The 288358-nt window shown below is 41.7% G+C and overlaps 5 protein-coding genes, 1 non-coding gene and 1 pseudogene across 7 annotated transcripts; 1 reads left to right on the plus strand and 6 right to left on the minus strand.

The window, feature by feature from the left end:
- Window positions 1–28245: 28245 nt before the first annotated feature.
- On the plus strand, window positions 28246–185706 carry GTF2F2 (general transcription factor IIF subunit 2). Of its 2 annotated transcripts, XR_004965697.1 has the most exons (12): window positions 28246–28521; window positions 35045–35118; window positions 47511–47529; window positions 48666–48810; window positions 100904–100985; window positions 140906–141005; window positions 152868–153011; window positions 164876–165120; window positions 172167–172321; window positions 175044–175133; window positions 175312–175435; window positions 185418–185706. XR_004965697.1 is itself a non-coding variant. In XM_036296841.1 (8 exons), exons 1-8 carry the CDS (start codon window positions 28456–28458, stop codon window positions 164993–164995), a joined length of 750 nt encoding a protein of 249 aa, XP_036152734.1. In that variant the 5' UTR covers window positions 28246–28455; the 3' UTR covers window positions 164996–165451. The 2 variants fall into 2 exon arrangements, 1 of the variants encoding a protein (XP_036152734.1); XM_036296841.1 differs by lacking the exons at window positions 172167–172321; window positions 175044–175133; window positions 175312–175435; window positions 185418–185706 and having other exon boundaries at window positions 164876–165451.
- On the minus strand, window positions 62978–63433 carry LOC118649654 (transcription elongation factor SPT4-A-like). The gene has a single exon (XM_036296971.1). It carries the CDS (start codon window positions 63428–63430, stop codon window positions 62978–62980), a length of 453 nt encoding a protein of 150 aa, XP_036152864.1. The 5' UTR covers window positions 63431–63433.
- On the minus strand, window positions 87160–97270 carry KCTD4 (potassium channel tetramerization domain containing 4). The gene is made up of 2 exons (XM_036296840.1): window positions 97083–97270; window positions 87160–88705 (listed from the first exon to the last, which is right to left on the minus strand). Exon 2 carries the CDS (start codon window positions 88523–88525, stop codon window positions 87746–87748), a length of 780 nt encoding a protein of 259 aa, XP_036152733.1. The 5' UTR covers window positions 88526–88705; window positions 97083–97270; the 3' UTR covers window positions 87160–87745.
- Window positions 185707–208345: 22639 nt separating the features above from the next.
- LOC118651932 lies at window positions 208346–209398 on the minus strand (annotated as a pseudogene).
- Window positions 209399–241478: 32080 nt separating this feature from the next.
- On the minus strand, window positions 241479–245732 carry TPT1 (tumor protein, translationally-controlled 1). Its single transcript, XM_036297919.1, has 6 exons — window positions 245569–245732; window positions 245239–245312; window positions 244513–244703; window positions 243838–243943; window positions 242866–242982; window positions 241479–241845 (listed from the first exon to the last, which is right to left on the minus strand). The coding sequence occupies exons 1-6, from the start codon at window positions 245594–245596 to the stop codon at window positions 241843–241845; spliced, it is 519 nt and encodes a 172-aa protein (XP_036153812.1). The 5' UTR covers window positions 245597–245732; the 3' UTR covers window positions 241479–241842.
- Window positions 241915–242041, minus strand: LOC118652317. Its single transcript, XR_004966568.1, has one exon. It is a non-coding gene; the product is annotated as a small nucleolar RNA SNORA31 (small nucleolar RNA).
- Window positions 245733–277786: 32054 nt separating the features above from the next.
- On the minus strand, window positions 277787–280885 carry LOC118651966 (phosphofurin acidic cluster sorting protein 2-like). Its single transcript, XM_036301718.1, is given in 4 exon segments — window positions 277787–279042; window positions 279045–279292; window positions 279875–280288; window positions 280290–280885. Coding segments are annotated over 4 exon segments (2487 nt in total). The 5' UTR covers window positions 280859–280885.
- Between the last annotated feature and the right edge of the window lie 7473 nt (window positions 280886–288358).

The raw sequence follows: 288358 nt of genomic DNA on the forward strand, positions 1-288358 counted from the left end.
CCACTATTCTATTTGTACTTTTAAAAAAATACATGTAGCATCCTTTTAGTGGGAATTTAGGGGAAGAACCAATAGGGAATAAATGTGTAGTTAAACTACAGTGTTTGACTAGAAGTCCTTCAATAATCTCACTGCTCTTAGTCTTCCCCTACGGGTCACTTTCTAGTGTGAGAAATCTCTCTCAGTTGCAAATCTTACCATGGTATTCATCTACTTAAGTCCATTTGTTTTTGTTACATAAGAGTAACAGGACCCTGGCTGGGTAGCTCAGTTGGCTTATGGTCTTCCCCATAAGCCACGGTTGTGGATTCGATGTCTGTTCAGGTCAAAGAACCAGTGTTTAAAGAGATTTGTGCAAAACAGGAGAGGAGTGGAACCAAATAGAGGTAAATGAGTGAAACATGATGTCAGTAACAAGCTTGTTCTTTCTGCTTGACATAAAATATCTGGACAGAATGAGGTTTCTTTTTAGGGAGGAGTGAGAGATGATAACGGTGTTGTGATGTCCACTGTGATGTGTTACCCACAGACAACCTTCAACACATCAGCCCCTTCAAGCACTACCTGAGCTGCACAGGCAAAGGTTATGCTCCTCACTGGGCAGCCCACACCCAGTGACTGATGAAGCGTGTCTCTGTCAGCTCGGGCTGCTGTAACAGAGGACCTTAGACTGGGAGACTTAAACCACAGACATTTATCTTCTTACCGTTCTGAAAGCTGGAAGTCCGAGTTCAGAGTGCCAGCAGGGTTGGATTTGGGGGCTCTCTTCCTGCCTTGCAGATGGCCACCTTCTCACTGTATCCTCACATGGTGGGAGAGGGAGCTCTGCCTTTTCTCCTTATTATGAGGACACACTAATTTTATCATGGGGTCTCATCCTCGTGACCATATCTAAACCGAATCACTGTTCAAAGGCCTTACCTCCAAATACCAGCACATTAGGGGTTAGGGCTTCAACATATGAATTTGGGGAGGCACAAAACATTCAGCCCATCATAGATGCCTGGCCATTTTAGCCCTATTTAGGACAACCCTGAAGGGCCGTTCTAGCTTCAGAGCTCACTGGAGGGCTGGCTGAGGCTGTTGTTGGGTCTGTATCCATTCACAACTCAACTTCTCCCTCTACTCAGCCTACTTCCTTCCACAGGGGCTGATCCTAAGGGCTCCTTAATAAACATGCTGGTGCTAAACTCCTAAAGTTAGCAAGGTTCCCTGGAACACTATCTTACATCTGCTTTGCAATTTACAAGTAGATTTTGACCACAGGTTCTCATTACCTTCTTTAATCCTCATGAACAACACTGTGACAGATCACTATTTTTCTGTTTTAAGGATAAGAAAACTGAGGGTCAGAGAGGGTACTAGCCAAGGGCAAGGAACAAGGCTGGGATTTAAATGTGGTCTCGGACTTGAACCTTTAGCAGGGTAACTCTGGGAAAAAACAGGCAAAAAAACAAACAAACAAAGCGGGCTGGTGCCACCGGCCTGGTCAGAGAACTTGGTGCCCAGAGTCTGACCACTCAGGCCTCTATTTTCTAAAAAAATGGCACTGTGGTTTCTGAGAATATACTTATTTAGATGCCAACATGTTCACAAGTTACACTTAAAAGCCAGGGCACTCAAAACATTAAAGAGACCAGCAAGCCGAAACCAGTTTGGCTCAGTGGATGGAGCGTCAGCCTGCGGACAGAAGGGTCCCGGGTTCGATTCCGGTCAAGGGCACGTACCTTGGATGCAGGCACATCCCCAGTGGGAGGTGTGCCAGAGGCAGCTGATCGATGTTTCTAACTCTCTATCTCTCTCCCTTCCTCCCTGTAAAAAATCAATAAAATATATATTTAAAAAAAAAAAAGAGAGAGAGACCAGCAAAAGTTTAAAATGGTAGCTGTCCTAACAAGTTTTCAGGTGTTCTCTCTGGGAAAGTAGCAGGCGAACTGGCTGTAATTCTCTCCAAGCAATATGGCACCTAGGACACAGAGATACAAATAGTTTCCTTAGCAACCACCCCAAATCGAGTTGCTAGAAGATGAAATCTTAGTCTCTATTCATGCAGCAGATCACATTGGGTCAGGTCCTGTTTATTTCTCTAGCAGAAACCACACATCTCTAGGATTTTAATTGCATCCTTAAGGTCAGTGAGAAAAGAAGTAAACAGGAGAAATGAGAGCAGTTACTAATAAGCATGCAGTGAACAGAAAACATTCAGCAAGCTTCTTTGAAGCCTGTACTTTTATAAAATATGCTTCAGAAGCCAAGCTTACACACACACACACACACACACACACACACACACACACACACACACACGGTCTTTAGGGCTTCAAACACTGCCTTCTCTTCATTACAATTCTAAACTCACAAACCTAGCTCATTATGTGAATGTTTGCTTTGGGAGGATTTTTCAGTTACATTGGTAATTGACCATTATTTGTTTGCCTCATCCAGCATTACTTTAAACAATCTGGCCTCCCAAAAGACCACAATATTGAGCAATCCTGGAGTCCAACTGAAACTAAAAGATATAAATCAATGTTACCCCTTTTCATTAAAACAGCCTTGTGGGGTGGCAGGTGGTGACTGGTCATATAACCAATTGCTGAGTCCTTGACAGATGGGGCTTTAAATTACATTTTCTGTTGCCTTTCTGAACTCTATTTCACTTATTTATTTAACAAATGTGTATTGATGTGTTCTTGAGATGAATATGTGTCAGACACTCATTAAGATTTAAAAGCACTGATACACAGCAGCATAATCAGTTTAGCAAAAATTACTCCAACAAATAATCTGAGCCGTATTGTTCGATCACTTTCATGTAAATTGACAGGACTAGCGATGTTACAGCAGAGTAGCACCCTGTTTCTCATGTGCATAAGAAGAGTAACATTTAGAAGGGTCAAAAAAGGAGCAATTTTATAAAATTGACAAAGTATCTCATTTCACAAATCAATTTTCAATTTTTAAAAAGAATCACTTTGGAAATCTGACCTCTCTGGGAAAGGAAATGACATTTTAAAATAATAGCTTTAGCTTTTTCTTTACAAGCTGCTAAATGAAGGAGCTACACCAAAGGCAGGCAGCCCGAGGCACCTGGGAACTGAATAGGAACGTAGGTTAGTTTTGTACTCCCCTCTTTCATCTTATTCTCCTTTTTTTCTGTCCTTTTATTCTCCTCCCCATTTTCATTTTTCCTGCCCAAGGGCCTATTAATGGAATTTTAAAGATGAAAAGGTTTCTAGTCCATGGCTGGTGGTGAATAGAAGCAAGTTTTGGCTTTCTCATTGTACATGAACCTTTGCACTCTTTCTGGCATGCCCCACGGGTCATAGTTAGAGATAAACTTCAGAAGACACAACACTGGATGCTTGACATGCTGTCAGAATCTCACTGTTTCCAAAATACTGTGAAATTTCACAGTGATTTTGGGGGCAATTGTGAAAGTCAAGTCAGAAAACTAATTTATCGAGGCAATTTGTAGCAAGCTGTCAGTGGCAGCAGTAGGTGTTTTAATGTAGGTGCACACACTTCTACCCCAATTTTAGGTAAGTAGAGTTCTAATCTTGAGGGAGTTTTCCCTCCGCTTTCTCTGGCACCTGTCTTCCTATGCACTTGCATGATGGTAGGAGAAAAGCCAGATAAAATTTTTTCTACCTATCAAGGAATTTGCTTTTAAAAATATAAAGCCTTTCAGGTGAGAGGGAATTGAAAGGTTCTGATGTGCCTTCTTCACTACAATGAATAGTCAAGGAATATCTGATGAATTAATGAGTGTGTGAATTAGCCATCCCCACTCCCACCCCCATTCTCAGTGTTTCCTGTGCATATAAATCACCTGGGAGGTTGTTAAAATACAGATTCTGATTCAGTAGGTCTAGGGTAAGGCTCTAATTCTGCATTTCTTTACTAGCTACTAAAAGCTCTCAAGTGATCAGATGTTGTTAGTGCTAGAGGCTAATTCCAGCAGGTCATAAATGCAAGAAGTTCATCAAAAGGTTGATGGAACTTGGGGCTTCAGCAGGACTAGAGATCTATATATGTATTATTGTCTGCTGCCAGACAGCTGAGGGCAATTCCCTCAACCTGATAATCTTTTACTGTTTACCAAACCTTACCTTTGATATGTATATCTGCTTTGCTTTAGGGAAAAATATGTTAATAAAAAGCTAGGGGTCTGGACAGTTGGAGAGCTTAGTCACTAGAACTGAGTTTCCGTCTGGATTTCCCCCATGCCTTCCAAATTCATATTTCATGTCTAGTCTCTCTCATTTATTTATGCACAGCCCGTCTCCAGATTCCTGAACCCTAGTAGAGGCTGAGAAAGACCCCAGAAGTTAGTCTGGGGACCACACCTTGAATAGCAAGGTTCTAAACCACAAATTTCAAAATTCTCATTAGTATTTCCATCTTAAAACATACACAAACTGAATTTTCCTATGATAGTGGCTATTTCATTTCATTCATTAGACTAGCAATTTTAAATTAGACTATGGTATAATTGGTCCTGTTGTATTACAGATGAGTATTTGGGAACTGTATTCTAAATAAACTAATTTATCAAGCTGCAAAGAGGCATGAGTAAGAGGTTGTTGTTTTTCTTATTATATTAAGTTTATTTTTCAATTACAGTCGAAAAACAATGTTATATTAGTTTCAGGCATACAACATAGTGATTAGACATTTATATAAATTATGAAGTAATCACCCAATAAGTCTAGTACCCATCTGACACCATACGTAATAATTACAATACTAGAGGCCCGGTGCACGGAATTCGTGCACTGGTGGGGGCATGGCCTGCAGGGATCGGCCCACTGTGGGAATGCCACTCATCCTGGCAGCCAAGTGGCTGTGGACCTGCCCTCTGAGTGGCTGCTCTCTGGTCCGTCATCTTCCATGGAGCCGGAGCACTCGCCTCTCCAGAAGACCCAGTCGGGGCTGGGCCCAGGGACAATAGCACTGAGAAGCAGCAGAGTAGGCTGCAGTCTCGCAGCGGCCATGAACCCACCTCCAAACCTCCAGTGTCAGCTCTGTGAGCCTGGCGGTGGTGCTGCACAGCCTTCAGGCATCCGGAGGAGGTGACAGGGAGTGAGAAGGAGGAGCCTGGGGCAAGGAGGTGACAATTACAGCCAGGTTCCTGCCCATTGGCCTGGGATTCACAGCAGGAGCAGCCACTCATCCTGGTCAGCCAAGTGGTGCTCCCACTGTGGTATTGCACTGACCACCATGGGGCTGCTCCTGCATTGATTGTCTGTCCACTGGTGTTCAGTGCACATCATAGCGACTGGTCGACAGGTCATTCTGGTCATTCTGCTGTTCAGTCGCTGGGCTTTTATTATATAGCACCAGAGGCCCAGTGCATGAATTCATGCACCAGTGGGGTCCCTCAGCCTGGCCTGCAGGATCGGGCCGAAACCGGCTCTCTGACATCCCCTGAGGTACCCCAGATTGCGAGAGGGTGCAGACCAGGTTAAGGGACCCCACCAGTGCACAATTAGGGCCAGGGAGGGACGTAGGAGGTTGGCCAGCCAGGGAGGGACCACAGGAAGGCTCCAGGGCATGTCTGGCCTGTCTTGCTCAGTCCCAATTGGCCAGACCCCAGCAACAAGCTAACCTACCAGCCAGAGTGTCTGCCCCCTGGTGGTCAGCGCACATTATAGTGAGCAGTTGAACGACTTTAGCATATCATTAGCATATTACGCTTTGATTGGTTGAACGGCTGACCGGCCAACTGGTCACTTCACATATTAGGCTTTTATTATGTAGGATTATTGTTTATATTCCTCATGCTGTACTTTACATCCTCATGACTACTTTTATAACTGGCAATTTGTACTTCTTTATCCCTTTTACCTTTTCCACCCAATCCCCCTCCCATCTGGGGACCATTGATTGCTTCTCTGTATCTATAAGTTTGTTTCTGTTTTGTTTGCTCTTTTATTTTGTTTTTTAGATTCCACCCATAAGTGAAATCATATGGTATTTGATTTCTCTGACTTACTTCACTCAGCATAATATCCTCTAGGTCCATCCATATTGTTACAAATCGCAAAATTTAATTTTTTTAAAAAATAATTGTTTTTCTTTTTTATTGATCTTAGAGAGAGGAAGAGAGAGAGAAAAGAGAGAAACATCCATGCAAGAGAGAAATATCAATCAGCTGCCTCCTGCATGTACCCAAACCAGAGATCAAACCTGCAACTTGGGCATGTGCACTGACTGGGAATCAAACCCACCACCCTTTGGTGTATAAGATGATGCTCCAACCAACTGAGCCACACCAGCCAGCACAAGATTTCATTATTTTTTATGGCAGAATAATAATCTGTTGTATGTGTATACCACATCTTCTTTATCCATCAATGAATACTTAGGTCACTTCCTTATTTTGGCTATTGTAAATAATGCTGCAAGGAACACAGGGGTGCATATAGCTCAAAAATTAGTGTTTTGATTTCTTTGGATAAATACCTAGAAATGAAATTGCTGAGTCATATGGTAGTTCTATTTTGAATAGCAAAGTTCTAAACCACAAATTTCAAAATTTTGAAAGATGTTTTGAGGAACATCTATACTGTTTTCCATAGTGGCTATACCACTTTACAATCCTACCAACAGTGCTTGAGGGTTCCCTTTTCTCCACATCCTTACTAGCAATTGTTGTTTGTTGATTTGTTGAAGATAGAGATTCCGATAGGTGTGCGATGATATCACCTTGTGGTTTTGCATTTCCCTGATGAGTAGTGATGTTGAGTAACTTTTCATCTGTCTTCTAGTCATCTATATGTCCCAAAAGAAGAGTTTTAAATCTGTTTTCATTTATGAAATCATCATTGTTTTCCTATACAACAAAACTTTGGCTGATTCAGGTCTCTCTGGATAGATAGCCCTAGACAAAAGCATGCTTATTTTCCTATTTGCCTCTTGAATTGTAAGAAGAGATTTTTGAAGGAGCATGGGGGTTGGGGTGGGTTCTACCAACCTGAGTATAACTGCACATTGAAAGGAGAAGCCTATATTAGTTATCTATTGCCTGTCTCTGCTCCAATGGCTGGGGTCTTGACTGGAGGATTCAAAGACCAGAGGGCTGGAAGAATCTGAAGGCTTCACTGACGCAGGGACTCATATACCTGTCTCCTTGGTGCCAGCAAGTTGGTTTCTCTTTACAGAGTCCTCTTTATAGATGAAAATCTCTACAAAGGGACATCTCCACAGGACTGCTGAGTGTCAGTATGGTGATTGGCTTCCCCCAGAATGAGTGAGCTGACAAAAACAAAAACAGACCTTTTCCCTTTAGCCTGAACCTGCTGACAAGGCAGACCCTCCAACATGATTCTTCAACTTTCTGTTCTTTGTCTCATGATTGATTTGACTGTTTGTCCTCCTGAAACCAGCTCACCACAGAGAAAAACCTTTCTGTTTAGATCACTGATTGAGTCTTCTGTTTGCAAAGATGCAAGCCATAAATCATCCTATCTGTAATTTCCCTTTTCCCTACAAAAGTCTAAGACACTCTGATCTTCAGATCTAGGGTGTTCCCCCTATTACAATAGCCTTAATAAAATAACCTTCCTAGGAGAGAGAGAGAGAGAGAGAGAGAGAGAGAGAGAGAGAGAGAGAGAGAGAGAGAGAGAAAGAGAGAGAGAGAAAGATGAGAGAATGAGAACAGGAAGAAGGCTATCCTTTCATCACATTCTATGGTCTGAAGTGAGTCTCTAGGTCTGGCCTCCTATATCAAGGGGAATTAGTACTGGGCTTCACATTTTGAAGAAAGGAATATCAAAGAATTAAGATATATTTTAAAACCACCCAAAATCATAATCTATGGCAGCAGCTGAAATTGCTTAAGAAGATAGATGGTAACAATAACAGCTTGCTCTAGCATTCTTAAACATAAGTATTATAGTTTTCATTTTTCTTGCCTAGTGGAATTTGAATAACACATAAAAGGTTATATAAATTCAAATAGTACTATAGCAAGAGCAACATATTTGCTCTAGTCTGCCTCTTCACACAAGAAGATATTGATTAAATCTGTCTGCATATGGAGAGGAATTATTATCCTAGCATTTGTTTCCTACCACCTGTCAAACCCACTACCACAACCAATACAGAAAATCAGGACTTTAAGGTACACTTCGTAAATCATCAATAACCCACGCTTTATGCTGAAGAGAGAGAGAGAGAGAGAGAGAGAGAGAGAGAGAGAGAGAGAGAGGTGTTTTAGTCATTGAGGGAAGAGATTCTGGGAAGAGCTTAACAGTTAAAGAAGATAATGAATAAGCTGAGTATAAAGATTTGCAGTAATTATCTTATTTAAAAGATGTTAGGAGATGAGGAAAAAATCTTTTGAAAACAAATTTGCATTAGAGTTAAATAAATATGTTCAATTATAACTATTATAAGTCTAACAATCAATTTTTCATCTGGGCTTTAATGGCCATTGGATTCATGATTTACAAAGAGGAAGTTTGACTCCAAGGAAAGTAATTAACATTCCTTTAACAATAAAAGATTCATTGCTCAAGGTCTCTGAAAGCTAGAAGGAATTGTAAAAGAATCAATGTAATTAAATCAATTTTAATCAATAAACATGATTTATCACATAAACAAAATGAAGGATAGCCCTGGCATTTTTTATTCAGTGATTAGAGCATTGGCTCACAGACCAAAGGGTTGTGGGTTTGTTTTCTGATCAAGGACACATACCTGAATTGTGGGTTTGATCCTTGTCCTCAGTCAGGGCTGTGGTCAGAATGCATCCAGGTATGGGCATGGAAGGCAACCAATTGATGTGCCTCTCTCACATTCATATTTCTCCTTTCTCTTTTTTTCACTCTCTTCGCTCTCCATCCCTTCCTTCCACTTATTAAAAATCAATGGAAAAAATATCCTCCAATGAAGATTAACAACAACAAAAAGGATAAAAATCACAATCATATCAATAGACACAGAAAAAGCATTTGACAAATCCATCACCCCTTTTTGATAACAACTCTCAGAAACGTGGAAATAAAGGGATCATACCTCAACATAATAAAGGCCATATATGACAAACCTACAGCCAACATCATAATCCATGGGCAAAAACTAAAACCATTTCCCCTAAGAACAGGAACAAGATAGAGATCTATCACTGCTTTCACCACTCTTATTCAACATAGTACTGGGAGTCCTAGCCACAGCAATCAGACAAGAATAAATAAAAGACATCCAAATAAATAAAAGGCATCCAAATTGGAAAGGAGGAAGTAAAACTCTCATTATTCATAGATGACATGATATTGTACATAGAAAACCCTAAAGACTCCACCAAGAAGGTACCAGACTTAATAAATGAATTTGGCAAGGTAGCAAGATACTAAATCAACCTCCACAAGTTGATAGTGTTTTATACACCAATAATGAACTCTCAGAAAGAGAAACTAAAAAAAAACAATCCCATTTACCATTGCAACAAAAAATTAAGATACCTAGGAATAAACTTAACCAAGATGGTAAAAGATCTGTACTTGGAAAACTATAGGACATTGCAAAAAGAAATAGAGGAAGATACAAACAAATGGAAATGTATATCATGTTCATGGATTGGAAGAATTAACATCATTAAAATGTCTATGCTACCCAAAGCAATCAATAGATTCAATGCGATCTCTATTAAAATACCAACGCCATACTTCACAGAACTAGAACAAATACTCCAAAAATTTATATGAAACCATTAAAGACCCCAAATAGCTGCAACACTCTTGAGAAAGAAGAACAAAGTTGGAGGGATCACAATATCGGATATCAAACTATACTGCAAAGCCATTATAATCAAAACAGCCTGGTACTGTCACAGGAACAGGCATATAGACCAATGGAATAGAACAGAGACCCCAGAAATTGACCCATACCATTACAGTCAATATTTGACAAAGGAGGCAAAAACATAAAATGAAGTAAAGACAGGCTCTCTAACAAATGGGGCTGGGAAAACTGGACAGACACATGCAACAAGATGAAACTAGACCACCAACTTACACCATACACAAAAATAAACTCAAAATTGATTAAAGACTTTAATGTAAGGCATGAAACCATAAACATCTTAGAAGAAAACATAAGCAGTAAAATCTAACATAGCAGAATTTTTTCTGATACATCTCCTAGGGCAAAGGATACTAAGGAGAAAATAAACAAGTGGGACTAAATCAAAATAAAAAGCTTCTGCATAGCAAAAGAAACCACCATCAAAATGAAAAGGGAATCCACTGTATATGTGAACATATTTGCCAATAATATATCTGATAAGGGGTTAATATCCAAAATATATAAGGAACTCATACAACTTAACAAAAGGAAGACAAATAATCCAATTAAAATATGGGCAAAGGACCTGAATAGACACTTCTCTAAAGAGGACATATAGATGGTCAACAGGCATATTCACCTCGCACCTACTAGAATGTCTACCATCAATAAATCAACAAACAGCATGTGCTGTGGAGGATGTGAAAAAAGGGGAAACCTACTACATTGCTGATGGGAGTACAAATTGGTGCAGCCACTGTGGAAAATAGAATGGAGTTACCTCAAAAAATTAAAAATGGAACTGCTGTTTGACACAGCACTCCATTTCTGGGGATAGATCCTAAGAATCCCTAAGCACTAATCAAAAAGAATGTATGCACCCCTATGTTCATATCACCGTTATATAGAATAGCTAAAATCTAGAAATAGTCCAGTGTCCATCAGTAGTGAGTAGATTAAAAAGCTGTGGTACATTTACATAATGGAGTACCATGCAGCTGTAAAAAAGAAGCATCTCTGCCCTAACCGGTTTGGCTCAGTGGATAGAGCGTCAGTCTGCAGACTCACGGGTCCCAGGTTCAATTCTGGTCAAGGGCATGTACCTTGGTTGCGAGCACATCCCCAGTAGGGGGTGTGCAGGATGCAGCTCATCAATGTTTCTTTCTCATCAATATTTCTAACTTTCTGTCCTTCTCCCTTTCTCTCTGTAAAAAAAATCAATAAAATATATTTTAAAAAAAGAAGGATCTCTTACCCTTTGAGACAGCATGGATGGAACTGGAGATTATCATGCTAAGTGAAATAAGTCAGTTAGAGAAAGACACATATCACATGATCTCACTTATATGTGAAATCTAGTGAACAGAATATACTGATGAACAAAATAGGTCCAGAGGCAAGGATCCATGGAACAGAATGACAGATCTCAGAGGGGAGCCGGTGGAGGGTACGGAAAGAGATTAACTAAAGAACATATAGGCATATACTAGTATGCATAACCCATGGACACAGACAATAGTGTGGGGAAGGTCTTGGGGGAAAGGGGGCAGGGGGAAAAACAAGGGGAAATGGAGGACATCTGTAATGCTGTCAACAATAAAAATACATAAATAAAATCAGTTTTAATATATTATTTACATAATGCTTTTTGGATTCTAGAAATAGGCAAATTCTGATTATCTTATTAATGACAGGAACAAAAGAATATAAAATAAGTAACTGCTATTGGTTTCCTCTTCTGCCATAGTTGAATCTGAGTCTTGAAGCCAGATAAATAAATTGCAATGGAGAAATATCACTAACTACTGTCTCTTCTCAGGAGTCATTCCATTTTGATCATTCTGTCCTCCAAGTATAGTTTTAGTTTATTGGTCCTGAGGCATTACAGAAATGTATCCACATGGGGCAGCTAGTTACAGAGCAGACTTGTGACCCAGCCTAGTTTATCCCCACTTGGTGGCAACCCAGTGAGGTGTCAATGTCCAGGATCTGAACTTGTGTGCAAACTGACTAGGGTTACTGGACACTTGATTCTCTTAATCTAGCAATCACAGTAGAGAGACAGTAGCTTTCTTTCTAGATGCCTGACAGGCAAATGCTGTAGAAATCTATTATACCTAGGAATAAAAACAATTAGGCTCAACTAATTGTCAATTTGGGGGCTCCAATTTTTTAAAAAATATATATTTTATTGATTTTTTACAGAGAGGAAGGGAGAGAGATAGAGAGTTAGAAACATCGATGAGAGAGAAACATCGATCAGCTGCCTCCTGCACATCTCCTACCAGGGATGTGCCCGCAACCCAGGTACATGCCCTTGACCGGAATCGAACCTGGGACCTTTCAGTCCTCAGGCCGACACTCTATCCACTGAGCCAAACCGGTTTTGGCGGGGGCTCCAATTTTAATGAGGTATAGAAACTCTTCTTGATGGGTGATCAAAGGATGTAGTAGAAAAAATAAAGCAAAAAAAACACTATGGCTTGCCCTGGCAGGTGTGGCTCAGTTGGTTGGAGCATCATCTGGTGCCTGGAAAGGTCTCGGGTTCAATCCCTGGGCAGGGCACATGCAGGAGGGAGCAGATGAATGTTTCACTCTCCCTCTCTTTCTCTCTCTTCTTCTCTCTCTAAAAATAAAGAAGAACATATCCTTGGGTGAGGATTAAAAAAATAAAAAAGACTATGGGTTTGGGTTTGAGATATAAGGAGCATGTGAACATGGGAATCAGAATATTGCAGCTAGGTTGAGACCTGATCTTCCTGGGGTACTTTTCCTATGTTCAAGATGTAGCTTTGAATTCAAGTACTCATTGACCCAGCTTTTACATGATGAAAACCTCACACTGCCCCCACTCCAGATTGTGCCAGAATCAAATTTTTATCTTCTAGCTCATGGGAATGATGTTGGGGAAGTTTATCCAAAGAAGGAATGATAAAATTTGAATATAACAGTTTTTCAACCTCTAATGAATTACTGGGTCTATGCAATAATTATCAATTAATCCGAAAATCACAAAAAGAAAGAAAACCAGATGTAATATACCTCATGCTGGAAGTTCTTAAGAGCACATATGAAGTAAATAGTCTTCTTCACCTCCACCCAAATCAAACATGAGTCTGATCATGCCTTGAGATCTAATTACCAATTTGTGGAGAATGACAGAGAGGGAGAACATCATAAATGACACCTTGGGATGAAATTAGCAAAATCCAGAATGTAGAAAACTGTACAGGACAACTAATCTAGTTTTTTTAACCATGAGGGAGAAGGAGAACAAAGTGATATCTCAATCACAATGTATGAAATGTATTTAGATCCCAATCTATCTACTTATATAAAAACCCTGGGTATGACATCACGACCCAAGGTGCGACCAACCAGAAGGATGTCAGTCCTGCAGGGGTTGTCTTGGAAACAGCTGTACCCTTCCCTGAGCTGTTTCTGGTAAGGGCGAGGTTTGAGGCAGGAACCCGCCCTCGGAGTGTGGAGGCTTATCTTTATAAAGTGTGCCTCTCCAGCAAGGCCAAGGGTGAACCTGAGTGGGGGCAGCTGAAAGGCTTAGAAAAGACAGACAAGAGAATGAAAGCTGGGTCTTGGTGGGACACTGCTTCTCTGAGAGACTGCGACCATGCCCACAGCCGTGTCTTTATTTTATAGCAGATGCCACGAGGCAAAGTAAGGGCGTGACCAAGATGTTTACAACATTATCCTGGGTTTCAATCCTACTCAACTACATGCACCTGAACTCTATCAAGCCTACATTACTCAGGCATATGGGGCCATGTGTTTGGACCATAGGTTCACGCTTACAACTATAGCTGTTGGCTATAATTGTGCTAGGAGGGCCCTGCCCTCCAAGCTGGGACTTGCACATGGCAATGAGAGGATTGTGCTCTCTCATAAGTCCAAGGCTTGAACCTGTCCAAAACACTGTAGCAGCTCCCCACAATAAAGTTTTAATACATTATATTAGAGGTTGTGGTGGTACTGTTTTACCCACAGCTTCTACAGGAATTGCTGCAAATTTACTTCTCAGTGAGAGAACCTTTCATTCCCAATATAAATGACCAATTCCATTAAATGAAACTTCAATTCCTAGACTTGATATAAACAGTGAAGTTGCTAAACTATTAAAAAGGCCCAACTTCTCATTATTGATGAATGCATCATGGCATCCAGTCATGCTATAAACGCCATAGACAGATTACTAAGAGAAATTATGAATTTGAATATTGTATTTGGTGGGAAAGTTCTTCTTGGAGGGGATTTTCGACAATGTCTGAGAATTGTACTGCATGCTATGGGATCGGCCATAGTACAAATGAGTTTAAAATACTGTAATGTTTGGGGATGTTTCAGAAAGTTGTCTCTTACAACAAATATGAGATCAGAGGACTCTGCTTATAGTGAATAGTTAGTAAAACTTGGAGATGGCAAACTTGATAGCAGTTTTCATTTAGGAATAGATATTATTGTAATCCCCTGTGAAATGATTTGTAATGGATCTATTATTGAAGCTACCTTTGGAAATAGTATATCTATGGATAATATTAAAAATATATCTAAACATGCAATTCTTTGTCCAAAAAAAATGGGCATGCTCAAAAATTAAATGAAGACATTTTGGATATACTCGATGGAGATTTTCACACATATTTGAGTGATGATTCCATTGATTCAACAGATGATGCTGAAAAGGAAAATTTTTCCATCGAATTTCTTAATAGTATTACTCCTTCAGGAATGCTGTGTCATAAATTAAACTTGAAAGTGGTGCAATCATAACGCTATTGAGAAATCTTAATAGTAAATGGGGTCTTTGTAATGGTACCAGATTTATTATCAAAAGATTACCACCAAACATTATCAAAGCTGAAGTAATAACAGGATCTGCAGAAGGAGAGGTTGTTCGGATTTCAAGAATTGATTTGTCGCCATCTGACACTGGCCTCCCATTTAAATTAATTTGACGACAGTTTCCCATGATGCCAGCATTTGTGATGATTATTAATAAATCACAAGGTCAAACTCTAGACAGAGTAGGAATATTCCTACCTGAACCCATTTTCACACATGGTCAGTTATATGTTGCTTTCTCTCGAGTTTGAAGAGTATGTGACGTTACAGTTAAAGTTCTAAGTACTTCATCACAAGGGAAATTAGTCAAGCACTCTGAAAGTGTTTTAACTCTTAATGTGGTATACAAGGAGATATTAGAATAAGTTGAATCACTTTATCAGTCATTGTTTGCACCACTGTTGTTTTTATATCATGTTTTTGTTGCTTTCGTATCATGTTTTTGTAGTTTTTATATCATGCCTCTGTTGCTGTTATATCCTTTTGTTACTGTTTATTTATTAATAAATTTATATATTATTTTCATATACATTTTACTAATTTCCTTTCATCTCTCACACTTCTATTATAGAGAAAGGGCAAATAGCAATATTTCTGCTAATTAATTCCCTTTTAATGTGCATGAATTTCATGCACTGGGCTACTAGTATCAAAATATTTCTGCTAAATAATTCCCTTTTAATGTGCATGAATTTCTTGCATGGGCTATTAGTATCCTATCTAATAAAAGAGAAACATGGTAATTAGCCGTACGTCCGCTACCCTTCCCATTGGCTAATCAGGGCGATATGCAAATTAACTGCCAGCCAAGATGGCGGCTGGCAGCCAGGCAGATTAAAGCGAACATGAGGCTTGCTTGCTTCAGTGACGGAGGACTCCAACGTTCCCCGCCTGCCGCTGCCGGCCTCTGAGCTTGCAGTTTAAAATATTGTTACAAATATAGAAGCTAAACAAAACCCCAGAAACCTGCTTTCAGCCAGGGGGGATCTCAGAGCTGGAGCTGAAACAGTGTTTCGATTATAGAACCCAAACAAACCAGATACCTGCTTTCAGCAGCAGAGGCCTAAGAGCTGGAGCCAAGCCTCAGAGCGAAAGCTGGCCCAGAATAAAAAGAAAAAAGAAAAAAAGGAGTAGTTGGGAGCTTCAGTCACCCGCCAGCCTGAAAACAGCCCTCAGCCCCTCACCCAGACTGGCCAGGCACCCCAGTGGGGACCCCCACCCATAAGGGTGCATGACCAGCTGCAAACAGCCATCATCCCCTCATCCAGGCTGGCCAGGCACCCCAGTGGGGACCCCCACCCTGATCCAGGACACCCTTCAGGGCAAACCAGCCGGCACCCACCCGTGCACCAGGCCTCTATCCTATATAGTAAAAGGGTAATATGCCTCCCAGCACTGGGATCAGTGGAGCCGCGAGGCCTCCTGGCACCGGGATCAGCGTGACAGAGGGCAGTGCCCAAACCCCCTGATCACCCTGCGGCTCCGTGTGTGACAGGCTGCGGTGCCCCAACCCCCTCCCCCCCACAGGCCCTGCTCTTTGTGTGACTGGGTAGAGCCATAACCTCCCCCACTCACATGCCCTGCTCTGTGTGTGACGGGGTAGAGCCATAACCTCCCCATCGGCCCTGCCCTGAGTGTGACAGAGGGTGGCATTGCAACCTCCCGATCCGCCCTGCTCTGTGCATGACAGGGGGCGGCGCCCCAACTCCCCAATCAGCCCTGCTCTGAGCCTGACCAGGGGCTGCACCTAGGGATTGGGCCTGTCCTCTGCCACCCAGGAGCAGGCCTAAGCCAGCAGGTCGTTATCTCCTGAGGGGTCCCAGACTGCGAGAGGGCACAGGCCAGGCTAAGGGACCTCCCCCCCCCGCCCCTCCGAGTGCACAAATTTTTGTGCACCGGGCCTCTAGTATATATATAAAAGGCTAAGTGCCCATCCATACATCAGACTGGCAGCTATGATGTTCACTGACCACCAGGAGGCAGATGCTCAATGCAGGAGCTGCCGTGACGCACATTAGCCACTTAAAAATGAATGGCACTACAGATGTGACACCGACATGCCAACACTTGACTTCCCCCAAGTGGAACACAGGCCCCGCCACCACTCCAGAGCAACACCCCACCAAATCACAGCCAATGCTGCCAAGACCCCGTAGCACAAAATATGGCCCATAGCCCAGCCCAGCCTGGAAATGGTGGCTGTGGGCACAGGGTAATGATGTCACGTAGCAAACCCCGGCTTCCTGTCCCTAGCAACTAGCCTCCTTGGAGTTTCTTCAGCCCTAGAATTCAACTTGCTTTATGGCCAGGTGCAAACATTTTACACTGTAACCAAATGTTTGTGAAGCGTTTTCACTTGACTCGTCTCATTTGATCTTTTTTTTTTTTAATATATTTTATTTATTTATTTTTTACAGAGAGGAAGGGAGAGAGATAGAGAGTTAGAAACATCAATGAGAGAGAAACATCAATCAGCTGCCTCCTGCACATCTCCTACTGGGGATGTGCCCGCAACCAAGGTACATGCCCTTGACCGGAATCGAACCCGGGACCTTTCAGCCCACAGGCCAACGCTTTATCCAGTGAGCCAAACCGGTTTCAGCTCATTTGATCTTTACAGAAGATCCTGGAGTAGGTAGAAAGGAGGCTCAGTAGAATCCTATTTTCTTTTCATTAGCCAGAAAACGGAGATTTAGAAAGTTTAGAAACTTGACCCGACTGAAAAGAAGTAAGAAATGGTGGACCTTGAAAATGACTTCAGGTTTTCTCACTGCACAGAATATAGTCAAACACTGCTACAGTTAAGTATTTTACCCTTAGTTCTCCCTGTGTGATCTACAATAATAACCTGCTTTGTGTTGATATTTATTGCTGTGTTGCTGACAATTACCTGAAAGAGAAGTTGGGGTGCTTCACTGGGCTGGAAAAAATTTAGCTAAATCAGAAAGCAGGTTTAATTAAGCAAGTTTATTCTATATATATAGAAGGCTAAGTTGACTTGTGCATGGGCGATACATATCAAGCTCTCGCTGGCGCCAATCACACACGTGTGTTTCAATCTGTCACTGTTGATCTTGAAATGATTAACACTTTTATTATACAGAAAGGGTGAATAGTGATATTAAAATATTTCTTCTAATTAATTTCCCCTCAATGTACACAAATCTGTGCACTGGGACACTAGTCCAGACTATAATTTTTTTTTAATTTAGGTGTTTTTAAAAATTGTGGTATGTACATAATAATATAAACTTTACCATTTTTAACTCTACAATTCAGTGGCATCAAGTACGTTCACATTGCTGTGCAATTGTCACCACCAGGCATCTCCAGAACTCCTTCACTTGCAAAACTGAAACTCTGTGCTAAACAACAACCCCCCATTCCCTTCACCCCCTAGCCCCTAGCAACCACCACTCTCTTTTTTCTACCCTGCTTTTATGAATTTGGCTACTCTAAAAATTTCATGTAAATGGAATCACACAATTTGTCCTTTTGTGCCTGACTTATTTCAGTTAGCTTAATGTCCTAAGGTTCATCCATATTGTAGCATGTGTCAGAATTTCATTCCTTTTTAAGGCTGAATAATATTTTATTTTATATATATATACCACATTTTGCCTATCTTCATCCATCAATGGACACTTGAGTTGCTTCCACCTTTTGGATATTATGAATAATGCTGCAATGAAAAATAATATTTTCAAGCTCTGGCCAAAGTGATGTGTAATCCTTTCCCCTTTCTCTTCTCTTGCTGGCTGGAAAATGAGACCTTGTGGTCTGCCATGCAGATAAGAATAACACCCCAGAGATGGTGAAATAATAAGATGGAAGGACTCTAGGCCCACAACAAGTTCTTGGAACAGAGCCATCATTAACTCATGAGAGAGAAGTAAAAATTGCATTTACAAAGCTATAGCATGAGCTTTACTTATAGAAAGGAGTTTTAAACTCATCTCTTATTCTACTCATTGATGCGAGAGGCACGTCCTTGCTTTAGCTAATATTTTTTTAAATATTACAGAGAGGAAGGGAGAGGGATAGAGAGTTAGAAACATCGATGAGAGAGAAACATGGATCAGCTGCCTACTGCACACCCCCTACTGGGGATGTGCCCGCAACCAGGGTACATGCCCTTGACCGGAATTGAACCTGAGACCCTTCAGTCTGCAGGCCGACCCTCTATTCACTGAGCCAAACCAGTTAGGGCAGCTTTAGCTAATATTTTCACTTAACCCTCATGCAAAAATTAACCTGCCCCTAGGGTTTGTGTATTTGGGTAAGAAGTCTGATCTATTAATATGGAAACTCCTAGCTCTTGCTCTTAGCTAGTGGTTCTCAACCTTCCTAATGCCGCGACCCTTTAATACAGTTCCTCATGTTGTGGTGACCCCCAATTTCATTGTTACAAATTGAACATAATTAAAGCATAGTAATTAATCACAAAAACAATATGTAATTATATATGTGTTTTCCGATGGTCTTAGGCGACCCCTGTGAAAGGGTCGTTCGACCCCAAAGGGGTCGTGATCCACAGGTTGAGAACCGTGGTTAGCAGTAATGTGGACATAATTCCTCATTGATATTCAGCATGTATAACTTCTCTGGCTTTGAAATATGAACACTAGTGAAGAGCCATCTGTTTAATATGGTATTTTAGGACTTACTGATATTTGTGATTTTTATCTGGGCACTTAGATCAAGATTTCAATGCTGCTTCCTAACTATAATTGTATTTAATATATTAACTATGATATAAATATTTCAGTAAATCATATATGAAAACAAATTGGATTTTATTACAGCAATGACAAATTACATTTCCTTGTTTTATTTAACACATTATTTCCAGGGTAATCCCTAATGGGTAATTAAACGGACTAACTGAGAGTTGTTAGGGTTTTGGCTGGTGACGGAGGCTGTGAAAGAATTCACAACTAAGAGAAAGATGCAGAGAGAAAATTTATTTTACTTCTAAGGGAGGAAAGGGCTGGTTAATTGCTCATCAATACAGGGTAGGGAATAAAGAGTGGCTTGCATTTTTAAAGAGCAATCAGTTGTTGCTAGGTGATAAGGAAGGGAGGGGGATTATTTGAAATTGAGCATGTACCCCTGGGGTTGTCTTGAAAAGTTACAGTTTGTTTGCTTTCTAGGAGACAGGCATATGTCCTAAGGAGATGTCTTATTAGTATTTCCCCTGGCCTGCAAAACATGCTTAGAACAAAAGTTATAAAGAGTTCAAAAGAGGCTTGTCTGAAAGGGGAGTGGTAAGGGAACTTTCTACTAAGTAGAGACTCCTTGGTGTGAATTATCCTAAGTTGTGAAAACAGTAGGAAGGAGGGGAATGCAAGAATGTAGACGTGAGAGTAGTATATCTTGTCCTGCAGTTTGAACAGAGGAGTCAACAGTCTTGGGGTTTACTTACCAGGCGCTTTTCGTAAATTGTGGAAGGCCACAGCAAAGAAAAAGAGGTCTTTTTCTGTCCTTACAAGAGTGAAGGCTTTTTGCAGGACACAGTTAACCATATATTACATCAGACACCAGGCACTTACCAAAAGTAATTCAACTGAATTATGTGACCCATCAGGCAAAGTACATGCTGCTTATCTGATCTCCCAGAAGGAGCAATGCTGTATGTATGTTATGTTTTATTTTATTTTATATTTTAAATTGTTACAAGAGTTTAATTGAACCAAAACTAATAACATATGCTGGGAAGCAAGATCGCAAATGCCCCTATTTTATTTTCTTGTTCTGAATTATCACTTGGTAGATAGTATTTTGCAATACAGCAAGGAATCACAAACCTTATCAATTCTGCCTCGAAAATCTATATGTTCCCAATTCATCCACTTCTCTTCATCTCTATTACCATGTTCCTAATCCAAACCACTATCCTCTCCCAGTTGGAGTAATGCAATAATGTCTGAGCTAGCCTCTTGATTTCCATTCTGGACCCTTCTAATCAATTTTTTTCCTACGGCAGCTAGAGGGATCTTTTTAAAAATGTAAGTCTGCCCTAGCTGGTTTGCCTAAATGGATAGAGCGTTGGACTGTGGACTGAAGGGTCCCAGGTTCGATTCTGATCAAGGGCACATGCCCGGGTTGTGGATTCGATCTCCATTGTGGAGCATGCAGGCGGCCACCGAGCAATGGTTCTCATTATTGATGTTTTTATCTCTCTCTCCCTCTTCCTTCCTCTCTGAAATTAATAAAATAAAATTTTTAATTGTAAATCTGATTATTTCATACTCAAGCTTAAAACTCTTCTCTGAGTTTACATTTGCTCTGAACAAGGCTTCCAAAGCCCTTCATGGTCTGGCCTCCCATACCTTCTCCAACTGGCGGCACTGTCACCACTTTCCCACTTACTCACTGATCTCTGCCCACTGACATCCTGTCAGGTCCACAGACACCAACCCACAGGTTCTTCTCTCTTTGGGTTTGTAGATGCTACTCCCTTTTTCCAGAACACTAAGGATTCCATAAGTTATATTAAGCACAACGCTAATAAAAACTCATCATGCCTAACTATTTTACTACATTACCTATGCTCTTGATGCTATTTACATCTAATGTATCTACATGGTGAAATTACCATACAATGGCTATGTATACATCGCTTCCAATTCTGTGTTTGGTGATGTCATGTTGAAATGGATAGCTTTAAATGGGCTATGGTAGAAGTACATACACCACAGAAAATGGCAAACGCTACAAGGCAGAGCTTTTTTCGGGGGGAGGGGTATGGTGTTAGGAAAGCCAATTGTTAAATATTTACTAGCACTTTACTGACTATAATAAATCTTTTGTGCTTCCTTTTAATTATTTGACTTAATATAATTAATACAGTTACCACATAGTTAAATATATAACTAGTGTTAAATCCTTTTGATTTGTTTCTCATTTATTCATGTAAGAACTCTATAAGGTAGGTATAATAATCCCATTTTATAAGCAAGGAAATAGGTGCAGAGATGTTAAAATTATTAGGCCAGTATGCAGCAGAGCTAGGACTTAAATTTTTGTTGGACTCTGAAGCTCATTCTTTCTATAGTAGACAATATGGAAACAATTTTAGGGAGAATTTTTTGTTAGTATATGGCTGAGGAAACAAGGAATCTCCCATGGAAGGCAGGTATTCTATGAAAGAAAGAACTATTGAGGTGAATGGAAAGGAAGGGAGAATTGAGAAATGGGTGTTATAGCTCTGGTGTGATGTCAAAGCAAATTCATCTGTCTATGACATCACCAAAGTAGGTGAAATCTAATTAATTACCACATTGACATATACACTTGTAATTTGTGGATGAAAATCTTTATATTAGGAACCAATACTTAATAAGTCTGGATTACTAACAAGGTCTTTTTGAAAATTATTTTTATTTTTATTGATTTCAGAGAGGAAGGAAGAGGGAAGGGAGATAGAAACATCAATGCTGAGAGAGAACCACTGATTGGCTGCCTCCTGCAGGCCCTCTACTGGGGACCGAGCCCACAACCCAGGCATGTTCTCCTGATCAGACTCGAACCAGGGACCCCTCAGTCCCCAGGCCAACACTTTATCCACTGAGCCAAAACAGCCAGGACATAACAAGGCCTTTTTGGTGGTATTTTTTGCCTATGTGAACTGTCCTGAAGGTAATAGTTCCACTCGCTAGAATGTTTCTGAATGAATGTGAACAAAGAGAATATCTGGCCCGGAGAGGCACTGGGTCCATTTGTGATAGTCAAGGACAAAATTTGAGACTGGATTCAGCTACCTGTTAATATCATTCTAATTCTTTCAACTTACTTGTAAGGTCTCCTCTAATGACTTTGCTGCTTATAACCCTAATGGTTACATGATAGAATTGTGGTGTTCTGAATTTACTAGACAGGGGGGAATTCTAGCTGTAAGACAAATGACAGAGAGAACATTTTCTGCTAAAATTTCTCTCATGCCTCAGACCTTGGAGTCTGACCTGGTTTTAATAAACTCTATCAATGTGGGATTAGAACAATGATTCTCAGATTTTGATGTGCCTAAAAAATACCAGGAAGCTTGCTTAAATGTCAGTTTCCTGACCCACTTCCAGAAATTCTGGTTTTGTTCATGTGGATTGGGCAATAGGTGTCTGAATTTTTAGCACATCCCTCAGAGGATCCTAATGAGCTTGAATAGGGACCACAGCCTGAAAACATCCATCCTGAATGAAGCATATTTGGTGGTGGTGGGGATTTGTTTCTGTGTAGCTGGTCTAGAAGACCCACAAAGAGAACACAGATCTGCCTATTAAGCAGGTAGGGCTGTCTTGAAGTCTGAACCAGAATCCAAACCATAAGTACAGGTGGGGTCATAGGTTGGTCTGAGCCAGTGATTTTCAACCTTTTTCATCTCATAGCACACATTAACTAATTACTAACATTCTGTGACACACAAAAAAATATACATTTTTGTTGCTCTGACAAAAAAAAATAGGCATAATTTTGATTGCTTAAAAAACAATAATCGTAGTAATTAGCCACCCTTTTAAAAAATAATTTCAGGAACCTATACTTCTATATAAGGATTTCTGGTACCAAGAATTAACCAATCAGATGCAACTTTATTAAGCAGTGTGATCAATAAGATGCAACTCTATTGCATGACCTATATATTTATGGTTCAAGACAGGGCATTCACACCAGGTGCTATTATTGTATTGCCTGTTGTCATTTTTTAAATTTGACAGTCTAAGGGAAAAGAGCTCAGTGCCCCTGACTAAATAGTCAGGTATTGCATGTTTTAAATAAACACTACTATACTTTTTGGAAATTTTTCAGCCAGCAGTGAACTTGAGCCATCCCTCCTTGACTTGCATTTGTGCCTTAAAAGACTTAGTAAGAACTTGACTAGTCATTCATCTGGGAGAGTAAAGACAATATATGATGGTTAATTTTATGTGTCAATCTGACTGGGCTTCAGGTTGCCCGAATATTTGGTTCAGCATTATTCTTGGTGTGTCTGTGAGGGTATTTCTGGAGGGATTAACAGTTGAATCAGACTGTGTAATGAAGATTGCCCTTCCCAGTGTGCCTCATCCAATTCATTGAAGCCTGACACAGAAAAAAGGTTCAGTAAGGGAGAACTCACTCTCTCCACCTAACTATCTTTAATCTGGGACATTGATCTCCTCCTGCCTTTGGATGAGGACTCGAACTGGAATTCACACCTTTGGTTCTCCAGCTTCTCAAACCTTCAGAGTTTCCAGCTTGCCAACTGCAGATATTAGGATTTCTCAGCTTCCCTAATTGTGTGAGGCAATTTCTTTTTTTAAACTATTATTATTATTAATCTTTACCCAAGAATATGTTTTTATTGATTTTTAGAAAGAAGGGGGAGAGAGAGGAGAGAGAGAGAGAAGAGAAACATCAGTGTGAGAAACATCCATCAGTTGACTCCCATATGTGCCCCAACCAGATCGAACCCCTGAAATCTAGGTATGTGCCCTGACCAGAATTAAACCCGAAACCTTTTGGTGTATAGGATGACACTCCAACCAACTGAACAACCTGGGCAGGGCATGAGCCAATTTCTTAAAATCAATCTCCCTCTCTAGCCCTCAACTCCTCCTCCCCTCCCCATCTCTGCTCAATACAAATTTTGGTACTGAAAGTGGTTCAAGAGAAACAGAATGTTAAGGATGAATTTTCTGAATTGGTTCTGGGGTTCCTGTAATTTCTCTCTAATCTGATTAAAGATGCTAATGATTATGTTTCTAGTAGTAAAGATAGCACTGACAGTCCATGGTGTGATTGGACAATAGAAATCCATAAAATATCTTCATTGGATACACCTAATCAACCACTTAAAAGAGTCAAGGATCTGAGTGACTGTGTATATAATACTTTTGAAAATTTTTGAAAAATTAACTAATATAATGAGATTGCTGGTTGCTTATAATGTTGCAGACAAAGTGATGAAAGAAAAGAATGAGCTCTGGGATTTTAAAAAATACCTTTATTGTTGAAAGTATTACATGAACTCCCCCCTTTCCCCCCATTGACCTCTTCCAGTCCACTCCTGTCCCCTCCCCTCCCGAGGCCATCACCACCCCATTGTCTGTGTCCAAAGGTGATGCATATATACATACAAGTTTATTAGTTGATCTCTTCCCACCCACCCTCCCCTGCCTTCCCTTTGAGGTTCAACATTCTGTTCACGCTTCTATGTCTCTGGGTCTATTTTTGTTCATCAGTTTATTTGGTTCATTAGATTCCACATATGAGTGAGATCATGTGACACTTATCTTTTTCTGACTGGGTTATTTGGCTCAGCTTAATATTCTCCATCCATGCTGTTGCTAATAGTAAGAGTTCTTTCTTTTTTATTGCTGCATAGTATTTCATTGTGTAAATGTATCACAATTTTTTTATCCACTCATCTGCTGATGGGCATTTAGGCTGTTTCCAAATCTTAGCTATTATAAATTGCACTGCTATGAAGATACGGGTGCATATATTCTTGCTGATGAATGTTTTGGATGAGCTCAGGGATTTGAATTCCCAGCTCAAGCACCACATAAATAACCTGAAAGCTTCAATGTGTACCCTGAAGGAAGCCCTGTTTACTGTAGCCCTGGGGCTAAGATTACTACAAATCAAACATAAACTCTTCTCCCATAATTTGCTGAATTACAACACAAGTTGAACTCCCAGCCTCATAGGCTTTTAAAGTGAGAGTTTTCTGGGCACACTGAGCTCCTAAATTCAGATGAATCTTCTTTGTCAGTGGAAGTGGCCTCCCCCAGTAGAACCAGTCTCCTCTTCAGTGGTAGCAACCCTTCCATCACCTACCCCACTCTGAGGGAATTAACTCTACTTGTCTGAGGAAAGTAATGGCTTCCCTTAGGGCTGTTCCTCCCAAGACGATGCTAATTCTCCTCAGGACCCACTCACCACTCTCTTTGTTTCTAGACCTATAAGTAGGCTCAAATTCCAGTAGGCCCACAGTGGTGAGGTAGAAAGTGTGACCTATAAGGAGGTGTGCTATACTCCAAAAGAACTACTTAAGTTTCATAATTCACTAGAGGCCCGGTGCACGAATTCATGCACCAGTGGGGTTCCTCGGCCTGGCCTGGGGGATCGGGCTGAAACAGGCTCTCTGACATCCTTTGAGGGGTCCCGGATTGTGAGAGGGCACAGGCCAGGCCAAGGGACCCACCGGTGCACGATCGGGGCTGGGGAGGGATGCAGGGGGTTGGTCAGCTGAGGAGGTACCACAGGAGGCTCCAGGGCATGTCTGGCCCATCTTGCTCAGTCCCAATCAGCTGGACCCCAGTAGCAAGCTAACCTACCAGTCGGAGTGTCTGCCCCTGGTGATCAGTGCACATCATAGTGAGTGGTTGAGCAGCCTTAGCATATCATTAGCATATTATGCTTTGATTGGTTGAACGGACAACCAGATGACTGGACACTTAACATATTAGGCTTTTATTATATAGGATATGAACAAAAATCCAGGGAACATGTGTAAGAATGGATTTTAAGGATGTGGGATCATGGTGGAAAAAAAACATAAAATTGTATCAGGCCAAGCCCTAGCTGGTTTGGTTCAGTGGATAGAGCATCGGCCTGTGGACTGAAGGGTCTCGGGTTCAATTCTGGTCAAGGGCACATGTCTGGGTTGCGGGCTCACTCCCCAGTAGGGGGTGTGCAGGAGGCAGCCAATCAATGATTCCCTCTCATCATTGATGTTTCTATCTCTCTCTCTCCCTTCCTCTCTGAAATCAATAAAAATATATTTTTAAAAATTGTATCAGGCCAAAATTATCAATGTCTGTCATATTATAGGCCCATAGGAGGGGCTGGGTCTGGCTGGAGTATCTGTTACACTGTAAAATCTCCAGAGTAAATTTGTGAATCTGGTTCAAATAGCCCCTGTCCTCCTTTTCTCTCACAGCTCGTAAGTATCCCTCCTTAAGCAGGAAGGGGGTTTGAAAAGCACAGATAGGGAGAGTGTGTTCTTTATTCAACAGTGGGTGAGGGCTAGATACTCAATAAATTGTGGGATTTTTTTTTCTTCTTTTCTATATAATCATTTTCCAATATTCACCTCTTCTTTTCTTTGGCCATCTCTTCTTTAGCTATTTTGTTTTCCCCCAATCCCTGTAAACACACACACACACACACACACACACACACACACACGACAAATAGATCAAGGCCAAGGTTCTAATCCTTTACTCTAAAGTTCATTACCAGGGTGCTCCAGACTAGTTTAATTTTCTTCTTGCCTGGTCTCATATTTAAATTTATTCCTTGTATATGATCAAAGCTTAAAGCAGCTCTCATCACGCACTTGTCCTTTATACATCCAGTATTAAGGCCCTTTCCCAAGCTGTGGCACAAGAATGCAACCTTTGTTTTCAACACATGCATCGTCTTCTATCTTTCCTATTAGTTTATCCAGCTGATCTCAGAGGCCTACTGGCTTTTACTGGCCCTATGCTCGCAGACATAGAATTTCTTCAATTATGTGCATGGATCGGATGCATGATTCAATACATTACTTGCCATTTCATTCTTACAATATCTTACTGTTTATTTTTCTTCAGCAAATATTCATTCAGCCGAAGCCTATTGAAATTTGTCCATAGCACTGTGCTAGATGTTGTGGATATAAAACAAATAAAGCACTATTTCAGCCTAGGAGCTGCTCATAGTCTAGAAAGAAAAGGCAGCATGTAAACATGTATATTATACTGTGATGTCAAGCAAAATGAATTTCCTCTGGAGGAGTTGATAGAAGGCCTCAGAGGATGTGACACTTCTAATAGTCTTGAAACCTACTAGTAAGTGGGAGTTGGCCCATCAGAGGATGGATGGGGAGAGAGTGAGGGTAAGGGCAGAATAGAGCATCAGAGTGAAGAGGATCCTGTGTGCAGAGGCACTGAAAAAAATTGAGGAAGATACTGATATTTTTGGGGAGATCTGATGGGCTCAGTGTAGTTGAATGTGCGTTGGATTGAATAGTGGTGATCAAATTGAGAGGACCTGTGTAGAAAGGATTGAATTTTATTCCAGAGGCAGGAAGAGAGAGAGAGGAAACTGTTCAAGCAGAGGAGTTTAACAATCAGGTTTGTCTCTTACAAGTCTAATGTCACTAATCTAATTACATGGACTCCAGGTTTTGGAGTCTGAGTGTCCTTTGTTTACTTAATCAGAGTTGCTCAGGGTAGCCTCTCAGTTGAGTTACCGCTTTTTCCTCAGGTCTAGAAACAGCATGTTTTCAGTATACCCAAGGGCTACTTAGTCTGATCCCAGTGCCCACTTGTGCTAATTCCCATAATTTATTTATTACTACAACACTGTCCTCCAAATGCTGTCTCTCCTTGGCCAGGTTGGACATATATTGACAGCCTTTGTCTCTTTGAGCTCTATTTTTCTGTCATGACCCTTTCCTCTTGCAGTTCTGTTGGCCTAGTAGTCTTTAAATGAATTGCCTGCCTAAGTTCTTTGGCCCATCCCCTCTGTTTAAGCTCTAGGACGCAGCCAGCACCAGTAGCCACGCCCACTCAAAAAAAGTTTGCCGACAGGAAGTTTGTCTGCACCAGCGAGCCGTACTGACGGCGGAAGTGCGCAAGCGCAGTTCCGGGCTCCCAGCGGCGGGGTCCTCTTTCCCGGGGTTCCCACCTTCCTGGCAGCTGGGTGCCGAGGCGTGGGCTTCTCTCCGCGGCTCGCGTCGTACTCCGGACACTCGCCCCCAGCACCCAGCCCCCAGCCCCCGAGCCCCCAGCACCCGAGCCCTGCTGTGGCTCGCACGCCTCTTCCGGCAACACACCCATGGCGGAGCGTGGGGAACTCGACCTGACCGGCGCCAAGCAGAACACCGGAGTGTGGCTGGTCAAGGTAAGGCTCGCGCGGCTCTGGCTTGCGCTCCTCCCGGTGTGAGTAGTGCAAGTTACTTCGTGCGCCTTTTAAAGTTCCTTATGGTCCTCTTCACACATCTTGGGAGGCAGGACTCGTTGCTACGCTCGCTTTCAGACCAGGACATTAGTTTAGGGCACTGCAGTGTCTTCAGCCCGAGTCCGAACGGGCCTGGGATGGCTTTCCGTCCCCCACCACCCGGGTTTTCTGGGGCTCTGTCTTGGTGTCCCGATTAGAGCGGTGCAGTTTACCCCAGGCCGAACAAATTCTACACCTTTTGGTGAAACTGATTTTGGGCTTAAACCTGTAAAGGAAGTGGAGAGTGTCTGCTTCCTGTAGAGTTTCCCTGCCAGAAAGTAGCACTGCTCTCCGCGTCCCCGCACAGGGGCTCGCGGCCGATGGCCCTGCTGGAGGTCGCGGAGAGCCAGGCAGCGCCGAGCCCACGCAGGGAGAGCCATTGGATTGGAGTGTTCTTCCAGAGCACGGCTGGGGCTCCTGAAGCAGACCGTCAAGAGAAGTGTTTTGTAAAGAGAGCAATCTTGATTAGCTCTTAGCGAGCACAGTATTTGTGCTGTACTTTTTCACACCGGTGAGTTGTTTCTTTGAGAACTTCATAAGATATATGTATGTTCAAAATGTGATTATGAGTCTTTGAGCCTCTAGGAAAATGGTTTGTTAAATTTTATAAAACTTTTATCATATGGCTGGGTTATCAGGTAGATCTGAGAGGCTCTTCCTGTCCACCTTCCTAAAGCAGCTCATTTGCCAGCCAGTCAAACCTGGTATTCTTCAGAGCACTTTTCACTTCTGAAGTGATTCTGTGTTCACGTGTTCAGTGTTGGTTACCTCCCTCTCCCTGCACTTGCGCACCCACGCACATTCCATGAGCATAGGATCCTTGCCTGTCAAGCCCAGAATTATGTTTGGCCCATGATGATTGCTCAACAGATATGTGATGAATGGATGAATGATGCCTTACTTTTCAACCCTAGCCTTAGTCTCTGGCACTCATTTGACTTACCACAGCTGCCTCAGTATGACTTGAAAATATGGAATAAACTAGAGGCCTGGTGTACGACATTCGTGCACTGGGGGGTGTGGGGGTTCCTTAGCCCGACCTGCACCCTCTCCAATCTGGGAGCCCTCAGGTGAGCCCTCTCCATTCCGGGAGTTTCTGTCTGTCTTTGCAATCATATGAGCGAATTGTCTGCAACCCCAACTCAATTTGGTTTGTTGCTCACAGAATAATAGAGGCATTTTTTTTCCCCTTTGCTCCATTGGTGGAGATTTCCTGGAAGTTTTAGGATATCTTCCCCTTAATTTTTGCTAGACACTCTGATTTTACTTATGTCTCTCACCTTTGCTTTCCCTCCATCCCCCACCGCAACAGTAACTTGCTCCAGGCTCACTTTGCTCTAGTGCAGTGGTTCTCAACCTTGGCTGCACATTAGAATCACCTGGGAATCTTTTTAAAATCCTGATTTCTGGGTCTCATCCTCCAGAAATTCTGTTTCTTTGTTATGGGGTGAAGACACAACATTAGTAACAAAGAAACAATTTCCAGAGGATGAGGCCCAGAAATCAGGATTTTAAAAAGATTCCCGGTGAGGTTGAGACAGCCTTGGTGAGGTTGGGACGGCCCCTGTGAGGCTGGGACGGCCCCTGTGAGGCTGAGATGGCCCCTGGGAAGCCAAGAAAAATACCACATGAACTCACTCATTTATGGATAATAAGGATCATTATAGACTGATGAACAAAAGTGGATACAGAGGCAGAGCAGCATTGAGCAGACTGTCAAACTACAGTGGGAAGCCTGGGGAGGATTGGAGAGGGGTAGGAGATCAACCGAAGGACTTGTATGCATGCATATAAGAATAACCAATGGACACAAGACACTGGGGGGTGGGGGTTGCTGGGGAAATGTCAAGGGGGGGGAAAGGAGACATGTGTAATACTCTTTGTAATACAGTGGGGTCTTGACTTACGAGTGTCCCGACTAACAAGATACAAGCCTTCTCGGCCGATTTTTTGCTTTGAGTTGCGAGCTAAAATTCGGGTTACGAGCCAGCTTCAGATACCTGACCGCTAGTTGGCGCAGCGAACGTCACAGTGAACGCCACAGCATCAGCCGAGCATCACGTGTCTCACTCGTTCACAATTGATTTGACATACGAGTAATTTGAGTTACGAGCTCCGTCACGGAATGAATTAAACTCGTAAGTCAAGGCCCCACTGTACTTTAAGAAATTAAAAGAAAAAAAATTAAATAAATAAAAAGATTCCCAGGTGATTCTAATGTGCAGCCAGGGTTGAGAACCACTGGTCTAGGATAGTCGTTGGCAAACTCATTAGTCAACAGAGCCAAATATCAACAGTACAACGATTGAAATTTCTTTTGAGAACCAAATTTTTTAAACTTAAACTATATAGGTCGGTACATTGTAATTAACTTCATTGGGGTACTCCTAAGGCTTAGGAAGAGCCACACTCAAGGATCTAAAGAGCCGCATGTGGCTTGCAAGCTGCAGTTTGCTGACCACTGCTCTATACCTTTCAATCTCTAGTGCAGGACACTGTTAAAGGCTGTTTCTGACTAATTGGATTAGACAAAGACTCAAAGCCTCCAGAGACCACCTCTGTCTACAGACTAATTGGATTTTGAATCACCCCCAGGCAGTTATCCTTGGGTGTGGTGAGAGTTTTTTTAAACAGGGTGGGGCAGTTGCTTCTACCTGGAGGCTAATTGTTACTTTTAATCTCTTAAGTGGCCTCAGGGCAAGGTGTTTTCCAATAGAATGTGTCAACTGTCTTCCCCCCAGGCAAGGCAAATGACTGTGGGAAAGATGTCCTCCGCTGTGTGAGGGAATGACTCAGCCCAGGAAACTTGGGGTGTCTGCCTTCTGAGCTCTGTCCCCTAAGTCCCCAATCCTGGGTTCTGCTCTCACAGCTCCAGTCCGCTTCATCCTCCTTCTGCCAGAGCACTAGGTAAATGGCTCCACAGGGAATTTTTGTGCATTGGCCCTTTAAGAGGGTTCCTGAACTTTCAGTTCCACTCCCTGGCAGACAGCACCCCACTGCTTTTCACAGCCAGATGTTATGTGGGTACCTTCCTCAGTTTGGTGCTCTCTGCTGGGGAGCCCAACTTCGGGATTAGATCCCAGAGTTCTCAGTGGCAACCCCCTCCCCACCCACAGCTGAGATATCTTTCTGGGATTTCAGTAGCTGTCTGTGGGTGCCTGGCCAGCCCTTTCACGCCTCCGCCCCTCCTACGAGTCTCTATGAGGTCTCCACCTTCAGTCCTTGGGTATTAGGGTTCTTTCCTGTGAGTTTTCCATTGATTATTCAGGAAGCCTTTATGTATTTCAGTTGTAATTCCAGCTTGTTCCTCGGAACATGTACGTTCAGCATCCTCCTACTCTGCTGCCATTTTTAAAAATTAAATCTTTATTGTTCAGATTATTACAGTTGTTCCTCTTTTTCCCGCCCATAGCTCCCCTCCACCCGGTTCCCACCCCACCCTCCGTCCTCAACCCCCCCCCCCACTGTCCTCAACCATAGGTGTACGATTTTTGTTCAGTCTCTTACCGCATCCCCGACACCCCTTTCCCCCCCAAGAACAGTCAGTCCACTCCCTTTCTATGCCCCTGATTCTATTATAATCACCAGTTCATTCTGTTCATCAGATTATTCACTTGATTTTCAGATTCACTTGTTGATAGATGTGTATTTGTTGTTCATAATTTGTACCTTTACCTTTTTCTTATTCTTCCTCTTCTTAAAGGATACCTTTCAGCATTTCATATAATACTGGTTTGGTGGTGATGAACTCCTTTAGCTTTTCCTTATCTGTGAAGCTCTTTTTCTGACCTTCAATTCTGAATGATAGCTTTGCTGGGTAAAGTAATCTTGGTTGTAGGCTCTTGGCATTCATCACTTTGAATATTTCTTGCCACTCTCTTCTGGCCTGCAAAGTTTCTGCTGAGAAATCAGCTGACAGTCGTATGGGTACGCCCTTGTAGGTAACTGACTGTCTTTCTCTTGCTGCTTTTAAGATTCTCTCTTTGTCTTTTGCTCTTGGCATTTTAATTATGATGTATCTTGGTGTGGTCCTCTATGGATTCCTTTTGTTTTGGGTTCTCTGCGCTTCCTGGACTTGTAAGTCTATTTCTTTCACCAGGTAGGGGAAATTTTCTGTCATTATTTCTTCAAATAGGTTTTCAATATCTTGCTCTCTCTCATCTTCTGGCACCCCTATAATTCTGATGTTGGTATGCTTGAAGCTGTCCCAGAGCTCCTTACACTATCTTCGTATTTTCGGATTCTTTTTTCATTTTGCTTTTCTGGTTGGGTGTTTTTTGCTTCTTCGTATTTCAAATCTTTGACTTGATTCTTGCGATCCTCTAGTCTCCTGTTGGAACTCTGCATAATATCCTTTTTTTCAGTCAGTGTATGCTTAATTTCTACTTGGTCCTTTTTCATAACCTCGAGGGTCTCACTAGATTTCTTGAGGGTCTCACTACATTTATCGGCTGTCTCACCAGTCTCTTTGAGGGTCTTACTAAATTTATCGGCTGTTTCTAGAAAGTTCTTGAAAAACCTTAAAAGTGTGGTTTTGAACTCTATATCCAGTAGTTTGCTTTCCTCCATTTCATTCTTTTGTGTCTTGTTTCTTTGTCTCCGCATTTTTTATGCTTCCCTGTGTTGATAGAGTGGCTTCCTGTGCTAGGTGTCCTATAGGGCTCAGTGGCTCAGCCTCCCCAATTACCTGAGGTGGACACTCTTGGTGCACCCCTTTGTGGGCTTTGTGCACAGTCTTGTTGTAGTTAAGCCTTGATTGTTGTAGGTATCACTGGGAGGAATTGACCTCCAGGCCAATTGTCTGTGAGAATCAGCTGTGTCTGCAGTGGGAGAACTTCTGTGCTGAAGACACCCTTCTGGGGCAAGACTTGCTTCAGTGGGGCTTTGGTGCGCACTGAGTCTGCCCCCTGAGTGTGGCCTTTATGGATCTGAGGAGTTGTAATCTGGATGGTCCCACTCTGACCACTAGGTACACGGGCTCTTGGATCTCTAAGGAGGTGCTAATTTAGTCTCTGCCTGAGCTACCCAGCAGAAGCTATGGAGAGATCTGCAGATTCCTGATCTTTGTTTGGGGTTTGGAGGTGCCCAGATGAGGCCCAGCTGTGAAGCAATGCAAGCTGCTGTGGGGCCTTGGGCCTTCTTTTTGGATGTTCTGGGTCTCTCTGACCCAGCTGCAGTTAGTTAGGTAAATTTAGATTGCAAAGGGCCAGGGCATTCATATGCAAAAGCCTCTGCGCACAGCTTGGGTGAGGCGGGGTCTCGGGATCAACAGGGCGGAGCAAGCAGCTATGGCTTATCCTCAGCCCTGCCCTAAGAGGCCACGTGTCTCAGTGTCCCCGTAATCGCTGCAAGCACCTCCGAGAGAAAGCCGCCCTCGAGTTCTGCCTACTGCCAGACCGTCCAGTTTCTCCCCGTATGAGTCTGGGTCCCCAGAGACTCACCCGAAACTGGAGTCGGGGCCGTCGGGAGCTTGTGTCTCCCTCCCGATTGAAAAAGACACCGGTGTCCTTAGTTGCCAGCCCTTTCCGCGTGTGTCTCCGTACCTCTGCCCTTTACTTCCGCATCTCCTCTGAGTTTCAGTGTGCTTTTCTCTTTCCTTCTAGTTGTAGAATTTCCACTCAGCCAGCCTTCCTGTGGTTCCGGATGATGTCCGTTTTGTCTTTTAGTTGTATTTTTGAAGTGGTTGTGCGAGGTATCAATTTCAGGTGTTCACCTATGCCGCCATCTTATGCTTCTTTGAGAAGTCTTTTCTGGTAGCCTTTCTCATCTCTGAACTTTGACTTAGTTGGGACATAATTTAATACTTCATTTTTGTTATGTTCTTTGATCTCTGTTAGTTTTGTGTCACCAACTTGATTGACTTCAAGCTCTTTGAGAATTAAAGTAATTTCTTACATATCTTAATATCTTTATAGTGCAAAACATATAACGAGAGCTTGATACTAATGATTATTTATCACAGGCAGAAAGTAAAATAGAAGCAGTATATCATTTTATGTTTTAAAAGATTTCTTATTAGCATGGAAGGACCTGGAGAGTATTGTGCTAAGTGAAATAAGTCAGAAAAGGACAAGTATCACATGATCACACTCATATGTGGAATCTAAGTAACAAAATAAACTGATGAACAGAATAGTTCCAGAGAACATGGAAGCATGGAATAGAGTTTGGACTTTCAGAGGGAAGGTGGGTGAGGGTGGCTGGGTAGGAGTTAATCAACCAAAGACCTTGAATACATATATGCATAACTCATGGACACATAATAGGAGCTAAAGGCCTTGGTGTGGGGCTGGGGGCAGGCTGGAGGAGGTCAATGGGGGAGAAATGGGGACATATGTAATATGTTCAACAATAAATAGTTATTTTTAAAAAAAAAGATTTGTTAGTGTCCAAAATGTAGTCTTATTAGTATTTTACTTTGTTTTAGGTTCCTAAATATTTGTCACAGCAGTGGGCTAAAGCCCCTGGAAGAGGTGAAGTCGGGAAACTGCGGATTGCTAAGTAAGTTATATATTTTTGACATTTTAAAAAGCTGTTTAAAAAATTTTCATAAGTGCTTTTATTTTTTATTTTTATTTTCTTTTTTAAAAAAAATATATTTTATTGATTTTTTACAGAGAGGAAGGGAGAGGGATAGAGAGTTAGAAACATTGATGAGAGAGAAACATCGATCAGCTGCCTCCTGCACACTCCCCACTGGGGATGTGCCTGCAACCAAGGTACATGCCCTTGACCTGAATCGAACCTGGGACCCTTGAGTCCACAGGGCGATGCTCTATACACTGAGCCAAACTGGTTAGGGCTTCATAATTGCTTTTAAATGGAATTACAGTCCTAGCCGGTTTGGCTAAGTGGATAGAGCTTTGACCTCTGGTTTGAAGGGTCCCTGGTTCGATTCCGGTCAAGGGCACCTGACCAGGTTGCGAGCTCTATCCCCAGTAGGGGGCTTGCAGGAGGCAGCCGATCAATGATTCTATATCATCATTGATGTTTCTATCTCTCTCTTCTCCCTCCCTTTCTGAAATCACTAAAAATATATTTTTAAAAATTGTCATTCTTAGGAATTCGGTTTGAAATTTATTTTTAAAAACATGGAATTTCACTCCTTTTCAGAATTTTACCTGGAAAATGAGATGTAATGAGCATGTCAAAGTTAGTCAAGAGATGGTTAGATGCCCTGTAGAGAGCCATGTGTGCACATGGGTAAATGCCCAAACACACTCGCACTGCCCCCCTACTGACAGGTGTAAATATAAAGTCAAATTTATTGCTAAAATTTATAGGCAGTAAAGCAGCAGAATATGTAGTTCCCTCATTTCTCCATCCTTTCCACATCCTGTGAGATGGTGTACTTGGATTGGCATAACTGGATGTGTCAAATTAAGTTCTTCAGTAGAAGGATTTTGCCATTGTGCCACGAAGTTTAAAGTGGTGTCACTTTAGAGTTTCTTCATTACAGGTAGGGAATACCTGGTAAACAATGTAACAGTGTAGCTTCCTGGTGGAGAAAATGGCCTTATTAGAAAGGGAATCCTACCAAGCTCAGCCAGTGGCAGCCAGAGGCCTTGTGTTCTATTCTTTCTTTCCATTCATTCTTAGTCTAACTCTAGCCAGATTTCCATGCCTGCTTTGAAACAGCTTCTGTTTTTATCACCATTGTCCTTTTCTTTATCAAGATTTTGCTTCAAAGCAAACCACCCCAAAATGTAGTGGCTTAGAACAAAAACATTTTATTTGCTTATCATTCTTTGGGGCAGTCCTGGTTATGGCTGGCTTGGCTAATTTTCCTGGCTAGAATGGCCTCACTTGTGTCTTGTCTTTGGCTTGCTGTCAGCTGGGGCAGTGGCCATGTGTATTTCATCTCCAGCATGCCTGTTCACATGGTGGTGAAAGCAAAAGAGAAGACACCCCAGTCCCCAAGCACTTTGCAAGTCTGTTCTTACATCTTGTTTGCCGAAGCCCTAGTCACCAAGGCTATTCCCACAGAGATGCCCAATTTCAAGGGTGGAGCAATAGATTCCACCTCGTAGTGTGAGTTACTGCAAGAATTTGTGGTCCATTTTTGTAGTCTTCCACATCTGTATTCCTAAATCTAACAGCCAGCTAGCAGCCCTCTTAATTGACCTTTAACAGAATTTAACATAGATGACCACTTCTATCCCCAAACCCTTTCTTCACTTCACTTCCTGGACACCACTCCCTTGATTCTCCTAGTCACTGAGCCAAACCAGCTAGGGCCAGGGTGCTATTTCTTTATTTTTTTTAATTAAATCTTTATTGTTCAGATTATTACATTTGTTCCTCTTTTTTCCCCCCATAAATCCCCTCCTCCCAGTTCCCGCCCCACCCTCCGCCCTCACTCCCCACCCACTGTCCTCTTCCATAGGTGCACGATTTTTGTCCAGTCTCTTCCCGCATCTCCCACACCCCTTTCCCCCCCCAAGAATAGTCAGTCCATTCCCATCCTATGTCCCTGATTCTATTATGATCACCAGATTATTTGTTCACTTGATTCTTAGATTCACTTGTTGATAGATGCATGTTTGTTGTTCATAATTTGTATCTTTACCTTTTTCTTCTTCTTCCTCTTCTTAAAGGATACCTTTCAGCATTTCATATAATACTAGTTTGGTGGTGATGAACTCCTTTAGCTTTTCCTTATCTGTGAAGCTCTTTATCTGACCTTCAGTTCTGAATGATAGCTTTGCTGGATAAAATAATCTTGGTTGTAGGTTCTTGGTATTCATCACTTTGAATATTTCTTGCCATTCCCTTCTGGCCTGCAAAGTTTCTGTTGAGAAATCAGCTGACAGTCGTATGGGTATTCCCTTGTAGGTAACTGGGTTTCTTTCTCTTGCTGCTTTTAAGATTCTCTCTTTGTCTTTTGCTCTTGGCATTTTAATTATGATGTGTCTTGGTGTGGTCCTCTTTGGATTCCTTTTGTTTGGGGTTCTCTGCGCTTCCTGGACTTGTAAGTCTATTTCTTTCACCAGGTGGGGGAAGTTTTCTGTCATTATTTCTTCAAATAGGTTTTCAATATCTTGCTCTCTCTCATCTTCTGGCACCCCTATAATTCTGATGTTGGTACGCTTGAAGCTGTCCCAGAGGATCCTTACACTATCTTCGTATTTTCGGATTCTTTTTTCATTTTGCTTTTCCAGTTGGGTGTTTTTTGCTTCTTCGCATTTCGAATCTTTGACTTGATTCTTGCGATCCTCTGGTCTGCTGTTGGGTGTCTGTACAATATTCTTTATTTCAGTCAGTGTACGCTTAATTTCTAGTTGGTTCTTTATCACAACATCGAGGGTCTCATTAGATTTCTTGAGGATCTCACTACATTTATCGGCGGTCTCACCAGTCTTTTCAAGGGCCTTACTAAGTTTATCGGCAGCTTCTAGACAGTTCTTGAGAGACCTTAAAAGTGTGGTTTTGAGCTCTATATCTTCCATTTCTGACATTTGCGTCCTGTTTCTTTGTCTCCGCATTTTTTTATCTTTTCTTGGTGCACCCCCCAGTGGTCTTTGCGCGAAGTCTTGTTGTAGTTAAGCCCTGATTGTTGTCGGCAATACCAGGGGTGATTTGACTTCCAGGCTAACTGGCTATGAGAGTCAGCTGTGTCTGCAGTGGGAGAGCTTCTGTGCTGGATCTCTAGGGCGGTGCTAATCTAGCCTTTGTCTGAGGCTATCCGGCAAATGGTTCTGCGCAGGGCTTGGGCGGGGCGGGTCCCCGGGGATCTACAGGGCGGGCCGGATCGAGCAGTTATGGCTGCTCTCAGTTCCGTCCCTAGGGGCTCTGCCTCACAGAGTCCCAGCAACCGCTGCAAACCTCGGAGAGAAAGCTGCCTTCGAGTTCCGACCGAAGCCAGACAGTCCCGCTTCTCCCGTTTGAGTCTGGGTCCCTAGAGACTCGCCCAGATCTGGAGCTCAGGGTCTGAAACTCCCTCCCGACTGAAAACAACAGTCGCGTCCTCTGCCGCCAGCCCGCTCCGCGCGCGCACTCCGCACCTGAGTATTTCACTTCAGCACTGCGCCTCCTCTGAGTCTGGGTATGATATTCTCTTTCCTCCTAGTTGTAGAATTTCTACTCAGCCAGGCTTCCTGTGGTTCTGGATGATGTCCGTTCCGTCTTTTAGGTGTACCCTTGAATTGGTTGTTCGAGGCAGCAATCTCCGGCGTTAACCTATGCCGCCATCTTGGTTTCTCCCAGGGTTCTATTTTATTCTTTAGTTCCAAAAGTGAGATAGTTAGAAAATCAAAATGTGAACATTTTTTTTCTGATTAAAAATATTTATTTATTACTTTTTCGGGGGAGGACGGGGACATAAATTTGTTGTTCCACTTATTTATGCATTCAGTAGTTGTTTATCATATGTATCCTGACCGGACATCGAACCCACAACCTTGGCATATCAAGCCGACACTAACCAACTGAGCTACCTGGCCAGGACAGAATGTGAACATTTTTATTTTTAAGGCATAAGTTTTTCCTGCTGTTTCTCCAAAAGTATATAACTGGACATCTTTTTTGCCTAAAATACCCACTGTTTGTATGCAAGGACTATACCTTTTTGGGGGTGGGAGGGTGTCACTTTAAAGTTTCTTCATTAATCCATTCAGCTGTGGAGTTTGGATTTGGTGGACACCCTCTGGATTTTGTTCTTTGGAGGAGCAATGCTGTATTTTTGGATGATGTCATGTTTTAAACATAGTTTTTATACTAAGTATTTTGTTCTTTATCTTACTTACTTTTGTTTAAAAATATGCTTTAAGCCCTGGCCAGTGTTGCTCAGTTGGTTGAGCATCTTCCCAAGAGATCTCTGGTTCAGTTGCTAATCAGGGCACATGCCCGGGTTGTGGGCTTGATCCCCCAGTAGGAGGCGTCCAGGAGGCCGCCATCGATGTTTCTCTCCCATTTTGTTTTAACAAGATATGGATTGGAAGCAGGCATGCTTTTATGTCCAAAGTTCTTAAGGTTAGGTAGAGACAGGCAATTTCTTTTTTTCTGAAAAAATAACTACCCAGTCAGCTCAGTGGTTAGAGTGTCAGCCTGCAAACCGAAGAGCGTCGGTTCAATTCCTAGTCAAGGGCATGTACCTAGGTTGCAGGCCCAATCACAGCCCGGGTTGGGGTATGTGCAGGAGACAACTGATGGATGTGACTCTCACACATTGATGTTTTTCTCTTCTTCCCCCGCCCCCCTCCAGTTGCTCTAAGAATCAATGGAAAAAATATCCTCAGTTGAGGATTAACAACAAAAACAAAAAAACCCCCACTACATATTTAATAGCGGAACCAGGCTTGAATTCAGACCTTTGAGTGGTTAGAAAACTCGAGCAGGTTCTAGTTCCAGCTCTTTCACTTACTTTGTATAGGTCATGTAATCTGTGTTTAGATCCTTATCCCTAAAATTGCCTGTTTTGTAGGTCTTTTATGTGAATTCAGTGAGATAATATGGAAATTATTTGTTTATTTTACTTACAAAGTGGACATATTCCTGGAAAGTTATAGATAAATCACATTTTTGTGAGGTGTTCTACTCTTGTTAAAATAAAAATGAATGTATACTTTTAAACAAAATCTGTGGTAGTCTTTTTTCTGGAATCCTTGGAAATACAGATAATTACCTACTTTTTGTTACAGACTTCAGACTATCTTATAATTGGTTTTACTGGAAATGGGAGCCATACAACAAAATCTCAGAATTGTATGTCACTGAAAAAAGGCAGGCTAAAGGAAAAACGTATTTAAATAATGAACACGTAGTATTGTAAAATGACCACAATAGAGCTCAAGCCTGGGTCCTAGTCCTAAGTGGCTGTCGATCATTACCTTTGGCCTTGGGCCTTATACATCTAAGACTTAGGTTTCTTGTTTGTAAATTTGGATAATAATGCCTTCCCAACCAATTCAGAGAGTGTTTATGAGACAAATGAAATAGCTTATAGTTTCTTTAAATGCTTTGTAAAATCAACTGATCTTTCTTTGTTTTTGTTTTTTTACTTTTATTTATTTACTAATGGCCCGGTGCACGAATTCATGCACATTGGAAGTAAATTAATTAGAAGAAAGATTTCAATATCGCTATTTGCCCTTTCTCTATAATAGAAATGTCAACCAAATTCACAATCGACAATGACAGATCAAAACATGTGTGCAATTGGTGGCAGCGAGAGCTTTATATGTATTGCACATGTACGAGTCATCTTAGCCTTTTGTAGATACAGAATAAACTTGCTTAATTAGACCTGCTTTCTGATTTAGCTAAACTTCTTCCAGCCCAGTGAAGCACCCCAACTTCTCTTTCAGGTAATTGTCAGCAACACAGCAGTAAATATCAACACAAAGCAGTGTAGATCATGCAAGGAGAACAAAGGGTAAAATATTTAACTGCAGCAGTGTTTGACTATATTTTGCGCAGTGAGAAAACCTGAAGTCATTTTCAAGGTCCGCCATTTCTTACTTCTTTTCAGTCGGGTCAGGTTTCTAAGCTTTCTAAATCTCTGTTTTTTGGCTAATGAAAAGAAAATAGGATTCCACCGAGTCTCCTATTTACCTACTCTAGGATTTCTGTGAGGATGAGGCATGGGAAAACGCTTCACAGACATTTGGTTACAGTGTGAAATGTTAGCACCGGGCTATAAAGCAAGTTGTGTTCCTGGGCTGAAGAAACTGCAAGGAGGCTAGTCACTAGGGAGAGAAAGCTGGGTGCTGCTATGTGATGTCATTACCCGGACACACACTTAGCATATTAGCCTTTTGTATGTATAGATTTTTTACCATGAATATTGCATTTCTGAAACCTCTGTATAAAGAAAATACCTTGGAGTTTCCTCAAAAAGTTAAAAATGGAACTCCCATTTGACCCAGTGATCCCACTTCTAGGAATATATCCCAAGAAAACAGAAACACCAGTCAGAAAGGATATATGCACCCCTATGTTCATAGCAGCACAATTCACCATAGCTAAGATCTGGAAACAGCCTAAGTGCCTATCAGCAGGTGAATGGATTAGAAAACTGTGGTACATGTACACAATGGAATACTATGCTGCTGTGAAAAAGAAGGAATTCTTACCATTTGCAACAGCATGGATGGAACTGGAGAGCATTATGCTAAGTGAAATAAGCCAGTCAGTGAAAGAAAAATGCCACATGATCTCACTCATTATGGATAATAAAGACCGTTATAAACTGATGAGCAAAAATAGATACAGAGGCAGAGCAGCATCGAACAGACTGTCGGACTACAGTTGGAAGGCTGGGGAGGGTTGGGGGGGCGGGAAGAGGGGTAGGAGATCAACCGAAGGACTTGTATGCATGCATATGAACATAACCAATGGACATAAGACACTGGGGGGTAGGGAAGGCCGGGGGAATGCCAAGGGGAGAAAAAAAAAGGAAAAAAGAAAATACCTGATTGAGGAATGTAAAATTTTTTTTGGTGTGGGGCTGTTATGAGAAATAGAGAAAAATGAACCAAGGTCCTGGGAAAGCTAGGCAAACCCTAAGTACTATTTTGATTACTAAAGTAATAGTAATATTAAAGATAGCATGGTAAAAAAGCAATAATGGGTGTGCTGTAGTTTTTCTTTATCAACCATTGCTTGATAGAAAATTCCAAGCTTGTCCTAGCTGGTTTGGCACAGTGGTTAGAGTGTGTCAGCCATGGACTGAAGGGTTGTGAGTTTGATTCTGGTCGAGGTCACATACCTCAGTTGCAGTCTCCATCTCTGATGGCAGTCTATGCACGTGTGGGAGGCAACCAGTGGATATGTCTCTCTCACATTGATGTTTCTCTCTCTTGTCTCTCCCCACTCCCTTCAACTCTCTTTAAAAAAAATCAATGGGAGAAAATATCCTTGGGTGAGAATTAACAATAGCAACAAAAAAGAAATGAAAAGAATATTCCAAGCTCTTTTTCTCTCTTAGTTTAAAGCAGATGGTTTACATAGTTGCATCTAATATATTAATAAGTGTGTGCCCTTAATATTAACAAGTGTGTGTGTGTGTGTGTGTGTGTGTGTTCGTGTTCATTCGTGTTCTTTCATGTGGTATTAGTTTGATTGTATCAGCTGGCAGTGTTGACCCCTCTAGGGGCTACCCAAAGCCCCATACAGATAGAATATTTTGTGTGTGTTTTTCTCTCTCTTCCTTAGGGTACATGACCAGTACCTCTGTTCCTTGTTTTTCTCATTCCAGTCTTTCAGTTCTCTTAAAAATAAAATCTTCAATAGAGGTGACTTGAAATGCTGTATTCAAATCAGTTTCCTCAACGGTAGTTGAAGAAAAAGTAAACACCAGAATATCTAAATATAAAGACCAGGGTCCATAATGTTCAAAGTGACCAAACGGACGACCGAACGCCAGGCTGCGCATGCAGCAGGCTCGGGTGGGCGGGGACTGGCGAACGGGCTGAACTGCTGACCTCTCGATCCACCCCCACCCCCACCCCCCATCCCCAGCTCCCACGGGTGCCATGGTGACCCAGCACTGACTGCTGAGGGGGCTGTGGGCCCCGGCTGGCCAGGGAGCAGTGGAACTCGGTCTCGCGTGATTGGGGGTGTGGCCGGCCTTCAAACCAGACCCTGACGGGAGGGAGGAGGGAGCCCCATGCCTCACAGAATCGGCCATTGGATAGCTTGCTGTCAGCGGCCTGCCAGCCAGGAATCCCATTCACCTGCACCCCAGACCTCAGTGATCAGGTAGGCAGAGACAGTTAGGGGCGATCAGGCTGGCAGGGGAGAGAAGTTAGGAGTGAGATCAGGCCGGCAGGGGAGAGCAGTTAGGGATGAGATCAGGCCCGCAGGGGAGGGCAGTTAAGGGTAATCAGGCAGGCAAGCAGAGAGGTTAGGGGCGATCAGGCAGGCAGGCAGGCAGGTGAGCGGTTAGGAGGCAGCAGTCCCAGATTGCGAGAGGGATGTCCGACTGCCAGTTTAGGCCCGATCCCAAACCGGCAGTCGGACATCCCCCAAGGCATCCCTGATTGGAGGCTGGGCTGAGGGACCCCCCCCCCCCCCCCGTGAACAAATTGCGTGCACTGGGCCACTAGGTTCTTATAAGAGAATCTTGTGGCTGAAGAGGGGTTCCTGCCTGTTGGCCCAGGGTTTGCATCAGGCACAGCCGCTCATCCTGGTCAGCTGAGTGGCGCTCCCCCTATGGTAGCACACTGACCACCAGGGGACAGTTCCTGCTTTGAGAGTCTGCCCCCTTGTGGTCAGTGCATGTCATAGTGACTGGTTGACTGGTCATTCTGGTCGTTCCACCGTTTGGTCCTGGGCTTGTATTATATAGGATTTTGGTATAAAATAAGGATCCCAGTTTTATTCATTGGGCTACAGTTTGTTATCATTATCATTTATTCTGATGTTCAAATTGTCCAGAATTTAGCCAGTGGAAACTTTTTCTGGTTGGCTCCTGTGCATCCCTCCTTGCTTTCTACCATTACCCAGTTCAAGCTTTCATTACTTTTTACCTGGGTTTTTGCATTAGCCTCAAGTTAATTCAGTAAACGTTATGCAAGTACTGTACCTTCTGCATCTTTGCCTTGGCTTTGCCTACAGTGCCTCTCTCTTAAAGGTAGCTAAATTAAGTGCTTCTAGAAGCCAAGTTCTGGAGTGATAGGGAAGGGACTGTAGTGAATTCAGTGCCTGCCTATCTGTGTATTTACTGAGAGCTGAATTAGGGGTACATTGTTGCCAAACCTTTCAAATCTTAAGAGAAACTAGAAATTCATATTCGTATGTGAAATCTTAAAATTTCTAGAATGCACCTGTCTTCTAGATACTTCAACAAAAAGAAGATTAACATTGCATTTTAATATATTAAAGACTGAGAAGTCTTCCAGTAAAGTCTGTCTTAAGATTCTGGATACCTTAGTCTGGCCTAAGAGTCTCTTTACCATTTGACTGCAGCCTATGCATTGATGTTCGGAAGAATGTGTTAGATTACTTCTCATTTCTAGTGTTCAGATGGATTATTCTCTTAGCCTGGAATGCTCCTATGCTGTTGACCTCATTCCTCACTCAGTTCCTCTGATCCTGGCACATTGTGGCTCTCTTAATTAAATGTTAATAGCTTTTATATCTTCTTCTGGCTGAAGACAGAGACATTATACTTAATACTAGAGGTCCAGTGCACAAAATTCGTGCACTGGGGTGGGGAGGTCACTCAGCCTAGCCTGCACCCTCTCACAGTCCAGGGGGAAATCCCTCTCCCAGTCCAGGACCCCTTGCTCCTTACTGCCCTCCTGCTCGCTGCTCCTTACCACTCGGCTCGCTGCTCCTTAGCGCTCCCACGGAGGCAGGAGAGGCTTCTGCCACCGCCACTGTGCTCACCAGCCGTGAGCCCTATCTTTCTGTGTAGTTGTCTGTGGGCTAACTGCTCTCTTCCTTCTCATTTAAGGTGAGCAGCATGTGAGGGCAGAGCATGCTGTTGTGGAACAGAGGGCTGCCCAGAGCTGAGGGGAGTGGCCGGGCCCATGGGATGAGAGGTGGACACAGAGGACGCTATCTCACCCAATTGTGGGATGGGCTGGCTGGCCTTCATCGGCCTGACCCCACCCAGGGAGGGACCAAGCAGGGTGTCCGCCTCTCCATTCTCCATCTTTCCATCTGTGACACCTGTCACCCTTGCCAGGCCTCCCCCAAAGTGAGTTCAGCTCAATCCCTGAATGTAAAAGGACACGGCGGCGGGGAGGGGAGAGGTTTCACTCCAGTGCCCCCTGATTCCTAGCGACAGGACCTGGTTTCAGGATGGTGGCCACAGCTGCAGAACATAGATCTGTTTCAAGAAAAGTTGGGAATGCAGACTTTTGTATGAGCCCCTATTCCAAAAGGTGGCAGTTTATTCACATTTTGGCAAAGACACCTTCAAGAGTAACATAAGTGGGTAAAGTCAGGGCCAAGCCGGGCCATTTCCTCATCCAGTCTCTCTCAGACATGTGGACAGAACCAAGTCTCAGCTCTTTGCTGGACACTTTTGGGTTTTTTTAAGCCTAACAGACAGCAGTCTGTCTCCTTTGTGATTTTTTTTCACCGTTGGATAAAAGGATACGTACATTGGGGCAATCCTCTCTAGATACAGTATTCCAATTGCATCCATGTGAGGACGACAGTGGCCCTCACAGGGAGGGAGCCAACAGATGGGGAGCAGGGAATTCTGAAAACCAAAGCGATGACAGAGATGCTAAGCCTTTCCTTCATGCATCTGACACCCCTCCTCAGGCGGCCTGTAGGCTGGGCGTCTGCTGGAACTTTACCACTTGATGTCCTGCCCCGTGTGCCCTGCCCTAGCCCTGGAGTGTAGGGGACATCCGGGCGCGCCCCTCCCCCAGCTGGGAGAGTCCCCATTGTGCTCTCACCTCCTTGGGAAACTTTGCTTTTCCAGCTCTGTTCCCGCAGGAGAGCCATAGGGGCGCCAGATCCCTTTCCTTCCTTCAAAAGTGCCCTGAAAAGCGCGAAGGCAGCTATGCTGGGAAGGGGTCGCTCAAGTTCAGCAAGAGTTTGCGTTTTGCCGAAGGCGCGTTGAACAGTTTTCTCTTACCCTGTTTGTGGGAGTGTAATCTGATTTAAAACCAATGGACTAAACAAACAGAAGCACTTTCTGCAGGGAGCTCTGGGCCCCAGGTTTGAAGGCCGGCCGCTCTTGGATGGCGGGAGACCCAGAGTTCAGCCGGCCCGGCCGGGCCCAGACCTCCCTTCGGCCGCCTCGCCCCAGCCAGAGGGAATTCTGAGCCCTGGTGGCGACAGGAAGCTCTGGGCCCTGAGTTTGAAGGCCGGCCACGCCCCCATTAGAGTTCCACAGCGTCCCAGCCAGGGCCCAGAGCTCCCTTCAGCCGCCAGCCCCAGCCAGGACCCAGGGCCCAGTCATTTGGTTGTCCCTCACTGCCCCCCCTGCCGGCCTGGTCGCCCCACGCAGCCTCCTGTTCAGTCGTTTAGGACATGACGACCCCGGGTTTTTATATATTAGGATTTTGCATATAGTAGGAATTTAATACATATTTTTTAAAATTAGGCTCTTATGTAAAGCCTACATTGATTTCAGATTTGTAAAAAAGGCATTTAAAAACATGTCATTCACATAAATAGTCTGGAAGGATATTTATTGTACCAAGATGTTAACAGTGGAATTATGGCTATTTTAAAACTTCCCTTTGACTTGTCTGTATGTTTATGTATGGGCATATATTGTTTGGTGTTTTCTTTTTTAATGTTTTTATTGATTTTTAATAGAAAGAGAGGAAGAGAGAGAGAGAAACATCAATGAGAGAGAAACATCTATTGGCTGCCTCATGCATGCCCCCTGCTGGGGATCAAGCCTGCAACCTGGGCTTGTGCCCTGACCCAGAATCGAATATCTGATCTCTTCATGCATGGCTTGATGCTCAGCCACTGAGCCACAAAGGCCAGGCCATATATTGCTTTTTATAGTGTAGAAAATTGCTTGTAATTTTTAAATATTGTTAAATTTAATTTTGATCTTTAAGATTTTATTAGGTAAATGAAACATCTTCAGCTAGACAGAATAAATAGTAATAACATATATCTGTATTAAACATATATTCACATGCTGCTGAATGCTAAAAAATTCTCAGAAATAAAGATAAGAATTGTAATCAGATCATTATTTGGATAACATATTACTAGGGCAGGTTGTATTAGTGTTAAGTGACACAAAGTTCTAATAAAATACTCATATGGGGTTAATGAGACTTGTTTTTCTTATAGAATTACGGATAGGATAGTTGAGGAGAGCCATGGGTAAATATTAAGCTCTGTAAATATAACAGTTTATGGAAATATGCAGTAGTGTTATTTCTTTAAATTTTCAGCATAAATTTGGAAGAAAAAAACATGAAATTTAAATAATTAAAATTTTTTCCTTTTTTCTTTTTAAGGAATCAAGGAAGGACTGAGGTAAGATTATTTCTGTTTAAACTTTATTTAAAACATGAGATTATTTTACTGTGCATTAGTAATAGCAAAGAGAGGGTGGTGTTTGTATTCTGGAAAACTCCACATCAAACTAGTAGCTAATGGTCAGGAACACATAGTAGTATAAACACCACTCGTGTGTGAATGAGTGGGCTCCTTTCTAGTTGTTCCTTCTTAGCATTTTTCTACTTTGACCTAAAATATCCCCTCTCAGTATTTACAAAAGTTAGTATTACTTCAGTAATATTTTAACATTATTTCAGTGTGGCAGAGGCATTTGATTTGGATCTTTGAGGGCTTTAGATTTTGACCCATTAAGTCTAGGATATAATTTTCATTACCTAGCACACAGCAGAGAGATATTTAATAAATACTCCATAATCTTCCTCCATGGTTGGGAGATCAGTATTTTATGTTTATAAATCTCTCCGATGTAATATTTGATATTCTTTTGGTGAGATCTAGTATGTAGTAAAAATCATTTTGAAAGAATGTGTACTATGTTTTTTTTTTTCTAACCCTCAACATTAAATTATCCTTGTCAATAGTCAGTCGTACTTATTAAAGTATTCAAAAATAAAACAGCACCATGTAATCACAGTAGTTATTAAGACCTACAGAAGAAATGTATCCTCTGTTTATTGGAATGTTTAAGCTTTCTAAGTAGCTCACTTTTCCCCCTCCAGGTACAATTGCTTTCTTAATTTACTTTAAATATTCACTCATTCAGCAAATACTGTTTTCCTTCTCTGTGCCAGGCACTGTCTAGGAGATGTATATATTTTAAGGATATAAATATAACAAGGCATGGTCTCTTGACCTCAAAGAACTTAGGGGTAAACATTATATTCCTATTTTGGAAATAGAATTTCGTCAGCTGTAGACCAGAGAAAACATTTGAAAGCTATTTGTATTTATAATGGTACATTAGCCCCATTATTCTGACAAGTGGGAAGTCTCTTTTTATGACTGAAGTATTAAAATTTTAGATGAAGTTTAAAAAATGCTTAAATGACTAGAAGAAATTCACATTTAAAAAATTATTTGACTTACCAGAATTTCTGTACTTTTGAATATGAAAGTCTGTTGTAATAAGCTTTACTTAATGTGTCTATTAGGTGTCATTTACTTTGAATGAGGATCTTGCAAATATTCATGATATTGGTGGAAAACCAGCTTCAGTCAGCGCTCCTAGAGAACATCCATTTGTCTTGCAAAGTGTTGGAGGACAAACATTAACAGTATTTACTGAGAGCTCTTCAGGTAAGTGAGAATAGAATTATTTAATGTGATTCCTGTACATGTTGAATAGATTTTCTGTCTCAACATGCACTCTAAGGTCATTACCAAGGCTGTTCCACCTATTGTTCTACTTCTGTTATTCATATCATGCTACTTCTCTTTACCGTGATTGATGAATTTTGGGTGTTATTTGAACCGTTTAATTTCCACTTGGGGCATAAAGAAATAGAACAAAGCAGATGGAAAAGTGTGGTGCACCAAGCTGTCTTCTAGGATGTTGAAAAAACAGTATTCTGAGTTTTGCCAGGATAAAGTCATCCTTGCCTGTTTTGGTAAATTGATATTCAGCAGCTATAACTTTTTAAAAAAGATATATTTTATTGACTTTTTTACAGAGAGGAAGGGAGAGGGATAGAGTTAGAAACATTGATGAGAGAGAAACATCGATCAACTGCCTCCTGCACACCCCCTACTGGGGATGTGCCCGCAACCAAGGTACATGCCCTTGACTGGAATCGAACCTGGGACCCTTTAGTCCGCAGGCCGACGCTCTATCTACTGAGCCAAACCGGTTAGGGCTCAAAAAGTTTTTTGGTGATATAAAAGATCCATGATTTTGTCATATCTTCATTAAACATTACAAAGAAAGCTATACAAATTATAGTATATTAAGAACATCATTGTTTTAAAAAAGGAATATGCTCAGATAAAATTTTTGTAGTGTCTTGGTTTACTAATAACTGCATAAATTGAATTTTAAAAATTAGTCTTTTTCTTTTTTTCCTTTGGACATAGAACCTAAAAAAATGGTAAATTAAAACTTTTCAGTAATGTGATTTAACATAAAAGAATTGGTTTATTGCATTATTCTGATGCTATTGTAATTTGTAATGTAATATTACGGGAGGTAGAAAATATTAAATATATGCATTTTCTGCCCTGGCTGGTGTGGCTTAGTTGGTTGAGCATCTTCCCATACACCAAAAGGTCACTGGTTCAATTAGGGCACATACCCAGGTTGTGGGTTCAGGTTTGGTCCTGGGTTGGGGTACGTGCAAGAGGCAGCTCATTGATGTTTCTCACATTGATGTCTCTCTCTTTCTGTCTCCCTCAGTTCCTCTTTTCCTCCTCTTTCTCTCCCTCCCTCTCTTCCTCTCCCTTTTCTCTCTCTAAAATCAATAAAGACATGTTTTTTAAAAACACAGACATTTTCTCATGGAGAAGATTTGACCATTCAGCAGATGTTTATTGTATGCAGCATTGTGCAGGGCATAGCATAGGCACATCCAGGGAATCTGAAATTTGTCTTGTGATTGATGGGATTTAGTAAGACCTATTGAACCTGCAAGATTTTCTCTACCTTTGTGATTATCCTGGAATGGAAGAGACATGGAACCAAGATGGCAAGAAGGAGGCAGAACCTTGGAGAAAGTTTGAGATAGTGGAGCTTGAACTTCCCCTGTAGAATAAGGTGCTCTATTTCAGAATTTTTACATCTTATTATATTGCTAATTTTTCCAAAGCATGATTTGTTGCTGGTACACAAAAGATAGTAATTTAGAAAGCTAAGTTTTGTTATCCTCAGAATTAATCTTCCGTTGTTAATCTTATAAACCCTTTACTTTGTGTTATACTCTTTTTGAACATTTTTTGTTCACATTTCTGGTTACAGTATACTTCAAAGTGAATGTGGTATAAGGCAGCGGTCGCCAACCTTTCGGACCTCATGGACCACCAGTGGTCCGAGGACCACCTGTTGGCGACCGCTGGTATAAGGATTATCTTGGAAAGGGATCAAGATTGTCATCCTTCTTCTGGAGTTTGGACAATATGTTCTGCTTTGTAGAACTGTGCTAACCCAAATACAGGTCTAAGTTGCTATTAGATGGTTTACACTGTCAGGGAATTTTTTGCTTCTTAATCTCATTAATCATTTCTGTTTTGTGTCACTGTTATTTGACATTCTTTGTACTTTTCTGTACTTTAATTTCCGTATTCGTGAAATGAGAATAACAATGATTTACATTTATGTATAAACATAAGTATATTTAAAACTTAAGACAATACAGTATTTAATAAATGCTCAATAACTATTACTAATGTTAATAATAGGTATTATTTTTAAACACTTTAGGTTTCAAGGTTATTTTAAGGCAGGAGCATACTCTATTTGGGTGTATATCACTTGATAAAATCCAGCCAATAGAGATTTTTAAATTCGGTATTTTTGATTGGATGACCAAGAAAAAATCTCTAGAGTTGTTACTTATTACTAAGTTTATTTTCTTTTCTGAGGAGTCTTTTTTTTTTTTTATATATATATTTTATTGATTTTTTACAGAGAGGAAGGGAGAGAGATAGATAGTTAGAAACATCGATGAGAGAGAAACATCGATCAGCTGCCTCCTGCACATCTCCTACTGGGGATGTGCCGGCAACCCAGGTACATGCCCTTGACCGGAATCGAACCTGGGACCCTTGAGTCCGCAAGCCGACGCTCTGTCCACTGAGCCAAACCGGTTTCGGCTCTGAGGAGTCTTACATTTGTTTGCTATTTCTGTTCATTAAGTCATCAGTTCTACAACTGAGTTCCATGGCTCTGTAATTGCTATGACATATTTAAAATGCTAGAGATATATATATATATATATATATATATAAATCTGCATGTTTCTCTTCAGGACAGGACCATAGCTCTCATTGGAGTTTCAGGACAGGACCATAGCTCTCATTGGAGTTTCAGAGAGGTCTGTGACCCAAAAAAAACTTCAGAGCTACCACTCTAGTGTTACTTTTGTTGGTCATGAACCGGTCAAAGTATAAGTAACAGCCATTTTACATTAAGTGTTTATTTTACATTGAAATATACATGTGGGAGAGAGAGGAAACCAAGATGGCGGCATAGGTTAACGCCGGAGATTGCTGCCTCGAACAACCACTTCAGAGATATAACTAAGGACAGAACGGACATCATCCAGAACCACAGGAAGGCTGGCTGAGTGGAAATTCTACAACTAGGAGGAAAGAGAATATCATACCCAGACTCAGAGGAGGCGCAGTGCTGAAGTGAAATACTCAGGTGCGGAGTGCGCGCGCGGAGCGGGCTGGCGGCGGAGGGCGCGATTGTTGTTTTCAGTCGGGAGGGAGTTTCAGACTCTGAGCTCCAGATCTGGGCGAGTCTCTAGGGACCCAGACTCAAACGGGAGAAGCGGGACTGTCTGGCTTCGGTCGGAACTCGAAGGCAGCTTTCTCTCCGAGGTTTGCAGCGGTTGCTGGGACTCTGTGAGGCAGAGTCCTTAGGGACGGAACTGAGAGCAGCCATAACTGCTCGATCCGGCCCGCCCTGTAGATCCCCGGGGACCCGCCCCGCCCAAGCCCTGCGCAGAGCCATTTGCTGGATAGCCTCAGACAAAGGCTAGATTAGCACCGCCCTAGAGATCCAGCACAGAAGCTCTCCCACTGCAGACACAGCTGACTCTCATAGCCAGTTAGCCTGGAGGTCAAATCACCCCTGGTATTACCGACAACAATCAAGGCTTAACTACAAGACTGCGCACAAAGACCACTAGGGGGTGCACCACGAAAAGATAAAAAAATGCGGAGACAAAGAAACAGGACGCAAATGTCAGAAATGGAAGATATAGAGCTCAAAACCACACTTTTAAGGTCTCTCAAGAACTGTCTAGAAGCTGCCGATAAACTTAGTAAGGCCCTCGAAAAGACTGGTGAGACCGCCGATAAATGTAGTGAGATCCTCAAGAAATCTAATGAGACCCTCGATGTTGTGATAAAGAACCAACTAGAAATTAAGCGTACACTGACTGAAATAAAGAATATTATACAGACACCCAACAGCAGACCAGAGGAGTGCAAGAATCAAGTCAAAGATTCGAAACGCGAAGAAGCAAAAAACACCCAACTGGAAAAGCAAAATGAAAAAAGAATCCGAAAATACGAAGATAGTGTAAGGATCCTCTGGGACAGCTTCAAGCGTACCAACATCAGAATTATAGGGGTGCCAGAAGATGAGAGAGAGCAAGATATTGAAAACCTATTTGAAGAAATAATGACAGAAAACTTCCCCCACCTGGTGAAAGAAATAGACTTACAGGTCCAGGAAGCGCAGAGAACCCCAAACAAAAGGAATCTAAAGAGGACCACACCAAGACACATCATAATTAAAATGCCAAGAGCAAAAGACAAAGAGAGAATCTTAAAAGCAGCAAGAGAAAGAAACCCAGTTACCTACAAGGGAATACCCATACGACTGTCAGCTGATTTCTCAACAGAAACTTTGCAGGCCAGAAGGGAGTGGCAAGAAATATTCAAAGTGATGAATACCAAGAACCTACAACCAAGATTACTTTATCCAGCAAAGCTATCATTCAGAACTGAAGGTCAGATAAAGAGCTTCACAGATAAGGAAAAGCTAAAGGAGTTCATCACCACCAAACCAGTATTATATGAAATGCTGAAAGGTATCCTTTAAGAAGAGGAAGAAGAAGAAAAAGGTAAAGATACAAATTATGAACAACAAACATGCATCTATCAACAAGTGAATCTAAGAATCAAGTGAATAAATAATCTGGTGATCATAATAGAATCAGGGACATAGAAAGGGAATGGACTGACTATTCTTGGGGGGGAAAGGGGTGTGGGAGATGCGGAAAGAGACTGGACAAAAATCGTGCACCTATGGAAGAGGACAGTGGGTGGGGAGTGAGGGCGGAGGGTGGGGCAGGAACTGGGAGGAGGGGAGTTATGGGGGGAAAAAAAGAGGAACAAATGTAATAATCTGAACAACAAAGATTTAATTAAAAAAAAAAAGAAATATACATGTGGTAGGCATTATCTTGAATATTTTTATGTTTTCCCTCAAGCATAAACTGTATTTGCTTATAAAAATTACTTTTTAGGTTCATTTCTTTTTAATAGTGCAGCAGGTCTATAAAACAGAATTTTCTAAGAATAATTAAAATCTATTTAAGTTCATTGTGTTGTTTTTATTTTAATAAGAGAAATTTTATTTAGGACATCACAGAGGTAGAAGAAGTGAGTGGTAGAAAAAATGGGCTCAGGAAACAAGTTACAGAGGTGAAAGAAGTGGCCCTTAGAGCTTAGGAGAGAGAGGGGCAAAGGTAACAGGCCTGGGGGAAAGGGAGGGAGAGGGGAAAGGCGCAGTTGTGCTCCTAGGAGGGAGAGTTCCTATTGTGTTGAGTTTAATTTTAATAACTTCATTCCTTCTGCTATCATAGTGGGCTGGGTTTTGAGAGTTCCCTTTTGAGCCAGGTTTGCTAATGATTGAATTCTACGTATTTGAGTTTCGTTGGGGGATGGGATTAGAAGGGGATGATGGTATGTTTTATAGTGCTTTCTTCTTAATGAAAACAATCTATTTTATGAGGATTTTATGTATACAACTAATTTGTATCTAATTTGAGTATGCCTATCTAAGAGAACATTTTTTGGTTTTGTTTTTAATCCTCACCCGAGGATATGTGTTTTCATTGATTTTGGAGAGCAAGAGGAAGGGAGAGAGGGGGAGAGAAACATCAATGTGAGAGAGAGACATCAATTGGTTGTCTCTCATACATGCCCTGAGCAGGAATTGTACTACAATCTAGGTATGTGCTTTGACCGGTAATTGAACCCACAACCTTTTGATGTATGTATGGGATGACACTCCAACCAACTGAGCCACCCAGCCAGGGTGACATGTTTTATTTTTAAGGGCTGTTTTGGGTTAGCCCTCTTCTACCTCCACATTTCTCTGTGAAATTCTAAATAATTTATTTCTCTATTAAATATTTTCATTATTATCTAGTACCCCTATCTTTCTAACCTTAGCTAGGTGGAAATGATTTATGTGTTTGGCCTTTATTTTTTCCCCCTCGGGTCTTCAGTTTAGTATTTTTATCTACCGTTTATTGGTAACTAGATAACTTCTTTTTTGGGGGGAGGGGTCTCTTTCACCTTTTTGTTCAAACTTAGGTTTTCTACTTATAATTGCCAGTTCTGGACTAAGAGTTGTTGTTCCTTCTTTTCAACAAATATTTTTTAACTAGAGGCCCGATGCATGAAATTCATGCAAGGGGCTCAGCCCTTGCAGCCCCTGCTTTGACCAGAAGGATGTCTGGTCTAATTAGCCTATTACGCTTTTTTTATAGATGCTAGGCCCAGTACTAAAATAATACTAGACTCTGTTCAGTTAGGCAACTGATACGTGAAAAAATAATTGCTATAGCTCTGGCTGGTTGGGCTCAGTGGATAGAGTGTCGGCCTGAGGACTGAAAGGTCTCGGGTTCAGTTCCCGTCAAGGGCACGTGCCTCGGTTGCGGGCTCCTCCCCAGCCCAGGCCCTAGTCAGGGCGTATGCAGGAGGTAACCAATTGATGTGTTTCTCTCATCGATATTTCTCTCTGTCTTTCCCACTCTCTTCCACTATCTCTAAAAATCAATGGAAAAATATCTTCGGGTGAGGATTAAAATAAATAAGAATAGTGTTTTAAAGAAACTAATTGCTAAAGAAAGTACTCTAGTGGAGTTATGTACAAAGAGGAAAAAAAAATATGCTCTTTGCCTGAAAGAACAGGGAACGGCTTCGAAAGTGGAGGTAAAATTTGAGCTGGACCTTCAAGTATATGAATAAGTGTGCATGAATAGGAGGAAAGAAAGTGAAGATAAAATTCATTTTTCTCACCTTCAAGTATCCTATTCTTCACTTTGCTTTCTCACCTGTCATACTCTGTCATATCTATCTAAAATCTAGTAAATAGTTCCAGTTAGATCTAAGGGGGAAACCTCAGTTTTGAACTTCATAATTTAGTTTAGAGATGAATAGGTTTGAACTGATACATGGGGAGTGCCGGTCTTGAGATAGAAGTAATTTTGACAGCTTTTGGTGATGAGTTGATTGTGGGGAGTTGGAAGAGTGAGAAGTCTTGAATGGTTTCCAAGCTTTTTTGGCTTGAATGTTTGGATGAATAAGAGACCATTGTTAAGGTAGAAAATATTGGAAAAAATGGGCAGAGTTAGAACTGATAGAAACATAGTGACCTTTTGCTGTTAGTTTTCATTATATTGGACCACTCTCTAGCTGTTAATTAATTTAGAAAATTGATTTTTTGCAGGCCCTCTTTTATTTAGACTTGAAATACTCTAGTAACCAAAGTTTCAGTCTTCGTGATACTTTCATCTTAGTAAGAGGAAACAGCAACCAACAAATACAATAAGTAAGTTCTGTCACCGACAGTAAGGTGTAAGTTTTCTGGGGGGGGGCGAGGGAAAGTGGGATCAGGAGTATTAGGGTGGAGCTTGCAGTTTTTAATAGTGTGATTAGCTTGGGCCATCTTTAGAAGATGGGGTTTAAACAATGTCTTGAACGCCTTTAAAAGAGCCATGTGGAATTAGTTAGCCAACTGGAAGTTTTTAAACAGAGGTAACACATTTACCCTAGGGTGGAAGCAAGCCTGGCATGCTCTAGGCGTAGCAAGGAGGTCAGTGTGGGTGGGATAGATGGGCAAGGGGGAAGAATAAGTAGTAGGCTATTAGACTGGAGACAGGAAGGGGATTGGCGATGGCAGATCATGAAGGAATTTGTAAATCATTGTAAGGATTTTGGATTTTACTCTGAGTGAAATGGAGAGCCACTGGAGGGTTTTGGCCTGATTTACATTATAAAGGGTCACTCTGGCTGGCCTATGACAAGAGACATTGGAGGCAAGGGTAGAAGTTGGAGACTACTGCAGTAATCCAGGGGAGAGAAGACAGAAACCTGGACCAGGGTGGTAGCAATGATAAAAGCCTAGTCTCTCATCTGATGTCCAGTACCATCTTCAGCTGATTTAACAAACAATCTGCTTGAATTTCTTTATCATCTAAACCCAGAAGATAGGAAATCAGATTCATTTCTTTATTCTTTTATTCTCCATCTGTCCATATTTCTGTCTATAATACATTCTCTAGGCCATAATAATTATTAATCTCCTCTTACGCTCACATGTAATCAGTTGCCTCATTTGGTGATTTCTGTAGTAGGAATCACACATATACATTTCTTTATTCTATTTAACCCAAAGCAGTCCTTTGAAAACTTCACCATCCTCTCCACACTCTTCTAGTTCATTCTGCTGGAATCCCTTATTTTTTACAGTGTCCTGATACCTGTCTGCTTTTCCTCTTGATTTTCTTCATCCAGAGATTTGTTGACCTTTTACAGTAACCATCATCCCCTTTACTGCTCTAATCTGTTGATTCTTCCTTCATTTGGACTAGTATGGCACTAAGGTTTGCATACTTATTTTGTCCCTTAATTAAACCTTGTGGGCAGGGCACCATGCCTCATGCTTCTCTCCAGTGTCTAGTACAGGACTGGCATATAATGGATGGGCTTGTTAAAGCAAATGTGTTGAAATATTTTATTTTCTCCTAAGAATTACTAGTACTGTAAAGGTATTTTTTAAGAGTGGTTTTAAGTAGGGTGACTTCTTAGTGACAAAAAGATGGGTTTTCATCGTTCAAAGTTAATATCCTTTTCTTAAGACATTTGAGGTTCAAAAGTGAATATTAAATTCCTTTGTTCCCCACTTTACTTCTTGCTCATTACATATTTATATATATTTTTGGTATAGATAATCTTTTTACTTTCTCTTTCTCTTTGCTAATTAGATGAGTTCAGCACTGTGTGCTGTAACACTTGGTTAGCCACTGTGCACATTATAATAAGATATATTCCCCAGATAACATAGTTGCTGAGATAATTGGAAGTATGTGAGAATTTATTTGGTGGTGGCCTGCCTTGTTTACTTGCAAGCTTGAATTTGGCAGCATATACCAATATATATATGTCTTAAAATGTATTTGTTTGTATTTGAAGAAAAATGTATATATGGAAATGTCCTTTGAAGATGCTGAATGACCAGTCATTTTGAAAACTAAACTGATACTGTAGAATCTATAATCTGCCTTGTATGCTATTGTCCTGTAAGTGTGGTAAATGAAGCATAAATAAAGGTAATGTTTTCATTTTAACTTGAAAAAATTTTTAAACATATTTTGTTGATTTTTTACAGAGAGGAAGAGAGAGGGATAGAGAGTTAGAAACATTGATGAGAGAAAAATATCGATCAGCTGTCTCCTGCACACCTCCCACTGGGAATGTGCCTGCAACTAAGGTACATGCCCTTGACCAGAATCGAACCTGGGACCTTTCAGTCCGCAGGCCGATGCTCTATCCACTGAGCCAAACCGGTTAGGGCTAACTTGAATTTTTGAGTGCTTATGGGAAATATTAGTTTGGTGCATATCCCCCATTTATTGAGAATGGAATATTATGTATATAATTTTCAGAGGTTGGAATTAAGCTTTATGTGTATGTATGCGTGCTTGTTGGCATTCAAACTATAGCCATTTTCTTCGTTGAATTTTATTATTGCTTTTAAACTTGAATTACAGTCACCTAAATTACCACCATATGCATATTACTAATTGCCTTGCAATAGGACACTGAGATTTTATTTAGCCTTATATCTATCATAATTGTAATTATTTTATATCACTTTAGTATAGTGCTTCTCAAACTTTTTGGTCTCAGGGCCCCTTTATACATTACATGTTAATATAAATAATATTTCAATTAAAAAATCCAGAAACTTGTTTTCCAAAAAAAATTAGTGGGAAGAGTGGCATTTTGCAAATCTCATGAATGTCTAACTCAGCGATTTTCAACTAGTGTGCCACAAGAATTTTTAAAACATGCAATACCTGACTAACCAGGGGTATTGACTTCTTTTCCCTTAGATTGTCAAATAAAAAAAATGACAACAGCCAACACAACAATAGCTGTCTGTTGTGAATAAGTCAAAATTATACCTATTTTCAAAAAATATATTTTTATTGTTGATAGTATTATGGATATCTCCCATTCCCCCCTTTCCTCCCTCCTAGCCCTAATCCCCCACCAGTATATTGCCCATGTCTGTGGGCTATGCATCCTATCTAATAATCCTATCTAATAAAAGAGTAATATACAAATGAACTGTCACTTCACGATAAAGATGGCGGAGCCCACAGCCAATAAAGAGGGAATATGCAAATTGATGTGACAAGGTGAGAGGCAGAAAGGCGGCTCCAGGCCAGAGCGAAGGTGGTGCCGGCAACCAGGGAAAGGGAGGCCTATTCTTGCACAAATCTTCGAGCCTCTAGTAAAGTATATAAGTTCTTTAGTTTATCTCTTCTCATCCCCCCCAACCCCACATTGAGGTATGTCAGTTTGTTCAATATCTCCATGCTTTGGGTCTTATTTGTTGGCTGATTCATTTTGTTCATTAGATTCCGCAAATAAGTGAGATCATGTGATATTTGTCTTTCTCAGTTTGGCTTATTTCACTGAGCATAATATTTTCCAGTCCATCCATGCTGTCCCAAAGGGTAGGCGATCTCTCTTTTTTACAGCTGCATAGTATTCCATAGTGTAAATGTCCCACAACTGTTTTATCCATTCATCTACTGATGGGTAATGGGCTGTTTCCAAATCTTAGCTATTATAAATCATGCTGCTATGAACATAGAGGTACATATATTCTTTCTAATTATTTTTTTTTTGGGGGGGGGGGGGTTAGGATATAGTCCCAGAAATGGGATCACTGGTTCCAACAGAAGTTCCATTTTTAATTTTTTGAGGAAACTCCATACTGTTTTCCACAGTGGCTGCACCAGTCTGCATTCCCACCAGCAGTGAACTAGTGTTCCCTTCTCTCCACATTCTTGCCAGCACTTGTTGTTTGTTGATTTTTTGATAATAGCCATTCTGACCATTGTGAAGTGATATCTCATTGTGGTTTTAATTTGCATTTCTCTGATGATTAGTGACTTTGAGCATTTTTTCATATGTCTCTTGGCCATTTGTATGTCCTCTTTGGAGTAATGTCTATTCATGTCTTCTGCCCATTTTTTAATTGGATTGTTCATCTTCCTTTTGTTGAGTTTTGTGAGTACTTTATATATTTTGGATAATAACCCCTTATCAGATATATCAGTGGCAAATATGTTCTCCCACACAGTGGGTTTCCTTTTCATTTTGATGATGGTTTCTTTTGCTGTGCAGAAGCTTTTTATTTTGATGTGGTCCCATTTGTTTATTTTCTCCTTATGTTCCTTTGCCCCAGGAGATATATCTGTAAACATATTGCTACATGAAATATCTGAGATTTTACTGCTTATGTTCTCCTCTAAGATTTTTATGGTTTCATGCCTTACATTTAAATCTTTTATCCATCTTGAGTTTATTCTTGCATATGGTGTAAGTTGGTGGTCTAGTTTCATCTTTTTGCATGTGTCTGTTTAGTTTTTCAGCACCATTTGTTGAAGAGACTCTTTACTCCCATTGTATATTCTTGCCTCCTTTGTCAAATATTGACCTACCTATTTTTTTGTTGTTGTTGTCAGATTGGCAAAAAATATATTTTTTGGTGTGCTGCAGAATTTTAGTAATTAGTTTATATGTGCCATGAGATGAAAAAGGTTGAAAATCACTGGGCTAGCCTAAAAGACAAGCTGGAGTCTCAGACCTTCTGAATTCAGTGTTTAGCAATGTTATTTTGGTTGAAGGATCTGAAGTAAGTCTGACCTGTAGGATATATATAGTTAGAAAAGGGAGGAGCAGTTAATAGTATTTTTAGATAATTGTGGATATTCGTATTTTTTTAAAAATATATTTTATTGATTTTTTACAGAGAGGAAGGGAGAGAGATAGAGAGTTAGAAACATTGATGAGAGAGAAACATCAATAAGCCGCCTCCTGCACATCCCCCACTGGGGAAGTGCCCGCAACCCAGGTACATGCCCTTGACCGGAATCGAACCTGAGACCTTTCAGTCCGCAGGCCGACGCGCTATTCACTGAGCCAAACCGGTTTTGGTGATATTTGTATTTTGATACTACAACAAAATTCTACAAGTGGAAGTTTCTTAAAGGTGAGTTGCCATATAGAGTCTGAAACCCTATCAACAAACTTCTTGTACTTTTACATTGAAACCCACTGGTTTTATCTTATACACTTTGAGCGGCTCTTCCACTTAAGCATGATTTTATAACATTATATGCCCATCATTTGATGAATATTGAATCACTGAGTTATGTAGTTCTTCCACAGGTTAGCACATTTCATTATACAGTATCAAAATTTTGCATTCATCAACACCATTGATTTAATTAGAAAGTCTAAATATTGGAGAGCTGTCAAGCTAATGGTGGTAGGTACAAGTTTTTCAAAACTTCTAATTTTGACTTCAAACGTTGAATTTTATTAATGTTGAGAAATAATGAATATTGTCACTTGTTTTCTTTGAAAAGATGAGCTTATTCCATTTATTTTTGAGAAAATATCTTTCACATACCCGAGTCTGAATAACCATAGTTTGTCTCTCAATCATTCTTTTTTTAAAATATTCACTCGAGGATATGTTTTTATTGATTTTAGAGAAAGAGGAAGGCAGAGAGAAATATTGATTAGTTTTTTCCCGTATAAGACCCGATTGAGCCTGCAACATAGGCATCCAGGAATCGAACCTGCAGCCTTTTGGTATATGGTATGACGCTCCAACCAACTGAGCCACCTAGCCAGGATCAACCATTCTTTTAAATGAAAGTGATCTTTCTGTCAAAAGAAGCTATTTCAGCTCCCAACTCAATCACACAGAGGCTTTTCTTTGACACAGGCATCCTGTGTTGATATCCAGCGGAAGTGCTGTATGTGTACTTTGCATTTGGTGTCACAGAATATTAAAGGATATGTATCAAGAGTCAAAAATTGAATAAAACATTTTTGACTGTTTATCAAGGACATTCTTAAGTGAAACCGGCCTTTTTGCCCACTGTTGCTTTTGCACCATCAGTGCAAATAACAGTGAAAAGTGCAATTGAGTACTTATTTATTTTTTATTTTTTTTAATACATTTTATTGATTTTTTTTACAGAGAGGAAGGGAGAGAGATAGAGAGTTAGAAACATCGATGAGAGAGAAACATCGATCAACTGCCTCCTGCACATCTACTGGGGATGTGCCCGCAACCCAGGTACATACCCTTGACCAGAATCGAACCTGGGACCCTTCAGTCCGCAGGGCGACGCTCTATCCACTGAGCCAAACCGGTTAGGGCTACTTATTTATTTTTTAAAATCCTCATCTGAGGATATTTTTCCATAAATTTTTAGAAAGATGGAAAGACAGAGAGAAATGTTGATGTGAGAGAAATACATCGATTGGTTGCTTCCTGCAGGATCCCCACCAGGACCTGGCCTGGCGAGGAGCCTGCAACCGAGCGAGATATGTGCCCTTGACCAGAATTGAACCAGTACCCTTCGGTCTGCAGGCCGATGCTCTATCCCCTGAGCCAAACAGGCTAGGGCGCAATTGAGTATTTTAATGAAAATAGACTTTGTGGACACCCAGATGATCTTGAGGACCCCTCCATAGACCATGCTCTGAGGAATGCTGATTTAGTGTGCTATAATGAGAAAAGTTGCAGGTTCCATTTTGAGGTATCTTGTGATGTACTGAGGTTTTTTTATTGGCTGTATCTGAATGGAGACATCTCCTTCCTCTACTGCTTCTTAGGGCAGCACCATTCATAGCAATGGATTGTATGCCTGTTTTAGTGCTTGTTGTTAGTTATATTAAGAGTTTAGTACATATTTTTAATTGGATCTGAATTGGATTTAATATAGTTAATTGGAATAAACTATATCCCTTAAGTGTTTATTACACTTATACGTTGGTATATAATCTGCCTTCATATGTACTGTATATTATTTACTAATTCTCCCCACAATCTGAAGAGGAGATCACTTTTCAATTAAATCTCCATTATGTAGATGAGAGAATAAAAGCTCTAAGAGATTGTGTGACTAGCCCCACTGTATTTCCTTATATTTTGAAATAAAATTTTAAAGCAAGCTTTTTTTTTTATGGGCTATGGGTTCATGTTTATTGGAATTTGATATAGAGTCCTGACTATGGGCAAGATGGCAGCCAGAAGTGTGGGTAGGAAAAAAACATCCTATTCCACACTCAATTCACTCTATTAATCCATCAACCTACACCACTTCCATCCCCACTATTAGTCCAGAGAAGGTAAAATGGCCCAGGAACATGCTGTGCTGCTTTCTCATCAGTCTGTTAAGCCTCAGAATTAGAGAGTGAGGAGTATTTGAAGTTCTGTCCAATTAGTTTCAGAACAATAAGCAGAGGCAGGAAGCCATGGCAAAGACACTGGCAGCCTTGCATCTTGCTGGGTCTTTATAGCTGTGTCTCTGGATTTGTAGGCCACTTCTCGACTTTTCAACTCCCTCACGATTCCTTGGGTCAGCCGACCAGTGACTAACACTGCATGTACACCAGGCTTAAGGTTACTGACTCCCTGCCACTTGGAGACCCAGCTGTCCTCTGGACTCATCATTCCAATGATTCCATCAAAGGAAGAGCTGGTGCAGTCATATACCATCTCTCGGTTAACCTTCATCTGAAGGTATGCATCACAATTGTCACAACCATCATATTCAAATTGGTCTGTAGTCTTGACCAGCGAATGCAACAAACAAGCTCGCAGATGCCTCAGGTCCTTGAGCACCGTCTCCAGAGCCATCCTCTCGACAGGAACAGAACAGCAAAATGCTCACAAGCTCTTTAATATTGGTAACAGAATTGCTGCTATGTCTGCCTGAGCAAATGCCTGCTTACTGAGCTCTGATGAATTCTTTGCCAACTGCAGGTTCTCTCTCACCTCCCTGCACTTCCATGGCAGCCAACTCTAAATCCCATCCAGGCTTCCCAACTCTCCCAGTGAATTATCAGGTGTACCGGTTAATAATGCAGATTTTTTTCAATAGATGGAGTTACACATATGTTTACATATATGCAATTTGATATGTATGCTATTTTGTATTGACAGCAAGCTTCAAAACTTCATATGTCAAATTTGCTGAAGGTGTTAACATCATAGATATTTTTTACACATAAGGATGTCAAATTTCATGCCAAAAAAGCATTTGCAGGAAGTTTTAACTCATTACTTATTTTGAAGAAAAAGTTATCGTATACTTCGGGAAGCTTATGGTGAACATGCTCCATCTCCAGATACTTGTGAACGCTGGTTTAAATGCTTTAAAAGTGATGATTTCGATGTGAAAGACAACGTCCAGGCCAACCGAAAAAGTTTGAAGACCAACAATTACAAGCATTATTGGATGAAGATGGGTGTCAAACTCAAGAACAACTTGGAGAAAGATTAAACATTGCTCAGCAAACAATTTCCGATCATTTGCAAGCAATGGGAAAGATTTTAAAGGGAGGAAAATGGGTGCCACATCAACTGAACGAAAGACAAATGGAAAACCGAAAAGTCATCAATAAAATGTTGCTTAAACGGCAGGAAAGAAAGTCTTTTTTGTGTCGAATTGTAACTGGCAATGAAAAGTGGATTTGTTTTGAGAATCCCAAATGCACAAAATCATGGATTGATCCAGGTCAACCATCAACATCGACTGCAAGGTCAAATCGCTTCAGAAAGAAGACAATGCTCTGCGTTTGGTGGGATCAGGAAGGTGTGGTGTATTATGAGCTTCTAAAACCAGGTGGAACTGTTAATACTGATCACTACCGACAACAAATAATCAATTTGAACCATGCTTTGATTGTGAAATGACCAGAATGTGTCAAAAGACACGGCACAGTAATTTTGCTTCATGATGATGCACCATCACACACTTCAAAACCAGTTAAAGACGCCCTAACCAGTTTGGCTCAGTGGATAGAGCATCGGCCTGTGGACTCAAGGGTCCCGGGTTCGATTCCTGTCAAGGGCATGTACCTTGGTTGCGGGCACATCCCCAGTGGGGAGTGTGCAGGAGGCACCTGATCGATGTTTCTCTCTCATCGATGTTTCTGACTCTCTATCCCTCTCCCTTCCTCTCTGTAAAAAATCAATAAAATATATATTTAAAACAATAAAAAAAATAATTAAAAAAACAAACCAGTTAAAGACGTTAAAAGATCTTGCCTGGAAAGTGTTAACCCACCTGCCGTATTCACCAGACCTTGCTCCTTCAGATTACCACTTGTTCCGATCGATGGCACATGCACTTTCTGAGCAGCACTTCAAAACATTCGAAGAAGTAGAAAATTGGGTCTCTGAATGGATTGCCTCAAAACAAGAAAAGTTCTATTGGGACGGTATCCACAAATTACCTGAAAGATGGGGGAAATGTGTAGCTCGCTATGGACATTACTTTGAATAAAGCACTTTTGATGTTTCTCTCGAAATTATCGTGTTTTCTTTGATTACAGGATCTGCATTATTAGTCGGTACACTTGGTACATGTAAAGGTCCCTGTGGAAGGAATAAGGAAGCTCTATTTTTTGCTTTCTCTGAGTAACAGCCATGCTACTGAACATTTGGAATTATCCCAGTTTCTGACAATCTTATGCTTGTGAGGAATAACAATCGAAACAAAAATGTCTGACTTTAGTGTTTTGTATATTTCCTGAACTACCAAGGTTTATGGCTGACTATAGAGATTCATCTTTCAGTGTTACTGTGAACTGCCTAAGCCATGCCTACTCTCTAAAAAATTAAGCCTAATAGAAAATGTTTCTAAGAAACATTCAGTGGCTGGAAAGAGTGAAAGGCATGTTTTATATGCTTTCATATTTGGGTATGCATGCATAAATATGTGGTTGGTGTGTATAGCTTTAGCAATCTGGGGATAAGGGTGAGGAGGAGAAGATTTAAAAATTGGAATGTAAGGATATTTATAATGAAATATTTCAATCCTATGGAAGTGGAGAGAATAGTGTAACCTTTGGCCAATAGCCATATTTTATAATTGTGGACATTTGCCATATTTTTTAAAGGAAATAAAACACGTTACACAGTTGACATCCATTTACTTTTTCTGCTTCCACCCCCACCTCCCTTTTCAGAGGTAATCATTCCCCTGGAGTTAGTGTTTATTATTGTGACCCATTGTGATGAGTCTGCAATTGCCTACAACAAAAACTTTACAATTTAACTGTAAGAAACCAACAGCATTTTTGGAGATGATTTAAGAAGAATGTCATCCAAATTTCTATCAATTAAGGAAGTTCAGTGCTTAGATTGAATAGAGATTGTTTTTAGTATAAGGTATGTTTTGACAAGCCTTTTTGTTTGTTTGTTTCTTCAGATGCCTGAATTTTTTTTTAATTTCCTGAATTTTAACATAAATTATGTGATCAAAAGTAATTATTGAGAAACTTTACAATTCAGTCCCATGTTTTCTGGTGAGAAAAACTGATTGATCGGTGAAGAGTATGAGGTTGAAAGAAGATGTTTGAATTCTGTTTTAGCCTTGGCACCAGGCGTTTTTTATTTTGGTAATGTAGTCCTGTATCTGCAATGTGAAAATCACACCGGTAGCATATGAATCAAATAATATTTATAGTCCTATTCCTCCAAAGAATTGATATGTAATTTATGAAAAGAATATTGGCACATTTGTTTTTCACTTTAGTCATTGCTATGAGTTTATTAATATAACCTAAACTTCCAATTTCAGTGCTCATGATTTCCACTTAAATATTATTGCTGAAAATTTAGTGAAGTTTCTATTAACTTTTAGACCTCTATTTTCTGTATACCTTTGTGTATGATTTTTATGGAGAATGTCAGAAAGAAGCGTTAAGACCTAACCGGTTTGGCTCAGTGAATAGTGTCGACCTGTGGATGCCGGTTTGATTCCGGTCAAGAGCACATGCCTGGGTTGTGGGCTCGATCCCCAGTAGGGGGCGTGATTCTCTGTCATCATTGATGTTTCTATCTCCCTTCTATAAACGTAGTAAAAATATATTTTTAAAAATATATTTTAAAAAAAACAATCATTAAGTAATTTTTAACTTCATTGTAGTATTTGCCTTTTCCTAAAATCTGTGATGCTCAGCTTTTATTATCAAACCTGTCTGTTTCCTGTTTTATAAAGCAGTTGAGAACAATTTAGGATGTTTTTTATCATAGCTGGAAGAAATGACAGGCTATACAAACACGTTTCTTTTTTTTTTCCTTTTGATTTTCTATAGCTTCCAGGGTATAAAGCTGGTTATTTGTTTTGATTCATGTATACTAAGATCTTCGGTAGAACCTGGCCTTTTTTACAAACCAAACTCAGCTTGGTAAAATCAATTTTACAGTGTAAACTACTTACTTGGGATATTAAAATGAAGTCATTGAAAAAATTTTAATTTTTTTTTGTTTAATATATTTTATTGATTTTTTACAGAGAGGAAGGGAGAGAGAGAGTTAGAAACATCGATGAGAGAGAAACATCGATCAGCTGCCTCCTGCACATCTCCCACTGGGGATGTGCCCGCAAGCCGGGGATGTGCCCGCAAGCCAGGTACATGCCCTTGACCGGAATCGAACCTGGGACCCTTCAGTCCGCAGGCCGACGCTCTATCCACTGAGCCAAACCGGTTTTGGCAAAAAAATTTAATTTTTAAAAACTCATTTTCTTTGGCTTTTCCAAATAATTTTATGGATTTGTGGGAGTGTTTTGGTTTTTTTTTTTTTTTTTTTTTTTTTTTTTATAAAGAAAGAAAAAACCTCACTCAAGGTTTTGGTTGCACACAGGCATTGTCTCTTCTATTGTGCTTTGGGCATAAGTGTATTGTTCTTATATCAAAATTTGAAAGAAAGAAAATGCCATGTAACTGTTTTTTTCTTTTTCTGCCACATAGCCTCTTACTACAGAAATACAAAACATTTTACTTCGTTGGCTTTATATTTTTGTTGCTTGAAATCTTATTCTGTTGATATGGTGATAGCACCAGTACAATAATTCCCTCTGGAAAAAGGAAGTCAAGACTTTAAAATTGGTTCATTACTTTAAAAAAGCAACACATATTCTTTATTTTTAAAAACATACAAAGTATGGAAGGTTTTTATGTGAAAAAGTAGCAGCCCCTTTTCCCACAACCTCACTAGTCCCACTTTTGGGGCACCCAGTGCTGACAAAAGGTTCTGCGATGAAAAGCTACATCACAACAGAATAGGAAAAGTAACCAAGATGCATTTGAAGCCTACGTTTCAACTATATTCTTGTGCCTTGTATCATTATTTGGTTTGGAAGAATTAAAGAAACTTTTTATGCAGACATATAAATTTACAACGTTTACTAGGACATCTTACCATTAAGCAGTTAACAAATAGGTAATCTGTTGAACATTTATTTTGTTAACTATGGTGAGCACTGTATATGAATGATTTCATTTATTTCATGCAAGGAGCCTGTGAGCTAGGCACCATTGTGATTTAATTTATTGGTAAGAGGAATGGGTTTACATAGGATGTAATTTGACCAAATCATGCAGTTTGTGAGCATGTGCCCTAAATCATTATACTAGATTTCAGAGTGTGGATGCACAATTTCGTGAGTAACGCGCAGCAATGAAAACAGGAAGAGAACTAGAATGGAAAAATTTGCCTTTTTGTGTTTGAATATTTCAAACATACCCTGAAGTAGAATACTGGTAATATAGCAATCCCTGTATACCCCCTCCCAGCTTTAGGGATTTATGGTAGATCTCACCCGCCCCCTGGCATTATGGTAGATATTTTAATGTGCTATCAGTGATGAGAGCAAGTTACTTTTATTAAAAGATATAATTTTACTTTATTCATATATATTTGTACCCCTCATTGCCCTGCTGAATTTTATCCCCAAAGGCTCTACAGGGCTGTATATTACTGTGATACATAGTTTCACTTACTATACACTTTAGTTCCTTCATAAATTCCCTATTGGTTTGTTCTGCAGAAAATGAAAAAATCTGTCTGATCATTGTCTGCAGATTATGACTATGCTTTTAACCTGCTGCTTTCTAGATGTAGATGTCTAGTGTAGTGATTCTCACCTAAGGGCAACCTTGGCAACATCTGGAGACATTTTTTATTGTCACAACTTAGAGTGTATTACTGGCATCTAATGATCAGGACATCCTGCTATACACAGAACAGCCCCTCACAACAAAGAATTGTTCAGCCCAAAGAGTCAATAGTGCCAAGGAAGAGAAATCCTGTCCCAATATAAGAGAAACTACATATATATATATATATATTTTTAAATTAAATCTTTATTCAGATTATTACAGTTGTTTCTTTTTCCCCCCATCGCTCCCCTACACCTGGTTCCCACCCCACCCTCAGCCCTCACCCCCTCCCACTGTCCTCATCCATAGGTGCACGATTTTTGTTCAGTCTCTTCCCGCATCCCCCCCCACCGCTTTCCCCCCCACAAGAATAGTCATTCCACTCCCTTTCTATGCCCCTGATTCTATTATAATCACCAGTTTATTCTGTTCATCAGATTATTCACTTGAATTTTTTTTTTAAATGTATTTTATTGATTTTTTACAGAGAGGACGGGAGAGGGATAGAGAGTCAGAAACATCGATGAGAGAGAAACATCGACCAGCTGCCTCCTGCACACCTCCTACTGAGGATGTGCCCGCAACCAAGGTACATGCCCTTGACCGGAATCAAACCTGGGACCTTTCCGCAGGCCGATGCTCCATCCACTGAGCCAAACCTGTTAGGGCTATTCACTTGATTTTTAGATTCACTTGTTGATAGATGTGTATTTGTTGTTCATAATTTGTATCTTTACCTTTTTCTTCTTCTTCCTCTTCTTAAAGGATACCTTTCAGCATTTCATATAATACGGTTTGGGGGTGATGAACTCCTTTAGCTTTTCCTTATCTGTGAAGCTCTTTATCTGACCTTCAATTCTGAATGATAGCTTTGCTGGATAAAGTAATCTTGGTTGTAGGTTCTTGGCATTCATCACTTTGAATATTTCTTGCCACTCCCTTCTGGCCTGCAAAGTTTATGTTGAGAAATCAGCTGACAGTCGTATGGGTACTCCCTTGTAGGTAACTGACTGCTTTTCTCTTGCTGCTTTTAAGATTCTCTCTTTGTCTTTTGCTCTTGGCATTTTAATTATGATGTATATTGGTGTGGTCCTCTTTGGATTCCTTTTGTTTGGGGTTCTCTGCGCTTCCTGGACTTGTAAGTCTATTTCTTTCACCAGGTGGGGGAAGTTTTCTGTCATTATTTCTTCAAATAGGTTTTCAATATCTTGCTCTCTCTTCTTCTGGCACCCCTATAATTCTGATGTTGGTACACTTGAAGCTGTCCCAGAGGCTCCTTACACTATCTTCGTATTTTTTGATTCTTTTTTCATTTTGCTTTTCCGGTTGGGTGTTTTTTGCTTCTTCGTATTTCAAATCTTTGACTTGATTCTTGGGATCCCCTAGTCTGCTGTTGGGTCTGTATAATATTCTTTATTTCAGTCAGTGTATGCTTAATTTCTAGTTGGTCCTTTTTCATATCCTCGAGGGTCTCACTAAATTTATTGGCGGTTTCTAGAAAATTCTTGAAAAACCTTATAACCGTGGTTTAGAACTCTATATCCAGTTGTTTGCTTTCCTCCATTTCTGTCATTTGTGACCTGTTTTTTGTCTCTGCATTTTGGCTGCTTCCCTGTGTTGGTAGAGTGGCTTTGTGTGCTAGGTGTCTTATAGGACCCAGTGGCTCAGCCTCCCCAATTACCTGAGGTAGACACTCTTGGTGCACCCCCTTGTGGTCTTTGTGCACAGTCTTGTTGTAGTTAAGCCTTGATTGTTGTACGTAATACTGGGAGGGATTGACCTCCAGGCCAATTGGCTGTGAGAATCAGCTCTGTCTGCAGTGGGAGAACTTCTGTGCTGGAGACACCCCTCCAGGGCAAGACCTGCTTCAGTGGGGCTTTGGTGTTCACTGAGTCTGCCCCCTGAGTGTGTCCTTTATGGATCCGAGGAGCTGCTATCTGGATGGTCCCACTCTGACCACCGGGCATACTGGCTCCTGGATCTCTAAGGAGGTGCTAATCTAGCCTCTCCCTGAGGCTACCCTGCAGAAGCCAGCTGTAAAGCAATTCAAGTTGCCCTGGGGCCTAGGGCTAGCTGCAGTTTGTTAGGTAATTATCAGATTGCAAAGGGCCAGGCCTTTCATATGCAAAAGCCTCTGTGCAGGGCTTGGGCGGGGCGGGGTCCCAGGGGATCAGTATGGCGGAGCGAGTAGTTATGGCTGCTCCCAGTCCTGCCCTCAGAGGCCCTGCTTCTCAGTGTCCCAGTAATCGCTGCAAGCACCCCCAAGAGAAAGCTGTCCTCGAGTTCCCACCGATGCCAGACAGTCCCGTTTCTCCCGTATGAGTCTGGGTCCCCAGAGACTCGCCTGGAACTGGAGCTCAGAGCTTGACACTCCCTCCCGACTGAAAAAGACAACCGTGTCCTCAGCCACCAGCCTTCTCCGCATGCGCCTCTGTACCTCTGTAATTTACTTCCGCACCTCACCTCCTCTGAATCTCGGTATGCTTTTCTCTTTCCTTCTAGTTTAGAATTTCCACTCAGCCAGCATTCCTGTGGTTCTGGATGATGTCCGTTCCATGTTTTAGTTGTATTTTTGAAGTGGTTTTGCGAGGCAGCAATCTCCGGTGTTTACCTATGCCGCCATCTTGGTTTTTGGACCAAGAGAAACTATATTATTTTTAGTGGATAAGCAATTTAGTATAGCTATTGATGATATTATTAAAGTTATAAAATACAGTAGTCTCCCTCTCTCATCCCTATCTGTAGGGGTAACACTCCAGGACCCCCCAGTGGATGTGTAAAACCGCGGGTAGTACACTATGTTTTTCCCTATACATACATACCTATGATAAAGTTTAATTTATAAATTAGGTACAGTGTGAGATTAATAACAACAATTATAGCAGTGTACTGTAATACAAGTTATGTCAGTGGCTTTGGGGACATTATTATTTTTTAAATATGTTTTTATTGATTTCAGCAAGGAAGGGAGAGGGAGAAAAAGAAACATCAATGATGCAAGAGAATCACTGCCTCCTGCACGCCCCCTCCTGGGGACCAAGCCCGCAACCTGGGCATGTGCCCTTGACTGGAATTGAACCTGGGACCCTTCAGTTTGCAGGCTGATGCTGTATCCACTGAGCCAAACTGGCTAGGGCTGGGAACATTATTAGGTAAAATAAGAGTTATGTGCACACAAGCACTGTGATAGGGAGACAGTTGATCTGATAACCTAGACAGCTACTAAGTAACTAGTGGGCAGGGAGTGTATACAGTGTGGATGCATTGGACAGAGGGATGGCTTGAGATTCATCATGCTATTCCGAACATGTGATATAAAAGTTATGAGTTGTGCATTTCTGGAGTTTTTAATTTAATATTTCTGGATAGCAGTTGACTGCACATGACTGAAATCACAGAAAGCAAAAATGAATATGAAGGGGCCATCAAGAGTGACCAGAACTTGTTCACCTCCCCAGTGGTCATTTTTGTTGTTTTCCTCCTATTCTTTTATCTTGTCCCTCCTCCTGTCTTTTTACTTCTCTTTTGTTATATCAGAAGAAATCTATGTACTTATAGGAGACTGTTCTTGAGGTCTCATCTTCTGTTTTTTAAAAGTATCTCCTCTTAAGTACCCTATTTTTTCACTAGCCATTATTTGTCAGATTGCTCCTTTAAAACAAGATTGGCTCCCCCGCTTTCCTCCATCCCGCGCCCCCCCTCCCCCCGCCCCTCCTGGGCCTGGGTGCTGAGCCCACTGGGTCCCCTGCACACCTGATCTGCCTTCCTTCCCCAGAGCTGAATCCTATAAGCTCAGCGCCTCATAAAAGCACAGTTTTCTTATTCTGTACAAGTCCTGACTGAAGAAAATTTATGGAGCAATAAATATGGTGTTCTAAACATTTCACTACTTTTGAAAATTTTTTTACATTTAGAAAGATATGCCTTCTCTGTTTCTTTCTCACCCCTTTAATTCAAGCTTGATTTAATTCTTTAATTTTAAGCTTAAAGATTAATATATAGTAAAGGAAAATGGCAGTGTAAAAACCGAACTGTGGCTGCCCTAGCCATTGTGGCTTGTTTGGTTGGGCATTGTCCCATGCACTGAAAGGCTGCCAGTTTGATTCCTGGTCAGGGCTCATGCCTGGGTTTTGGGCTCGATCCCTGATAGCAGGTGTGCAAGAGGCAGCCGACCAAAGACTTGCTCTTACATTGATGTTTCTCTCCCTTCCTCTCTCTCTCTAAAAATCAATGTAAAAATAATTGAACTGTGCCTGATTTCTCACATATATATTAGTAGAGAAGAATTTTTTAATAGAGCTTTTCATGAAAAAAATAAGTTTACCAAAAAAATAAACTATTTCCTTTCCCATCCCATGCTCCCCCCACCCCCACCTTTCTTTTTAACTTTCATTGTGGAAAATTTTAAAGCATATATAAAAGTAGAGAAATAGTATAGTGAACTTTCATGTACCAGTCATCCAACTTCAGGTTATCAACATGTGGTCAATATGGTCATTACTGTTTCAGCTATGCCCCAGGCACTGTCCTTTTGTACCTCACTGGATTATCTTAAAGAAAATAATTCACATCATTCCATCCTTAAATTCTTCAGTACATGTCTCCATCAGGATTCTTTTATAAAAAATACATAACCGCCTAGCCTGTGTGGCTCAATGCAAAATGACATAGCAAACATTTTTTTAAGTTCTGAAATAAAAACCTCATTCTTCCATGACCTTACCAACTGTTAGAAATAGGCAGCTGTGGCCTGGCCAGAGGCAAAGCACTGACAGAGCCTGCCAGCAGCTCTGAAAGGCTGCTGTGTGTGAAAAGAAATGCAGCTGATGCCTTTTTTTTCTTTTTTCTTTTTTGAGGCCTGTATATGCATCAGTCTAGTTTCTTGCTTATATGGTATCGTTAGCGATTCCAAAAGAAGAAGGGGGAAAACTCTACAGACACATACTGTTTTTATATAAATACTAGAGGCCCGGTGCACAAAAAAGTTTGTGCACTCGGGGGGGAAGGGGGGTCCCTAGGCCCGGCCTGTGCCCTCTCGCAGTCTGGGACCCCTCGGGAGATAACGACCTGCTGGCTTAGGCCTGCTCCCAGGTGGCAGAGGACAGGCCCAATCCCTAGGTGAAGCCCCTGGTCGGGCTCAGAGCAGGGCTGATTGGGGAGTTGGAGCACCGCCCTCTGTCATGCACAGAGCAGGGCAGAACGGGAGGTTGTGATGCCACCCTCAGTCACGCTCAGGGTAGGGCCGATTGGGGGGTTGGGGCACCGCCCCCTGTCACACTCAAGGCAGGGTCAATGGGGAGGTTGCGGTGCCACCCCCTGTCACGCACAGAGCAGGGCCCATCAGGGGGGTTGGGGCTCTGTACCCTGTCACGCACAGAGCAGGGCCGATCAGGGGCTTGAGGAGCTCCCCCCGTCACTCACAGAGTAGGGCCGATAGGGGAGTGGGGCACCGCCCCCTGTCACACACAGAGCAGGGTGGATCAGGGGGTTGGGGCGCAGCCCTCTATCACCCACAGAGCATGGCCGATCAGGGGGTTGGGGCGCCGCCACTCTCACACTCAGGGCAGGGCCGATGAGGAGGTTATGGCTCTACCCCGTCACACAGAGAGCAGGGCCGATCAGGGGGTTGGGGCGCTGCCCCCTGTCACACACAGAGCAGGGCCGATCAGGGGGTTGGGGCGCCATACCCTGTCACACACAGAGCCGCAGGGCGATCATGGGGTTGGGGAGCTCCCCCTATCAGGCACAGAGCAGCGCTGATCAGGGGGTGGGGCGCCTTCCCCTGTCAGGAACAGAGCAGGGTGGATAGGGAGGTTGTGGCCCTGCCCCCTGTCACACACAGAGTGGCAGGGCGATCAGGGGGTTTGGGCACTGCCCCCTGTCACACTGATCCCGGTGCCAGGAGGCCTTGCGGCTCCGCTGATCCCAGTGCTGGGAGGCATATTAGCCTTTTACTATATAGGATAGAGGCCTGGTGCATGGGTGGGTGCCAGCTGGTTTGCCCTAAAGGGTGTCCTGGATCAGTGTGGGGGTCCCCACTGGGGTGCCTGGCCAGCCTGGGTGAGGGGATGATGGCTGTTTGCAGCTGGTCACACACCCTTCAGGGAGGGGGTCCCCACTGGGGTGCCTGGCCAGTCTGGGTGAGGGGCTGAGGGCTGTTTTCAGGCTGGCTGGTGACTGAAGCTCCCAACCGCTCCTTTTTTTCTTTTTTTATTCTGGGCCAGCTTTAGCTTTGAGGCTTGGCTCCAGCTCTTAGGCCTCCGCTGCTAAAAGCAGGTTTCTGGCCTTTGTTTACAATGTTGCGATCCTGCTGGCTGAAGCCCGGTGGACTAAAGCAGGTTTCTGGGGTTTTGTTTAGCTCCTATATTTGTTACATAGTTGCTTAGAGTTGCAGCTCAGAGGCCTGCAGCGGCAGGCGGGGAACTTTGGAGTCCTCCGTCACTGAAGCAAGCAAGCCTCATGTTAGTTTCTAGCTGCCAGCCGCTATCTTGGCTGGCAGTTAATTTGCATATTGCCCTGATTAGCCAATGGGAAGGGTAGCGGTCATACGCTAATTACCATGTTTCTCTTTTATTAGATAGGATATTTTTGGTTCCCTCTAAAAGAGCCTTTCTTGAAAATATATTTTATGGTTGGAAGTTGTAGCCTTCTCTTCTAACCTTCTCTGCTCGGAAGAATAAAAGCAAACCACACAGGACTGTTGACTGCATCGGTTTCTTTTATTATGCAGGACTTTTTTCTCTCTTTGTAACTTATGTGTCATCGCCAAGCAGTTTCTTGAGAGAAACACCTATACTGGTTAGCAATGGAAAATGTCTGAGGACTTAGAGCAGTTCTCAATCCCTTTTTTTCACAACCCCTAGGTAAAGAGCGATGTTTCTTTCATTCCCAAATTAGGGACAGACTCCCATGGATTAGGGACTGTGATATAGATGCCTTAGATGCTCTCAGTGCCCACCCATAGTCCTTCAGCCCCTTTCGTTTCTGTGCACACTGACCAGCTTCTAAATCTTAGCATCTGTGTCTCAGCCTGGGAGCTTTCTCTGCTGGCAGCTCTTCTGCCCATCTGGAGGGCAGGTCAGAACTGCCAGGATATTAGCACACCCTCTGGGAGCAGCCCTCAACCAGTATCTGACAGGAGTTGATCTGTGTATAAATACCCAGCTCTCTTAACCTCATGTGGGATAGATAACTCCAGGCACACGTCTTAACCTATCTTCCCAAGTTCAGCAGCAGGGTTAAGCAACAGTTTTCCACAGTGGTACACAGCTGGAACCAGTGTTCTAAACTCATCTCTTTATTGACTTCTTTCCTCTTCGTGTCTCTCCCCCAATTCTCTTTCAGTCTTCTGGGGCCACTTTGCAAATAAACTACCTGAACTTTCAAACCTTGTCTCGGAGTCAGCTTCTGTCTTTTTTTTTTTCCTTGAGAGACCTGATATGTTCTTTGATCCTCAGCCTTCTCTCTGAATGTCTGTGCATCCAAATGATTTAAAACCCTAATGTAATACCTAGGGATACTGAAGGTACAGTATACTTTAATAGACCCAAATACCCTAAGACTGAGGTTCAGCTAGATTTTAAATAGGAAGCTAACATGTAGCTTTGGAGCATACCATTTTTTTTGTGGCTGTGTCACTGCAAACATTGCTTTCTCTCCTCTAATTGCTGCCTGTTTCTGCTGCTTCCCAGTCAGCTCCTTTTACCATTCTAACTGAGCACTATCATCTTCCTCAGCTATCTCTCCTCCCACCCTATATGACTGAGCACACTGCTAATGCTTTCTCTGGGCTTCATTACAGCCTCCCTCAGTCCCACTGGGTAAACATCCCTACCCTTCTCTTCATTTGGACTTCTTTAATTCTGCCATGAATAGTTGTTGCAGTCTCAAGAAGGTTTTCTCAGATATTACCTCTCGTCCCTATTTCTGACTTATAACCACTAGTCTTTTATATATGCAGGTTCTCTATATTCTCCAGCCTTTTTGAAATACTGAAAAGCCATTAGAATATAATTTACTGAGGAAGACACTTACAAGGGAAAAATATACTGCATTAACTCGGTTTTTTATTAGTTTAATTTTAAGACTATAAAATTCATGAAAAATAATTCAAATAAATTAACTGCATCACTGATTCAACTGACATTCACTTTCCACAAAAGCCATTACTTGCTTCTAACTCTTGTCAGAAAAAAATATTAAAAGGCATTAAGTGAGAGAAAGAAAAATTAATTTGATCCTATGTAATAATTTTATCTGACTGTGTGTCTCACAAAGATGACCATAGTCTCTTCATGTTAAAAAAGAAGAAAAATAAATGTTTTAAACTGGAACCATGACTCGTTAGTTTATTTTTAACATGTTAGTCTTTAAGAAGTTTAATGTATCTAATATTGCAGCATTTCTAAACAATACTGGTTGTGTCCATTGTAACACTTTTGCTTGAAAGTTAAGAAAATAATTATTAGGAAGGAACCAAAATTACTCAGGATATGTAAGAGATTAGTACAGAAAATTTAATAATGAATCCATGAATTAAAAATCAAAGCACAGCTACCAATGTTCTATATTTTGTTTGTTTTTTATTGTTGATAGTGCAGCTCTATATTTTGATTGGAGTAGTGGTTACATGGATATGTTCACTTTATGAAAATTCATCAAAGCTATAAATTTATAATTTGTGTATTTTTCTTCAATGTAGATTATATTTCAATAAAAATATTAACAAAGAAAGCAAAGCACAAGAGGAGCACACATTTTATTAAAAATCCATCAACCAGATCACTTAGCTGATTCAAAAAATTAGATCACAGGTATTAAGTCATATTGTGTTAGTTTGCTAGGGCTGCCATAACAAAATACCACAGACTGAGTGGCTTAAAAAACAACAAATATATTTTCTCGCAGTTCTGGAAACCATAAGTCCAATATTAAGGTGCTGTCAGGTTTACTTTCTTCTGCGGCCTGTCTCCTGGGCATGCCGATGGCTCTTTACATGATTGTTCCTCTGTGCACATGTACACCTGGTGTGTCTCTGGTTGACCAAGTTTCTTCTTATAAGGACACCAGGCACATTGGATGAGGGCCTCCCTAACTGTAGAGTTACAGTTTACTATTTCTGCATTAGGGTTTCTCCTGAAGCTGACTCTGTGGGTTATGATATGACATTTGATTGGGAACCTAAGAATGAAATCTGCAGTACAAGATTATGTCTATCCCATAGTTTATGCATTATTGGAAAGTAGTACATGAATTTTTTTTTAAGTATGTTAGCTTTAGCATTAGTGTAAAAATGCAAGCAGTGGCTTTTCTTAGTCCTTCTGTTGGTTGACATATTGGGGGGGGGGGGCGGGTAACTAATTATTTGAGTAGTTTACCACAGTTATTAATTCAGAAACTTGATGATAATATTAGCCAGTTAGGGAACAATAGCTGCCCTGCTGGTTAAAGCCTCAGACTCTTCTTTCTCTCTGTCTGCAGGTACCATTTTATGTAACTCTTCATTCATCCCTTACTGTTTCTTAAAAATTGACCATGTCTGTCTTCCATCAGTTCAATTTTTCAGACTACATTTATCTTTCCTAGTTTACTTCACTCCCTCCAAGAGAACTCAAAACAGCATACCAGATGCTTTAGATCCTAAGCAGTTTTTAATTGCTCAAAGCTACAAGGAAACAGAGGAGGACTGTGCCCTTCTCCATCCACCTTCACACTCCTCCTCCATCCCCAAAGCGAGGGAGGGGAATATGGTACAAAGGTTGATTGTATCTCAGAACTCTGTAAAGTTGTTCCTTTGCTTAATTAGTATATAAATACCCTCCCAATTCCACATTTGCTTAAATATATTATTTTCCTTAGTTGTTCCCATGAGAATTTTTAGTTCATTTCTAAAAATTAGTTTGGTGGTAATTCTCAGGTAGCTATTTGGATTTAATCCAGTAGTGAATCTGTATCTGAATGAGGAAAATTTGCATAGCTCACACAGGTTTCTTTCTTGGTTAGATTTATTCCCTGACCTACGAGTCACCTGCTTTTTCTTTCTGTGGTCATAGCCCCCACATGTTACAGAAATGGATTTTCCTAGTTTTTTCTTCTTTCAAACTCACTAGACTGACTGGAATCCCTTTGGTGTATTCCAGTATTTTAAGCCAAGTCTTGACCTAGTCTAATGAGTGGAACTGCCAATCCTTCTTTAACTTTGTCTTACCTTTGTCAAGGCTCATGTTCTCTGCGAGTCTCTCACTGAGTTGCCGGTTTCTAGTCTGAAGGAGGTATCACACAGTGGTCAAAAGCTTGGCACTTTGGAGGTTGCTTACTAGCTGTATGACTGTGGCAAGTTGCTTAACTCTATGGATCTGCTCACTCATCTGTAAAACAGGGATTCTTCCCAGCTCTGTCTCTTAGGATTAACAGACATCCCAAAACAGCAGTGATTAAACATATTTTTCTTTGTAAAGGAAATTCCGATATTAGAAATCCAGCTCTGGGATGGTGATTCCATGTTTATCAGCACTGTCTGCTGTCATTAGTTTGAGGCTTCCATCCTGAAAGTGATGCAGAATGACTTCTGTAATTATAGCCATCCCATCCACATCCCGGGCAGCGAAATGGAAGCAATAGGACAAAGCAAAAGGTTCGCCGGCTTTGTAACCCATTAAGGACCATATCCAAAAGTCACACCCTATGAGTTTTTGCATATATTCCCGTGGTCAGAACTTGATAACTTGGCTGCACCTAGCAGCCACAGAACACTGGGAAATACAGGCTTTTATCTGTATACAATTGCCAAACTAAATCAGGATTCAGTTACTAACAAAGAAGAGAAGAATGGGTATTGGATTAATTAGCAGTCTCTGCATCTCACTTTAAAGGAGATAATGCATGCAAAGTACTGAGTACTGTGCCTGATACCTAGTAACACCTCGGCGAATGCCAGGCATTTTTATAATCTCTGCTAAAAGGTCAGATTATCAGCACATCCCACTTTTTCTTATTACTTTCCACTCATTCATATTCTTTACCAAGGAAGTGACTTTTATAATTCCTGAAACTTACAAAAACAACCATAGATGATTTCTTTGAAGGGAAAAGGTACACAAATAGTAGTTGTTCCCTTGTTGGAAAACCACTCATTTCTGTAGAAGAGGTTTCAGTTTTTTTACTTATTTAGCAATTCTTAACATTGGTGGAGTTGATATGTCTCTTTGATTTTTAAATTCTAAACTACTTTTCTTTTCCATTGTCTTAAACCAAAAAGACCATTGTTTTGGTACATATTAAGATAAAGAAACTTAAAAGTAATTCTACTTAAAATATTTTATTACATCCTTTAGTTATATTTAGTCTTAGTGTGATACTGAATGAAGACTGGGAATACTTTTACTTAATGCATAGTGTTGGCTTCACCAAATACCTCAGTGTTAACTGTTAAATTTTTATATCTAGCTTTGTTATTTTTCTATATACCCATCGTTTAGTAAATTTTACAATATATAATTTTGTTCTTTTATTAGCAAGAGATACCCGTATCTTGCCTCTTAAGTACAGCTAACCTTATCCTATCTAATAAAAGAGAAACCTGGTAATTAGCGTACGACCGCTAACCCTCCCATTGGCTAATCAGGGTGATATGCAAATTAACTGCCAGCCAAGATGGCAGCCGGCAGCCAGGCAGCTTAAAAGTGAACATGAGGCTTGCTTGCTTCAGTGACGGAGGACTCCAACATTCCCGCCTGCCGCTGCAGGCCTCTGAGCTGCAACTCTAAGCAACTATGTAACAAATATAGAAGCTAAACAAAACCCCAGAAACCTGCTTTAGTCTGTAGGGCTTCAGCCAGCAGGATCGAAACATTGTTTCAAATACAGAAGGTAAACAAAGGCCAGAAACCTGCTTTCAGCAGCGGAGGCCTAAGAGCTGGAGCCAAGCCTCAAAGCTAAAGCTGGCCCAGAATAAAAAAAAAAAAAGAAAAGGAGCGGTTGGGAGCTTCAGTCACTCGCCAGCCTGAAAATGGCCCTCAGCCCCTCATCCAGACTGTCTAGGCACCCCAGTGGGGACCCCCACCCTGAAGGGTGTGTGACCAGCTGCAAACAGCCATCATCCCCTCACCCAGGCTGGCCAGGCACCCCAGTGGGGACCCCCACCCTGATCCGGGACACCCTTCAGGGCAAACCAGCCAGCCCCACCCATGCACCAGGCCTCTATATAGTAAAAGGGTAATATGCCTCCCAGCACCGGGATCAGCGGAGCCGAGAGGCCTCCTGGCACCGGGATCAGTGTGACAGGGGGCAGCGCCCAAAGCCCCTGATCGCCCTGCGGCTCTATGTGTGACAGGGGGCGGGGCCACAACCTCCCTATCCACCCTGCTCTGTTCCTGACAGGGGAAGGCGCCCCAACCCCCTGATCGGCCTTGCTCTGTGCCTGATAGGGGGAGCTCCCCAACCCCATGATCGCCCTGCGGCTCTGTGTGTGACAGGGTATGGCGCCCCAACCACCTGATCGGCCCTGCTCTGTGTGTGACAGGGGGCAGCGCCCCAACTCCCTGATCGGCCCAGCTCTGTGTGTGACGGGGTAGAGCCATAACCTCCCCATCGTCCCTGCCCTGAGTGTGACAGGGCGGTGCCCCAACCCCCTGATCGGCCCTACTCTGTGAGTGACGGGGGGAGCTCCTCAACCCCCTGATGGGCCCTGCTCTGTGCATGACAGCGGGGAGCTCCCCAACCCCCTGATGGGCCCTGATCTGTGTGTGACAGGGTACGGATCCCCAACCCCCTTGATGGGCCCTGCTCTGCGCGTGACATGGTACGGCCCCAACCCCCTTGATGGGCCCTGCTCTGCGCGTGACAGGGGGCAGCACCCCAACCCCCTTATTGGCCCTGCTCTGTGCGTGACAGGGGGGTGGCACTGCAACCTCCCCATCGACCCTGCCTTGAGTGTGACAGGGGGCGGTGCCCCAACCCCCCAATCGGCCCTACCCTGAGCGTGACTGAGGGTGGCATTGCAACCTCCTGATCCGCCCTGCTCTGTGCATGACAGGGGTCTGCGCCCCAACTCCCCAATCGGCCCTGCTCTGAGCCCGACCAGGGGCTGCACCTAGGGATTGGGCCTGCCCTCTGCCAGCCAGGAGCAGGCCTAAGCCAGCAGGTCGTTATCTTCCGAGGGGTCCCAGACTGCGAGAGGGCACAGGCCGGGCCTAGGGACCTCCCTTCCCCCCCTAGTGCACAAATTTTTGTTCACTGGGCCTCTAGTTTTATTTATAAAAGGCTTAATGTACATTTTTGCATTGTTGGGAAATTTAAGTAAATGTAGGTAACTTACAATAGTTTGTAATATTCATATCAGTGATTTCTATCACTTGATAGAAATTCTTGGACTATTGTGTATTTTTATCAAGAGAATTAGGAATAGGGTCACCTTTATAAATTATTTTAAGCAAATTTAAAATTTTATCTTAGATATTTCTCTCTACTTGGTATACTTTTTCTTTTCTTTTTTTTCATATATTTTTATTGATTGCAGAGAGGAAGGGAGAGGGAGAGAGATAGAAACATCAATGATGAGAGAAAATCATTGATCAGCTGCCTCCTGCACACCCCCTACTGGAGATCAAGCCCACAACCCAGGCAAGTGTCCTTGACCAAAATTGAACCCAGGACTCTTCAGTCTGCTGACTGATGCTTTATCACTGAGCCAAACTGGCTAGGACCAGTATACCTTTCTTTATCACTACTCCCTGGGTGTTTGTTCACAGAAACAAATTAATTTTAATATTAGTTTATGCAAAATATGATTAGGAAGTTGACTACAGAAGTAGCTATTATATATTTCAAAGTTAAATACAAGTAATTTCTAAGTTGTATTCTGTTTCGGGTAATCCTTGTTACATTTCTGCTTATCAAGGATAATTATGATTCAGATACTCTTAATTTTTTAAAATTCTTTATTGTTTAAAGTATTACATATGAATCCTTTTCCCCCCATTGACCTCTTCCCGCTTCCCTGCCCACCCCCCACCTCACCCCTAGCACATGCCCTCACCCCCTTACTGACTGTGTCCATGGGTTATGCTTATATGCATGCATGCAAGTCCTTTGGTTGATCTCTCACACCCCCCTCCCTGCTTTACCCCTGAGATTGGATGATTTGCTTCTATGTCTCTGGATCTATTTTAGTTCATCAGTTTATGTTGTTCAGATACTCTAATTTTAACCTTGACTGACATCGTTGCAATTTAAGACACTTAATCACAATTTAGTAGCTAGGGGTATCTTTAAGGTTGTGTTATCACATATATTACTGCTTACTGATTTTAAATTGCTGATGAAGCAGCTGCAATGATAATTTTGTTCTTATGGTTTTTGTACATGAAGCTAGAGAAGATGAAGTCCCAAGAAACTTCATATGTAATTTTAAACTAATACAAATGAAAACTGTATTTGCCTGTAGCAATTTAAAGTATATTCTAGATCTTATAGTATTCATCACAGTATTGAGCCTGTATTTGTTAAAAGTTATCCATTCTGTTTATGTCTAAGTTGAAAGTCTAATTAATGTGAATGTGTATTTTTGTGCCTATTACTCATGGTTATTTTATGAAGATACCTTTACACAGGTTAAGTCTTATAAAAACTCTATGAAGTAATCATTATTATCTCCATTTCACTATGAGGATGTTAAAATCGTGGGTCAGTGGTGGGCGTTGACCTATGAACCAGGAGTTCAGGGTTTGATTCCCCGTCCAATTGTGGGCTTGATCCCCAGTGTGGAGCATGCAGTAGGCAGCTGATCAATGATTCTCTCTCATCATTGATATTTCTATCTCTCTCTCTCCATTACTCTCTGTAAGCAATAAGGAAAAAAAAAAAATATATATATATATATATATATTTAAAAAAATTTTAAATCTTCATTACAGTCCTGTAAGCAAGTTAGTAGAAGTTACTTGTATTTAAACCCTGACTCCAGAACCCATATGTGTTTCACTGTGATGTATGTTTTTCTTCATAATGTATCAGTTCTGTTGACTATATAAGTTATAAAAAGTTGACTTCATTTTCACTTAACGTGATATGTGAAAATCTAGATTAACCAATAGACAGATTTGGGATATTCTTTGCTCTTGGGAAATGATTCACGTCATGTTCTTTAAATAACACGACATTAAAAATATTATTTGCTTTCCTAAAATTCAACTTTTCACTCAAATTTTAAGAGTACTGCATTGTGCCCTGGCTGCTGGCTCAATGATTAGAGCATTGGCCCTTGCACTGAAGGGTCTCAGGTTCTATTCAAAGTCCAGGGTGCCTACCTGGATTGCAGGTTGATCCCTGGCCTTGGCCCGGGCAAGTGTGGGAGGCAACCAGTTGTTGTGTCTTCTCTCGCATCAATGTTTCTCTCTCTCTCTCTCTCTCTCTCTCTTTTTCTCTCCCTCTCTCCCTCCCTCCCTCCCTCCCTCACCTCTTCCCCCTTTTCTATCCCCCTAACTCACTCCCATCCACTCTCTCTGAAAAATCAGTGGAAAAAAATGTCCTCCTGTGAGGATTAGCAATAAAAAGAATATCTGCATTGTGAGGTGATTTTATGAAGTGAGGCAAACCTGTATTTTATTGTTCTGTATTCAGCACGCATACTTCATGAATGCCTATTTTATGCCAGTTTGTAGGTGTTTGAGATATAAGTGGCCTACAAAAGCAGACATGATTCCTGCTGACTCTGGAACTAATGTATGTGAGTTTCAAGTCTTGATTCCACCTTGACCTCCTGATAACTGTAGGATCTCAGCAGGTTCTTAGCCTTCTAAGCCTCTGTTTCATCTGTAAGAAGGAAAGAGTAATAGTACCTTTCTTAGGGTCAATTGAGGATTAATTGAGATAATGTATGTTCATAGCCTGGTATCTGATCTGGCATGTGATAAAACAGTGTTAACTTTTATTGTCATCTTAAATATAGCATTTGAAATATAAGTAATTTTCTTTTAAAGAAGTAACTGAACCAGCTTAATTAGTATCATCTTCAATCTGGGATAGTAGTCATCTTTCTTGAATTATTTGAAAAGTCTCATAAGTGTTTCATTTGTTCTACATGCTTCCATATACATTTTAGAAATATAGTACATCATAGCCATGTTTTATTTTTCATATTTTAAGGACAGTGCTATAACACTGTGAGACAATTCCAAATGCAAGAGTATATATGATTGGCTCATGGCAGGTAAAGTAACCTACTTTTTATTAACTGTTTTCTGAAAAAAGATTAAAAGTCACATTGTGATTTATTTTTTGGAGAAAAGATTTTTGAGGAAGAAATTCTTCAGTGACTGCAAACAAAAATATTATGACAGCTTCACTCTGACTTGCAATTGGCATTTTGTATGATTTCTTGAGGGTTTTGTGTGTGTGTGTGTGTGTGTGTGTGTGTGTGTGTTTAATCCTCACTGAGGATATTTTTTCATTGATTTTAGATAGAGTGGAAGAGGGAGGGAAAGACAGAGAGAAACACATCAATTGGTTGCCTCCTACACGCGCCCTTGACCGGAATCAAACCCGGGACCTTTTGGTCGGCAGGCCAATACTCTGTCCACTGAGCCATACCAGCTAGGGCTCTTGAGTTTTTTAAATGGAAAGTATTTCCAGATATTCTTAGAAAACAGTAAAACTTAAAAGTAGATATTTTCTATACACTTACAGCACAATATGATTATGTAAGTCCAACTGCAAGTAATTTTGAATTTTAAAAGATACATTTATGGAAAGTTATACAAAAGTGATCAATCTAGTCAAATTTAAGATTATCACATTGCTTTAGGAAATCATGATTTATTAAAAGCTCGAGGAGGAATTAAATACATCCAAATATAGTCCTGGCTGGGTGGTTCCATTGGCTAGAGCATCATCATCCTTTACACCAAAAGGTTGTGGGTTCGATCCACAGTCGGGGAGCGTACAAGAGGCAACCAATCGATGTTTCTCTCTCTCCCTTCCTATCTCTCTAACAGTCAACAAACACATATCCTTGGGTGAGGATTAAAAAATTTTTTAAGTGTATCAGATATAATTTTTTTAGAGACAGACATAAAAATGAATGAAAATTTCTTTAAGTAGTGGTTTCCATCAATAATAATTTGTTATAACAGTTAAATTCTCTTTTGTGAATTGATGCAAAACCTTACTTATAATACTTCAAAGGAGATTTGTTCAGTTATCTCCTGTAAAAAGATATGTCAGGGCTATTTTTATTATCAGTAATGAAATTCTGTTAGAGAAAATCTTGCTTTGACATTAAATCACTACAATGTTTTTTTATTACCAAAGTTCAAATGCCAAGGAAAAGTCAACTCATAAGCTGAGTAGGTATATAAACAATTCAATTTCTAAACTGCTAAAGTAGATTTCACTATTTTTCCTATTTTCATAGTTCCTTTAAATTCTCATTTAAAAGTACATTAAATTTTCAAGTACACAAGAGAAAAGTTGATGTTTTCATTGAAGCATTTTCTTTCTTGTTATACATAAAAGAAGATTGTATGGTTGATGTGAAGTGTGTTGTGGTTTTTTTTAATGTACATTTTTTTAAAGGACTTCTTTGTATAATAGATTTTAAAAGATTTCTCCTAGTATGTACAACCACCTTTTGTGTTATCTTAGATGTTGTAACTGGAAGTCATATTAGCTTTATTGCTAATTCTAATTTATATGTGTAAGCCAACTTTTGGCACATATGCTAATTTATGTAATCTCAGTAAAGATTTTCAGAAATATCTTGTTAAAATTAAAAATTAAGATTTAGTTGAAAGTTTTAGTGGTTAAATTTGAAAGGTGCAAATTTAAGATGTAATTTTTTCTTAGAATACAAAGTAAATAAGTGGTATAGAAATGAATAGCTGTTATTTGGGAGGGAAAAAATGCACTCACATTTAAAAGTGAGTTTCTACATTATTTCATTGAGGTAGCTGTATATAAAACTTAATTTAAAAAACACCTTTTTAGTTAGCATGAAGTAAAAAAATTAAACACAACTCAGTGAATAAGAAAAATGTGTAGTGATGTTCATTTAATATTGTTGAGCTTGAAAAATGAATAGATAGGGTGATTCTGAAAATGAATTCCTGCCTGTATTATTCTAATACCATACTCTGTTGAAATGAAGTTATTCATGCTGTGTTGGAGCTCAGCCTGCAAAGAAGTAAATTTGCTGATTTTTGTCACTTGCAAGACCATCCAGTTATTAGCCTGCCAGTTCATTATACCTGTGCATAATATTGTTTGAAATCATCAAGTGGTACTATTTGTTTTAAAGTGACACATATAACTTTTTATTATAATGATTAATGCAACCAAAGAAGCTAGTAGTGCTTATATTTTTTATTTTCAGCAAGCAGTTTTCTAGGAATTTTCAGCAATATATCAATTCAGCTATAATTCAAGTATTTAATACAGAAACTATAAATAAGCTTTTGGCGCCTACCAATAGAAATTAAATCAAAATTAATGCCTTCTTACACTCTTTTTGGTTTCACTATGCTCTGTTTTAGTAAATCTGCATATCTGTTTTTCTTGCAATGGTTAATTTTACCAGTTCCGTTTCTTTGTAGATTTTTGCCATAAGTAAAAAGGATTTTAAATCTTGTAGCCCCTTCAAATATTTTATTACCATTTACTTAAATGAATGATGATGTACATGCTTGTTTATTGTAGAAGCACCCAAGACATTTTGATTAAAAGACAGCTTAAGGAAAAATAAACAAATACAGGCATTCAGTCTTTATTTACAATATATAGGAGATCACTGTTTTCATTTTAAGTGTAAGAGTCTGATCAGCAGGAAACCCTAGAGAAGGACATTTTTAGCAATAGAATTTACATACCGTTAGCGCACAGTATTTGATTAGCAGCAGGGCTCTCAGTACAGAGCTAGCTGGGCACATTATTTGGGATGCCTTTGATGCTGTGGTTTTCCGAAGCTTGCTGGCTGCATGCTTGTTGCCTTTGTTCATGACACAGGTAATTACTTGATAAAATGAAGTGCATCGCTGTGAACAATTGACCCTTTGGAACAGTCCAGGCTGGTCAGCAGTCTGAAACCACACTTTAAAGCCATCATTATAGCCTCAAACTTAAGAGTTTCCAAGGTACAGACAAAGGTGTTGTCTTCCTTTAGTACAAGTCGAGTGCCATTTTCAGACTTTATGAAGTATTTAAATTGAATGATATTTGACGATATTGAAAACTCCTCTGGAAAACCATCCAGCCTGCTTTTGGACACCAGAACAATGCGAGATTTGATTTTTGATATGAAATCAGGAGCATTACAGAAGATTCTGAGTCCTTGTGAGCGATCGTGGTTATCTGTTATTTCCAAGAAAGTAGTCTCTCTGGATGTTAGCTGTTCTTTCTCCCACCTGGATTTCACTTCCTCTGCCAGTCCCTTGAGCTGAAAGAATTCTGCTTCTTGTGCGAGAAGTTGATTTTCTCGAAACCCTTCAGGCAGTAGAAGTTCTCCATTTCGTAGGAAGTTTAGGACGTGCCTGAAGAGGAGCCCATCCCTGTCTATGAAATAATGGCCATCAGCATCAAACGGGCAGAGGATTTTTCCATTTACTATACCTTCAAGGAAAGTGTCGGGGTACTTGGTCAGTGTTTGCTTTTGAGTAATGTATAAATATCCACCAACGTTGAGGGTCATCAGTGAAGATTTGCAGTTCTTTCCTTGGTCAGCATCTTCCAGGCTGTTGTGTTTCCCTTCATATTCCTTATCTTTATCTCTTCTGTTTACTTTACACTCCATTTTGGAAAATGCTATTTCAGCTTGTTCTTCTTGGATTTGAAATTTTTACAAAAACTGCCTCACAAACACGCCTTTATTCAGCTGCAGCCTGGTGATGGAATGGAAGTGCTGGCAGCGTCGCTCGCTCTGTCAGCTCGGTTTTGCAGTAGGTGGCGTATCAGCTATGTATGCAGGAGCTCTCTGGAGTAAGACGAGGGAAAAAAAAGATAATTTGCATTTAACTGTATCAGGGAAGGAATTTGTTGTGAAAAGACTTTCATGTATATTCTTTGAAGTAATAAAAGTTACTCAGGATAAATTAAATTTCCTTTTGACAGTTAAGCAATTATAATTGTTTAATTCTCCAGCTAAGTGTGAGTTTTTATCCATTTTTAAATGTCTACTAAGATATTACTTAATAAGGCAGGCTCTTCATATTGAATAATATTGTCTTTTGGAGTATACAGTATATTGAATTAGTCTCATTTTTTAAAAGTAAATTATAAAGAGAAAACCTAAAGAGAAAGGAACTAGGTATATATGATTTTCTCTTATATAAAAAGCTACACATTTCACAGTGGTGTAGTCATTTTAGAAACCCAAATGGGAACATTTAAACCTGTTATTTGTGATATGGCACTTGAATTTAATTATATTTGTATGTGATTCTGGTTTTGGGGTCTTTAGCAAGTGAGAAGAAGTTTTTTAATATCTGGGTTTTTTTTTTACCGTAAAAGTAAAAAATTAAATATATAGCCTTTGCAGTAATCATTTACATGTTGTTGTTTTTTGTTAAGATTTCCTATAGAATATATATAAGCTTGTTTCACCCTAAACCTGCTTCAGTGCTGAACAAAAGACTTGTACTGACGTAGAAAATATAACTCTGTGTGTGTGTGTGTGTGTGTGTACGTACGTACTTGTGCTTGTGATGATAAAAGACAAATTCAAAATACGTACTATAGTGACATGGGAAAGTTGATTTTTGTTGTTGTTTTCAGTGTTCACAAAAGATGGAGAGAAGGACTATAACCTAGGCTTTTTTGTTGTTTTGTTTTTTAAATTGGGAACTGGAATGACATGTGAGTGTTCCTTCTTCCCCTATAACTTGCCTTCCAAAGCATTTTAGTGATCTGAGCTTTCAATTCTAGAATTTAAAGACCCATGATAAGAAGTATGAACATTGTCCCCAGTACACTATTATTTGACTAGTCTGACTGCTAAATTATTCTGGGGAACTACATTGTTTTCAGAATCATAGGACTAGATTTTATATTACATTGATTTATATTTATTTTACATTAAAATAAGCGTTTTTAAATTCGTCAACAGTATGTTGATAGAAATATAGGAGCAGATTCTTCTAAACATGCTTACCTCATGTGTTCTCTAAACAATGTTAGATTTCTCAGTCATAAAAAAATTATATTAGCCCTGGCCAGTATGGCTGTTGATTAGAGAAGAGAGAGAGAATGGGAGAGGGAGGAGAGGGGGTGGGAGAGACCGCCTCCCACACAAGCCCCAACCAGGGCTGGGAATCGAACCAACGACCCTTCTGTGTGTGGGCTGGCACTCTAACCATTGAGCAACATTTGCTGGGGTCATTATAAAGATTTTGAATTTAACATTTATATGTCATTGAGATGATCAAAAGTACATTGAAATCAAACTAGAAATTTAAATCATAACATTTTTTAGGGCTGGTTATTGCTTAGAGACCATGAGATGTAACCTCTTCGTTTTACCAAAGACACAATTGCGTTCCAGAGAGTTTTTAGTTTTTTATCTAGAACTTTATAGCTTGTTAATGGCCAACACTAAGGACTAATGCTTCCTCTCAGTCCTGCCTCATTTAAGAAGAGTTTGCTGTTATATTCTGACAATTTCACGTGTGTGTTGACTTTTTGGAATCAAGTCTTCCATTGATATGACTTTTTAAGACATAGTGAATAGATTGGAAGTTTTGGTACAACTTTGGAAATATATTCATGGAATTCTTATGTTCATCATCACTGCACATGAGTAGCACCATATAATGGCAGAATCAACCAAAGTTCTTTTCATGAATGTTATGGGACATCAGAATCAATAGAACATAACTGTAGTATAGTGACAGAGACTGTGCTGGTATTTTCTTTGTATGTTTAAACTGATGTAGTCTAATACTGTGTGATGCTGGGTCTGCCTCCTTACATCCTGTCACTGGCAGTGAAGCTAGTGCTGCTAGAGGATGGGCTTCCATGGGGTGGGAAGGTGAGGCAGCAGAAGTTGAACTTTTGACCTCTTCAGCCCTCACTCCAGGGCACCTTACATTTGCTAACTTGCTCACTTCTGGTTTTGGATGCCTGTTTTTTAAAACTACTGATGCTTGCTCTTTGTTTCTGTTGCTTGTTTTGACAGGCTGAACTACCCCATCATGTGCCTCTATCCTGTGGTCACTTTTTCTCACTCTAGTGTTCTTGGCTTCCACAAACTTGACATGTATGATTTGTTTGCCACCTGTGGCTTGGCAACAATAGTTTAACGGAAACCTTGTCTAAATGCCTGACTAGAATCTGATATGAAACCGTAGAACTCTTATTCTGTGTCCTTTGTCCCCACTTGCAGTCTTTTTTATATTTTATTGATTTTTTTTTTACAGAGAGGAAGGGAGAGAGATAGAGAGTTAGAAACATCGATGAGAGAGAAACATCGATCAGCTGCCTCCTGCACATCTCCTACTGGGGATATGCCCGCAACCCAGGTACATGCCCTTGACCGGAATCGAACCTGGGACCTTTCAGTCCGCAGGCCGACGCTCTATCCACTGAGCCAAGCCGGTTTCGGCCCCACTTGCAGTCTTAAAAATGAAAATGGCACACAGTAGGCCTTTTGCATGTAACTTAACTAGAGGCCCGATGCACGAAGATTCAGGCAAGAATAGGCCTTCCTTCCCCTGGCTGTCAGCACCACCTTCGCTCCGGCCCGGAGCCACCTTCTGCCTTTGCGTGCTGCCCAGAGGCCTGGAGTGGCCAGGGTGGGGCAGAACACCTGCATCCCAGCCCGGCTGCTGCCATCTTTGTCACGTCAATTTGCATATTCCCTCCTTATTGGCTGTGGGTGCCGTCATCTTTGTCGCAAAGTGATGGTAAATTTGCATATTTCATCTTTATTAGATAGGATTGCAAAATGGCACACAGTAGGCCCCACCTTACCCTCATCACTCCATGTTATTCCATTAAAACAAGATGATTGAGTTTACAGAACTTGAAGGGAGTTGTTCATTATTGCTGCTTATTGTGGTCCACATGCCTCTTAGGAGAAAGCACCTTGGTTGTTTTTTGTTTGGTTTTGTTTTTTTCAGTCTATTCTAAACTTACGTTTACCTGCTTGAGGTGTGTGGGGTAGGGTAAGCTTATCCTAGGTAATGTCAATCATTTAATTCATTTTATCAAGAATTTAATTCATTTTAATCAAAATCTATTTCAGTGTCCAAACTTTTGTTTTGTTTTGAAATATAAATTCATCTATATTAGATGTTGTCTGGTACTGGGATTGTACTAATACAAGTGCATACTACCTCACCTACCTTATAACTATGAAAATGGTGTTTCAGGACCAAAGCTAATGGAAATATCCATGGTTTGTGTGACCACATTTCTCCGCCTTACTGCAGATACAAACTGGAATTAAGCAGTTCAGTAGATTAAACAGAAGAGCTTAACCCACACATCAATGATTAGCTAGCTCACTTAGTTCCACTAGACTTGAGAGTTTCATCTGCTTTGCAGACAAAGTTTTATTGGAGTTAGATTACCTCTATCTTAGACATCTGTAAATCACACATATACAGGACTCTTTAGCCAACTTTGAGGATTTAAACAATGCCATTGTCAGGTTCTTGATATGAGTATATCCATTGGTTAGGCCCATTTCCTACCCAAATTCTAGCTAAACCTTTCAGTATATAGTGATGCTAATTGTTCACTCTCTGCATTAGGCAAAACTTATTCTAGGCCAGTTGGAGTCATTCCCATCTTATCTACCAATTCCTGACAGGAAATGATGTCATTGTCATCACCATAATTCAATATGAGAAACATTCATTTTGATACTCAGCTATGACTATTTTACTTTAGCATCTTCTGTTAAAAAAAAAAAAAAATAGCCTAGCTAGTGTGGCTCAGTGGGTGAGCGTCAACCCATGAACCAGGTGATGAGGGTTTGATTCCATACCTGGGTTGCGGGCCTGATCCCCAGTCGGGGGCTTGCAGGAGGTAGCTGATCAGTGATTCGCTCTCATCATTGATGTTTCTATCTCTCCCTCTCCCTTCCTCTCTCTGAAATCAATAAAAACATTAATAAAAATAAATTGCACAGTATAATGTATTAACATTTTTAAAGAATCAAGAATGTAATTCATTTAATCAAAAACTATTTAAGTGTCCAAACTTTTGTTTTATTTTGAAATATAAATTCATCTACATTAGATGTTGTCTGGTACTGGGATTGTACTAATACAAGTGCATACTACCTCACCTACCTTATATTGCTGATTAATTGCAGTGTCTAAGTAACTCTGCAGATAACTCGTATCCTCCTGGGACTCACTAGATATAACCTTTGGCTAAAAAGTGATGTGGATGGGTGATTCCAGTCAGATGAATACACTTATAGATGTTTTACAGTATTAAACTGGGTCTTCAAAGAAGCCCAGGAAACTTTGCTACACCAGCAAATTTTTAGCCTCACTTGAGGAGTTAGAGAAGAATAAAGCACTATGTATCAGAAGGAGCACAAATAAAAATGACAGACTAAATGAGAAATTCAGGCAAAATTCTATCCATATTTCTTTGCGTAGCATTACAGAGGTAATCTTGAAAACAATTTACAAATCATATTAACTAATGTTTTAAATGTACTTTGGGAGATGAGTATTTCAGGGAAACCTGTTTTATAATTCTGTAAGCAGGAGTCATTCAGGTTTTTTTTAAATGAGTTTTCTCTTTTTTGAAGTGTAGCCTATGAGTTATTATTCACTAGAAAATTTTATTGTAACCAGATGAGCAAAGCACTCCTATTAACCATCAAGTGAACTTTGAAATTGTATTGAACTCATTTATATATTACTACTTGGCATTCTCTTTAAAAAGATGTTATAAATTGATAACTATTATCTACATTCTCAAATTGAGGTACATGACTTAAACTTACGAAAGTCATATTACTTTGAAATCAGTGGCCAAACGGGTCTCTTCTCCCAAATGCTGTCCTCTACCATGTTCCTTCTATTGTCCTCTTATCTTTAGATCCTCTTGTGTCTTTAGAAGTGAGATGGTGTGGAGGAGAGAGAAGGGGGCTTGAATAGCAGAACAAGATATGATAGTTCATAGGAGCAAATGCAGTTTCTTATTCATAGAGAGTAGAGTGATTGGGAATTAGGAATGGAGAACTTTATTATATTGCACATTTTGACATATAACATTTCTGAAACATTAAGCATTTCAGGGTGTATGTTAAAATTACTGGCTTATAAAAGTTTCATGGCAGTATTTTGTCTTTCTTTAGTGACACATAAAAATGGTGAATATTACAATTGATGGTATCTTGGATTTGATGAAATATTTGAGCAGCACTATGAGTTATTACTCCAGAAAATAAAACTAACAGAGATATAGGCAGGGGAAAAGTGAGAAGGAGTGGGGGTAGGAGAGAGAGATATTAAGGCAGCAGTTCGCAGCCCTAGCTGCTGCATATTAAATTATCTAGGGAGGTTACAAAAATACACTCCCTCTTGCCCTCACAATGCAGTTAGAGAATAATCTCTGGGAGTGAGCCTCTGCAGTTGATTCTAATGGTCAAGCAGAGTTGAAGGACTACTTTATTAAAGACGATGAGCTCAGGAAAGGGAACTTATCTCCAAGTAGTTCTTGATGGGGACATAATTTCTACCCTGTTGTTGTGAGGGTCACTTACAATTAAAGTATCTTTAAAATCATAAAGAACTAAACTAGTGTATGGTATTACTACTGTCACTAATTAAACATGATGAAGAAAACAGGATGAAATTAATGAAATTTGGATCATAATCAGTGATTTTAAAATGTCAGTGATTGCCAATAAGTATTTCATTAATAATATTGATAATAATAGTAATATCCCTCAACTATGTTGTAATCTTTCTAAGCAGGGTGTCTGTGTTGTGTTTTTTTCCTTTGTGCCCCTCATCACAGGTAGCACAGTTTTTGGCACTATTTAACTAAAATATAGCCCTATAGTGAGAGTCTTTTCCCTGGGAAAGTTAATCTTTCCCAGAGGGATTTGTTTTTTTCTATTTAATTACTTTTTCTGTTGTTTTTTTAAAAATTCTTTCTCATTTCAAGTGCTGCTGCCAAAGCTGGATTGCAACCTTTGATGAAGGTCTGAGTAAAACAAACAATTGCAGTACTTTGATTTCCCTGCCCTTTTGCATTTATTATTATACTAGAGGCCCGGTGCACAAAATTGTGCACTGGGGGCACGGTGTCCCTCAGCCCAGCCTGCACCCTCTCCAGTCTGGGACCCCTCGGGGGATGTCCGACTGCCGGTTTAGGCCCAACCAGGTCATCAGGGGAGGGCAGTTGGGGGCGACCAGGCCTGCAAAGGAGGGAGGGCAGTTGGGGGGGGTGACCAGGCCTGCAGGGGAGGGCAGTTGGGGGAGGCCAGGCCAGCAGGGGAGGGCAGTTGGGGGTGACCGGGCCTGCAGGGGAGGGAGGGCAGTTGGGAGTGATCAGGCCAGCAGAGGAGCAGATAGGCGTCAATCAGACCAGCAGGGGAGTGGTTAGGGGGTGATCAGGCAGGCAGGCAGGTGAGTGGTTAGGAGCCAGCAGTCCCGGATTGTGAGAGGGATGTCCGACTGCCGGTTTAGGCCTGCTTCCCAGGGGATCAGGCCTAAGCTGGCAGTCAGACATCCCTCTCGCAGCCTGAGAGCCTTCAGGGGATGTCCAACTGACGGTTTAGTCCCATGAGGAGCAGGTCTAAGCCACAGTCAGACATCCTTAGCACTGCCGAGAAGGCTGGAGAAGCTCCTGCTACTGCCGCTGCCCTCACAGCTGTCAGCCCGGCTTGTGGCTGAGTGGAGCTCCCACTGTGGGAGCGCACTGACCACCAGGGGGCAGCTCCTGCATTGAGCATCTGTCCCTTGATGGTCAATGCGCATCATAGCAATAGGTTGTTCCTGGTTGTCCCGCCCTTAGGGTCAATTTGCATATTAACCTTTTATTATATAGGGTTACAGCATTCATATCTTTTATAAAGCTGTATTTTATTTCTGGGTTTATTCAGCCTCTTGTTCTTTAAAACAACTTTGAGATTAGAGATTATGATTATTTATATAACATCATTACATCATGCCCATATCTGTAGTTAAGAGCTTTTTATATTGGATTAATTGTACGTGTGGTGTAACAAGCGAAAAGAGACTAGCATGAAGTATAGGAGGAATGATAACTTGTGAACTTGCTTTGAAAGTATTAAAATGTTTTTAAAATGCTCAGTCACTAAGTTATTTCTTTTATCAGAAATCTGTTATGGTTTCTATAGACTCATGTAACAAACTGTACATACTTATGGCCACTGCCTTTGATTTTGTACCGTGGCTAACCACTTTCCCTCTTATTCCTAGGCAATCAGTTTTGTCATTCATAGGTACCCTTTGGTCAGCACTACAACATCCGTTTTTTTCTCCCAGTCTGTAGGGGAAAAGTTGAAGAGTAATACTGTGAGTGAAGAAGTTGAAATGTTTTCTAAATACTAAATCTAGTTCTCAAACTATGGTTACAATATTTGGGTTAAAATTAGGAATTCCCAGGGCATTAGGCATATTTGAAATTTGAATATTACTGTAAGAAAACACATTACATTAACAGATAACTTTTGGGAATATTTATATGACTGCCCATTTGTTACTTTTGAGGTAAATCATCAAATCCTAACTCTGTAAGTTTACTGAAATCTGAGCATGATCGTTTATTCCTAAAATTTCTGAAGATTAAATAGAGATTAGAGAATCAATTCACAAGTTTGAATAAAAATTTCCTTTTTAATTAATTAATTAATTAATTAATTAATTAATTTTTATCTCTTAAAGTGTTACAAAGAGTATTACACATGTCTCCTTTTTTCTCCCCCTTGACATTCCCTTGGCTTCCCCCACCCTCCAGTGTCTTGTGTCCATTGGTTATTCTCATATGCATGCAAAGAAGTCTTTCGGTTGATCTCCTACTCCCCCCAACCCTCCCCAGGGTTCCCACTGTAGTTTGACATTCTGCTCAATGCTGCTCTGCCTCTGTATCCATTTTTGTTCATCAGTCTATAATGTTTCTTATTATCCATAAATGAGTGAGTTCATGTGGTATTTTTCTCAGCTTCCCAGGGGCCGTCTCAGTCTCACAGGGGGCCTTTTTAATTTAAAGGGACTGCAAGTTTGCCTAACTGGTTTGTTAAGATGCCAAGTAGCTTGTGTTAATTGACCTTACCTGTGAATCACAGGCAAAATCTGCTAGGAAAAGGTTTTAAAAGAGGATAATGGCAACTACTAGAAATATTGAAAATAATTTACCTTTTAAATGCACCTGTTCTTCATTACTTTTCCAGACAGGGTAGACAGATTTGATATAAGTGTGAATCCAGAGAAGTAGCTTCAAAAGTCTCGTGGATCAGTCCAAAATCTTGGTTTCTAGCCCACTCGTCTGTGCTTTAACTTGAGTTGTAAGTACTCTTAAAGGCCTCCACGTTGAACTGGATCCAGAGAGGTCTTGTGGAAATGAATGCCTGTAACTTCCTGATGCCTAACATGTTCCTAACATACCGGCTCGAATTACTTACATGCCGATGCTAATAAGCACCCTTCCGGCTTACTTACACCTTTCCCCTAAAATCTTAAGCAATGTCTTAAGGAAGGAAAGAAGCATGGTTTAGTGGAGAGAATATGAAAACATGTTCCCGTGAAGCTTTAAGGTATATGAAGGATTTACATTTTGCTTAGCGAGCTATATCATAAATAAATTGGCTTTTTAAATTTTATTTAAGAGGAGAAAGGATAACAGTGAACAGAGCTGTAATGTTATTTAAGAGCAGCCAATTAATCGGTGCAAAGACTTCTCTTTTCCCTTAAGAAGCATTTAAAAGCTATTTTAGATTTAAAGAAGAAGTTATTTTTTTGTTTGAAAATGGAATATAATGGTCATAAAATTATGGTTTTGGAAAGTGAACTTTATTGCTTTGTGTGAGTGACCCTGATTAAAGAATAGTGATGAGAGTGGTGGCCATGTTGAAATGGGCCAGGTGCTTTGGACACTTCTTACCCTTCCCAGTGTTATATGGAGAATATTGAAACTAGAAATTAAATTAGCCTGTTCACGTGCAGTAGTAGGTGCTACTAAATAAGTGAGGAGCATTCACAGATGGTATTAGGTACCTCTTGTGGTATTCAACATTAATAAACACATGGATTTATATAAATAAATTTTTTTCAGGAACAGTATTCTAGATGTATTTTGTTTTTTAAAAAGTATTACTGCCCTGGTTGGTGTGCTCAGTGGTTAGAGTGTTGACCCGCACACCAAAGGGTCTCTGGTTCGATTCCCAGTGAAGGGCATGTACCTACCTGAGCTGTAGGTTCTATCCTTAGCCCCTGTCGGGGAGTGTCTCTCTCTCACATTGATCTTTCTCTCCCCCCGACCCCACTTCCACTCTCTCTAAGACTCAATGGAAAAAAATATCCTTGGGTGAGGAGTAACAAAAAAAAAGGATTAATATGTTTTAATAGTGTGCTTTCCTAATACATTTATGATACTTTATACATTGAAATTTCCCCAAATCTTGTTATTGATATGTTGGTTTTCTAGATAGAACTTTCAGCTTCAGTGAGAAGCAAACTCCAATATAAGATTTGTTTTTGTTTTAAGAAAATTGAAATTCTAATCTTATTAAATCCATTAATGATAGGAAATTATTTTTAGATGTTTTAAATTTAATATAAAATACTTAATAAAATAGGGGCTTATCATTATTTCCTTCCTGGCATACTTTGATGTAAGGTAGGCATTTCTCATCATTGCTCTTTTTGTCATCGAACAGGTTGTTTTTGAGATTTGTTGCGTATGTTGCACTGACAGATTCTTGAACCATTGAATTACATATGGTTCACAATTATTGCATATGGGCTACAACAGGGAGCCCCCTGGATTTTGAAGACAAAATTAAGAAAGGTCATCACCCTATGAGAGTTTTTCTAGTATAAATCTTGTAAGTGCAGTTCTGTCTGCACTTTACAATTTGGTTAGTTTATCTCTCTCCCCCAGGGAACTGCATGCTTCCTGAAGATAGTACTGTGTCTTAATCATCTTTGATTCCACAATGCCTAGACCAGTGATGGCGAACCTTTTGAGCTCAGCGTGTCAGCATTTTGAAAAACCCTAACTTAACTATGGTGCCGTGTCACATATAGAAATTTTTTGATATTTGCAACCATAGTAAAACAAAGACTTATACTTTTGATATTTATTTTATATATTTAAATGCCATTTAACAAAGAAAAATCAACCAAAAAAATGAGTTCGCGTGTCACCTCTGACACGCGTGTCATAGGTTCGCCATCACTGGCCTAGACAGTGCCCTCACATAGTAAGCATTTAGTTAATGTTAGAGTAATGCATAAAGTCATTCACCCTGAAGAGCTGAATCATAAATGCATGGCTGATGAGCCAAAGGATTTCCTGATTCTCTTCTCAAAACCTGGGTGAATTCTCACAGAAATATGACTGAGCCATAGCTTTTCCTAACTATAGTCATACATTTCCAGACTGTAGCAAAGCTGATACTCCATGGGATAGTCATATGTATTATCAAATAAGATACAGTATTTTAAGTGACTTTGCCATAATGCTTGGTGCCTAGTAGGCACACAGTAGTGCTAACTTTTGTTTCCTTCTTTCATTTCTCCTGAATTTTGTATGAGGGTCACCAAGAAAAATCTTTTTAATGGTAGGAAAAATTGTCCTTCTATTTGGACAATTATTCATAGCACTTCAATGTCTAGTTTGGACACACCCAAATTAATGATTCTGCTGGAAAGAGAAGTCAGAGCAACTGGCAGGCAGAACTGGTACACAGAATAACCTAGACAATGGACCTGCCCAGTTTCACAATATTTTTTAGGCTGGCTGTTCAAGTCATTATGTGTTCTAGGATTTTATTTACATATATATGGATGTGTATGCTTGTATATATTCAATTTTTAAAATTTTACGTCCTTTTAAGCTACTCTCGAGAAAGAGCTAAATGCATAAAAGCTATTTTATTGGCAAGGAGTTGCAGCAGCCCAATAAATAAACCTGACAGGAGCCTGTGTTTTTACTAGCCAAGAATAAAGTTTTTCTCTATTCTGACCAATGACTCTACTATAAACTTTAATTCCTTTTGAAAAAAATAAACAAACAAGATAGAAACAGACTCATAGATACAGAGAACAGACTGACAGTTGACAGAGGAAAATGGGGTGGGGAGTTTGGTAAAACAGGTGAAGAGATTAAGAAATACAAATTGTTCCTAGCCGGTTTGGCTCAGTGGATAGAGCGTCGGCCTGCGGACGGAAGGGTCCCAGGTTCACTTCCGGCCAAGGGCACATGCCCAGGTTGCCGGCTCGATCCCCAGTAGGGAGCGTGCAGGAGGCAGCCGATCCATGATTCTCTTTCATCATTGATGTTTCTGTCTCTCCCTCTCCCTTCTCTCTGAAATCAATAAAAAGTTATTTTTAAAAAAGAAATATAACGCCGTATCCGGTTTGGCTCAGTGGATAGAACGTCAGCATGCGGACTGAAGGGTCCCAAGGTTCGATTTCGGTCAAGGGCATGTACCTTGGTTGTGGGTACATCCCTAGTAGGGGTCGTGTAGGGGGCAGCTGATCGATGTTTCTCTCTCATCGATGTTTCTAACTCTCTATCCCTTTCTCTTCCTCTCTGTAAAAAAAAAAAAATCAGTAAAATATTTTAAAAAAGAAAAGAAATATAAGATCCAATGGACTGGCCTTCAAAAAAAAATACAAAATGGTAGTTACAGAATAGTCACAGAGATGTAAATTACAGCATAGGGAATATAGTCAATAATATAATAATAACTGTGTATGAGGCCAGGTGGGTACTAGACTTATTGGGGGTATCACTTCATGAATTATATAAATGTCTAACCTCTATACTGTATACCTAACACTATTACAGAATAATATTGAATGTAAACTGTAATTTTAAAATATATTCCTTTTGTTTCTTTGATTTTTATTATTTATTTTATTATTACTGTGGGTAATGTGTCAGAATACAATCTTGAATATGATAAATGTTAACTCTGAATACATTTGTTATTTTTTTCTTTCCATTCAAGATAAGCTTTCATTGGAAGGAATAGTGGTACAAAGAGCTGAATGCCGACCTGCTGCAAGTGAAAACTACATGAGATTAAAGAGGTTGGTGTTTTTTAACTTTAAAATAGTACCTGATATTTCCTTTTGGGGATTGAAATGCATATTTAGATTGCCTATTGACTGCAACTATCGTTATAATTGAAAGGGTTTTCAAAAGCTGTTTGGTTTTAAAACCAAGTAAGAACAAAATTCCAGTTATAAAATAAGTCATAGGAATGTAGTTTACAGCAGGGTGACTACATTTAATAATACTTTATTGCATATTTGAAAGTTGCTAAGAGAGTAGATCTTAAAAATTCTCATCATAAGAAAAAATGTTTTGTAACTATGTATGGTAACTAGCGTTAACTACACTTATTGTGGTGATCATTTTGAAATGTATATGATTATCAAGTCATTATGTTGAACAACTAAAACTACACCTAAAAATATAATGTTATATGCCATTTATACTTCAGGGGTTTTTTTGTTTTTTGTTTTTATATATATTTTATTGATTTTTTACAGAGAGGAAGGGAGAGAGATAGAGAGTCAGAAACATCGATGAGAGAGAAACATCTATCAGCTGCCTCCTGCACACCCCCCACTGGGGATGTGCCCACAACCCAGGTACATGCCCCTGACCGGAATCGAACCTGGGACCCTTCAGTCCGCAAGGCTACGCTCTATCCACTGAGCCAAACCGGTTTCGGCTATACTTCAGTTTTTAAAAACCCCAAGTAAGAGTTTCTTTGGTAATGGAACTTTCAGAACATGGGCTGTTTATAATATGGAATCAAACATTTTAAAACTTCTTTTTTTAGTTGTCCATATAAATCTTGATTTTCCAAAGCTGTGTAATGATATCTTTGTACTATTGTATTTTCAAAGGTTATAATCTTCCCATAATATCTAAAATACTACACTGTATAAAGCAAGTATATTAGTAGAATACCATCCTTTACTCTTAATCTGCAGAGAACATTTTATAAACTTATTACTTTGTTAGAGCTTTTGTTTCAGGGTCCTCACTTTCCCACTTTTGTATGTGGCTAACATTTTGTAATTAATATTTAAAGAATGACTACAAATTCTTGATATTTTAAGTTTTTCGACTTTCAGAGGCAGCAATTTTTAAACCCTGAAGAATTGTATTATACTTTTATAGTTTATATTGAATGTATTTCAACCCCATATAGTTTAGAATCATAAATTTATTTGTTTCAGTACTTACTATGTGAAACAAAACAGACGAAATTCTGCCCGGTGGAGCTTCATTTTAGTAGACTGTAACTACACAGAGCTGGTAGTTGAGAATACCTGCTCATGTGGTAGTGGCAGCCTCTCGGATTTCAGTATTCTCATTTATAAAAGAGGCTGGTTGAGTTGGATCATCTCTAAATTGCACATCATCTTTTGAATTTTTCCCCTCTTCTCGATTAGATTAGAGTTTATTTCTTGGGAATGAAAAAAAGAGACTGGTTTTCTTGTCCAATAATTCCTCTAATTTAAATGCCTCCCCACAGCAAATAAAAGTATGACAATCAAAATGAAAAAAAATTTATAACAGAAAATAACTTTGGAACTTTTGCAGAAGATGTTTCTCTCTTTGTTTTTAGCCTGTAAAGTCTTTTAAGATTTGTCTTCAAATAACTACTGAAATTGGAAAATGCAAAATCTGGTTACTCAGCTGCTTGCCAAGATTTTTTCTGTGGTCTTTATTTTCTTTAAAGGTTTCTAAAGATTTCTGATAATGAGCAGGCAAGTCGCTGGTGCTTATGAAATGGCTGCTTTTTTTCTTAACAAAAAAGAAATTAAAATTGTTTAGCCTTTATAGTGTGTTAAAACACCAGCCATTGCATATTTCAGTTACTTAAGTGGCTTAAGGAAATAGGGTGCTTCAGGAGATGGTAATCATCTGAGTTTCATAAAACAGATGCCTACCATAAGTTTTGAAGAGGGAGAATTTTTTACCAAGTGGGAAAACACAGGAGTAAGAACACTCTGAACCAGCCATGGGCAAACTACGGCCCGCGGGCCGGATACGGCCCATTTGAAATGAATAAAACTAAAAAAAAGAAGACCGTACCCTTTTATGTAATGATGTTTACTTTGAATTTATATTAGTTCACACAAACACTCCATCCATGCTTTTGTTCCGGCCCTCCGGTCCAGTTTAAGAACCCATTGTGGCCCTCGAGTCAAAAAGTTTGCCCCCCCCCCCCCCCCCCCCCCGCTCTAAACAGAGATATGAAGGCACAAAGACTTGGGGAACACAGTAGAGACTTGCTTATAGTCCTGCAAGCCTGGAATGCAGGATTTGTTGTAGGCAGAACAAACAGAAGCTCCAGCCCAGAACTTTTCTTTGAACTCCAAACTTATACACCCCAAAGCCTGGTTCAATGTCCAGTAGATATTTCGAATATGTCAAAAATTGAACTTCCGCCGAAACCGGTTTGGCTCAGTGGATAGAGCGTCGGCCTGCGGACTGAGGGGTCCCAGGTTCGATTCCGGTCAAGGGCATGTACCTGGGTTGCGGGCACATCCCCGGTGGGGGATGTGCAGGAGGCGGCTGGTCGATGTTTCTCTCTCATCGATGTTTCTGACTCTCTATCTCCCTCCCTTCCTCTCTGTAAAAAATCAATAAAATATATTTAAAAAAAAAAAAAAATTGAACTTCCCATCTTTCCCCAAAAACCTGCTCCACCAGCAGTCTTTCTCATTTGAATTAACTCTGCCCTCCCATTTTGTCAGTCCAGAACCTTGATCACATTCCTGTCTCCTCTCTCACACCCCACTCCAATGTGTCAGAAAAATCTGATTAACACTACCTTTAAATATTACACATCTGCAGTCTGACTGTTTCTCATCACCCACATGATCTGTCATTTCTCACCTGGATCACTGCAGTAGCCTCCTAGCCGAGTTCCTGCTTCCACCTTTGCCCCACTGTAGTCTGTTGTCAGCACAGTAGTCAGAGCAGTTCTCTTAAAATCTGTCAAGTCATGCCATTCCTCTGCTCACATGTCACTTGCAATGCTTGCTATATTATTCAGAATAAAATTAAAGCCCTTGCAGTTGTCTGCAGGGTCCTACATGATCACCCTGTCATTCCGCCCCCTTCTCTCCACATTCATCTCCTTATAGTCCATAGTACTCTAGGCACACTTCTGTAATAGGGCCTTTGTTTTGGATGTGCTTTTCTGTTTGCAATGTATTTTCTCCAGATTAACTGCACGGCTCAACTCCTCACCTCTTTCAAGACTCTTTTCAGATTCTACTTTAATAAGGCCCATCCTGACCATGCTATTTCCTTCTATACTTGTATTTTCTTCATAGCACATAACACTTTCTAATGTATGTACCATATAACTTACATTTATTGCCATCCTTGCTCTAGTGCAGGACAGAATTGGCAATTCAGTACTTGAACTATGCTGTACCTAGATATATCATCACAAATATGCTCAAAGTTTTTCAGGGATGCCCTGACTATCTACTTCTTAACAACATTCAAGTTTTTGATAATCTGGCTCTAGTCTCACTTTCTGACTTCATTTTCAAATAATCTCCTTTACCTAGACATCAAATGGCTGTATCACACTAGAAGTTGTTACCCCAGATGTGCTAGGCACTTTTACATCTTATGCCTTTGTTACATGCTGCATATTCCACCTAGTATGCCTTATCTACCTTCTGCCAAGATCCTTCTGAGGCTTTAAAACCAACCCAGTTGTCACTTAGGGAAACCTTCTCATAGCTTCTACTCCCACTCCAGTTAGGATCTGCCACCCTCCTTTTCTACATTTCACATACTTATTTATTCTTCTTTAATGGTTTATATAAATGTCTGTTTTCTACTGTTTACATACATCTTCTACAAGATTATGAATTTCCTAAAAACAGGGACTGTGAATTTCATTTTTCTTCTCACTCTTCCTCCCTCTTTTTTGTATTCTCTGCACGTAGCATAATGTGTTACAAATATTAAAAACCCAAAAAGATTTGTTGGGTTGAAATGGGTTGAAATAGAAAGGAATGGTGAAACTCCAGGTATAGAAACATAGGACTCAACAACACTCAGCTTCTTTAATTTTCTTACTCTGAACTGCACTTGAAACCTGGAGTTGATTTTTCAGTCCATATACACATGTATATATGCACACATGTGCATATGCATGCACACACGTCTTTCTTTGAGAAGAGGAAGTGATTATAAAACAAGTGTAAATCTATTTCATCAACAATTAAGAATTTTTTCAAAATATAAAGTGTTGAATAGTCTTCCATTTATTTGTCAAAACCTTTTCTTAAGTCAGTAAGGGTTTTTTTGTTACTCAGTGAGATTTTACTGTATTGTATTTTAGCAAATAGCAGTTGAACTACACTTTTAGTACCATAAATGGGTATATTAACAAGTGTATTTTATATCTATATATACAAAAGCCAAGCAACCGGGACGCCGGAACGACCGGTCGCTATGATGCGCACCCCCGGCTGGCCGGCCAGCCTCCCACAGCCACTCCCCCTAGCCGGCCCTGCCCCCATCAGCCCACGCCCCCTCCCTCCCACCGGCCCGGCCCAATAGGCCCACATTGGGGGGGTTGGGGGGGGGCCACATGTGCATGAATTCGTGCACGAGGCCTCTAATTTATAAATAATGCTCTTAAGGATTAGTGTTACTTAACAGGACTTTACTTTTAGTAATAAAGTCTCATAGCTCTCTGCTATTAAATTTTAGTCAGATCTTATAAGAATTATAACTCTCATGTTAATCAAATATAAGAGTCTGTCATTCATTTAGATAAAAGTAGAAATTAGTATTGCAGTAACCTCAAGAAATGTGTAAACCCTTAAATATTCAAGTCAAGAAAGAAGAGAATCTTATGTTATATTTTTTTTTGTTCTATTCCATCTCATAAAATCCCATTCCATTTAGCCACCAAGAAAACCAAAAAAAAAAGCCCAAAGGAAAAAATGCAAATATATTTAATAATAGCTCGTACCTGCTATACTAATTAAATTTTTTTAATTTGCCTTTTTATTAAGTATAAATCTTAGTTAAGCATCTTGAGTTTTTTTTTAATAGTTGAATGATAAATTATATAATCACCCTATTTGTAATATATGTTGTATGTCTTAAATTTAAAGGGACATAAATATTACATACACAAGCATCCTAATGTGCGTTTTATTGTAGGAAAGACATAGTACTAGGAAAATATGGAACTCTACTTCAATTTTGAATGATAGCTTTGCTGGATAAAGTAATCTTGGTGTAAGTTCTTGCTATTCATCACTTTGAATATTTCTTGCCACTCTCTTCTGTCCTGCATAGTTTCTGTTGAGAAATCAGTTGACAGTCGTATGGGTACTCCCTTGTAGGTAACTGACTTTTTTTCTCTTGCTGCTTTTAAGATTCTCTCTTTGTCTTTTGCTCTTGGCATTTTAATTATGATGTGTCTTGGTGTGGTCCTCTTTGGATTCCTTTTGTTTGGGGTTCTCTGTGCATCCTGGACTTGTAAGTCTATTTCTTTCACCAGGTAGGGGAAGTTTTCTGTCATTATTTCTTCAAATAGGTTTTCAATATCTTGCTCTCTTTCTTCTTCCAGCACCCCTATAATTCAGATGTTGGTACGCTTGAAGTTGTCCCAGAGGCTCCTTACACTATCTTCATATTTTTGGATTCTTTTTTCTTTTTGTTTTTCCGGTTGGGCGTTTTTTGCTTCTTTGTATTTCAAATCTTTGACTTGATTCTTGGGATCCTCTAGTGTGCTGTTGGATCTCTGCATATTATTCTTTATTTCAGTCAGTGTATGCTTAATTTCTAGTTGGTCCTTTTTCATATCCTCGAGGGTCTCACTAAATTTATTGGCGGTTTCTAGAAAATTCTTGAAAAACCTTATAACCGTGGTTTAGAACTCTATATCCAGTCGTTTGCTTTCCTCCATTTCTGTCATTTGTGACCTGTTTTTTGTCTCTGCATTTTGGCTGCTTCCCTGTGTTGGTAGAGTGGCTTTGTGTGCTAGGTGTCTTATAGGACCCAGTGGCTCAGCCTCCCCAATTACCTGAGGTGGACACTCTTGGTACACCCCTTTGTGGGCTTTGTGCACAGTCTTGTTGTAGTTAAGCCTTGATTGTTGTAGGTATCACTGGGAGGAATTGACCTCCAGGCCAATTGGCTGTGAGAATCAGCTGTGGTTATGGTGGGAGAACTTCTGTGCTGAAGACACCCTTATGGGGCAAGACTTGCTTCAGTGGGGCTTTGGTGCTCACTGAGTCTGCCCCCTGAGTGTGTCCCTTATGGATCTAAGGAGTTGTAATCTGGGTGGTCCACTCTGACCACTGGGTATACTGGCTTTTGGATCTCTAAGGAGGTGCTAATTTAGCCTCTGCCTGAGGCTATCCAGCAGGAGCTACAGAGAGATCTGCAGATTCCTTTTCTTTGTTTGGAGTTTGGAGGTGCCTAGATGAGGCCCAGCTGTGAAGCAGTGCAAGCTGCTGTGGGGCCTTGGGCCTTCTCTTTGGAAGTTCTGGGTCTCTCTGACCAGCTGCAGTTAGTTAGGTAATTTTAGATTGCAAAGGGCCAGGGCATTCATATGCAAAAGCCTCTACACACAGCTGGGTGGGGCGGGGTCTCAGGGAATCAACAGGGTGGAGCAAACAGCTATGGCTGATCCTCAGCCCTGCCCTAAGAGGACCGGGGTCTCACTGTTCCGAGGTAATCGCTGCAAGTGCCTCTGAGAGAAAGCCGCCCTCGAGTTCTGCCCGATGCCAGACAGTCCAGTTTCTCCCAGTATGAGTCTGGGTCCCCAGAGACTCGCCCAGAACTGGAGTTCAGAGCAGTCGGGAGCTTGTCTCTCCCTCCCGATTGAAAAAGACAGCTGCGTCCTCAGTTGCCAGCCCTTTCTGCGTGAGCCTCCGTACCTCTGCACTTTACTTCCGCACCTCCTGTGAGTCTCAGTGTGCTTTTCTCTTTCCTTCTAGTTGTAGAATCTCCACTCAGCCAGCCTTCCTGTGGTTCCGGATGATGTCCGTTTTGTCTTTTAGTTGTTTTTTTGAAGTTGTTGTGCGAGGCAGCAATTTCCGGTGTTTACCTATGCCGCCATCTTGGTTTTCTCCATGTAAATTTTTATATCAAGTTTATTAAATACCAAAATGAATAATAAACTGAAAATGGTTTTATAGAAAAACATTTTTCTATTAATCCTCAGTAATAGTTAAGGTCATAACAGTAATTCGGAATTTTATAATTTCATGACCAGGGAGGTACAGCATTAAATTTTAGCTTTCTGTAATCTTATTTGAAACAGCTTTCATTGAATAGAGTTTTTGGAAAATGTTGAGGTTAAGGGTTAATATCCCAGTGTCAGGATGCTTTCATTTGCAAGAATCAGAAAACCCAAAGCAAAATAGCTTAAAAATAAAAGGAATTCACTGACTCACATAAATCGAATCCATTGGTACTGTGGGTATTAGCCATAGCTTTCTCCAGAAGTTCTCTAAATCATCAGTGCTCTACCTCTGTTTCTCATTTTCTTGGGGCTGTCTTTCTCCAGCTTGACTATTCTTAGGCCAGTTTATCTCCTGGTAGCAAGATAGCTGCATGTAGCTCTCAGGATTACCTGCCTCTTTATTCATATGAGGACCCAGAAGTTAAGTGACCTTGTCTTTAGCCATTAACAGAACCCTTCACTTCATTCGATGGGCTAACATAGGTTCTGAGTCTATCCCTGAACCAATAAATGTGTCAGTGGAGATGGGATACATGGACTGGTTAGGTCCTACCTCTGGAAATATACAGGCAGTAGGGTCAATCCCATCCAAAGCATGTGACCACTCCTCAAAAGGGAAGGGGTGGAGTGGGTGCTAGGGAGGCAATCATAAGATCTGCAGCAAAACCTTTTTTCCAGAAAGCATCTTAGGAATAGGAAACACTCATCAGAGAAATTCATACTCTTGATTGCTTCTTTGTATAGAGGGCCAAGACTTTTATTAGAGAGCAATTCTGGATCTACAGAGATGCTTTGATAATAGGTTGAGGTAGTTAAAAGAGTTGGGCTCGGTCAGATTGCCTGGGTTCAAAGACTGGCTTTCCAATTTACCAGCTGTGTGATCTTAGGCAAAGTACATGATCTCTCTGTGCCTTTATTTATCTCAGTATTATGATAAAGATTAAATAAAATAATACTATATAATGCATGAGGTATCTGACACAGAGTAGATACCCAGTAAATAAACACTAAATAAATATGCTTGTGACAATTACCTGAGTAAGAATTCCTGTCCTAAAACTCTCCTGGAGGTATTCCCAGTCCCATCCAGTTCTCATGATAGAAGAGACATACACACAAGGATTCTTTTAGAATCCCTGCCCTGGGGTAGATGTATTAATTTAATAAAGTTTAAATTAGAAATAGAGTAGAAAGATAAGTAGAGCTGAAAGAAATCATCTGAAGATTTTGTTATAGAGTCCATGATAACAATTCTCTCTTCAAAACAGAAATCCTAAAGTAGTTTAGAACCACCTAGATATTATCCACAGTCAGACCTGGGAAGCTGAGTTAATTTTCACTTTACAGTCTTCCCTTCCACTCTGTTCTCTGTCCTCAAGGACTCCTTAATGTGGTCACCATTAATTGCATGATTTATAGTTTATAGTTTATAAATCTTCTGAATGTTCAGAATCTTTCTGGAAAGTAAAGGATAATCTTAACATTTTCCCAGGTTGTCCTTGGAAATAGTCTTATCATCCCTTCTCTTGCAGTGATACTTTGATTACTCTCCTGAGGTATCCAGATGTGTGATTTTTAAAATGTGGAGCTATACATCTTTTTTTTTAAATTAAATTTACTGGGGTGACAATGATTAATAAAATTATATAAGATTGTACGTATATACAATGGAATATTATTCAGCCATAAAAAAGATGAAATGCTGTCATTTGTGACAGCATAGATGGATTTTGAGAATACTATACTATGTGATATAAGTCTTTTTTAATCAAAGATTTTTGTCAAGTCCTGGGAACAGGAAGTGCTTCTGAAGAACTAACCCAAGAAGGCAGCTAACCTTCACTGCCATAAGCATGACCTTGTTTTCATATCCTTTTCCCTTGAACTGCTCCTGTTTATGTGAAGGATTATGTGAAAGAAGCGGATATCTTCATTAAAATGCAATACTTTAAAAAATTTGTTTAAATAGACAGCTGAAGTAAAAGTGCAAAAAATTTGTTTAAATACTGAAGTAAAAGTGCACTGGGTTAAAACTGCCATAACAAGTGAGGCAAGGTGTTTTACCCAGTGTTCTTTAAAAGGCAACGTAGGAAGACTTCTTGGGGCAATTGGCAGGGAAAGATTGCCCTCTTTCCTCGTTCTGATCATAGCAGCTGTCCCCACAGCCTTTGAGCCATAGACTGCCCCTGAAGGTTTACTATTCAAATGAAATCAGGATTTCTAAGTGATTGTAAGAGGCTAGTGGGAGTATATATAAAGAATTTAAGATAGGAAGAGGAGAGGAATTTTTTCTGTAACTGGGTACTATCTCACCCTAAACTTCTCACCTTTGGAATTCCCCACCTCTTCTGCCCAGTCTTTGGAGTCCTCAGGGTTCTGGCCTCTTCTGCCATTCCAACTCAAGTGTACACTACATCACCACCAGTCATTTTCACTCTCCCAAATGCATCATGAGCTGTCATGTCACACTGTCTGCAGTGTTCTTTACTTTCTTTTCTGCTGCCAAACTCCAATTCATCCTGTAAGATTACCTCAAATGTGAAATCTACCCCACCATTTTCTCCACACAGGGTAATCATCTCCACCAAGTTCCTGCCATCCTTTTTCTAATAATCTACTAATTAATTACATTTTGTTCTTTATTTTACTTCCATTACTTTTGTTTTTGTCTATAGGGACTGTATCTCATTTATCTTCTAACAACTTTATGTTCAATAAATGCTAGTAGAGTAATTGACCAAAAATCAGCATTTTAAAGTTAAGGTTTTACAGTTATACTCTTATGAATGAATCCCTTCTGAATTAATTCTCTTTTAATAGTGCATTTAACTATGCTTCACATTCAAATTGTAAGTCCTGAGAAGCAATATTGGCATGTGGTGGTATTTCTACAGTCTCCCAGCTTCGCAGGATAAAAATACTTCAGTACACAATTTCTCTTTGTTCACTCACATTTGAAAATCAACAGGGCTCACCTTAGGCAACACTATGAAGCATGCAAAGTTTACCTTAATTATCTAGGCATCTCCTGTTTTCACTCCTTTCCCTTTAGTAATGTCTATTTTTAGGTATCTACTTTTTATTTCATTCTGATCCTTTTTATTCTATCAATTCTGAATACATTTTAAGAATGAATGAGCATAGTCAGATTGGGCATTCGATTTTAAGCCTTTTATTACTAAACTAGAGGCCCAGTGCACGAAATTTGTGCACTCAGGGTGTCCCTCAGCCCAGCCTGCACCCTCGCAGTCCGGGAGCCCTCAGGGGATGTCCGACTGCCGCAGAGGCAGGAGAGGCTCCCACTACCACCATTGGGCTCACCATCCATGAGCCCGGCTCAGGGCTTCTGGTTGAGCGGCGCTCCCCCTTTGGGAGCACGCTGACCACCAGGAGACAGCTCCTGCATTGAGCATCTGCCCCCTGGTGGTCAGTGCGCATCATAGCGACCGGTTGTTCCACCATTCGGTCAATTTGCATATTATCCTTTTATTATATAGGACTGGAGGCCTGGTGCACAAATTCGTGCATGGGTGGGGTCTGGCCAGCCTACCCCCAATTGAGGTGGGGGATGGGGTGGGAGAGCCATTCGAGGACGGGGCTGGCTGGGGGGAGTTATTAGTGTCAAAGATCTTTGCAGGGTGTATACATGTTTGCTGTTGGCTTTCGGATGAGTTGAAGCTTCAAAGGCGCTTTAGTGTCAGGGACACTTAGAGCTTCCATTCCTAAGCCTCTCCCTAGACAGGTAATGCGGTTTAGTTCCCTGCTGACAAGCCCTCTAAAGAGAGGCCGTGGTGTGATTTGGCTGCCCTCTTTGGTAGGAAGCAGTGGAGAGAGAATGCAGGAAGAAGGTGGTTGTGCCTGGCACCTCTCCTGGACACCTGACTGATGGTCCAGACCGTGAGCAGATTGCCTCCTGATCACTCATCATTCAGGCTCCTGGGCTATGAAGGCTGGAGAGCGTTTACTTACTTAGAATCACTGAAGGTCACACTTCAGTGATGGGGCGGGGCGCAGTTGGCTGGCCGGGCCTGCGCCTGATTGGGCCAGTTGGCCACCGCAGTGCTCATTATAGCCACTGGTCATTCTGGTCATTCCGCCGTTCGGTCGCTTGGCTTTAATATATATATAGATGTGTAATAATGGCCATTAGATTACCTGTTCAAGGTATTTGAATAGGCAGATTTTTTTATGGAAAAGGCAGAAAAATCATTGAAATTATACCATTTATAAACACAAAATTGGATAGTCTGTTTAGTTTGTGGGAGGACTTGTCACCAGGACCACCATCTCTGCTTCCTGGGCCAAGTTGGTAGATCTGGTCTTGCTGCATTTGTTGGAGATCTGTTGGGAGGAGTTAAAATTTGCTACTGAATGTGACCCACAGAAGTGGCAGAATTCCCTTAGGCAGGAATAGGACCATCACTACTAGTCTATCTGGTGGTTGTACAAATATTTAAAATGTGATCCTTCCTCAAGTATTTTTATTTTTATCTGTCAGAAATAATGGTAAATTTACAGACTTTGTTAAAGAAGACATTATTACTGTCTTTCAGAAAGTTATCTCAATAATTATACAAATCTATACTGTCTCTGCTATGAATGTGCCCTTTCAGTATGGAACCATTGTGTACTTCAAAATGGGCAAACTTGGAAAGTTACTGCATTCTCCAGTTTGCTGCAGGCCTACCTGTCCTTTTTTCTTACGAGTTAGCTTAAAATTTAAGTTGTTTGCTTGCTCCTTGCAGGCACCGGAATTTTTCAACCTTTGATCTATGATTCCCTAAAGCACTTGAAGACTAAAGAAAGATACCACATGCTCCTTTATTGGGGAACGAGAGTGCCATTTAGTATACCGAATCAGTAGGAATGATGATAATCAAATCTCTAACTTATTACTAGGAGGAACTAATTTAACCAAAGTACAAGATGTACAAGAAGACCTGACTCATAGATGTCTTATATACTATCCCTCTTGCTTAAGACTAATACAATTACCATGGGATATATTAGAAAGAAAACTTGAGTTATAAAAAAGAATCCTTCAGTTTATAAGTAGCAAAAGATATTGTTTAAAATTTTTTGAAGACTGCTTAGGCACATGACTTTATATTATATTAATAAGGTGTTCATTTTAGTTACTTTCTTTTTAAAAAATCTTACTTCCATTTTACAGATGAGAAAATTGAGTCATAGAAAAGTTAAGCACTTTGCCACAGCTCACAATTTATAAATGGCAAGGCTAGAATTTGAACCTCGTCCTGATTGATTCCAATGCATTAGATGGACAACAGGCTGCCTCTTTAGACCCTAATAGTTTCAGAGGTTTCCTGGCTTATCAGTAGGAAAATAGAAGGGAACTTGTTCTCTCTCTCTCCTCTCCTGTATTGGATAATTCTTGCTCTAACACCCTACAACTTAAACTAATATTACCTAATCTATATATATAAAAGCCAAGTGACTGGAATGCCATGACATGCACGGCGGCCGGCCAACTGGCCCAATTGGGGGCACCCCCTCCCCTACCCCCCACCGGCCCCACCCTCGATCAGCCCCCCCACTCTGATCGAGGGCGGGGACAGCCGGCCAACCACCCACAGTCCCTCCCCCCTGCTGGCCCAGCCCGATCGGCCCCCATCGGCAGGCCGACCGGACCCCTTCGTGCACAAATTCGTGCACCGGGCCTCTAGTAATACCATAATTCTGTTACATTATAAAATAAACAGGATTTGTGTAAGATATATAACTGTTTCAGTTTAGAATTTTATATCAAATTTCAGATCCTACAACTTAAAAATGGACTTTGATATAGTTAGTTAATTAAATTTCAAAGTTCCATATATCTGCAGGAGAGAGGTAGAATATTAAGTGATTTTACATGCCTATGGAGTATGTTGTTTTATTTTTGTGTTTATGTGAAATCGTAATGCTTTGGGTAGTTTTGATAAACTAGCACTTGTGCCATTTTGAAGATCTGCTTCTCTTTAATAGACTCTAGTATATCACAGTTGTCACATACTGTACTGAGTTTTTTCTTGTGTAACTTTGAAGGCCTCAGGAGGTCTAAAACTCTTTTGTTGTAATGAGTTGACGAAAACAGAAAGAATGGAATTAATGATGATGATAAAACAGAAACTTTTGAAACAGAAAAATAGTAGACATGTGGGGGAAAAACAGGAGAGGAAGGGTGTGAGCTTAGTGAGTTTATGCAAAACAAAGTATGGCAATGAATGGCAGCTTCATGAGGGCAAGACTTTTTGTCTACTTTATTTGCTGGTTTTTCTCTAATGACTGTAAGAGGGCCTGGCACCTAGTAGGTATACAATAAATATATTTTTTTTAATGAAGAAAGGAAGGTATGAAAGATATGAGACTTAGATTTTATGTCTTCTGTCTTACAGGCTGCTCAGGACTTTGATCACAATGAGTCTTTTGTTGGTTTTTTTGAATTGTTGCTTGCCACGTTGATTTATCTACTTCTGTTACTTACTCATATTTCATAGTTTCAAAGTGTTATTTATTACTCATTTGTTCGACAGATATTCTTTGAGCATCTAATGTATTCTAAGCAGCGTAACATTAAAAGGTAGCTGGAGCTTATCTGTTTTGAGAAATGGATCATACATGGGTATTAAATAATAATTTAGAATATTATATTGTTACATGCAATATGAGAGGCTGGCACAAGCAGTAAATACCTGGTTTCAGAAAATGCTGATTTGGTGAAGTCAGAGAAAGGATTCATAGACTTTCAATAGATAAAGAGGGGGAGGAAGGAATTGTGGAAGGAACGGCACAGCATAAACTGGGATAAATCACTAGGATTATTTTAAAAGTGTAGTAGATCAGCCTGGTAGGTGAGTAAACAGAGGGCTGATTGTAGGTATTTCAGTGTTAGACCAAGCAGACAGGTGATCCAATACATTGATTGAGCATATTCCATTCTGAGGGAGATTCCTATGCTTCCTTCAGGGTTCTGTCCTTGGTACACTCTCCTCTGTTATTTACTAAGACCTTTTGAATTTTCTTCTTTCCTTAATAATCTTTGTAGTTCCTGCTCTCTCTCTCTCTCTCTCTCTCTCTCTCTCTCTCTCTCTCTCTCTCTCTCTTTCTCTTTCTCTGTCTTCTGTCTCTCTCTCTTTCTCTTTCTCTTTTAAATCCTTACCTGAGGATATTTTTCCCATTGATTTTTTAAGAGTGAGTGGAAGGGAAGGAGATGGAGGGGAGAGAGAGAGAAAAACATCAATTGGTTGCCTCCCGCACACTGACCTGGCCTGGGATCAAACCAGCAACTAAGGTATGTGCCCTTGACCTGAGACCCTTGGGTAAACAGGCAGAGGCTGTAAAGGGCTCCTGCTTATCTCTTGAACTCTTTCCCCATACATTGTCTTGCTAAGTGATCCCATTCACTTTAAAAATATCCTGACTGGTCTGTCAACCTATGAATCAGGAGGTCACAGTTGGATTTCTGGAGCCTGTAGGAGGCAGCTGATCCCTGATTCTCTCTCATCATTGATGTTTCTATCTCCCTCTCCCTCTCTGAAATCAATAAATAAATTTTTTAAAAAAATCATTTTCTCTTTAATATGGCACACTACATGTATTATAGGTTGGACAGGGAATTAAAGTTAATGCTCAGCAGAGCATTCCTCTCAGGATCAATATTTTACACTATAATACCAAAGGTTTCACACCCAAGCTTCACAAATTCATATAAACCCACTCATTCAGTAAACATTGAACACCTATTATGTACCAGTCACTCAAGAACAAAAAGGCGACATTTTCCCTGCCCTTGAGTTGCTCATTGTTGATAATTTGTTCTTTGATATGCAACATTCTGTGTAGTTTCAAAAAGAAAAATACTAAATTGAGCTTCGTCAACTATGCTTAATCTTCTAGCTTTTAAGTCTTTACCGTATAGTCCAAACAATGCAGTTGTATGGAAGAAATACACATGCATACACTTTATGAGGCTAACATGAATGTGAAATATTTTAAATTAATTTACAAATCTGTTGTTTACCAGTACTGTCTGGTACACACACCAATTTTGGAGGGGGTGGGTGTGGTGACAGCCAAATGCTATTGTTCACAGAATTTTCAGTGCCTATTACATAATTACATTGAATGCCATATGGTGTTTTAGTTCATCTCATTAAATTACTAGGAGTTTGTACTTATTTTTTGTTATTTTTAGTGCATTTCAGTAGCACTATTTTGTTATAGAAACCTTAGATATTTTTCATTAAAAATTATCCTTCAAGATGGAAATAATTTATGGAATATAACATCCTGACTTTTCCAGAAATAATCCACATGTGGATTCTAAATGGTGACTACATGATAGTATAAATGCTATATAGTCCTTCAAATAAAGAAATTAAGACTAACTATTGCCGCACATGGCAACAAAGAAATAACTGAAATTACTTTTTTCAAGGACATTTTGTTTTTAAAATTACCTCTACTGGTTTGGTACATTAGTCTCTTTTTCCTCCCTGGAACTCTAAAGTTGTTTCTAATAGTTTTCCAAAGAGCTGCTACTAAATTCTCTATAATTTGTAACTTTGCCCAGCTGGAGTGGCTCAGTGGTTGGGCAAGCATCAACCCATGGACCAGGAGGTCACAGTTCAGTTCCCAGTCAGGGCACATGCCTGGGTTGTGGGTTTGATCCCCAGTAGGGGACGAGCAGGAGGCAGCTGATCAAGGATCTCTCTCATCGTTGATGTTCCTCTCTCTCCTCTCTTCCTCTTTGAAATCAATAAAATATATATATTTTTAAATAATAAATAAAGTTTGTAACTTTAAAAATTGTACTTGGCTTTAATGAATGAAAATCCTTCTGAAATAGATTACATGTTGTGCCTATATACATACCTCAAAATTTACTGGAAATATGATTTAGCCTTCTCTGTAACTTGGTTGTTCTTGTGAATGCCCATTTTTAAATTATGTGGTAGATGCCTTGGATGCTATCAAGAAGAGTAGGGTTTTTACCCTTTCACAAGATGGCCACAGATTATTGTCCTGTGTGAGTTCTTTTGATTGTTTTATATAGTTCTTCACTCCCCTCAGCAGCTATCATTTTGACATGTTGATTGTGTTACTGTCTGTTGCAGTCTTTTCTTTGTTCTGAGTTAGTGTTTTTAATTTCCTGTGAACTTAGAAACTGCTTTTTAAATTCTATTAGAACGAATAACGTGTAAAAGAAGACTGAATAGACTGAGTGAAGGTCTAATGGGCTCGCCTATGAGTCAAGTGCCCAGAGCTCTCATGGTTGGCCTTGTGACATCTGTTTTCGTTGCTGAGATGCTTTTTTTCTTTTCTTTTCTAATTTCCTGGATCTGGTTAGAGCAGGTGTAACTGTATCACAAAATAGAAAATATGTAGACTATCTCATTTTAGAGCCCTTCTTTTGGGTCACTCTGTCCTTGTTAACATGATACACTTCTCTCATCTCTCTGAAACTTAGATATATGATCAAGTATTACTAATTAAATTCCCTGACATGTTTCCAAGTGCTTTGCTGTGAAACAAGTCATATAACTAAATGAACTCTGTTAGGCTGTTGATTGCCAAAGCTTGTTTCTCTGTTCTTTATTCAAATTTCTATCATGGATGAAGCCTGCAGTTTCAAAATCAGTTGAGTGTTGACAACATATTAAGGTATTCTGTAGTCAGTCCCAGTGTACGTTTATTAAATCTTCAATATATATTATAGAATACCTTGTCAGGCGTTGTTCTAGGGACTATGCCTACAATGAATAAGAAAAGACAAGGGTCTCTGTGTTTATGGGGCTTATATGTTACCTAGTCATTGTCAAACTGTTATGCATGTATACAAGTCACCTGGGAACTTTATTAAAAATGTTGATTCCAAGGCGAGGCTCCCAGAGTTTTTGACTCAATAGGTCTTAAATTGGGACTAGAAATATGCAGTTAACAGGTAGCCCAATAATTCCTCAGCACATTTTAAGAAATATTACTCTTGCTGATAAGGAATTATCTTCTTTTTTTCTCTTAATTTTTTTTTTTTTTACATATTTTTATTGATTTCAGAGAGGAAGGGAGAGGAAGAGATATAAACATCAATGATGAGAGAGAATCATTGATCAGCTGCCTCCTGGGGATCGAGCCCACAACCCAGGGATGTGCTCTTGACCAGAATCGAACTTGGAACCCTTCAGTTTGCAGGCCGAAATTCTATCCACTGAGCCAAACTGGCTAGGGCAAGGAATTCTTAATAAGGAGATGGAGTTTTCAAATAATTTATGAACAAGAACAATATAATGCTATATTTAACCCGATTGCTATTTCATTTGTCATCAAAACTATCTCAAAAGTCTATTTTTTAAATCACTGGTTTATGTTTCTACTTAGAGTAGAACCTCCGTTCATAGACTTAATTAGTTCTGAAAGACTGTTTGAGAAGCAATTTGTTCGAAAACTGAATCATTTTTTCCGTTACAAATATCAATTGAATTAATCCATTTCAGACCCCTAAATGATTCCCTGTTTTAACCTTTCTTATATACAGTACATGTCTAATGTACTGCTTAATCTATAAACAAACACTATTTTCTTAAATTTATTGAAACACCCCCTACCAGCCTTAAAGGAACACTTTCAGCACTTGTTCCAGGGGTGCAGCATCTTCGCTTTTTCACATATCACTGTCTCCAAAGTGCTGTCACCAGCTAACTGCTTTTCCTTTATTCAAAGCAACAACAGTTTTTCTGCCTCTTTCATTGCCTGTGATCACTGTTTCATGAGTACTTCATACCATTATCAACATCAGCACGCTTGATGGCCTGTTTATGTTTTAAAATTGTGTTAATTATCCATTTCACCAGCAACAAAAGCAAAAAAAAACCCAACGAAAATATTCACAGCACAATTTCCTTGAGATGTTAACAATACAAGGTTTAGCAGTACACTGACTCGCATTCTCTCCTCTGTGGCCTGAGAGACACTTTTTGTCTTGATGATGTATCAACATGAAAGGGTTGTCAGATCTAGGACTCAAGTTTTGTTCAAAAACACATTTTTCCCCATGAACAACTTGGTCGAGAACCAGATTGTTCTAGATGGGAGATATTCGAGATCATGGTTAGACTGTATTACCTCTGTGTGGAGATAAAATGCCTGAAATCTATGATTAAATCTAAATATGGTAGTTTTTTTTTATCTCTTAAATACCTGTCCCACCAGCAATTATTTTCCATAAGAATAACATTGGATTGTGACCTGCTGTCTCCCAAAGACAGCCGTTATTAGAGAGTTAGAGTAAAGGTAGAGCATGTCCACCCGATGACTTATTTAAAAATAAAGTGTCATCGAATGCATCTTGAAGTGTATAGAAGAAATTGTGTCCTTAGTTGCCTCCAGGGAGAGGATTTGGATGTCTGGGGGGAAATTATATACCATTAGAGTCCCATTGCATGAATTTGTGCACCAGTGGGGTCCCTCATCCTGGCCTGTGGTATGGGGCTGAAACAGCTCTCCAACATTTCTCGAGGGGTCCTGGATTGCGAAAGGGTGCAGCCAGGCCAAGGGACCCCACTGGTGCACAGTCGGGACTGGGAAGGGATGCAGGAGGTCGGCCAGCCAGGAAGGGACTGCAGGAGGGCTCCAGGGCGTGTCTAGCCCATCCTTATCAGTCAGACCGTAGCAGCAAGCTAACCTACTGGTCGGAGTGTCTACCCCCGTTGGTTAGTGCACGTCATAGTGACTGGTGAACTGATCGACTGTCTGCCCCCTGGTGGTCAGTGCACATCATAGTGAGTGGTTGGGCAGCCTTAGCATATCCTATATAATAAAAGCTTAATATGCTAAGTGTCAGTCATCTGGTCGGCCATTCAACCAATCAAAGCGTTATATGCTAAGACCGCTCAACCGCTCACTATGATGTGCACTGAACACCAGGGGCCAGACATTCCAACCAGTAGGTTAGCTTGCTGCTGGGGTCCGGCCGATCAGGACTGAGCAAGATGGGCCGGACACGCCCTGGAGCCCTCCCGCAGTCCCTCCCTGGCTGGCCAACCTCCTGAGTCCCTCCCCAACCCAGATGCTGCACCAGTGGGGTCCCTTGGTCTGGCCTGCGCCCTCTTGCAATCCAGGCTATGGGACCCGTGCCCCCCAAGTGCACGAATTTCGTGCACTGGGTCTCTAGTCATTAGCATATTACGCTTTGATTGATTGACGGAAAACCAGGAACTTAGTATATTAGGCTTTTATTATATAGGACAGGGGTGGGCGACCTTTTTGTGAGTGCGTGCCAAAACCAGCAAAATCTCTGACTCAAAATTCTTCTGCGTGCCAACCTAATTTTTTGAGAACATGTTACGCCTACTTGATACCTCTTAAGGGGTACGTATGTGAAGAACCTTGAAGAAATAATAAAATTCATTCGAGCGACAAAAACACAGTATATGATGATACAAATCAACAAACAACAAGTGCTGGAGAGAATGTGGAGAAAAAGGAACACTCGTGCACTGCTGGTGGGAATGCAGACTGGTGCAGCCACTATGGAAGACAGTATGGAGTTTCCTCAAAAAACTAAAAATGGAACTCCCACTTGACCCTGTGATCCCACTTCTAGGAATATATCCCAAGAAACCAGAAACACCAATCAGAAAGGATATAGGCACCCATATGTTCATAGCAGCACAATTCACCGTAGCTAAGATCTGGAAACAGCCTAAGTGCCCATCAGTAGATGAATGGATTAGAAAACTGTGGTACATCTACACGATGGAATACTATGCTGCTCTAAAAAGGAAGGAACTCTTACCGTTTGCAATGGCATGGATGGAACTGGAGAGCATTATGCTAAGTGAAATAAGCCAGTCAGTGAAGGAAAAATACCACATGATCTCACTCATTCATGGATAATAAAGACCATCATAAACTTATGAACAAAAATAGATACAGAGGCAGAGCTGCCTCAAACAGACTGTCAAACTGCAGTGGGAAGGCCGGGAGGGTAGGGGGACAGAAGGGGAGGGTAAGAGATCAACCGAAGGACTTATATGCATGCATATAAGCATAACCAATGGACATAAGACACTGGGGGGTAGGGGAGGCCAGGGGATTGTCAAGGGTGGGGGGAAAAAGGAGACATATGTAATACCCTTTGTAATACTTTAAGCAATAAAAAACAACAACACAGTATATGATGATGAAAAATACATTTATTTTTTAATGTATACATGTACACTGATAGTCCGACAGAAAACTTTATGACTCCGTTTGATATTATCAGTGGGACTTTTGCTGCTGCATCACTGATGACAGAGATTTTACATCAGGTTTATATTTTGTGACCTTCAGAGATATGCATAAGCTACTACTTTCATCCATCAGGCTACTCCTATTATGAGACTTAACAAAATTCATCACTGAGAACAAAGATTCACAAGCATATGTGGATGAAACCAAAACACTGGTCAGATCTAGGAAGGCAGGGAGAGTTAAGGCAGAGGCATAGAAATTGCTCTTCCCCTCCCTCGTCAATCCATGTCTGTGGTCTTTAAGATAACTTGTTATGTAAAATTATTTATCTAAGATGCACCTACACTGAATTTATCTGAAAAATAAAAAAGTCGATATTAAGAAAAAAATTGTAAATGGAAGATTATAAGAGAGGGTTTCCCTTGCCAGCAAAAGTTACTGGCGTGTCATGTTTGGCATGCGTGCCAGGAGTTGCCCACCCCAATATAGGATGTGACTGGATTACCTAATCAAAAATAAATTTTTTAATATATGTCATGTTGTAACCATAACTCTAAAAGTATACTGTTGGTTACCATTCACTCAGATGTCTCAAGCCTGCCTTTTTGAATTTCGTGCCCTCCCACACGAAATTCCCTGTCAGCATATTCTAGAACAGGGACAGGAAACATCTGGCCTGCAGGCCACATAAGGCCCTCGAAATCATTTGGTCTTGCCCTGCCAAGGCATTAGGGATGAGTTAAATGTTTGGCCAAATGTAGCAGGCTAATTGTTTTAAGTTAATAATTTTATATGGCCTGTGAGTGATGTTATAAATATCCAAATAGCCCTTGGCAGAAAAAAGGTTCCCCACCCTGTTCTAGAAGGTGGAGCTTTTCCTCATGTAAGCATATTATTTGAATATCTCTTCCCTTAATCAGAAGTTTGTGATACCACTTGATTATAAATTTCATTCTTGCACATCATAGGGTCTGTTTCTAAGCAGCCTCTTCTATTTTGTCTTTCTTATTTTATACCAGAAATGTACTATTTTAATTATTGTGGCTTAATAACATTTTAATGCCTAGAATATTATGGCCCCCATTATTATTGTTCTTTAAAGTTTTTTTCTTAATTTGTCTTACCTGTTTAGTCTTCCCTGTAAATTTTAGAGCAGTTTTTATAATTCACAATATTCCAGTAAAAATTTCTTATTTTTAATAAAATTATTTAGGAAGAATTAATTAGCTTATTAGCATATTTAATCTCGTTCCGAAACAGTTATTCTCTCCATTTACTTAGGCTTTCTTTTATATCTTTTAGTAACTGTGTAGTTTTCTTCATATAGGGTTGAACATTTTTGGTAAGGATTGCTTTGTGTATTTGTATTTTTGTTGATATTACAAAGTTTTTCCTTTAAAAATTACTTATATAGCTGGAAATAGGAAAGCTACTTTTGTGCATTTGCACTATTTCTAGCCTATCATTGTTCAGTTGTTTCTCTTTTTTTAAGTATATTATTATATTGCTTGAAAGTGTATACTGACTTTTAAAATATTTCATTAGCATGTGAAATTTAGAACAGCTTTGTTAGTGTAGTAGTTAGATAGTAATAAAGGAAGAAAGCAAAGGGAATCAGACATTATTAAAAGCATAATCACCTGGGGAGCATGAACCTGCTTGCTTCACCAGGAAATTACAACTTTATACACTCCCCCAGGGAACCACCTGAGTTTCTATGAGGCATGTGTAATAGGAGTGCTGACATGGCTACCATAGAAGCCTCTCAGTCTAGTATGAGAAAGAATGGATTTGTTAGGGGGTGGACCCATTAGAAGCCTGTGAAAGCTTGGGAAGTTAATTGGTTATTTTGAAAAAGTGCCTGGTCCTTCCCAAGCCCATGATAATATAATCCCAGGGAACAAAGCCTTTCTCCCTTGCCCAGTAACGCATGAAGCCATATAGGTCTAGTCGCCACCTGGGGCCCACAGCAGACCACATGGACTCCAAAGGACTAAGCTTTAATATGAATTAGAAACTCTGTACACTGGCCTTTGTTTTGGCCTTGGTGAAGACAAGATGGAAATTTTTCCATGGTGGGACAGACAGAGATGGGACAAAGGAGCAGCCTTCAGTTTCCATCCCAGTAAATCTTGCTACACCATAATCTCCCATGCAAGGGTCTGTGGAAGCTTTTCTTGCGATCCCATGAAAGAACATGATTTCCCCTGGCAGCAGTTTGATATAAATATGTGTGTGTGTGTATACATGTATATACATATTTATAGTTATCATTCTGTGAAAAATGTAAAATAAAACTTCTGTGTCCTTAAGTTCCTGAAATTATCAAAGGTAGAGAATAACTTAAAAATATGTATATTCAGTTTGGGTTTATTGATTTCTCCACAGGGAAAACAATTCAGAAGCACCTAGGTTGTAAGGCTGGGCCATTTTTCTAAAACAAATACAGCAGGATTTCAAGGGTATATACATATGTGAAAATTTTTCAAATTGTATACTTTAAGTATCCTCAGTTAATTATATTTCAATAAAACTGTTTTAGGAAACAGTATCACAAAACTTTTGCTTGAGGTAGGTTTCCTCTCTAATAGTCTTGCCTTCATTTGCTTTCATTGAAGATCTCCATTATAGTGTTTGCTAATGGACTTTAAAATGAGTGTAAATCCGTTAACACTACTCCCTGATAGATAATAGACACTCTGAATGTATTAGGTGGAATATAATTGATTAATATATTGGATCTACTCAGTTTTCCTTTAACATGATGCTTGCAGCACTGACTTTTTGGGTAGCTGTGGAGATACTATAAACCTCTAGGGAGAGCTGCAAGATAGATGAGTGAAGTACCTGGGAAATGGAGCGATCAGCTAGGGAGTAAGAAATGGCTTTGCTGGGAAGGGGTGGCCCTGACCAGTTTTCTTAGTGGTTAGAGCAGCCGTGGGCAAACTACGGCCTGCGGGCCGGATCCGGCCCGTTTGAAATGAATAAAACTAAAAAAAAAAAAAAGACCGTGCCCTTTTATGTAATGATGTTTACTTTGAATTTATATTAGTTCACACAAGCACTCCATCCATGCTTTTATTCCGGCCCTCTGGTCCAGTTTAAGAACCCATTGTGGCCCTTGAGTCAAAAAGTTTGCCCACCCCGGGGTTAGAGCATCAGCCCATGGACTAAAGGGTCGTGGATTCGATTCCTGGTCAAGGGCATGTACCTTGGTTGCTGTTCTACCCCCCACCCTGGTTGGGGTGCATGTGGGAGGCAACCGTCCAGTGTGTCTCACATCATGTTTCTCTCCCGTCTTCCTCCCTCCCTTCCAATCTCTCTAAAAAAAAGAAAAATAGTGGAAAAACGTACATCCTCAGGTGAGGATTTTTTTTAAAAAAAAAGGAGTGAGAACTAGAAAAGAAGGTGGCAAATTCCAAATATGATGAGGAGTCCTCAGAAGTGTTTCTTGTCCACTCCTCCACCAGCTTGTAGCTTTTTCATTTTGGTTTCTCCCACAGTATCTGACACTTGGTTTGGCTTATATTAGGTCTCCAGACCTCTATAAGTTCATTGTCATATGTACAGTACTCACCATTCTGTCCTTCAACTGCTACTGTGTAGCTTCTCTTCATCCCTTGTTTATTGTTCTCCCTGACACCAGTCTCTCCCTACTCTGGTTCATTCTCCTTATTGCTGCTGAATTAATCTTTATTTTAAAGTGAACTCTTTCCTGTAGTTCCCCTGTTTTAGCAACTGACTCCTAATAGCTTAGTTTGGCATATATGAGCTGCTTTTATAGCCTGAACTAGAGGCCTGGTGCACGAATGTGTGCACAGGTGGGGTCCTGAGGGGGTGGGGGGGAGACCGGGACACAATCAGCCTGGGCTTGTGGTGGGATGCCCTTGCCCGGGATACAGATCCATCCTGCTGACTTTCACACTGGTTGTTGGGAGCCACCTGGCGGCCGCTTTTATATCCTTTCTTCCTTGTGGAGCATCTAGAGAGGGGAAGCGGCCTCGATGCTCAAGGCTGACTTCCAGAAGGCCAGCAGTGCTGGTCTGTTGGTGCCTGGCCTGTTCTCCGGAGATTGGACCTGCAGGGCTACTGAGGGAGTGAGTAGTCCTGCAGGTCCGACGGGCTGGCGACGGGCTGGCGACGGGCTCATGGGCCGCCAGGATGAGTTTCAGCTGAACAGTGCTCCCACTGTGGGAGCGCACTGACCACCAGGGGGTAGCTCCTGCGTTGAGCATCTGCCCCCTGGTGGTCAGTATGTGTCGTAGCAACTGGTCATTCCGGTCATTCAGTCACTTAAGCTTTTATATATATAGATAGATAACAATCTTTTTTACCACTTACTCTTCACTTCCCCTCCCTTTCCGCCTGTCCTTCTCTTCTTGCCTTCCTCTCTCTCTCTTCTTTCCTCTCCTCCTCCTAATTCTAGCATTATTTTTTGTCAGAGAAGTTTATTTTTTGTATCAGAGAAGTTTATGTCCAACTTTCATTTTTTATTTTTGAATGTAAAGTTTAAATTCTTCCAATTTGAAACAGAGTGTACAGAAATCTTTCTCACCCCTTTCTTCATCTGCTTGATGGAAAGAAATTGAGATCACATGGCCTAAAAGCCCATTTACAGTGGAAAGTCTGAAGCAGTGAATCATTAGGGAGTCCTTCTTTCTCTCTTTGTGATTCTAAGTGACTTTCCATCTTTAATATCAATATTAGCACCACAGCAGCTGCTCCTAAACAGAGCATTCTCCCTTGAGCCTAACCACTCCTCTAAGTTGTTCCCCCTGGCTTGATTTGGTTCTAGTTAGCACCAGAACCTCTCTTCTTCATGTTTGAAGGTCGCTAAAAAACAACTACTTAAAATGTACCTATCTTTTCAGAAATTCTCTCTGAATCTCAGTGCACATTGGTGGCCAAATAGTGACAGATTATTCCCATCTATTCAGCATTTATAATTTTATGGAGTCACTAATGAAGTAGCCATTTGCTGTAGTTGCTTAGTCGTCATAGCAACGGTGTCTTGGTTAGTGTATGCCTAAGTAGCTTTCTACAGTTTGACATGATATGCAGCTAATAATTCTGATTTCTACTCAAAGGCATCTAGAATTTTGCAGAATTCTATTTTTAAATTTGTTAAATAGAAGTTATTTGATCCCACTGCTGTATTCTGTTGGCACCCATCACATAGTCATAGGATCATAGAAATTTTAATTTGGAAAAATGATTATACTTGCTGTATGTATCACAGTGGCTCTAACGAGGGAAACATTGTTTCTATCCCATAGGCGGTTTATTTAATTGCTAATATAAGTATTTTTAGGAGTTAGAGAAATTGATGAGAAAGCAGTTGGGGCTATCTAATAATCTTAGGTGCTTAGCTTTAAATCATCTTAAATAATTCTGATTATAAGCCTTTGATTTATAATGTGATACATATATTTGTAATATAATTGCAAAGTACTTCTCATCACAGTAATTTTTCTAGTTTTTTTATTATCTAATTTCTGATAGGTCAGCTTCCTTGACTTATTTTACCTTAATTCATTTCCTCTCCTACACATTCACTTTAATTTCTTGTATTCACTACTTAAACTAGCAGTTACATGAATCTTGTTTATTTGTTTGTTTGTTAATCCTCACCCAAGGATATTTTCCCCATTGATTTCTTTTTTTTCTTAGAGCGAGTACCTGCAACCCAGGTACTCACCCTTGACCAGGAATCAAACCTGTGACTCTTCGGTGTGTGGGCCAAGGCTCTAAAACCACTGAGCAACACTGACCAGGGCTACATGAATCTTCATTTTTTTTAAATCTTTTTTTTTATTAAATCTTTATTGTTCAGATTATTACATTTGTTCCTCTTTTTTGCCCCCATTACTCCCCTCCTCCCAGTTCCCACCCTACCCTCCGCCCTCACTCCCCACCCACTGTCCTCATCCATAGGTGCACGATTTTTGTCCAGACTCTTCCCGCATCTCCCACACCCCTTTCCCCCCCAAGAATAGTCAGTCCATTCCCTTTCTATGTCCCTGATTCTATTATAATCAACAGTTCATTCTGTTCATCAGATTATTTATTCACTTGATTTTTAGATTCACTTGTTGATAGATGCGTATTTGTTGTTCATAATTTGTATCTTTACCTTTTTCTTCTTCTTCCTCTTCTTAAAGGATACCTTTCAGCATTTCATATAATCCTGGTTTGGTGGTGATGAACTCCTGTAGCTTTTCCTTATCTGTGAAGCTCTTTATCTGACCTTCAATTCTGAATGATAGCTTTGCTGGATAAAATAATCTTGGTTGTAGGTTCTTGCTATTCATCACTTTGAATATTTCTTGCCACTCCCTTCTGGCCTGCAAAGTTTCTGTTGAGAAACCAGCTGACAGTCGTATGGGTATTCCCTTGTAGGTAACTGAGTTTCTTTCTCTTGCTGCTTTTAAGATTCTCTCTTTGTCTTTTGCACTTGGCATTTTAATTATGATGTGTCTTGGTGTGGTCCTCTTTGGATTCCTTTTGTTTGGGGTTCTCTGTGCTTCCTGGACTTGTAAGTCTATTTCTTTCACCAGGTGGGGGAAGTTTTCTGTCATTATTTCTTCAAATAGGTTTTCAATATCTTGCTCTCTCTCATCTTCTGGAACCCCTATAATTCTGATGTTGGTACGCTTGAAGCTGTCCCAGAGGCTCCTTACACTATCTTCGTATTTTCGGATTTTTTTTTCATTTTGCTTTTCCGGATGGGTGTTTTTTGCTTCTTCGCATTTCAAATCTTTGACTTGATTCTTGTGCTCCTCTGGTCTGCTGTTGGGAGTCTGTATAATATTCTTTATTTCAGTCAGTGTACGCTTAATTTCTAGTTGGTCCTTTATCACAACATCGAGGGTCTCATTAGATTTCTTGTACATCTCATTAAGTTTATCAGCAGTCTCTAGAAGACTCTTGAAAGACCTCAAAAGTGTGGTTTTGAACTCTATATCCAGCAGCCTGCTTTCCTCCAGTTCTGTCATTTGTGTCCTGTTTCTTTGTCTCGGCATTTTTTATACTTCGCTGTGTTGATAGAGTGGCTTTCTGTACTAAGTGTCCCAATTACCTGAGGTAGACACTCTTGGTGCACACCCTTGTGGTCTTTGTGCACAGTCTTATTGTAGCTAAGCCTTGATTGTTGTAGGTAACACTGGGAGGGATTTGACCTCCAGGCCAACTGGCTGTGAGAATCAGCTGTGTCTGCAGTGGGAGAACTTCTGTCCTCTAGGAAGGTGCTAATCTAGCCTTTGCCTGAGGCTATCCGCAAATGCCTCTGTGCAGGGCTTGGGAGGGGGCGGGTCCCAGGGGATCTACAGGGAGGGCAGAGCGAGCAGTTATGGCTGCTCTCAGTCCTGTCCCCAGAGGCTCTGCCTCTCAGTGTCCCAGCAACTGCTGCAAACCTCAGAGAGAAAGCTGCCCTCGAGTTCTGACTGATGCCAGACAGTCCCGCTTCTCCCGTTTGAGTCTGGGTCCCTAGAGACTCACCCGGAACTGGAGCTCAGAGCCTGAGACTCCCTCCGGATTGAAACAGACAACCGTGCCCTCAGCCGCCAGCCCGCTCCGCGCGCACCTCCGCACCTTAGTATTTCACTTCTGCACTGTGCCTCCTCTGAGTCTCTGTATGCTTTTCTCTTTCCTTCTAGTTGCGGAATTTCTACTCAGCCAGCCTTCCTGTGGTTCTGGGTGATGTCCGTTCCGTCTTTTAGTTGTATTTTTGAAGTGGTTGTGCGAGGCAGCAATCTCCGGTGTTTACCTATGCCGCCATCTTGGTTTCTCCCTTTTTTTTTTTAAATATGTTTTTATTGACTTCAATTTAAAGGAACAGAGAAGGGGAGAGAGAGGGAGAGAGAGAGATAGAGAGAGAGAGAGAGAGAGAGAGAGAGAGAAAGAGAGAGAGAAACATCAGTGATGAGAGAGAATCATCGAACTGCTGCCTCCTGCACACCTGTCCCCTACTAGGGATCCAGCCCGCAACCCAAGCATGTACCTGACCTAGAATTGAACTGTGACTTCCTGGTTCATGGATTGACGTTCAAACACTGAGCCACATCGGCCGGGCTCATTTTTTTAAATGTGTTTCCTTCAGATTTCATATAGTATACCTTACAGAAAATGCACATTCTCTAATATGCATTATTTGGAAAAGATAGTCTTTTCATGGTGATAGAGTTCAGTGTCAAGAATCTGATCCAGTCTTAAATGATGTAAATAATATTTTTGTACCATCTATTTTAAACATGTGAAGGCTCACTTTAACCCACCAAGTTCATTTCACATCTAAATTGCTTTTATCAAACACATTCCATACTTTTAACCCCTTCTTATGAATATTGATCCTTATTAATTTCTTCCTTGGTTCTATATATTGTACCAGGAGAAATATGGACATGTTTTAAATATTATGTGTTTATTCAAATGTATATATGTACATATACATAATTTCTCATTTGTTCCTGCCTAACTGAGTTGTTGAATGGATTGTGCTAGAAGAAAGGTTGTAGGGTCAGTTGCTATTTGAGTATGTTACTTTGGAGTGTCCCATGGATACAGACTTTGCCTTTGCCTTCAGCTAGCAATTCTAGAGGAAACTGAGAGAAGGAGCTTGGTATAAAACCATTACAACTGGAAAAAGTAATATAGGAGTTTCTGCTTTCTTAGTATTCATCCTCATCATCTTCCTACTGGTATTCAGCCTAATCAAAGATGTCTACAAAGCAGCATTTACAAAGATAAATGACCCAGATCTAGATCATATCTACAGTTTACCATAATAAAGTAAGATTTTGTCCGTCACTTCTCGAATATGCATCATGGCTATAAGTATCCTATATCAGTTTGTACCATTCATGCATGTTGATGATACAGAATACATTTTTATACATTTCTTTTGACCCATAGTAGTAGTCATTCTATGACTAACCAGAGGCACATGAAGAATAGACTGATATCCCTAACATTTTACAGGAATTATAGACTATTAAATAAGTAATAAAAGGTAAAGCTGCTTTTAAGTAGAGCTAGCAATGCAAATAAAGTAATTTAGAGTCTACATCTATAAATTTTTAGATCTATGAAAATCAGGGCTGTTTTTACCCAGATCTTGTTTAGAAACCCTTTTTCTGTATGCTAAGTTTGTTTTTGTACAAAGACCAATATAAAATAACCTAGGTTTAAATTGAACCAGGTTATATTTTATATACTTAGAAAAATCAAACTGAAACATTTTATAGTGCCTTCTTCCCTCTACTGATAGCAAGAAAATTATATTATTCAGTTGGTAATATTGATATATCAGATATTAATAAATCTATCCATGGGCTCTGTGTTAGAGAAAATATGCATATTGGCCAGGTAACTTTGTCACTGTTGCACAATGCTCCACCAAATAATATCAAGCCAGAAGCCTCTTTATCAATAAGTTAGTGGATAAGTACTTTGGGGAGCTTACAACAACATATTTGAATGTTATTGAGAGGGCTGGCAACATGAACTGACAAAATTATCTATACTAATAGAAGGGTAATATGCTAATTAGACCAGGTTGACCAGATATCTTCCGTTTGTCCGGTCCTCCTTCCAGACAAAGCCATGGTGGCCAGGGCCAAGGCAGAGGCAGTTAGTGATGATCAGGCTGGCAGGGGAGCAGTTAGAGGGCAGTTAGGGGCACTCAGGCAGGTAGGCAGAGGCAGTTAGGGGCAATCAGGCAGGCAGGCAGGTGAGCAGTTAGGAGCCAGTGGTCCTGGATTGTGAGAGGAATCCAAACTTTCCAAGGTGGAAAGCAGTTTGCTTTTATGAAATGATATAAGAAATCATGTCTGACTAGGCTAAAGAAAAAGATATTGCAATGGATAAGGTACAGGTTACCAAAAGTTAAAATTATTTGACCAAAAACTTAAGGCAGTGAAAACCTTGGATATCCTATTGCCTCCCAGCTTCATAAGAACCAGTTGTGTGTTTTGCCTTCCTGATCCCCTTCCTCCAGTTGGCCATATATTGTACTTTTATGCAACCAGAATGCTAGTGACTTAGAAGTACTGCTTCTGCTTCGGTTAAAGATGTCCACTAAGCTTGACTTAAAGTTCAAGATCATAAGTAGAATACATAAGGAAGGAATATAAGATAGTAAAAATATTCTGGCTCTGAGATAAGATGCTTATATTTGGACTATTGAGTGGAGTTTTGTTGTTTAGCTAACAGAGATGAAGAAGTACTCTCTGGAATGCTGACAATGTGCTCTTCCTGAAGATAAAAGACTGAGTCTTACTTTGTTTCAGTGAAAATCAAAAATTAGGCAGTAGTTAGAAAAATAGAAACACTTACATAAAAGTCTTCATTACACTGTCACTGTGTCGTTTATTTTTCCTTACTCAACACATACCAAAAACTTTTTAGTAGCTGTTGTTTTTAACAAACGTCCATTGCGAATCATCATTCCCTCACTGGGTGTAACCCCTTCTGAACACCTTGCCAGCTATTGTAATGGACATATTTTGGACATAATTTCTTCTTAAATAGCTCTAAATATTTTAAATTGGTATAGCATACATTTACCAACTTGAGAAGATGTCTGAATTGCTTCATTACATTTAAGATGCAATTATGGTGAAGAGCAGTGGACAAGGAATCTTGAATTTTTTTTCCTGTCTGCCTCTGTCAAACTGTACGATCATGGGCAAGTCACCATTACAATGGGACTTAATTAGCGATTTGAATATTGTTCTCATATAGGAGAATTCAACTCAGTATTAAGTCTTTCATTAAGAGGGAGCTATCAGGTTGAATCATAATGAAATTGCTAATTCTACAAAAAGTAAAAAAAATCACATTTCTGTATTATATAGAAAATATTTTTCAGTTCTTAGTCCGAGCACAATCTAGGACAGTTTGTCAGCCAGAGCATGGATTCTCCTCTGGATTGGGAGCGTGGGATTGGAAGTGGAGGGAATTGCTGGCCCTTCAACAAAACTGTAGTTTTGATGCCAGGGGTTATGACACACTTGTGTCATGACCTCCCTACTTTTAGTAATAATTCTTAATTGTTTGCTGCTTCTTTGCTTAAAACAAAACAAAACCCTGGGGTGTAGATATATAAATCAGAGGTTTGCCTCTTAGTGGCCTGGTATAGCTGGTGTATAGTTTGGTTTTGAGGGGGGTTTTGGTTTTGGGGGGTGCCTGTTTTTTTAATTGAATCAGTAGACAATGTTTAATAAATTATTTCACCTAAAAATCTGACTGAGTAACTATCAACTGGTGCTGAGGACTTGGGATGGAGCATGTACTCCATTTCCCGTTCACCAGAGCCTCTACCTCTCTCACTGTTACTTTCTACTTTACTTGAAAGGTCCCTGTAGACATTTGAGTTTGTGATTCTCTTGCACTGTCCAGTAGGACTTTCTGTGGTGATACAAGTGTTCTATATTTGTGTTGTCCAATATGGTAGGGGCTGCCACATGTAGCTCTTGAGTATTTAAAATTAGCTGGTGTACCTGAGGAACTGAGGTTTTAGTTTTATTTGATTTTACTTAATTTAAATTGTTGCAGCCTGGCTGGCATGGCTCAGTGGTTGAGCCTTGACCTATGAACCAGGAGGTCATGGTTCAATTCTAGGTCAAGGAACATACCCAGGTTGTGGGCTCGATCCCCAATGTGGGGTGTGCAGGAGGTAGCCAGTCAATGATTCTCTCTCATCATAGATGTTTCTGTCTGTCTCTCCTTTTCCCTTCCTCTCTGAAATCAATAAAAATACGTGTTTTTTTAAACTACATAAATAAATAGTTGCATATTGCCAGTGGCTACCATATTGAATAGTGCAAGGAGATAATGGACTATTTTCCTTTATTGGGTATTTCTTACAGAGTGAAAATTAAACCTTAATACATTTTACACTCTCTTTTCTTAAATGCCAAATCTAAATGTTAGCATATATCACTGTAAATCATATGATTTGACAATCAAATTATCATCTCTTATTAAGTACAGTCTAAAACTTCTTGTCTTTTCCCCCCCTAATTTATACAACACTTTATGTGACATGCCTGTTCTAGGCCCTGGGGACATAGGGAAGCCCCCTGTTTTCATTAAGTCTTTTTATTAGCAATTAAATCCACATTCTAATAAGCTAAAATGTACTACTGTTACAATTCCTCTGAGAAGCTGTCTTTGTCCTAGTCCCCCAAAACTGAAACTTTCTATAAATTTACTGTTTTAAATTAGGCATCATCAGAGCCTTTTCATATCAGTAAATCAGCTCAGTGTGCACCTGTTTATTACCTCACCTGGCCTTTCTTTCAGCTTTCTTTCCATCTGCTCCCAAGCTGGTTCTTCTCCCGAAATTTCCTTTTTGGTTATCTGACCTTGGGCCACATGTATTTGTTTTCTCTCACAGATAGTCCCAGTGCTCTGATGTGTTCCTGCTTCTCTTTGCCATGAGACTTTTAAGTATGTCATTTTAAGAACAGCTTAAATTGCAATCAAGTGTAGCTATAGCAAAAGATAGATGAATGCTAAAAAAAAAGTGGTATTTACATTATAAAATAACTCCTACATTGGCAGTTGCTCATGTAAACCTTTGTTGTTCAATGTTTTTGTAGTTGTTTAATTCTGTAGTTGATAATCAGATTAGCAAGGCATTATTACTTAGGGTTTTCTGCTTACGCATGAAAATAGTCTACTTATATAACGTGTAATGAAGCTCTTTAAGTAATTTTGATAAAGGTGATTATGGACTGTGATTATAGTCTAATGACCAGTGACATTGACTGAATAGGAATCTTTGTTTTCAGTGTTGTAAAGGAGAATGTACTGTTCTCTCTGTGTTTAGAATTGGGTTAAATAGAGATATTATTCTGTTCTTTGGTCCTTTAGGAGACTGTATAGGAGGAATTGTATACTTTTAGGGACTGTATAGATTAACTGCTTGAACCTTGAAGTATACAACGAAGACCTGAGTTCCAATTCTGTTATTGCTTAACTAGAGGCCCAGTGCACAAATTTGTGCACAGGTGGGGTCCCTTGGCCTAGCAGGCGATCGGGCCGATCAGGGCCCCTCTTGCCCAGTCCAGATCAGGCCAATTGGAGGTTGACTGTGGGAGCACACTGACCACCATGGGGCAGCTCTTGCATTGAGCATCTGCCCCCTGGTGGTCATTGTGTGTCACAGCGACCGACGAACCGTTCGTTCAGTTGTAACTGTCACTTAGGCTTTTATATATATAGATATGAGGAAAGAGTAAGATTGAGATAGTAGGTAAAAATTTTAACACTGTTTCCAGCACATAGGAAGTGCTCTTTAAATGTCTGTTATTATTTGTAATAGTTGTAATTTTATTAGTGTTTCAGAAAGCTTTTAGTTTTGTAGCCCTTGAGCTTTTTCTTTATTGAGAAGAGATAAAACTCTTAAATAATAATTCTAGAAAGACTAGAAATTCAGTGAGTCCTAGCCTTCTAAGATTTTGGAAGTATATTATATATTGTCCTGAAGTGGTAGTAGTAATTAGTGCTTAGTAATTAGTAATGTGTGTTTTTTAATGGTTTATAAAACAAAGGTCAAACCGACCTGACTGAATCTAAATAATCACAGAATATTATTTTTCTATTACTTTTTTTTCTTTTTTAAAATTTATTTATTGATTAGAAAGAAACATCGATTTGTTGTTCCACTTATTTTTGTATTTATTGATTGATTCTTCTTTTTTTCAACAACAATCCTTTATTTTACCACGTATTTCCTATCAATTATCAAGCCCTGTCTAGTTTGCCTTCAGAGATATTCTCTTATCTATCCCCCTGAGCAGCTGTCTTCATTCAAACACACATCACCTGTTACCTGGATGTATGGTGACCTTCTAATTGAGCTCTTGTCCCTTGCCTCTCCAGTCCATTGCCAAAGCATCTCACACATTGATTAACTGAGTAATCTTTCTAAAACACACACATAGTCTCCCCCAGATTTAGTCTCTACCCTTTCCCACATTGGTTGATTCTTACTAGTATATGTGCCCTTACTGGGGATTGAACTCGAAAACTTGGTGTATCAGGACGATGTTCTAACCAACTGAGCCAGGGCCTCTGTTGCTGTTTCTTGAAAATAATACCACATCTTAAATTTTTCTGAAAAAGTAAAGGCCCATTTTTTAAATGGTCAGGATAGTGAAGCTTTTAGCTTGTTCTTAGTCCTGCCTGTACAGTCCACCACAAATATTTCCAAATTATGTTATTTTGTACAAGCCCAGATGAACCTTATTTTCACTTTGAAGGCATGTTGAGGTCAGTGATGTTTAAATTGGTGCATTGTTCAGTGGTGAAATGGAGTTACAACTTGTTCTGACACTTCGTGAAATAATGTTAAATGAATTATTTAGTGTTAAGTAAAAAACCCTGCTAAATTATTTTAAACTATTCAAGGTTAATTAAACTATTTTAAGGTTTAGTCTTTAAAAATGTCATATTTTCAGTCCATAGATTAACCTTTTGAGTTTTGAATCATAAGATCCTTTTAATTAAACAAATTTTAAATGTATAATAAAAAGGTTAAAATTTTACATGAGCTTTTTATTTTTAAAATGTTAGTTAAGTGTATTTCTTTATATATTTAAAATATTAATAAATACTCTGAGGATAGAGTGGCATGACACTGTTTGGGATGATGGCATTGGCTTATAGAACTGTTACATTAGAATTGAAAGTATTCCACATGAACTGAAATCAGGATGCAGTGGCTGCAAATAAGTTCTTCAGATAAATTCAAGTATAAGAATATGACAAGAATAAGCTACCATTTATAAAGACACCTAAACAAACTGAAACCCTAAGGAATTTTCAAATTGTGAAGTAATGGGAACAGTCATTTAATGTGGATGGAGGGAGCTAGTAAATGCTTCCCTTTTTAAATATCTCAAGATTAAATTGTGAAATGAGACAATTGAAACAGGGAAGATGATTTAGTGGCAGCATAACAGATTACCATTTAGAGAGGCCATACCCCTGAGAACTGAGTGCCTTAGGGGACAGGACCAAGGTTAGAACACAAAAAAGTATTCAGGAAAAGGCTTGCCACTTAGCTATATATATATATTTTTTAATATATTTTATTGATGTTTTACAGAGAGGAAGGGAGATAGAGAGTTAGGAACATCAATGAGAGAGAAACATCGATCAGCTGCCTCCTGCACATCTCCCACTGGGGATGTGCCCGCAACCAAGGTACATGCCCCTGACCGGAATCGAACCTGGGACCTTTCAGTCCGCAGGCCGATGCTCTATCCACTGAGCCAAACCGGTTTCGGCTATATATATATTTTTTTTTTAATAGATATTTTCTTAAGGATTTACGCAGGCTTAGTTCTAACACTTTGTAAACATTCCTATTTGTTTCCACTTTTTTACCTCTAAAGATTTTATCTCGTAGTCACTTTGAGACATCCTACCTGCTTGGAGAAGTTATTTTCACCCAGTCTTCTTGCCTGACCGACCTCTTGTAAGCATGAGCAGTCCTGCTCCAGCTTACCATCAAGTGCACACCTTGAAGTTAATTTTTATGTCATGCCAACATGCTATCACCTGTTGTAATACCACTGCCCTGTCTCTCTTTAGAACTGCAGTAAATTGTGGATAAGCATGTGTTTAATGTTAGTCTTTCTCTAGAACAAGTCTTTTCCTCACTGCAGCATTCCCAACCTCTAACCTAGCCCCTGGCAGAGATAGGCACCCAGGAAACGCGTGTTGCATGATTTCCAGGAGGAGGCTCCTTCTCAAATCTGGTCATGGCACAGCTGTAGCCTGATGCAAATGTGCGAGATAAGCAAGAACTAGAACCCAGAGGGATGTGAAGTCATGTTGAAGAAGCTTGTGTTTCATCTAAGAACAGTTAATAGGCCATTGAAGGATTGTAAGTCAAAGTCCATTTTTGGGTGGACATCTCCCTTCTAGACCTCTAGCTAGTGCTTTCTTCAAGGTTCATAGAAAATGTATTTGTCACATGAAAAGCAAAGTAACATTTGATTTATAGTTATATAAACAGTAAGTTCCTATAAACATTTCCAGAGTACTTTTCTTACACTTTATAAAAACAATCATTTTATGTATTTAAAGATTAGGGAAGGATTTATAAACAGAAGAATGAAAATATTTATTTTTCAATGCAGAAACTACTATACTGAATTTGGGTTTGTTGTAAAAACAAAACTTATAGTAGTTATAGTTTTCAAATTAAAAAAGCAATTAGTAGATATATAATATCTTCTGAGTAATTTGATATGCCTAAGAGCAGGCAGAAGCAAAATAGATAATAAACTTCATCCAGGGAATTAAATAATAAATATTATAAGAATGGCAAGTTGTGCTTTGGTAGGAATTTTAAATGAAAATTATTTTTAGTTCCTATTCTAAATGAGCCAAAGAATTTAAAGTCCCACTCTTTTTTTTTTTTTTTTTAAATATATTTTATTGATTTTTACAGAGAGGAAGGGAGAGGGATAGAGAGTTAGAAACATTGATGAGAGAGAAACATCAATCAGCTGCCTCCAGCACACCCCGTACTGGGGATGTGCCCGCAACCAAGGTACATGCCCTTGACCGGAATCGAACCTGGGATCCTTCAGTCTGCAGGCTGACGCTCTATCCACTGAGCCAAACCAGTTAGGGCTAAGGTCCCACTCTTAAGTAATATATGATGTTAAATGTGTTGCTTTTATTTATTTAGGCTTAGCAACAGGAATTTATTTTCACGCAGTCCTGGATCCAAGACTGGAGTTTCTGCAGGATTGGTTCCTTCTGAGGGCCATGAGGAAGGGATCTGTTCTAGGCCCCTCTCCTTGTCTCTGGATAGTCATCTTCTCTCTGTGTCTTCACATCGTCTCTCCTCTGTACGTGTCAGTGTCTGAATTTCCTCTCCACTGTCATCTCGATCCTTGAACATGCATTGCTTTTAAATAAACAACGTTTTTATGCTTTTAAATTAACCTTCCAAGAAATGGTTTTTTTTCTTTAAGAAAATATACTTCCTTTCTGATTATAAACGTAATAGATGCTTATTGCAGAAAATTTAGAGATCATAGAAATCTGAAAATGAATTAATTCTGCCCTGGCCGGGTTTACTCAGTGGTTAGAAAGTTGGCCTGTAGACCAAAGGATTGTGGGTTTGATTCCCGGTCAAGGGCATGTACCTGGGTTGCGGAGTTTGATCCCCAGCCCCAGTAAGACAGAGGCAACCAATGGATGAGCCTCTTTCACATCAATCTTCTCTCTCCCTTCTACTCTCTCTAAAAATATCAATGAAAAAAATATCCTTGGGTGAGGATTAACAAGACAAAAGAAAGAGACAGAAATGCATTAATTCTGATCTCTTCCGTCCCACCTTTCATGTTAGTTGCACTTTCTTTAAAAAAAAAAAAAAACCCACCTTTTTTATTTATTGAGTGGGCAACTTTCTATCATGGTTCTCAATTTCTTTGCTATGACCATTGCATACCACTAGTTTCTTTTGGGTTCATTTTCCTTCTTACTGAAAAAAGTCCTTGAGTAGTTCTCTCAGTGAGGTTCTATCAATGATAGACTTATTTTTTGTTCAAAAATGCTTTTATTTCACTCTTACTCTTCAGTTATAATTTAGCTAGATGTGGTTGGCATTTTTTTTCCTTGTAGTGTTTTAAATATATTCTTATATTTTGATCTTACTGATGAGAAGTATAAAAGTACAGTGATAGCCCTAACCAGTCTGGCTCAGTGGATAGAGTGTCGGCCTGTGGACTGAAGGGTCCCGGGTTCAATTCCAGTCAAGGGCATGTACCTTGGTTGCGGGCACATCCCCAGTTGGGGGTGTGCAGGAGGCAGTTGATTGATATTTCTCTCTCATGGATGTTTCTAACTCTCTATCCTTCTCCCTTCCTCTCTGTAAAAAATCAATAAAATATATTTTAACAAAATAAATAAAGGTACAATGATACATTTTGTTTAAAAATAGTCACTATGAAAAACTACTTTTTCCCCCCTTAAAACATTTTTTAGATTTACTGTGCTGATAGAAAAAATGAATTCATGTAATTTTTAAAATAAGGAGTAAATGGTAAAATGTGAGTCATGAAATATGATAACATTTAGTCCAAAACAAAATTACCTAAGATTGCTACTTGAATATGTAAATATTCTGGTCAAATATTATGTTTTATAATATGCTGTACATAGTGTCATGTTTATTTTTGGCTCTTTCTTTTTAAGTAGTATTTTGAGCCGAGGCTGGTGTAATTCAGTGGTAATAGCCTCGACCCACACACCAAAGGATGTGTGTAGGAGGCGACCAATCAATATGTCTCTCTCATATTGATGTTTCTCTCTCTACCCCTGCTCTTCTTTTCTCTTAAAAAAAAATCAATGGAAAAATTATCCTCAGGTGAGGATTTTTTTTAAAAGGTGGTATTTTGAGTTATGTTTTAATTTAGAGCAGTGGTTCTCAACCTGTGGGTTGCGACCCCTTTGGGGGTCGAATGACCCTTTCACAGGGGCCGCCTAAGACCATCAGAAAACACATATATAACTACATACTGTTTTTGTGATTAATCACTATGCTTTAATTATGTTCAATTTGTAACAATGAAAATACATCCTGCATATCAGATATTTACATTACAATTCATAACAGTAGCAAAATTACAGTTATGAAGTAGCAACGAAAATAATTTTATGGTTGGGGGTCACCACAACATGAGGAACTGTATTAAAGGGTCGAGGCATTAGGAAGTTTGAGAACCACTGATTTAGAGGGAGTCCTAAAATAGACTAGTGCTGTCCAATAGTAGTTACTTTGATAATGGAGATATTCTGTCTGTATTGTCCAATAAAGCAGCCACTAGACCAGTGATGGCAAACCTATGACACGCGTGTCAGAGGTGACACGCAAACTCATTTTTTTGGTTGATTTTTCTTTGTTAAATGGCATTTAAATATATAAAATAAATATCAAAAATATAAATCTTTGTTTTACTATGGTTGCAAATATCAAAAAATTTCTATATGTGACACGGCACGAGAGTTAAGTTAGGGTTTTTCAAAATGCTGACACACCGAGCTCAAAAGGTTCGCCATCACTGCACTAGACCCTGAGTGGTAGTGTATTATCTTTTTATTTACTCTATCTCTTATTAAGTGGAGAGAATTTCTGAATTAATAACTTGATTAGTTGTAGGCCAAATGATTTAAGATACAGTAATTCATTTTTACATGCAGATTTTTTCCAGAAATCATTTGTTTTAATAAAAGTTTGACTATTAGTATATGGTTAGAAGAAAGTTGTAGAATCACAATGAGATTGTATGTTTAGCTTATGGTCTAGTTTCTACAATATAGTCGTATATTCAGTGGGTTTTTGAAGTATTATATTAAGGTTGGTATGTCTTCTAAGGTTAAGTATTAGTTCTTGAGGAAGAAGAATTATAGGACTAACTCTTCAGGTTTCACTCTAATAATAATAAACAAGGGAATTTGTTAATAGTGCCTTTTATTTTTCAGACTGCAAATAGAAGAATCTTCTAAACCTGTACGGCTATCACAACAACTGGACAAAGTTGTGACAACCAATTACAAACCTGTTGCCAATCATCAATACAATGTAAGTCTGTCTTTCTTCATTGTACCTTTTCTGTATCATAGACCATGCTATCAAGGGCTTGAGTTATTCAGCCTTAGTACGGGATAAATTATGATATCCCTAATAAATAATAGTTTTACTTTTTTCATATTTTATACCTTTGTAACAGAGTTTTTAATGTTTTGACAAAAAAATTTAAAGGTCATGAAACAATGGTAATTTTTCCCATTGATTATTAAAATTACTTTGCATAGTTTCAGCTTGCACAGTCATTTATGGTCTCACACTACCATGCAAAGTGAGGACTGCCCTTATGTTCGTTTTGTTTTTTTGTGGGTTTTTTGTTGTTGTTAATCCTCACTTGAGGATATTTTTCCTATTGGTTTTCAGAGAGAGTGGAAGAGAGGGGAGAGGGGGAGAGGGAGAGAGAGAAACAGCAGTGTGAGAGACTCATCAACTGGTTGTCCCTGCATGAGTCCCAACTGGGGGTGAGGATCAAACCCGCAACCCTTCAGTGCAAGGGCCAAGGCTCTAACCACAGAGCAATACTGGTCAGGGCTGCCCTTATGTTTTAAACCTCTTTTTATTGAAGCATATCCAGGGGTCCTCAAACTACGGCCCGCGGGCCACATGCAAATACAAATATTGTATTTGTTCCCGTTTGGTTTTTTTACTTCAAAATAAGATAAGTGCAGTGTGCATAGGAATTTGTTCATAGTTTTTTTTTTACACTATAGTCTGGCCCTCCAACGGTCTGAGGGACAGTGAACTGGCCCCCTGTTTAAAAAGTTTGAGGATCCCTGATGTATACTATATATATTGTATTCTACAATGTACAATACACACATATATTGTATATATAAATCTACTTTGTGCCAGGCACTGTTCTGAGTGTCTCATAAATAGTGACAGCATTTAACCATCATACCTACCCTATGAACTAACTATGGGTATTATCCTCATTTTACAGATAAAGTAACTGAGAGACACCCAGGTTAGCTTACTTGAGGTCACACAGCTGATAATTAATCGGTCCAGTATTGAACCCAGGCAGCCTGGTGTAGGAGTTTACTCTTAATTAACCAGTGTGCTATGTTGCTGCAGGTCATTAGCAATGCTACCAGAGCTAAGAGTTTTGAGTCTTGAAGTACCTGTAATGTAAGGAAAAATTTGATGATTCTCTGAAAATAAAATGAAGCCTAAGTTAAGTCAAGTAGCAATGAACAGTTGATATCTTGTGTTGTGCTTTGTTGATTAATAACTTCTTAATACTGAGTTTAAGAAGAAATAAACTCTTTAAGACTGGCCTGAACCACTACTTTATTTTTTCTTTTGTATTTATTTAGTTTTTTATTTCATTTTTGAACCACTACTTTATGATAGTTGAATTTCTCACAGTTATTTTATATGAGGTGGCAAATGCCAGGCCGGCATCCTCAGTGAGCAGAATGCTGAAATGTAAGAAGGTAAAAATCCTGGGGACTGTGATGAACTGGAGTGCACATGCCCCTTCTAAAGACATTCAAATTTTTAAAATTGCTACACTGTGTAGATTAAATAAAGCAAGTCAAAATTCAGTTACATCCAACCAGACTTTAATTTAACTGCCTCTGGTTATGCTTTAGGAAAAATTTAAACTGAAGAAAAGAACAGGCAAGATAAGTGGAGACAAAATTATCAAATTATCCAAGAGATGTATTTTTCTATTTCCTATTGAGACAGGTAGATAAAAGTCTAATTTTTTACCCTCTTCTATTTTCATGTTGTCTACTCTTAGATGGAAATACATGCAATTTTCTGAAGCCAAGTGGAAATACAGAAGTGTAAAATATTATAGGTCTTAATTGTCTTTGCCTTTCTTCATTAATGTGCTACTCCTGTAGCCCCTAACTATGCTTTTTTTTCCATTTATGGGCCAAACTTCTATATACAGTTTCCACTCCTGTATATGTTTATCACAGTGAGGACAAGAAAGACCTCACTTTCCATAAGCTGTAAAGAGAGATAACCTTTCTGAGGGACACACACACACATCCTCCCCCCCCCCCCCCCCCGCACGAATTAGAAATAATGTAAATGGAATTAATCTATTCCAGAACTCCTAATGATTCCTTGTTTTAACCTTCCTTATGTACAGTACATGTCAGAGGTACTGTTAAATCTATAAATAAATACTTCTTTTCTTAAATATTTGCACTACCCCTTACTAGCCTTAAGCTAATCATTTGGTCTGGGGATTTCTTTTAGGTCAGCATGCAGCATCTTTGCTTGTTCTTATACCACTACCTCCAAAATGGCTGTCACTGGCTAACTGCTTTTCATTTATCCAAATCAACAACAGTTTTTTTTACATTGTCAATTGTCTGTGATCATTGTTTTCTTTCACACCCTTAGCAATATTAGCACTCTTGATGGCCATTTTATGTTTTAAAATTATGCTAATCGTTGATTTTGCCAGCAACAGAAAGCATTCTCTCCTTTGTTGCCTGAGCAACGCTTTTTGTCTTGCTGAGGTGTCAGCTGGAAAGGGTTGTCAGTTCAAAAACTGAAGTTTGGATTGACAATGGAGGCATTTTTCCTGTGACTACTCTGTTGAGAACCAAATTGATTGAAATGGGAGATGGTTGAGAAATGAAGTTTGACTATATTAATGTTGGGAACCTTTAGGAATTTGTTTAATCCTGCACTTTGCAAACATTTTAATATTAACTCCCCCCCTCCTCCCCCCCCCCCCCCCCCCCCCCCCCACCATTTGAAGTAGTGAAAACAAACTTTCAAAGTAATATGTTGTTGCTCTGCAGCAGTGGCTCAGTGGTTGAGCGTTGACCTATGAACCAGGAGGTCATGGTTGGATTCCTAGTAAGGGCACATGGATGAGTTTTGAGCTCTATCCACGATGGGGGGGGGTGTGCAGGAGGCAGCTAATCAAGATTCTCTCTCATCATTGATGTTTCTATCTCTCTTTCCTTCTCCCTTCCTATCTGAAATCAATTCTATCTAATAAAGAGGGAATATGCTAATTGGCCCTCATGCCATTGCAAAGATGGCAGTGCCCATAGCCAATAAGGAGGGAATATGCTAATTGACTGCCATGCCCTCAAAGATGGCGGCACCCACAGCCACAAGATGGCAGCGCCCAGTCCCCTCGGCCCTGCCGGGGCGGCAGGTGTGCGGCAAGGCCGGGGCCAGCCCAAGGCACAGGCAAGCCTCAGATGGCAGCTGCCCAGCCGCCTAGGGCTCCCGAGGCTCAGGAAACCAGAGCCGGCCAAGGCTTGCACTGCCGGCAGTGGCAGCAGCAGAGGTGTGATGGGGCGTCGCCTTCCCCTGATTGCTGGGTCGCCTCCTGCCCCTGAGGGCTCCTGGACTGTGCGAGGGGTCAGGCTGGGCTGAGGGACCACCCCCCTCCAGTGCATGAATTTTCATGCACTTGGCCTCTAGTAAAAATATAAAAGAAAAGAAAAATAATAAAAACTAAGCATTCGAAACATGACAGATCACTGTATTTTGAGAGCAAAACAATAAACTATTTTGTAATTTTGACAAAACTTACTCTTAAAATGTTTTCTTTTTATTTCATTACTTTAAATGTTTTTGTCTATGTTGTATAATATGTATTCATATTAATACAGTACATTTTTACAATTTAAATATAGATATACATAGTTTATGCTGTTATCAGAGAAATGCTGTTTGCATTGCTAATGAGAGTGGAGTTTCTGGGGTACCACTAGAATAAGCATTTCCTGAGACCCACAGGAGAATGAGATGTGCTAGAAAGTTATTTTTGTGGAATTACATGGTTTCCAAAGCCCCATTTCCCTTAATCCAGTTCTGGAAGGTGTGCAGCTGGGGATTCAGCAGAGATAGAAGCAAAGCCAGTGTCCACAGTTTCCATTCCATGATGGAACAGGGTCCAGTACAGCATTAGGCTAGTTCCAGTCCATCAAGCTGTTGTGTGGGGTTCACATGGCCATGAGCCATGTGGGCAAATGCAGGGGAGCCAGGAGAGCACACCCTCTGCAACATGAGTCCCAAGAGAATCAAGAGGGCAAACTCCTTTGTTTAGGAGAATAAATATAGAATCTTCCCAGGCTTGCAGTGGCCACGCCTACTCTGGCCAATGGCCCGTTCCCAGGTGTGTCTGACAGGCAAGTACCTTCCCTATGTCAGGCATACTTTACTGGGCCTGCAGGGGACAGACCGGTGGCATCCTGGGGAGTGTTAAACTTCAGCTTCCTGGCAAAGCTGCACAAATGGCATGCCTGTAAAATTTGGCCTTCCCTTCGCTCCTTTCCAGTTATTCATAACTAGGTTAAATTATAACAGTATCAGTGCTTTACATATTTCGCTGACAGGTGTGTAATCAAAATATGAGGTCAGCTGATGTGAAAGATTCCTTCCAATTCCCTCTATCTCTGATTGCAAGTAAGGGTGCTTCTGTATGTGTGATTTGGTTGACTTTATGGACATTATCATCTAGCCTGTGTAAATTTACAGCATTCTTATTAGGTTGTCCACAGTCTTATGACCTGTTCTCATAAGGAATCATGTTTCTGTTGTCTACATCGTGGTCCCCAATGCTGGCTGTACCCTAGAATCATCTGGGAAGCTTTTTTAAAAAGAAAAATACCTCCAGAGATTGATTTAATCGATATGATGTGAAGCCAGCTGTCTTAAAATTTTCAAGCTCCCTGGATAATTGTAGCATGCAGCTACTGATCCAAATAGACAGGAACTTTTTATAGTTCTGTTTGCCGTCTTCTGTTGGGGGAAGACCAGGAAGTCTCTTTCCTCCAGACCTGAGGTTTTTTAAAAAGAATATTTTGTTATTTTTATCATTCTCTTTGTACACCCCAACCCCAGCTTGAAAAAAAAAGATTTCTCTCCCCTAGAAAAACTTAACTAGAAAACTATTGTTGGAAGGAATAGAATTATTATGTAAAATCTTGAGATAAGCCCCCGGGAACTAGAGAGAATATTCATTTTTATGTATATTCTAGTCCCTTTAATGTGGCAACCAACTGTATTAATCTTCAGAACTAAGGTTATTGAGGAGGGAGGATTATTATTATTTTTTTTTTAGTTATATGTACAAATTTAGAATTTTGCTGACTAATATAGATGCCTGCAGGACTGTATCAAAAAGGCCTGTCAGCAATATTTGCCTTTTATACTGTAGGATAATTATACTACCTGCTTTTGTCCATTTGAATTTGCACACCAAGGACTGGCTTACTCTGAAGACTTAATTTGGACACACTAGGTAGAAATGGAAGCACTGAGGGTGGGGATTTTTCATAAGGATTTAAAATGCAAATCATGATAATCAAGGCTGTCATGCTTACTTTAGAAGTTAAAAGCCTGCACAAAGACTGCCTTGACAAAGCAATCAAAGTATTTCTGCAAACAACAATCTAGAATTTGCAGACATTTGTATTAGAATATTTTAATTGGCAGTGAGTGGCATTTATAATTTTAGTGATTGAGATTTCATAATGATGGTTGAACATCTCTATATCACATCCACACTGGATTTTAAACATTTGGTTGCATTTTAGTCTTGAATAATTTTTTTCTCTTGTGAGAGTAAAACTGTGTATGATGGGTATTTGGATTGCAAAATTTGTAATTGGGAACTACATTTAAATTTCTTTCTGAATTGACATTTCTATTCAGCTGGTTAAGCAGTGGTCACTGAGGGCAGATATAAGCTAGGTAATGAAAATTCACATAATATAAAAGCTATTTCTAGTCTAATAACTGTCCTACTAATATTTTCTGGTGGCTGCTAACAAGTTAGATATCTCTGACTGCTTTGAGAATTATTTTCTTACAATGCCATTGCACCAGTGCAAACAGGATGCTCAAAGGGAAAAGAGCTAAAAAGAGAAGAAATAACATTGTCTCAAAACTGTAGTCTTCTAAATAGTCTAGTTCATATCTATCATTTGTAGTTTATTTATAGAATTAATTTTATTTGTACTACAAAGTTGTGAGTATAATATTAAGCTTATCATTTCTGCCCAGGCCAGGTAGCTCAGCTGGATAGAGCGTTGTCCCCGTGTGCTAATGTTTCAGCTTTGATCCTTGGTCAGGACACATACAAGAATCAACCAATGAATGCATAATAAGGGGGACAACAAATCGATGTCTCTCTGTCTCTGTCTCTATCTCTCTTTCTCTTTCTCTCCTTATCCCTTCTCTCTCAAATCAGTAAATAATCACTTTTAAAGAAATATTATCATTTCTACACTGTTTAGTTTTAAAAAGAAAATTTAGGAACATTAGTTTTGTCCTGAGTATAAAATTATTAGTAATTTAATGACCATAGAAATAATTTAACTCCCTTTTATAATTACACTAGAGGCCCAGTGCACGAATTCATGCACCAGTGGGGTCTCTCGGCCTGGCCTGCAGGATCAGGGCAAAACAGGCTCTCGGACATCCCCCAAGGGTTCCTGGATTGCGAGAGTGTACAGGCCAGGCCGAGGGACCCCACCAGTGCACAGTTGGGGCCAGGTAGATATGCGGGAGGTTGGCCAGCTGGGGAGGGACCTTGGGAGGGCTCCAGGGTATGTCTGGCCATCTTGCTCAGTCCCAATCAGCCAGACCCCAGCAGCAAGCTAACCGACTTGTTGGAGTGTCTACCCCCCTGGTGGCCAGTGCACATCATAGCAAGTGGTTGAGCAGCCTTAGCATATCATTAGCTTATTATGCTGTGATTGGTTAAACGGACGACCAGACACTTAGCATATTAGGCTTTTATTATATAGGATATACATTGGAACTACCAGATATCACAGAGCAGAATTTGGATTGTGAGCCTGTCTTAGGAATTATCAAAAGATATTTAATATTATAGTATAAAAATTTTGCTTTATAACAATATTTTATAGGTTATCCTTAGTGCAGGGGGCCCTGAAGGCATTAAGGAGATATTCCACTTTTTGTTTTTAAATAAGTGTAAGGTTAAATTGCTAGTACTTAAATTTCTCTGATGAGGAATATTTTCATTTTTGTCATTCCTGTTATTATTTTATTTGTCTGGGTTTTCAGATTATACTTTTAAGTGTTTTAATTTCACTGGTCAAAGTAAAGTTAGGCTGCACTGCCCTTAGGTATTGATCTGTTTTTCACTAATTTAAAGTAGGAAAGCACCAACATCAGTGCAGTATTTTTTAGATTGAAGTATATCAACCAAGATTAAAAGAGATCTGGGTAGAATTTGGTACTTTTCTCACTACTTACTAACATTGCTAATCACAACTTAATCTTATCCTTTCAGTTTAATTTTTTAAAAATATTTTTTAGCCGAAACCGGTTTGGCTCAGTGGACAGAGCGTCGGCCTGCGGACTGAAGGGTCCCAGGTTCGATTCCGGTCAAGGGCATGTACCTGGGTTGTGGGCACATCCCCAGTAGGGGGTGTGCAGGAGGCAGCTGATTGATGTTTCTCTCTCATCGATGTTTCTAACTCTCTATGCCTCTCCCTTTCTCTCTGTAAAAAAAAAGCAATAAAACATATTTTTAAAAAGAATATTTTTATTGATTTCAGAGAGGAAGGGAGAGAAACATCAATGATGAGAGAGAATCATTGATCTGCTGCCTCCTGCAACCCCACACTGGGGATTGAGCCTGCAACCCAGGCATTTGCCATAACTAGGAATCAAACTATGACCTCCTGGTTCATAGGTTGATGATCAACCACTGAGCCACACCAGCCGGGCTCAGTTTGATTTTAATGTTTCTTTCTAACTTATTTTAAACTCTTTCCTTGGATTCAGGCCTCCTTGGGTCTGACATCTGGCTCTGGGGTTGGGACAATTTAATAACAAACACTTAAAAAGTTTTTGTCTCTGCTGCCAAGTAGAGTGTGTGACCTCTCTGAAGTGGGCCCTCTTGCTTTATTAGTAGGTTTCTTTATTTGAAGACATTTTTTTTCTTTAATCTTCCGAGCTTCTCTGGTCATTTTACACAAGAGAGAGACTTCTCAGGGAGGAAGCTGAACATATCATCCCTTTTCTTTCCTGTTCCCTGAATTTAACTTTCTTCTTTCAGCATAAATTAAGGCTAGGAAGGGAGGGCAGACATATCACACAACTGTGTTTCCATACAGAGAATACAAAAGCCTAACACTGATCTTTTGCTAGGTACCCATTTCCTCCCTACTGTTTTTCTTGAGGACCAATGGCCTTTGGCTAAATGAAATCCCACATCCCACTCAAGCCTATGAGAACGGAATAGGCTTTCCCCACCCCTCCGTAGCTGATTCTCACTCTTCTTTTCTATATCCCAACGTTTTTCTTATCCCACATTTGATCAGAATAAAGGATTATAACAGCTTCATCCCCTGGTCCAGACTTGTTCCTACTTTTTTTTTTTTTTAATACGTATTTTTATTGATTTCAGAGAGGAAGGGAGAGGGAGAGAGACATAGAAACATCAATTATGAGAATCATTGATCGGCTGTGCTGTCTCCTGCTTTCCAGCCACTGGGGATCGAGCCCACAACCCTGGGCATGTGCCCTTGACCGAAATCGAATCTGGGACCTTTCAGTCCGCAGGCCAATGCTCTGTCCACCGAGCCAAACCAGCCAGGGCTTGTTCCTACTTTTTTAGCAAGCCCCCTTTCTGGACTGTCCATCACAATATAAAACAGGGGTCCTCAAACTTTTTAAACAGGGGGCCAGTTCACTGTCCCTCAGACCGTTGAAGGGCCGGACTATAGTTTAAAAAAAAACTATGAACAAATTCCTATGCACACAGCGGCGGCACGGCCCACGGGCCGTAGTTTGAGGACCCCTGATATAAAACATAAACCCAGTCAAGTGCAGTGCAACAGTGGAAGAGGATTTTAGGGTGTAAGTACAATTGTTACCAGGGAAAATAGATAAATTTTTGTCATTGGTTAGTAAAGTAAGGCTTAAAATATTAATCCCTTAAGCGTTCTATGATATATATATATATTTTTTTTAATTTATATATATATATATATATATATATATATATATATATATATATATATTAATCCAAAGACCCTCATGCTTGGATTTATGATTTTTTCCTGTCTGTCATGCTTTCTTTCTCTATCACACAATCATTCTCTTAGTTCTATCCTTTTTTTGATCCTAAAGAAAAAAATTCTTGAGTGGACCTCACGTCCATCCATCCCTTGTGGTCTTTGCCCTCTTGCAGCTTACTTTCTTGCTGAATCGGGGTAGACTTTGTGTTCTACTTTTTTCCTTAAGTGCATTTTATCAGTTTCTCCATCTTTCCCACACTAGAAGACTTGGATTTTCTTCTTGGTGGTAGATTTCTCTAATCTCTCCCCTCTAGTCTTGCTTCTAGCTCTTCTAGTCTCTCTATTCTTTTCTAATAAATCCTCTTTAGTTTCCCATCATTGTTTCTTTCATGGTCTTCCCACTCAGAAAGTGTTGAGACTGGTTGCATTTCATTCCTTCCCAACAATATAGTCTGTGTCATGCATGCACTTTTTTTTTTTTTTCAGCATTATGATCTTGTCCTAGGAGCTCTGTGATCTATCACTACATTTAAAATGCTCAAGGTTGAGTGTCCACCTATGAACCAGGAGGTCACTGTTCCATTCCTGGTCGGGGCATAAGCCTGAGTTGTGGGCTCGAGTTGTGGTTGTAGGAAGCAACCAATCAATGATTCTTTCTCATCATTGATGTTTCTATCTCTCCCTCCCTCTCTGAAGTCAGTAAAAAGAAATTTTAATAAAATAAAATGCTCAAGGTCCTCTATATACATTTTAATACATGAGCCCTAAGAAAGGGATACATTTTGTAAGATGCTATCTTATCTGCCTTGTATCTTAGTGCAATGGGTAGCCCATAGTCCATGTGTAATATTTTAAAATAAAGTGATGAATTGATTTATTTTCTAAATTGAATACATTTGACATATAACATTGGATAAATTTAAGTTATACATGTTACTTTGATACATGTATATATTATAACTAGAGGCCTGGTGCATGAAATTGGTGCATGGGTAGGGTCCCTAGGCCTGCCTGGCAATCAGGGCCGATAGGGGCCTTCTGGCTGCTGACTGGGGCCTTCCTTCCAGCTGCCTGCTGGGACTTTCCTTCATTTGGCACCACCCCTGGTGGTCAGCACACGTCATAGTGAGCGATCGAACTCCCACAGGGGCAATTTGCATATTAGACTTTTATATAGATATATAGATATATAGATAATAGATATGATTGTCCTAGTGATGTTTACCATATTACATAATTATAGTAAATATTATCTATATTCATATTACATAAAGTACAATGTTGTCTGTATTCATTACACTATGCTCTAGATCTCTATGGCTTATCTACTGCTTATTGCAAATTTGTGCCCTTACACACCATTAGTCTTATCTCTCTACCTCCTGAGATAAATAGATTTTGAGTTGTACTCCCACGGTCTACATATCAAAAAAATTAAGACGGCTGTTAGACCTTTTTTGTTGTCTAGTTTCTAGTTTTATTTACTTAAAAGACAGATATTCTTTGTTGTCATAGTTACCTCTTGCCTCTAATTTGAAAATTTTTGAATAAGTATAGATAAATTTTTAGTCTTAACATCAGTGGAAACTAAATATTATCTTTTTAACAACAAATCTTTATTGTTAAAATAGAGAGAGTAAGCCCAACTGTATGAGGCTGGAATTTATGCAGTGATTTATTGTAAGTTTTGAAAGTATTTTATTACTTTGGACGCAAGCCCCTAGATTGTAGTTATTCCAGTGGATACACAGCAGATTGCTCTCTGGCAGCTGTCACTTGCTGATGCTTTATTTACCAGGTGGGCTGACTGCTGCAGTTTAAATATAGTTCTTCAAACAAGTTCCTGATGTCTTATTAAAATGAAGTTGTTTCTCAGAAAATTAAAAGCTTAATTAGCTGGAAGTTTGCATATTTTCAATAAAAAGATGATTTTTTACAAATGAACAAGTCTAATGGTAACACTAGAAGTAAGTCCGTACATCCCCTTAGTGTCATTGTTTACTTCATTTTATAGAAGAAACAAGTTCAGGGAGGTCACCCAGTCGGGGTGAGAAGCAGCCTGCTATCACTGCCCACATTCTTGGCTTTCTACCAATGCTTCCCAAACTTGTCACTTCCTAGAGAGCCTGTTCTATGATCTGCCAGTGTCTCTTAACCTTCTGGCTGCCCCTAAATCCTCCAATTTTGAAAGATGTTACCTACAAATCTACATTTGTTAGATAAACTTACTGTATTTTGGACAATCAAAAACAAAAGAACTTAAAGTTAGACTTTCTGATCAATATGAGCTAACTAACCAGGAGCCACACTAAATTGATAGAATTTTGGCAAAGAAAGCCCCCCCCCCTTTTTTTTTTTCCAGAAATGGATACATTGCATAAAGCTTAATTTAGGAAATAATGGTTTATAGATCGACATTAATACTGACCTAATACTTCTTAGAGCCTTAAAGATCTGAGGACCCCTGGGAGCAGTGAGAACCCTAGGTTCTGAGCCATAGCTCTTAAACCTGCTACCTTGCAGTTTAAAATCGAATTGTTATTTGGATGCCTAAAAAGAAAATGCCTGGCCCGGCCAGTGTGGCGCAGTGGTTGAGCATTGACCTATGAACCAGAAGGTCACAGTTCAATTCCCAGTCAGGGCACATGCCCAGGTTATGGGCTTGATCCCCCAGTAAGGGGGCATGCAGGAGGCAGCCGTTCAATGATTCTCTCTCATTATTGATGTTTCTATGTCTTTCTCCTTCTCCTTTCTTCTCTGAAATCAATAAAAACATATTTTTTTAAAGGAAAGAAAGAAAATGCCTGTTTCAGAGCGAACATGTTGAATTAATGCTTTTATTTCTTTTGCTTTTTGCACATAGATTGAATATGAAAGGAAAAAGAAAGAAGATGGAAAACGAGCTCGAGCTGATAAACAGTATGTCTTAGACATGCTGTTTTCGGCTTTTGAGAAACATCAGTATTATAATCTTAAGGACCTGGTGGACATCACAAAACAGCCTGTGGTATGTATATGCTCACATTGATCCTTTTAATGTTTCCTGCTTCACTAACAGTGAACCACTTAAGAGAGGTGTATCATATGTAAGTTCATATGCACTGTGCTAATGGCAGAAAGGGTGTCTTAATGCAGCTTTCTTTTGTTTATAACATCAGCTTCATTATTTTGAATTTCAAGTATATTTAATATTAATAGTTGCATAAGAAATAAAGGTGAATTTATTCTCCTTTTGACTGATCCTGAACATTAAGCCTGAAGTCGTTTTTTATGTCATTTCTAATCTTTCTTTTGTTCTCCTAGCTTCCTCCAAAAAAGCTCAACTCCTTGTTTTAATTGGAAAATGTGTCTTAGAAGAATCATATTCTTTTAAGAGTCATACCTGTCTGTCACAATGAGAGTTTATTCTGCCTGTGGGCTATTCTGTAATGGATTTTTTAAATCTACCTAACATTAGCATTAGGTCCTTTTAAACTGGCAGTATTGCCTCATGATGGTTGTTGGGACTGTAGTTAGGTTTGCCTATTCTCCATTTTTAAGGAAATAAATTGATGTTTTTGAAATCTTGTTTGTTCTTTAAATGATCATTTTTTACCAATTCTCCAGACTTTTGTACATATTTGCTAATAATTTGTATTTCTAATCCATTTAGAATGCTGGAAATAAGTAAAGGGATCCAAATCCTTTCTCCAGCCTTTGGCATTTCCTTCTGTTTCTCTTTCTTACACTTAATGTTAGCAAAGCATCAAATTGAATTATAACAGTATTTACTTACAAGTTTTAAAAGTTAAATGCAAAACCTTTTATTTTCTGTCCTTTTATCTAGTTTCTTTGATCAGTTGTCCACTTTGCTAGTATACTCAAGATTATGTTAATTCTAACTGTTCTGTTTATTTGCTACAGAATATGCAACAAGATAACCAGTTTTTAAAAACTTTTTAACATAACCAAATCATTCCTTAGTAAAGGGCTTGGTACTTTTCCCCCCTATTTATTCAAAGCTATAGGAAATGACTTATGAAACTTCAGTATTGATTGTACAGTTTCTCACTTCTGCAGAGACTTCTCTACTGTTATACTTCAATCTTTTACTTTTTCATTAAGAAATTAATTTAAATTCCAAAATATCTAAATAATTTTTTTAATAGACAGGAGGAAAGTGCTCATACTATGGTATTATCAGCTCATCTTAATGACTTCTTTCCTTACAGCATCAAAGTCTTAGAAACGGCATTCCAAGCTAGAAAAAAAAAATTTGAAATAGAATAATTCATTAGCTAAGCTGTGTTTCTTCCGGTTTTAATGAAGTCTATCTTTGTGTTTTATGTAAATATGAAAAAGTCAATCTGGAAACTCTGAATACAAACAATATATATATTCTCATTGAATAATAATACTATATATGGAAATAGACATTTTTAGAGGGACATTTAGAAGGTACTAGCAAAAGAGTTCCTTTGCCTTAACATGCAATGGCACTTTTTTTTTAATGGTGATACAACAGATCTATTATTATGTCATACATATCATACATACATATGTACACATACATACACATACATACAGCATGCCTTTATAGGCAATTTGGTATAGCCTATTGCATCTAGGCTACAAGAGTGTACAGCATGTTACTGTACAAAGCAAGAGATTAAATTAAGCACAAGAGGAAATGATACGATCAAGAGATGCAGTAAATACGAGATGTGTGAGGCTATTGCCTGCGAAACAAGGCATACTGTTTTATAGCAAACTTTTTTTAATGCTTTTTTTTTTTTATAACTACTACTAGTTCTACTATAACTACTTCAACTACTACTACACAACAAATACGGCTACTTGGGCCCACCTAGTTCCTCAGGGAACTAGTGTTTTCAGAGATGACAGGCTGAAGGGACAGCTAACCCAGGGATGATTGATTGAACTCAGCTTAGCAATGGGTGTTCTTGATTGAGCTAAACTGACCCAAACTTATATTTAATGTCTTAACTGGGACAAAACTATCTGAATTTAGATTATTAATTTCTTTTCTTTTAATTTAAATTCTTTATTGTTTAAAGTATTACATAAGTCTACTTTTTTTTTATTGATTTCAGAGAGGAAGGAAGAGGGAGAGAGATAGATACATCAATGATGAGAGAGAATCATTGATTGGCTGCTTCCTGCATGCCCCACGCTGGGGTTGGAGCCCCCAATCTGGCATATGCCCTGACTGGGAATCAAACTATGACCTTCCAGTTCATAGGTCGACGTTCAGCCACTGAGCCACGCTGCCTGGGCGTAATAGTTTTATTATTTAGAGACTGAATTGCCTCAGCAAGCATAAGGTTCTTGAATACAGAATTCGATATTCATATCCCTAAATATTAGATGAATTAATTTGGAAAAAGGGAAATGGTTATATCCTCAGTATCCAGAGCCACCATATTTTCCTCAGATGGATTTTTCAAGCCTGACCTCATTTTTATCAGGAATGGAGGACAAAAAGCCAGTTTTAAGAAAGTGTAGACTGTCAGGGCTACAATTACACTTGCTTAGAGGAGAAGGCAGGAATTGGTTCCAGCCCTGCCATTTCCCTCAGTGCGTTCTAGGAAAGTCACTTCCAGTTCTAAAATTGAGGGAGTAGATTATCTTTGTGATCCTTTCCAGCTCTAAATCTGATTCTCTCCCTCTCCTGTTTCATCTCCTTCTCTCCACCTCCCTCTCACATTTGAGCTGAAGTGGCCAAAGCCCAACTCATCTTCATATAGGTAACTGCTCCCTGTAAAAGGTACACATTACATTAAGTGAGTCTGTTATAATGGTCATCTGAACACTCTGTTAATTTGATTTTAGCCTGAGCAGCAATGAGAATGAAGGAACCCAGTGTAGCATAAAGATCCAGGAAAGGGTTTCCTGATGTGATGGAAAGAGCACTGCATTTGGAATTATGGAATCTGAGTTTAAGTCCCAGCCCTACCATTTAGCCAATTAGTCCTGGACAAGATACTGAAATATGTTTAATGTATAATATATTATCTATTTAACAGTAAATTATTTAACATATGACATGCTTAATATAAAATGTACCTATTATTTATATTAAATGTTTATGATATTATAAAATTAAAACATGTGTTTAAATTAATACCTTTTATAGTATCCTTATAAATATTTGTTTATGAAAGATGCATTAACTGCCAAATATTTTGCAAATAATTATTTTTAATATTATTATTAAACACTTTTTTAGTCCCATGTAAAAGGGAAGAAAAATATCTTGTTCATGTTAATAATCACTTTTTTAGTACCTGCATTTAATGACATTCTCTCATTTTCACGTTTTCCAATACAACTTTTGATAAGTTTCTAACCACGAAGTGTATCACTTCAACACATCCGCATTAATACTACTACTATATTCTTAAGTTACCATCTGCTTTCTGGCCTTTTGAATGTCATTTTTTATGTATTCTGAGTGAATTGTAAGTATTTTCTTGATTTTTCCAGTTCCTTCCTTTCCATATTGTTCTTCCTAAAACACCTTTACTTCTGTAAGCAAAAATTATTAATTAGAGAAGAGTGTTAGTGCTCAAAGTGATCTTGGCAGTTTAATGTTTCAAAGGGAGCAATTAGATAAAGTTTTTATCAGGGCCAGTCTTTCTTTCTCATTCACCAGTATATGACTTGCATAAACAATCAAGGAGTTAAAGGACAAATAAGCAGATTTTAAAAGCCAACCTCCGGTAACTGATATAAAGTCAGAAACACTGTCAGTAACCATTTAAAGGGGTGTTTTTATAGTTTAAATGTTGGCTCCCCAAACTGAACTATCAGAGGAATTCTATTTGTCCCCTGGCAATTTTTGATCTGTCACTTTGAATGTGTTATGTCTAGTCTTTTTTTCCCCCTTCTTTTTTTAAATTATTGTGTCTGATCTTTCTTTATATTTTATTATATCTTTAAAATAGAAGCATATATAAAGTAAGATATCCTTCAAAAATACAAATCATTAGAAACTTTATCTAATTGCTCCCTTTGAAACATTAAACTGCCAAGATCACTTTGAGCACTAACACTCTTTTCTAGTACAGAACCCATTTACCAGGGTTCCTTTAAATACATTTCTATTAAAAAGTGTCATCCAAAATCAGCTCTCATGATAACTGAACCATTTAATTTCTTTGTGCTACATCCATTGAATTTCAGGTCAAGAATTAGGGAAATTTATCTTTAATTATTAATAAGCCCCTGTAAATCAACATCCCCAATCCTGTCAGTCAGGTGAATAATTTTTGTTTAATTAAGAATTTTATTGAATTATTTGCATGCTTTTATTAAGGTAAATTCAAATCAACAAGAAAAACTAGGCAAAATTTTGATTTTGAGGCAGCTTGATTCCCATACTTCAAGTTCCCCAGCACTGAACAATGCTTAACAGGCTGTTGCTTATTTACACAAACTAGGCTTTTCATAAAGTAGTGCAGCAATAAGGTAATGTTAACCGAATCCTCAGAGTTTATTTTCAGACAGGCCAGAGTAAAAAATAGAAGTAACATAAGCACAATTTGGCATCAGGAAGATATATTTTTTTTAAAGGATAAAATGACTAGAAAATTTGACATATTGAGAATTTCTCCTGTCAAAAAATAAACTTTTATTTACCAGTATATGCTATTATAGATCTGTGAATTGGTTGGGACTCTCAGTTGTAAGAAATAGAAACAACTCAAACTAACTAGCGTAAACAGAAATAGAATTTATTGGCTCCAGTAGCCCAGAAGTTCAGGAATGAATCTACCATTAAATATGGCTAGATCCAGATACTAATATTTTTTAGTTAAAACTGTCCCTTTCCATCTCTCATAATCATTCTATGTTTCTTGTGAGTTATCTTTATTCTTAGGCAGGATCTTGCCATGTAGTAGCAAAAATGATCCCCTAAAGCAGCCTGTAGCTAGCAACCCCTAAGCAAGAAGAGAATATCTGTCCTGACTATTCCAGTAAAAACCCCAGGGAAGATCTTATTGACCTGGTAGAGGTTTGTGCCTATTCCTGAACCAAGAGGTTGGGATAGGAGTACTCTGCCAACCAGGGCCCACTGCCTGTCCCACCTTGTGCCACACTGCCTGGTACAGAGTTAACACCTAATCATTGTTAATCATTTTATTGTAGTCTTGAGTTTAGTGTGCTCAAAGCAGAACTCTTGATTTCTACACCCCTCCAAAGCTTTCCCCAGACTATTCCATTTAAAGTGACACCACCATTCCCCAAATTGCTCAAGCCAGATACCCATATTCCTATTTCCTCTTCATACTGTGTGTGTGTGTGTGTGTGTGTGTGTGTGTATACTTTTATTATATAACGTATATAATTAAAATTATATATATACATTTGACTCAGGATCTTAAAGGTAAAGGTAACCTTTCTAATGTATAAAGCCAGAGAAGGGAGATGCTTAGTGGCTTGAACCCAGTTGTCCTGACTTAAGTCTAGGAATATCTCTTACCACATTGCCTCTTCTATATTCTGATATATATATATATTCTGTAGACCAACAAGGAAAATGTTTTTCTAACAGCCTTGGCCAAGTGGCTCAGTTGGTTGAAGTGTCATCGCATACATCAAAAAGTTGTGGGTTCATTCCCGGTTAAGGGCATGTGCCTGGGTTGCAGGTTTGATCCCTCATGGGAGGCAACCAATTGATGTATCTCTCTCATATCGATGTTTCTCTTTCCTTCTGTCTCTCCTCCCTCCCCCCTTTCTACACTCTCTAAAAATCAATGGAAAAAAATATCCTCGGATGAGGAATTTTTTTCTCTCCTAACAATAGGAATCCCTTTTAATGAAAAAGATAAAACAAAAAGCTAATTTCTCTCTCAGGCAAACTGCTTTCTACTCGTAATTTCTCTATTATTAAGAATTATCATCATTAACCTAAAGCAGGTATGTAGAGAATAGAATTTAAGCTTTACCTCAGCTCATTTAGTTCCTAATCCAAAGTAAAAATAGGTATTTTTAAATGTTTGAAACTCATTCCCAGATTTACTACTTAGTAAGTTTTGTTTTCTCTTTTTTTCCCCTCCTAAATATTTATCATTTCCTTTTTGTTTCATGTATTTTTTTCAGTTCTCTCTTCTTTTTTCCTATAACTGGAAATTATTATTTTTGAATGGTACTATTAAAACTAAAAAGACCACCAATTTCCCAATAGAGCATTTTAATTAATGACAGACCTTTGTGGACTCGTTTCGTTTCTTTTCTTTTCTTTTTTTTAATCCTCGCCTGAGGATATTTTTTCCATTGATTTTTCAGAGTGGGAGGGAGGAAGAAGAGGGGGTGGAGAGAGAGAAACATCATATGAGAGAGACACATCACTAGGTGGCCTCTTGCACGTGCCCCAGCTGGGGCCCGGAATCAAACCCACAACCCTTTGGTGTGCAGTCCAATGCTCTAACCACTGCGCAATCAGCCAGGGCTGTTGTTTTTTTAAGTAATTATTTTCTAACGTTATGAAGTGAAGCCTTAATTAAAAGGTTTAGAATATGAAATGTCATGCTAAAATAAATTATTAACTATGTTGAATATAAATATTTATGAAATTTTAATATTTTCCTTATGAATAGAATGTACTAATAAGCAATAGATCTGCTACCAAGTTTATGGGATAGTAACATTTTCTCTTTCAACTTATATGGTTTGTTTCGGCCTTTTTTAATCATGTTTCTGAATGAGGTAAAATTTGGGGTTAATTTACTAACATGACCAATTGAGTCCAGATTTTACCTGAGATATTACTTTGATAAAAGCAATAGCTGACATAGGCATCCAGAAAACAAAATCGGGCATTTATTTATATAAAAATATACATGGAATTTTTAATTAATAGCAGTAGGCCACAATATTTATATTTTATCTGAAAATCGCATTACCCAAAAACTCTTCCCCTCCCCCCTTCCTGTACCATTTGATTTAAAAGGAGGTAAAGTAAGTTTTTAAGCTTATTAACTGCTTTCTCCTGGTTTTATTTATTCCCTGAGCATCCTAGGACTTGTTTTTAGGCTTGTAATTCTTAGGGGAATTGCCTCAGGAAAGAAGTCATTTTCTTTGCATTGGGCTCTGAATTAGACAAAATATGGATTTAGATAAGTGTTTGAAGCCTCCCGGTTTCTCTTTCTCAGAAGGGGCATTGAGATACCCCTGTAAGCGGCAGACCTTGTAGTGCTCGCCTAAAGCTCTGTACTACAGCATTATAGAGCCATTCCTCCTAGAATGTGCAAAGACAGATATTCTATTCCATCATGTTTTCCAGTATATATGAACTGACACACAGAGCCAGCCACTGTTGGACACGTTACTTTACCCATGATAATTTAATACTTTAAAAATTGTGTTATCTCAGTTTGTTGTTATGATCTGGAGAGGTCTCCTTTTTTTCTCCAAATTTAAAAACTTTATTTTCAGTACAAGTTAAACTTTTTAAGTTACAGTTCAGTGGATTTTAGTATATTCACACAGTTGTATAACCATCAACCACAATCAATTTTAGAACATTTTCTTCACTCCAGAAAGAAACCCCATACCTATTAGCAATCACTCCCCCTTTCCTCTTTTATCTTTTTAAAACATTTTTTTTAATTGATTTCACGGAGAAAGGGAGAGGGAGAGAGAGAAACACCAATGATGAGAGAGAATCATTGATCAGCTACCTCCTGCACTCCCCTTACTGGGGATTGAGCCTGCAACCCAGGCATGTGCCCTTGACTGGCTGATGCTCTATCCTCTGAGCCAAACCGGCTAGGGCCTCCTTTCCTCTTATCCCAGACCCTAAGCAAGCACTAGTCTACTTTCTGTCTTTATAGATTTGCCTATTCTGGAAGTTTCATGTAAATGGAACCATATAATACAGCGGTTCTCAACCTGTGGGTCGCGACCCCTTTGGGGTCGAACGACCCTTTCACAAGGATCGCCTAAGACCATCGGAAAACACATATATAATTACATATTGTTTTGTGATTAATCACTATGCTTTAATTATGTTCAATTTGTAACAATGAAAATATATCCTGCATATCAGATATTTACATTACAATTCATAACAGTAGCAAAATTAGTTATGAAGTGGCAACGAAAATAACTTTATGGTTGGGGGTCACCACAACATGAGGAACTGTATTAAAGGGTCGCGGCATTAGGAAGGTTGAGAAGCACTCACTGGTCTAGATCAGACTCCTCCTCTCCAGGAGAGTATAAAAGTCCCGGAGGCCCTCTGGTCTAGGGGGAGTGTCTTCCCTCCACACTCCCTGGAACAGGATCACTGCCCCACCCCTGTGGCCAGCAGGCGTTGTCTGCACGCATTTAGTCTGGCTATCCCCTCCTGTAGCTGCTTGGCCAGCGAGCAGAACACAGCCCGGGGCCATAGCTCAGCAAGAATTAAATCTTTATGTGAAGGCTTCTCTCGCTGCAGCTGCGCTCCATAGCCTGCGTGGTGGCCCAGGTGGCCACACTGCCAGCTTCACCTCCCCTCACCGGCTCCGGAGGCTTAGCCTCTCAAGCTGCACCACTCCGTGCATCTCCTTGGGGCCCCTGCAGCCCGGTTGGAGGAAATATAACCTCTGTTGGGCAGATGGAGCACTTACCCCTAAATCCTGTTCCTGATGCCAAGTGTCAGGAGCATTCGCTCCTGAGTCCACACATACTCCTGAATCTTGCTGCAGCGAGTGGAGAAACTTACTCCCCAACAATACTTTATTATTTTTTAATATATTTTATTGATTACAGAGGAAGGGAGAGGGTTACAGAGTTAGAAACATTGATCAGCTGCCTCCTGCACACCTCCCCAACAATACTTTATTATTTTTTAATATATTTTATTGATTACAGAGAGGAAGGGAGAGGGTTACAGAGTTAGAAACATTGATCAGCTGCCTCCTGCACCTCCTACTGGGGATGTGCCTGCAACCGAGGTACATGCCCTTGACTGGAATCGAACCTGGGACCCTTCAGTCCGCAGGCCCACGTTCTATCCAATGAGCCAAACCGTTAGGGCCCCAAGAGTACTTTAAAAGAAAAAAAAAAAAAGAGCTGCCCAGCCAGTGTGGCTCAGTGGTTGAGCATTGACCTATGAACCAAGAGGTCACCATTATTCCTGGTCAGGGCATATACTCCAGTTGTGGGCTTGATCCGCAGTGTGGGGCATGCAGGAGGCAGCCGATCAGTGATTTCTCTCTTAATATTGATGTTTCTCTCTCTCTCTCCCTCTCTCCCTTCCTCTCTGAAATCAATATAAATATATTTAAACAAATAAAAATAAAAAAATTTTAAAAAGAGTTCCTGTCAGGAAACCACAATGCTCCTGGTGATTGCTCTTGTCACTCTTGACCCATTGCAAAGCATCCACAGTTGTATGATTGTTATACACAAGGTCTTAACCAATCTCACAATAAACCATTCTTTGGTTGTTGTTTTTTCTTTAGATTTTTATTTCAGAGAGGAAGAGAGAGGGAGAAAAATAGAAGCATCAATGATGAGAGAGGATCACTGATCGGCTGCCTCCTGCATGCCCCCCTACCAGGAATGGAGCCCGCAACCTGGACATGTGCCCCCAACCAGAATCGAACCTGGGACCCTTGGGTCCGCAGGCCGGTGCTCCATCTACTGAGCCAAACCGGCGCTAGGCCATTCTTTGGTATTTTACAAAGATGTCATTCTTGGCTTCTAAACTGAAAATCATTTGTGCCCAAGCCATCATTTTCCATTTATACATCCTGTTTAATTAGAAAGTAGTTTCTAGAGTGTCCCATTTTTTAAAAATATATTTTTATTGATTTCAGAGAGGAAGAGAGCGGGAGAGATAGAAGCATCAATGATGAGAGAGAATCATTGATTGGCTGCCTCCTACATGTCTCCTACTAGGGATCGAACCCACAACTGGAATCGAACTCCGGACCCTTCAGTCCACAGGCCAACACTCTATCCACTGAGCCAAACCAGCTAGGGCAAGTGTCCAATTTTTTAAATCTAATTTGAAGTGGCAGATGGCAGACGTACACATGACCTAGATGTCTCAAGCCTTTTTGCTTACTCATATACACAGGTCCTTTGGTAAAGCCAGCTGCTGGTGTTGGAGGCAAGCAGACTCCTGGGGAACCCAGGCCTCATTTGTTTCATTGCTGCCACCTGCTGGGGCCTGGACTCTGGAATGTGAAGGCTGCTCAGGTGGTGGAACTAAGCCTGTCCAGATCCAGATAAGGAACCCATTTGTTGTTCCAGTGCTAATCAGCTATTGTTTCTAGGTGACAGCCTGCCCCTAAATGAAAGGACTTTATAAACTGTAGAGCATGATACCTGGGAAGGGTGGTGTGTTAGATTATGTTGGTTGATGCAGTGGTGGGGATCTAGAGAACACTTCAGGGACTCAAACATCCTGGAGAATTAAGAGTTGTGAGAGTCCTTAAAGCAGATGCTGTGGAACAACTTAAATCAGAGTCTCTTAGAGGCTTTTGAAAATGCAGATTCCAGGACCTGACCCCAGAGATTTTGATTCACTAGGCCCAAAATTGGGTTTATTTAACAGGCTTCCCGTGAGGTTCTGATACAGGTAGTCTAGTACCACACTCGAGAAGGACACTGCCTTAAACATTATCTAGGCAATATCACCTTTTTTCTAATTAGTGCCTCATTTCAATAAATTTTAAAAAAGTATTACATCTTTCATCAATGGGATGAGTCACTGTAATACTATAACTTGTTCTTTGAAGCATACACACAAAAGTTATTGTTGGATTGGTTTGTTCTGTAGCAAAAAAAAAATCACTGTCAAATAATTGACTTTTCTCCTTCTAGAAAGAGATACAGTACTATAATTTATGCTGGTCAGTTTATAGTGGGATACTTTCTGGCCTTGGGCATTGGCAAGCAGAGGTGGGATTTAGTATTACATTTATCATAGCTATCATTTCCATGAATCATTTAGTTAATATCTATTGAATTTATGCAGGATGCCCTACATTATCACTTACCTCTTTTCTCTCAGAGGAGCCAAGCACAGGAAAGCTGCCACCCCCAAGGTTTTTCCCATGTCTTATTATCACTTCTTTTTTTTTTCCTTTTTTTTTTTTTTTTTTTTGAATTTATTGGGTTGACACTGGTTAACAAAATTGTTCAGGTTTCAAGTGCATAATTCTATAATATATCATCTCTACACTATATTATATGTTCACCACCCCAAGTCAAGCCTCTGTCCATCCTCATTAATCCCTTCCTATACCCTTCTCCACCTCTCTCAACCCCCCCACCCCCCACCTCCCAGGCAATCACCAAACTTACACTTCCTGTCCCTCACCCTATCTTGACAAGCTTGGCCAAGATACAAGAGTATACAAATAATGACTTTCTTTATTACACAGGAAAAACAAGTGTCCTGATAGCTAGTTTGAAAACTCACCTTAGAACTGAGAATTCTAGATGCCTCTCATGTGCTTGCCTCATAGAATATTATTGTTCCAAAATATTTGTCACTTTTTACGTATGTTTCTGAAATGACTGGTTTAAGAATAACCCTCTCTAACTGAACTGAATGAGGCTGCTGAACTCAGGGGCAGATCACACTTGGTATACAGGGTCATCTTAATAAACATTGGGCACCTGTAATTTTCTAGTGTAATTTCATCTAGACTTTTTTAGTTCTCAGGTTGTTGGCACTTAGCTCTTCCAACCCCTTTAATGCAGATGATCGTATGTTGAATACAGTTATCATGTATTGCATGTGTAGAATCAAAAGGTAGTTTATTGAACCTCTTTATAAAGAAATCTTATTGTACTTTCAGGATCATATTTTTTTATTACTCAAATGTGGTTATCTCTAGGTTTTTTGTTGTGTTTTTTCTTTTTCAGGTGTACCTGAAGGAAATCTTAAAAGAAATTGGTATTCAGAATGTAAAAGGGATCCACAAAAACACATGGGAGCTGAAGCCAGAGTATAGACATTATCAAGGAGAAGAAAAGAGTGATTAAGAAGACTCCAAGCCAGCATTCAAACAGAACAACTAAGGGTGATGTGTTAAGCATACGGCATTGATACTTGAACTTGAGCACCATGTATTATAGGGGCAAAATGACTGAAACTTTAATTTCTCTAGGTAAATTTCTTAAACAATAATTCTTGAAAAATTACTGAAGTGGTTTTTTTTGTGTTTTTTTTTTTTTTTTTTTTTTTGAGGAGAAATAACAAACTTATTTATAGACTTAACTTGTATTAAACTAGATTATTCCTGATGGGGTTAGGAGTTGGGGTTAAGAGGTTCTGTAATTAAAGCAAATCAAGGAGATAACTATCCATTGAGATAAATATTTTTCTGTATTATTCGTTTTCTTAACAGAACACTAGAATGCTGAGATTGAGTACCACTGTACTAGGAAAATTTTTATCCTTGCATCCCCTTTGTAAAGTAAAATTCTGATTAAGGAAAACGGTCTTATTTCCTACCCTGCCTCCAGTTGTCTTATCCTGCATTGTTCTAGTGCAGGAACCAAATCTTGTTTCACCATTGCCCTCCAGTTCCTAATTATTTGAGGCTGAGTGTCAAGAAGCAGATAGATAATGGTGTGATAAATCTGTATACAACTGATAATTCTGGATGCCTGTCATGCTTGTTTTGTAGCACATATCTCCCCCCAAATCCTGTCTTTTTATGTGTAGACTGCCCTGAAACACCTGGGTCGTCTACCCCTGCCTTTTGTTTTTGTGGTGACAGTGTCTGCCAGATGCAGTGTTCCCAGCAGAGCTGTATGTCATTTGAAGTTATGCTTTGGTATTTCTTCAGACCTGGTTTTTTCAGCTTACTTGTAGTTACCTTTTACCTCATCACACTATCTGCTTGAGTTTTTTAAGCACTTGTTACCTTTTCTATAGGATAGCTAATCTATGTGGTAGACTGGTGTCATTCCTGATTAATTTTTTGGAATTGCTTTCTCATTCAATACTAAAATATGGCTGTTGGTCATGGAAGAGACTCCCTTCGACCTGGGTTTCCACGTTCTTTTATTTCAGGACTCTCTAGCTCTGATAAACATGCTTTTGACCAGTGTGAGATTGAGAGGAAGGCTGATATACATCTGGCAAGATGTCACATCGTGAGGGCAGGAAGGCCATATTTAATAGATGAGATTGTTAAACTCAGCCAGTACATGGGATGTTTTAATCCTACCAGACCTGAGGCCCTGAACCTAACTGTCCCCTATACCTGGGCTCCTGAACATTAAAGAGAAAAAACCAACATGATATAGAAAAATGTTAGTTACATGCAAACAAGTGGTTAGAATAAGGTGGAACATGGAGACATGGTAGAAAATAGGTCTACCTTTCATCTACCTTTCATCTAGCGCCAATATTCCACCTTTGTGTGAAAATTACCGAAAAATCGGTATAGCGGTCTGGTAGGGTTAATTGTCAAAATGTATGTAATAAGATTATGGTTGCTGGGCAATGGCAAGATTTGAAATTACATGTTGCCACAGTAACTTCTAAAGAGATAAATCTTGCCCTAACTGGTTTGGCTCAGTGGATAGAGCGTCGGCCTGCAGACTCAAGGGTCCCAGGTTCGATTCCGGTCAAGGGCATGTACCTTGGTTGCGGGCACATACCCATTAAGGAATGTGCAGGAGCTAGCTGATCGATATTTCTCTCTCATCGATGTTTCTAACTCTCTATCCCTCTCCCTTCCTCCCTGTAAAAAATCAATAAAATATATTTTTTTAAAAATAAAATAAAATAGATAAATCTTAAAAAATAAAAAAAATGGTTTGCTCTATTGTATCATAAGCAGGCCGTGTGGATTTCAGCAGAGTTGCAATTGTTCCTAATGGTCTGTGAACAAATTTTCTTTGAAGCATATTTTGTTCATTGTTGATACATATCAGTGAAATGAGAGGAAACATTTTTCAGGTCCTTATGTGCCTGATAGTGTGTTAAATGCTCTAAAATATCTCATTGAATCCTTAGAAATAGTGCTGAGAGATAATGTCCATTTTATAGAACCTTTTCCTACCCAGCATACATACCTTCATAAGTACTGAAAGAATCCTGCCCTTGAGGCAAAGCGAGTGCCAGGGTGTACTTTCCCAGAACCCACCCCCGCCCTAACACCCCAGTCTCACCTCCAAACCAGGAAAGTGGTGCAGACCTCAGAGTTGTGAAGGAGAGAGAGTTTGGCATCCCTGCTTGAATTCAGACATCTAAACGTCCCTACCCACCAGATGAAGACTAACCTTCCCTTTTAAAGTCAAGATCCTTTTGCTAAAGTTTTAATTCCTATCATGCTTCAAGTACCCAGGTGGGGTGTGTGACTTTATTAGACACCATAGGACTTACGGAGCCCAGGGGCAGGTGGCAGGGGGGTGGGGCACTGAGCTGAAGGGAACTGCCTTATGTTCAGCCTTCACTTGCTGCAGACATCCTTTTCGTCTCAATACATTGGCCATCTTCCCTCTCATTTGTATAAGAGTCCAAGATAAGCTGCTTCTCTTCTTTTTTTATTAAATATGTTTTTTTATTGATTTCAGAGAGGAAAGGAGAGGGAGAGAGAGATAGAAACATCAGTGATGAGAGAGAACCATCGATCAGCTACCTCCTGCACGCCCCCACTGGGGATCGAGCCCGCAACTCAGGCATGTGCCCCTGACCGGGATCGAACCTGGGACCCTTCAGTCCGCAGGCCAACACTCTATCCACTGAGCCAAAACAGCCAGGGCTGCTTCTCTTCTTTATGGTGTTTTCTTTCTGACATTTGTCCAGAGCAGGTTCCTGAGCCTAATATCATTTTAATGTAATGTGCAAGAGAAAGTATCAGAGATCGCTTTTGAACCTGATTTTCTTCACATATTCCCATTCATTTTTCCTACTTTCCTTTGAGCAGGTGCCACCATCCACAACACAATAGTATGATGTAACATCTGACAGATAAGCAATAAAAGTCTTCAATAGTTTATTATTAAAAAAATCACAGCTTTATCCTGCCAGTGTGGCTCAGTTGGTTGGGTGTTGTCCTTTGCACCACAAGGTTGCAGGTTGGATTCCTGGTCAGGGCACTTGCCTGGGTTGTGGGCTCAATCCTCCGTAGGGGCATGCAGGAGGCAGCTGATCAGTGTTACATTGTCACATAGATCTTTCTCCTTCTACCTTCCTCTCTCTCTCTAAAAAAAAAATCAATAAACTATTCTGTAAAAAAAAATAGAAATGAACAGCTTTTACCTGATATTGTTAGAAATCATCTAAACTTTTTAGTTGCTTTAGCTTACAGTTTAGAGTAGATTTTGTAAAGTCACTTAGTCTTAAATTTTAGGGTTTTAAAGAATGATTTTCCTAAAATATATCATATTTTTAAATGTTGAAATTTGTATTTATAAGATCTTAAAAACATACAAGTTTTTTATTGTTTTGTGGAAATGTAAGTACACCAAAAGCATATGTTGCTGGACCAAAAACTTTAATCTGGCATGGTCCTGGAACATGATGGCTGTTAATTAGGCAATTATTTATTGGCCATGAATATATTCCAGACACAGTGGATATAAAAGTATTACGCATAAGAGGTGTTCACAGTAGTGAGAACTACAAAAGGTAGACAGGGAACAATACGTGAGGGTAATAAAGTATGAACTAAGTGTTGCAATCAATCAAAATATTCCAGTTAATTCATCATGGCCATTTAGACTCTACATGGATTTCCAAATTTTAAAGCATTTGAATATAGTAATATATACTTAATTTTAAATCTTGCTTGAATAATTTATCAATAATTATTCATTGATAATTTATAAGCACAAAAGGATTTATATAATGTCTAGGAATCATTATTATGAATTTATATAGTGGCTGTCTTTAATACATTGGTCTCATTAATAGAATGCCAAATTTTGAGTTTATTGTGCTTGTCCTCTTGACATTGAAGCCTTACTTCTGATTGCCATTCTAGTTTCTCTCCTTGAATAAAAGCCTATGAAACACTTTGGCCATTCATTCGTCTAGTGGAAATCCACTGAAATGCCCACTGTGTGCCAGGCAGTAGGGGTCATGGTGATGGGTGCTTGTGGTAATGTGCCTTATGTGCTACCAGTTTTTTGCCTACTTTACTAAGTAAGCAGGAAGAGTAATAGCCTGTGTTTGTTGGACCCTTGCTATGTGCCAGGCACTGCTAAGTGTTTGAGTCATATGACTCAGTTAATCCTCATGGCAACCCTGCAACATAGGTTTTCTTATTACCCTTGTTTTATAGAGGTCCCGGTACTAAGAGGTTAAAGAACCAAGGTCATACAGTGGTCAGGGTCAGAGCCAGATTCAGATCCCAGAACAGCACTCCGGAGTGCAGGCCTTTCATTGCCTTAGTATATTATAGGTCATGGGTGCTATCTGCTGATTTCCCACAGCTGTAGTTTACCTGTCCAGAGCCTATCATGTTTGAATTTGTTATTGTTGTTTTAGTTATTATTATTGAGATATAATTTACATATCTCTTTTACATTTGACTTCTCCTCACTAACTAATAGGTAGCAGAATCTCATGAGTTATTGCTCCTGAAACAAAAAGAGTTGAGCCCTAGCCGGTTTGGCTCAGTGGATAGAGCAGCCTGTGGACTAAAGGGTCCCCAGTTTGATTCCAGTCAAAGGCACATGCCTGGGTTGATGGCGCGTGGGAAGAAGTCAATCAATGATTCTCACTCATCATTGATGTTTCTATCTTCTCTTTCTCTTCCTTCCTCTCTAAAATCAATAAAAATATATATTTTTTAAAAAAGAGTTGATTCTGGATACTAATTGAATTGTTTTGACTTTAGAGATTTCGTTTCTAATTCTTTTTCAAGTTCTGGAGTTTCTTACTTGTGGAATGATGTTTCTTTTTTCCCCCCTCTAGATTCAGATGAGCTGTTTTCCAAAAATGATTGCAAATGGCCAATGTGCTTTATTTACTTACATCCTAGGCCACCCAGGGAATGTTCAGGCCCAGGCTTATGAGAAAGTTTCTGACTGGGCTGGTCACAGTTGAGGGTATCCGCCATGGCTGAGTGAGCACTCAGGACATCCATTAGCTTGGGACTGCCAAGTGTGGGAACATAGATCTGAACAAATAAAACGGTCTTTTTGCTTTCAGGAACTCCCAGCATTGAAAAGGACTTTGAAACAAATAAATGGCAGCCTAGTGTATTAAGTGCAGCAATAGAAATACCTGGATTGAAAGCCTATGACTTAGAGCAAGTTGTTTACCATCTGTTCCTTAATTTCCTCATCTGCAACATGGGAATATTAAGAGTATCTATCACCCGGCTGGTGTGGCTCAGTTGAGTGTCATCCCATGTACCAAGAGGTTGCTGGTTTGATTCCCAGTCAGGACACATGCCTGGATTGCAGGCTCATCCCCAGGGAAGGGGGAGCGTGCAGTAGACACCCGAGCAATGTTTTTCTCTCATCGATGTTTCTATTTCTCTCCCTTCCTCTCTCTCTAAAAATCAACAAAAATGTGTTAAAAAAAAAAAAAAAAAAGAGTATCTAGCCCTAGCTGGTTTGGCTCAGTGGATAGAGCATCAGTCTGCAGACTGAAGGGTCCCGGGTTTGATTCACGTCAAGGGCACATGCCCAGTTGCAGCTCAATCCCCAGTAGTGGGTGTGCAGGAGGTAGCCAATCAATGATTCTCTCATCATTGATGTTTCTAGCTCACTCTCCCTCTCCCTTCCTCTCTGAAATCAATAAAAATAGATCATTGGGTGGGGGGACGACATATGTACTACTATCTGTAATACTTTAAACAATAAAATAAAATTTAAAAAAAGAAGAAAACTATAAAAATATATATATTTTTTTTAAAGTACCTATCTCATAGAATTATAGTGAAAATTAAGTAAGTCAATATAGGTAAAGCTCTTAAAACACCATGACACATAGAAACTACTTTATCAGTATTAGCTTTAACATATACAAAAAACATGTAAAATATGGAACTAGCACAGAGAGTGAAATGATTAATTACATCTTTGGGGAATCAGGAAAGCCTTAGAGGAGTTAGTATCTGAAGTGGGTTTTGAAGGGGTCTAGGAGTTCACTAACTGTCAAGAGGCAGGAAATACAGAAAGAACAAGTGCAAGGGCATTAAGGGAGCAGCCTTACTTCACAGGGTAGTTGGAGTGACAGTCCACACACACCTTCGGTATACAATTGATCCCCTATTTGCAACATGTTTTTTCACTTCCAGTGATACATAATGCTCCATGTCTACCCCATTGGGTGTGAGGGTTAGGGAATACTTTAAGTCCTGCCATCAAGGAGGAACCTTTCTCTAGAGAAAATGTAAGCCAAGAGGATAGACCGCACTCCATCAGATGTTTCCTGAATTTCACCCTGCTGCATCCTCAGCGCCACCGTAGGTGCTGGGGTCGGGAAGCCAGGGGCACCAAGTGAGACTTGGTCCTCATCTTGCATTACACTGCCCAGGTGTCTACAGATTGCTCCTGTCAGAACCAAGTGAGAAGCTGGTCAGGGCCTGTTTACATTGTTAGAGGGCTGCCCTTTTGCCTTGAGAAATTCTAGGATTAACAGGTAGATTCCATCTCCAAAAGGGAAGAGATGTGTATAGAGATGGAGGCCTTGAATTGTATCCACCAGGAGAAGTCCACAAAGCCAAAAATGAAGTGAGTCATACTCCCACAATAAATGTGGGAGATGAATATCACTTCTTTGATTTGCTAAATGCTTGAGAAAGAAATTTTGAATAATTATTTCCTACAGTAGTAGAGAGGTAAGAGATCTTCTGTTTTCAAAGCAGAGAAAACCAAGGCAAGTTCCTGACCCTGTCACAATGGAACTGTTGGAAAAGCTGAAGCTAAAACTCAAGTCAGCTTGAGCCGAAGCTTTTCTAGTGTTGATAGCCCAGCAGCATGCACTTTCTCAGGTCTCCTGCCTTATCTCCATGGATCCAGGATCTGAGAGGAGAGCAAGTGGGCCAGCCTCACAGTGAACCAGGCAGATGGGCCTGTTCAGTTGCAGCTTCTGGAGCTAGTGAGTACTTATTACTCACCCAGCTTTATGTCCTCTTAGAAAATAAAACCCTTAATCACCTTCAGACAGCATTGGCAGGTGAAGCCTTAAAAATGTCAAACAGTCAGCTCGGAAATCACATTTTGTTAACCACCCACACAGAGATTCATCTGAAAGTCTACAGACCTCAGCCTGCAAGCTTAGTGTATTGCAATGAAAACACCTCTGCTTTGTGGATGTCTCAAGGAGCATGCAGTTGAAAATGGATACCAAGGAATCGACTGGGAGAAGACAAGAGAAAAACAAGATTATTTTAAGTAACTTTTTTTTAAGCACTTTTCATTTGGGCCCAATTGGTTGATTTCCTCATAGAAAAAATAAGAGTATGTCGATCAAAGCTAGAGCATCACATGTGCTAGAAAAGACAAGTGAAGAAGCCAGGAAGTTGGAACTAGGGTTCACATTCGCCATCGTGTCTAATACTTACTGTATTTTTGCCAGGTTTTTTAGTCAGTTGCTGTCACCAGTAATCTGGGATGGAGAAACTTGTGTTTTAGGGGAAGTGGCTGGAGAGGGGCTGATTAGCAGAAAAGGGTATCAGTACTTGTTGAGAGATTGGTGATGATCTTTAATGTCCTTCTGGTTTTAAGATTCTGTCATTTGCCCTGGCCGGTGTGGCTCAGTTGGTTGAGCATCATCCCATGCACCAAGAGGTCACTGGTTCGATTCCCAATCAGGGCACATGCCCGGGTTGCAGACTCAATCCCCAGTAAGGGGTGTGCAGGAGGCAGCCGATTGATGTTTCTCTTTCATTGATGTTTCTCCCTCCCTCTCTCTAAAATCAATAAAAATGTATTTAAAATTTTTTTTTAAGATTCTGTAATTCTAAACCGTGGACCTGGCCAAACTTGCCTGTCAGTCTTGCCCATCCCACACTGGAAAGGGGTTTGTTTCATTATTCTCACTAGGGGCTTCTACTCGTGGCATAGGCCCAGCTGCAACTCACGCTGACTCATACACATCAACATCCTGCTGTTGACAGGATGGCAGGCACTAGACAGGCGTGTGTGTTCCAGAAAAAAACATTCACTACTTGACTTCGTAACATCACCTGCCCCCTGCTGCTAGTCCTCCTGCTTCCACACACTCTTGCATGCACCCTGAAGTATTTGTCTATCACCATTCTTTACTCCATCCTACTCAGGGTTCTCAGTTGTAAGAGGGAGAAATCCACTCAAGTTGACTCAGAGATAGGAAGGACAGCCCTCCCAGGGACTGGCCCTTCCCTGCCTCTCTCAGGGGCTGCTTGCTCTTTGTCATTGGCCTGCCTCTCTTCAGCTACTTTCTACTGTTCTCTGCAGTTTGGCTTCCTGGTTCCACACAGTTCATGTTCCCCCATAACTTCAGCATGCACTTTGCTTTGTCTTGACACGGCGCCAGCTCTGGCCTCAATTTTATATCACTTTTCAGCTCAGCTTCCCACAGCTGGCTAACTCTAACTCTAGATCCCAGCTCTGGATTTCCCAAAAGAATCTGATTGCTGCCTTAGGGCAGATGTCCACCCCTAATCTGATCAGTGAAGAGAAGCATGTATGGCCACAGAGGCCCCCTCCAGTGGTGGCTATGGCTGTAGGGGGCAGGAGTGGTTCCCAAGGAAGGGCTTATGTCTGGGAGCACTCCAGAAAGTGACCGCAGTACCCTCCAACTGAGCCAGTTATTCCCAGATGTGCAATACAAGTATTCTGAAGTCACATTTTGGTAACCATCAGGCCATCATTCCATTGTATTCCTCTCTAGTTAAGAAACCTACAACTAAAGAGATAGTAAGAGTACTAGGGGAAAGGTTCACCATTGAATTTAAGGAAATGGTGAAAACACTGAGGAAAAAGCCCTCCAGTGATTCCCATGTAGTGGTAGAAGAACAGAGTGCTCAACCAATAGAAGAAAAAAGGATCGTGTTTATATACAAGTTCAGCATATAAAGGGCTAATGCACTGGGTGCATAATAAGATGCAAGAGACTAAATTGCAGTAAAAGCAAGTTAACCTACCATTATACACATACGATTAGCAGCAATTTAAAAGTATTTGATCCCCAGTTCTAAAAAGGTTGAAATAATGTGTTAATTTACACACTGCTATGTGCACTGAAAAAGCACTTTGAGCATCTTGGAGAACTTACAGTGATTTCTATCCCTATTCTACAGACACAAAAACACAGGTACAGAAAAGGTAAACCATTAACATTGCTGCCTGCTAGTGACAGAACTGGGCTAGTGCATATACACTCCCAGCCAGGGCCCTCTCCAGCCTCAGGGTTCTCAGCCTGTCTGATTATCGGAACCATATGGGTTGGGTGGTAAAATGGAGACTCTAGGCACTACCTGAAGGCACTAAACATCCCTTGAGAGGAGGCCCTACTTCTATCCTAATATATAAAGAGCCAGGGTCCGTCACGACCAAAACAACTGGACGGACGACCGAACAGTGGGCCCCAGGCCGCTGGGGCGTGGCAGCGAGAAGGGTCTGTGCGCCCCAGGCCACTGGGGCATGGCGGCAGAAGGGATCTGTGCACTCCGGGCCACTGGGGTGTGGCAGCGAGAAGGGTCCGCGGGCCCGGGCCACTGCAGCACTGCGGAACTCTGGGTCTCGTGCAATTGGGGGCGTGGCCGCCTTCAAACCAGACCCTGACAGGAGGGAGGAGGGAGCCCCATTCCTCGCGGAATCGGCCATTGATCAGCTTGCTGTCAGTGGCCTGCCAACCAGGAATCCCATTGCCCTGCACCCCGGACCCTAAAATATTTCCTCAATTAATTCCCTTTGAACGTGCACGAATTTTGTGCACCGGGCCACTAGTATTTTTATAAAGCTCCACAGTTCTGATGATCAGCCAGGTCTGGAAACAATTGCATTCACCAACATTTTCAACCAGAAACTAATAAAGGGTGGACGTGTTTTCCTGGCCATGAACAGCCTGAAAAGTATCAGGCTTTTCTGGAAAACACAGTGGTATCTTCCTTTTACACATCACACTCCATAGCCTGCACTGAGAACTCGGAATGAATCCACGCTGACACTGTGACCTGGACCCCTTGTGAGAAGCCCCTGCCCTCATCTGAAGCCCAACAATGTGAGTACTTATCCCCAGCAGGGACTGGGGGTGTGCTGTGGGAAGAGTGTAAAGTGGCTCAGCGCCTGCCACATAATATGTTTAATAAGTGTTTATTGTTAACTCTCTTTCTGGAGCTACTGTCACTGATGATAAGATAACTTGAATTTCACATCTTTTATTTCTGGCTTTTTCACAGGAAATAGCCAAAAGCTATTAACAGGGATGGAAAAACTCAGGACCTAGGAAAACCAATATTGGCTAATGACAGTTGTTTTTATCAAACAGACCAAATGGTAACTCCAGTTTGGGATAAAACAAAGGTAAATATTGACTGGTCCTAAAGCCCTTGCTAACTGGTTTAGAACCCTGTGTGTTCAGGTGCCCCAAGACCAGATCTCCCCCCCTTCCCCCTTGCCACGCCCACCCACTCCAGGGCCATCAAAGCAGGCAAGAGTTCTGTCCACCCCTGCATAGCCAGCCCTGTACCCCCCCTCCCTCCCCCACATCCTGGTTTTCCTGATTAGGTCCCTCCTTAGGCTGAGTGTCCCAGTGTAAACAGAGGAGGGAGTACTTTTGCCATGAGCATGAAGTTACCCTTGAAAATACCAGTCCTGTCATTTGGGGTTTTAGGTCTCTTGGTTCTTTCTCTTACGAGGTCTACTCCAGTTTCCTTGCCCTTCAAGGTTCAGCTTCTACGTTTGAGAAGATGAGAACACAAAGAATAGATGGAGAAAACACTTTTTCATGGTCACTCCTTGGAAGATAGGCACTTTGAATCATACCTTAAGTCCTGTGCCCTTTGGGGTACTCCAGGCATGTCAAACTCAAAGGCTAATATGGGCCAAATAAACAAGGTTTAAGTTTATGTGGGCCACAAAAAAAAAAGCTTCAATGTTCATAGAAACGAGAGTTTATTTCAATAGAGACATGCTAAATACAAAGGGCTGAAATAAATGAGTAATCGTTAGCATAAAATAATAGAACACTTTAATAAAAATTAATGTTTTTTTCTTGAACATTAACTTACCAGACACTGAATAACTGCACAATTTAATAAGCGTAACGCAAATAAACCTATTTTCTTGTTCTCCAAAAGCAAAATATTTCCTGTTGTGCACACCAAACAAGTCAGTCCAAGACTAATGACGTGGCAATTGGCTGCTAAAATATTCGCTGCTAGTATTAGTGGAGAGAAATGGTGCGCCTGTGTGAAATCAGTCAGCGAACATTGTAGTTCATTATTAATAATTATGTATAACAGAATATTGTAAAAATTAAGTTACAAAATTTTTATTCAAATGTTTCTTACATACCATTATATTGACTGGGCCGAAAAAATATTCATTGTGGTCCGCATACGGCCCATGGGCTTCGAGTTTGACATGCTTGGGGTACAGAGTGGTGAAAATTAGAAGGGCACGTGATGCTCAGAGTTCTTACTGGGTTTTTGCCTTTATTTGCTTTGGTGAGATACACCTCATTGGATAACAGAGGGGGCACATTTTTGTTTTGGTGCAATAGCTTATTTCTTATAACTTAAACCAGCTTGATCTGAGAAGTTGTTCCAGGTCTTTTTTTTTTTTTTTTTTTTTTTTTTAATGATGAATAAATCTTCTTTTGAAAACAACTGTTTGCTGCCTTCCATCCTGAGCTGAAATGAGTGCACAGCTCTGTTATTTACCAAAGTGGAGGCTACACCTACACAGGATCTACTTTTGGGCTTGGAGAGGGTGGTAATGCTGCAGCTCATGAAGACGGACTTGCCAAGTTAATTTAAATTGGTGTGAAGAGCAATTCCATTATGCTGGCTGACAACACACAGACTGACCTCAGAGCTGGAGATGGTCAACAATAGCATTGTACAGTTGAGAGCAAGCTGTGCAATCAGCCTGGGGTGGTTTTTCTAAGCATCTTTTTCAAGGACCTGACAAAGGAAATTTAGAAGCTCCATCAGTCAGACCTGTGGGTGCTTCATTTCGTTGTCCTAGCACCTGGCAGTGTGCCCTCACTTGGTACAGAGAGATGATAATGGATGAAGAAACAACCCATTCCTCCAGAGTGGGAAAGGAAGGAGGAAAGGGGGCGGGGAGATGTGCTGGGCTGAGAAGTTAGCAGTTACCTGGAGGCTTTTGACTATTTGTGTAAAGGGAAGTCGGGGGTCTCAGAATGACTATTTAGCTCAGGCCCATTTCAGGATTAGAAATTAGAAGGGTTTAAAGAAATTAGAGGAAATATTCAAATTAATGATTATTAAAAGCATAACTCCTAACTGCACTACTGTAGCTGATCATGTACAGAGAAGGTGAACCATGCCCACTCAGAAAATTGAGGTCACTCAAAACTTTCTGTGCAGATGAAGGGAGTTGGAATAGCAAGAGCATAAGTTCTGGGCAGGAACACGGGTTCATTTTAGCTGTTTCTCTGCATTTCATTTCTTGCTTATAAAGGATACTACTGAAGTGCCTACCTTATGTTGTTTATTGTAAGAATAAAGCAGTACTTTAATCTGTAAAATAATATGCAAATGTTAATTATTTTATTGGTGTGGGCACTTTGAGTTGCAGATGACAGAAACTCAAACTGGCTTAAGCAAAAAACCATCTGCCTCATGGTCCCTAATATAAGGGATAAAAATGCAATGATGGAGTTTACAGGCCCATGTCTGTACACGCCTTCCACAGTGTTATAATGTATTGAAGGCTTACCGATATGGAACTAAGCCGTGCTCTCCAGAACACCACATTCTGAGACCGATTTAATACAAGTACGGAGCTTACAAAACCTACAGGACTGGTGGTTAGCATGCCCCCTACATTGTCTTTCTCAAATCATGCTTTTAGAGTCCTGTCTTCCTCAGTGGTGTCACCCTGCTAGCAAACATGTTCAAGGGAACAATTGAGAATTCTTGCTTTATTTTAAATTTCCTTCTTCAAAAAATGATGCTCGAGTAACATGCTATAGGAAGATGTGAGAATTGTAAAGTAGTGGCACTATCAGAACTCGTAGGCCCTGGGGAAGAATTTGTGTGATTGGAACTGCTCCCGGAGCTCCGTCAGCTTGGCCTGGCCAGTCAGAAGGGGGATGCAGGAGGGAGTAGGTGAGGGGAGACATATACTGCCATATAAAGGCCACATGTGTATCACTTCCCACTAAATTGTGAACACCTCCTACCAAGTTGGAATTTGTCTTTTTTGGCGGGGAATTTGGAATTAGTGTTGCCCCCTCCATCTAGCACTGTGCTTGGCACACAAGACAAATTTAATAAATACTTGTTAAGTGAATAAAGTGATAAGTAACAAAGTTGAAAACTAAGATGGAAATGGACAAGAAGAGTAGAACAAAGATGTTCTGAAGAAAGCAGTAATCAGAATTAGTATTGCGTATAGGATATGAAGGAGAAGAAAGATCCAAAGTGAAATAATGATAATGGATTATTATTTATTTATTATGAATTAACATAGAAAAGCACTGACAAATTCCATCTGGACTTGATGAGTCTGAGCTGCAATAAGGGCACAAAAGTTCAAGATGCGGAACTAGAGATCTGGAGTCAGTGCCATGGAGGTGACAATTGTATTACAGATGTTTCCCTCCCTCCCGACCCCCCTCCACCCGGTTCCCGCCCCCCACCAGGCCGTCACCACCCTATTGTCTGTGTCTGTAGGTAATGCATATATGCATATAAGTTATTTGGTTAATTTCTTCCTCCCTCTCTACCCCCCTCTGAGATTCCTCAGTCCCATGTTTTTATGCTTCTGGTTCTATTTTCATCAGTTTATTTTGTTCATTAGAGTCCTTGTTTGTTTATTTTGATTTTTAGATTCAATTATTGATAGATAGATATTTATTGCCTTTATTTTTTTATTTTTTTTTAGTTTTATTGCTTAAAGTATTACAAAGAGAATTACATATGTCTCCTTTTTCCCCCTGCCCTTGACAATCCCCTGGCCTCCCCTACCCCCCAGTGTCTTATGTCCATTGGTTATGCTTATATGCATGCATATAAGTCCTTCGGTTGATCTCTTACCCCCACTTCTGCCCCCCTAGCCTCCCCGGCCTTCCCGCTGCAGTTTGACAATCTGTTTGAGGCAGCTCTGCCTCTGTATTTTTTTTTGTTCATAAGTTTATGATGGTCTTTATTACCCATGAATGAGTGAGATCATGTGGTATTTTTCCTTCATTGACTGGCTTATTTCACTTAGCATAATGCTCTCCAGTTCCATCCATGCCATTGCAAATGGTAAGAGTTCGTTCTTTTTTAGAGCAGCATAGTATTCCATCGTGTAGATGTACCACAGTTTTCTAATCCATTCATCCTCTGATGGGCACTTAGGCTGTTTCCAGATCTTAGCTATGGTGAATTGTGCTGCTATGAACACAGGGGTGCATATAGCCTTTCTGATTGGTGTTTCTCGATTCTTGGAATATATTCTTAGAAGTGGGATCACAGGGTCAAGTGGGAGTTCCATTTTTAGTTTTTTGAGGAAACTCCATACTGTTTTCCATAGTGGCTGCACCAGTCTGCATTCCCACCAGCAGTGCACAAGGGTTCCTTTTTCTCCACATCCTCTCCAGCACTTGTCATTTGTTGATTTGTTGATGATAGCCAGTCTGACAGGTGTGAGATGGTACCTCATTGTTGTTTTGATTTGCATCTCTCGGATGATTAGTGACTTTGAGCATGTTTTCATATGTCTCTTGGCTTTCTGAATGTCCTCTTTTAAAAAGTGTCTATTTAGGTCCTTTGCTCATTTTTTGATTGGATTGTTCATCTTCCTTTTGTTAAGTTGTATGAGTTCCCTATAAATTTTGGAGATTAGGCCCTTATCAGATATGACATTGGCAAATATGTTTTCCCACGCAGTGGGCTTTCTCGTTGTTTTGTTGATGGTTTCTTTTGCTGTGCAGAGGCTTTTATTTTGATATAGTCCCATTTGTTCATTTTCTCTTTAGTTTCAAGTGCCCTAGGAGTTGTATCAGTGAAGAAATTGCTTCGGCATATGTCTGAGATTTTGTTGCCTTTGGATTCTTCTAGAATTTTTAGGGTTTCCCGTCGTACATTTAAGTCCTTTATTCATTTTGAGTTTATATTTGTGTATGGTGTAAGTTGGTGGTCTGGTTTTATTTTCTTGCATGTATCTGTCCAATTTTCCCAACACCATTTATTGAAGAGACTATCTTGACTCCATTGTATGTTCTTGCCTCATTTGTCAAATATTAATTGAGCATATTGGTTCGGGCCGTATTGCCTTTATATTGTTCATATTTTTTATCTTTTTTCTTCTTCCTCTTAAAGAATAGCCTTCAGCATTTCATGTAATCCTGATTTGGTGGTGGTGAACTCCTTTAGCTTTTTCTTGTCGGTGAAGCTCTTTATCTGACCTATTCTAAATGAGAGCTTTGCTGGGTAAAGTAATCTTGGTTGTAGGTCCTTGCTTTTCATCATTTTGAATATTTCTTGCCACTCCCCTCTGGCCTGCAAAGTTTCTGTTGAGAATCAGCTGACAGTCGTATGGGCGCTCCCTTGTAGGTAACAAAATGCTTTTCTCATGCTGCTTTTTTTTTTTTTTTTTTTAAATGGGTCCAAGGCCTCTGTCTTGAGACCTGGGAAGCCAGGTTAGGCTTACTATTATTATTATTATTATTATTATTATTATTATTATTATTATTATTACTATTGATTTCAGAGGGGAAGGGAAAGAGAGAGAGATAGAAACATCAATGATGAAAGAGAATCATTGATCGGCTGCCTCCTGCACGCCCCCTACTGGATATTGGGCCCGCAACCCAGGCATGTGCTCTTGACTAGAATTGAACCCAGGACCCTTCAGTCCGCAGGCCAACACTCTCTCCACTCAGCCAAACCAGCCAGGGCTCTTATGCTGTTTTTAAAATTTTCCCTTTGTCCTTAACCCTTGGCATTTTAATTATGATGTGTCTTGGTGTGAGCCTCTTTGGATTCCTCTTGTTTGGGACTCTCTGGGCTCCTGGACTTGTAAGTCTATTTCTTTCACCAGGTAGGGGAAGTTTTCTGTCATTATTTCTTCAAATAGGTTTTCAATATCTTGTTCTGTCTTCTCTTTCTGATATCCCCATAATGCAAATGTGGTTATCCTTGAAGTTGTCCCAGAGGTTCCTTACACAATCTTCATATTTTTGGATTCTTTTTTCTTTTTGCTCTTCTGATTGGGTGTTTTTTGCTTCCTCATATCCAAATTATTGATTTGATTCTCAGAATCCTCTACTATTGATTCTCTGTAAGTTATTTCTGTTAGTGTATGCTTAATTTCTGTCTGGTCCTTTTTCGTATCTTTGAAATTCTCACCAAGATCCTCAAAAGTCTCATTAAGTCCCTTGAAACTCTCATTAAGATCCTTGTGCAACCTTATAACCATTGTTTTAAACTCTACATCTAGTAGTTTGCTTCCATTCCATTTAGTTCTTTTTCTGGAGATCTCTTCTGTTCTTTCATTTGTGACATGTTTCGTTGTCTCTACATTTTGACTGCTTCCCTGTGTTTGTTCCTGTGTATTAGGTAGAGCTGCTATGCCTCCTGGAATTGGTAGAGTGGCCTTGTATATTGAGTGTCCTGTCAGTCTCCCAGGAGCTCAGCCTCCTCAGTCACCTCTTCTGGGCACTCTAGTTGGGCCCCTGTGTGGGCTGTGTGCACAGTCTTATAGTTGAGCCTTGATTGCTGTTGGTGTCACTGGGAGGAATTGACCTCCAGCCCAATTGGCTCTGAGGACCAGCTGCAACAGCGGAAGAGCTGCTGTGCAGGAGACACCCCTATGGAGCAGGACTTGCTTTGGTGCTCATTGAGTCTGCCCCTTGAGTGTGTCACTTGTGGATGCATAGAGTTGTAATCTGGTATGGTCTGTAGCTGTCCACTGGGCGCACTGGCTCTGGGTTCTCCCAAGAGGTGCAAAGTCAGCCACTGTCTTGGAGCTACCGAGAGATCTTCAAATGGGTGCTACTTGTATTTGACTTGGAAGTGTCCAGGCGAGCCCCAGCTGTAAAGAAAGGCAGGCTGGTGCTAGTGCCAGGTTTTGGGCCTCTTATTGATAGGTACACACTGTTATGGGTTGGCTCAGCGAGATAGACCACCAACTCAGAATTTAAATTTAAGAGCCTTTATTAAGCTGGCCAGCTAACCATAGTTACAGCACCCTGCCGGAGCAGAGGCTGAACTGCAGTGCTGACTGCAAGAGTTAGATTTTATTATTAAATTTTGTGGAGGCCCAGAGACAAATGTGTCTTTCAAATTCTGGGCCCCCCAATATGGAGGAAACTCTCTATTTATACTTTTCCCAGTCCTTTGTCTCCCAAATTTGGAATGAGACTTCCAGGCCTTCTGAGAAAGAAGGCCTGCGTGCTGGGAAGGGGCCATGAGACCATATCTCAAGGCCTGGCCTGATCTCAGTACCTTCCTGTCCGTGTGTTTTAGGAACAGATAGCACAGCATGACCCATCTGGCCGAAGTGCCAGATATGCAGCCCAGTACAACACCGGCTACTGCTTGTTTGACACATTTTAGGAAGTCTGAGGCCTGAGCCTGGATAGATCATTCATATGGAAAAACTGTTGCAAACAGCTTGGGTGGGGCTACAAATTGAATGGGGTGGGGTCTCGGGGAATCACCAGGATGGAGCAAACAGTGTGAGCCAGGCTGATGGAAACTCAGATATGGCTGCCAGTCAGCTTTGTGACCAGGGAAGTTCCAGTACAGGAACAATGACCCTTGCGAGCACCCCTGTCTAGGAGAAAGCTGCCCCCAAGTTCCTGCCCCGATGCCAGACAATCCAGTTCCTCCCCGTATGTCCCTGGTTCCCTGATGTTTTCATTTATATATGCAGGAAGCTTGGGCATGGTGGGAACAGAGTGAAAATATCCCCCTACCCACCTCCCTCTTCTGAAATGGCCCCCTGGGATCACTGCCCTGCTTCACATTAACATGACAAAACTCTACACAGTGTTCATGAGCACACTCTTACCCACTTCAGCCCCAGAGCACTCAGGATGGGCTTCTTGGAAGAGCAAAGATTCATCTCCCTTAATTCAGTTTGAGGAATGGGGGCCTGTTGTATTTTCTGGATGAGGGAGCTTTGGGCAGGTTAAAAAATTTTTTAATCTAATCTAGCTGTTGTCCTCGTGCCTAGCAGCTCTGTAGAAGGTTAATCCTTCCCAGGTACCTGCCCTTCTGTCTCTGAACTGAAGGAATCCAGCCAGCAGGCAGTGGACAGCCTAGGGCAGAAGGGCTCAGTTAGGCATCTGTGAGCAGCCATTGGCCATGATCTGACATTAGGCCGGACTCAGAGCCTGGACAAAGCCCCTTTCTCTCTCTCTCCCTTCTCCCTTCCATCATCCTTGTGTTTGTATCTGTGTCCTCAGAGCTTTTTCTTTCCCTGTCTGTCCCCGTTTTCTACTTCTCCTCTGTTCCTGTGTCTCCCCCACCTCCAGCCCTCACCTTTGCACAGGTCCCTGACCCCTCCCCCAGCATCAGGCTAGTCCCTATGCTCAGCTGCATGGAGAAACTTCCCACCTAGAAGCTCCCCTGATAGGGATTTACCAGGATATAATTTTTTAAAATATATTTTTATTGATTTCAGAGAGGAAGGGGGAGAGAAAGATAGAAACATCAGTGATGAGAGAGAATCGTTGATCGGCTGCCTCCTGCACACCCCACACTAGGGGTTGAGCCTGCAACCCGGGCATGTGCCCTAACTGGGAATTGAACCGTGACCTCCTAGTACATAGGTCAGTGCTCAACCACAGAACCATGTCAGCCAGGCCAGAATTTAATTTGTTTAATTTTTTTTTCCTTTTAATCCTCACCTGAGGATATGTCTTTCAATAATTTTAGAGAGAGGAAGGGAGAGAGAGGAGGGGAGGGGAGGGGAGGGGAGGGGAAGGGAGGGGAGGGGAGACCAAACCTGCAACCTAGGTAGTTATGTGCCCTGATTGGGAATTGTACCCGCCACCTTTCGGTGTACGAGGCCACATTCTAACCAACTGAGCCACACCAGCCAGGGCAGTTTGTTTAATTTTTAATTTGATTCTCCACTCCTGCCAATCAAGGGTGCATGTCCTTTGTAGAAAATTGGGAAAATATAAAAAAGTATGACAGGCAGAAAAGATCATCCATGGGATAAGTAGTTAAGTCTTTTCATAGATTAGCATCTGGTATCTGTTTGATTCTGAGCTCTGCTGCTTACTACATCCATGTGATCCAAGACCAGTTACCTACCTTCTCTGCTCTTGTCTGAGGATAAAATGAGCAAATACTTCTAGAACATAGTAGGACTTATGAAATGATAGACATTAGTCTCAATTATGTGATAACCATTATGATTGGGAGTTGTGACTGTTACTGTCAGCCCAGCACCCCACTGGAAGTCCTCTCCGGGCCGACAACACAGGAACTGCTCCCGCTGAGCTGCAGGTGTTGGTAATGATGCTCTGGGTTTGAACAAGCTCCCAGTGGAAGGTGGACAGGTATGGTTGGGTCCCCAAGTACTGTTGGTCAACCTCAGGACATACTGATCCTGGAATCCGTTTCCATCTCCTCATTCTCACTAATCGCTATGTATCACTGCCCGTCTCTGCCAATTCTTTCTGGTTCGCCCTTCAGTCCCCGCCTCTGGCCTTCCCCCTCCCTGGTTTTTTTTCTTCACGTTGTTGTTTTTTATTATTGATTTGAGAGAGAGAGAGAGAGAGAGAGAGAGAGAAGCATCAGCGTGAGAGAGAAACATCAATCAGTTGCACCCTGGTATGCACCCTGATCAGGGTAGGAACCAGCAACCTGGGCATATGCCCTGACCAGGAATCCAGCCAGCAACCTTTTAGTGCACAGGATGACCAACTGAGCCACTCTGGCCAAGGCCCTCCCTGGTCTTTTAACTTTACTTTGTTGCTTCTGTGGCTCCCTGTTGCTTCTCTTGACTCTTGCTCCCCCAAAAAAGCTAATGACGAAAGTGAGAGGCCTCATACATTTTATCTTACTAGTATTTTTCATTATAAAAATACGTGGTGCAGTCTGTATATACATAGTGTCCCAAAAACATGTACACACACTTTAACAGCTGATAGCTCAATTGATGTTTCTTTCTTTTCAACCAGACTAATCTTTGAACAAAGGAAATTCATCCCAAAATGCTGCTGGAAGTTTGAAAACACAGTTGAAGTACAAACACTGCCTTTATAATTATTCAAACTGTGCCTTTAAAGTGTCCCATAAAAATGTATACACACTTTGAATAATTAAAATAATAGCTGATAATTTACTTAATTTTCACTCTTTTTCAGGTTCAACTGATTTGAAATAATGGATGAAGCCAGACTAAGCTTTGAACAAAGAAAATTTATACAGTAGATTTTTTTATCCTGGCAACAGTTGACGAATTGAGGGCACACGAATACCAAACGAAATGATTCTTGATGTTTTCGATTTCATTGCTTCACATTATCAGCAGGGCCTGGACCAGGACGCTCATCAGTTTGAAAATGGGCATTGACCAAGAAATAGTTATTCATTTCTGTTGATTCTTATAAATTTTGAAAATGAACTGTATGTTAATAAACACTGACTTTATAATCATTCTAAGTGTGTATACATTTTGGGGGGACACCCTATGTACATATGTTTAACACAATTAGATTCAATATATATACTCTTCTGCACGTTGCCTCTTTTACTTAATATGTGGCAGGCATCTTTTCATATTAGTTCATGCAGCTCGGCCTCCTGGATACGAATTAGAGGTTTTGTTGTGTGTTGTTGTTCTCTCCTGCCTCTGAATTATGTCTGTTTTCTCCTTGTTCATCTTGGTCTTTCTGTTTTGTGCTGAAGGCTTCCTTGATAATTCTTGCCTATTCACATTTTTTAAGTGAGGGAGTTGATATTTGATTAGGAGCCCTCTGTGTGTGGGCAGGACTTGTCAACTGGCAGACTTTGCTTTATGGTGAGCAGGTGGGAACCTGGCCATGGTTCTGGGGATTCTAAAATGCCAGCATGTGGAGGATCTAAATTTGGGGAATCACACATTCTCACTACCCTAATTCTCCCCAGAGAGTTTATTTAATTTTTTTAACGAGAAAAGTACTATGTAATGTCATGTTTTAGATAGATATGTGATAGGCAATTATGTTAGCATAGACAGCTGGATATAAATCAAGGGGGCAAAGGAAATCAGACATGATGTATAGTCAACTCGGGAGCATAAGCCTGCTTCACCAGGAAGCTACAGCTTCACGCCCCAGGGGATCACAGCATTGCCCTGCAAGGGGGATTAACACTCCCTCTCCCCCCACCCCACCCCATCCCATATATAGGGAGGAAGGGCCGCTTTTCAATCTCCACATTCTACTTACCCAGTCTATGGGAAGGGTAAGCACATGTGCTATAGGAGCCAAGATTGCAACCATAGAGGCCTGTCTGTCTAGCCTGGGAAAGAATCAGATGGGATAAGGTTGCACAGGACCCCAGAGTATCTGGGAAATTGGTTGGTTAGGGGAGGACCCATCAGAAGCCTATGAAAGCTTGGAAAGTGGGTTAGTTTGAAGAAGTGCCTGGTCTCTCCCAAGCCCAAGTTAATATAACCTGAGCCTAACAAAGTTTTTTCTCTTGTGGGGTAACATGCACCTGCCCCGTTTGCTTGCACCTTTTTTCTCCATAGCAAACATGTGGCCCTAGCAACCGCTGGCAGGCAGCCGTGCGGGCTTCAAGCAGGCTCCAAGCCAAACCTGGGTACTGGGTACAGCCGCGCCAGCTGGCCGGAGCACAGCCAGGAACTGGACTAAGCTTCGATATGGCATAGAATCTCTGGACAATGGTTTTTGTATTGGGCTTGATGAATACAAGACTGGACTCTTTATGGTGGGATGGTCAGAGATGGAATATTAAAAATCTAGGGACAACCTATTTTCTCCCAAATAAATCCTACCACCAGACCTCATCCTCCCTTGTGGGTGTCAATGCTTTTCTTGAGATACCATAAGGACCCCACTTTTACCGGCAACATCTAGACAGGCAGGAGCAGAGCAAGAACAGGTACAGAAGGTCACCAGGACAGAAAGCCCCAAGTACCTAGCAACAGGCAAAACTGGCCTGGATCCTCGCCCCCAAGGTGACCTTTCCTCCCTTGGCATATCTCAGGTCATACAATTAGACCCTCTGACCTGTCATAGCGCTCGCTGATCATGTGGTTCAGATCCTCCCTGACCTTTCTTCCCCTGGCCTGTTGCTAGTCATGCACATTAGACCCCATAGAGGGGGAATGAACAAGGGGACCTTGAGCATTAAGTCCCAGGACAGTGAGTTTCTGGCCTGCATCAAATACATCTAGGACTCAGTTTTGTTTAATTCAGCTCCAGGTCCAGAAAAGCAGCAAAACAGATAAGCAACACCAGGGCTGACATCAAGACCAGCTGCATTGACTAATACCCCCCACCTACACCCCCACTCTTGTGACAACCAATCCATAGAGACTAGGACCTTGAAAGGACACAACTGGAAAGCTGATGAATATTCCATTGAGCTCCTCCCCTGAGGCCTCCAGATAAATACCCTCGAGACAGAGGACCCAGTGGGGTCTCCCTACTCCCTTTCCCAGGAGCATTTTCTTTGCCTCTGTGTTTCTCTTAAGTCCTAAGGGTCCTTCCTTTGCCTCTAACTTGTCTCCTAAGCCCATTTCTTCTGTGGCTCACTTCTCCTACCTTTGTGACTTCCTAAATAAACTTTGGCTTTTATTTGAGTCTTGGATTTGAGTTCTTAGCCAGAACTCAAGTACCAAGGTTGCTGAACCAAGGTCCAATTGCCAGTAACATTCTAGTGCTGTGCTGCTGCCAACAGATAGATAGATAGATAGATAGATAGATAGATAGATAGATAGATAGATGATAGACAGACAGACAGACAGACAGGCTCATACTCCCCGGGAAAGTAAATACTTTTTCCATATTCCAACCAATGAGAAGTGAAGAGAGAATTTAAATTAAGGTCTATTTAACTTCAAAAGCCAAATCCTCTTTAACAACGATGATAAACTGTCCGGGATGATCCTGTAAACTGGGTACGCAAATGTGCGGATGAAAAGGGGGCCACATACTAAACCTGACAAGCCCAGCGGGGCCTGCTTGGTGGGCTTCACAAACTCAGAGACCCAAAGTAACCACAGGATGGTCTGAAATCAAAACTTTCCAGCTAAAGGGAGGCATGGCAGGTAGTCACGCCCTAGGCCAGTCTGCTCCTTGACAAAGGTCAATCTTTACCTTAACTGAGCTGGTCTATTGTCTTTTTGCATCTATACAACACGCCTTCAGAATATCAGGGCACCATCTCCCACCTCTGCAGGAGACCACAGAGCCTCTCACTGTTACTGTTATCGTGTTAGTTGTTAACCCTTAACCTATAGGAATCAATGTAAAAGAAGTATGTGTCTATTTGTTCTACTTTTTATCCAATCCCAGAGATTCCCCCTCTTTGCTTTGTCCCCCCTCCCTGATCTGTCACCAGTGAATTTCCTGTAACACTCCTCTTGCCTCCTGCTTTGACTCTGGTGTATAAAATAAGTGGTAAAACCGGCGGCTCTCTATAGAGCACGCCCACGCCTCTCCCCACCCCCTCTTTCCCCAGGGGGTGTCCTCTCTCTTCCCCCCACTAAGCTCCAAGGGCTCTTCTTTTGCTGTAACTTGTTTCCTGAGCCCATTTCTTCTATGGCTCACTTCTACCTCTGTGACTTTCTAAATGAACTTTTTTCTTATAGTTTAAGGCTTGTCTCTGAATTTTTCTCTTAGCCAGAACTCGAGAACTGAGGCTGCTGAACAGAAGTTAACAGCTGGTGCCATTGTTTCCACTGCTAGCAGATGGTGCCATGACTCCCACTGCCTTCTCGCCATTCTCGATGGGGATCCACTCATAGTGCCCAGAGATACCCATAGGGGGTACATACTAGTATTTGCCAACTGGGAGAAATTTGACAGTGAGTCCCTCAAAAAAAGGAGGCTAGTCTTCTTTTGCAACATGACCTGGCCCCTGTATAAAGTGGGCAATAGAGAGATTTGGCTAGTCAATGGTGCTATTAATTTATTTTCATTTTTTATAAGGTTGCCAACTCTTTAAGATTTTTTTTTTTATTATTATTGAAAGAGGGGAAGGGAGAGGGAGAGATAGAAATACCAGCTGCCTTCTGCAAGCCCCCTACTGGGGATCAAGCCCACAACTGGGCATGTGCCCTTGGCCGGAATCAAACCCGGGACCCTTCAGTCTGCAAGTCGACACTCTATCCACTGAGCCAAACCGGCTAGGGCTGCGCCATTAATTGTAATACTATCTTGCAGCTAGGCCTATTTTGCTATTCCCAAGGGAAATGGGTGGACATCCTGCACATTCAGCCTTTCTGGCTCTCAGGGATAAAGCTATGCATTACCTGTAAAGTAGATCCCTCCACAATTGCTAAATTGTACTCACAGCCCCTGCCTCCTTTACCTCCCCCTGGGTAATTTCTCAGAAAATAAGAAAATAAACAAGTAAATAAAATAAGTGCTAAAACTGCCATTTTCCAGAGCTTTTTGTCAATTTGTTGAGATTTTGCTTCCTGACAATTGTCAGTTTGACTCAAATAAACTAATAAAAATTCTTACAGGTTTGGATGTTTCTTGCGTCAACAGGTAGCTAGATTTGGTATAATTTGGCTTACCCGAACCCTAGCCTCATTCCCCACAGAAGGGTCTTTGTTAGTGGCCTTGCTAGTATATAGAAATTGTAGAGCCTTAGTGTTGAGAAAATCACTTTGCTTTTAGCCTCCACTCAGGCTTATTCCTCATCCTCAAAAGAAACAACCATCTGAGAGAGGCAAATCAAAACAACGATGAGGTCCCATCTCACACCTGTCAGAATGGCTATCATCAGAGCCAAGCCTTAAACTATAAGAAAAAACCACAAGTGCTGGCGAGGATGTGGAGAAAAAGGAACCCTCGTGCACTGCTGGTGGGAATGCAGACTGGTGCAGCCACTGTGGAAAACAGTATGGAGTTTCCTCAAAAAACTAAAAATGGAACTCCCATTTGACCTAGTGATTGCACTTCTAGGAATATATCCCAAGAAACCGGAAACACCAATCAGAAAGGATATATGCACCCATATGTTCATAGCAGCACAATTTACCATAGCTAAGATTTGGAAACAGCCTAAGTGCCCATCAGCAGATGAGTAGATTAAAAAACTGTGGTGTGTCCTGACCAGTTTGGCTCAGTGGCTAGAGCGTCGGCCTGTGGACTGAAGAGTCCCAGGTTCGATGCCCGTCAAGGGCATGTACCTTGGTTGCGGGCACATCCCCAGTAGTGGGTGTGCAGGAGGCAGCTGATCAATGTTTCTCTCTCGTGGATGTTTCTAATTCTCTATCCCTCTCCCTTCCTCTCTGTAAAAAAATCAATAAAATATATATTTTTTAAAAAGACAGTGGTGCATCTATACAATAAAATACTATGCTGCGGTAAAAAAAGAACTCTTACCATTTGCAACAGCATGGATGGACCTGGAGAGCATTATGCTATGTGAAATAAGCCAGTTAGAGAGAGATAAATATCACATGATCTCACTCATTTGTGGAATATAATGAACAACATAAACTGATGAACTAAAATAGATCCAGAGACAGAGAAGCGTCAAACTTCAGAGGGAAGGCAGGGGAGGGGGTTTGGGGGGGGGGGGGAGGTAAGAGATCAACCAAAGGACTTGTATGCATGCATATAAGCATAACCAATGGACACAGACACAAGGGGGTGAGGGCATGTGCTGGGGGGTCGGGGTGGTCAGGGAGAGGTCAATGGGGGGAAAAGGAGACAAATGTAATACTATATGTAATACTTTAAACAATAAAGAATTTTTAAAAAAGAAAGAAAGAAAAAGAAACAACCAGCCCTAGCCTGTTTTGCTCAGTGGTTGGAGCATTGGACCGAAGGGTCTCGGGTTTGAGTCCAGTCAAGGGCTCCCACCTCGGTTGCAGGCTCGATCCCCAGCCCTGGTCAGGGCCTGTGCATTTACAGGAGGCAACCAATCAATGTGTCACTCTCACATCAATGTTTCTACCTCTCCCACTCCCACTCTCTCTAAAAATTAATGGAAAAATATCCTCCATTGGATTAAAAAAAAACCAGAAAGAAAGAAAGCTTCACTTTCTTGACACAGAGAAGCTCTTGACATTATCCTTTCAGGCCGTTTCTCATTGAAGGTCATTGAAAAGGACATTGCACTCTGGTACATTTTTTTAAATGTATTTTTATTGATTTCAGAGAGGAAGGGAGAGGGAGAGATAGAAACATCAATGATGAGAGAGAATCATTGATCGGCTGCCTCCTGCATGTGCCCTTGACCGGAATCAAACCTGGGACCCTTCAGTCCGTAGGCCGACGCTCTATCCACTGAGCCAAACCAGCTAGGGCTCACTCTGGTACATTTTGAAGCCAAGAACCACTCTCCTGCAGTTGTTGTAGTGTCCATTCTGTGTTGAGATCAATTGCATAGCTATTTGATGTCTGGGCACTGCCTCTACTGTTTACGGAAGTGGAGGCTCTCTGCTAAATGATTATTAACCCGTCTCTTTTAACTTTGTAAAAAAATGATTTTAGAGAAAGAGAGGAAGGGAGAGGGAGAAACATGGATTCGTTGTTCTAGTTATTATGTATTCATTGGTTTATTCTTGTATGTGTCCTGACCAGAGGCCAGACCCGCAACCTTGGCATGTTGGGATGACACTCTAACCAAGTGACCTACCCAACCAGGGCTTCTCTTAACTTTTTTTTTTTTTTAAATTTTTTTTATTTTATTGATTTTTTACAGAGAGGAAGGGAGAGAGATAGAGAGTCAGAAACATCGATGAGAGAGAAACATCGATCAGCTGCCTCCTGCACATCTCCCACTGGAGATGTGCCCGCAACCCAGGTACATGCCCTTGACCGGAATCGAACCTGGGACCCTTCAGTCCGCAGGCCGACGCTCTATCCACTGAGCCAAACCGGTTCCGGCCTCTTAACTTTTTAATATCATTCAAGGTCACTGTGACTTTCAGCCATTCTTTCATTCTGAGGTTGCTTGAAACCTCTCTGCCTTAGAAGCCCTCATTTGTTAAAAGATAATGTAAGAATCAATCCAGTGATCTTTCAGATATGGTTAGTGACAGGTCATACAGAAAATGTCTTGGGATAGTTAATTATGAAGCAAAGTGACCAGTAACTCCCTGAATTACTTTTATTGAATTTTATTGTTTAATATAGCTTGTCATTTCCTAGAATGTCATTCCCAGTCAGAAAGTAGGCAGCTTTTTTTTTTTAATCCTCACCCAAGGATATGCTTTCTGAGGAAGGGAGGGAGGGACAGAAGGGTTGGGAGAGAGTGGAAGGTTACATCAATTGGTTGCTTCTTGTACTTGCCCCAACTGGGGGCCCAACCCCCAACCTGTGTATGTGCCCTGACTAGGAATCAAACCCGAGACCCTCGGTGTACAGGACAACGCTCCAACCAACTGAGCCATACCAGCCAGGACAGAAAGCGGACAATTTTAAAGATAAGACATAAACCCCAACACACACCTCTTCAGAAATTGTTTTCTGATCTGCAAAAGAGGGAGGCCTTTACTCATAGGAAAATAAACTTCTGCTATACATTTTTAAGTTGACTCAAATGTGTGTGTGTGTGTGTGTGTGTGTGTACATATATATATATGTTTTATTAATTTCAGAGAGGAGGGGAGAGGGAGAGAAAGATAGGAACATCAGTGATGAGAGAGAATCATTTTTTGGCTGCCTCCTGCATGCCCCTGACTGGGGATAGATCCCGAAACCTGGACATGTGCCCTGACCAGGAATTGAACTGTGACCTCCTGGTTCATAGGTTCATAGGTCGATTTCAACCACTGAGCCACGCCAGCTGGGCTCAAATATGTATTTTTAAAACAGGAAGAAAAACATTAAACAAAGTAAAATGTACATTTGAAAGGAGATTTAAATTTGCATTTTTAAAACAAGGTGAGTGGTAACCAGCCTCCGAGAGGGTTACCTGAGATCCCACCTCCTGGTACTCACAGCCTTGGGTAGTCTCCTCCCACATTGAATTGGGGTGCCCTATGTAACCATTAGGATATTGAGGAAATCATGGTGTGTGGCTTCCAAAGCTGGGTCATAAAATATATTGTGGCTTCTCCCTTGCCTTCTGTTAGCTCTCTCACTCTGGAGAAAACAAATGCCATATTGTGGAGACACTCAAACAACCCTGTGATGAGATCCACGGGGAGGAATTGAGGCTTTCTACCAGCAGTCATGTGAGTGAGCAGCTTGGAAGTCGATCCTCCGGCCCAGTCAGGCACTCGGATGATTGCAGACTCAGCTGACATTTTGACAGCAACCTCATAACAGAGGCCCCAAGCTAAAACCACCTAGCTGAGGGTGCCTGAATTCTTGACCTACATAAACTGCAAGATAAATGTTTTGTTATTTTAAAACACTAAATTAGGGGGTTATTTATAACACAGCAATAGATAATACAGTGAGTCACAGTAAACAAGGTGAAAGATTCAGATTATGTATTTGAAAATAAAAAGGAATGAGAGGATATGCAGAGCTTTCACCTTGTAGAACATGTGACAAAGTTCCTTTGATTAGGTAGGGCTGATTTCACTCATTGTTCTCTTCTGTGGGTGTACACATTCACCCATTTATGCCTATATATTCGTTAGGCGGTAATTATACCTTTCCAGGGGTTGTCATTCTTTTCCAACACTATACAAATCCTTGCAGGAGGAGAAGTTAAGAGAGACAAGTTAAGGAGCAAAAAATCACAACTGAAAACAAGGTCAAAACTTTCTAATTCAACAGGAGCATTAGCCCAGCTCATTCATACCGGTGGCTGTGGGTTGTCAGGCCTACATCTCCTGCCACTTTCCCGCAAGGAGGTCTCCAAGTGTTGAAACTGTCACTGGCTAAGTCTCACTGTCTTGAACTGCAACTGACCTTGGAGTTTCATAGGAAGCAAACCTGGGCACCCTCTGATGACCTTCCAATGAACTACAAACAAACATTACCAGGGCCATTTTAAGTACTTGGCCCCATTTAATTTAAGTTCTTTTTCTATACATATGCTATAGATATAGTAGCTGGGAGTATGATTTCCAAAAAGCAATGCTTTTTACCTACATACTTTTTAAAATATAATTCTTTATTGTTGAAAGTATTACATATGTCCCCCTTTTTCCCCCATCGATTCCCTCCAGCCCGCCCCTGCCCCATTGTCTGTGGCCATAGGCCATGCATATATGCATATAAGGTTCTTGGTTGATTACTTCCCACCCACCCACTCTTCCCTACCTTCCCTCCAAGATTCCACATACTGTTCCCTGCTTCCATGTCTCTGGATCCACTCTGTTCATCAGTTTATTTTGTTACTTAGATTCCACATATGAGTGAGATCATGTGATACTTGTATTTCTCTGACTGACTTATTTCACTTAGCATAATACTCTCCAGGTTCCTCCATGCTGTTTTAAAGGGTAAGAGAGTCTTCCTTTTTACTGCTGCATAGTATTCTATGGTGTAAATGTATCACAGCTTTTTTATCCACTCATCTACTGAAGAGCACTTGGGCTGTTTCCAGATCTTAGCTATTGTAAAGTGTGTTGCTATGAACATAGGGGAACATACATTCTTTCTGATTGGTGTTTCTGGTTTCTTGGGATATATTCCTAGAATTGAAATCACTGGGTCAAATGGCAGGCCCATATTTAATTTTTTGAGGAAACTCCATACAGTTTCCCGTAATGGCTGCACCAGTCTTCATTCCCACCAGCAGTGTACCAGGGTTCCCTTTTCTCCACATCCTCGCTAGTACTTGTCATTTGTTGATTTGTTGATGGTAGCCATTCTGACAGGTGTGAGGTGATACCTCATTGTTGTTTTAATTTGCATCTCTCTGATGATCAGTGACTTTGAGCATTTTTTCATGTCTCTTTGCCATCGGTATGTCCACTTTGGAGAAGTGTCTATTTAGGTCCTTTGCCCACTTTTAAATTGGATTGTCTTCCTTTTGTTAAGTTGTATGAGTTCCTTATATAGTTTGGATATTAACCCTTTATCAGCTGTATCATTGCCAAATATGTTCTCCCATACAGTAGGCTCCCTTTTCATTTTGTTGCCTACATACTTTTTTAAAAAACCATTTGCAGATATTTTTCATTTCTTCCCACATTTATCTATACCTTGGTGCTATAACTAATGGGTTATGGTTATTAGTCATAGAAATGTTAATAAAATCATAATAACCTCATCACCTAGTCTAATTCTCCTGGGAAGTCTTGCAGAAGTGGTTGCAAAATTTGTTAAATGTTTCTTGAGAGCTAGCATACTAATGATTGACTCAACTCCCCATATTTTCATGTTTGCTACTTTCAGAAGCCACCAAGGGCAGGATTTCAGGTATTAACTCTCAGTTGGTTACCCTCCCCATGCTTCTCCCCAACCATGTCCTAATCTGCTCTGCCTTTGCCCTATGTTGGGGTAGGGAAGGGCAGGAATAGAGCAGGCAAAACAACAAGATACAAAAAATAATAGATGTATGTATGAAGAGCTTCATATAAACAAAGGCAATTCTGTGCTTTGCACAATGAGTACTTAAAAATATCTTCAGAAAGGATAAATTCATAATAAGCTCATGCTAATCACTGTGGCCATGTTAGAATGCCCAAACCACAAATTAGTAGCAGAAATCAGATGAACTTAATGTACCAAGAGCTCTGTTTCCATTCATTCCAAAAGGAATGTTTGGTATCTTTTTGCAAAGAAATATTTGGAAGCAAGACTACCTCTCCCCAGTTAGCCATCAAGCATTCAATAATGAGCTTTGTGCCCTGTCTTTTATTGTAATTTTTCACCTTAATGGCTTTATTAAGCTTTTATGTTGCTAAGCAACACGCCAAGTCTGGGCTCTTCTCCACCAGGCTATAAAAATGTCTGTTTAGTCTTCCCGGTTATGAAGGACACCTGACTATCCCAAAAAGATGCTCTTTACAGCTGTTTCCTCCTGGCCCTTTTCTTTTCCTTTCCCTGAACCGCTTCCAAAATGGACATATTGAGGCTTCAATACATCTCCAAGCCACAGCCGCGCAGCGGGCGCCCCCTTTGGGTGACATCTCACATTCGTGGGCGCACAGGGAGAGGCCGAGGCAGGACAATTAAGTTGTTGGTGCTTTAACCCAGGTCTGTTAGGAATTCGTTTTCATTGTTCCAACCTACAGCCGGCAGTCGTTTGGTTTATACAATTGCTGTAACCACGGTGGGCCACGCTCTGTAATGAGGAAATGCAGCTTCTGGTCCTAGGCACCCCCCCTCCCCGCCCACCACCCCTCCGTTAAATGGGGTTGACTAGGGAGAGGCGATGTATATGCTGATGAGTTGCTGCTTTTTCTTTCTTTGACAAGTTCCAGTACATTCTGCTAGGAAAAGGCAGTAGAAGGGAGGCTAGAAAGAGGGAGACGTCTGCTGAGCAGCATTTGCTTCTTTAAAAAAAAAATACATATATATATTATTGATTTCAGAGAGGCGGGGAGAGGGAGAGAAAGATGGAAACATCAATGATGAGAGAGAATCATTGATCGGCTGCCTCCTGCACGCCCCACACTGGGGATGGAGCCCGCAACCCGGCATGTGCCCTGACCGGGAATCCAACCCTAGTTCATGGGTCCATGTTCAAGCCCCGAGCCACACCAGTCGGGGCGCATTTGCCTTCTTTAAGGCAGGGGCGCGAGCAAACTGCAGTCGCGGAGGCACCGGCAGTGGGCGGCACCCCGCGGCGGTCTGTCCCCGGGCGTCTGTCCGCACCGGCCGTGGCGGAGGAGCGCCCTTGTCAGTGGAAGGCGCGGCCGCTCACCTCCGGGGAAAGCCTGGAGCCCTTGGGTCCCGGCTCCTCCTCTCCGCAGCGGGCAGAGGTGGCCCGGGCGCGGGCTTCTGAGGCGGGGAGGGCAGCCCCGCACCGAGGACGCCTGGACGCCCGGGGGACGGAGGGCCTGGTTCTCTGGCTATGGCGCCTCCTAGGGGTGCCCAGCCTCCTTCGCAGACAGAAGCCTGCTCTCGCCTAGCGCAGTGGCTGTGGTTCTGAGCAGTGACCCGCGAGGGGCTGTGGGTGGGTTTACAAACCACAAGCCACTCCAAAGGCTGTGTGTTCACCGAACGTTCCCAGAAGACTTGACATGCGCCAGAGAGCGCGCAGATGGGCACCTCTAAGTCTCGCAGTAATGGCTGTTTTCCGGACAAATTGAAACGAGTGCTCCCGGGGGCAGGCAGCGGTGGGCCCCGGAGGACTTCACTCTGTTGAGAAAGTTGGGGATGGTCGGAGCTCAAGCACAGCTGCTGTACCGAAATGTGGATTTTAAGCCTTTCCTGGCATTTCGTCTTTTTAGACAAAGTATATTTTGCATAAGATCAACACTCTTGTTAGATGGTAAGCCCATATTCTTTTTTGATAGTTTTGTACTTTATTCAGCAAATATTTATTAAGTGCCCAATATGAAGTGCCCACCAGAAAGTATTCTAGACACTAAAACTGCAACAAAGCCCATGTCCCTGTTTTCTATTTCGTGGAACTTACATTCTAGTGGGTGCAGGGAGGGATAAACAGTAGCACATAAACAGTAACACATCTGCAGGTAATTCCTGAGGAATGGAGTGAAGAAATAAAATGGAGTCAAGCTGCTAAATTACTAAAATTAAGTAGAATGGGGCATGAGGAAACAATTCTATTCTTGTTTTAACTAACCTGGGAACTTAAACTTTCCAGTCCTGAATCAGTGCCTGGATATACCCCTTTGTTCCACTCCACCAAGCCCCCATCTGACATCCATCATCCAGGCTGTCCCACATCTGATGGATAATGCCCTGGACCACCCCTTGAGCTAAGAATCAGAACTGATTATTTTCAAATAATAGTCTTTACTATAAGGACTCTTCAGACTGTACTTTCAGGGGTCATTTTTATAGTTTGTTACTATAAGGACTCTAACTTTTCTTTCTGTTTTGGATCACTTCTGGGTTTCTGCCTACTGTGTTTTCGGTTTGCAAACCCTAGGACCCTTGACTAAATCTTTATCATTTATTTCTAGCCAAAGCCTCCAGATTTTTTTTTTTTTTAGTTTGTTTGAAATACAATATCAAGCAGGATAAGGGATAGAGAGTGATGGGTTTACTATGTTACATGGTTGGCGAGGAAAGGCCTTTCTGATAGGAAAGCTGAGACCATAAGAAATGAGAGTGTAAGCAACATGGAAATCTGGGGAAGAGCAAGCAGAAAGCCAGGAGCGTGGGATGTTTGAGAGTGTGTGGGATGTTTGAGGGTGGGGGGATGTTTGAGGGATGACTGGATCTGAGTGAGAGGGAAGATGCTGGAGATAAAATCACAGGGGAGGAGCCAGATCACATGGTACCTCCTAGGACAGAGTGAGACACTGGGATTCTAGCCTCAGTGAGATGCAGAGTTGTTGGAGGGTATGCTGGAGAAGTAACCTGATGGGACTTAGAATTTTAAAGGCTCACTCTGCCTGCAGAATGAAGAAGGCAGAACACAGGCAAAGCAGTTAGACAGCCTGCGTGTAGTTCAGGGAAAAGATGATAGTAGCTTGGCCCCAGTGTAGGCTCTGACCATAGTGAGAAGTGGTCATCACCTGGATATATTTTGAAAATAAATCTAGGTTTTATAAGACCTAGTTTTTCTTATACACTTTAAATGTATGTAGTTGACTGTATATAAATTATACCTCAATAAAACTTGAAAGAAGTATGTTGGGGACACTTGTACAGGTTTTGAAAGTCAGGTCAAATAGTTTTGCAAGTTTTTGAAAAGGGGGTGAAATGATTGGGTTGTAAGATTTAGAATTCAAAATTAGATAAAGTTCAGGCTAGTCTTAACTACATCATACTTACTCAATATGTGGTCCACAGCCTGGGGCAGAATTGAGAGTAAGAGTTTAGGAACTTTTTAAGGCATTTGACAGAATAATCTTATGTTTGCTGTATCCTATCTAATAAAAGAGAAACATGGTAATTAGCATACATCTGCTACCCTTCCCATTGGCTAATCAGGGCGATATGCAAATTAACTGCCAGCCAAGATGGCGACCGGCAGCCAGGCAGCTTGAAGCTAACATGAGGCTTGCTTGCTTCCGTGACGGAGGAAACCAGCGTTCCCCGCCTGCCTTGCCGGCCTCTGAGCTTGCAGTTTGAAACATTGTTACAAATATAGAAGCTAAACAAAACCCCAGAAACCTGCTTTCAGCCCGCCGGGATCTCAGAGCTGGAGTTGATACAGTGTTTCGATTATAGAACCCAAACAAACCAGATACCTGCTTTCAGCAGCAGAGGCCTCAGAGCTGGAGCCAGAGCTAAAGCTGGTCCAGAATTAAAAAAGAAAAAAAAAAGGGGGAGCAGTTGGGAGCTTCAGTCACCTGCCAGCCTGTAAACAGCCCTCAGCCCCTCACCCAGACTGGCCAGGCACCCCAGTGGGGACCCCCACCCTGAAGGGTGTGTGACCAGCTGCAAACAGCCATCATCCCCTCACCCAGGCTGGCCAGGCACCCCAGTGGGGACCCCCACCCTGATCCAGGACACCCTTCAGGGCAAACCAGCCGGCCCCAAACCCATGTACCAGGCCTCTATCCTATATAGTAAAAGGGTAATATGCCTCCCAGCACCGGGATCAGCAGAGCCAAGAGGCCTCCTGGCACCGGGATCAGTGTGACAGGGTGCAGCGCCCAAACCCCCTGATCGCCCTGCGGCTCTGTGTGTGACAGGGGGTGGGGCCACAACCTCCCTATCCGCCCTGTTCTGTTCGTGACAGGGGAAGGCGCCCCAACCCCCTGATCAGCCCTGCTCTGTGCCTGATAGGGGGGAGCTCCCCAACCCCCTGATGGGCCCTGCTCTGTGTGTGACAGGGTACGGGGCCCCAACTCCCCCCCCCCCCACGGGCCCTGCTCTGTGTGTGACGGGGTAGAGCCATAACCTCCCCATCGGCTCTGCCCTGAGTGTGAGAGTGGCAGCGCCCCAACCCCCTGATCGGCCCTGCTCTGTGGGTGATAGAGGGCGGCGCCCCAGCCCCCCTCCACGGGCCCTGCTCTGTGTGTGGTGGGGTAGAGCCATAACCTCCCCATTGGCCCTGCTCTGTGTGTGACAGGGGGTGGTGCCCTAACTCCCCTATCAGCCCTACTCTGTGAGTGACAAGGGGCAGCACCCCAACCCCCTGATTGGCCTTGCTCTATGTGTGACAGGGGGTGGCGCTGCAACGTCCCCATTGATCCTGCCTTGAGTGTGACAGGGGGCGGTGCCCCAACCCCCCAATCGGCCCTACCCTGAGCGTGACTGAGGGTGGCATTGCAACCTCCTGATCTGCCCTGCTCTGTGCATGACAGGGGGCGGCGCCCCAACACCCCAATCAGCCCTGCTCTGAGCCCGACCAGGGGCTGCACCTAGGGATTGGGCCTGCCCTCTGCCACCCGGGAGCAGGCCTAAGCCAGCAGGTTGTTATCTCCCGAGGGTCCCAGACGCGAGAGGGCACAGGCCGGGCTGAGGGACCCCCTCCTCCCCCCCCCCCCCGAGTGCACAAATTTTTGTGCACTGGGCCTCTAGTATAAAAATAAAATCTAACAACCTAAAACTCTAATAATAAAAAAGTTTAAAACTATATTTTGTATGGTTTTGTATTTTTTTCTGTAATAGTGTGTTTTTAACAAGAAATATATAATTTGGTCTTTATCCATGGCTCCCAGCACATAGCTCCTTACACCTTTGTAATTTCTTTCCTAAGTGTTAAGAGAAATAGGGGCTATCTTTTGTTCACAGCTCCTGAAATAGCTCCAGAAGATAAAGGTAAAAAGTGTGTGTGTGCCCTACCCAGTTTGGCTCAGTGAATAGAGCATTGGCCTGTGGACTGAAAGGTCCCAGGTTTGATTCTGGCCAAGGGCACATGCCCGGGTTGCGGGCTCGATCCCCAATGGGGGGGCGTGCAATAGACAGCTGACAATGATTCTCTCTCATCGTTGATGTTTTTATCTCTCTCTCCCTCTCCCTTCCTCTCTGAAATCAATGGGAATATATTTTTTTAAAAAGTGTGTGTGGGTGGGGGGAGGTTTTGTTTTTTTAATCCGCACCCTAGGAATTTTCCCATTTATTTTATTTTTTATTATTTTATTTTATTTTTATTGATTTCAGAGAAGAAGGGAGAGGGAAAGACAGAAACATCAATGATTAGAAAGAATCACTGAATGGTTGCCTCCTGCATGCCCCCTACTTGGGATCGAGTCTGCAACTCCAGCATGTGCTTTGACCGGAATCAAACCCAGAACCCTTCAGTCTGCAGGCTGACACTCTATCCACTGAGCCAAACAGGCTAGGGCTCCATTGATTTTAGAGAGAGTGGATGAGAGAGGGAAAGACAGAAAGAAATATTGATGTGAGAGTCTGGGGGCACTATCCAGAGTACGCCGGAAGTTCAAGGCCACTCTGAGTGTGGGAATCCTAATCAGGGTGTTTGAGGCTAATTTGCTATACTCGGGTGCAAAAGCAAGGATGCAGCAAGCTATACACTGCTTAGGCATGCCTTTCTGTATTTGGCACAAAGCCTCTTTTGTTTGAGCTTGTTTGAGCTTGTATATACATGCGAGGCTGCTTGGTCAGGCTACTTAGTAATGGCTCCTGTACAGCTCCTATGTTGGGGGCTGCATTGTGGGGAAAATGTATTACTGACCAGCCGGTGCTGGCTGTTTTTGCTAGGATGGCTCCTGTGTTTGCTACTGTATTAGCAAGGACTACTTTGCTGAACTGCTTTGCCTAAAGGCTCCTTTGTAGCAATGGCTACTTGGGCTACAATAGAGACTCTCTTATATACCTGCAACTTCTCATGTCTTCTCTGTTTTCTAATGCCCAGCATCCAAAGAGGTCCAGTACCTGGCAGAGGGACTCGGACCCAACGGTTAGCGTAATGGAGCAGGATAGAGTCAGTACTCTCACAATTAGTGCAGCGAGCAGGGTTCAGGAGTATCTGTGGACTCAGGAGCAAGGGCTCCCTGACAGAGAGAAACAAATCGATTGGTTGCCTCCTGCACGCACCCCAACCAGGGCCTGGGCTGGGGAGAAGCCTGCAACCAAGGTACGTGCCCTTGACTAGAATCAAACCCGGGACCCTTTGGTCCACAGGCCGATGCTCTATCCACTGAGCCCAACCCACTAGGGCAGTGTGTGTGGTTTTATAATGCATGATGAATCCTTTTCAACCACACCTACATTTATGTTAATGAAGTGACTTTTTGAAAGCTACATGTGATAGGAAGGAGCTGGTTGAAGAGGGGAAAAAACACAGGACTAGAGGGTTGGAACTTTTAGCCCACCACCCCAGACATCTGGGGAGGAGACAAGGGCTAGAGTCACCATTGGCCAATGATGCAATTAATCATGCCTATTTAATGAAGCCTCAAAAAACCCCAAAAGGTTGGGGATTCAAATGGTTAATGAGCTCATCTACGTGCTGGGAGGGTGGCACACTAAAGAGGGCATGGGAGCTCAGCCCCCCCTCCCATATACCTTGCCTTATGTATGTCTTCCACCTGCCTGTTAACAGAATCATATCCTTTTAAATAATCCGGTACTCTAGCAAGTAAATTGTTACTGGACTGCTTCCACACCAGGCCTAGCCAGGCCCCGGCACTGTCCGGGACCTTTCAGAATGTCAGGCGACTGTTAGGTTCTTGACTCAAGCAGGAAAAATTTTATGACATAAGTCCAGGTGAAAATGAGAGTACGTTTATTAAAGCTTGGGACAGTGCCCTGACTGGTTTGGCTCAGTGGATAGAGCGTCGGCCTGCGGACTCCAGAGTCCCAGGTTCAATTCTGGTCAAGGGCATGTACCTTGGTTGCGGGCACATCCCCAGTGGGGGTGTGCAGGAGGCAGCTGATCGATGTTTCTCTCTCATCGATGTTTCTAACTCTCTATCCCTCTCCCTTTCTCTCTATAAAAAAATCAATAAAATATATTTTTTAAAAAAGCTTGGGACAGTGAGGCAAAGGAAGGGCCCTTGGAGACAGGATCCGGAGGTAAGCCCAGATGAAGTGCCGCTGCCCATTGCTCCCCTGGGTGTAAGTCTCATTGGGACCTTAGAGATTAGGCTAGAAGAAGCAAAGTACTGGCCTGAGGAAAGGGGCTTGGGCGCGCTCAAAGAGAGCACATCTGGTGTTCTTTGTCCTGAGGGTTTTATCTATTTTCTTTTTTAAAGAGAGCTCTTGGCTTTTTTTTTTTTTAATATCTCTTTATTGATTTCAGAGAGGAAGGGAGAGAGCTAGAGAGATGGAAACATCAATGATGAGAGAGAATCATTGATTGGCTGCCTCCTGCACATCCCCCACTGGGGTGGGGGGTGGGGGGGGCGATCGAGCCCACAACCCAGGCATGTGCCCGTGGCCGGAGTCGAACCTGGGACCCTTTAGTCCACAGGCTGATGCTCTATCCACTGAGCCAAACCAGCTAGGGTGGTTTTATCTATTTTCTATAGGTGGGAATTTTAGGGGCGGTCCCAGGGGAGGATCTCAACAGAACATTCATTAGATTTCCAGGTGTGTCATATGGTATGCTGATGTATTAAAATGAGTATATAATGTGGTCTGGGGTCATTTTCTGGTTAGTTTCACCTTTATCTTGGATTAGTCTGGCTCTAATTGTTTTTTGTTGCTGTTATCTAACTCCCTGACTAAGGTGATTTAAACCACCTGCTCTTAGGCATCTTTGGTTAGGGAGGATAGAGTCTTGTGATTTATCAGCTGGCTGTGAATTGCTCAGCCACTCCAGCCTTTTGTTTAACCATTTGTCTCAGGTTCCTCATTCCACTTGGCAGGGAATTTTCCTTGTTTCTTACTAACCGGCCTCAAGCTGAGGTCTGTGAGCTGCTCTAGCAAATTAAACAAGGCCTAGGAGGGGGTGGTGGGAAACTGATTTTATAGCCAATGGGTCAGAAGCACAGGTAACCTGGACATGCATCTGGCATCTAACGTGGGGGGGTGGGACAGTCTTGTAGAACAGAGCACTCAACCTGTGGGACCTGACACTGTCTCCAGGCAAATGGCATCAGAATGAAGTTGAATTGTAGGCCATACAACAGGTGTCAGAGAATTGCGTGGTGAGTAGAAAACCTACACACACTTGGTGACCAGAAGTGTCAGAAGTGAAGTAAAGGACTGAGAGTGGAGGAGACACATAGGAGTGTTTTACTTTAGATTTTCTAATTCACTTTTCTAGTAATCATGTTTATTGTATTTTACAAAAGTTTCCAGCCCTAACTGGTTTGGCTCAGTGGATATAGCGTCAGCCTGTGGACTGAAGGGTCCCAGGTTCAATTCCGGTCAAGGGCATGTTCCTTGGTTGCAGGCACATGCCCAATAGGGGGTGTGTAGGAGGCAAATATTCCATGTTTCTAACTCTATTCCTCTCCCTTCCTCTCTGTAAAAAATCAATAAAACATATATATTTTTTTTAAAGTTTCCGATCCACAACAGATTGGACATTTAAAGAAAATCAGCCCTCTACCACAGATAGTTTGGGCAGTACTGGACTAGAGTCAGAACAATGAAAGGAAAGATTTTTCTCTGACAGTGTAGGTTAGATTATTGGGGAAAAAGTGGGAGAGCCTGGCAGGTGAGCATTGACCTACAAACCAGGAGGACATGGTTCAATTCTTGGTGAGGACACATACCCTCAATCCCAGTGTGGGGAGTACGGGAGGCAGCCAATCGATGATTCTCTCATCATTGATGTTTCTGTCTCTTTCTCCCTCTTCCTTCCTCTCTCTGAAATCAATAAAAACATATTTTTAAAAAAAATGTTTAAAAAAAGAGTGGGAGAGCTAATTAAAAGTTGGCCATTAAGAAACTTTGTGGGAGAAAAACCAAGATGGTGGCATAGGTAAACACCAGAGTTTGCTGCTTCGAACAACCACTTCAAAAATACAACTAAAAGACGGAATGGACATCATCCAGAACCACAGGAAGGCTGGCTGAGTGGAAATTCTACAACTAGAAGGAAAGAGAAAAGCATACCGAGACTCAGAGGAGGCACAGTGTGGAAGTAAAATACTAAGGTACAGAGGCGCACACGGAGCGGGCTGGCGGCTGAGGGCACGGTTGTCGTTTTCAATCCGGAGGGAGTCTCAGGCTCTGAGCTCCAGTTCCGGCGAGTCTCTGGGGACCCAGACTCATACGAGAGAAGCGGGACTGTCTGGCATCGGTCGGAACTCGAGGGCAGCTTTCTCTCGGAGGGGCTTGCAGCGGTTGCCGAGACACTGAGAAGCTGGGCCTCTGAGAGCAGCCATAACTGCTAGCCCCACCCTGTTGATCCCGTGGGACCTGCCCTGCCCAAGCCCTGCAGGGAGGCTTTTGCTGGATAGCCTCAGGCAGAGGCTAGATTAGCACCTCCCTAGAGATCCAGGAGCCAGTGTACCCAGAGGTCAGAGTGGGACCATCCAGTTTGAAGCTCCGTGGAACCATAAAAGACACACTCAGGGGGCAGACTCAGTGAGCACCAAAGCCCCATTGAAGCAAGTCTTGCCCCGGAGGGGTGTCTCCAGCACAGAAGTTCTCCCACTGCAGACACAGCTGATTCTCACAGACAATTGGCCTGGAGGTCAATTCCTCCCAGTGATACCTACAACAATCAAGGCTTAACTACAACAAGACTGTGCACAAAGACCACAAGGGGGTGCACCAAGAGTGTCCTCCTCAGGTAATTGGGGAGGCTGAACCACTGGGCCCTAGAGGACACTTAGCACAGAAAACCACTTTATCAACACAGGGAAGCATAAAAAATGCAGAGACAAAGAAAAAGGACACAAATGACAGAAATGGAGGAAAGCAAACTACTGGATATAGAGTTCAAAACCACACTTTTAAGGTTTTTCAAGAATTTTCTAGAAACTGCCGGTAAACTTAATGAGACCTACAAGAAATCTAATGAGACCCTCGAGGTTGTGATAAAGGACCAACTAGAAACTAAGCATACACTGACTGAAATAAAGAATATTATACAGACTCCCAACAGCAGACCAGAGGACCGCAAGAATCAAGTCAACGATTTGAAATATGAAGAAGCAAAAAACACCCAACCAGAAAAGCAAAATGAAAAAAGAATCCAAAATACAAAGATAGTGTAAGGAGCCTCTGGGACAGCTTCAAGCGTACCAACATCAGAATTATAGGGGTGCCAGAAGAAGAGAGAGAGAAAGATATTGAAAACTTATTTGAAGAAATAATGACAGAAAACTGCCCCTATCTGGTGAAAGAAATAGACTTACAAGTCAAGGAAGCGCAGAGAACCCCAAACAAAAGGAATCCAAAGAGGACCACACCAAGACACATCATAATTAAAATGCCAAGGGCAAAAGACAAAGAGAAAATCTTAAAAGCAGCAAGAGAAAGAAAGTCAGTTACCTACAAGGGAGTACCCATATGACTGTCAGCTGACTTCTCAACAGAAACTTTGCAGGCCAGAGGGGAGTGGCAAGAAATATTCAAAGTGATGAATGCCAAGAATCTACAACCAAGATTACTTTATCCAGCAAAGCTATCATTCAGAATTGAAGGTCAGATAAAGAGCTTCACAGATAAGAAAAAGCTAAAGAAGTTCATCACCACCAAACCAGTATTATATGAAATACTGAAAGGTATCCTTTAAGAAGAGGAAGAAGAAGAAAAAGGTAAAGATACAAATTATGAACAACAAATACACATCTATCAACAAGTGAATCTGAAAATCAAGTGAATAATCTGATGAACAGAATGAACTGGTGATTATAATAGAATCAGGGGCATAGAAAGGGAGTGGACTGACTATTCTTCGGGGGGAAAGGGGTGAGGGGGATACGGGAAGAGACTGGACAAAAATCGTGCACCTATGGATGAGGACAGTGGGGGGGGAGTGAGGGAGGAGGGTAAGGTGGGAACTGGATGGAGGGGAGTTATGGGGGGGGGGGAAGAGGAACAAATGTAATAATCTGAACAATAAAGATTTAATTAATAAAAATAAAAAAAAGAAAGAAACTTTGTGGTTTGCTACCCAAGGAGTGGAAATAGGGAAGGAGTGTAAACAGCCAGGGCAAACAGGATTTAAAGTAAGAAGTTAGCCTGGCTGATGTGGGTCAGTGGTTGAGCATCAACCTATGAATTTAATGGCAGCACTATTTTTTTAAATAAATCTTTATTCAGATTATTACAGATGTTCCTCTTTTTTCCCCCCATAGCTCCCCTCCACCTGGCTCCCACCCCACCCCATCCCATGCCTTACCCCCTGCCACTGTCCTCATCCATAGGTACAAGATTTTTGTCCAATCTCTTCCCGCACCCCCAAACCTGCTTCCCCCAGAGATTTGTCAGTCCATTCCCTTTCTATGCCCCTGCTTCTATTATATTCACCAGTTTATTCTGACTTAATTTTTAGATTCACTTGTTGATAGATATTTATTTGTTGTCACTTTGTTGTTCATAATTTTTATTTTTACCTTTTTCTTCTTCTTCCTCTTCTTAAAGAATACCCTTCAGCATTTCATATAATCCTGGTTTGGTGGTGATGAACTCCTTTAGCTTTTTCTTGTCTGTGAAACTCTTGATCTAACCTTCAATTCTACATGATAGCTTTGCTGGGTAGAGTAATCTTGGTTGTAGATTCTTGCTATTCATCACTTTGAATATTTCTTGCCAGTCCCTTCTGGCCTGCATGATTTCTGTTGACAAATCAGCTGATAGTTGTATGGGTACTCCCTTGTAGGTAACTGATTGTTTTTCTCTTGCTGCTTTTAAGACTCTCTTTGTCTTTTGCCCTTGGCATTTTAATTATGATGTGTCTTGGTGTGGTTCTCTTTGGATTCCTCTTATTTGGGGTTCTCTGTGCTTCCTGGACTTGAAAGTCTATTTCTTTCATCAGGTAGGGGAAGTTTTCTGTCATGATTTCTTCTAATAGGCTTTCAGTATCTTTCTCTCTCTCTTCTGGCACCCCCATAATTCAGATGTTGGTACGTTTGAAGTTGTCCCAGAGGCCCCTTACATTATCTGCATATTTTTGGATTTTTTTTTCTTTTTGTTTTTCTGGTTGGGTGTTTTTTGCTTCTTCGTATTTCAAATCTTTGACTTGATTCTTGGGATCCTCTAGTCTTCTGTTGGATCTCTGTATATTATTCTTTTTTTTTTTTTTTTTTTTTTTTGCTGTTTGCCTAATAAGTTTATTGTCTCTCTTCTGGAAAATCTTCATAGAAAATTATGATTTGGTTTATTAGCTCTCAGTAGCCCATTCCTGAGCTCTGAGGAAGCTTGCTTTCTTCTGAGCTACCCGATCTTTCTTCTGGGCAAGAGACATTTTGGGACGGTTCCACCTCTTCTTTTTAACTTCTTTCTTAGGCTTCTTCTCATAGACTGTATTCTCTCGTATAGCAGCATGAGCTTTCTTATACATCTCCTCCATCATGTCTGGAGTTACGTTGTTCTTTATATATTGAGAGAACTGTTTCTTGAAAGCATCTTCATCTTCTTCCATTAGATAATGCATATAATCTGCAATGTTCTGACCCATGATGTGCTTCCGATGTACTTCTGCATTGAATTCCTTGCTTTCTGAATAACCAGGGAATCATTTGGTACTGTGAGGGATAGATAGGCCTCCATCCACAGCTCTCTTCAGGGCCCCAAAAACTTTATTTCCAGTAGTAGTTATGGCAAGCCCTGCATCCAAGTAGCAGGTGAAGGCACCAGGTTGACCATCAATGCTTTCCACATTGTATTCATCTCCAGTCACCTCCACCTGTCCTTCATAGATCTTGTCCATGCCAAACCTATTGAGAAGCCTGCGGGCCAGCAGCAGACCAGTACAATATGCTGCAGCATAATTTGTCAGGCCAACCTTCACACCATACTTGGGGAGTTCATGAGCATAAGCTGCACAAACTATCATATCTCCTGTATGGGCATAAGCGATCTGACAGATGATGTCTCTGTTGGTAACCCGGACTATCATCCTGTACTTAGGTGTGTTGTACTTATTTTTATCCTGGATTACCAAGCATTTCCGGGCATAGTAATCGGTTTTACCCTCTCGCCATCTTCTGAATTTCACTTGGTATCGCTTGAAGTAGGCCTTATTCTTGACAACTTTCACAAACCCCATCCTGCGGAAGAGAGACCCACGGCTGCGGCTCGCCACAGACCTGCAGGCCTAGCCTAACTCTGGTGGAGAAAAAAGAGTATATTATTCTTAATTTCAGTCAGTGTATGTTTAATTTCTGACTGGTCCTTTTCCATTTTTTTGGCATTCTCATTAAGATCCTTGAAGGTCTCACTAAGTTCCTCAGAAGTTTGTAGAAGATTCTTAGGTAACCTTATAACTGTGGTTTTGAACTCTATGTCCAGTAGTTTGCTGTCCTCCATTTCTTTCATTTGTGACATGTTTCTTTGTCTCTGCATTTTGGCTGACTGCAAGGACCCGCTGTGTCTATAGTGGAAGAACTGCTGTGCTGGAGACACCCTTATGGGGTAGGACTTGCTTCAGTGGGGTTTTGGTGCTCATTGAGTCTGCCTCTTGAGTGTGTCCCTTATGGATGTGAGGAGTTGAAATCTGGTATCTGACCACTGGGTACCCTGGCTCCTGGATCTACAAGTCAACCACTGTGTGAGTTCACCCAGCAGGAGCTACAGCGATATCAGCAGATTTCTCCTCTTTGTTTGGGGTTTGGAAGTTTTGGAGCTCTCTGACCCAGCTGCAGTTTGTTAGGTTAGGCTGCAAAAGAGCAGGCGGTTCCTTTGCCCTGCTTTGGTGGGGATGTAAATTGAGTGGGGCAGGGTCTCAGAGAATCATCAGGGTGGAGCAAACAGCAATGGCTGTCGTTAGCTGTCTCCGCAACTCCTCGCATCTCTGTGTCTCTGCGTCCCTGAGTCTCCGAGTCCCATGCCCCCACAGTAACAATGATCCCTGGGAGCAGCTCAGCAAGAAAGCCACACTCACTTTCCGACCCACTGCAAGGCAGTCCAGTTTCTCCCCGTAGGATTCTGGGTCCCCAGAGTCTCGCCGTAAATGAGTTCAGTGCATTCGAGAGCTTGTATCCCCTTCTGATTGAAAAAAAAAAACAAAAACGCGCACCCAGGTGCAGCCCACCTCGCGCGCACCTCCGTACCTCTGCTCTTGGCGCCTCTGCACCTCCTACCCAGTCTCAATGCGCTTTTTTCTTTCCTTCTAGTTGTAGAACTTCCACTCGGCCAGCTTTCCCGTGGTTCTGGATGATAGCTGTTTTGTCTTTTAGTTTTATTTATTTTTTTTAAAATTAAATCTTTATTGTTCAGATTATTACATTTGTTCCTCTTTTTTTTCCCCCCATAACTCCCCTCCTCCCAGTTCCCGCCCCACCCTCCGCCCTCACTCCCCACCCACTGTCCTCATGCATAGGTGCACAATTTTTGTCCATCTCTTCCCGAATCTCCCACACCCCTTTCCCCCCCAGGAATAGTCAGTCCATTCCCTTTCTATGTCCCCGATTCTATTATAATCAACAGTTCATTCTGTTCATCAGATTATTTATTCACTTGATTCTTAGATTCACTTGTTGATAGATGCATATTTGTTGTTCATAATTTGTATCTTTACCTTTTTCTTCCTCTTCCTCTTCTTAAAGGATACCTTTCAGCATTTCATATAATCCTGGTTTGGTGGTGATGAACTCCTTTAGCTTTTCCTTATCTGTGAAGCTCTTTATCTGACCTTCAATTCTGAATGATAGCTTTGCTGGATAAAGTAATCTTGGTTGTAGGTTCTTGGTATTCATCACTTTGAATATTTCTTGCCACTCCCTTCTGGCCTGCAAAGTTTCTGTTGAGAAATCAGCTGACAGTCGTATGGGTACTCCCTTGTAGGTAACTGAGTTTCTTTCTCTTGCTGCTCTTAAGAGTCTCTCTTTATCTTTTGCTCTTGGCATTTTAATTATGATGTGTCTTGGTGTGGTCCTCTTTGGATTCCTTTTGTTTGGGGTTCTCCGCGCTTCTTGGACCTGTAAGTCCATTTCTTTCACCAGGTGGGGGAAGTTTTCTGTCATTATTTCTTCAAATAGGTTTTCAATATCTTGCTCTCTCTCATCTTCTGGCACCCCTATAATTCTGATGTTGGTACGCTTGAAGCTGTCCCAGAGGCTCCTTACACTATGCTTGCATTTTTGGATTCTTTTTTCATTTTGCTTTTCCGGTTGGGTGTTTTTTGCTTCCTTGCATTTCAAATCATTGACTTGATTCTTGCGCTCCTCTGGTCTGCTGTCGGGAGTCTGTATAATATTCGTTATTTCAGTCCGTGTATGCTTAATTTCTAGTTGGTTCCCCAATATAAGATCGAGGGTCTCATTAGTTTTCTTGTAGATCTCATTAAGTTTATCGGCGGCTTCTAAACAGTTCTTGAGAGACCTTAAAAGTGTGGTTCTGAACTCTATATCTTCCATTGACAATTTTGTCCTGTTTCTTTGTCTCCGCATTTTGTTATGCTTCCTTGGTGCACCCCCTAGTGGTCTTTGTTCGCAGTCTTATAGTTAAATCTTGATTGTTGTAGCTAATTCCAGGGAGGGTTTGACCTCCAGGCCAAGTGGCTATGAGAATCAGCTGTGTCAGCAGTGAGAGAACTTCTGTCCTCTAGGGAGGTGCTAATCTAGCCTTTGCCTGAGGCTATCCGGCAAATGCCTGTGTGCAGGGCTTGGCGGGGCGGGTCGAACAGGATCAACAGGGTGGGCCGGAGAGAGCAGTTATGGCAGCTCTCAGTCCTATCCCCAGGGGCTCTGCCTCTCTGAGTTTCAGCACCCGCTGCAAAGCTCAGAGAGAAAGCTGCACTCGCTCTGACCGAAGCCAGACAGTCCCGCTTCTCCCGTTTGAGTCTGGGTCCCTAAAGACTCGCCCGGTTCTTGAGCTCAGAGTCTGCGACTCCCTCCCGATTGAAAACGCCAACCGCGCCCTCCGCTGCCAGCCCGCTCCGCGCACTCCGCACCTCAGAATTTGACTTCAGCACTGCGCCTCCTCTGAGTGTCCGTATGCGTTTCTCTTTCCTCCTAGTTGTAGGACTTCCACTCAGCCGGCGTTCCTGTGGTTCTGGGTGCTGTCCCTTCTGTTTTTTGGTTTCACTTTTGAAGTAGTTGTTCAAAGCAGCAAACTCCGGCGTTAACCTATGCCGCCATCTTGGTTCTCCTGTCTTTTAGTTTTAGTTTTAATGTTGTTGTGGGGGGCAGCACGTACAGGTTTATCCCTTATGCCGCCATCTTGGTTCTCCTCTAATGGCAGCACTATTGATTTCAGACTCCTGCAGTCATCCCAGAACCATGTACTATATTCAGATGAAAGTCTAAGTTGTTATTAAATAAATGAAGAACAAAATCATGGGGGGTAAATTGAAGGTTTCTGCTATAACCTGGAAAACTAGTTACTTTCAGAATTTTTAAGTTATTTATACAAAGGGAAACATTTTAAAGAAATCTAAGAAGGAAAAGGGAAGTCTATTGTTATAAGATACGGCAGGGAAATGTCACTGTGAAAAACTCCTATATGGGGTAGAGACAGCTGTTAAAAAACATTCATTGCTGCAAGCTTTTCTAAAAGAAAGGGTTTATTGAACCACATGCTAGCCAGAAAAAAGAACCAGGTCTTTTGGACCAGTTGTTGGCAATAGTCTGAAAAGTTCATACTTAAGCAGATGCATTGGCATCTGGTCGTTGGCTATTCTCCTTCAATAACTGAGGAAATAGCCACCTGGAAGTTAATTCAAAGTTTTTCACACACGTTCAGGAATGTAAGCAGTCTCTTGTTGGTTTTCGACCTACAACTGTTAACTGATTAAACACTCTTGTCTCTTCCTTCCACCCTGTGGCCTGCTGTAACTTAATTTAGGATATCTCAGAATTTTTCTCTTGTCACAGGATTTGGGCTTCCTGCCTAACAATGTGCTGTGTTGTTATGTAATAGCATACGCCCTGCTTCTGGGCCTTGCTGCATTGCACAGCAATACCCAGCCTACAGTGACAGCACAGAACAACCAAGAAGTACAAATGCAGATAAAGTCTCAAAGGAAAAATACAATTGATTTTTTTATAGGTCCTTTTAATGTAAGGAGCAGATCATCTTCTTGAGGACTGGTAAATTATGACACAGGTCTCCCAGTTTGCCTGGGTCAGGGCTCACTTCTCCAAGAGGACAACCAAATAACCTCTTTTGAGATTTTTTAACCCATGTTAAATGCAATAAATTAATCCATGTAAAAATGCATTTCAATCTATAAAATGCAGTACATATATGAGGAAGATATTCTGGTTTTCTCTAACCCCAGCAGCTTCTGTGTATACTCTTCTCACAATTCTCCCCAATGGTACCCACAGACCCTCAATACACAGCCACATGCTAACAAGGTGCTCTCTTCACATTACTAGTAAGTCATGACACCGAAGCAGAGAGGAACTGGTTTGGGCTGCTCCCTACCATGCCTTACCCTCCCCTCCCCCCTCCCCCACACCTTATACATAAACTGGCCTCCTTGGGGTACTGATAGCTGTGTGATGTCCAGATTGTGCTGAAAATCACTTTCAAGAAGCATTTCCGGAGACCCATCATCTGACTAGTAGGAAATCCAGAAAGTAAGAACTGAGAAGATGGAAGGAAAATTTAAAAAAAAATTTTTTCAAGAAAATTTCCAAGAAATTAAATAAATGGTTCCAAGTTTAAATGACTGACTATGTGTCTCACAGGAAATTTAAAAAGACCCATACCAAGTAACAACATTATGAAATTTCAGAACATCACCAACAAAGAGAAAATCCTAAAACCTTCCAGAAAGGGTGGGAAAAATCACATGCAAAAAATTGGCAACCGGAATAGCAGGCTTCTCAATAGCAACACTGAAAGCTAGAAGACAATAGCTTTTTGGACAATGTCAACAATCTGACAGATAATTATTCCTAATCTAGAAGTCCATATTTAGCCAAACTATCAATCAAGTGTGAGTAGAGAATAGGGCATTTTATACAAGCATAGTCTCAAAAAACAAAAACAAACAAAAAACCCCAAAAACCTCTCAATAAGCTGTTAGAGAGCTGCTTCATCAAGAAGGAAAGAGAAAACAGGAGATGAGGTACGAAGGAAACCCCAGGCTGAAGGGCCCAGAGCAGCAGGTATGGACGCTAGTCCAGTTGGGAGCAGGGGGGCAAAGAGCTCACGAGGGAGTGCTCAAAAAAAAAGAGTGGGAATAATAGGTTCAAGTTTTGAGAGGAAATTTCAATTTCTTGCAGCTTAGGAGATGGATTAGTGGTGAGTTTATAGAAAACTAAGGAAGGATAAGTAAGACTCACTAACTCCAAAAACAATTAAGAATTAATTAAAAATTTAAAAATTGTACTATATGGTCCAATTCAGAAAAATACATAGTCAGATTATGATTATTAATTTAACTAAACTGTGAGAGAACTGTATGGGAGGAGGGGGAAGGAGAACTGACTGGTCTCCAGGGAGAGAAGAGATAGAAGTTATGAGCAGCAAGAAAGCTAAATCTTCACCTTCTATAGAGAAAGTCAAAAGATACCATCTAACCTCCAAAACTGAAGAGTCAAGAAATAATTGTTGCCCTAGTTGGTTTTGCTCAGTGGATAGAGCATCGGACTGCAAACTGAAGGGTCCCAGGTTCAATTCTGGTCAAGGGCACATGCCCAGTTTTGGGCTTGATCCCCAGTAGAGGGCATGCAAGAAGCAGCCAACCAATGATCCTCTCTCATCATTGATGTTTCTATCTCTCTCTCCCTCTCCTTTCTGCTCTGAAATCAATAAAAATGTAAAAAAATAAAAAGATTGTGTTAAATTTTAAAAAAAGAAATAATTGTTGAAGCAAGTTATTTAGAAATAAAGTTTTTTTGTGTTTTTGTGTTTTTTTTAAAAAAAGAAGAAGGAATAATAACTAAGCAGCAAGTGATAATTTCAGAGATAAAATAGCCTGGGAGGCATGGGGTAGAGCAAGGGACTGATTTTTTGTTGTTATAATCTTTAAATTCAACATTTTAAGCTATAACTTTTTTTTTAAGAAAGTATATTCAGGCCACACTGCACAGTATGTGTAGCATCTTCCATTATTCTTTTAATCCTGAGACAAACATGCATTGAGCACCTACTGGCTAAGACCCAGGCACTGCTCTGAACACTCAGGACACAGCAGCAAGCAAACAAAATTGAACAAGGCAAAGCCAAGGCCTCCTGGAGCCTGCATGGGGTTGAGGTGGAGACATGACAAATAAGCACAATGTGTTAGATGGTGATAAGCACCATGAGAAAAATAAAGCAAAGAAGGGAGTTGGGCATACCAGGGGGTCAGGAAAGGCCTCTCTGATCTGACAAGATGACCTTCGAGCAGAGACTTAAAGGTGGTCAGAGAGTGGGCCATCGGGCTATCTGGGAAAAGCATTTGGGCAGAGGAATCAGCCAGTGCAAAGGCTGTGAAGGAAGCATGCCTCATTAGACTAGCCAGGTAACATGCAGGATACATAGTTAAGTTTGAATTTCAGAAAAGAGGAATAGTGTCTTAGTATATGCCATGCATTGCATTGGGGATAGTTGGTGTGGGAGGAGTAGAGTAAGCCAAAGAGAGAATGAGTTGAGGTCAAGAAGATAGTGAGGTTCCGATCATGGCTTTCTAGGACATTGTAAAGACTTTGGATTTTTACTCTGGGAGAGATGGGAAGCCACTAGAGCAGTGGTTCTCAACCTTCTGGCCCTTTAAATACAGTTCCTCATGTTGTGACCCAACCATAAAATTATTTTCGTTGCTACTTCATAACTGTAATGTTGCTACTGCTATGAATCGTAATGTAAATATCTGATATGCAGGATGGTCTTAGGTGACCCCTGTGAAAGGGTTGTTCCACCGCCAAAGGGGTCGCGACCCACAGGTTGAGAACCGCTGCACTAGAGGGTTTTGAGTAAAGAAGAACCATGATCTGGATTAGCTCTAGAAGGGCCACTCTAACGAGTGTGTTGGGATTAGATGCAGACTATAAGTTTGAAGCAGGGAAATAGTTGGCAGGCTGTTGAAATGATCCAGTCAAGAGGACAGCCGTGGCTTGGATCAGGGTAGTAGTTATGGAGGTAGTGAAAAGTGGGCAGATTCTGGATATATTTTGAAGGGAGAGGCCAGGAGATTTGCTAATAAACCGAACATGAAATGTGAAAAAGAGAGAAATCAAAGAGGAGGAAAAAGTGTCAGCCTGAGCAATTGGAAAAATAGAGTTTTTATTAACTTATTGAGATAGGAAAGGCTGTGGCTGTAAGAGGAGTGAATTTTGGGGATCTAGAACTTGCTTCGGTCATGGCCATGTTGGGTAGGTGGTTGGATATATGGGTCTGGACTTCAAAGGAGAAGACTTGGCTGGTGATATAAATGGAGTCATTGTACAGTTGACTCTTGAACAACATGGGTGTTAGCGGTGCTGATCCCCATGCAGTCAATAATCTGCATATAACGTTTGACTCCCCAAAAACTTAACTATTATAGCCTACTGTTGGCAAGAAGCTTTACCAGTAACATTAACAGTTGATTAACACGTTTTATATGTATTACATACTGTATTCTTTCAATAAAGTAAGGTAGAGAAAAGAAAATGTTATTAAGAAAATCATAAAGAAAAAACAGTTATAGTACTATACATATTTGAAAAAATATCCACGTGTAAGTAGAGCTGCACAGTTCAAACCTATGTTGTTCAAAGGTCAACTGTAGTTCTAATTATCAAAAGCATTCCTGCCGAAACCGGTTTGGCTCAGTGGATGGAGCGTCGGCCTGCGGACTGGGGGGTCCCAGGTTCGATTCCAGTCAAGGGCGTGTGCCTGGGTTGCAGGCAAATCCCCAGTGGGAGATGCGCAGGAGGCAGCTGATCGATGATTCTCTCTCATCGATGTTTCTAACTCTCTATCGCTCTCCCTTCCTCTCTGTAAAAAATCAATAAAATATATTTAAAAAAAAAAAAAAGCATTCCTTCCCTGGCCAGGGGGCTCAGTTGGTTGGAGTGGCATCTCCTACATAAAAAGGTTGCAGGTTCTATCTCTAGTTGGGTAACCTATGGGAGGCAAGCAATTTCTCTCTCTCTCTCTCTCTCTCTCTCTCTCTCTCTCTCTCTCTCTCTCCCTCCCTCCCTCCCTCCCTCCCTCTCTCCTCTTTCATCTATTCATCTATCTAATTAATAAAACACAAACAAACATATCCTCGGGTGAGGATTAAGGGGAAAAAAAAGCATTCCTTTGTCATCTGAAACAGTTAACTATTACAAAAATGAGGCTGCATAATAAACGACCCCAAAACTTAACCATTTGCTTAGCTGAAGCTTTTGTGTGTCAGCAATTTAGGCTGAGCTTAGCTGGGCAGCTGTGGGACTGTTTCCTTTGGCCAGGCTTTCTCGTGCATCACTGGCAGCTGGCAGCTGGCGGCTGCTCCGGGATGATCTCAGCTACCGTGACTCATCTCTTCTCCACTCGGTCTCTCATCTTCCACAGCAGCTACCCCAGAACTGTTCTCCTGGCAGGGGCAGTTCTCCCAGAGAGAGAGATGTGCTCCAGGTCTCTTCAACCCTAAATCTGGAACCATCACACTGTCACTTCAGCAGCATTCCCATGGCTAAAGCAAGTCACAGGAGTGGTGGAGGGGAGGGCAATGCATTTCACCTCTTGCTGGGAAGCCACATTGCAAAGGGTAGGGATACAGGGCCTTTGGGGCCTTCACGCGATTAATTTACCACCTATCCCAACTCCAACATTTTCTACCCAGCCATATTGAAGTTTGGAGTCATCTTTGCTCTTTAAGAAGGACTATTTTTTAAAATCTGCCTGTGATAGATATGTGAGGTTGGTCTAGTTTTTAGCTTCTCTTAGAACCAGAATCTCAATGGGAGGGAGGCAGGACCCGAGAATACCAGGGCACAGTGAAGTGAGAGTCGAGAATAAGGCCAAAGCATAAGGAGAAGGGAAACAGCATGCTGCATCCATATTACGCGGCCTCTAGAGAAGCCATCAACTCACAGGCTAAAAGGCCTCACCTGTCACGCAGGCTGTCATGCAGCCTCTTGCCTCTGTAAAGGGACCTGAAAACATTCCAAAATCATATGTTTTTGCCACATTATTCACTCCAAATAGCCTTGTTAACAGTAGCCAGGCCAGTGTGGGACAGCCCTGGTGGCAGTTAGGTCTTCCTTTCTGTATCATGAACTCCCATTCCTGCAGCGCTCCAAGTCTGCATCGCCTTAGGTCTCGGATTCTCAGAAAGGAGAGGACATCAGAATGGTTGCCTGGGATGTCTTTCCATTACCCAACTACACAGTAGTCATTCTCCATCCTGTCCTTGGGCACGTACCTCCCATCCTCCGCCCAGCCTGGTGCCTGTTGGAGGTGCTGTGGTGCTATGGGCTGGCCTCTGATCCGGGCCAGGAGCCAACCCCAGGTGGGCCTTTTATCCACCTCTCAAGCATTTCGTCCAGAAATGGGTGAAGAAAAATGGCGCCAGCTTTCAAGGCAGGCAGCAACTCTGCATGTTCAATGTTCTGTTTTGGAAACAAAAAGAATATGGTTACAGAGAAGAAAAGATCCCACGGGACAGGAAGGCGCTGGGCTCCCGTTTTAACCACGTGTTAGCACTGAACAAGAATCTCAGAGTGGCTCAAAGGAGTTTTAGTAAGAACCAGAGGCTGTAAAGGGTCAGTACACGTACATGTAGGGAGGATGGAAAGGACCTAGAGATTAAACTAGGGGCCATCCAGGGTAATGATCTCATTCTGGATGAGGGCTCTGCGACCTCGAGGGCGTGGGCCAGCACCAGAGCTGGGCTCATGGCTGCACACCCAGGTTTACTCCACAGACCCCCTTGCCAGCCATCTATCTATCAAACCACTACGTGTGTGATGCCGAGGTGCTTTCCAGTGAAAGTAGGGTGGGAGGCAGCAACCAGGGAGTAGGTAATGCACGTGAGCTAAATATATCCTTGAAACATTCATCAGAGCTGCACGAAGTCAGGGAATGCAAACAGACATCCTGTATTGAAGCCATCAGGTCACAAGGCTAAAAGGCCTCACCTGTTATCTCAGGCTGTCATGCAGCCTTTTGCCTCTGTAAAGGGACACCTGAAAAAATTCCAAAATCATATCTGGAAAATACAGTACGAACCAGTATTTTAAAAATTTCTCATGGTAAAGGGACTCCTAGCACAGCCTCCATTTACTGGCTCAGTCAACCAGGGAAATACTAGTGTCTATTTTTTAGATAAAGCTTAGGGAAGTGAAGATGCTACAGTTCTCAAGTTCTCACAGCCACATGTGGTGGGTATTAATTAGAACCCAGATTTTTTCAAATGTCACTCACTCCACATGCTTTCTCCCAGAAATTGAAATAATGACTTTTTCCTTATGTTTGACAAACTGATGTAAAATGGTAGCACCTTTTGTTTGTTTGAACAGATCTAAAATGGAACTTCAAATAAGAAAAAAGAGCCTGCAACTGAGTTACATGCCCTTGACCAAAATCAAACCCAGGACCCTTCAGTCCTCAGGCCAATGCTCTTTCCACTGAGCCAAACTGGCTAGGGCTAGAAACATTCTATGTATAGACTAGCAAAATCTTCTCCCACAAACATACTATTCTTCCCTTTGCTTTTTCACATAAAAATAGATTTTGGTGGTTATTTTATAGCAGTACATAAAGAGTTCTTCATTCTAATGGCTGCATAATATTTCAATATATAGAATATTTCAATCTACACAATACCTATTATGGACCAAATGTTTGTGTTCCCTTAAAATTTATATGGTGAAATCTTTTGTTTTCAATATATTTTTATTGATTTCAGAGAGGAAGGGAGAGGGAGAGAGAGATAGAAACAGCAATGATGAGAGAGAATCATTGATTGGCTGCCTGTTGCATGCCACACACTGGGGATCGAGCCTGCAACCCAGGCATGTGCCCTGACCGGGAATGGAACCATGACCTCCTGGCTCATATAGCTCAATGCTCAACCACTGAGCCACGCCACTGGACTATATGGTGAAATCTTAACTCCCCAATGTGATAACATTAGGAGGTGGGCTTGGGGGAGGTGATTAGATCATGAGGGTGAACCCTCATTAATGGGATTAGTGTCCTTATAGGAGATCCAGAGAGCTTCCTGGCCCCTTCCACCATGTGAGGACACAGTGAGAAGACAGCTATCTATGAACCAGGAAGTGGGTCCCTCATCAGAACCTAATCATGCTGGCACCTTTATCTTGATTTCTAGCCTCTGGAACTTCGAGAAATGTTTGTTGTTTAGCCATGGCTCGGTAGCTCAATTAGTTGGAGTGTTGTTGTCCCAAAACGCCAAGGCTATGGGCTTGATTTCCGATCAGAGCACATACAGGAATCAACTAATGAATGCATAACTAAGTGGAACAACAAAATCAATGTTTCTCTCTCTATCTTTCTCTCAAATCAATCAATAAAAAAGTAAAATAAATGTTTGTTCTTTAAGCCACCCAGTCTGTCATGTTTTGTTATATGAGTCCAAATGGACTAAGACAAACCATAATTTATTCAATTATTTCCAACAAAGAAGTTCCCATAAGGCTGACATCTGATTTCTCATCAGAAACTCTAAAGGCCAGAGGCAATGGCATGAAGTACTCAAGGTAATGTGAAGCAAGGATCTGAGACCAAGATTACTATATCCAGCAAGGCTATCATTCAAAATAGACAGTCAAATAAAGAGGTTCCAAGACAAAAAAAAAAAAAAAAGACTAAAGGAGTATATCACCACCAAGCCAGCATTACAAGAGATGCTAAAGGGATTGTTGTAATGAGAAGGAGAAACAGAGAGATAAACCTAGCCATACAGAATTAAAATGGCAATAAATAAGTACCTATCAGTAATAACCGTAAATGTAAATGTATTAAATGCTCTAATCAAAAAGTGTAGGGTAGCTGAATGGATACAAAAACATGACCAACTATATGCTGTCTACAAGAGACCCATCTCAAAACAAAAGACATACACAAGATGAGAGTGAAGGGGTGGGAAAAAAATGTCCATGCAAATGGAAAATAAAATAAAAACAGCCCTCCATTGATGACACTTATCTCCAATCTTCTGCTATCACAAATAATACGTCAAAGAATAACTTTCTAGGAGATTAAAAATGGCGGCAGAGTAATACTCATACCCGACAAAATAGACTTCAAAATGAAGGCCATCACAAGAGACAACAAAGGTCTCTACATAATACTAAAGGGATTGATCCAACAAGAGGATATAACCCTAGTAAATATATATGCACCCAATATAGGAGCACCTAAATATATATATTTTTAAAAACAGAGAGATTGACAACAATACAGTCATAGTAGGAGACTTTAACACCTCTCTGACTTCCCTGGATAGATCTTCCAGACAAATACTTAACAAGGAAACAGAGCCTCTAAAGGACTCACTGGATCAGATGGATTTAATTGATATTTATAGAACATTTCACCACAAAGCTGCAGAATATACATTCTTCTCAAGTGCACATGGATCACTCACAAAGATAGACCACATGTTAGGATACAAAACAAGTACCTACAAGTTCTAGAAGATTGAAATCATATCAAGCATCTTCTCAGATCACAGTGTAATGAAATTAGAAATCAACTACAGTAAACAAACCCAAAAACATTCCAACACATGGAGGTTTAATAGCATGTTATTAAACAATGAATGGGTTACCAACGAGATCAAGAAAGAAATCATAAAGTTCCTGGAAACAAATGAAAATGAACACACAAAAACCCCAAATCTCTGGGACACAGCAAAAGCAGTCCTGAAGGGGAAGTTCATAGCACTACAGGTATACCTCAAAAGACAAGAAAAATTAACAATAAATGATTTAACCCTACAACTTAAAGAACTAGAAAGAGAACAACAAGAAAAGCTCAGAGTAAGCAGAAGGAAGGAAATAATAAAGACTAGAGCAAACATAAATAACACAGAGACTAAAAAAAAATAAAAATAAAAATCAATGAATCCAAGAGCTGGTTTTTTGAAAAGATAAACAAAATTGAAAAACCATTAGCCAGATTAATCAAGAAACAAAGAGAGAGACCCAAATCAATAAAATCAGAAATGAAAGTGGAGAAGTAACTACTGACACCACAGAAACACAAAAGATTGTAAGAAAATTCTATTAACAACTGTATGCCAACAAACTGGACAATGTGTATGAAATAAACAAATTCCTAGAAAAATACAATATCCCAAAACTGAGTGAGAAAGAATAAAAGAACCTGAATAGGCCAATAACAACTGATGAAATAGAATCAGTGGTCAAAAAACTCCCACCAAACAAAAGCCCAGGTCCAGACGGCTTCACAGGAAAGTTTTACCAAACATTCAAAGAAGAACTAATACCTATACTCCTCTAACTATTTCCAAAAATCCAAGAGGAAGAAACACTTCCAAGCTATTTATAGGAAGCCAGCATTATCCTAATTCCAAAATCCAATAAAGACACTACAAAGAAAGAAAATTACAGGCCAATATTCCTGATGAACATAGATTCTAAAATCCTCAACAAAATATTAGCAAATCGCATCCAGCAATATATTAAAAATATCATATACCATGATCAAGTGGGATTTATTCCAGGGATGCAAGGCTGGTACAATATTCACAAATCAATAAACGTCATACATCACATAAACAAATTGAAAGACAAAAATTACATGATCATATCAACAGACGCAGAGAAATCATTTGACAAAATCCAACACCCATTTTTGATTAAAAAAAAAAATACTCTCAGCAAAGTGGGAATAGAGGGAGCATATCTTCACATGATAAAGGCCATATATGACAAACCTACAGCCAACATCATACTCAATGGACAAAAGCTAAAACTATTTCCTCTAAGAACAGTAACAAGACAGGGATGCCTACTTTCATCACTCCTATTCAACATAGTATTGGAAGTGCTAGCCATAGCTATCAGACAAGAAGAATAAATAAAAGGCATCAAAGTTGGAAAAGAAGAAGTAAAACTGTCATTATTCACAGATGACATGATATTGTACATAGAAAACCCCAAAGACTCCATCAAAACACCCCTAGACTTAATAAATGAATTTGGCAATGTAACAGAATACAAAATTAATACCCAGAAATCTATGGTCTATTTATACACCAATAATGAACTCACAGAAAGAGAAACTAAAAAAACAATCCCATTAACCATTGCACCAAAAAAATTAAGATACCTAAGAATAAACTTAACTAAGGAGGTAAAAGACCTGTACTCAGAAATTTATAAGACATTGTAAAAAGACATAGAGGAAGACATAAACAAATGGAAGAACATACCATGTTCATAGATTGGTAGACTCAACATCATTTAAATGTCCATACTACCCAAAGCAATCTGTAGATTCAATGCAATCCCCATTAAGATACCAATGGAGCATCCAAATTGGAAAAGAAGAAGTAAAACTGTCCTTATTCGCAGATGACATGATATTGTACATAAAAAACCCTAAAGACTCCATCTAAAAACTATTAGACTTAATAAATGAATTCGGCAATGTAGCAGGATACAAAATTAACGCCAAGAAATCTATGGCATTTCTATACACCAATAGTGAATTTACAGAAAGAGAGACTAAAAAAGCAATCCCATTTACCATCACACCAAAAAAATTAAGCTACCTAGGAATAAACTTAACTAAAGAGGTAAAAGACCTCTACTCAGAAAACTATAGGACATTGAAAAAAGAGATAGAGGAAGACATAAACAGATGGAAGAACATACCATGTTCATGGATTGGTAGAATCCACATCATTAAAATGTCCATACTACCCAAAGCAATCTATAAATTCAACGCACTTCCCATTAAAATACCAACGGCATATTTCACAGACCTAGAATGAACTCTCCAAAAATTCATATGGAATAAAAAAAGACCCCAAATAGCTGCAGCGATCCTGAGAAAGAAGAACAAGGTAGGTGGGATCTCAATACCAGATATCAAGCTGTATTACAAAGCCACTGTTCTCAAAACTGCCTGGTACTGGCACAAGAACAGACATATAGATCAATGGAATAGAATAGAGCACCCAGAAATTGACCCGAACCAATATGCTCAATTAATATTTGACAAAGGAGGCAAGAGCATACAATGGAGTCAAGACAGTCTCTTGAATAAATAGTGTTGGGAAAATTGGACAGATACATGCAAAAAAATGAAACTAGACCACCAACTTACACCATACACAAAAATAAACTCAAAATGGATAAAGGACTTAAACATAAGACGGGAAACCATAAAAATACTAGAGGAATCCAAAGCAACAAAATCTCAGACATATGCTGAAGTAATTTCTTCACTGATACAGCTCCTAGGGCATTGGAAACTAAAGAGAAAATAAACAAATGGGACTACATCAAAATAAAAAGCTTCTGCACAGCAAAAGAAACCATCAACAAAACAACAAGAAAGCCTACTGCATGGGAGAACATATTTGCCAATGATATCACCGATAAGGGTTTAATCTCCAACATTTATAGGGAACTCATACAACTTAACAAAAGGAAGAAAAACAATCCAATCAAAAAATGGGCAAAGAACCTAAATAGACACTTTTCAAAAGAGGACATTCAGAAAGCCAAGAGACATATGAAAACATGTTCAAAGTCACTAATCATCCAAGAAATGCCAGTCAAAACAACAATGAGGTACCATCTCACACCTGTCAGAATGGCTATCATCAACAAATCAACAAACGACAAGTGCTGGTGAGGATGTGGAGAAAAAGGAACCCTTGTACACTGCTGGTGGGAATACAAACTGGTGCAGCCACTATGGAAGACAGTATGGAGTTTCCTCAAAAAGTTAAAAATGGAACTCCCATTTGACCCAGTGACCCCACTTCTAGGAATATATCCCAAGAAAACAGAAACACCAATCAGATAGGATATACAGTGGGGCCTTGACTTACGAGTGTCCCGACTAATGAGTTTTTCGAGATATGAGCCGTCTCTCGGCCGATTTTTTTCCTTTGAGTTGCGAGCTAAAATTAGGGTTACGAGCCAGCTTCAGATACCCCACTGCTAGTTGGCGCAGCGAATGTCACAGTGAACGGCACAACATCAGCCCAGCATCACGTGTCTCACCCGTTCACTTTATGATTTGACATATGAGTAATTTGAGTTACGAGCTCCGTCGTGGAACGAATTAAACTTGTAAGTCAAGTCCCCACTGTATGCACCCCTATGTTCATAGCAGCACAATTTATCATAGCTAAGATCTGGAAACAGCTTAAGTGCCCATCAGCAGATGAATGGATTAGAAAACTATGGTACATCTACACGATGGAATACTATGCTGCTGTAAAAAAGAAGGAACTCTTACCATTTGCAAGAGCATGGATGGAACTGGAGAGCATTATGCTAAGTGAAATGAGCCAGTCAATGAAAGAAAAATACCACATGATCTCACTCATTTATGGATAATTAAGACCATTATAAACTGATAAACAAAAATAGATACAGAGGCAGAGCAACATCGAACAGACTGTCAAACTACAGTGGGAAGGCCAGGGAGGGTTCAAGGGGTGGGTAAGAGATCAACCGAAGGACTTGTATGCATGCATATAAGCATAACCAATGGACACAAGACACTGGGGGGCATGGGAGGCTAGGGGAAGGTCAAGGGGAGAAAAAAAAAAGGAGACATATATAATACTCTTTGTAATACTTTAAGCAATAAAACAATTTTAAAAAAAATACCAATGGAATATTTCACAGATCTAGAAAAAACTCTCCAAAAACTCATATAAAAATTTAAAAGACCCCAAATAGCCACAGGAATCCTGAGAAAGAACAAAGTTGGAGGATCACAATACCAGATATCAAGCTATATTACAAATCCAGTGTTCTCAAAACTGCCTGGTACTGGCACAATAACAGACATATAGACCAACTAGAGGCCCAATGCACGAAATTTGTTCAAGAGTAGGCCTTCCTTCCCCTGGCTGCCGGCACTGGCTTCCCTATGGCACCCCGGACCCGGGCTTCCCTATGGCACCCCGGACCCGGGCTTCCCTCCAGCACCCAGGACCCAGGCTTCCCTCTCAGAGGGAGGCCCCGCCCACCAGCTGCAGCCCCCTCGCCAGTGGCCTGAGCCTCCCTCTGTGGAGCGATCATGGAGTGATGGCCGGGCCCCAACCAATCGCATCTCTCCTGCCTTGGTTGCTCTGGCACCAGTGGGTGCTATAGTGTGGTCATCCAGAAGGTCATTTGGAAGGTCGTTTGGTCTAATTAGCATCTTACACTTTTATTATTATAAATGGAAATGAACAGAGAACCCAGAAATCGACCCAAGCCATTATGCTCAATTAATATTTGATAAAGGAGGCAAGAGCATACTATGGAGTCAAGACAGTCTCTTCAATAAATGGTGCTGGGAAAATTGGACAGATACATGCAAAAAAATGAAACTAGACCACAAACTTACACCATATACAAAAATAAACTCAAAATGGATAAAAGACTTAAAAGTAAGAAGGGAAATCTTAGAAGAATCCATAGGCGGCAAAATAGCAGACATATGTTGTAGCAATATCTTTACTGACATAGCTCCTAGGGCAGAGGAGGGCAACCTTTTTGTGAGTGCGTGTCAAAACCAGCAAAATCTCTGACTCAAAATTCTTCTGTGTGCCAACCCTAATTTTTTGAGAACTTGTTACACCTACTTGATATCTCTTAAGGTGTACGTATGTGAAGAACCTTGAAGAAATAATAAAATTCATTCGAGCGACAAAAACACAGGATATGATGATGAAAAATACATTTATTTTTTAATGTATACATGTACACTGATAGTCCGACAGAAAACTTTATGACTCCATTTGATATTATCAGGGGGGACTTTTGCTGCTGCATCACTGATGACAGGGATTTTACATCAGATTTATATTTCGTGACCTTCAGAGATATGCACGAGCTACTACTTTCATCCGTCAGGCTACTCTTATTATGAGACTTAACAAAATTCATTACTGAGAGCAAAGATTCACAAGCGTATGTGGATGAAAACATGGAGAGTAATGCTGTTGCAAAGTTTTTTAAACAGAAAAAATTTTCTGGAATGGCATTCCAAGTCCTCAATAGTTCGTTTTCAACACTTCTCTCTGGTACTCCTGTCTCTAATCACTTTTTTTCAATGTTTTCCAAGTCAACTCTAAGGTCAATAAATTTCTGCTTCCAAATTGAGATACTCTGAAATTCAATCAACTGCATTTCAAAGTCAGCCATGTCTATGGTCATTAAGATAACTTGTTATGTAAAATTATTTATCTAAGATGCACCTACACTGAATTTATCTGAAAAATAAAAAAGTTGATATTAAGAAAAAAATTGTAAATGGAAGATTATAAGAGAGGCTTTCGCGTGCCAGCAAAAGTTACTGGCGTGCCATGTTTGGCACGCATCCCAGGGGTTGCCCACCCCTGTCCTAGGGCAATGGGAACTAAAGAGAAAATAAACAAATGGGACTACATCAAAATAAAAAGCTTCTGTACAGCAAAAGAAACCATCAACAAAACAACACGAAAGCCTACAGCATGGGAGAACATATTTGCCAATGTTATCTCCGATAAGGATTTAATCTCCAAATTTTACAGGGAACTCATACAACTTAACAAAACATAAACAATCCAATCAAATGATGGACAAAAGACCTAAGTAGACACTTTTCAAAAGTGAACATACAGAAGGCCACGAGACATATGAAAATATGTCATCTGAGATGCAAATCAAAATGACAATGAGGTACCATTTCACACCTGTCAGAATGGCTACCATCAACAAATCAACAAATGACAAGTGCTGGTGAGGATGTGGAGAAAAAGGAACACTCGTGCACTGCTGGTGGGAATGCAGACTGGTATAGTAACTGTGGAAAACAGTATGGAGTTTCCTCAAAAAGTTAAAAATGGAACTCTCATTTGATCCAGTAATCCCATTTCTAGGAATATATCCCAAGAAATCAGAAACATCAATCAGAAAGGATATATGCACCGCTATGTTCATAGCAGCACAATTTACAATAGCTAAGATTTGGAAACAGCCTAAGTGCCCATCAGCAAATGAGTGGATTAAGAAATGGTGTTACATTTACACAATGGTATACTATGCTGCTGTAAAAAAGAAGGAACTCTTACCATTTGCAACAGCATGGATGGACCTGGAAAGCATTATGCTAAGTGAAATAAGCCAGTCGGAGAAAGATAAATATCACATGATCTCACTCATTTGTGGGATAGAATGAACAACATAAACTGATGAACAAAAATAGAGCCAGAGTGCCCTAGCTGGTTTGGCTCAGTAGATAGAGTGTCCACCTGTGGACTGAAGGGTCCAAGGTTTGATTCCAGTTAAGGGCACAAGCCTGGGTTGCAGGCTTGATCCCCAGTAGGGGGCGTGCAGGAGGCAGCCAATCAATGATCCCCTCTCATCATTGATGTTTCTATCTCTCTCCCTCTCCCTTCCTCTCTGAAATCAATAAAGAAAATATTTTTTTAAATATATTTAAAAATATAAAGCCAGAGGAAAAAATATTTTAGAATATAATAGAAGTAATCCTGTTATTTGCAGTTTTTAAATATTTATACTATGTTACAGAGTTTTGGTAATATTATATTTAAAATATTTTTTCTTGAAATATTAATGTTTATTGCATATAATATTATATTTAAAATCATTTTTCTTCAAATATTACTGTTTATTGCATGTAACATTATTATACTTAAAATTGTTTTTCTTGAATTATTAGTTTATTGCATGTAACATTATTATATTTTAAATCATTTTTCTTGAAATATTGATGTTTATTGCATGTAAATAATACAATTAACTTTAGACACCAGGGAAAGCTATCTATTTACAGACATTAATTTCATAAATAAAGTAAAAGAGGAGCATTTTACATTACTTTTGAGATTAGGTATCTTAAACTTTAACTGCATTAGTGACTGCCAGGACTAATGGCTTGTGCAAAAAGCACTTCAGGTAGAAGATACTACTCTTCTTCAGACTAAAACATTCTTGCCTGATTATCCACTTTTTCAAATTTAGTGACTGCATTCCGAAAGAACAGAAGCAACACAGGGAAAATTGTGGCCCAGAGCATCTCAAAAACCAGTGAAAGCTCATTTATTTTTTAAAATTTTATTGAATTTTAGAGAGAGAAAGAGAAACATTGATGTGAGAAATATCAGTTGGTTGCCTCTTGCATGCACCCACCCCACCAGGGATTGAATCCACAACCTTGGTGTATCGGGACAATGTTCTAACCAACTGAGCTACCCAGTCAGGGCCTAAGCTCATTATTTATTCCATCAGCAAATCCTACTGAATGCCCCTGGCAAAGAAGACTGACAAGTCTTATTTTCAGAAATAATAGTAACACAAAGACAAGGAATTCAATGATTTCAGTAAAGCAGAAGACAGGTGATGGAGGATGGGATGGTTGGAGGAATCTGTAAACTCTAAGTGGTGCTGAGAGGGCTTTTTATGAGAAAGAAGAGCTAATGCAAAGGGTCAGAGTCTGTGTTTCCCTGGCAGTGAGGGTGGAGGAAAGGAGAGGCAGGTAAGCTTGAACTAGTAGGTCAGTGGCCCAGTTATGGAGAGCTTTGTACAGAAGTTCATTATGAATTTATATAGAAGGAAGTGGCCAGTTTCTTCCTTACAAAAATAGCTTTCCATTTGCACCTTCCCAAATTCTATACCTACATACAAAACAGAAAGATTAAATGCACAGTGCCCAGCTGGCAATTTGGAAATCCTCTTGATAAATAACCCTATTGAAATGGTAATTCCATCAAATGGGTCATTCCTGGGTTGTGTACTCAGGGAACTTAGTTATAACCTAGAAAAAACCCAAAATCTGTCTTTGTGCCCTGGCGGTGGCTCAGTTGGTTGAGTGTTGCCCCATGCACCAAAAGGTCGCCCGTTCGATTCCTGGTCTGGGCACATGCCTGAGTTGTGGGCTTGATCCCCAGTTGGGGGTGTGCAGGACACAACCTATCCTCTCTCTCCCTCTCCCTTCCTCTCTCTTTAAATTCAATAAAGTCTATATTTTTTAAAAATCTGTCTGCGATGGCGAAGTCTGGTACAGTGTGCTCAACCCCTAGAACCCTTCTATTCCTTTTTAGAATCCACAGTTATCCTCATATTTTTCCTTTGCTCCAACCTGCCACCAATTACCAACCTCAACTTATGCATGCATTTGGGACCGGCCACATAATTTGTGGGGCCCAGTGCAAAATGAAAACAACGAGCCCACTTATTAGGAGTTTCAAGACAATGAAAGCAGAGCATTAAACCAAGTATGCAGCCCTTCTAAGGGTGGGGCAACTGCACAGCTTGCAAGCCCCTGAGGCTGGCCCTGGTGTGTGCCACAAAACAGGAGGGAATGGGGGGGGGGGGGTGAGTTGTGTGGTGCAGAGTAAAATCAAGTGAGTATGTGCAGCCTGGGTGAGGGAGTAGAAAGAGGCCTCAGATACAGGCAACCTGAGGGGTTAGAAGAAAATATTTAGCAAAATCATCACAGGATATTGATAGGGGAAGCTAAGCAGTAGTTGGAAGGAGTCTTGCACAACTCTCACATCCCATAAACCACAGGTTTAGTAACTGCCTCCCCCGCCTTGCTCTTGTGATGCTAAAATCTCTGCTGCTCTCACACTAAAACCCAGTCCTCCTCCTCATCTGTGGAGCAGAGCAGAACAGGTTGCACACTACTTAACCAATTTCCAAAAGCTTAGTCACTTTTGCTTTTAATAGATAGCAGCAGTTGGTATTTACTGTCCTGCTGATATGGCGATCACTAAGGGTACTGACACCCAGCCCAATCCATCAATGTGGATTCCTCCCAAGTTAATACAATGGAGGCAGCTTAGGGCAGAATGGAGTGAGCGATGGAGAGACATAATGCACCACACCAAGAACTGAGTTTACTTAGCTTCCCATTTTATACTCGCCAGCTATTGATATTCATTTTCCACCTCAGTGAGGTAGTCTCAAGAGGTATTTTTTAAAAATATATTTTTATTGATTTCAGAGAGGAAGGCAGAGGGAGAAAAAGAAACATCAATGATGAGAATCACTAATAGGCTGCCTCCTGCATGTCCCCTACTGGGGATGAAGCCCGCAACTCGAGCATGTGCCCTTGACCAGAATTGAACCCAAGACCCTTCAGTCTGCAGGCTGGTGCTCTATCCACTGAGCCAAACCAGCTAAGGAAAGAGGTATATTTTAATTTCATGTGCAGTAATTTTCCTCCTTTCACTTGCCAGTTTCCCCCCCAGATTGAACATTAGTTTGGGTATTTGACTTAAATGACAGATTGGCAGTTGAGGGAGACTTCCAAATTCATGTACTCAGGAAACAATTTAAATGTGTGGGGGTTCAGAACAAGTCACACCACGATGTGCCTTTTTGGTATGTGGATTGAGCTAAAGGGAACTTTAGCTGTGGGCTCAAGAGAAACTTCTGGCTGGGCCAGTATGGCTCAGTGGTTGAGCATTGACCCATGAACCAAGAGGTTCCCCGGTTCCATCCCAGTTCAAGGCACATGCTTGGGTTGCAGGCTCCATCCTCAGTAGGGGGTGTGCAGGAGGCAGTCAACTGATGATGCTTCTCTCTCTCTCATGAATGTTTCTATCTCTCCCTCTCCCTCTTTCTCTAAAATCAACTTTAAAAAAAAAAAGAAAAAAGAGAAACTTCTGCCCCCTAACTACTATGAACTTGAATTAGGACACTTGCCTAATAAATTATTAGAGATAACCTCTTTTTACCTGTCTGTAGGGCAGGGCCAATTTCTAATTACTAACATCTGCTCTCATCATCCTATAATGACCCTTTGAGGCCAAGGCACCTTACCTATCTCTAGCTCAGAATGTCTTAGATCATTGGTTCTCAACCTGTGGGTCGCGACTCCTTTGGGGGTCGAACGACCCTTTCACAGGGGTCGCCTAAGACCATCGGAAAACACATATATAACTACATATTGTTTTTGTGATTAATCACTATGCTTTAATTACGTTCAATTTGTAACAATGAAAATACATCCTGCATATCAGATATTTACATTATGATTCATAACAGTAGCAAAATTACAGTTATGAAGTAGCAACGAAAATAATTTTTGGTTGGGGGTCACCACAACATGAGGAACTGTATTAAAGGGTCGCGGCATTAGGAAGGTTGAGAACCACTGTCTTAGATACTATTTTTCCTGTCTTTGAATCTCTCATGCATGTGGGGTCTCTGACCCTCTCATATATGCAGGGTTCCCACACATATTAAATTTGGTTTTCTCTTGGCAATCTGTCTCATGCCTATTTGAGTTTTAGACCAGTCAGAAGAACCTTGAAGGTAAAGTTTCTTCCTCCCACACACATGTATAGCTGTTTTGAATAGATGTCCACAAAATACTTCCTCTGCGATTTGCCAAATTTCTACAGCTGCTTAGGGAATGATAGATTATGCACTGGGGAAAATACTTTTATAACCTGCGCTCTAGAGGAGGCCATGTGCCAGCTGCATTTGATAATAACTAGGATTTATCTGCTGTCTTTACATATAAAGAAAATCACTGCCCTAGCCGGTTTGGCTCAGTGGATAGAGCGTCGACCTGTGGAGTGAAAGGTCCCGGGTTCAATTCCAGTTAGGGGCATGTACCTCGGTTGTAAGCACATCCCCAGTAGGGGGTGTGTAGGAGGCAGCTGATCGATATTTCTCTCTCATGGATGTTTCTAACTCTCTATCCCTCTCCCCTCCTCTCTTTTAAAAATCAATTTAAAAAATTTTTTAAAAAAAGAAAGAAAATCACCAAGTACATGATCAGATTTCTAGTGTCAAACTAAATGTTAGAAATTCTAGCAGCTCTACAGTACTATTTAAATGACGTATTCTGCCTGGCTGGCATGGCTCATCCCCAGTGGGGGAGAGGAGGTGCGTACGGGAGGCAATCTATGTTTCTCTCTCTCTCTCCCTCTCCCAAGTCAATAAAAACGTTTTTTCTTAATGCTGTACTTTTTGTTATAATTTTTAAAAATTCTCACCCGAGGAAATGTATTGATTTTAGAAGCTCTTTTTTGTTTGTTTTGTTAATCCTCACCCAAGGATATTTTTCCATTGATTTTTAGAGTGGAAGGGAGGGGGGAGACACAGAGAGAAAGAAATATTGATGTGAGAGCTCGCACATGCTAACCAGGGCCGGGAATTGAGCCTGCAACCAAGGCACATGCCTTTAACTGGAATAAAACCCGGGACCCTTCAGTCCATGGGCCACTGCTATACCCACTAATCCAAACAGGCTAGGGCAAAAATGCTGTTCTCTTTTTCTTCTTAAATATATTTTTATTGATTTCAGAGAGGAAGGAAGAGGGAGAGATAGAAACATCCATGAGAGAATCAGTGATCGGCTGCCTCCTGCACACTCCCTACTGGGGATTGAGCCCACAACCTGGGCATGTGCCCTGACCAGGAATGGAACCATGACTTCATAGGTCAACGCTCAACCACTGAGCCACACCGGTTGGGCAAAAAATGCTGTACTCTTAACTAGCTATTGTGGTTTGTGTCTGTCCACTCCCAGTCAGAAGACACCTGATACTGGAATTCTAATCTCTCCACTTGTAAAAACCTTTATATGGCATTCTCTGTCTCAGTGTTCTACCTCAAAGCTCAGAAAAGAGCACTAGCACAAACACAGGGAGGTATCAAGTGTATGGGGTGGGGTATAAGTCATTGAGGGAAACATTGAACAAGTAATTACTTTGTAAAGAATCTTCCTCTAGGCTCACAATTGACATTTTTGTCCCTGAATTGAATGGACAGCCACTTGAGGTTCTCATGGTCCAGTGTATAAGGAATCTTCAGTGGGGTGAATATAAACTGTCAGCATTAATTTTTTAAAATATATTTTATTGATTTTTACAGAGAGGAAGGGAGAGGGATAGAGTTAGAAACATTGATGAGAGAGAAACATCAATCAGCTGCCTCCTGCACATCCGCTACTGGGTATGTGCCTGCAACCAAGGTACATGCCCCTGACCGGAATCGAACCTGGGACTCTTGAGTCCGCAGGCTGACGCTCTATCCACTGAGCCAAACTGGTCAGGGCAGCATTAATTTTTTTTATCTGTAAGCCCCGTTTAAATATTTTATTTATTGAAATGGCTGTCATAGCAGCTAACATATAGCACCTTTCTTTAGTATGTATGTTAAACACTTTAGTCAAGGACTTTTCCTTTGGAATAATGGAATATTATGTTACTAAAGTAACTAAATATCCAAATAAGTAAGCCCACATTTTCATGTAGCATCGAAACTGTTTTTTGTCCTGGCCAGGTAGCTTAATTGGTTCGAGTGTCGTCCCAATATGCTAAGGTTGCAGATTCAATTCCCAGTCAGGGCACATACAAGAATCAACCAATGAATGTATAAGTAAGCAGAACAACAACAACAAAAAAATTGCCCTAACCGGTTTGGCTCAGTGGATAGAGCGTTGGCCTGTGGACTGAAGGGTCCCAGGTTCGATTCCAGTCAAGGGCATGTACCTTGGTTGCGGGTGCATCCCCAGTGGGGGGTGTGCGGGAGGCAGCTGATCAATGTTTCTCTCCCATCAATGTTTCTAACTCTCTATCCCTCTCCCTTCCTCGCTGTTAAAAAATCAATAAAATATATTTAAAAAAAATTTTTTTTTCAAGTTTTTCAATCCAATGATTTCCAAGTAGGGCCCATAGATAGCTCCAGAGAATCATAAATTTATACAAAACCATCAAATTGGGCTCTCAGTTCTTATGGGCAGGCTCTGTAAACATGTGCTAATTCTACAAAGCTGAAGCTTTTTTTCAGAAATAGGTTTGTAGCCCACCAGTGGGCCATTAGCCTTACTTTCACCATATAGTTAAGATTGTGTAGCAGTAACCTACTAAGTGTAAATTACTGGTCATCAAAATGTGGTCTTTATTAATTCAAGTTCTCCTGGTTTGAATTCCATTTTACTGAGAATTCTCCCAGCCAAGGTCATGCACATGCACACAGATGCTCAGATTTAAGATGCTATTATCAGGGTTTTTTCCAAGTTGGTTGAGTCTTTTGCTGTTTCTTGCAATTTTACCATTATTGTCATTGTTAGCAGTTGCTTAACCCTGCAGGGCAGATGATGGAATTCACAAGCACAGTTACTGGTGCTATAAATAGACCTTAAGGAAAATGTGATTCAAGTGAGTCATTCACACACCTATTAATGAAGCAGATGCACATTAATAAAAAGTACTTGCATGCCCTGGCTGGTTTGGCTCAATGGATAGAGCGTCAGCCTGGGGACTGAAGGGTCCCGGGTTCGATTCCAATCAAGGGCACATACCTGGGTTGTGGGCTCCATCCCCAATGGGGGGCATGCAGGAAGCAGCTGATCAATGATTCTCTCTCATCATTGATGTTTCTATCTTTCTCCCTTCCTCTGTGAAATCAATAAAAATGTTTTTTAGAGAGCAACTAAGATGGCGGCATAGGTAAACACCGGGAAATTATCGCCTCACACAACAATTGAAAATTACCGCAAAGGACTGAGCAAACATCATCCAGAACAACAGGAAGGCTGGCTGAGTGTAAATTCCACAACTAGAAGGAAAGAAAAGCATGCTGAGAACCAGAGGCGCTGCGGAGGTGAAGTGCAGAGGTACGGCGGCGCGCGTGCACGAGGAAAGGGGGTAGCACCTGAGGACGCGGCTGACTTTTTGAGTCACAGGCTCCTGACTGCTCTGGGCTCCGGTTCCGGGAGGTCTCTGGGGACCCAGGACTCATACGGGGAGAGGCTGGTCTGTCCGGCAGCGAGCGAACTTGGGGGCGGCTTTCCCTCAGAGGTGCTTGCAGCCGTTACCGGAACACTGAGACGCGCGACTCCGGGCGGAGAGTCGGCCATGGCTGCTTTCTCCGCCCTCTGACTCCCTGAGACCCCGCCCCACCCAGGCTGCGGCAGAGGCTTTTGCATGTGAATGTACCTAACTGCAGCAGAACCAGGCAGACCTGGAACTTCCAAGAGAAGGCCCAAGGCCACGCAGCGGCTTGCATTGCTTCACAGCTGAGCCTCTTCGTGGCTCCTGCTGTGTGGCCTCAGGCAGAGGCTGAATTAGCACCTCCTTAGATCCAGGAGCCACTGTACCCAGTGGTTAGAGGGGGTCCATCCAGACTGCAACTCCTCAGATCCATAAGGGACGCACTCAGGGAGCAGACTCAGTGAGCACCAAAGCCCCACTGAAGCAAGTCTTGCCCCAGAAGGGTGTCTTCAGCACAGAAGTTCTCCCACTTTAGACACAGCTGATTCTCACAGCCAATTGGCCTGGAGGTCAATTCCTCCCAGTGATTCTACAACAACCAAGGCACCAAGAGTGCACCAAGAGTGTCCACCCCAGGTAACTGGGGAGGCTGAGCTACTGGGCCCTACAGGACACCTGGCGCACAGGGCCACTCTATCAACACAGGGAAGCTGCCAAAATGCGGAGACAAAGAAACAGGTCACAAATGGCAGAAATGGAGGAAAGCAAACGATTGGATATAGAGTTTAAGGCCACGGTTATAAGGTTTTTCAAGAATTTTATGGAAACCGCCGATAAATTTAATGAATCCCTCAATAAGTATAGGGAGACCATGGAGGACATGAAAAAGGACCAACTAGAAATTAAGCATACACTGACTGAAATAAAGAATAATTTACAGAGATCCAGCAGCAGAAGAGGATCCCAAGAATCAAGTCAAAGATTTGAAATACAAAGAAACAAAAAATACCCAACCGAAAAAGAAAAAAGAAAAGAGATTCCAAAAATATGAAGATAGTGTAAGGAACCTCTGGGACAACTTCAAGCGTACCAACATCAGAATTATAGGGGTACCAGAAGGAGAGAGAGGGCAAGATATTGAAAACCTTTTTGAAGAAATAATGACAGAAAACTTCCCCTACCTGGTGAAAGAAATGGACTTACAAGTCCAGGAAGCGCAGAGAACCCCAAACAAAAGGAATCCAAGGAGGACCACACCAAGACACATCATAATTAAAATGCCAAGAGCAAAAGATAAAGAGAGAATCTTAAAAGCAGCAAGAGAAAGACAGTCAGTTACCTACAAGGGAGTACCCATACGACTGTCAGCTGATTTCTCAACAGAAACCATGCAGGCCAGAAGAGACTGGCAAGAAATATTCAAAGTGATGAATAGCAAGAACCTGCAACCAAGATTACTTTATCCAGCAAAGCTATCATTCAGAATAGAAGGTCAGATAAAGAGCTTCACGGATAAGAAAAAGCTAAAGGAGTTCATCACCACCAAACCAGCATTATATGAAATGCTGAAAGGTATTCTTTAAGAAGAGGAAGAAGAAAAAGGAACTCTTACCATTTGCCACAGCATGGATGGAACTTGAGAGCGGATAAATACCACAGGATCTCACTCATTTGTGGAATATAATGAACAACATAAGCTGATGAACAAGGACTGATCCAGAGACGGAGAGGCATTGATTGGACTGTCGGGACTTGGAGGGAAGGTAGGGGAGGGTGGGGGTAAGGGGGAAAGATCAACCAAAGGACTTATATGCAAGCATATAGGCCTAATCAATGGACATGGACAACGGGGGGGGTGAGGGCATGAGCGGGGGTGGGGGGGGGTGGGGGGTAGAGGGTAACGTGGGGACAAGGGCACATATGTAATATCTTAATCAATAAAAAAATATATAAAAAAAAAAACAAAAAAAAAATGTTTTTTAAAAAGTACTTGCATTATGACATTTCACGGGCAATATGCTGCCTGTGAATTTGCTGTTCTCTTGAGCCTATTTTAATCAGATTTTCTTTCCTACTAAACACTTTTTTTAAAAAAAATTTGCCATCTTACTTGACCAGTTCAAACGGATAACTTGTTGATTACTTTTTCCTTCCTAAAACACTTTGTCCACTAGACTTCCAGAAGGCCACTCTCTTGGTTTTCCTATTTCAGGGGCAGTACCTTCTTAATCACCTTTGCTGGTTCATCATGCTGACCAATCTTTAAGTAGGAGGGCCAAGAACATTCTCTCTCTCTAGGTAATCTCACTCAGTGTCCTGGCTTCAAGAGTCATGTATCGAAAAAAAAAAAAAAAGTCATGTATTGAAATCTTCAGGATCTGAAAGTCTCAGCTTAGACCTCTCCACTCTCCTCCCATGACAAATATGTCTGCCTACTCAATTCATTTGCATAAAGAATCTGGCATTGCCGAAACCGGTTTGGCTCAGTGGATAGAGCGTCGGCCTGCGGACTGAAAGGTCCCAGGTTTGATTCCGGTCAAGGGCATGTACCTGGGTTGCGGGCATATCCCCAGTAGGAGATGTGCAGGAGGCAGCTGATCGATGTTTCTCTCTCATCGATGTTTCTAACTCTCTATCTCTCTCCCTTCCTCTCTGTAAAAAATCAATAAAATATATTTAAAAAAAAAAAAAAAAATCTGGCATTTACTCTGGCCGGTGTACCCAGTGGTTAGAGCATCTGCTCATGCATGGAAGGGTTACAGGTTCAATTCCTGGCCTCAGTCGATGTGCACGCAGGAGGCAACCAATTGAAGTGTCTTTCTTACATCGATCTCTCTCTCCCGCCCCCCCCCCCCCCCACCTTACCCCCTTCCACTCTCTAAAAACCAATGGGAAAAATATCTTTGGGTAAGGATTAACAACGAAAAGAACCAGGCACCTTGCCCTGGCCAGTGTGGGTCAGTTGGGCATCATCCCATGCACCAAAAGGATGTTGGTTCTATTCCTGGTCAGGACACATGTCCCGGTTGTAGGTTCAATCCCTGGCAAGAGGCGGCCCATGGATGTCCTGCTCTCACATTGGTATTTCCCTTTCTCTAAAAACCAATAAAAATATTCTTTAAAAAATACTCTAGGTTTCTCATCCCCATTTTCCTCGCATCTCAATGTCTACTCCTTTCTTCTGGGTGCTCTCCCTCCTCATTCAACACCCGGGCAAATTCTGTTAATTTCCAAGGACTTTCACAACTACCACCCCAGAGGAAACTATTATCATCTCACCTAAAATCTTGCCTGGCTGGCATGGTTCAGTGGTTGAGTGTTGACCTATGAACCAGGAGATCACCATTCAATTCCTGGTCAGGGCACATGCCCAGGTTGTGGGCTCTATCTCTGGTGTGGGGTGTGCAGGAGGAAGCTGATCAATGATTCTCTCATCACTGATGTTTCTCCCTCTCCCTCTGAAATCAAATATATTAAAAATAAATTGTTTATAAAAATATATACACATATTTAATTTTAAAAAATATTGATATGCCCTTGTTCTCTGCCTTTACCTACTACCCAGCAGCCATAACATGATCTTTCAGGTCAGATCATGTCACCCTTTTGCTCAAAGCCACCCTGTCTATGGCTTTCCTGCACATCTGGTCTCTTTCCCTGTATATTCACTTCTCCATAACTCTTCTTTTGCCACCTTATCCCCAGACCATATCAAACACACTCCACTTTAGACTGCATTTGCTATTTGCCTGGAATGCTTGCTCTCAAGTATATTACAAAGGCTTTCCTAGACAACACTGTAAAAACCAGTCTTCTCCATTGAATAGTTCTCCATAATTTAACAGCCTACCCCCCAAGAGGCCACTAGCAGCATGTCTGTACTACGTATCCATGACAAAATATACACCTTCTAATGTATACAAAGTGCACACCACTGAGAGTAACTAGAAGATATAAAATTAGCCTTCTGCCCTAACCGGTTTGGCTCGGCCGATAGAGCATTGGCCTGTGGACTCAAGGGTCCCAGGTTCAATTCTGGTCAAGGGCATGTACCTTGGTTGCGGGCACATCCCCAGTAGGGGGCGTCCAAGAGGCAAATGATCGATGTTTCTCTCTCACTGACGTTTCTAACTATCCCTCTCCCCTCCTCTCTGTAAAAAAATCAATAAATTTAAAAATAAATAAAATTAGCCTTCTTAGCCAACTATCTGAACTCTTCCCTTCCTACCCAATCTTTGCATTGCTATTCTTGTCCTTCCACCTTTTCCATGGCTAGCTCACTAACTCACTTCAGGTGTTACCACAAGACCTCTACCACTACTCGAGTTGTCCTCATCTCTGACCACTAGGGGGTAGATTGTCTGGCACTTGCTGTTTTAATGTCAGAAATCAGAATGCTTAAATTCTATGTCACCAAGTTGCCAGTATTTGGTTTGCTTCACCAGTGGGCCTTGTCAATCCAATAACACATCTCAAATTGTGATCCACACATCTTTGAAGTCACTAGGGCAAATTCCAGATTGCCAAATCACTGGGTTTATCCTAGGCTCATGTCATAGGGCCAGGTTTAAAAAAAAAAAAAAAAATCACTGGTTCAGCTTTAGTTTTAACCTAAGGCAAAGGTGAAGGGGAGTAATTTCCCAGCTTCTCTTGAACTTGCATCTTACATTTTTCTTTGGAGTAAAACAGGCTTTCCAGTTGTTGACAAGGTAACTTCTGAACTGTAAAAATTGCATGCTTTTTCACTGGATTACCCCATTCAATCATGGGGGCCATAATCAGAAAGGGTAAGGACCTTTCTTCTTGCATCTGCACTGCAACCATAAGACAGTAAATGTTCCAGATCAGATGCATTTTTATCCCAAACCCACAGCCTTATTCAGATACAATGATGCAAGTTCCTTTTTCCTCTGCTCATCAGCTAAACCACATTCCATCTAAACCCTCACCTTTAAAAGTAGGGGCCAGCAAACCTTTCCTGCAGATGTCCACACACTTTTTAGGCCACATAGGTCTGTCACTCATCTTTGCTCTTGCAGTGCCCAGAGCCATCTATAAACAAGCGATCATGGCAATGTCCTGATAAAGCCGAACACCAAATTCAACTTCATATCCTACAAGCTACTGACTTTCCCCATTAAAAACAGCCACCCGTAAAGTCACACAAAATTTGCCAACCCCATTTCATGAAATCTGACAAAAGCTTGCAACAGTTCCAGGAGACCTAGATTTCTATAGACCTTGGTTCTAACTTGACATGACAAATAAGCTCAGACAATCCTTTGCTTCCAGCTGTATTAGTCTCTTTATTCTTTTGGTAATCTCTTCCAGTTAACTACTTGTTTGTAGGTGATGAAATGTCTAAGGAATCCACTTCAAATGTTGATTCTGATGTGAGCATGGTCTTTCCCTTTACTTCAACTCAGAATTAAGACTTTTGATTCTTGTTTTTTTTCCTTCAGTCTCAGTAGTAGTTTCCACTGTAGAAGTTATCTGAAGACAGTCTATATGCCTTATAGTAGTGGTCTACAACCAGGCTCTAGCTTCTCCAGGAACACTATACAGGATAGATTTTAAAATGTATTAAACTAAGAAGCATTCTCTCAAATGAATTTAAATGCATTTTATTTTTAGACAACCTACATGACATCTTTTTTTCTTAAAAACAATGCCTCCGCTCCAAATGAATCAAGGTCAAAATAAATGAAGAGCTCAAGATAACATCAGTCCCATTTGTCCTAGTCTTGGTGTGTGGATGAAAAGCAGCAGCCAGTTACGATGACAGGTGATGGAGCCAAACTGCCCAATTTGTTACTGTAAAAACAAGGAAAATTACATTAGCACCTTTTTCCAATATGAAAGCACTTAACATATCTAGCCTGCAGATGTAGTCCCTTATTCAATCTGGGCCGCCACAAAGACAGACAGAAAGCGCAGGGATATTTTTCTTTCGCATCCCAGTGCAAACCAAAAGAACAACAGGTTGTTCAAGGTCTATCAGTGGATGCAGAACCATCCTTACCAAATCAGAAGTAGCATATTTTTCGGAAAAGACACATTTTTAATAAAGTCCCACTCACACACAGTTTTACCTACAAAAACCCCAGATATTCTGAATAATTCCTGTGGCCAGTCTGCTCTAAGATGCTGTATTGTTGCCTCTAAACTTGTTTAGTGTAGCTTTAACTTTACCTTGTTCCTAATTTATCTCAATGTGAAGATAATCATAATAAATGCCTTCACTTCTGCATTGTTTCCAGAAGCTCCTTGAATAGCATTCATTTAATTAATTTTACTAAATCAATTTGCATATCAGAATTTACTGAAAGCTAATTACATCAATACTTTCAAAGATTAACTATCAATTATCAGCAAACTCAAATTAAAAGAATTTTGATATGTAAGTTTTCTGTAGATGATAAAGATTCTACAACATGAAATTCTTTTATATGAAGTCCTCTTTAGATTCCTGAAGAGAAACAAGACATGTTCCCATATTTTAAAAGGACTGTTACAGCCCTAGTCAATTTGGCTCAGTGGATAGAGCATCGGCCCCTGGAAGGATCCTGGGTTCGATTCTGGTGCATCTGCAGGAAGCAACCAATTGATGTGTCCATTTCTCTCAGATGTTTCTCTCTGTCTCTCCCACTCCCTTCCACTCTAAAAATCAATGGAAAAACATCCTTCGGTGAGGACCAAACAAAATAAATAAACTTAGTGTTAAAAAAATAAAATAAAAGCTACAGAATCCACTTTAACTCTGTGGCATGAAATAAGAATCACACAGAAAATGTCTCCATTTTACATGATTTTGATCCACTTCTGTATACTTACACATTTTTCCATTTCTAAACCATCCTTAAAGAAAATCATATATGGGGTCACACCATCCTCACGGTAGTCCAGCAGAGCAACCATGCCATCTGGATTCATGTTTTCACCAATAAAGAACTTAGGAAGCAAAAAACAAACATCTAGAATTAGACCATTATATATGGATGTGCCTTATCAAAACAAACTGAAATGACCCACAACACCATGAGAAGTTCAGCAACCAAGGCTCAGAAACCTATGAAGAAAATGCTCACTAATCAAACATCTGGTCACCTGACCAAAGCACTAATACAGAGAAATACAAGAATACTTTAGGTTTTCTGGTAACTTACTCTCTCACATTACTTTGTATGTACGAACATACAAATTTCAAACCCTACAAGCCCATTTACAAAGTCAAGCACAGAACCATAATGCTGCCAATGAGAGAGCACATCATATGGGGAAATAATCTTAAGGTCAGTGTGTGTATGTGTCAAAGCCAGGAAAATCAAACAACCAGATTCCTAAGTCTTAGAAGGGAAGTCACCGAAGTCCCCCAATACAGACAAAGCTCCAGCTGCAATGAAACCCACTGAATTTTAAAGAGAAAACTGGAAGATCATCTAGGACAGTGGTTCTCAACCTGTGGGTCGAGACCCCTTTGGGGGTCAAACGGCCCTTTCACAGGGGTCGCCTAAGACCACTGGAACCACTTATCTAGGAGGTTAACAAGCAATTTATGAAAGAAGAAATAAATGTCATCTGGGTAGGAATGAGATTCTGAAATCAGAAGACCTGGGAACATACTTGGGGAATAGGGAAAGCTTTTTTCCTACATCCTATACTACTGGAATTGAATCTATGAAGTATTCAAACTGCTCAAAAGCCCACAATTTAACTACAAAGACCTGCATCAAATAACTAGTTTTATGCCCTTACAGTTAAAACTGTATAATCCTTTGACCCAAATATTTAAGGCATCTTATTTACCTGGTAGTTTTTGAAATTGGCAAGGATGTGCTTGATTTGTTCTGCAGCCCCTGTCATGAAAGGCTTTACTCTTTCTGGTCTCTGTTCTTCAAGCTTCCCTTTGATTCTAAAACAATATTTCATTAATAGGTTAAATTACTGACTTCTGAGCAAAATAACTTTATTAAGTAAATCCAAAAAAAAAAGACCACCAAGAACAACAGCAAAGTAACTAGTTCACCAGACATGTCAAAACAGTACTGTTCTACAAAGCTAAAATCATACCACTTGCTTCAGAATGCTCAGTTAGTTTACTTGTAGGGGTGAATTTGGGAGCCACCAATAATGTCTCTCTCCAACCATTTACATTTCCTTCTTCCTTCCTCCCATAACACCTCCCCAAACCTACAAGTATGCTTGCTGCTGAAGAATCTCAAAGTTAGCCAATCCATGCCCTGCCGGTGTGGGTCAGCAGCTGAGCATCAACCTAAGGATCTGTGGTTTAATGCCCAGGTTGCCTGCTCCATCCCCAGTAGAGGCTGTGGAGACAGCCAATCAATGATTCTCTCTTATCATTAATGTTTCCCTTTCTCCCTTCCTCTCTGAAATCAGTAAAAATATGTTTACAGAAACGTTTCCCAACCCCTAAATCCTGTAAGATTCCAGACATTCGCTGGGTGTGCCAATACCACTTACGATTTCATGTAATCTTTGATGTACTTCTTATAGGCTTCTTTTGTGAAGCTGGTTTCCTGCAAGTGATGGTTCATGACAATGTCAACACCAGTGACTACTGTGCTTTCGGTACCTTCGCCCTCAGGGCCTTCAGCGGAGGCATTTCCACCAATAAGCGAGTCATCAATGTTACCCTCTGTCCTACTGACCATCTGCACAAGAAATAATAGTTTAGTTGCAAAAGACATTCTTGATCGTGAACACATCCAAAAAGTTTTATATACCAGCAGTTCATGTATCCATCACCCTCCCACCAGATGTTCTTGGTTCTTGCTGAAAACAACGAAAACATTTTTTGGGGGAAATTATGACCCCTCCGTTCCTGAAACACCTTAACTCTAAAACTTTGTTGGCTGGAATGAAAATGGGATTATTACAACCAAGTGGAAGTTTTCTGTGGGTTCCCAAGGTGATGATCTAGTAAAGGGCAAGCACCAAAGGGCTTGGTGATCCCAAACCGCAGACCGCCTGCCCCGGGCAGGCCGTGGGGCGCATGGGCGCCCAGGCGGCGTACCTATTTATTTCCAGGCTCAGCTCCGCCTCCACTTTTCTAGAAAAACCCGAGCCCGGAAAGAGTCTCCTCCGCCAGGAGGCAGAGCAGAGAATTGCACAATCTCGGGCGGGGGAGCGGCGGAAACCCGAGCCTGCCCAGCCTCGCCTCCCTGCTGCCGCGGCCCGACGACTCACCTTCCCCTCTACCTCCAGGCACAGCCCGTCCGCGATCTCCCGGATCTTGTAGATATCGGAGAACATCTCATCATCTGCTCGGACACACAAACCCGCCGTCACGATGCGCCCGGAGGCCCGGCGCCATTTCCCGCGCTGGCGGTCCGCACGCGGTCCGCACGCTCCCCGGGCGCTCCAGACCCGGCGCGCGCCCCAGGCGCCGACCCTCCCCGCCTCCAGGGAGGCCGCCGGCAGCCGCTAGGCCCGAGACAGCAGCGGCGCCCGCCTCCCCCGCCCCCACCCGCGCCCCCACCCCCTGCGCGGCAGTAGGGGGAAGCAGGCACGACTCACGGCTGATGAGGTCCCGGTAGATGATCATGATGGCGGCTGGAAGGAGACGGAGGCGCTGCCTGAGCAGGAGCACGGAGCTCGGCGCGAGGGTGGTGCAGCCGGAGCGGCGCTCGGGGGGAGGGGGGAGCGGGCGGAAAAGGGCGACTCAGCCGCTCCCCAACCTCATATAGAGGGCAAGTCCCCCTACGTCATCGCCCGCTGCGTCCCCGGAAGCACCGGAAGCGGTGACGTGGCACGCAGAGCCGCGTGGGGCGGGGCCACGGCGGGGCCGAGGGAGGGAGGCGGGAGGCGAGCATCCGGGGACTTGGCCTGCGGACGCAGTGCGGCGCGTCCAGGGGCTCGGGGGAGGAAGTGGTGAAGGGCGGGGTGGGAAACGCCGCGGGAGGCGGGAGTGCGGGGGGGGGGCTGGGGACGCCCCTGGGTGGGGCTCAGATGACGTCTCTCCAGCCCCGCCCCGCCTCCCACCCCTTTTGTCGGGTTTCCGGGTACTTGCTTGTCAGGCTCTGTGGCGGGGCTGCGGGGGGGGTGGGGGGGGGCGGGGGGACTTGGCGGGGTCGGAGGGTCGGGCCCTTGAGGCCTGGGGAGACCGCGAGGCCGAGGGCGGGCAGGGCGGGCCTTTGGACAGCAGCTCGGACTGCCGCGGCCTCAGGGAGCTTCCGAGCGTTCGCCCCAGGCCGCCGCCGCCGCCGCCGGAGTGGTCGGCCCCTGTGGGCCTGCTGAGTCCAGGTAGCGCGAGCCCCGGGGAACACCCCGGGGGAGGCGGTGGGGGTCACGGTCCTCGGGGACGAGGAAGGAGGCGTCCCGGGAGTTGGCACAGCTCTCCCGCCTCCGCCTGGTCTCGTATTTGGAACCCGGCGGTTCCTGAGGCCGGCAGCTGCAGAGCCCGTTCTGTTTGGAATTGGGCTTGCGTTATGTCCTTTATCCGAGAAAAGAGAACGTCGTCACTTGAAGATGAGGTTGAAATTCTATCCCAGGTCTAGAGGGTTAAACACAAAAATCAGGGCGCTTCCTACCTGCCCAAGTGCTACTTGGACTTTAGACCCAATTCAGGCTGCTAAACTACCAGCCCGAACCCCCTGCTCGGGCCTGAGCCGGTACCAAACCCGAGAGCTGTCCCACTCCAGGTGCTTCGTGCTCTTCTCGCCGGTGTCCTCTGCAATTAGAAATACTGGTCCGTGTTTTACAAAAGCAGCCGCGTGGAAAAGTACTGAAGGGCGTCAAAGCACAGAGGTCCCGACTGCGAACGAGTTAAAGCTAGTCTCCCTCTCAGAAAACGTCATTCTGGTGAATCAAAGAAGCAGGCCACTGTAACTAAGAACCTTTCCTAAACCCAGTCAATAAAGCATTTTACCGAGAGGGCGCCTCTGGAAGAGCGGGCGCAGGACAGCGCGACTGCTGCCGGAAGGCCTGGCCCTGAGCCCCCGGAGTGTGTGGGTTCTCGGCGTTCCCAGTAGGGGTCCGGGTGGACCTCAGGGGACAGTGAGCCGAGAGCGGGCTGGGGAGTGGCCTTGGCTGGGCTGCTTTGCTCAGTAAGAAGCCAGAGAAAAGGCCCCTGGGGGTCGGGCGGGGGGGGGGGGGTCCCCGGGATGGACCAGCATTGCCCATTGCTGCCCTGGTTGTAAGGAAGCCCGGTGGGGGCCCTTGGAGTTTGGGAGGTGCACGCCTGTGGCGGAGGGTGCAGGTGTGTTCCTGGGAGCGAGAGCGCCCTGGACCTTCGTTCTGAGGAGTTTTAAAGCCTGGGTGTTTAGGGGAAGATCTCAATAGAGTCTTCAGGTTTTATGCTGGTGCACCAAAATGAGGTTTATTCTCTTAAAGTCATCTGTCCTTGGGGGTGGTCAGCAGATGGCACCCATGGATTTCTGGTTAGTGGGGCGATTTAAGCTATTTATCCTCTGGTTGGGGAGGAGTGCTCCTGGGTTAGGGAAGATAGGATTTACTAGATGACTCCAAACTGCTGTTTAATGGTCTCAGGTTCCCTGTTCTGCTTGTCCTGGCTTACTAGCCTGTCTCACAATGAGATGATGGAGGAGTCAAAATGGAAAAGAGCCAGGAAATGGGAACACCCTCCCCACCCCAAGATGGGGCTCTGGGCTGCACTGGGTATAGCCCAGGGTACACTGGGCAGCTGGGAGGAAGCAAAAATGGGCTGAAGAGGTTCTGAACAGTGGACATCTTCTGACAGATGGTCCATGGAGGATCTCTCAAAGCTCTTGATTTTTTTTTTTTTTTTTTTTTTTTGTGGGATGTGTAAGTGGAACAGATTATTATCCCAGGCAGAGCACAATTTATTTTCCTCAGCTTTAACATTTTCATATTCTTTAGAAATGTTCCCCATGAGTACACTCAAATAGTCCCTTTACTCCTCTCCAGTTTTATGTTCAATTAAAAATGTTTTTTCAAGTTTTTATAAACATAGCCACAGTGAAAAAGAGTACTGAAGTTAGAGTCAATACACCCTAGGTTGAAATAATGACTTTATCTACTAGTCCTGTGACCTTAACAAAGTCAGCCTAAGTATAAAATGTAATGTTTGTGAGTTAGAAGAGTTTGGGAAGTTAAGATGATGAAAAAATGCCTAGCATCCTCAATGGAGGGGAAGGGAAGGAAAGGGAAAGGAGGGAAGGGAAGGGGAGGGGAAGGGAAGGGGAGGGGAGGCAGGGGAGGGGATGGGAAGGAAGGGAGGGGAGGAGAAGGGAAGGGATGGGATGGGAGGGGAGGGGAAGGGAAGGGAAGGTTATCAATAAATATTGGATCAGTTTGGATGCATACTTCTTCCCAATTTTTATTATTTTTCAAAGTATTCCTGAGCCAGGTATCTCAGCTGGTTAGAACATTGTTCCAATACGCCAACGTTGCAGATTTCATCCCCGGTCAGGGCACTTATAAGAATCAACCAATGAATGTATCACCAAGTGGAACCATAAATCGCTGTTTTTCTCCCTTCCTCTCTCTCTAAAATCAAATAGGTAAAAAATAAAGTATTCCTGAAACTATTCCATTAATCTTCTATGTTATTTGTTAGTATTGTGGGGATTTAGTTGATGTATGTTGTACTATTTAATCACAACACTAATAGTGGATCACTGAAAGAATTCAGCTTGGTCCCTATGATATTTTTTTTCCCCCTATGATATTTCTAACCTCAGATTCATATTTGATAGCTCCTGACAATTCAGTGACTACACATCCTGAAACCTAAAACCTTGGGCATATATGATTTGAATACCAGGATATTTTGTAAGCTCCATCCTGTGGTCTAGAAAATCTGTGCTGTGCCTTGAAAATGCCTTCTTAGAACACCAGTTATACAGCTAGGGGGAAATTAGTCACTAATTGCAAGCCACTGACAAAATTGCAAGGATTTGGCTTTATCTAAGCTGATTAGTTTTACTTACAAATTTTTATAACATTTTATTCCTTACAAAGCAATGATTTCTAGCAAATTCTGAGATTGCCCTAAATTTTGCAGCTGTATATAACTTGGTATTTCTTGCAATTAAAGAAATTTCAAAGACAGTGTCTTCTGGCCTCTTCCACACAAATCCTTACATGAGAAAAGAATTTTAGTAGGAGATGCCGTTTTGTCAGGGATTGACTACAATGGCTTAACCACATTCGGGTTTATTTTCCCTAAGTAAAGAAATTCAAGGGTATGTAGTCCAGACCAAAGCTATGAAGCCATGGTGGCTTCATGGGATAGAAATCAGGGCTCTTCCTTTCTTGTCTAGCATCCATATGGTCTACCACAAATGCTGGAATTCCAGCCATCACATCTACCTTGCAGGCAGCAGGCAGCGACAACAGGGAAAAGACCAAAGGGTGCATTCTAGGTGTGTGTTTTCCTTCTGTGGAGCTATTCTAGAACCCTCACTGAACAATTACAAAAGGATGCATCTTGCCCGGCCTGTGTGGATCAGTGGTTGAGCTTCTGACCATGAACCAGGAGGTCATGGTTCCATTCCTGGGGCCTGACTCAGTTGTTGAACGAATCAATGAAATTGTTAGGACAAAGGTCTTAAATGCTATTCCTGCTAAATGTTAAAATGTAGCACAGTATTTTGCAGAAGCAGCTGCAAACAGGAGGAGCTTGAGAAGAACCCAACCAGATAAGTGTAGCCAACTTCAAAGAAGAAATCAATGTGTAATTAATCAAATAGTATATATAAGAAAGGGCTAAGCCTGCTTTCCTGGAAACAGCGCTTCGGATGTGAATCCCAGCCTCCTTTACTTGCTGCAAGTAAATAAAACCTCCTAACTGTCATGTCTGGTTCTTGACTAGAACACCCCAAGCAGAACACCCCTTGTGTTCTGTAATCGATGTGTAAATACTTTTTAATTCATCATATAGATGGATGAATGAATATTAGAATAATTTTCATATATTTTTAAATCTTTCAGGTTATTAACTTGTTGGGGGGCTTTTTCCATGACCTCTGCTTTCCTGATACATCCTGTCTGTCTACCCACCACTCCCCATAACAGTCATGGAATTTAGTTCATATTAGGAACCCAATTCAATTTAGAATATCAAAATTTTGAAAGAAATTTAAATTTCATTGCAAGAACAAAGCAAGGTTCAGAATAATATAAATAGTGTCAGTGTCCCTTTTAGGAAAATAACATACATTTGCATATGTGTACAGTTTTTTCGGAAGTTTTGTAATGCATTATTTGTTAGGGTTTGGCTGGTGATGTGGACTGTGAAAGAATTGACAGCTGAGAGAAGAGATAGATGCAGAGAGAGGGAGTTTATTTTACTTTCCATGAAGGGAAAGGGCCAAGTATTGCTAATCAGTACAGGGCAAGAAACAAAGAGCAGACTCTCCTTTTAAGGCCTGGTTGTTGCTAAGCGACAAGGAAGGGAGGAGGATTTTGGGCTGAAGTTGAGCAGATACCAGGAGTTGTCTTGAAAATCTAGTGTTTGCTTTTTTAGGATACAGACCTGCAGATGTCCTAGGGCAGTGATGGCGAACCTTTTGAGCTTGGCGTGTCAGCATTTTGAAAAATCCTAACTTAACTCTGGTGCCGTGTCACATATAGAAATTTTTTGATATTTGCAACCAAGTAAAACAAAGATTTATATATATATATATTTTAAATATATTTTATTGATTTTTTACAGAGAGGAAGGGAGAGGGATAGAGAGAAACATCAATGAGAGAGAAACATCGACCAGCTGCCTCCTGCACACCCCCTGCTGGGGATGTGCCCGCAACCAAGGTACATGCCCTTGACCGGAATCGAACCTGGGACCTTTCAGTCCGCAGGCCGATGCTCTATCCACTGAGCCAAACCGGTTTGGCAAGATTTATATTTTTGTTGATATTTATTTTATATATTTAAATGCCATTTAACAAAGAAAAATCAACCAAAAAAATGAGCCTTTTTTTCCTGTCCTTACATTATTAACAGTGGAAATTGTTATTGGAGTAAATGTAGAGAAAGGAGTTAGAAAAATTTTATTTAAAAAATATTTTTATTGATTGGTTTTAGGGAGAGGGAGAGAGAAAGAAACATTAATTTTTCATTCCACTTGTTCATGCATTCAGTGGTTGACTCATGTATGAACCCTGATCAGGGATCAAATCACAACCTTGGCATATTGGGACTATGCTCTAACCAACTGAGCTACCTGGCCAGGGTGCAACAGTTATTTTTCAAAGTTGCTTTGGCAGGGGGTCACTGGAATGTTAACTATGGAAAAGGAAGTAACTTTTTTTTCTTTTAATCCTCACCAGAGGATATTTTTTTCCATTGATTTTTTTAGAGAAGGTAAAAGGGAGGTGTGGAGGGAGGGAGAGAGGGAGGGAAACATTGATGTGAGAGAGACACATCTATTGGTTGCCTCCTGCACATGCCCCAACTGGGCCAGGGATTGAAACTGCAACCCAGGTACATGCCCTTGACAAGGAATCAAACCTGTGACCCTTTGGTGTGCAGGCTGATGCTCTAATCACTGTACCATGCCAACCAGGGCAGGAAATAATTTTCTTTTTAAATATATTTTTATTGAGAGGAAGAGAGAGGGAGAGAGAGATAGAAACATTAATGATGAGAATCATTGATCAGCTGCCTGCACACCCCATACTGGGGATTGAGCCTGAAACCCTAGCATGTCCCTTGACTGGGAATACGAACCCAGGACCTTTCAGTCCGTAGACTGATGCTCTATCCACTGGAGCATGTGCCCATTTTTTAAAAAAGATGGAAGACCAGAAACTAGTGGCTAGAGGAGGCTGTCTGTATAAGTTAACATCAGAAAGAGCTCTTCCCTTGGAGCAGGAAAAGCGCTCTAAGACATACTGTTAAGTGAAAAAAGCAAGTTATAGAACAGCATAACACCTACATCACACCATTCATTTAACACAGACAGACATTATAAAACCAGTGTATTGCTATAGACACATGTATATATTTGTAAAAGCATTGACAGTCGCCGAAACCGGTTTGGCTCAGTGGATTGAGCGTCGGCCTGCGGACTGAGAGGTCACAGGTTCGATTCCGGTCAGGGGCATGTGCCTGGGTTGCGGGCACATCCCCAGTAGGAGATGTGCAGGAGGCAGCTGATCGATGTTTCTCTCTCATCGATGTTTCTAACTCTCTATCTCTCTCCCTTTCTCTCTGTAGAAAATCAATAAAACATATTTAAAAAAAAAAAAAAAAAAAGCATTGACAGTCTAGAACAGGGGTCCTCAAACTTTTTAAACAGGGGGCCAGTTCACTGTCCCTCAGACCGTTGGAGGGCCGGACTATAGTTTTAAAAAAAAACTATGAACAAATTCCTATGCACACTGCACATATCTTATTTTGAAGTAAAAAAACAAAACGGGAACAAATATAATATTTGTATTTGCATGTGGCCCGTGGGCCATAGTTTGAGAACCCCTGGTCTAGAAGGATGTGCATCAAACTGAGAACAGTGGGTAACTCTGTGAGGCAGCTGGGCTGGGGAAAAGCACAGTCAGGGGGAACTTTGCTAATTATAATGCTTGGATTGTAACGTATCAAAATAATGTCTTTGTTTTTTTTTTTTTTTAATATATTTTATTGATTTTTTACAGAGAGGAAGGGAGAGAGATAGAGAGTTAGAAACATCGATGAGAGAGAAACATCGATCAGCTGCCTCCTGCACATCTCCTACTGGGGATATGCCTGCAACCCAGGTACATGCCCTTGACCGGAATCGAACCTGGGACCTTTCAGTCCGCAGGCCGACGCTCTATCCACCGAGCCAAACCGGTTTCGGCTATATCTTTGCATATACAGTAATTTTACATTTAATTTCTAAAATGTCCTTTTTCTTATTGATAACTAACATGATAATACACAAAGTATGGGGGAAGTATTTATATTACATGTAGACAATTTGTAAGGAAAATGCACCAAAGAATATATGCAAAATGCAAAAAGAATACATGTTTGAAAAGAGCTGAGGGCAATCTATTTATAAATTGTGTGCTGGGAGGTACTGTGTTTTCTAATCACGTAGTAAGCATGGGGTAGGGAGTGTATAAGGGTGTGTGTGTATGTTTGTGCACTCACACTAACATGCTTTTTTTTTTAATCTAAAAAACTGACCCATAACCTCTTTTGCTAAAATGACAGCAAGTACTTATTAGGGGGTAATGGGAAAGAGATGAGTGAATGTCTGCTGACATGCTGTAGGAGGAAGATAGCTTATCTTCTACTCGCCACTCTAACACCAGGAGCACACTGGTGTGGAAATTAGAGATAATATAATTTGGAGAATATATCAACTTTTTTGCCTTGCTTGAAAAACTGTTGGTAGCAGCTTATAGAGTTCTGTGTAGCACATAACAGCTTCAAAATTAAGGAGGTGCCCTAGCCGGTTTGGCTCAGTGGATAGAGCAGTGGTTCTCAACCTTCTGGCTTTTTAAGTGCAGTTCCTCATGTTGTGACCCAACCATAAAATTATTTTCTTTTTTTTTTTCTTTTTTTCATTTTTATTTTTTTTAATTAAATCTTTATTGTTCAGATTATTACATTTGTTCCTCTTTTTTCCCCCCATAACTCCCCTCCTCCCAGTTCCCGCCCCACCCTCCGCCCTCAATCCCCACCCACCGCCCTCACTCCCCACCCACTGTCCTCATCCATAGGTACTCGATTTTTGTCCAGACTCTTCCCGCATCTCCCACACCCCTTTCCCCCCCAAGAATAGTCAGTCCATTCCCTTTCTATGTCCCTGATTCTATTATAATCACCAGTTCATTCTGTTCATCAGATTATTTATTCACTTGATTCTTAGATTCACTTGTTGATAGATGCATGTTTGTTGTTCATAATTTGTATCTTTACCTTTTTCTTCCTCTTCCTCTTCTTAAAGGATACCTTTCAGCATTTCATATAATCCTGGTTTGGTGGTGATGAACTCCTTTAGCTTTTCCTTATCTGTGAAGCTCTTTATCTGACCTTCAATTCTGAATGATAGCTTTGCTGGATAAAGTAATCTTGGTTGTAGGTTCTTGGTATTCATCACTTTGAATATTTCTTACCACTCCCTTCTGGCCTGCAAAGTTTCTGTTGAGAAATCAGCTGACAGTCGTATGGGTATTCCCTTGTAGGTAACTGAGTTTCTTTCTCTTGCTGCTTTTAAGATTTTCTCTTTGTCTTTTGCTCTTGGCATTTTAATGATGATGTGTCTTGGTGTGGTCCTCTTTGGATTCCTTTTGTTTGGGGTTCTCTGCGCTTCTTGGACCTGTAAGTCTATTTCTTTCACCAGGTAGGGGAAGTTTTCTGTCATTATTTCTTCAAATAGGTTTTCAATATCTTGCTCTCTCTCATCTTCTGGCACCCCTATAATTCTGATGTTGGTATGCTTGAAGCTGTCCCAGAGGCTCCTTACACTATCTTCATATTTTTGGATTCTTTTTTCATTTTGCTTTTCCGGTTGGGTGTTTTTTGCTTCTTCGCATTTCAAATCTTTGCCTTGATTCTTGCGCTCCTCTGGTCTGCTGTTGGGAGTCTGTATAGTATTCATTATTTCAGTCCGTGTATGCTTAATTTCTAGTTGGTTCTTTATCATACCATCGAGGGTCTCATTAGATTTCTTGAGGATCTCACTACATTTATCGACGGCTTCTAGACAGTTCTTAAGAGACCTTAAAAGTGTGGTTCTGAACTCAATATTCTCCATTGACAGTTTTGTCCTGTTTCTTTGTCTCCGCATTTTTTATGCTTTCTTGGTGCACCCCCTAGTGGTCTTTGTGCGCAGTCTTGTTGTAGTTAAGCCTTGATTGTTGTCGGCAATACCGGGGGTGATTTGACCTCCAGGCTAACTGGCTATGAGATTCCGCTGTGTCTGCAGTGGGAGAGCTTCTGTGCTGGATCTCTAGGGCGGTGCTAATCTAGCATTTGCCTGAGGCTATCTGGCAAATGGCTCTGCGCAGGGCTTGGGCGGGGCGGGTCCCCGGGGATCTACAGGGCGGGCAGAGCGAGCAGTTATGGCTGCTCTCAGTTCCATCCCTAGGGGCTCTGCCTCACAGAGTCCCAGCAACCGCTTCAAACCTCGGAGAGAAAGCTGCCTTCAAGTTCCGACCGAAGCCAGACAGTCCCGCTTCTCCCGTTTGGTCTGGATCCCTAGAGACTCGCCTGGATCTGGAGCTCAGAGTCTGAAACTCCCTCCTGATTGAAAACAACAACCGCGCCCTCCGCCGCCAGCCCGCTCCTCGCGCACTCTGCACCTTAGTATTTCACTTCAGCACTGCGCCTCCTCTGAGTCTGGGTATGATATTCTCTTTCCTCCTAGTTGTAGAATTTCCACTCAGCCAGCCTTCCTGTGGTTCTGGATGATGTCCGTTCCATCTTTTAGTTGTTTTTTGAAGTGGTTGTTCGAGGCAGCAATCTCTGGCGTTAACCTATGCCGCCATCTTGGATTCTCCCCATAAAATTATTTTCGTTGCTACTTCATAACTGTCATGTTGCAACTGTTATGAATCATAATGTAAATATCTGATATGCAGGATGGTCTTAGGTGACACTTGTGAAAGGGTCGTTCAACCGCCAAAGGGGTTGTGACCCACAGGTTGAGAACCGCTGGGATAGAGCATCAACCTGCGGACTAAAGGGTCCCGGGTTCAATTCCAGTCAAGGGTACATGCCTGCATTGCGGGCCCATCCCCAGTAGGGGGCGTGCAGGAGGCAGCTGATCAATGATTCTCATCATTGATGTTTCTAATACATTTTTGAAAAATGAATGAGGCAACTGGTACAATCTGAAAATGAGAGTAAGACAGTAAGATGAAGTCATGGATAAGGAAGGTATCAAACTGGGTGTCATAAAGTCCTGCACAGTCCATAGAGGTGGGCTCCAGATTTGTTCAGAAGCGAATATAATTGGTTCTAAGATTCACCAAATTTGAAAAAAAAAAATCTTTTTTTCTAGGACTTTTTTTAGTGTCTGATAATAAGGCAAATAAGGCTTTTTCTCCCTTTGACCCTCATCAGGGAGTACATCTACAATAAATTTAGTGATGGGTTTCATATTGAGGAGGCAGAAGGAAGCTAAGTAGTCAGGAATGAGACCAATGGAAGGGAAAGTAGGACTGGGAAGTCCAAGAATAACAGGATCTTATAAATGTGGATAGACTACAGCTTGCCGACTGCACCATAGAGACAAAATGGCCTAGAACAGAACCCAGCTAGGCAGGGAAAGAAGGACAGAGCCATGACCTTTAAAAATGTATGGGTCTTGCTACGACAGGCAACTTACAGATAACCAATCACAAGGCAGTGAAGCATATAATCAATACCAAGGATGTTGCTAAGGCAGAATTCTTTGAAAGAACCAGTCAGAAGCTAGTAAGCATGTATCTACCCCTAGACTAAGAAGCACACTCTACGTTTAGCTCTCTTCTCTCTGGCACACTGGGTTCCTTACATTCCTATGGCAGGGGATGTGCTCCCCTGCACCCACATGGCCATAAGCCATTTGGGCCTCCACACATGGACCAATAGACTTTAATTAGCTTGGATGCTGAACCACACCCAGCTGCAACATGGGACGAAAGCTCTGGACACTGGCCAGCTTTTTACTCTCCTGGAACCCCAGCGGCACCTTTTCCATGACTGGCTTAAAAGACATGGGACTTCAGAACCTGAGACAAAGAATATTCACCGGTAACCCGCTTGAGGCCCTCTTCTTGCTGCTCTTTGCTACAGGAAGTCTGCCTGTCTCTCAATAAACTTTGCTTCTGTTAACGGTTTCTGTAGGTGACTTCATTCTTATATTTTGTGAGGCAACAAATTTGTACCCAAACACAACACTTTGGTTTCAATATGACATTTCTAATAGCCTCCTTCAACCCTGGCAAGTGTGGTTCAGCTGGTTGAGCATCATCCCATGGACCAAAAGGTTGCCCATTCAATTCCAGGTTAGGGCACATGCCAGGGTTGTGAGCTTGATCCCCAGTAGGGGATGTGCAGAAGGTGAACAATTGATGTTTCTCTCTCTTTCCCTCTCCTTTCCTCTCTCTCTTAAACAAACAAACAAACAAAAAAAACATATTAAAGCTCGGCTGGTTTGGCTCAGTGTTTGAACATCCACCTATGAATCAGGGCACATGCAGGTTCGATCCCCACTAGGGGGCGTGCAGGAGGCAACCGATCAATGATTCTCATAATTGATGTTTCTATCTCCCTCTCCCTTCCTCTCTGAAATCAATAAAAATATATCTTTAAATATATATATATATATTTAAAAAATAGCCTCCTTCAATGTAAGCCTAATCTCAGAGTTAATAAGATCAGAAAGTTTAAGGGGAAATTATGTGTTCTTTTTCATTTCTATTACATAAATAAAAAATAGTGTGATTTATGTTTGTAGGAATATTGGAGTCTGTAGCCCAAGGATTATTATTTCAACTGACATGAGGTTGATACCCTTTTATTTAGATTCTCTTCATTCTCCCCTCTTCTTCCTCTCTCCATTTCTTGTCAGAGTGGGCCATCTTAAATCCATACAACTCCCATCTTATATCCATTCATTGGAAGCACACTCAGCAGTCAGCAGCCATGGCTATTCTTGGGCTCTGTGAGGTGGGTCAAGATGTAGGTATTGCTGAGCCACTTCCAGGCCCATCACATTGGAGATGTAGTCACCAATCTCCCTCCTCTAGTCAAGAACAAGCAGGCTGATGAGTCAGGTCTCATTTCATTTCATGGATAATTAATGAGCGGAAAGGACTCTAATTCCAGTTCTATATGTCAGTACTAGCAGCCTAAATAAGGGTTATTTCCTTAAAGTAGAATCTGAAGAGCAGAAGGGACTTTTAATTTTTTAGAAAAGATTTTGTTGAAGTATAATATACATATGGAAAATACACATATTATAAGTATTCAGCCCAATAATTTTTCACAAACTGAGCACACTCATGCCTCCAGCACCCAGATCTATGCACAGATCATCACCAGCACTCCAGAAGCTCCCTTTTTGCTCCAGAAGGGCCTCTGAGAAGTTATTTAACACATTCACCTGCCTTTATTATTTATTTGTCTTTTAAAATCTTTATTTTTGAATGTATTACATATGTCCCCTTTCCCCCCATTGACCCCTTCTAGCTTGCCCTCGCCCACGCCCCCCACCCTGACCCTCGCCCCCACCCCAGGGCTTCACCACCCTATTGTCTGTATCCATGGGTTATGTGTAATGAATACAAGTTCTTTGGTTGATCCCGTCCCACCCACCCACCCCCTTCCCCTGCCGTTAAATACCATTCCCCTGCCTTTAAATATACCAGTGTCTAAACTGACTAATGTATAAATCCACTTACAAAAATGGGCACTTTCTCTTTTAATTTAATTTATTTCTATGAATATAGAATCACAATTTTTTAAGGAAATGCATAGTTTATATTATGTGTGCTTTTTTTGTGGTAGCAGAAAATTTCTTTTCTTCTTTTACTTGGCTCTCCTGTCTCCCTCTCCTTCTCCCTCTACTTCCTGTAGTCTCACCACTCTGCAAACACCCTTGTAATCATTTCTCAAGTCTAGAAATGGAACAGGTTTGAGCAGTCCAAAGCTGTCCCCTGTGCCTCATTCCTACCAAGCATTTATCCTGCCTTTCCAAATAATAGATGCGACAAAGTGTCTTTTTATAAAAAGAGTTCCAATTAATACATTTTTTAAAAAGGTAGTTAACAGAGTTTCTCGTTGGGATGATACAAAAGTTCTGGAAATGAAAATCGTATTTTTCATTTTAATGTTTCCACTTGAAGTGAAGTGGTCATTTTTTGTTGGTGGTGGTGGTTGGTTGGGGTGGCGGTAAGGAGGTAAGAGAGGGTGTATACACCCGAGGGTGGAAAGTTCTAGGTACAGAGGATTATAGTTTCTCACCCCTGAATCCAGATCAGGGCTTTCCCCTATTGCTCCAGTTGGGTAGGAGAGCTTTAGAAGGAGGCCTGCAGGAAAGGGTGGAGAACTAAATCCTTGGGTGCGGTCTGTCCTACCAGTTGGAACAGTTTTTCACCCACTCAGGCTCTTGCCCTGCACAGGTAGGTTTCCCTCTTGAACCTGAAGATCTTTGTATCTGACTTACCTATTGAGAAGGCAAAGCATCTGCTGTCTCAAGCAGCAGCAAGTGCCCACCCTCTCCCACCTGTACCCACCTGTACCCACGATTCCAAACGGCCTCCTGCCACCCCATTGGCTCTCACAGCTTCACCTGGATCTGTTCCTTTTCTAAATTCTCTGGGTGCTATTGGGGAGGAACCCAGGAGACCAGAACTATTTCAGCATGGAGGTATGAATGGGAAACAGAATGTGCCATTTTAGCAGACAGATTCACAGTTGATTTGCGTCATTCTAGTTATTTTTTGTTTGTTTGCCAGGGTCCAACCCCAGCAGGTCCAGGGGTCCCCAAAGGTGTGGATGGAGTCGGCGAAGAAGGAATGACACAGAGACAGCGTTCAGTTGATCAGCAGCCTAGCCAGGATCTCTAGCCAGGATCTCCAGCCAAGTTCTGGTCTGGATCTCCAGCGAAGTTCTGCTGTTTATTGTCTTGTTACATCCGTATTTATCCCAGTTGATTTTAATCCTGTCAATTTCTATTACAAAGGTTAGGGCGTTTCTTATCTCCATTCCAGGGAGTAAAGATTATGTAGCTTAAGCATGATTGTTTGTAGTGATTAACTACCCGCCTGGCACTTAGTTAAGGAGTTTCATCCCCTCCCTGACTTCAGGGAAAAATTCCTACCTGGGGAAACAACCTTTCTAGGAGAGGCATCCCCTCCCTGACTTCAGGGAAAAATTCCTACCTGGGGAAACAACCTTTCTCGGAGAGGTGACCTTGGTTAAAACACACAGCGCTAAGGGGAGCAAACATATTAAGAACAGTATGCTATATACGCCAGGTCCCTTGAAACATATGCTGTGCAGATGTTTCTTTCCTGCAGCGACTGTGTCAAGCAGCAAGGATGGACCAGCTTCCGGCATTTGTTAGCTTGCTAAAAAAAATTTTTTTTTAATCCTTACCTGAGAATATTTTTTCCATTGATTTTTAGGGAGAGTGGAAGAGAGAGGGAAAGACAGAGAGAAACATCAATGTGAGAGGAACACATGGATCTGTTGCCTCCTGCACGAACCCTGACCAGGCTTCGGTCCTTGACCGGAATCGAACCCAGGACCCTTTGGCCAACACTCTATCCACTGAGCCAAACTGGCTAGGGCTAAAATTTTGACACTCAAAATGTAGTCCATTCACCAGCAACCTCACCTGGGAGTTTGTTAAAAATATAGCATCTCCATCTACACCGAAGACCTCCCAAATTAGAAGATGCATTTCAACAAGATCCCATATAATTGAACTCAATTGAGAAGGCCAATTCTACAGTAAAATATATTTTTACTAGAGGCCCAGTGCATAACATTCGTGCACTGGGAGGAGATACCCTCAACCCTCCCTATGCCCTCTTGCAGCCTGGGACCCCTTGGGGGATGTCCGCCTGCCTGCTTAGGTCTGCTCCCCACACACCAGGGGATGTCCACCTGCTGCCACTGCCACTGCGCTAACCAGCTGTGAGCCTGGCTTCTGGCTGAGCAGTGCTCCCCCTTGTGGAGCACACTGACCACCTGGGTAGCTCCTGCATTTAGCGTCTGCCCCCTCGTGGTCAGTGCGTGTCAAAATGACTGGTTGTTCTGCTGTTCGGTCAATTTGCATATTAGGGTTTTATTATATAGGATAATTAAAAATATGATAGTTTTTTTTTAATGGTAGAACTTCCCCAATGACTATTAACTCCTTTTTCTGGACTGTTGGGCTAGAAGCTGGAGACCACTCTGTATAGAAGAGCAACTCCCTGTATGTGAGTTGTGTTAGTGATACGGGATTTTTGGACTGGAACTCGCAGTGTTCCTTGGGCAGGATGGCTTTTCCTGGGTTCTTTGTCTGTTAAAGAAGAAACCACAGGCGGAAGATGGCATAGTAAAGGTGAAAATTTATTGAACAATAAGTACAGACTCCCACATAGGGAGGGGGAAAGAATCCTTTTTTCCATGGTTTATAAAGGCTACAGATCTGTGTGCCTTAATATCCCCTCTGCTTGGTCACTGTCCCCTTCTGATTTGGTCACTATAGCAACTCCTGAGCTCAAAGGTCGAACCTCAAATGGGACACCTGAGGCTCTCCTCCCCTCCTTCTTTATTGTTTCCCTATTCCCTCTGGGCTTTCTTCCTCCTTCCCTTTATTCTGTAAATGTGTACCTTTTGCTACTCCCAGCTCCCTTGTCTTATGGAAATGTAACTTCTGCTGCTCCCTGCTCCCTGCTCCCTTGTCTTATGGAAATGTACTCTTTTGCAACTCTGTAGCCCTGCATTTTTTCCATGGACCCCTTAATTTTTAAAATGTCCTAAACCTGCCTATTTCACCCCCAAAATTCCTATTTTACCCAAAAAACTCCTTTCATTAGGGGCAGAAATAGAATATTGGGGACTAACTATGGTTATGGGAAATATTAATCATGCTCTGTTAACCATGATTGCCTTGTGTTGGTTAAAGAAAGGATATTCTGAGAAACCAAGATGGCAGCATAGGTTAACGCTGGAGATTGCTGCCTCGAACAACCAATCAAAAATACAACTAAAAGATGGAACGGACATCATCCAGAACCACAGGAAGGCTGGCTGAGTGGAAATTCTACAACTAGGAGGAAAGAGAATATCATACCCAGACTCAGAGGAGGCGCAGTGCTGAAGTGAAATACTAAGGTGCGGAGTGCGCGAGGAGCGGGCTGGCGGCGGAGGGCCTGGTTGTTGTTTTCAATCGGGAGGGAGTTTTAGATTCTGAGCTCCAAATCCGGGTGATTCTCTAGGGACCCAGACTCAAACGGGAGAAGCGGGACTGTCTGGCTTCGGTCGGAACTTGAAGGCAGCTTTCTCTCCAAGGTTTGCAGCGGTTGTTGGGACTCTGTGAGGCAGAGCCCCTAGGGATGGAACTGAAAGCAGCCATAACTGCTCGCTCTGCCCGCCCTGTAGATCCCCGGGGACCCGCCCCACCCAAGCCCTGCACAGAGCCATTTGCCAGATAGCCTCAGGCAAACGCTAGATTAGCACCGCCCTAGAGATCCAGCAGAGAAGCTCTCCCACTGCAGACACAGCGTACTCTCATAGCCAGTTAGCCTGGAGGTCAAATCACCCCCGGTATTGCTGACAACAATCAAGGCTTACATACAACAAGACTGTGCACAAAGACCACTAGGGGGTGCACCAAGAAAAGATAAAAAAATGTGGAGACAAAGAAACAGGATGCAAATGTCAGAAATGGAAGATATAGAGCTCAAAACCACACTTTTAAGGTCTCTCAAGAACTGTCTAGAAGCTGCCGATAAACTTAGTAAGGCCCTCGAAAAGACTGGTGAGACCGCTGATAAATGTAGTGAGATCCTCAAGAAATCTAATGAGACCCTCGATGGTATGATAAAGAACCAACTAGAAATTAAGCATACACTGACTGAAATAAAGAATATTATACAGACACCCAACAGCAGACCAGAGGAGCGCAAGAATCAAGTCAAAGATTCAAAATGCGAAGAAGAAAAAACACCCAACCAGAAAAGCAAAATGAAAAAAGAACCTGAAAATACGAAGATAGTGTAAGGAGCCTCTGGGACAGCTTGAAGCGTACCAACATCAGAATTATAGGGGTGCCAGAAGATGAGAGAGAGCAAGATATTGAAAACCTATTTGAAGAAATAATGACAGAAAACTTCCCCTACCTGGTGAAAGAAATAGACTTACAGGTCCAAGAAGCGCAGAGAACCCCAAACAAAAGGAATCCAAAGAGGACCACACCAAGACACATCATCATTAAAATGCCAAGAGCAAAAGACAAAGAGAGAATCTTAAAAGCAGCAAGAGAAAGAAACTCAGTTACCTACAAGGGAATACCCATACGACTGTCAGCTGTATTCTCAACAGAAACTTTGCAGGCCAGAAGGGAATGGCAAGAAATATTCAAAGTGATGAATACCAAGAACCTACAACCAAGATTACTTTATCCAGCAAAGCTATCATTCAGAACTGAAGGTCAGATAAAGAGCTTCACAGATAAGGAAAAGCTAAAGGAGTTCATCACCACCAAACCAGTATTATATGAAATGCTGAAAGGTATCCTTTAAGAAGAGGAAGAAGAAGAAAAAGGTAAAGATACAAATTATGAACAACAAACATGCATCTATCAACAAGTGAATCTAAGAATCAAGTGAATAAATAATCTGGTGATCATAATAGAATCAGGGACATAGAAAGGGAATGGACTGACTATTCTTGGGGGGGGGAAGGGGTGTGGGAGATGCGGGAAGAGACTGGACAAAAATCGAGTACCTATGGATGAGGACAGTGGGTGGGGAGTGAGGGCGGAGGGTGGGGCGGGAACTGGGAGGAGGGGAGTTATGGGGGGAAAAAAGAGGAACAAATGTAATAATCTGAACAATAAAGATTTAATTAAAAAAAAATAAAGAAAGGATATTCTAACCTTGCTGGGAGTTATAGGCCTCCAGGAATGGGAGTCAACCTTGGAATGTAGTCTATTCTCATTCAAGAACTGCCTATTTAGCATAGAAATATTAACAACCCCGTTGCCCAAACAATGGAGTTCCACCCCACTCTGCATTGCCTACTTCCTCATTCCTGTAACCCCTACTTCCCCAGATAATCCTTGTCTGACCCCTATATAAGCAGCTGGCTTATGAGGGGCTGCAGAGCAGATTTTTGTGGATGACCTGGTGCTCTCCCATACTGCCGGCATTATTGGAATAAATGCTCATATATGATTCAACCCTATTTCTGCTCAATTGGCTCAAGTATTGACAGGCAGCCCGGACCCATTGGTTGTCCGGTTTCAGTTAGTTATTTGGATGAAGATTAATATTTTTTTCTCCCTGCTTTGGAGATAAAATCTCTTAAACATTTATGGCAGCAATTCTCAAGCATCAAAAGGGATGTGAAAGAGAACATTTAAATCAGCACCTATCTATTTATATAAAAACCCTGGGTGTAATGTCACGACCGAGGCTTGACCAACTGGAAGGAAGTCGGTCCTGCAGGGGTCGTCTTGGAAACAGCTGGGCCCTGCTCAAGCTGTTTCCTGCGAGAGCAGCGAGGTTTCAGACAGGAACCCGCCCTCAGAGCATGCGCACACTGAGTCCTGGGTCCTCTTAGCAACAGCTGCACCCTCCCCGAGCTGTTTCCAGTAAGGGTGAGGTTTGAGGCAGGAACCGGCTTTCGGAGCGTGGACACACTGAGTCCTGGGTCGCATTGCCAAGGGCTGCGCCCTCCCCGAGCTATTTCCCGGGAGGACGAGCTTTGAGGCAGGAACCGGCCCTTGGAGAGTGGAGGCATATCTTTATAAAGTTTTAATACATTATATTAGAGGTCGTGGTAGTACTGTTTTACCCACAGCATCTACAGGAATTGCTGCAAATTTACTTCTCGATGGAAGCTCCTTTCATTCCCAATATAAATTACCCATTCCACTAAATGAAACTTCAATTTCTAGACTCAATATAAACAGTGAAGTTGCTAAAACTATTAAAAAGGCCCAACTTCTCATTATTGATCCAATCATGCTATAAACGCCATAGACAGATTACTAAGAGAAATTTGAATGTTGTATTTGGTGGGAAAGTTCTTCTTGGAGGGGATTTTTGACAATGTCTCAGTATTGTACCACATGCTCTGCAATCAGCCATAGTACAAACGAGTTTAAAGTACTGCAATGTTTGGGATGTTTCAGAAAGTTGTCTCTTACAACAAATATGAGATCAGAGGATTCTGCTTATAGTGAATGGTCAGTAAAACTTGGAGATGGCAAACTTGATAGCAGTTTTCATTTAGGAATGGATATTGAAATCCCCTGTTAACACATTGTTTGCGGGTAGTTTTTATCGAGCGCTAACAGGTGGCGCGGGCCATTTTTGCTAATTTTTGCACAAATGGCAACGTTCAGTAAAATTACGATAACTTTAGTTTTACATATTTTTTTCAATGAAACTTTTTGTGATTTACTATAAAATGTATACTGAATTATTTTTCTTAGAATCGCACTGAATGCGTGGCGAGGCAGAGAATTGTGTGAAGGGATGACTCTATGCAGTTGAATAGATTACCGTTATACCTGGAAGTACATACATAATTCACCATTGTATGTGTTAGAGACTCAAATTTTGTCCTTTGGAATCGTATATCTGCATGTTAGCATCCCTTTAGAGCAATAAAAAAGTATAAAAATAAATGTATTTATACGTTACCCGCATTCTACCGCTAGTCTATAAAAAACGTATTAATACGTGTCCTGCGCTCTACTACCAGTCAACGTAAAACGTATAAATACATTTCCTGCATACAATGTGTTAAATGATTTGTAATGGATCTATTATTGAAGCTACCTTTGGAAATACTATATTTATAGATAATATTAAAAATATATCTAAATGTGCAATTCTTCAAAAATTAAATGAAGAAATTTTGGATATACTCAATGGAGATTTTCACACATATTTGAGTGATGATTCCATTGATTCCACAGATGATGCTGAAAAGGAAAATTTTCCCACCAAATTTCTTAATAGTATTACTCCTTCGGGAATGCCATGTCATAAATTAAAATTGAAAGTGGGTGCAATCATCATGCTATTGAGAAATCTTAATAGTAAATGGGGTCTTTGTAATGGTACCAGATTTATTATCAAAAGATTACGACCTAACATTAACAAAACTGAAGTATTAACAGGATCTGCAGGGGGAGAGGTTGTTCTGATTCCAAGAATTGATTTGTCCCCATCTGACACTGGCCTCCCATTTAAATTGATTCGACAACTGTTTCCCGTGATGCCAGCATTTGTGATGACTATTAATAAATCACAAGGACAAACTCTAGACAGAGTAGGAATATTCCTACCTGAACCTGTTTTCGCACATAGTCAGTTATATGTTGCTTTCTCTTGAGTTTGAAGAACATGTGACGTTACAGTTAAAGTTCTAAATACTTCATCACAAGGGAAATTAGTCAAGCACTCTGAAAGTGTTTTCACTCTTCATGTGGTACACAGGGAGATATTAGAATAAGTTTAATCACTTTATCAGTCATTGTTTGCATCACTGTTGTTTTTATATTATGTTTTTGTTGTTTTCATATCATGTTTTTGTGGTTTTTATATCATGCCTCTGTTGTTGTTATATCTTTTTGTTGCTGTTTATTTATTAATAAATTTATATATTATTTTCATATACATTTTACCAATTTCCTTTCATCTCTCACACTTCTATTATAGAGAAAGGGCAAATAGCAATATAAAAATATTTCCGCTGATTAATTCCCTTTTTTTTTAATATATTTTATTGATTTTTTACAGAGAGGAAGGGAGAGAGATAGAGAGTTAGAAACATCGATGAGAGAGAAACATCGATCAGCCGCCTCCTGCACATCTCCTACTGGGGATGTGCCCGCAACCCAGGTACATGCCCTTGACCGGAATCGAACCTAGGACCTTTCAGTCCGCAGGCCGACGCTCTATCCACTGAGCCAAACCGATTTTGGCTAATTCCCTTTTAATGCGCACAAATTTCGTGCACTGGGCTACTAGTATCCTATATAATAAAAGTCTAATATACAAATTGTCCCCTCTGGCAGTCGTTCAACTGGAAGTTTGGGAGACCGGGAGTTCAACCGCTCGCTATGATGTGCGCTGACCACCAGGGGGTGGCAAAGAACATAATGGATGTTGGGACTCGATGCAACCTCTTGCCAGCTACCAGGGGGCAGGGGTAACGGGGATGGAGGTGTGGTGAGAATGCGGGGTGTCTGCCGAGCTCGCTCTCACTCCCCCTGCTACCCTCCCCTAGAACGCCAGGGCTCATGTGCGCTGGGCAAGCCCCCGTGCTCAGGTGCCGGGCACCCGTGAGGAGCCCGCCCTGCACCCACGCAGCATCTTCTGGGTGAGCTGGGCCGCAGCCGCTGGGACCGCAGAGGCTGGTTGGGCTCCCCATGGGTTCACGCAGGTGCCAGTCTGTGAGGCCAGCCGGGAGAGAACGTACTGCCCACGGGGCTTCCATGCAGCACTGCTGGGCACCCCTGAGGCCCATGCTGGGCCCCGACCCCTGGCATCCGGCCATGCTCACTGCATCTCCATGTGGGGACTTGGGCGCAGTGACTCAGGTGGAGGGGGACGCGCGGGGACGTGGGGGCCCAGGTGCTGCCCAGGGCCCAGAGGTCAGCTGGGACCTGCCCTTCCATGCCAGATGTTTGCTCTTTTTTTAAATCTTTAATTGGTTAAGGTATTACAAATGTGTCCTCATCCCCCTATTAACTTCCAACTTCCCCACCCCACTCATGCTCTCATCCCCCTGTTGTCCGTGTCCATTGGTTTGACTTAAATGCATGCACACAAGTCCTTTGATTGATCTCTTCCCCTTACCCCCACCCTCTCCTTTCCCTCTGGCGATTGATAGTCTGATCGCTGTTTCTCTGTCTTTGGATCTGTCCCTGTTCATCAGTCTATGTTGTTCTCTATATTCCACAAATGAGTGAGATCATGTGGTATTTATCTTTCTCTGACTGGGATATTTCGCTTAGCATAATGCTCTCCAGTTCCATCCATGCTGTTGCAAATGGCAAGAGTTCGTTCTTTCTTTATCGCAGCTTAATATTCCATTGTGTAGATGTACCACAGTTTTTTAATCCACTCATCTGCTGATGGGCACTTAGGCTGTTTCCAAATCTTAGCTATGGTGAGTTGTGCTGCTATGAACATAGGGGTGCATATATCCTTTCTGATTGGTGTTTCTGACTTCTTGGGATATATTCCTAGAAGCGGGATCACTGGGTCAAATGGGAGTTCCATTTTTAGTTTTTTGAGGAAACTCCATACTGTTCTCCACAGTGACTGCACCAGTCTGCATTCCCACCAGCAGTGCAGAAGGGTTCATTTTTCTCCACATCCTCTCCAACACTTGTTGTTTGTTGATTTGTTGATGATAGCCATTCTGGCAGGTGTGAGTTGATACCACATTGTCGTTTTGATTTGCATCTCTCATATAATTAGTGACTTTGAGCATGTTTTCATATGTCTTTTGGCCTTCTGTATGTCCTCTTTTGAAAAGTGTCTATCTGGGACCATTGCCCATTTTTTGATTGGATTGTTTATCTTCCTATTGTTTTTTGTTTTTTTTTTTATTTTTAATTAAATCTTTATTGTTCAGATTATTACATTTGTTCCTCTTTTTTTCCCCCCATAACTCCCCTCTTCCCAGTTCCCGCCCCACCCTCCGCCCTCACTCCCCACCCACTGTCCTCATCCATAGGTGCACGATTTTTGTCCAGTCTCTTCCCGCATCTCCCACACCCCTTTCCCCCCCCAGGAATAGTCAGTCCATTCCCTTTCTATGTCCCTGATTCTATTATAATCAACAGTTCATTCTGTTCATCAGATTATTTATTCACTTGATTCTTAGATTCACTTGTTGATAGATGCATATTTGTTGTTCATAATTTGTATCTTTACCTTTTTCTTCCTCTTCCTCTTCTTAAAGGATACCTTTCAGCATTTCATATAATCCTGGTTTGGTGGTGATGAACTCCTTTAGCTTTTCCTTATCTGTGAAGCTCTTTATCTGACCTTCAATTCTGAATGATAGCTTTGCTGGATAAAGTAATCTTGGTTGTAGGTTCTTGGTATTCATCACTTTGAATATTTCTTGCCACTCCCTTCTGGCCTGCAAAGTTTCTGTTGAGAAATCAGCTGACAGTCGTATGGGTATTCCCTTGTAGGTAACTGAGTTTCTTTCTCTTGCTGTTTTCAAGATTCTCTCTTTATCTTTTGCTCTTGGCATTTTAATTATGATGTGTCTTGGTGTGGTCCTCTTTGGATTCCTTTTGTTTGGGGTTCTCCGCACTTCTTGGACCTGTAAGTCCATTTCTTTCACCAGGTGGGGGAAGTTTTCTGTCATTATTTCTTCAAATAGGTTTTCAATATCTTGCTCTCTCTCATCTTCTGGCACCCCTATAATTCTGATGTTGGTACGCTTGAAGCTGTCCCAGAGGCTCCTTACACTATCCTCGCATTTTTGGATTCTTTTTTCTTTTTTTTTTTTTTTTTTTTAAATATATTTTATTGATTTTTTACAGAGAGGAAGGGAGAGAGATAGAGAGTCAGAAACATCGATGAGAGAGAAACATCGATCAGCCACCTCCTGCACATCCCCCACCGGGGATGTGCCCGCAACCCAGGTACATGCCCTTGACCGGAATCGAACCCGGGACCCTTCAGTCCGCAGGCCGACGCTCTATCCACTGAGCCAAACCGGTTTCGGCTGGATTCTTTTTTCATTTTGCTTTTCCGGTTGGGTGTTTTTTGCTTCCTCGCATTTCAAATCATTGACTTGATTCTTGCGCTCCTCTGGTCTGCTGTCGGGAGTCTGTATAATATTCGTTGTTTCAGTCCGTGTATGCTTAATTTCTAGTTGGTTCCCCAATATAAGATCGAGGGTCTTATTAGTTTTCTTGTAGATCTCATTAAGTTTATCGGCGGCTTCTAAACAGTTCTTGAGAGACCTTAAAAGTGTGGTTCTGAACTCTGTATCTTCCATTGACAATTTTGTCCTGTTTCTTTGTCTCCGCATTTTGTTATGCTTCCTTGGTGCACCCCCTAGTGGTCTTTGTTCGCAGTCTTATAGTTAAATCTTGATTGTTGTAGCTAATTCCAGGGAGGGTTTGACCTCCAGGCCAAGTGGCTATGAGAATCAGCTGTGTCAGCAGTGAGAGAACTTCTGTCCTCTAGGGAGGTGCTAATCTGGCGTTTGCCTGAGGCTATCCGGCAAATGCCTGTGTGCAGGGCTTGGGCGGAGTGGGTCGCACAGGATCAACAGGGTGGGCCGGAGAGAGCAGTTATGGCAGCTCTCAGTCCTGTCCCCAGGGGCTCTGCCTCTCTGAGTCCCAGCACCCGCTGCAAAGCTCAGAGAGAAAGCTGCACTCGCTCTGACCGAAGCCAGACAGTCCCGCTTCTCCCGTTTGAGTCTGGGTCCCTAAAGACTCGCCCGGATCTGGAGCTCAGAGTCTGCGACTCCCTCCTGATTGAAAACGCCAACCGCGTCCTCCGCCGGCAGCTCGCTCCGCGCACTCCGCACCTCAGAATTTGACTTCAGCACTGCGCCTCCTCTGAGTGTCTGTATGCGTTTCTCTTTCCTCCTAGTTGTAGGACTTCCACTCAGCCAGCGTTCCTGTGGTTCTGGGTGATGTCCCTTCCGTTTTTTGGTTTCACTTTTGAAGTAGTTGTTCAGAGCAGCAAACTCCGGCGTTAACCTATGCCACCATCTTGGTTCTCCTGTCTTCCTATTGTTAAGTTGCATGAGTTTCCTGTAAAAGTTGGAGATTAAACCCTTATCAGTGATATCATTGGCAAATATGTTCTCCCATGCAATGGGCCATGTTGTTGTTTTGTTGATGGTTTCCTTTGCTGTGCAAAAGCCTTTTATTTTGATGTAGTCCCATTTGTTTATTTTCTCTTTAGTTTCCATTGCCCTAGGAGCAGTATCAGAGAAGAAATTCCTTCGGCATATGTTTGCGATTTCACTGCCTGTGGATTCCTCTAGTATTTTTATGGTTTCCCCTCTTACGTTTAAGTCTTTTATCCATTTTGAGTTTATTTTTGTGTATGGTGTGAGTTGGTGGTCTAGTTTCATCTTTTTGCATGTATCTGCCCAATTTTCCCAACACCATTTATTGAAGAGACTGTCTTGACTCCATTGTATGCTCTTGCCTCCTTTGTCGAATATTAATTAGGCATAGTGGTTTGGGTTCTCTATTCTATTCCATTGATCTATATCTCTGTTCTGGTGCCAGTACCAAGCTGTTTTAAGAACAGTGGCTTTGTAATACAGCTTGATATCTGGTACTGAGATCCCACCTATTTTGTTCTTCTTTCTCAGGATTGCTGCAGCTATTCGGGGTCTTTTTTTATTCCAGATGAATTTTTGGAACGTTCGTTCTAGATCTGTGAAATATGCCGTTGGTAATTTAATGGGGATTGCATTGAATTTATAGATTGCCTTGGGTAGTATGGACATTTTGATGATGTTGATTCTACCAATCCATGAACATGGTATGTTCTTCCATCTATTTATGTCTTCCTCTATCTCTTTTTCCACTGTCCTGTAGTTTTTTGCATATAAGTCTTTTACCTCCTTAGTTAAGTTTATTCCTAGGTATCTTAATTTTTTTGGTGCGATGGTAAATGGGATTGCTTTTTTAGTCTCACTTTCTGTAAGTTCACTATTGGTGTAAAGAAATGCCATAGATTTCTTGGCATTAATTTTGTATCCTGCTACATTGCTAAATTCATTTATTAAGTCTAATAATTTTTTTATGGAGTCTTTAGGGTTCTCGATGTACAGTATCATGTCATCTGCAAATAAGGACAGTTTTACTTCTTTTCCAATTTTGATACCTTTTATTTCTTCTTCTTCTCTGATCACAACGGCTAGTACTTCCAGTATTATGTTAAACAGGAGTGGTGAGAGGGGGCATCCCTGTCTTGTTCCTGTTCTTAGGGGAAATGGTTTTAGTTTTTGCCCATTGATTATGATGTTGGCTGTGGGTTTGTCATATATGGCTTTTATTATGTTGAGGTATGAGCCTTCTGTTCCTACCTTGCTGAGAGTTTTTATCAAGAAAGGGTGTTGGATTTTGTCAAATGCTTTTTCTGCATCAATTGATATGACTATGTGGTTTTTATCTCTTTATGTGATGTATCATGTTTATTGATTTGCGGATATTGTACCATCCTTGCATCCCTGGGATAAAAACCTACTTGATCATGATGTATGATCTTTCTGATGTACTGCTGGATCCGATTTGCTAGGATTTTGTTGAGGATTTTGGCATCTATGTTCATGAGGAATATTGGCCTGTAATTCTCTTTCATTGTGTTGTCTTTATCTGGTTTTGGTATTAGGGTGATGCTGGCTTCATAGGATGAGCTTGACTGTGTTCCTTCCTCTAGAATTTTTTGGAATAGTCTGAGGAGGATAGGTTTTAGCTCTTCCTTGAATGTTTGATAAAACTCCCCTGTGAAGCCGTCTGGCCCTGGGCTGTTGTTTGCTGGAAGCTTTTTGTCAACCTACAGGGCTGATCTCTTTGAGAGCAGGGACCCTGGGTGTGGTCCACAGTGAATGCCCATTTGTCCTGAGACAGTGTAGCTTGTGCCATGGCAGGTGCCGTACAAGGCTATAGTCCATCCTCACCAGGGTGGTTCAGAGCACTGAAGAGGATTGATGTAAAAGGAGAAGCCAGGCTGTCTCCACAACCTTGTTCAGCCTTGGGGCGTGAGAAAGAACGGCTGCTGGGCTCTGGTGAGACAAAAGAGCCTCAGGAAAAAGCACAGCTGAACCAGAGCTCAGGGTCTGAGGGCAGAGAGAGGCTCTGACCCCAGAGGAGATTTGGAAGTGGTGCCTGTGGAGGAGATGAGTGTGGACCCCAGGTCCTGGGACATTCCCTGTCCCCTCTTCAGTGCTGTGGGCCAACAGAAGAGATGCTCAGATTGCTGTTCTGTGCGCGTGGAGCAGGGTGGAGTTTCTGTCCAGGTGCAGGTGGCAGTTAAGAACTGCTTGCTGCTGGTTAAACCCTACAGCATTCTGCAACATGGACTCCAGGGGGCGCGTAAGGCCGTGCTTTGTCCATGTGCTGGTGGGAGATGAAGTAAAACAAAATGTGGGTTCCCAGGGGCAGCCCTGACATAAAGGGTCCCTGCCCCAATGCTCATCGGTCAATTTCCCCTAAAGTGCAATTGTCCTGGGCCTCAAGAACATCACATTCGTAGTGCAGATGGCTCCTGAGAGACTAATTATTCCCAACCTATGGCTCATAGTAACACGACGCAGGCCCAGAAGAAACAGACTTGCTCAAGGCTCAGAAGGATTGTAGAGTTAAATTTTATAGAATCTAAATTAAATTTATGTTTAAGAGTATTTTATTACATTTTCTTTAATTAGACTGTATGTTACTGAATAGTATAAGAAAAATAAAGCAAAGTCATAAACATGTATATGATAAACACAAATATTTTAAAACTTCATATAAAGGAGGGGAGGGGGCCCTCTCTGTCCTGGCCGCGGACACACGCTGTGGCCCAGGATCTAAGACCTCAGGTTCTGAAGGAGCTGAGGCGAGTTTCTCAAATGCTACAGGTGGGTCCACATCTGGAAGTTCAGTGACAGCTGTGCCTGGAGCCTGCTCTGGCTCAGGAGAGGGCACCAGAGTTGGCCTTTCCTCTTTAGGTGTTTCTGGATCTTGCTCTGGAACTGCGTCTGTAGATCCAGGAAAAGAACATGTTACCACCATGACTGCCTTTTGTGTGCCTTCCAAGGAATGAACCTCCCATCTCCATCACTGAAGTCCCAGTTCAAGCCCCCACCCCAGGAAGTCCTCCTACTGCAGGCCATGGGCATTGACCTGAGCGGCTCTGTGCTCCTGCCTAAGCCCAGCCTCTGGGAGCTCTTTCTGTGGGCAGCCACATCCCCTCCCCACTCACCCACACCACCCAATCCACATGCACAGCTCTCTGACTCCTTCCATTTTTGCGAGGAGAAGCCCTCAGACCACTGCCCTCTTGCAGAAATCCCACCATATGTGGGACCCAGGGTGTTGCCACCTTCTCTAAGTCACAGTCCCCATACTCCCCTTAAGGCTCAGATCCAAAGCCCATTCACTTTTTCTGCTGGTCCAGAGATCCACTTTCCGCTTCACAATATGTGTAGATCAGTGATACTTTGAGGAAGAAGTCATACCGACTGTCCTGTGGATGTTCCTGCCTGTGCAGCCCTGTGTGACTGAATCACTCCTGACTAGAAGGAAGCGCTGGAGTGCAGTCCTGGGGGCAGGGCCTTTGCTGAATGACTGAGCCCAAGCCACCCCCATCTCAGATAGCTGCATGAGCCTGGGGTCCCCCTGCTCACCCCTAGGATTTCTAATCTGGCTTCACCCAGGTCAGGGGCCCCTAATAGAATCTCCAATGTCTTTATTAAAAGAGAAAATAGCTTAGCCTAAGGCCTGAGAATCACAAATAAGGCAGGAGCTTGGTTAAGGAGAAGAGAAAATGGCCAATAGGAACAACCACAGCCCCTCCAGCACACCTCTCCAGAGTCCAGGTTCCTAGTGGGCCTTTTCCCAGGGGGACCCGCCCCCCAATAACCCTATGAGTCTGGGCCTAGGCTCTCCCCATGTTCAGAGAAACAAATACTCAGAGAGGTGCAGTGACCTGAAGACTTACAGCAAGCAGGTGGCTGAGTGACCACTGTGCTGTGGAGGGGCAGGGCTCACCTGACATGGTTGGTCCCACACACATTGGTTAGTAACCAATGTTCTATATTCACACAGAAGGGTGGGTGGGACCAAGGTGGGACCAAGTTTGGGAAGCTGCCCAAGAAGCTAGTCACCAAGAATTTGACCAGTTTATCTAATCCATGTTCCTGGGCAGTCTGCAAGGTACAGATATATATATATACCATCTGAGGGTCAACTTTATTTGGAATCCAGAGTGAGTGGTGCTGGGGCCACTTGGCTGGTTGACAGCTGAGGCTCAGGGCTGGGATGACTGGCCTCCATGGTGGGCTCAGGATGCCCCCAGTGAGAGGCCAGCCCTTTGCATTGGACACCCAGCTCTGAGTCTGGGCACAGGGATGAGCCAGCTCCCGGGGAAGCAGAGTCCTGGCTTCCAGGAAAGGCAGGTGGAGAAGGTGAGGACAGTTCTCCCTGGGTGGGTCAGGGTCCAGAAAAACAGACTTGCTCAAAGCTCTGAGGGTTTATATGGTTAAATGTTATAGAATCTAAATTAAGGTTATGTTTAGGAGTATTTCAGTATACTTTCTCTGTGGTACACTGTATGTTATTAAATATCATAAAAATATAGTAAAATTATAAGCATATGTAACATGAACAGAAAACATTTAACACTGCATCTAAATGAGGAGGGGAGGGGGCGCCCTCTCTGCTGTGGCCCCTGACACGCGCTGTGGCCTAGGATCTGGCACCACAGGCCTCGCAGGAACTGGGGTGAGCTGCTCAAATGCTGCAGGTGGTTCTTCTGCCTCTTAAAGTTCAGTGAAAGCTGGGCCTGGATCCGACTCTGGCTCTGGAGAGGCCACAAGGGTGGCGTTGCCTCTTGAGGGTTTTCCTGATGTTGCTCTGGAGCTGGTTCTGTAGATGCAAGAAGAGGACATCTTACCACCCTCACTGCCTTTTGTGTGCCTTTCAAAGGCACACTCACCCACACCACCCCCCAGAGGCCTCCTCCTCCTGTCTCAGCCTCGGTGGGCTCAGGTACTCCCGCTGTGAATGGAGGCATTGGGCCTGGTTTGGCAGGTAGGAGACTGGAAAGGTGAGCTCTATGGAGGCCAACAGCATCATCAGGCTGGGAAATTCTGGAGGTGCTGGTCCAGCCAGATGCCCAGGATGCAGGAGATGGCCCTGGGGAGAGAGATAGGTGAGCAGCAGAGTGTGAGGCCTGCCCTTCCATTCCACACAGCCCTCCCAGAGCACCACTCAGAGAGCCTGGGGTCCTGTGCCTGCTGCTCCTGCCCATCCAGAAGCCAGACCTACTCCTTGCCCATCTTCAACCTGGCAGTCCTGGTAGAGACACGCCTGGTCACCCAGGAGGGGCTGGCAGAAAGCCCTCCTACCTGACAGCTCTGGATCAATGAGCGAACCACCTGTCCCCTTCTTCAGGGGAACCTGACATGCTCTCTCAGTGTCCCTGTCTCCTCCCATACCTGCCCACTGAAATGTCAACTCCATGAGGACAGGGAGGGCTGGTGTCCACTCTGTTCGTGTCACTCATTAGCACACAGTAGGTGCTCCAGAGATAGCTGACCAGTGAGTGAACAAATGAACTCTGTCTCCATCCTTGGCTTCCCAGGGCCCTCCTATCACCTCAGACTTTGGCTCCTGCACCTACGTGCTGCCTAACTCACTAGCCCTGCTGTGGGGTTCTTCGGCTCCCACTGAAACTCAACTCCCTCAGGGCTGGGTACACTTGCCAAGCTGGCCCTGAGGAGGTTCTACCAAATTAGTGAGCACGATCCCTGATTAGGGGTGCAGGCAGACTTGGATTAGTAGTGGACGGCTATGAATTTTCTGAGAGACTGACTCACCACTGAGCTCCCACTGCTCTCCCACACCACCCAAATCCACATGCACAGCTCTCTGACTCTTGTCCTTTTTCTAGGAGAAGCCCTCAGACCTCTGCCCTCTTGCAGAAATCCCACCATGTGTGGGATACAGGGTTCTGCCAGAACCTTGAATTCACAGTCCCCATACTCCCCTCATGGCTCTGATCCAAAACAGACTCACGTTTTCTGCTGGAACAGAGGTTCACCTTCCTCTTCACAATACGGGAAGATGCAGCCATAGGTAGAGGAGGCCCGGAGGACGTCACATCAGCTGTCTTGTGGACACTAGGAGCCTGTGAAGCCTAGTGTGACTGAATCGCTCCCGACTAGAGGGAAGCTCTACACTACAGGCTTGGGGTCTGCTCTGTGCACTGGATTATGGTCAGTGCCTAGAGATGTGTCTGTACCTGGAAGACTCTGATATATTTGCTGAATGAATGAGCCCAAACCAGCCCCATTACAGATAGCTGGGTGATCCTGGGCCTCACTGCTCACCCCTGGGGTTTCTGCTCTGGCTTCAGCCAGGACAGGGACCCATAACAGAACCTCCAGTCTCTTTATGACATGAGAAAAGAGCTTAGCCCTGGGCCCTGAGAAGAATCACATATGAGGAAGAAAAAGGACCAATTAGCACAACCACAGCCCCTGCTGCAGACTTATTCCCTGTCCGGGCACCCAGAGAAAGCTTTAGGGGAGCACCTTACAGGGTCCCTACAAAAACCCTATGAGGTTACTCCTTGATTCACCTCATGTTCTTAGAAACAAATAGTCAGAGGGATGCAGTGATCTGAGAGTTCACAGCCAGCAAGTGGCCAAATGACCACTGTGCTGTGGAGGGGCAGGTTGCTCACCTTGTAAATAGCTGGTGCAACACCTGTTGGGTGGCAGCAAATGTTCTGTGATAACCTGAAGAAGTAGGGACGAAGGTGGGTTGCTGCCCAGCAAGGAGGGCACTGGTTTGTCCAGCCCGTGTGCCTGTGTAATCTGTACCATACAGCGCTTTTTATTTCGCCCTGTGAGACGGGAGTTCATTGGGAACCATAAGTGGATGGTGCTGGGGCCACTTGGTTGGTTGGTAGCTGGGGTCCAAGGCTGGGCTGGCTGGCCTCCGTGTTGTGCTCCGGATGCCCCAATGGGAGGCCAGCCCTTTGCCTCTGGCCGCCCAGCTCTGAGTCTGGGCACAGGCTGGTGCCAGCTCCCAGAGTTAAGCAGAGCCCTGGTTTCCAGGAAGGGCAGGTCTCCAAGGCCAGAAGCCTTCTTACTGACAGTGCTGGGGATCCTGAGGCAAAAACACAGCTTCCATGATGCTCCAGCTCAACACTGCCCTCCGATCTCCCACCTGCCGGAGTGTTCTGGTTATTAAACAGAGCATTTGGGGGTCTCAGTGAGGGCAACCCCCTTAGGTTCCAGGCTGTGAGCGCATTCAAACTCAAAACAGTTTCTCTGTGTTTCCAGAGTCTGTGTCTGTAGTAAACTGAACTGTTCACAGAAAAGCAGCTGGGTCCTCCTGGGCTTGGCCCAGGCAGGGTGAAGGGCAGGGGGAGGGGCGGGGCTAGAAAGTGGAATTGTTGTGTCCGAAGATGCAGACGGGGAAGTGCTTGATGTGGGAGGACCACTGGGCTGCCAGCTGGAAGAAAGTCACATCGTTCCACTCCACGCCATCAATGAGGACCCGCTGCCTGTGGTCCTGGTTCTTGGATGAGCAGACCAAGCGGCCGATGCCCTGGATGCACTGGCTTTTGGACTCCAAGTCCTTGCCCTTGTCTTTTTTGGACAAAAACATCACCTTCTTTTTCTTCTCCTTGGTGATCACAGTCATGGACATTGTGGGCGTGGCTGCAGCCTCGCCACTGCTGGGCAGCCTGCTGACCTGGAGAGACCGGAAGGTGCACCGGAGTGTGTTTTTGGTGGCAAGCAGGTCTTCCTTCTCCCTGTTTCTCTTCCTGTTTGTAAGCTGGGCTGCCTTCCAGTAATCCACCTGCAACTCCATCAGCTTAGCACCCACACTCTGGCTGGGGGAGGACAGGCCCCCACTCACTGATGACAAGGAAATTAGCTTGTGTGTGGCCTCCCTGGCGGTGGACAGAAGCACATTGGAGCACGAGGGGATGGCTTCAGCTGAGTCTCCTGACGTGGCTGAAATTGGCTCCACTCTTCCAACTTTTACTGCCCCCACAAAGGGAATGAGCTTCTGCGAGGACAGTTTGTCCAGGCTCTTCGGCTTAGAGATGAGCATGGCCTCTGCGATGGGCAGCTGGAGGACACAGTTGGCCCCTGTGAGGTACTCTCTGATTTTCAACACAATGTTCTGCACAGCATCCTGGGCCTCCAGGTGGTAGAACAGTTCCCACCAGGCCAGGTCCTGTAAGAGTTTGTGGTAGTGGCAATCCACGGAGCCCAGGTACCTGGCCAAGGGGTGGGAACCGAGCAGGATGACCAGGAAGTGCATGTAGCCCAGCCAGTCCAGGGCCTTGTGGGACAGCTGCTCCACAAAGACCCGCAGCACGGTGCTGAAGTAGTGCTGATCCCCCGCCACTGCGATCTTCACTGGCATTGGGGCCTCGGTATTGCAGTTGCGGTATCTTTGTATCCAGGAGATGATGGAGCTGAAGGCCTCCTGGACATCCACCATGGAGCCGGTGCACACGATGGGCAGCGTGTGCTGCTGCAGGACGTCCGACAGGTACTGCCCCTGCCTGTCGGAGGTGTTGATGAGGATGATGTTCTTGGGCAGACAGTCGTTGGAGATGAGGATGTGGTTCAGTTGGTCGAACACAGTCTTCCTGGGGACCTGCAGTTGGCTCTGGGTGGACAGCGCTCCTTGATCAGGCTGTTGGCCGACTCATTCAGGGACCTGCTCCAGCCCCGGCAGGCCGGCTGTTTCCCCTTGGAGCTGGTGGAAGGGATGACCAGAGACTCGGTCTTGGTGGTGTGCCTCTTAGTGAGCATGTCCTGGGCAGAGGTCCCTGCCTCCGGGCTGTCCTCAGGCTGTGCCGGCTGCTCCCCAGGGTTGGGCATGCTGTGGGCCACCCAGTCGGAGCCACTGTCACTTGACAGGCTTTCAAAGTCTAATCTGGGCCTATGGGTCCTGAGGACTCTGTCATCCTCCTCCATATCTGGGCTTGACAGGCTTTCAGAATATGTCATGAGCTCAGGCATGGGAGGGGTTAGGAGACGGTCATCATCCTCCATGTCTGAGCTACTGTCACTGGGGCACACCACCCTCTGAAACAGAAGGGCCAGGTCCTTGTCCACATCGGGGACTTGCTCCTCAAACTCCTGCTCCGAGCCCAGGACCTCCACCGTCATTTGGTACCTGCGCAGCCACTCTGCGACTCTCTGCTGGTAGTTCTGTTGCCTGGTCATGGACCTCCTTCTTCCTATCGGCTTCTCCAGGTCCAAGTCATCCTCGTCCAGGTCATGCCTATGGGCAGCATTATAGCTGACCTTCAGCTCAGAGAAGATGATCTCAGACTCTCCCTCAGAGAAGTTATCCGTGGCCTTCGCCTTGGTGCTGGCCGGCATGGCGTTGTCCAGGTGGTTGACGGTCTGGCTTGATAGGGAGAAGATCCAGCTCTTGATCACCTTGGTGGTGGGGATGCTGTAGGTCATCAAGTCAGAGACACTGCCACTGAACAGCTTGCCGCCTGCGCCCTGGGTCTTCATGGGCATGTTGGCTGGCCGAGGAGGCTCCTTCTGCCTCCGGGCACTGTGTAAGCTCCTCGTCTCCGTCTGCCAGCTGGAGTGTTCCAGTCCTTCAAAGTATTGTCTGATCTTGGGCTTGGTGTTGCTGAGGATGCTGCTATCATCCTCCATGTCTGGGCCACTGTCGCTGGGATTCTTAAGAGTGCCATAGAGAAGGTCCAGGTCCTCCTCCACCTCAGGGACATGCTCTGTAGGGTCCTGATCCGATTCTAGGACCACTTCTGACATGTTGGACCTGGGAAGCAGTGCCATGACTTTCCGCTTCAAGTTTTGTTGCATGCATCGCTGATGCTTCTTGGGCTGCCCCAGGTCAAAGTCAGCTTCTTCCAGGTCCTGCCTGTGTGTAGCTGGCCTCCAGCTCAGTGAAGCTTTCAGATTTCCCCTCCGTGTAGCTATTCATGGACTTGGCCTTGGGGCTGGCCTGCATGGTGCTGTCCTTGTAGTCGATGGGCTGACTGGACAGGGAGGAGATTCAGATCTCAGCCACCGTGATGGAGGACCCCCGGATGCTGCTGCTGAGGCTCAGCACCTGGCCACCCTCGGGGGGTCGCTGCATCACCTCGGCCATGTGGACGGCACCTGTGGCCAGTGTCTTGTAGCCCAGGATGGTCTGGCTATTATTGCACTTCCTCTGCTGCAGCATGATCTGCAGCTTGTTGCCTTCTCTCTTGAGGAAGTGGGGGTACTGCAGGGAGAAGGTCAGCACCAGGTCAGTCTCCACTGGTCCGCTGCTGGGCAGCACAATCTCGTGGGATCTCAAGATGCCCTTGGAGCCCTGCATCTGCACTGCTATCACCATGGAGATGACCTCCTTCTCCAGCTCCTTCAAGACCACCAGCTTCTTTAAAGTTAAGCTGCACAATCTGGACACGCAGCTAGGTCTGGAGTAGTCTACCTCCCAGGTAGAGAAGAGGGTCATGGGCACTGGGGTGTTGAGCACAGTGGGTGAGCCACAGGCCCGCAGGTGGCGAGGAAGCTGCAGCTGCTTGCAGCATACAGGTACTTGATGGTTTCTCCCCCTGTGGTGGGACAGAGGAGGGACATGATTGGTGGCAAGAGGTGGGGCACAAGTGATCGAAGGAGAGAGTAAATGACAAATAGTCACACGCTCATCTGTGACTAGCACAGGTAAGGCCTGCATGGTAGCCTTTTAAACTCAGAGACCTAAATTAACCACAAAGTTAGCCTGAAATTAAAACTTGTTACCTAAACGCAGTTTATGGTGTGTGTGCTAGGCCTGCATCTTCCCTGACAAAGGTTAATCTTTACCTTAATGGAGCCTGCCTGTCGTCTTTTGGCATCTATGATAACATACCTTTGGAATGTTAAAGGAATTTTCCTTTTTCTTGTCACCTCGGAGCACAGGCACTGCTCTGTGCTCTGCAGAGACCACAAAGCTGCTCATTGCTATTGAGTTCATTGCTAACTATCCTGTGTGCACCTGTAGAAGAGAGGTATGTGTCTCTTGTTTTACTTTTATCTAATCCCAGAGATTTTCCTGCTTTGCTTTCTCCTGCCTCCCTAAGCAATGGATTTCTGTTCTTTCTTTTTTTTTTTTATGTATAAAGACATAAAGTCTTTATGTTTCACTTTATTTTTTTAAATTAAATCTTTATTGTTCAGATTATTACATTTGTTCCTCTTTTTTCCCTTCATAACTCCCCTCCACCCAGTTCCCACCCCACCCTCCTCCCTCACTCCCCATCCACTGTCCTCATCCATAGGTGCATGATTTTTGTCCAGTCTCTTCTTGCACCCCCATACCCCTTTCCCCCCAAGAATTGTCAGTCCACTCCCTTTCCATGCCCCTGGTTCTATTATATTCACCGGTTTACTCTGTTCATCAGATTTTTTATTCACTTGATTTTTAGATTCACTTGTTGGTAGATATTATTTGCTGTTCATAATTTCTATCTTTACCCTTTTCTTCTTCCTCTTCTTAAAGAACACCTTTTAGCATTTCATATAATGCTGGTATGGTGGTGATGAACTCCTTTAGCTTTTTCTTTTGTGTGAAGCTCTTTATCTGACCTTCAATTCTGAATGATAGCTTTGCTGGGTAAAGTAATCTTGGTTGTAGGTTCTTGGTATTCATCACTTTGAATATTTTTTGCCACTCTCTTCTGGCCTGCATAGTTTCTGTTGAGAAATCAGCTGACAGTCGTATGGGTACTCCCTTGTAGGTAACTGAGTTTCTTTCTCTTGCTGCTTTTAAGATTTTCTCTTTGTCTTTTGCTCTTGGCATTTTAATGATGATGTGTCTTGGTGGGGTCCTCTTTGGGTTCCTTTTGTTTGGGGTTCTCTGCACTTCCTGGACTTGTAAGTCTATTTCTTCCACCAGGTAGGGGAAGTTTTCTGTCATTATTTCTTCAAATAGGTTTTCAATATCTTGCTTTCTCCCTTCTTCTGGCACCCTTATAATTCGGATGTTGGTACGCTTGAAGTTGTCCCAGAGGCTCCTTACACTATCTTCATATTTTTGGATTCTTTTTTCATTTTGCTTTTCTGGTTGGGTATTTTTTGTTTCTTCGTATTCCAAATCTTTGACTTGATTCTTGGGATCCTCTTGTCTGCTGTTGGATCTCTGTATATTATTCTTTATTTCAGTCAGTGTATGCTTAATTTCTAGTTGGTCTTTTTTCATATCCTCCAGGGTCTCACTAAAGTTATCGGCGGTTTTCAGAAAATTCTTGAAAAACCTTATAACTGTGGTTTTGAACTCTATATCCAGTTGTTTGCTTTCTTCCATTTCTGTCATTTGTGACCTGTTTCTTTGTCTCCGCATTTTTTATGCTTCCCTGTATTGGTAGAGTGGCTTTGTGTGCTAGGTGTCCTATAGGGCCCAGTGGCTCAGCCTCCCCAATTACCTGAGGTGGACACTCTTGGTGCACCCCTTTGTGGGCTTTGTGCACAGTCTTGGTGTAGTCTTGTTGTAGTTAAGCCTTGATTGTTGTAGGTATCACTGGGAGGAATTGACCTCCAGGCCAATTGTCTGTGAGAATCAGCTGTGTCTGCAGTGGGAGAACTTCTGTGCTGAAGACACCCTTCTGAGGAAAGACTTGCTTCAGTGGGGCTTTGGTGCTCACTGAGTCTGCCTCCTGGGTGTGTCCCTTACGGATCTGAGGAGTTGTAATCTGGATGGTCCCACTCTGACCACTGGGTACACTGGCATTTGGATCTAAGGAGGTGCTAATTTAGCCTCTGCCTGAGGCTACCCAGCAGGAGCTATGAAGAGATCTGCAGATTCCCCTTCCTTTTTTGGGGTTTGGAGGTGCCCAGATGAGGCCCAGCTGTGAAGCAATGCAAGCTGCTGTGGGGCCTTGGGCCTTCTCTTGGAAGTTCTGGCTCTGTCTGGCCCAGCTGCAATTTGTTAGGTAATTTTCAGATTGCAAAGTGTCAGGGCATTCATATGCAAAAGCCTCTGCTGCAGCCTGGGTGGGGCGGGGTCTCAGGGAATCAACAGGGCGGAGCAAACAGCTATGGCTGATCCTCAGCCCTGCCCTAAAGAGCCCCTTGTCTCAGCGTCCCGGTAATTGCTGTAAGCACCTCTGAGGGAAAGCCGCCCTCAAGTTCCGAGTTCTGCCTGCTGCCAGACAGTCCAGGGTCTCCCCATATGAATCCTGGGTCCCCAGAGACTTCCCGGAACTGGAGTTCAGAGCATTTGGGAGCCTGTGACTCCCTCCTGACTCAAAAAGACAGCCGCATCCTCAGGTGCCAGCCCCTTTCCGCGAGCTTGAGCATCCTTACCTCTGCACTGTACTTCCGCAGCTCCTCTGAGTCTCAGTGTGCTTTCCTCTTTCCTTCTAGTTGTAGAATCTCCACTCGGCCAGCCTTCCTATGATGTCCGTTTTGTCTTTTCGTTGTATTTTTGAAGTTGTTGTGGGAGGCAGCAATTTCCGGTGTTTACCTATGCCACCATCTTGGTTTCTCTAAGGCCACCATTTCCTTGTTGATTTTCTGTCTGGAAGTTCTATCCATTGATGTCAATGGAGTGTTAAAATCCCCTACCAGGACTGTATTACTGTCAATCTCTCCCTTTATGTCCATCAAGATTTGCTTTACATATTTAGGTGCTTTTATGTTGAGTGCATAAATGTTTACAAGGGTTTTATCCTCTTGTTGGATGGCTCCATTTATCATCATGTAGTGTCCTTCTTTGTCTCTTACTATAGCTTTTGTTTTAAAGCCTATTTTGTCAGATATAAGTATTGTTACCCCTGCTTTATTTTTCTTTCCATTTGCGTGACATATCTTTTTCCATCCCTTTACTTTTAGCATGTGTGTATCTTTCATCCTGAGGTGGGTCTCTTATAGACAGCATATATATGGGTCTTGCAAATGCTCCATTTCTGCACTGCCATTTGATTTGTGAAGACACACAGCTGGGAGAAGCTGAGCTGCCTCATTCGCCTTTTAGTTGGTCAATATTGTGAATACTTAGCACAGGCAGGCCTGGTGCCATGTGTGGAGGATGTACACGTAAGCGGACATGACCCTACCAGAAGGAGCCCACAGTGCTGGTCAGCTGAGCAGAAGGGACACACATACATGTACCTGCAGTGCACAAAGAACACAAAGCAGTGAGACACATGATAACGGAGGTAGGTCCAAAGCTAATCTAAACCATATGGTGACTACCAACCACAGTCCCTACACGTGTCCTGTTGTGGTGTGTGATAAAAGAAATGTAAGCAAACTAAAATTATTTAAAAACAGAGAAAAAGGATAGTAATAGGCTGGTGAATAAAAATGTCTGTATAATCTTCCCTTAGCTGTCTGACCTTGTTTCCTGACTTAGCCCGTTTGGGCTGCTATTGAAAATACCATAGCCTTGGCCAGTGGAGCCAAGTGGTTAGAGCACCGTCCCATGCAGTTGAAGAGGCACGGGTTCGATTCCCGGTCAGGCCACATACCCGGTTTGCGGGTAAAGTCCCCAGTCCTGGCGCTTATGGGAGACAACTGATGTATGTGAAACATTGATGTTTTTCTCTCCCTCTCCTTTCCTCTCTCTCTAGAATCAATAAAAACATAACCTTGGGGTGAGGATTAAAAAAAAGAAAAGAAAATACCACAGACTGGGTGGCTTATAAACAATAAGAATTTGTTTCTCACAGTTCTGGAGCCTGGGAAGTCTAAGATAAGGCACTGGCAGATTCAGTGTCTGGTGAGAGCCTGCTTCCTAGTTCGAGATGGCCATCTCATTGTGACCTCACATGGCCCAATGTGAGGGAGCTCTCCGAAGTCTCTTTTATAAGGTCCTAATCTCATTCATGAGGGCTCCACCCTCATGACATTTAGGAAAATGCTACTTCCCAGAGGCCCCACCTCCTAATGCCTTCATATGGGGGATTAGGTTTTAATATATGAATTTGGGAGACACAAACATTCAATCTATAGCATCTCCTATCACTCCATTTCCCGCCACACCAGCTCCCAATCAGCCCAAGCACACTTGCCTCAGGACCATTGCATTTCCTATTGCCTGTGCTGAAAATTCTCAAATGTATTGTTCTCTCTACTTATCTCAGATGTGTTAAGCTGGTGTTCTCATCCAATCTCCTTTCAGACATGCCTTTTCCAGGCCACCCATCTAACATGGAATTCCACACCCTGCCCTGCCACCATTCTCTATCTTGCTTTATTTTCTTTATAGCATGTTTCATCTGACAGTATTTACTTGTATATTTATTTTTTGTATATTTTTTATTGATTTCAGATTGGAAGGGAGAGGGAGAGAGAGATAGAAGCATCAATGATGAGAGGGAATCATTGATTGGCTGCCTCCTGCACGCCCCCTACTGGGGATTGAGCCCGCAACCCAGGCATGTGCCCTTGACCGGAATCTAACCTGGGACCCTTCAGTCCACAGGCCGACTCTCTATCCACTGAGCCAAACTGGCTAGGGCTGAAAGAATATATTTTTTTAAAAATACAACCACCCATAGATAGAGATAGTGGGTGGTGAAGGCTTGGGGTGGAAGGGGAGTGTGAGCGGTTAATGGGGAAAAAAAAGGGACATATGTAATCTTTCAACAATAAAGATTTATTAAAATAAAAGACAAAAACAAAAGAAAAAATACAACTAAATGAATGCCTTGAAACTAGGCTGTCATCACATCCCCATTCTATAACTTTATATTGGTTTAAATAAACAATAAGATTTTATGAAAATAAAGCATTGAGGAAATGAGACCTAGACGATTGTGTAAATACTTATTTGCATTCATTTCTTTTCTTAGTGCCTAGTGAATTTTCCGTAAGTCATAAAAGCAGATGATAGAGGAGATTAAGTGTGATATCAGTTGTGTATTAAGCTCCAATTTCTAATTAAAAACTTTGGAAAGTTATTGCTTCAGAACCAGTTGGCCTAGCTAACACAAAAGGAAATAGAGATTGGGTAAAACAAACAGCCTATTCAGATAAAATCAGAGCATCTGACATAAAAAACCAGGGCTCAAATTATTTAGGTAATTGCCAAGTGTCTAACTCATATTGTGATAACTAAAGAAAATTGAACTCTTAAGGCTTCATTTATTAAACAATGAGAGGATGGGATAGAATATCTGTTCAAGTTAACAATGAATAATGTTTTAAACCTGGCCTTTCATTTTAAAATGAAATAGTGCCTGATACTGTGGTGGAAACTTACTGATGAGAACTCTTAGAGGGGTAACTGCTTTGTCACACTTAGGGGTATGTACTGTGGACAGCTGAATAATGGCCTCTCATAGATATCCAAGTCTTATTTCCTGATACTTGTGATGTTAACTTACATGGCAAACGAGACTTTGCAAATTTGATTAAGGATCCTGAGATGGGCAATTTTCCTGTGTTATCTGGATGGGCCCTAAATGTAATCACAGGGATTGGAGGGAGGAAAGGGAGATCTGAAGGCTATGTTGTGGAAGCAGAGATGGGAAGGACAGGTTTTTAAAAATATATATTTTTTTAATTGATTTCAGAGAGGAAGGGAGAGGAAAAAAGAGATAGAAACATCAATGATGAGAGAGAATCATTGATTGGCTGCCTCCTGCACCCCCCACACTGGGGATCAAGCCTGCAACCTGGGCATGTGCCCTGACCGGGAATCGAACCACTATCTCCTGGTTCATAGGTCGACGCTGGGCTCTCCACAGGTTTGTGTTTTTCTTTTTCTTCTTTTCTCTTGTTCTGTTTCATTCTCTACTTTATTAAACACAAAAGGAAACAAGACTCAATATTCAAGATACACGCTTGTGGCTGGAAATGAAGTTTTAGTTTCCCAGACAAGAGAATTAAATGAATATGGATCTTCAAAGGAAGTTGAATTTGCAGTCAGACAAAATTAGCAATAGAAAAATCCTATTGTCCTACATGGGAGAGTCTTGTTATGTCCCTCCTGTTGGCAGGCTGTAGAAACAGCCCAGGCTACTTACCTTCTACTTATTCTTGCAGGCGAGTCAGCTGTTATGGTTCATGTTAAGGTACAGTGTTGCTAGTGGGTGAGAGCAAGTAATAAAGTGCTCACTTGTAGACATCCATCATGAACAACTCTTAATGGCGTTTCCACAGTATTCGCATAGAAAATGAAGGACAGAAAACAATCCTGAGATGAATCCTGTAAGTCTCCTGGTTGGCTGGCTTTACTGATTAGAATTTACCTAACATTTATTAAGCACTCACATCTTGTTGCGTGTGATATGGTCACAACTTGTGGCTATCCCACCAAGATTTTTTTTAAATATCATAAATGGAAAGAGGACAGTGGACAATCCACACAAACCCCAATTTATTAAATCGTTAGGGTTGTTTTTTTTTTAATCCTCACTGGAGGATATGTTTTTATTGATTTTAGGGAGAGAGGAAGGGGGAGAGAAAGAGAGAGAGAAACATCAATATGAAAGAGAAACATTAATCACTGGCCTCCCCAAAACCTAGGTATGTGCCCTGATCAGGAATTGAACCCAAAACTTTTTGGTATACAGGATGGTGGTCCAACCAGCTAAGCCACCTGGCCTGGGCTCTGATCATTAGTTTTGATTTTTCCATGAATTCTGATGAAAGGAAACATATTTGGGGAAAGGGTCATCCTGTTTATGTAGGACTACTTTTTTTTTTTTTTTAATCTGGAAAAGAGACATCAAAGTGTGGAGGGCATTCTCTTGAATAGATAGATCGATATGCCCCAGCCAAGGTCTAGTTAACTTTTTTAAGGTAAGTAGGTGAAAGGGTGATGGTGAAATGTGGGTCCTTGTAGCTCTGGCTGCAGAATTTTCCCATGCTGCTGGAAAATCCAAGTTAAGGCCCAGCGTTCCTGGTCATATACATACCTCTATCACTTCAAAACCCTTCGCTGGTGTTAGGAGAACAGTTTGGCACATTCCTCTTGGAATGCATGTTCATATGACTCAAACCATCCAGGAAGAATGGCCTTGACCTG

The sequence above is a fragment of the Myotis myotis genome, unplaced genomic scaffold, assembly GCF_014108235.1.
Source record: "Myotis myotis isolate mMyoMyo1 unplaced genomic scaffold, mMyoMyo1.p scaffold_m19_p_3, whole genome shotgun sequence".
NCBI classification, from domain to species: domain Eukaryota; kingdom Metazoa; phylum Chordata; class Mammalia; order Chiroptera; family Vespertilionidae; genus Myotis; species Myotis myotis.

What these genes read in the sequence shown, in the direction of transcription:
- GTF2F2 (XM_036296841.1), top strand. Translation starts at nt 28,456, where the DNA reads ATGGCGGAGCGTGGGGAACTCGACCTGACCGGCGCCAAGCAGAACACC. An exon ending in TTGCCAATCATCAATACAAT is followed by an intron (nt 141,006 to 152,867) that starts GTAAGTCTGTCT and finishes TTTTGCACATAG; the next exon opens with ATTGAATATGAAAGGAAAAA. An exon ending in ACATCACAAAACAGCCTGTG is followed by an intron (nt 153,012 to 164,875) that starts GTATGTATATGC and finishes TTTCTTTTTCAG; the next exon opens with GTGTACCTGAAGGAAATCTT.
- LOC118649654 (XM_036296971.1), bottom strand. Translation starts at nt 63,430, where the DNA reads ATGGCTCTGGAGACGGTGCTCAAGGACCTGAGGCATCTGCGAGCTTGT.
- KCTD4 (XM_036296840.1), bottom strand. Translation starts at nt 88,525, where the DNA reads ATGGAGTGTAAAGTAAACAGAAGAGATAAAGATAAGGAATATGAAGGG.
- TPT1 (XM_036297919.1), bottom strand. Translation starts at nt 245,596, where the DNA reads ATGATCATCTACCGGGACCTCATCAGCC. An exon ending in CTACCGGGACCTCATCAGCC is followed by an intron (nt 245,313 to 245,568) that starts GTGAGTCGTGCC and finishes GTGTCCGAGCAG; the next exon opens with ATGATGAGATGTTCTCCGAT. An exon ending in ATCAAAGATTACATGAAATC is followed by an intron (nt 243,944 to 244,512) that starts GTAAGTGGTATT and finishes ATATTGTTTTAG; the next exon opens with AATCAAAGGGAAGCTTGAAG.